We start from the raw sequence: 246,217 nt of genomic DNA on the forward strand, positions 1-246,217 counted from the left end.
ATTGGTACATCAGAGGTGCATATTAGTACCTCAAAGGTGATATTGGTACATCAGAGGTGCATATTAGTACCTCAAAGGTGATATTGGTACATCAGAGGTGCATATTAGTACCTCAAAGGTGCATATTAGTACATCAGAAGTGCATATTAGTACCTCAAAGGTGATATTGGTACATCAGAGGTGCATATTAGTACCTCAAAGGTGATATTGGTACATCAGAGGTGCATATTAGTACATCAGAGGTGCATGTTGGTACATCAGAGGTGCATATTGGTACCTCAAAGGTGATATTGGTACATCAGAGGTGCATATTAGTACCTCAAAGGTGATATTGGTACATCAGAGGTGCATATTAGTACCTCAAAGGTGATATTGGTACATCAGAGGTGCATATTAGTACCTCAAAGGTGATATTGGTACATCAGAGGTACATATTAGTACCTCAAAGGTGATATTGGTACATCAGAAGTGCATATTAGTACCTCAAAGGTGATATTGGTACATCAGAGGTGCATATTAGTACCTCAAAGGTGATATTGGTACATCAGAGGTGCATATTAGTACATCAGAGGTGCATGTTGGTACATCAGAGGTGCATATTGGTACCTCAAAGGTGATATTGGTACATAAGAGAGGTGAATATTATTACCTCAAAGGTGATATTGGTACATCACAGGTGCATATTAGTACCTCAAAGGTGATATTGGTACATCAGAGGTGCATATTAGTACATCAGAGGTGCATGTTGGTACATCAGAGGTGCATATTGGTACCTCAAAGGTGATATTGGTACATAAGAGAGGTGAATATTATTACCTCAAAGGTGATATTGGTACATCACAGGTGCATATTAGTACCTCAAAGGTGATATTGGTACATCAGAGGTGCATATTAGTACCTCAAAGGTGATATTGGTACATCAGAGGTGCATATTAGTACCTCAAAGGTGCATGTTGGTACATCAGAGGTGCATATTGGTACCAAAAAGCGCATATTAGTACCTAAAAGGTGCATATTTGTACATCAGAGGTGCATATTAGTACCTCAAAGGTGCATATTGGTACATCAGAGGCACATATCTGTACCAAAGAGTGCATTTTAGAACATCAAAGGTATTGGTACCAAAAAGTGCATATTAGTACCTTAAAGGTAGGGCTGTGACGGTGGCAAATTTTTACCACCGCGGTGGAACCATCAACAACAACCGCCGGTGTTGCGGTGGTGGGGTCCATGGGGGGGTTAGGGTGGTTTAAATGGTGAAAGAAAATAAAGTTTCACTAAATGCGCTTCCTGATGCGCGCGACTTTAACCTGGTAAAATTTTTATTTCACAACAAAAGACAAACGTGATGTGTATGTATCACTGTCACTAGAGACCAAAAGAAACTAAAGCAGGCGCACAACACAGTGACATGGTGGCTAAACTCCAACGTGCTGAGTTATGCTAAAATCCACCAGTTTAGTGGAAACGCCATACATGGTAATGTAGCGGAGATTTGTGTATTAACATAAAACAATGTTATAAATTTGTATCTTAGGCTTTAAATTACTGTACAACTTTTGTTATTATTATTTCACGTGTAAAAAAAAACTGCAATTTTTACTTATTATTTTGTTTAATCATTCACCTGATATGTGACGTCACACAACCGCCAGTGGCACTTCACCACTGCGGTGGCATTGCACCACCGCGGTGGTGCGGTGGTCATGACAACCGTCCCACCCCTACTTAAAGGTACACATTGGTACCTCAGAGGTGCATATTGGTATCTCAGAGGTGCATGGTACCAAAGAAGAGTGCATATTAGTACCTCAAAGGTACACATTAAAGACTGCATATTGGTACCTCAATAGATAAATATTGGTACCAAAGAAGAGTGCATATTAGGACCTCAAAGGTACACATTAGTACCAAAGACTGCATATTGGTACCTCAATAGATAAATATTGGTAAAGTGCATATTAGTACCTCAGAGGTGCATTTTTTGACCATTTTTCCTGACAGCGCATGTATCTTACTAATATAATTTGAAGAAATTAGGAATGTTTTGTATTAAATAATAGATGTTTTTAACAGTAGTCAACAACAACTTGAACAAAGTCTGTCTATCAAATCGACGCACAAGTACAGTATCAATCTATTATAACTTAATTTATCTTATGTAAAATATTATAATACAACATAAAAAAAGTTGGATACTTTTAAACCGGTAATGAACACAACATCCCATTTGTCACAATAAAATCATGGGCCAGCATCTACTTAAACTTGCTCTACTTTAACTATGTTGTATTGAAAAATGATTATTGTACAATTCCATGTTGCCCACACAGTTCCTTCAGTTCAGAGTTGCCCAGGGTAATGATTTGTTTTGAAACAACATTACAAACAGTGTAGCGCACAGAGGTGTCTTGAGAATGCCTTTGCTGCCCTTTCGGGGTCCTTAAAGTCACTGTAGCATGTAATTGTGGCAGGAGAGCCAGCGAAGGCGAATTGGATGGTAAAGAGTGTTGGCACAAACTGGGTTCTCAACAGTAATAGATGCCTCTTAATAAAGGCTGGGCAATTTTGTTCAATAACAATCACATTTTCAATCTGGGGATTGAGACCATGGTATGAAGTTATGAAGGATACAAATTAAGCAGCTGAGGAGACTGTGGAGTTCTGTGATTGACAGATAAAAATGCATTTGCATATTGTGAGTATTGTTTTGTTTACATTGTTAACATGGTCAAGTTTTTAATAATAGTACCATAAATTGGCAGTCAGACGATTTATTTTTGTTACAGAAACAGGGCTGTGATTACCTGAGTGATTGACAGTTGGGGGTTTGTAGCCTACAGATGGCAGCTTATGTCGGATTGTAACATGCAGCTCGAACTGATTTTGCCAAGTGGTTGATGTCCTCAGGGCAAAATATTGTGTTGACCTCAGGACAACATTTTTCTAAATAAAACCTAAACCCATCCCAAACCCCAACCTAACCATAACCAAACCCTAAAATCAGAGGTACATGATAAGTAAAAAACAATGGTCGACAAACAGCTAATCTTGGTTGTAAACTTAAACTTAGAACAAACTATAATCTTATTACTGAAATCTGATTGGTTGATTGAAATGTTGTCCCAGGGTCAACATAATGTTGGCCTGAGGACATCAACCACTTGGCAAAATCAGGAGAGCCGTAACATGCAGGTGAACTTCCATTGTATTCTGGGGCACGTTTTAGTTCAAATCGGTGCATAACATTTTGCTATGGTTTACGAGTTAAACAACATGTTTTCTGTAAAGGGTTTGTACCCGTGTGCAACTGTTTGAGATACGTTTTCACAGATTTTTTAGCAATTTAACGGTTGCTGTGTTTCTATTGCCGTGATGTCATAATGATGGTATTACCAGATAGATTAATTCAAATAGGACTACAGAAGGCAATGCACAGACTGCCACTTATAGCCTAATGATTATATTTATCTTAAAATCTTGTTTTAGATCTCTTCATCTCTTTGTATTTTCCAGGATTTAACTCATTAAAATGAAAAATCTCTACACACAAATTAAAGCTGCAATTTTTTTCTATTGCCAAAAATAGATGATCTTACGACAGCAAAACCCTGGAGTGCACAGCGAATTCATTCTCCCTGTAGAAAAGCATTCAAACCCACAGCATCCTCATTACAACACACCTGGAGGTGAGCCTGAAAAACAAAGCAAATTGCTGTCGGTACAGTTGGTGTCATATTTACAGATTTTGAGATGTTTGCTTTCACTGATAAACTTAGGGGCTGAAAGCTTTAAGAAAAAATTGGGGGGGGTAATAGTTTAAACATATTCCTGATTAAATTGATGAAAAGTTACAGCTTTGAAGTGAATTCAAGTCGATAGAAACAATCGTCACATGAATATAAAGCGCCCCCTGTGGCCAAAGGGAGAAGTACACATTCTAGTATGTAAAATTCATATTTATAGAAAAAGAAAATTTTATATAAGGTGATGATGACTAAGCATAGTTAATTTTTTTTAGTTTGATGTGAAAAGCGTATTTGGCTGTGCCTTTGCAACTCGTGTGTAATGAAGAATTTAAACCAGTGCCTATGAAGGTGACGCGGATGACGTGTTATTCTTAGACATGTTTGCAAAGTTTTTTTTTCAAACTTACAGCGGGCGTCTTCCTCAGACTGTAAACGAAGCCCAGGCGCACAAAAAAAACAGCTGGGGCGCACCAGATAACACGTCAGCCACGTCGTCACTGCAGTCACATGACTTTAGTCACTTCCCAACAGACGCGGAAGTGAAGACAATGCTAAATATAGTCGTAATTGTTTTTAATTTTGGACCAAAATATATTTTCGATGCCTCAACACATTCTAACTGACCCACTGATGTCACATGGACTACTTTGTTGATGTTTTTATTACCTTTCTGGACATGGACAGTATACCGTACATAGATTTTCAATGAAGGGTCAACAAGCTCTCGAACTAAATATAAAACATCTTAAACTGTGTTCTGAAAATGAACGGAGATCTTAGGAGTTTGGAACGACATGAGGTTGAGTCATTAATGACATTATTTTCATTTTTGGATGTACTAACCCTTTAAATAGCAAGAAACATATACCAGTTCCTCATTCCTCAACATTCAGTATAATGTTGAATCTATTCTTGTATGTGTTTTTACAGGTGGGACATTGATGAGCGGTCTGACTGCATTGAAACATATAGCCACATTACACAAGTGCTCTGCAGGCTGACAATTGCCAGGCGAACCCTGACAGTGTCACCAAATTTCCGGTATCTCCTGTCCCTGACTGTTACCACCTGTCAACTGCAGATTTCCAGCGTGTGGCACATTTGCATTGACTGGACCCAAAGAGGTGACATCTGTCAATTATGCAGGATTTACCCTTTAGTCTGTTATTCCCTGAGGGGAATGTGGTTGCAGTACATTTCTTATTCCTATTTTTGAACATGTTTCAGGTTCATTAAAAGCAGAAAAAAAACCCTCTCTGTGCATAATTTGGTAAAATTGCCTGAATGCTTAAAGCGCTTATTAAGTGCTTTAGTGTCAAAGATTTGCCAGTAGTCTCCTGTTGATAGGACGTGCACAGCTTGCCACCAGCAAATGTTGTGTTGTGGATGCTGTCCGCCAGCATGGGATGCTGTGTGTTACAGTAATTACTTAAAGCTCCACTGTGAAGTTTTTTGAGTTAATTCTTAGCAAAAACCCATGTGTTCTTTCAAAAATATGTGCTCATTCATGTGTAATTTCTTCCACCTACTAATCAAAGTATTCTCGTAAGAATACAAACGGTCGAGTCGCTCGACTGGCTGAATGCATGTTGTGCCTTCATCTTTGAAATACATTCGCCGACGAGGGACATTCCTGAAATTCAAGCTCCGCCCTTTCGCGCTTTCAGACTACACTCACTTTGCCCGCAAAGCATCCTGAGGTTGCATGTGTAGGCGATATCCGTCACCAAGACGGATATAAAGCTGACAATTATTCTAAGTTAATTGTAAATTGTTGTAATATGCTTATGACTTTTGAATGTAATGCTCAGTTAACTTAAATAAACCAGGCTTGATGACGTATGCAATCTGCATTTGCGACCTGCGTAGACTGAGAGCCTTCGGATTGAACAACAGCCGCACACCGTGATAAACCCGCGATCTAATGCTTTGATTTGAAAGCCTGTTGAAGACCTATTCTCGAGGACATTAAAACAAGTCGCCAAGAAAGCGAAAAAGAGATTTAAAACGACAACGTGACAGGAAAAACAACAAGACCAAAGTCAATATTGGAGTAATGTTAGTTTTCCAAGACCATGAGGCTCAAGGGACGCCAAAGTTGCCTACTTTCTATCTTCTCCACAGGTAATTCAGCATATTCGTTTAAATCTATAACTCTATGGTGTAAACTCGAAGTTTTATAGTTCCTTGGCCAACTATAGCATGATTATGCATAAAACTTGTTAGTGCAAACACGCATGTGGTTTAATGTGTTCGAACAGCCATACGCCGTCTCTCCGCCCATTTATGTAATTTGAGGTACTGAGATCAATGTTTTATCTCTTTTTTGACCTCTAGCACGAACACACGTTGTACAGCGCTATTTTTAGCCTTTCATTGATAAAACTAAAGCGGCTGATCTGTGTGTCTTTCGTTCGCTTAATTTTACAGGCGTGTGAAAGTTGCGCGATCTTATTTCAGCAATATCAGAGAAAGCTCTTACATATAATGTTACATGGACAAAACATTGTGTAACATGTTTACTTACAACACAAGCAGTGGACTCTGACATAATATTAGTTCGCGTCCATTTAAACCCGTCATTACTCCCGCTCATGTTTAAATGACAGGAGAGGGACTTGTCCACAGACCATCCTATCAGTAATCTGGAGAGAAGCGGTCGAAAGTGGACAAAAGAGACGGATTTAAATACCAAGTGTAAACGTGATATGTCCCTCTCGTCCACTTGTGTTCCAAATTCCGATTGACGAAATTACATCTTAATACCAAGTGTAACAGCCCCTGGGATATTTTTCCTCACATCGATGAAAAACGAGTGTCTAAGCTACGTTTATGGTTGCTTGTTGTATGTGATTTAAAGCAGACATATCATGAAAATCAGACTTTTTCTATGTTTAACATAAATCTGTGTGCTAAGACAGATCACAGGCAAAGGACGTGATCTTTATTTGTTCATTGCTTTTGCTTTGTACTGGAAGCCATGTTAACCTTGGCATAACACGGCCACCGTACAAGTTATAACGCGCTCCGAAATGGAGGTGGGGGGCTAGAAAGTAATATTCAGGTAGGTGTCATATAGAATTTCACCGCTAGATGGGAGTAAATCCTACACAGTGTAGCTTTAACTGGCTTTTTAACTAGCTAAACCAGCAGGAATTCAATGGTCAACTAGCAACATCAGAGAGCCTGGTCATACACTTTGGCCGTTTCTCAATCTGTAGGCTGCAACCTCCGGATGTCGCATATGCAGGCTGCATACGTCATCAAGTCTGGTTTATTTAAGTTAACTGAGCATTACATTCACAAGTCATAAGAATATTACAACAATTTATGTTTAACTAAGAATAATAGTCAGCTTTATAATTGTTAATATTCTGAGATAAGACTGTCTTGATGACGTATGCAGCCTGCAAATGCGACCTTTGGAGGCTGCAGCCTTCGGATTGAGACAGGGCCATAGAAATATAGGGCCAGTGTCTAGGCTAAAAAAATTATTATAAGATATAATTATCTATCAGCACATCTGTGTTATGATGTTGGTTATACAATATTCCCTCATTGCACTCTTTGTGATGGGTCAAAGTTTACTGGAGGATTTTTGTGTGTGAGCAATATTAGTTAAATAGTGCCTTGATAATAAATGTAATATGAGTTTACGGCCCAGCCATGCAGAGAACATGGGCCGAATGGTCTTTACCGAACGGACCCGCACAAACAATATCTTGCTTCACTAATGTGTTAAGGGACTCAGTTGCCCTATGAAACAGATTACATTTCAGTGTAATTGCAAAACGTACTGCTGATAGTAGTCTTTTCCCATGTCGCAAGCGATCTGATTGCTCTTGGTCTGGTGTGAGAACCTGCAGCTTGTCTGAGCATTAATGCTTTTTTGAACAGTTTGCCTTAAGAATGTTGTGGGTCAGAGCGCCCGCTAGAGGTGGAGGAATGTAACAGCAGCTTCTCTTGGATGTCGATCCAGTTGCATGATACTTTTGAATAAAGTAAATACATAGGTGCATGAGATGTTAGTGTCAGACAGCAGAGGGCAGCAGTGTGCATAATGCGACATAAGGCAGGATCGCTACATTGTGCAAAGCTGCTACCTCGGGGCCTGTGGGGCCAGGTGGTATCACAGACTGGAATCCCATGAGAATACATCTTCTTTTTCTCTCTCCAATGAATCTCCATTAATATTGACTTTCTCCGAGCTGACTCACTTTCTTCATCTAAATTTAGAAGGCCGAGGCAGCCGTCTAAATCGAGTTAGATGAAGAAAACCATCCTTGGAGAAAAACTATTCATTTTGTTTTTTTTGTGTCTGAAGATCTTAGAAGTTTTTGTTTCTGGATGTGTCTCACAAAATGTTCCAGGTCTGTGAGAGGTACACTGAGAGGTCTTCAGGTGACCCGTCTGTAAACCTGTGAGGAACATCTTAGTCCAGCAGACAAAGAGACATCCACTAACTATTCTGATCTGAAGTAATGTCTGAAATGTTTATATGAAGTATCTGTCTAACAACCCGATGGAACGATAACTACAGTATAATGGTCTGCTAAATTTGTTTCTTCCAGCAAATTTGATTCCGCTGCACCCCTTTACATTTTTGAAAGCAGTTTAATCTAAATTAAGCAGTTATGGGCAATATATTATAATATATACTATTGTAGTGCATTTCTCATAGCTGTTTGCCCCAGAATAAACTGCTCTCATAAGGCAGGCCATTTGAATGTATCATCGCATTTGATTTACGAGATAGCATGCTGCATTTCCTGCTTGAGATTTACTTACGGCCAATCACACAGGCAGGGCAGTGGGTGACATCATCCCTTTTATCCACAAACCTCATCGTTGACTGAACTGCTATTTGATCTCTTTGTAAGAGCTCCATTAGTGAGCTAAAGGAAACTTCTCAGTTGTTTTGGTTTGACACTGAAATACCATTTGAGATTAAAATCTCAGATTTCATATGAAACAACATTGCAAATAAATCTGCCATCTGAAATGTAAAATCTGAACAGTATTATGCAAAGGCTAATAACAATCCTGAAAACATTTATTAAAATATAACAACTAATACTGTTTGGTGGTTTCATAAGGAACAAGCAAAGGAACTATTGTTATTGTTTCAGTCCATGATTCTGATTGGTCAATATTCGCATACTCAAAGTTTAGTGTGACTTAAACGAAACATAAACATAAACGCAGCTTTTAGTGATTTCACTTCATGAAAATTGCGTTGATGCATTTTTCTATGTTTTTAAATTTGTATTGTGTGGTATTTTATAAAAGCAATAATGTACTCAAGACTAATGCTGTATCATATTAAAGGGACATTCCACTTTTTTTTGAAAATATGCTAATTTTCCAGCTCCCCTAGAGTTAAACATTTGATTCTTACTGTTTTGGAATCAATTTAGCTGATCCCCGGGTCTGGCGCTAACACTTTTAGCCTAGCTTAGCACAATCCATTGAATCTTATTAGACCATTAGCATAAGGCAACAAGGACTTTGTTGCTGTAACATGGCTGCAGCAGGTGTAGTGATATTATGCACTGCCCGAAAATAGTCCCCTGCCATTGAAAGTAACCAAGGGAACTATTTTAAGGCAGTGCGTAATATCATTGCACCTGCTGCAGCCATGTTACAGCAGCAAAGTCACTGATTATTACGCCAGAATGAAAGTATAGTTCCTAACCATATATGCCTAGAAAATCTCAACTTTTAATTTTCTTTCAGTCTTAGTACACGATGTAACTACAGAAGAGGCAAGTTTTAAATAAAAATATCAAAACTCTTTGGTTATTTTTAGCGCGATGCTAATGGTCTAATCAGATTCAATGGATTGTGCTAAGCTATGCTAAAAGTGTTAGCGCCAGACCCGGAAATCAGCTGAATGGTTTTTAAAACGGTAAGAATCAATTGTTTAACTCTGAGGAGCTAGAAAATGAGAATATTTTCAAAAAAGTGGAATGTCCCTTTAAGTCATGCCTAAAGGGGTTTGCAGGACCTCTACTTTGCATTGTGCCCAACAACGCCCTTCTGTCGTGACTTATCCACAATACCGCACAGCCTCTTGTATCTTTTCGTTTACAAATCTAGTGATGTTATTGCTGATATTAGAGATTTTCAGTTATGCATTTTACAATTTTTTGCAGATAATGCACAAGCAACATATATACTGTGTTTTTATGAAGTTGTTAGGAACAATGAATGGATTCACCACATCAATTTTAAAATCATTGTGAAAACATGTTGCTGCAGAATCACCACAATGCACAAGGATGCACTTGACAAATTGGACAACTGTTGTAGTCTAAGTAAGTTTTAAAATGTGTTTTCAACCTTGAGGTTTGAATGCGGGAAATTCATATAACGTTTCCTCGAGTAATGGTAACCCTTGACCTTATTTTCCTCTTGGACAGCACGTGTCATAGCCCAAAAGCCTTGAAGAGAATATCCCATACTGGCTTTCACTTCATAGATTTCAGTGCTGAGGATTGAATCTGAATCATAAAATCAATATTCTTTGTCTATTTCTGCAGTGAATAAAAAACCAATTGGTTATCTTGTGGGCAGAGATGTGCAATATAAATAGCTTTAAGGTAAAGCAGGCTGCACCTCATGGTGACAGTAAAGAAATTAAATGAAGTAAGCTGACAATAATTTATAAAGTAATCAATATGTGCCTTCAAGATAAAGCAGTGTAACTGCCCACAGTACATCATTTAATCTATTTGGCAGTAGAAGTCTATTGTTTCAGAGTTGCTGCAGTCAATAGACAAAATAATGTCATAAATAAAATTTGATAGACAGCGGGAAGGTAAATCAGCATTGTGTTACATACCTGAATATAATGAGAAAGTGAAAGCCGATGTATTGGGTTTGCTGTGCCTTCCCACACCTTGGCAACCGCATCATTCTCAGTTAATCATAATTTCCCAATGTTCCTTTAATATCCGACTCTCCCCTGAGAGTATCAGTGCATGTATATTTATGGATAGTGTATTTATTTATAGATTCCTCTACAGCATGACTCAATAAGCAAGTGCAGAAGAATTCATGAGAATACAAGTATTTATATTTTTTTGATTTGCATTCATTGGAAGTTGCAAAAAAATTACTGTGGTAGTTTCAGATGATGGAACTGAATGATAACTTATGCATACTAATGTACATTGGTATCTCCTGTGGTAAAACATTGCATTAGCAGCACAAAACTTTGTGGGTTCGATCCAGGAAACATACTGATGGATAGCTAAAAGTATCTTCCAAATACATAAATGTAAATATGTAAATTTATTTACTGTGGTAGTTTTTGGTATCGGTGCTCCTGTGACTGAAATTAAAAACCAAAATTATTATGGGTAACATTTTTTTTTATACATTTCGTTACTGATATTAACAAATTGAATATAATGTTTTATGAATATAAATAAAGTTATTTTTTTGACATAAACATTATTATAATTTGATAGTGTAATAGTTTATAATATAGCCTACTGTAGTATTTTTTTCATGTTGGGGATAAAAAAAATTAACGTACATGAAAATAGGTTTATAGGAGCAATGCGCCAATATTCTTTAAATGACAGGAAAGTTATATTAACGTGTTATTAGAACATTTAAAGACGTTACTTAATCCCCCACTGCATGTCTATGTAAAAACGCGACTTAACTTTACTAAATGATAGCGTTTGTTAAACTTCGTGAGGTTATTGTAGTAGCTGTTGCCTGGCAATATCAGCAGCAGCATCACTGTCCCCTGAGAGAGCGCGAGGACAGACGCACGAGATGCGCACGCCCAACACCGCGAGCTCAGCGCTACCTTCCACCAAACAGCAAACACCGGTGCCAAACGCGTTAAAGTTCAACCACACGGGATTCCGACGGCAGATTGGCGTTTTTATAACGAACTTCATTATATTTTTGTGCTATGTTTCGGTACATTCAACTCAGTGTTGAAATTTAAACCGTTGAGTTCAGCCCAAACGAAGCGGAGCTCACAGGCGGAACATGAAGATTGTTGAGGTAAGTGTTGCGCGTGCTCACGTACGTGTTTTCTTAGTTATTTCCGCAGAAAGAGTAACAATAGGCTGTTTTGAAGAGTAATTTCGAGCTATAAAGAGCTGAGGAAGTGCTGAGAGGGTGAGAAATGAGTTACGAAGTAAACGCGAAATGGACATCATCATTTGTTGGCAGTTAACGTTACATGTCCTGTTTAACAGTATCGCAATAATGCCCCATTCAATATCGTGTTCATGCATTAATCACGGTTCTCACTTTAATGAGTTGAACAATAAGGTTTTGAAGTGAGCCTTTTCGTCTACAAATGATAGGTTGTCTCACATAAGTTAGATATGCTTCTTTTATTAGCTATGGTTTATGTTTATTCACTTATTTTTAATTAAACTCTATACAAATGAAATGACAGAAGTCACTTTAATGAGTTGTAGCCTACAAGAAGGTTTTGAAGGCATCTGACTCAGCCTTCAGATCTTAAATGATCCAGCATGTTGTCAGTCAAGTTCAGATAGTTTCTTTAATTTCTGTTGTTAATTTTTTTACTTATTTTTATATCTTTCACATTCAATTCAGCCTCAATGTATCTACATTCACATAAAACTGAAATGATGCAAGGTCTCTCCAAGAATTGCTTCAATTTTATGTTTCCCCGGTTTTAAATTGGAAGCAATATTGTGCTTGTTGTTTGTCTGTGCTACAGATACCTGTCACTAATCTTCAATCATGACACATCTAACACCTTTCCAGAGGTACAGTTCCCTTCACAGTCCCATACAGCTGGCTTTTGAAACAGTAAAAGAGACGTACTTTTTTCACTCCGCGTTAGTGTGTGACAGGGAAGATTTAAGAGATCCTCACTCTGATTCCTTTGAATTATTTCTTAGCTGGCTATAAATAGGATGGCGACATGGCCCTTAGCTTCTGGTTAAGAAATGTGTGTGCTTGCAAAGCTTTCCCTGGTGTTTCTTTCCAAATTACGATAAGGGAGTGGTTGATATCGATGTGATTTGTTTTATCAGTTCATTAGTTACAAACTAAACACTGTTGTTTATAGATAGGCATCAACCTGATATCTTTTATTTTTAATAATGTGCTCTTCTTTTACCACACTGGCCTTCATTTCTTTGGCTGTCCAATATCTGGTTATCGTAAGATTTATTTTCTCTCTTACCAATTAAACTTACATTCCTGTATTTCACCCTCACTTTTGCTGCTATAGAAAGTGTCTATACAATGGCCTCTTCAATTCTGTGGGAATCATCCTTGTGGGACAACTCATGCATTTTTTAGCATTATACTAATGGATGTTTGCTGTTTGTGAAGGCCGCTGAGAGCCGTAACATTTTAAAACAACCACTTAAGAACAAATATCACTTTGGTTTCTTTTTCGGACTGTTGCCACGGCTTGAATTAGATGACGGGACCCAAGGTTTGATCTTTTCATCATGAAGCTTAAATTAGTACTTTCTCTTAATTCTCTGTCCACTTCTTGGTGGATGTTTTTAGCTGGAGTAGCAGCTATTCCTATTGTCCAATCAGGTGAAGGCTGGGGTCGGGTTGAACGAAAACTGTGATTAATCTACGTATGATTTTCCTCTGTAGTTATTGATTTGGTATGGACTCTGTTGAATGTTTGTCAACACCAACAGAAAGAGATCTTTGCTTTGGATGTGCAAGTTTGAATCTAACATGAATCATATCATGGTTTTCTATGCTGGTGCGAGGTATCGACTGTACTAGCATTACAGTAATTTAGTGACATCAAAGGCATTTCTTTCTATGATGGTTTTTGTATTACAAAATGGACTAGCGACTCACAATACAATATCATTTTATTTTCTCAGAGCACTGCGGTAATTACCTAGACAGCAGTTAAGCCCTGCTTGACAGAGTATCACTTAATGCTTTGTAATAGCTTCAGAGTATCCAAACTGAAATTGTCACAGACACGCATAAACATTAACACAATTCTTTGGCCGATCTTCGCTCATGCACCCTCCGTACCCAAGCGGCATTCCTGTGCGGATCTCCTGCCATACGCTGCTGACTGACTGGAAGTTTGAATGTCAAGGACAAAATCAGAACGCTCGGAGAGAAGGTAAAAGACAAGTTCTCACTCTGTATGATTAGTCAGGCCTTGAGAGAATGAGGGCTTTGACATTCAAACATCCACTCAGCCCGGATGGATGAAATAGGCCTGTGCGTAGCAGAGTGAATTCGCACAAAGATGAATTTTTGCCACTTGTTCATGTAAGGTAATTGAAATGAGTAAAAGAAACACAATTCCTGTCACGGTATTAATGCAATCAATAAAACAGTTGTTTATGAAAACCATTTTCATACATGAATAACTTCTGTGCTAATCCAGATTCAGACTAATAAAGGCAAATTGGAAAACTAATGCTCTCTATTAATATTTATTACTTTATGAAATTAAAATATGGTTATTTCTTGATTTGTTCGCACTTTATATTAAGTAAGGAATAATTGACAACGGGACATTAAATTATTCAAAAATAATGCACATTATTTTGCACAATAATCATTCCACTTATGCCATGGTTACCACAGACATTGCTCAGGTGGTAATTTTAAAGAGCACCTTCATTACTAAAAAACAATGTTATTTAGTGTATTTGGTATAATAGAATGTGTTCACGTGGTTTATGGTTAAAAACACATTATTTTCCACATACCGTACATTTTTGTAGATTACACTCTCTTCCTAAAAGCACGGATTTTAAAAGCTCTGTGTCCCTGATTGTCCAGCTAATCTGTATGTTGTGATTGGCCTTAATACCTCTGACGTCAACCGGAAACGTGATGCTCCTTACCATGTTTGAAAGATTTGGTTGTTAACAGGAGTTAATTTACAGGCTGTAAGTCCGAAGCGGGAGGAATTATGATAATGTTGGTCTTGTCTACATCACCAATTCCAGGATGTAAGCTGTTGCCTACAATCCGTATATGTACAACACTCCTGATTGACAACTAGGAGGACCAATAGTCTTGATGATCCACCCGGAAAAAGAAAAAATCCTCTGCAATACCTTTAACATGTTTTAATACACACTAACATACCAAAGGAAATTTAAAAACGTGAATCGGACAATAGTTGCTCTTTAAAACATAAGTGTCTTTATACCACAGGTCTGTTGAATGCTGTATTCTGATTGGCTGAGAAATGTTCCGTGGGTATGATGCATTAATTTCTGATAACCACACACCTAACTTGTCAAATGTCTTAAAAATAGGCACCCGAGCAATGTTTGTGGTAACCGTGGTATAAGAGGAATAATTGACTCAGGTACTTTAAATTATTTGAAAATAATGCACACATGTAGTGTAACCTTGGGTGTGCATTATTTTCTTATAATGGCCCGTCGTCAATTATTCCTTACTTAACTACCATGTGCGTACATAATAAATAATGTATACAATGTGAAATTGTTCATACCTGTTGGTACATTGTGCTTATCCTCACGTTCACTTTCTTGCGAAATCCAATCAATTGGCTTTACAAGACGTCAATATGTCACCAATATGTCAGCAGGAGTCGTGGGGATTACTTTTGTATTGAATATATCTGTTTTTTAACTATCAAATTGGCGGAAACCATTGACTTGCATTATGTGAATCAAAGAGCAAAATATATTCTTCATTGTCCTACTGAAAAAAATGTCAGCAACATATTGGATGGCCCGAGGGTGAGTAAATAAACAGCAACATTTTATTTTTGGGTGAACCATCCCTTTAACACTAAACCTACCCCAGACCACACACATGTCAAAAAGATATACAGTGTATTTAATGCATGTTCTTATGCAAGTACCCAGGAGTTAAAACCCCTTACAATTACAGTGTACTGTGGGAGGGACACTGCATTATTTGACAGAAAACTTCATCAAATAGAACAATTTAAAAACAAAAGCTAAAAATTACCCCCTGGAATTCTTGTGATTCGAATGATGTAAACCGTTTTACGATACAATCAACACAGCAGGTACAATTTGTGTCCTTTTTAGGAATTTTTTTGCCTTTTTCGGGAATTTTAAGGGGTTAAACACAGAATTTAATTGGAAACAGAAAGACTTAGGCTGCATTCTAATTACGGGTGATTTTGTCGCTGTGTGTTACCCGCCTCTTTTAATAATGTTGTAGTCACAACTCATAAACAAATGAGTAACTGTCCACTTCAGTAACTAACGAAAGATGGATGACATAAACCCCATGCTTCACTCCCATTGGTAGTCCCTCTCAAAAGTCGCTCATCATTTGAATAAAGTTGAAGGTTTGCCGAAATGCTGGACACGCCCCATCCGGTCGCCAGCGTTCACTATTGCTCATGTTGCCGGAAATCTGGCAGCTTTCCATTAAAATTTATACGATTGTATGTAACTTTGTCGCTGTGTGTCGCTTGTAATGTCAGCGAGGCATAAATTGGAAAGCATTGCATGTGTCCGATGTTGCGTTGTAGTGTATGTGTATGCGACCTGAGTCTGAATCCTGCATGCTCTTCCTTGTTTTCACTGCGTCCAGTAGGAATAACTACATTAATGTTCATACAAGACCAAACCAAATCCATCCAGTAAGCAATTTTTTAGTTGACAAGGCTTAATTTAATTGCGCTGAGAAATGTTTTCCTCGATTTAATTAAGTTAATTAAACGATTTTATTATTTAGGAGCAGGACGTGGATAATCTGCAAAGTGTTGTTTAAAGATTCTCTCAAGTACACATCTGTCTCCCAGAGAAGCATGTCAGTGCACAGTAATATTAGTGTGTAATTTATCTCCCTCCGGGGCTGGCACACCTCATGTGTAAGGGAGGTCAACATATGGTGCTGAGCCTGTGACTAACAGTGTGTATGTGTGTGTGCGTCAGCGAGAGAAAAAGAGAAAGAAAGAGAGCTGTTAAGACAGAGTCCGTATTACATTGTAAGTGTGCAGAGTGTATTTTGTACGTACCGGATGAGTGCACAAGCGTGTGTCCGCCCCAGTGCAGTGACTGATGTAATTTACGCTGTCACAACACGAAGCCGGTCTCTGGATGACAGGGGAGTGAGGGAGAGCTAGGCACAATGATGACTGACCTGTCAGCGTTGATCATTTCTGGTGTCATGTGCAGCTCGAGAGAGAAGAACCTGTAGAGCTAGGGAGCGGAGTTTGGGTGAGAATTACTGGGTGATGGGTCATGCATAATATCCATCATTTGCCAAGTACTTGGAAAAATAATCCTGAAAAACAAATAGCTGTAACCATAAACCTTACAGTGGGCTTTCAGTGAGTAATGACTTTGGATCAATTAGTGCTAATTACCGCTTGTATGATTCTCATTTTAAAGTCCTTATTTATGTTAATTTCACAGAAAACATTGATGAGGGTCTTTAAAGATGTAAATTTTCTGGCAAAATGAGTCAAATTTTTATTTTTTATTAAAAATATTAATTTTAGGAAATCAGAGGCCTATATTATTAGTATGAATGTTATTTAACCCTAACCCTATCTAACACTAAAATCTGTTTGGCTGACAGGAATGTTGCTTCAGGACCAAAAACGAGCTTGGATGCAATCAACCAAATAGGATGAAATCATTGGTAGCAGAGCTAGATTAGAGGACCTGAGTGAGAGCAGACGAAAACAACAGCTCCAGGAGACTTCCAAAGCTCTGCTGACATGAGGTTGGTTACTATGTCAGTATGTCTCTTATGACGTGGGGGGAGTATAAACTAAGCTGATTGTGTCTTAGTCAGAGTAGCCTACCATATTCATTTTGCAAACAAAAATAAGGTCTTAGTTGAATGCAGTGGTTGTCAAACGTTTTGTCATGCACTGCCCCCCTAACCCCCATGTAGGATGCATTCCTAAAACCCCCCTTCAAGGAAAATTTTGACAAAATAATTTGAAACTTAGAATATGAATTGAACAAAACATATTAAATTATACAATGTAGTGTTGTTGGTAAGTGTTATTGTTCTGATAAATTTATGTATTTTATAGAATGTCATAAATCTGGGGGCCATATTAGCTAACATTACATAAAAATATGGCTATCCAATATACTTTTACTGTAATATTGTACAGTATACCACATTGTCTCATGGCTTAAGGATAGGCGGTTTCATTGGACGCACGTGCGGTGATGCGATACAGGTCTGGTCTGAACGTTACTTCCGGTTTCAATTTTTTTTATGGTCTGACTAGTTGGTAAACTGATCTTTTGAACAAATATCTCGTCGAAAATAACAAATGTTCTGTTTCCTTGGTAATCTACGTGTTGTTTATTTTGCTTATTATATAAATAAACTATGTTTAAAGGGATAGTTCACCATCAAATGAAAATTTTGTCATCATTTACACCTGTATGAATTTCTTTTTTTTGATGAACACAAAATAAGATATTTTGAGAATGATGGTAAACACACAGCAGATAGTGACTATTAAAGGGATAGTTCGGCCAAAAACGATATTAAACCCATGATTTACTCACCCCCAAGCTGTCCGAGTTGCATATGTCCATCGTTTTTCAGACAAACACATTTTCGGATATTTTAGAAAATATTTTAGATCTTTCAGTTGATTAAATGTAATGTTACGGGGTCCAGCAATAGTCCACGACCTTCAAGTCCAAAAAAGTGCGTCCATCCTTCACAAATTAAATCCAAACGGCTCCAGGATGATAAACAAAGGTCTTCTGTGGGTAATCCGTGCGGTGTTGTTGTAGAAATATCCATATTTAAAATGTTATTAACGTTATAAACTACCTTCCGGTAGCGCCGCCATTTTGGAGTGATGCGCATTCAGGATGAGAGCTTACGCAGCGTACAGAGTTTCTCTGCTGCTGCTCTGTGCCCCCGCCCTCCGAATTTGTCATACGTCACTAAGAAAAGTGCGTACACTACGCTATTACTCTCTCCTGAGTCTAAGATGGCGGCGCTACCGGAAGGTAGTTTATAACGTTAATAACATTTTAAATATGGATATTTCTACAACAACACCGCACGGATTACCCACAGAAGACCTTTGTTTATCATCCTGGAGCCGTTTGGATTTAATTTGTGAAGGATGGACGCACTTTTTTGGACTTGAAGGTCGTGGACTATTGCTGGACCCCGTAACATTACATTTAATCAACTGAAAGATCTAAAATATTTTCTAAAATATCCGAAAATGTGTTTGTCTGAAAAACGATGGACATATGCAACTCGGACAGCTTGGGGGTGAGTAAATCATGGGTTTAATATCGTTTTTGGCCGAACTATCCCTTTAACTTCCATAGTAGGAAAAAAATATTTTGGAAGTATTGTAATAAGTGATGAAGAAAATATTTTGATAAATGATAGTAAGCACACAGTTGACGATACCCATTTAAATTCAATCATATTTTTTTATTCCTACTATGGAAGCCAATGGTCACTTGCCACTGTGTGTTTACCATCATTTCTCAAAATATCTTCTTTTGTGTTCATCAGAAAAAAGAAATTCAGAAATATCCCTTTAAAGTACTTTGTTGTTATTTATTCTTAGCGGAGTTTACCGGAAGTTACGTGTTGACCACGAAAGTCGCTTGTTTATGTTGTTACTGCTGAAACTGTCTATAGTGTATTTCTATTTTGTACAGAGCTGTTTTCTCTGTGTACTGTATGTACTGTGTAACTGTTTGGGTGATTTACACAATACAGAATTATAATGGTTAATCATAAATCTGTATCTCCAAACAAGACAATTAACTTATCATCTTAAATTTTAGTTTAACATTTACATGGTGCAATTACTGATGGGCGACAGCTATGGATAGTGAGATATATTTTACCTGCAGTGTACTGTATAATGTCTTTCTGCAAACACATTGCCAATATATTTGATATATGAAACCAAAGAGCGTGGCATAGGTTTTAGAGATGCATGAAAAAGATTTTAGAGATCTAAAGTCCTTTTTACAGATTACGTTGTATATTCATGTGGAAAGCTGAACTGATACATGAGGGTTCTGCAAGCATGTGGAACCAGGTTTTACGCCCTTCTTGTCCTTCCCTTGATCTCCAAGTAATCTCAGCCCTTCCTCCATCATGTTCTTGCAGCAGTTTACTTAATGAAAAAACGCTGTGATCTGTAAATGAAAAGGCTTTTGGCGGGTCTCTAATCATTAATCCACGCAAGTTAATATCACACATGCCCGGGAATCAATGCACTCATTCCCTCTGCTAAGGGAGAAAGATTGGACAAACAGTGCAACTTTTCTCTTCATTTCTTGGCTGAATATATTAAAACAGTTTGTCCCAAGCATTTGTCTTATGTTTTGACCCCTAAGTATACCTAAGGTACCCTTTCATCGACAGTAGTTAATTCATGTGTTTAAGTGATATTAAAGGGATATAAATGAGCATTGTAAGTAGTACTGACTATTACACTGATTCACCACAACAAAACAAAATAAAATCTTTTGAAATAGCCACCTCCTGGTATATGTAACCTCATTGGGAATCACTGCATTATGTTATTGAAAGGCATAAGCCACCAGTAGTCATAGACGCCACGGCATTATTCCATTTTAGTATAAAATCACTTTAATGAGACATCTTTCATTCACTCATAATACCTAAGGAAGTGGGCTGGAGAATATTTCAAGGATAAGTTATCTTCTCTTTTGATGTAACATATAGAAGATAAATGCACGCATGGACATAAAAGCCGATTTTTGATAGCCGAGTTAATAATGCAAAGGCGTACCGCATCTCATTTAAATAAAGATCAATTGATTTCTGTCTATGCACTGAGAGTGATTTATTCACCATTTCAGTATGATTAGGGTGGAAAAGTTATTGTAATATCAAGTCATTTGTATTACTGTTCTGAGGCTTAAAACACAGGGATAATAGATATGTTTCATGTTTAAAAACAGATCTGCGTTTGTTACAATTAAAACTTTACATTTAATCACCCTAATTGATTTACACTGCTTGATTTTAATCCGTGTAAAGTCAGTCAATATCATAATCCGTTAATCCAAAGATTTCAAAAAGCTTTAGACTATTTGATAAAATCTCCATATGTAGTAAGTAAATAAATTTCAATCCAACCTATAATATAAATACACAATATGTTATTAAAGAGCAACTATTTCATCGCTAAGAAACAACGTTATTTTGTGTATTTGGCATAATACAATGTGTTTGCGTGGTTTATGGTTAAAAACTAATTCTTTTCCACATACCGTACATTTTTGTAGCTCCAGATTTCCCTGTCTTTCTTAAACGCATGGATTTTGTACAAAACTGTCCCTGATTGGCCAGCTAACCTATACATCGTGATTGGCCTGAATTCAGCCAGGAATGTGACGCTCCTGTGAAAAAATTATTTAAGTTATTGGCTTTATCTTATTGTACATAAATGTTCATCATGTTTGAGAGCAAAACCAAGTAACACAGTCCTCTAAATGATAATGTAAGTGGGTTCCTGTCTCATCTTAATATGAAAGAAATTGGCCAGGTAACTGTGGCCCTGGTACCTGTTCTACCAGAAAGACTCGAAGACAGAAGAACAATTTAAATAAATTTATTTAATAGTGATTGCAGCCAAAAGCCGAAGGGTGACATTATAAAGTTCTTTGGCATAGGCGCCGTCCATAGTTCGAATCCGGGATCGCGTATTCTTGCGTTTTCTTGCCTGAAGATTAAGGCAGGCACTGCAAAAAAATCTTAGTATTTTGTCTTGTTTTCAATTAAAGGTGCAATTTGTAAGATATTTGCAGTAAAATGTCCAAAAACCACTAGGCCAGTGTTATATATTTTGTCCAGCTGATTACTATCAATATCTGTAATGTTTTCAACTACTTGTAAATCATGAGAAAATTTCCATTCAAAACATTGACACGGGGCAGTGCAGTCTCCTGTCAATGACGTTAATATCCATGTGACCCTTTGTCACCGCCTTTACTGACGTAAACCACATGACAACAGTGGTCGAGCTCGAAAAAATAAAATGGCGGCCAAGGAAGCAGCTGGAGCACAAATTTAGTGAAAATAAACGTACACTGTAAAAAGTTTATTGTCAAATTAACAGTAACTTACTGGCAACAATTATCCAGTAGTTCCTGTATTTCAAACAACAGTAAAATTACTGTAGAAAGAATGACAGTAGTTTAAAGGATACTGCAAAATGAAGTACAGTATTATACTGTTTTTTGTAAGATCCAACATACAGCATTTTACTGTTATACTGGAAATGTTACTGTTATTTATTTTACAGTATAAAATATATACTACTGTATTTTCCAATTTTACTGTTATTTTTTTTACAGTGTAAAATATATACTACTGTATTTTTTAAGATTAAATTAAATACTGTTATTTTATTGGTTGATGTTAAATATAAAGACAACAACTATATCTTTAAAAGCAGACAATTTATTGTGCAGTTTTTAACTGTATATTTGTAACAATATTAACAAAAATAACAAAAAAATGATTAGATTTTAAACAAAAAGTAAAGAAAAAATAACAAAATCAGTCAGCAATCAATGTATCCAATTGTTGCCATAGTGTAGTTACCCTAAATGAGAAAACCACATCATACAATACAGTGAAAAGCATAATTACAATACAGTTTTTTGTAGGTAGTATGGGTGGTGGTGGCAGGATGAAGGTGTAGGTCAGTAGTAGGCAACGTCGGTCCTGGAGTGCCGAAATCCTGCAGATTTCATTTCCAACCCTGATAAAACCTCGCCTACCTGTAGTTTTCTGGTGACTCTTCAGATCTAGTTGTTCAGGTGTGTTTGTTTAGAGCTGGAGCAAAACTCTGCAGGACAACGGCACTCCAGGACCGACATTTCCTACACCTGGTGTAGGTGGTGGGGGCGTCATTTACAGCAGCGGCGACAGCACTTGTGATAATCCTGTAACAAATGATAAAACAAATTAATAATAAGTCAAAAAATTAACTAATCATCTAAAATGCTTGTTTTTAGCAATAATGTACTTTGAGCTCACCAGTTATAATCTAGAACATGGCCAAGTCTCGAGATCCACCTTGAGAGAACAGAGAAAATATTACGGAGAATGTTACAATAACATTACTGAAAGCTTAAATAACCCAGTCGCAGTGCTGGTTGGTGACTTCTTTTTCAAGGGTGCACGATGCAAAGCTTGTCACAACATGTATTAAGCACGTCATGTAAACTTATGTGTATCACGCATCATGTCAAAATGCGTGTCTGCTGCAGATGCTTCAAAGGGGTTTATTATAAACGATCTCGCTAAATCTCATGTGTAATCAGAGTTTAGTGTTAAGTTAGTGTCTTGCGAGTATTTTGTGAAGTGAGTGTCATAAAATCATAAACCCTTCTGACGCTTTTACAGCAGGCACGTATTTTCACATAAGGCAAGATGCACATGGTTAACATGACACAACGAACGCATACTTTGACATGATGAGCAACACACATTACACTCTGAACACATATTTTGAATTTGCACCACTTAGGAGAGAAGTCACCAGCCACCACTGCGAAGTAGAATTACATTTTGAATAAATAATATTTAATAGACCACAGGTAGACTATTAAATATTTTTGCACGATTTTACACATTTCAGTGACTAAAACATGACACAAATATTACCCATAAATAGGGGTGTGCCGGTTTCAGAATTGGTGATGTCGGTTATGACATGAGTCAAATGTGACGGTTCGTAACATAACTGTCGGTGGGGTGTGTTTTGCTCGTTTAAATGCTCGTGGATTGACGGGAAAGTGTCATTTTACCATAAAATCATGAATGTTATGCCAAGTGTGTTTCAAACAGTAATAATGTTGAACAATTTAACAGAAAGCAATGAAATATTTAAAAAACACACTATTGCAAGAAGACTGCGCTGTCACTCTCTGCCCAGCATAAATTAATCCTCTATCTATCATCTATCTTAATAATCTTTAGAGAAACAAATTTGTGCCATGGGCTTTTTATGTCTGTAATTGTGTCTATATATATCTGTCAGTACAGAACAGCACAAAAACAATGTGGATTTAAAGCGTATTGAAGAGGTTTTGCTCATAAATGCAGGTAAAAGAAAGTAATGTGAACTTCAGATTGTTATTAAACTGCACACTATGCGCTGCAAACGCAACCGGTGTAAAAGCACAATGGCCACGCGCAGCAAACGCTCTCCACAGACGCGCTGCACAGTGCTCACCCGTCGTTTGAATAAACTAGACACTGATTAGCTACTTGCTCTACGTTTCTTTAAAATTAACAGCAAGCAGTGAATTGTGGGTTCAGGAGAGTTAGTAGGTTAGCATGGGAGGATTTGAACTTGAAAAGGGGAGTGTACTGACGGAAGAGATGATTTGAAAGGTGAGACTTTGTTTAATATGTTTAATCTCAAAAGTAACCGAAAAGTAACCTGGTTTGTCCTGTATGTCAGCGCGTTGTCAGTGTTGCTCCGCTCTGTATTTTCACTGCGTGAGAACATGAGGGGGCGTGTAACACAGACTGTTAACAATTGTTTTTAATTAGTATTTTAAAATTCTTTGATAAAAAATGTTTTTAAAAATATTTTAATAACACGGTTTTGCCGGTTATAGAGTTCTAATGACGGTGTTCAACTATAACCGTCGGTCTCACGGTTATATAATGACCGTCACACCCCTACCCATAAATAATAACTGGTGTATGAAATAAATAAATGTGTTAACTATAATAATTATTATCAATAAACACAAAACTAATTCCGTATAGACCATTCCAAACTTAAGACGTTAAATGAACAAATTTACACAAAACTATATACAAACCAATTACCACTAAGTAAGGTTTGTTATGGCAAAACAATTTATAGAAATACGTTGTTTGTACAATTTTAGAAGTGTTATAGACTGTCTTTTGTAGTCACCAAAAATGTTTAACGTTTAGTGTGCAATGATGGGTTTGGACATGCTACACTGAAGGAGACAAAAAAGAGATACAGTACCTCTGTTACCTCCACTTTCAGGATATTGACACCATCCATTCTGATGCTGGCTCCTCACATCAAGGTGGTTTAAAGTGCCATGAAAAATTGTTGTTGGTGTTAGCTTTGCTGAATCCTGTGAAAATAACATGTACTGAGTAACTAAAAATACAAGTTAAAGAGATGAGTAATAAATTGCATCAAAATCTAACCTCTATTGTTAGCCAAACTCAAAACTTACATTTTCCAGACAAAAGGTAAACTTGCTGTATTCTCAAGATGAAGAAATAAAATGAGCAGTGCTGGGTTTTTCTCCATATCAGAAACACCTGTGTAAACATAAAAATAAAACACAAGTTATTGCCACACTGATTAAAATATACTGTACTAAGTATGGGAGCTGTAAGAGATTAATACACACTCATTAAATACACTCAGCAAGTAGTTGCTTACCTATAAATATTAAAATAATTATTGGATAAATTTCATCCTTGTTAATGTGCTCCCAACTGATGTGCTGTTCCAGTTCTGTGCATTTTTCAAGTGTATAGGCAGTTCCTGACCAAACGCTTGACCAGTCCAGTACAGTAAAGTAAAGTAAAGTAAAGTAATTGTTCAACATTTCAAATTGGGTATAAAAAATATTGTACCTTTTTGAGCCAGTATGTCCTGTCTTCAGATTTAGATGAAGGTCCTTCCCAAACCACATCTTGATGTCATAAAGAATCTTAAACACATAACATTTCAACAGAATGATTCAGGGAACTTGCACAGTAATACCTGAAAATGAATAGATTTTGTTCTAACTCAGATGATCACATGATATTGTCATAACAACATAATAATAAGTAAGATATTGTTTCTGTCTTAATAGATTGATTGCAGGCTTTGCCTGATGCTAAATGCATGGTAAAAAAAATTGAAAAAAAATTGAACCACGTAAAAAAATAATAATAATTGAACCACGTGACTTCTCCCGATCATCCGGGACATATGACCATCATGTAATGGCAGCGTATACAAAACAGGGATACAAAGGAAAACGTTGATCATTGGATTAATCCATATCAGGTCCTAGAACACAATTTCAGATCTCATGTCAGCAGAACACTAATACATTTTCACATAAATATTCGCAGATATTACTTAAATCCACAATACATCTTTGTGTATGGATAGTCCTATTATTAGCAGATGAACAAAAGTTAAGTGACTGAAAAAGAGTAAGGCTTTTATGAAACTACACAATAATAAGTTAGTACTCACCCACTTTTAAAAAAGCACTGCTGGTCTCAATCCAAGTGAGCACACAAACACACCGCCACGCAAGCACAGGATCTCTTCAGTGCGATGTCCGCTGAAGTGATGATATCCCCGCGATAGACGAAAGGACCAGCATGCAGGCGTAAATCTACCGTAGAAAATTTGTCGTGGACTGTAGCCCAGATTTACATACACTAATAAAGAAGATAAAACATTGTTAAATCTATTATACGTCTTTTCAATACTTCTAGCTGCCATAATGTTCAGTCAAGTTCACGTTCAGTCATTAATGTATTATTTTAAACCTATTCCACAGATATTCATTAAACAACGTATTCTGGCACAACATAATTCAAGTTTATAACGTTATTTATTTAACACATTAATTTCTTTCTCTTACTTACCTCAGCAAAGTCTCTGTCAACACAACACGATAAGCTCAGACTCGCCCTGACCGTTAATTTGAAAATGCCCTGCGCGGGGTTTTACACAGTGAACGTGCTTTCTTTTGCACACAGGCAGACAATCATTGTGTAGTTGCAGAAGTTGTTTGCTGTTATGACAGAAATTAAGTAAAATTTAGCCGAAAGAACCCTTTAGTGCCAATAAAGTCTCATACCAGATATTGCATATAGCACTTACCAGATAATGATGAAGTGAGTGAAGACAAACACGACGACACAATATCTCGTATAATAGCTCGCTGTCATTTTGTGGTCACAAAATTAATGTTAGCATATACGTATTAATATTCACCCAGCAGATATTAATAAAGAAATACGCGCTAGATGAGCAGAACAGATACGACGACACACACGCGTTCTCCCACTCCCCCTACTGACAGAACTGAGGAGCACATCACGTGACCGACTCGCGCCTGAACCCTCCGCATTTGTTTAATCAAATTCTAAAATTAGCGCTTTTTTAACTAATCGACTGCTATTTGAAGATTATACATATATATATTATCGCCTAAACTAATCTTAAAAATACATTTTGTGACACAGAGGCAACAATATTAAGAACTGATGGTATGTCTATTGAATTGGCTGGTGATTTCATTAAAGCCTCAGAAAAGGCACCTGATTTATGTTAAAGGAACACACCGAGCATCTGATGTGAAAACAGACATTAAACCAAATATCTCACAAAAAATTAAGCATTTAAGATATAAATAGACGTTTGTCATTGTGTTTTGCAGTTGGTTGGTAATACTGTATTCAGAGTAATATTTCCCATAATGCATTGGAAAACTACAGTAGCCTACTGTACAAAGCTTATGCAGTAAAAAACTGTTGAAAATACATTAAAATACTGTGGAAACAACAAATCTATAGTAACAAACTGTAAACAACTTATACAGTAAGAAACTGTCGAGAAAAACAGTAAAAAACTGTGAAAACAACGAAAATTATTTACAGTGTATATTTTCACTTTTTAAGCATTTTAATTGCATTTCTAGCGAGAAATTAGTATTGTAGTTTTCAAATATGTGATTAGTTATCACAAAGGCGCTCTCTGTTTATATTTCAAACACGCTGCCTTTGAAGTGCGTCGGAAAGCCTTTCTCTAAGCGGGCTTCAGGCCTACGAAGCCGAAGTCATTTCCTCAAGAGGCAGCGAGGCAACAAGTCCTCACTGTCTTGAGTTTTCGGACGCAGCGAGCCAGTGTCGTGGACAAATGCGGAACTATGCGTTAGCGCCTGTCGGGCTACGCGCTTGCTTATGAACTTATGGATATCTCTGTACCATCTGCCGCTGGTTGTGTCAGCTCCTGTAAGCGTACGGGCCAACCAAACGACCCAAGAAGAGTTTGGAACAAAACGAGGGAGGATCAATTTGTTGTTGCATTATCTGGATGGAGAGAGCTTCACGACAACATTTAACTAGACCGAGATTCTGATCCTGCTTGTGTTTTACGCGATGGGTGAGTTGTTTTGATTCGTAACCCTTCAAAAAACGTATGCTATTATATTGATCACAACATTAGTGTGTAGATTGTAATCAGCGCGTCTTCTCGCGGACGATATGCACATCAAAGGTATTGTACAGCAATATAAATGGTCATTTTAAGACACTTCACAATAAGATTTGTACTGTCAATACATTATGTGAAAAATCATTGTAGATTGTAAGTTGAAAACTTAATTCTGTGCTGAGTTTACCATCGAATTTGGACTAATACTGTAATATCAATATGACTTACAATTTCGTTTTGAACATCACATATAAACTTACATAATGAAATAAACGATGTCATCAAACGCAACATTTATAAGACTTGATTACCTTACGTGATTTCTCGTTCGCGTCTGATTGATGGCCATCAGTGGTTGAGTTAAAGACTACAAATCCCATAATTCCACGCTGCTTCAGAGCGTCAGTAAACAACATCATAGGCCTATTTCACAATATGGCGGCCGAGACCGGATGTAGGTAAAACGCATTTCCGGTGAAAGCTATTCCGGTAAAAGCCTATCCAAAACGATGGCGGAGACTAAAAGTAGTCAGTCTTGTAGCGTGCCTTTGTTTTTAAATTCAAAGAAAAAGAACCATACTTGTCATTTAACAGCTTTCCGAGCGATGAAAATGCAAAAAGCGTTGGATCTGGGCTACTCGAAGAGATTAGTGAGCATCATTTACAGTGAGGAGAGGCAGCAGTTTTGTGTGTGCTATGCACTTCACTTCACTTCACGGAGAATGAAGTCCGCGTCCACCCCGAGTCTTACTGCTGATTTACTATTTAGTACAACTTTATGATTAACTGATGATTTATTAAATGTGTTTGAAAGATGAGTTGTTGTCTTATTTTATTATATTTTACCTTATATTTCCTTGCTTGTGCACGCAATGGCAGCTGTAACAGTCTGTCTTGATGCCTAGCTTACTAAAATGTGCTGTCTGATAAAGCAATGCAACCAGATGGTTGCACAAACTTCTTCCAGCAGCACATGAGCGTGTATGCCGTCAGTTCAGGTGGGGTGATGGTTTCAAGTGTGATATGAAGAACGTGAAAGAAAGACCTTCGTGTATTTTACATATTTATTTGTTTTGCTGTTCATTTAAGAAGTACATTGAACCATTTACTCCCAACAGTACAATGTATTTGTAGCTACATTTTATATTTATAATTCTACTTGTACAATATAAAAATTTCTAGTCCAATTCCATGTAAAGATTGCATTTTTGCATTGACCCAGTCTAGTCAAAGTTTGCTGCCATCTACTGGGGAAAAACACTTAAAATAACATATTTCATACTAACATACAATGACATCATTCTAATTTATTTATTTACTTATTTTGTGTGTACATTTGTAGTATCAACTTTTTAATAAAATTTTAAATGCCCTAAACAATGTACAATGGTTACAATGACCATTATAATGTAAAAGCTTATGTAAATGGTAACTGCAGTTGGTGCTGTTATTACAAAACTATTTAGCTTCTTTTAATACATACATTGATATAAGTAATACATTGGAAACAATCTGTTTATCAGAAAACATACCATTACATCCAGTAACGTATTATTTACCTCAAGCTGATGTGGTTCCTCTCGCTTTTGTAACGTTAACGACCTATAACACCTGGCCCTAATAACAACTTTCCCTGAAATAATGTTTGTGACTGAACACACACAACCATACACAGTTAACAAGTTTTTTTTAATTATTTTTATTAAGAACTTTTAAATCATCCATAAAACAACATTGATCATTCTGCAATGATAACTGCCTAGCATAATACCTACCTTGATAATCGAAACTAAATCGCTCTCCCTGAAACTATCAACAAAACGGACAACATCTGCTATTGTTACTTTAGGTAAATTAGTTAATGTCTGAGAAAAAACGAGCTGTTAGCGGTCCATGATAATGATTATGAATGAGATCCTTGACGGCGACGGCGCGACCGGAAAAGCGTTCTACCTACATCCGGTCTCGGCCGCCATATTGTGAAATAGGCCTATCGTTATTGTTTGATCTGGCGCCATCTAGCGGCGAAAATAATACAAACTGCATCTTTAAGATGCTTTTTCTTGATGAGCAAAATGACCCAAGAAAATAAGTCTAGTTTTTAGACCAAAAATATCAAATTTAAGTGATTTTATGCATAAAACAAGCAAACAATTCTGCCAGTGGGGTAAGCAAAAAAATCTTGAACATTTTTCTTAAACACTAAATTCAATAAATTTTGCTTACCCCATTGGCAGGTTTTGCTTGTTTTATGCACAAAATCACTTAAATTTGATATTTTTGGTCTTAAAACTAGACTTATTTTCTTGGGTCGTTTTGCTCATCAAGATAAAAGCATTTTAATTTAAGAATTTTTAGATATTTTTTACTGAAAACAAGAGAAAAATACGTAAAAAAGTTTTTTTTTCTTGAAAATAAGTTTTTGCAGTGGGGCGGAGCCTATCCCCCGTGTATGGATGGAACCGACCTGGTGGTGGTGGTAGGGAGGGTGGGTTGTGAATGCTGGCATCAGTATCTGCGAACACAAAGACAGGTGAGCACGGGACTTATATACTCCCAGAATCAGAGGTGATTGACTAGGTCTTGTGAAAGAATGATGGGGCATTCGATTTTTCCTGGTAGAACTTAAATTTCCATTGTGTAAGTTGATGGCCATTTGCTTATGCTTGGGCCAAGGGTCTGAGTCAAAGGTGTGAACCCATTTCCATGATAATGAAATGATCTAAGTGAGACAGTGGGTGAGATGGTAATGTTGATGGTAGGGCTGCACGATAAATCGCATGTGATTGTCATGCACATCCGTCAGTAAAGCCGATTCCTTGATTAGTAGTAAATCGCCATACCTGCTTTCAGATGGAGCAGCATTTAATACACAAAGCCATAGTTCCTTGACAAGCTGGGCCATATTGCATACATATCGCAGGCGATACGATCAAAGAACCATCTTTACTGATGAGATGCGCATGACAATCACAATGCGATTTATCGTGCAGCCCTAATTGATGGGAATAATGGTTTGTGAAGGTGAAGGATTGGGAGTGGAAGTGTTATTTCTGTTCAATGCTTTGTTTAAAATCAAGTGCTTTGTTTTCCATTTAGGGGACTGCCCCCTAAAATGTGTAAAATTCAATGTAAGGCTACTGTAAGTCAGACTTGGTTACTGCAGCTCCCTGGCTCTATGCTCTGATTTGAAGATCGCTTTCTGCAATAAAGAACACTGCTCAAGGAAACCCAAGTCTCCTGGTCTTCGCTAAAAAGGTTTACAATACTCCTTACCATGTTTAAAAGATACGCTCACAATGCAATGCTAACAGGAATTAACTTACAGGCTTTGAGTCCAAGCGGGAGGAATTATAATAATGTCGGTTTTGTCTACATCACCAAATCCTGTAAGTAAATTGTTGCCTACAATCCGTGTGTTTGTTGTAATCCAAGAAAAGAGGTTTATGTTGGAGATGATAACTTGCGTCATCGTTTACTTTGGGGTTGTTACCTTATGCATATCATTAACATGTACTAATACACACTCACACACCAAAGGAAATGTAAAAATGTGAATCGGACCATTGGTGCTCATTAATCAATCAATCAATCATACCAACGTTAAATCCTATCAGTAATTGCATAAAAAAGGATGTGCTTTAAAAAATGATGTGTATTGTGTCTGTAAATGAAGAGCTCAGATGTAAAAGGCGCTAAACGCAATTAAACGCTCTGTCAAAAATTAGATAATGATATTGACATAATACTCTCGGAGCATTCATACTTTTGCTTTAAATCTGCTTATTCAACCCAGTATCACGAAATTGCGTGACTATTTCACGCATGGACCAGCGTGACAATGTCACGCTTTGCCGCGTTTGAGCGTGAGCATGTCACGCTTTCTGTTTGTGTCACTGTCACGTATTGGTTACTCAACTTTTTTGTCCTAATTTCTTACCATTGTCGCTTCGGTTTAGGGTTAGATTTACATAAAATGACACCCTTACCTAAACAAACTCTAACCCCAACGTCAGGTAACAATTGGTTAAAGTTTAGAAAATATAAAAGAATAAGTATTGTATCTTTTTTTTTATAAACCAATACTTAAAGTGACAAATACTTAAAGTGACATATAACACAAGCACCAAATCTAACCCTAAACCGAAGAGACAATGGTTTGAAAATAGGACAAAAAAGTTGAGTAACCATGACAGTGACAGTGACAACAGAAAGCCTGACATGCTCACGCTCAAACGCGGCAAAGCGTGACATTGTCACGCTGGTCCATGCGTGAAATAGTCACGCATTTTCGTGATATAGGGTTGGCTTATTTCACGTCAAGCTATTTAGAAATATTGGTTTGTTAGCATAAATCTTTAAACTTGATTTTTCCGCTGCGTAAAAACCTAATAACAATAACCCTTTCAACTTTTCATTTCCAAAAATACTCATTTACAAGATATCACGTCAGAAGCACTTAAAGGGTTTTGCACCCAACTCTTCAAATACTTCTAGTTTGTTTAGCAATGTTAACTAGCAACTCTTTTAAGACTCAGTGGTATAATGTTTAACTTTGTAGTGCTCATTCTGGATCACCATGAGTTTAAACATGCAAAACAATGATGAATGTGTGCTCAGTAAGAAAGGATGTGGACTGACTGTGGGGATGAGAAACAATGAAGGATCTTACAGTGATATTGATTTGCGAGTATATCCTCCATCTGTCACTATAATGAATTTTAATAGGAGACCATGCAGAATTCAAAGGCAGATCGAGTGAACCAGCAGGGATCTTGTGTTTTTACAAAACAAAGAAGAATCAAATTATGACTCTGCTAAGTATAAAGTGTATCTTAAAAACATTTTTAAAACAATAATGTGAATTTATAGCCATAAACAGTAAGTGTACATCTAAACAACATCAATTCTCTCCTAATTGTTCAATGTTGTGCAAATGACTGTCGGAACAAGTGAGACAAAATAGATTGTGTTTATGTAAATACAAGGATTTAATTTAGGATGGGGTAATTTAGCACATCTGGTCTTTGTGAGTCTGTAATCTAGGTACAAGTTTTACAATTTTACATACACAATTTAACACAATCCAAAACATACCTGAATTTCAGAGTATTAAAAATCTTACATTTTCTGAAGAAATGAGCATCGTGCCCTTGCAAAAGTCATGCCATAATACTAAAATGTTATAGCGGTTGCTAGGGCATCACTTTACAGTTGCTATGATGTTCTGGGTTGTTGCTAGAGCAACAAGGAACTTTTATCACATCAGGCAAAAATCATATAGATATTTGCTTACAATCCAAAAAATGCTTATTTTCAATTCAGTGTTGGGTCAAAAAGGGCAAACCCAGCCGTTTGGGTTAAATTAACCCAGAAAATGACACAACAATTGGTCAAAGTAACTTAATTATGGGTTGAAACAACCCAGCATAGGTTAAATTACAACCCAACAGGTTAAGGTTATTTCTTTTTGACACAACGTTGGGTTGAAAATAACCCATACATTTTTATAGTATAGTTATAACACACATCTCCACAACAAGCATAAAATGAAGTATCATCCAGGCCAATAGACCCTTTTACAGCTCACGTGATCAAATAGCCTGCGCGCGCATTTGGGCAACGGAAGAAGTGTTATTCCCCATTGGTTCTAACGTGGTAGCAACTCAGAACGTTTATTAAAACGGTTTCCCAGCATCAAATTGTCTGGTTGTTGCGTTTGGTTGCTCAAATATAATATACTAATATACGTATATATGTATCTGGCAACTTTATTTTTGGCCATCTGCTAACGTCTTCTATCCACTCCACTATAGTACACGGATCTGGTAGCTGTGTTGAAAATGTTGATAAAGTCAACTTTTTTAAAATAACTTACTGTTTGTGTTGCTTCACTGCTGATTCTTACGATACTTCCGTTGCCTAAATGCGCGCGCATACGCTGCCACGTCATCATTGTGTACAAACAGTAAAAGGGTCTATAGGATTAAAGGCTATTCAAATAGCGATAGCATCTATGAAAGTTTAAAGGCAAGCTCTGTTAACTTGTGTTTGAATTAAAGGTTTAATCACAAGTGGTCAAACGTAAGATCTTAGGGTAGCAGCTGGTGTGGAGCTCCTGTCATTAGCAGAAGATCCTTTAGCTTTACCCTCTAGATTACATCCACAGCTTTTCGCCTGCTACTCAAGACCCTTTTAAATCCCACTATCATACAGGTCAGAGATCAGCAATATCATCGGTCCTGAGTAATGGGGGAAGTGGTCCAATCCAGGCAAAAGCAATCAAACCCAGATAAAAGGATAGGGGGGTGTCGATAAAGGAGCAGGTGCATGTGGTGTTTTTATTCAAGCTGATGTTGAAGAAATCTTACCCATCACCTCAGCCGCGATCAGCCGTGAATACGTGACTGTACACGCCCAAGTGCAATTTTGTCATTTGATGTAGGAAGGCTCTGTGTTCAGCTTTTACAGTGGAAAATTCAGCACTTACATTTATGCGCTTTATTGTAAAAGCTTTCAAGCAAATGAAAATGACTTTGCAAGGCAAATGTGTCGTGCAGTAATAGTTGGGGTTTAATTTATTTAGATGAAACAGAATCAGTGAGTGAACCAAAGGGTGTCTTTGGTTTAGGAGTAAAAGTGTTGCTGTCATTTAGCACTTTTCATAAATGTAGTGTCCTATACCTTTTTGAAAGCATTAGAGTTTGTATTTGTACTGTATTCAAAGAGGTGCACATGAATATCTGGTGCAAAGTCTAAAAAGTAGATCATTTTATACTTTATATAAAATAGGCCAATAATCTACTTTTTAGACTTTGCACCAGCTTTTAAAAAGCAGAGTTAATTTTTCAAAGTGAGTTTTTAGCCTGTTTTGAATCTGACTCATGATGTCACTTAATAATTTAATATGTACAGTATTATGCATGTTTCAATTAATAATGTTAAACGCTAAATAATTCACATCAATCTTTAATTTCGAGCTACATACTGCAAAAAATGATTTTCAAGAAAAAAGATTCTTAGTATTTTTGACTTGTTTTCAGTAAAAATATCTAAAAATTCTTAAATTACATTCAAAAAAATATTGGGTTGTTTTTAACCCACACTGCAAAAAATAATTTTCAAGAAAAGAATTCTTAGTATTTTTGTCTTGTTATTAGTAAAAAATATCTAAAAATTCTTAAATTAAGATGCTTTGTCTTGGTGAGCAAAACGACCTGGGGTAAGCAAAAAAATCTTGAACATTTTTTTAAACACTAAATTCAAGAAAAAATGTGCTTACCCCATTGGCAGATGTATTTGCTTGTTTTATGCACAAAATCACTTACATTTTATCTTTTTGGTCTAAAACTAGACTTATTTTCTTGGGTCATTTTGCTCATCAAGAAAAAGCGTCTTAATTTAAGAATTTTTAGATATTTTTACTGAAAACAAAACAAAAATACTAAGAAATGTTTTCTTGAAAATCATTTTTTGCAGTGCAGGGCTGGGTATTAGACAGAACACATTTCTGTCAAAATGACCCAAATAATTGTTGTTTTAATCCAACTGCTGGGTTGTTTCAACATGGTTGATTAACAATAACCCAGCAGTTGGATAAAACATCCCATTATTTGGGTCATTTTAACCCAGAAATGTGTTGTCCAATAGTTACCCATCCCTGGGTTAAAAACAACCCATCATTTTTTAGAGTGAAAGATATTTTTTCTTGATGAGCAAAATGACCCAAGAAAATAAGTATAGTTTTAAGACCAAAAATATTAAATTTAAGTGATTTTGTGCCTAAAACAAGCAAAAAAATCTGCAATGGGGTAAGCTCTTTTTTTTTAAATTTATTGTTTAAGAAAAATATTCAAGATTTTTTTGCTCACCCCATTGGCAAATTTCTTTACTTGTTTTATGCACAAAATCACTTAAATTTGATATTTTTGCTTTAAAAACTAGACTTATTTTCTTGGGTCATTTTGCTCATCAAAAGCATCTTAATTTAAGAATGTTTATATATTTTTACTGAATACAAGACAAAAATAATAAGAATTGTTTTTCTTGAAAACCATTTTTTGCATTGTAAGTCATACGCTACAAAACGAATTTGGGTCTGTGTAGGTCGTTTTAAATCAGACAGTCTATTCTGAGCACATAGATCTCAGTTGAGAGCATTGCATTAGCAGCGTAAAAGGTCATGAGTTTGAATCCAGCGAACACACATACTGATAAAAAATGTATACCTTGTAATGCATTGTCGCTTTGGATAAAGGTGTCTGCCAAATGCATAAATGTAAATGTAATAGAGAATGCACATGAAACAGGCAATGTGAGATGTTTTTTGTAAGCTCCGAATCCTTTTGGCTATGAGTGCACGATTCCTTATGCCGCTTTCACCTGCTGAGAACAGCACATGCTCGGCACACAGCTGTGCCACTTTGTCTTATTCTCAGTGTTGGCCCTCTTATGGGAAATGGGACTGTGCAGTCAGCAGAATATTCATTAGATAAACCTGCAAATACACAGTATTTTTATACATGCACTCACAATGAAATATATGAGCTCTGGCATGGATATCCACTGATGTGATTGACAGACGCCCAGTTGTCTAGGCATGAACATTTTTTAGGTTTTTGGCTGTGCAAAACTTGAGGCCTTGATGGGTGTTGTGGGTGGCTAATAGGACTTTGCTATGCCTGTTTCTAAGCTGTTGTGAATGTTTCTCAGTATGTTGCTACAGTATGAGAGTGGTAGGTGGAAGATATTCTTGTTCATATAATTTATTATTCTTAGTTTATGTTTCTTTCATTTGTTTGAAGCACAAGCAACGTGACACTAAAACTTATTGCTTAGGCTTAGGGGTTTAATAATAATAGTTTTTTAATTTTGCATAGCATGACGAGTGAAAATATATCATTTGCAAACTTTTTGCACACTAAGGCATTTGTTTGTTTTCTGATGTTTGTGTTTGTTTGTGCGGCTATGCAGGTCTCACCATCAGGGCTGTGCGTCACATGCTGTGATGTGGGTAGAGTGTAGGATGCTGGAGGTGAGCTGTGGAGGAAGGAGGAGGTTCCTGCGCTCAGCGGTCATGAGACTCCCCTGCTTTTTCTGGTTCCTGCTCCTGTTAGGCGCCGGAGGTCTCCTTTTGCTACACCTACAGGACCTCACAGAGACACTTCAACAACAGAACCAAGGTCTGACAAGCACACTATTCAGTTTCGAAGTACTGTTTTTTTTTCTCAGAACTTAAGATTTACTTAAAGCTGACATAAGACAAGACGTTTTTGCCAATCTAATGTTAATCTTGCTTATATATAGACTAGTATTACATCATTCAGATGTCCAAAGAGTCTTTCGTTTAGTAAGATTTATTAAAAAAAACAGCCTTTCCGATTTTTGGCGTAAAAGGTCGAACACTTGAAGGCGTGCGGTAGGCGGAGCTGAAGAGTTACGAGTACGCACAGCTTTGGATACTACTTTTGGATTTACAGCCGACATAGATGGAAAATCAAACTTTAAAAAAAACTTTTAACAAAAATACTTAGTCAGTAATACGAACAGGAACAATAGCAGCAACGATTACACCAGGACGTCTCTATCAGGTAATTAATCGTTGCTTGTTTATCTGCAATTTTAATAAATAAGCAACATAATCCAGTTTTTAACTGCATTTGCCCATTTTAAAAGGTGTAAATGTTGTAAATGCAGTACAAAGTGCTCTTGTTGGTGTTGTTTACATTACATGCACGTATGCGCGATTGCAAACAAAACACGTGAGATTTTGAATTACTTACGCCTGTGGTTGTGACTCCTAAACGGGGTATTTTTAAAGTTTTGACCGCTCCAATAGTTGTAAAAAAGTGGAAAATCTGGCGTCAAACTGAGCCTTGTTTGTAAAGCAGTCCTCTCCGAAATGCAGCCAGGGAACAAACAAACTCATTCGCAATTATGTTGCTGTCCGGAAAAAACGAACTGAGCAATGCTAATGCGCGTTCGCGCTATCACTTGACGTGCAGGGGAGGCGTGCTTTTCTGGGGGTAAAGGCCCATAAAAGGAATAGGGTCAATCAGTCGTAACGGATACCCCCATTTGAAAAAAACTTTCTGAAACTTGTAGGAAAAAGGAGGCGTGAGTTTGGCTCAGAAATACTCTGTTACAAGCTCAACTGCTTTTTTGACACTTTGCTTATGTTTAGCATGAGGACTACAACTATGTAAACTGTGTTAAACCTCCCCTTTAAGATCAGATCAAGTAGAATCTCGACATTGTACCTATGTGCAATTATTTATTGCACACACTGCAAAAAATTATTTTCAAGAAAAACAATTCTTAGTATTTTTGTCTTGTTTTCAGTAAAAATATCAAAAAATTCTTAAATTAAAATTAGGGATGCACCGATACCACTTTTCTGGAATATGAGTACGAGTACGAGTACTTGCATTTCAGAACTTGCCGATACCGATACCGAGTACTTAATAAAAAACATGATTTAAATTTACAGGTAACAGCTTTAGTCATATAATTTAACAAAAAAAAGGGACTAGTTTTCCAGTTTGTTGTAAACTCTGCCTCTTTGGACAACACGAGGCATTAACCCCTTACACGCCGCTCAAACATAGACATTTATCAGACCGTGGTATCGATCCCTGGTATCGGGGGACTTTCAACGAGTACAAGTACTTTAGAAAATGTGGTATCGAGGCCGATACCCGATACCAGTATCGGTATCGGTGCATCCCTAATTAAAATGCTTGATGAGCAAAATGACCCAAGAAAATAAGTCTAGTTTTTAGACCAAAATATCACATTTAAGTGATTTTATGCATAAAACAAGCAAAAAAAATCTGTCAATGGGGAAAGCAAAAATCTTGAACATTTTTCTTAAACTCTAGATTCAAGAAAAATTCAAGAAAAAATGTCTTACCCCATTTGCAGATTTTTCTGCTTGTTTTATGCACAAAATCTCTTAAATTAGATATTTTTGGTTTAAAAACTAGACTTATTTTCTTAGGTTGTTTTGCTCATCAAGAAAAAAAAAACATCTTAATTTAAGAATTTTTAGATATTTGTACTAAAAACAAGACACAATGTAGGCACACTTTCTGGCTCAGTATTTTCTTGATGAGCACAATGACTTAGGAAAATAAGTAAATTAGTGCTTAAAACAAGCAAAAAAAAAGGTCTGACAATTGGAAAAGAAAAATCCTGAAAGGATCATACGTAACAAGTTGTTCATGGCCAATTTCAGTGTAGGAAGTACAGTGGAAATTCTTATATGGGGCCTTTACCCAGAATAACACACAAACCAACCCAGAGATGACACGAAATTAACGTCACCAGAGAAGTGTGTTGTTGTTTGTAAGAAAAATTTAGACTTCCCAATGAACCCAGCATTATGGAAACAATGGATATAGTTTGTATATCCGGGGTAGCAGTGTAGTGCTGGATTTCACTGAAATGGGGTGGTCCCAATCAGGTCACAAGACGCAGACGCAGGCAGTAAAACTGCATTAATTGTCTGTGTTTTGTTGGCAATCATTGCGTAAGTGCATATAATGTAAATGACATGAAGAGTGACTCAGTAGTTGTCCAGAGATAGTGGGATAATGTTTTGTGTGTGTTGCTTGCTCGTGACAGTTTTTTCCGGAAAAGTAGCAGTACAGCTGATCTGTCTTTCATAAATCTGATTAAAACAAAGACTATTTAGATATATGAAGGATGCAATACTACTCTATAGATACTCAAGATTAACATGAGATTAGCAGAAACACTGTGTGTTATGTGACCTTTAACAATACTTCTATAGCATTTATTAATATTAGTTAATGCTAATTTCATTTTTGTTTTAAAAAAATCTAAAGTTGTAGCTGTTTATTTACAGAACTAGCATGAACAATTCACTAGTGTGAACTAGCTTGCACTTATTCCAAAGTATTAACAAAAATATATATTCATTTATTAATGATAATTTACTAATATAAGCATAAAAAAGATGGAATAACTCTGTGCTGTTTAAATTCTTTTTTTTCATGGTCGATTGATTTTCATTTCCTCAGAAGCCAATAATTCAGTTCATAAAACACTGCGGTCAGCACAAACTGTGTTTATCCTTTTACAAGTGAACTTCTTTTCTTGATAAAGTCTGGGATGTTTTTTACTAAGCATAGTTATTGACATCACATGACATGTCTGTGTGGACATCTGTCTAATTTGGCTAGTTCCTGTCAAGCGGCAGATTTGTGCCAGAAAAATATACACTTTGGGAAACAGAGCTTTGATAGGAGGAACAGGTTTAAAGAACCTAGTAGCATTTTTTGCCTTTTTTTATTAGTGCATGACCCAATTTTCATTTGTGAACTTTACTGGTGATGCAAACTTTGTGCAAACCCTTAAAAATAGGTACTGTAGCATACGTTGGGCCATTTTTATAGCTGCAGTTTCAAGATTATATAATCTTACAGAAGCAGCAAAAATATGTGACTTCAGAGTCCAGCAAAATCACCTGAGAGTTTGGCAAGGTGATTTCTTAAGGTTACTCCACCTGCCTACGGAAGAACTAAAGCCATGTTTGATTACAGCCATTTTCAGTTTATTTGAAGTGATAGCGTACAGTGCTGCTGGGCTTTAAAACTCGCTACGTCTTCCCTACTGAGCCATCAAACGCAGCTAATATTGTCTGTTTCTGTCTTGCGCCAGAAGACGATTGTTACCCAAGCGTGGAAACTCATGAGAATGATATTATACTGATTGCAAGACACACTGGGGAGATATTGCGACATTGTCTCTTCGAAATGTGGGTCACTGTAAAGCTCTTCCTAAAGAAAATTGCTTGTCAACTTCAATGCTTTTTGTTGATGCAGTATTTATACTTTCTATTTCAAATAGAATTGAACTGCATTGTTATAGCAAGAGTTTTCCTTTTTTTTCGGTTTGGCTCAAATGCAATTTTTTTGCTGCCCACAAAAATGTCATGGTAAATATTAAGATGTTTAAATTTCCTAGGCATTCATTTCATTATGCCGGGCTTCAGTAAACACAATACCTGCCAGCAGATCAGAAATTGCAGATGAATATGTAATACATGTGTAAGCAGTTTTATGGTGCTAAATGAATTTCTGCTGGAGATGAGAGATATCCTGCTTTATCATTCTGACACATCAAGTTGACAGAATTCAGCAGTACCTTCAATAATTGAACATTTACAAGAGCCCCAAGCTGAGATGCTCGACAAAACACAAACAGTATAAGCAGAAATTCAGAAACGCATAAAATTTCTGATGACTTTGCTCCCAGAAAAACAGTCGTAAAGGAGCATGCCGGTGCATTCGAATCTAATTATAGAATGACTAGACCTGAGATGATTCAATCAGATGCGTTACTATTGACTTCAGGCTTGTGATGTAAGCTCTTATTGGTAGGGAAGCTAAGTAACGGTTCAATAGTGCCCTGAAAAAGAAGTCCCATAGTCTATCTATTCAGCTTCATCTCTCCTGCGCTGATTGATCCGTCTCTTCATAGTCTCTGATCTTACCGGCCCAGTCAATGACAGCTGTCTCTGTGGTCCCCGGCAGCCAAACTGCACTTGAAACGAAGTTACAGAACATACAATGCTAAGGGGATTTTTCATTCTATATTTACAGTGGTGGCCAAAAGTGAGGTCCATTTTTTTAACAATTGACACATTTGCTCTTTATTTAAATATTTTTTTAAACATGCATTAAGATTTTTGTATGCATTTTGCATTGGTGTTTTTGGAGTATAAATTGAATCTCAGCTTTGAGAAGAATTTAAAGGGATAGTTCACCAAAAAATTCCTTGGGCCCTATCTTGCACCCAGCGCAATTGACTTTGTCAGTGACGCATGTATCATTCGTATTTTGCACCGGCGCACAGCGGGTTTTTCCCTCCACAGACGCACATCGGCAAACTAGGGAATGAACTTGCGCTCCCTGGGCGGTTCAGCGCAAAAAAAGAGGCTTGTTCCGGCGCAAACCATCCCTGATGCTATTTTGCAGTTTCAAAAAACAATTGCGCCACTGACCAGAAAAAAAAAGTTTAAAGTCAGTGGCGTGTTGCGCGTTGTTCATTATGCTATTTTAAGGGCGCATGCTTGACCATAATGTATAGCGTGCACAACGCGCACACACTTTGCTTATCTAATCTACACAGATGCAACATTTATTTTTGCAAATCATAAATTGTTACACTAAAAAATATTAATACAGAGATAAGGGAAATCATAGCGGTGAGCATTGTGGTGATAGTTTTTATTTATTGTGTGGCTGCGTTAAAAAATTCTCATGCAAATAACGATTAAAATATTTTCATAAGTTTGTTGTGTGGCTGTATTACGTTTATTTTATGTAAATAATAATTAAAATGTTTTCATAAGAAACCTTAATGTATATGAACTTGATTTGTAAGAGTACTTTGGGGTTGGACCTTGCTTCCGATTTCAAAGCCCCCAAACCCTTTCAGCGGTAAGGGTGGACGCAGCGATGTCCTCTGCTGGCGTCTGTGTAAAGGGAAGATCCACCTCCCATTACACGGCGTGCCCGATTTATGCTGGCAAGCTTGGGATTCCCCCGTCTCCTGACATCATTGTAGTGCTTGGCGCAACGATGGGGATGCCAGCTGATGAGACTGTGGCTATTTCCTCTCACGCCTGTTTAACCGACGCTGATTTGGGCGGGTTTCTCCCATCCCCATATAAACAACTTCTCTGTCTTTGACTGCTCTTACAAGAACGTCGGTCTCCTCGGCTGTAAACCGCTCCTGGCGTACGCCTGGTAAATCCGTCATAATAATAGCAACCCGCCATGGAACTTGCGCCCTTGCGTTTAAAGGGAATGTTGGATAGCGTTCTGATTGGTTTATTTGACGTTACGCCCAAACCACACCTATGAATAATGAACCTACTTCAGACCAACCCCTTATTGATTTGTGCCTGGCGCAAGAGTTATTTCTCACGCCGGGAAAATAGCAACAGCGCCCAAGATCCGCCCACAAACTCACTTGCGCTTTGCACTTCGTACTTGCGTTTCAGATCGTTAAAATAGGGCCCTTGTGTTGTTCTAAACCTTTATGAGTTTTTAATGCTATCTCATGGCAATATGTATGTATGCTACGAGGTGGCTAATTCGTATTAATTTATATGGCCTCATTCGTACATTTTTGTGCGATTTGCCTTGACCCCTGTGACATTGGAGTTTGGGGTGGGGTTTTGCTAGTTTTTGCACGATTAACTTTGTACACATTTTTGCGAATTAGCCATCTCGTAAAATATGTACGAATTCTCGTAAGATAATATGAAGAGTTTGGTTCCAAAACACAATAAATCCATTCTGAAAATTTTGGTAAAAATGTTTTTCTATACCAAGAAAGTGACAAGATGAAAACCACTATTTTCTTTTCCAAACTTTTACATAGCATCTTTAGGTTATAATAACACACAAAATTTAAATCGATAATTAGATTTTCAAAGATTTATTTTAAAAACACAAAAAAAAAATCCACAAAATGCAATAAATCCATTACAAGCTTTTTTTCCCAAAATGCTATAACTCTGTTGAATCAATATATAAATGTGCATTCATCTTTGCTATATTATATTCATTTAATTGACTAGTGGTATACACTGATTAAAAAAAAACATTAATGCTTAATCAAAACACTTACTTTGTCATATTAAGGACACTGTCATTGCTGCTGTCTTCCTTGGGATGTCGTAGCTGAACTTTTTTGACAGCGATCAGCTGTAAAATGTTTTGGTCCTGCTTGATTTTTGTTGACTTCGAGTAAAATCATGGAAAGTTTTTCATAAGATCCCCTGGGGTCAATGTGTTAGCATGACAAAAGCTTGATGCTATCGTGTGAGAACAAGCAACATCCGGCATTTTTCCTTTTCCAGAGTGCCTCTCGCGTAAATTATTTGATTTTGATGGCTTACGTTTCTTCCCTGCCGCAGAAAACCACCACAGGTTTATCAATGTCATCAAAAGTATTATTTTGTTTTTGTTTGTTTGTTGCTCACGAAGTACAAAGTAGATGAGGAAAACTACAGTAGGATTCTGTGTATATTCAAAGCTATACTCTGGGCTTTACAGTGCATTAAAGCCAGAAATACACAAAACTTTTTTAGAGCCTGTACGAATGTGGGCCAACATGACTGGAAAGGAAAATGACAGGCGTAGGTGAGAGTATATATCAACATGCATTAACACTGACTGTTTGTGGGTGATGAATCTCATAAGTAAGACTTTTTAACATTTTTGCAATTACAGCTGTGGATGCCCTCATGAGACACACTTGTCTGTTTTGAGGACTTGCTAAAATTTTGATTTTTTTTAGAGGAACCAGTTTTTAATTATTTTACAATTACCTTTTTGAGTTCCACAGTAATCTAATCAGTGCTTGTTTATGTGTTAGCAAAGAGACATAGCAAAACTTCAGTTCCTGTTGTTTAGCTGGCAGAGCACAACGCTTGCAATGCCAAGGTTGTGGGTTCAAATCCCCTGGAATGCAATGTGACAAAATGTACTAGAAGATGCTTTACTGGAAAGTATCTGCCAAGTAAAGTAATGCAAGTGAAATAAAAAATACACCAGTGTTTTTTTTACGTAGATCACTTTCAGATAAAGGTACAAAAGCTTTCACACGGATGCTACCCTTTAAAAAGGTCCTAATATGTGCCATTTAGGTAGTACTTTTTGGGTATCACCCCAGTGACAGCTTTGTACCTTTTTATTGAATGTTCATACAGATATGATGTCGTATGCAAAGAGAAAGTGAAATGGCACTGTTTGAATAAATTTTTTAAGATTCCATTCACATTAAAATTACACCCTGAACCTTTTTAGGTTAGTGATGGACACTCCATTACGAAGCGATTACTATAGAGTTACAACATTGCCATTCCAGAGTGCCTAAGCTGCCAAAAAAGGATGTTATCAGTCACATGGTAATCAATTGTATTGCTTTCAGACAGCCTTTAGCAGTCAATAGGATTATAAAGAAGTACATTTTGCATGCACATTTCCGACCATTCTCTTCGCCTAATTTGATTGTCGTTGAGCTCACTTTGCACACCACTTAAACAAGATCGATACTCGTTTACAGCCCTGCTAGATTTACAAAGCAATTCGAAGCAATTATTCAAGTCAATTTTTAAGCCCACCTCCGTAGCAACATTAACAAACTGGACTTCCCATTTAGGGTATCATTATTGTCAATATTTTGATGTGTGCTTAATCTATGCCTCTACAGTGCAGGACTATACTTATATAATTTACTTATGTAATAAGTATATACTGACTCTTACTTTAAAAAAACACATTGTAACCCATGATGGGTAAATATTGGACAGAACACATGCTGGGTTAAAAAGGACCAAATTACCAGCATTGAGTACATTTTAACCTATCGATGTGTTCTCTCCAGTATTTACCCAGCATGGGTTAAAAACAACCCAGCCATTTTTAGAGTTTAGTGGTGTAAATGTCTAAGTAGTCTCAGCCTCAGACGTCACAACCTTGGCACAGTTAGCTGGAAACACTTCAGCAGATTCCTGCTGTGTCCTCTGATTTGTACATTTTACAGGATTTCTGGGAGATGTGTGTGCTGCGTTCTTTAACAGCCCACTTGGAAACAACACAAAGTTGTCTGATCCAGGGCTGTAACTTCAATTATGGGGACATGTCCCGCCCCATATATATAAATAATATGGCCAAATCCCCCCCCCTCCATAATTGAATGTTTTAATATACATACAGCTCTGATGTTTTGATCCCCCCCAATGTGGCTACGCCCTTGGTCTGATCTGTCAGTCATATGGCCTCTTTGGCGGCCATTGGCAATTCAAAGCGGCTATGGCTATGCGAGACTAATGTACGATAAGCAGTTTAAAATCAAAAACTTTATCTATTGACTTGATGTATTGTTTATACAAAAACTCCATGATATGATAACGGTGGAGAAAAAAAACTACTGAAACCAGACTATTTTGGGTTGGAGCAAATCTCATCTGCCTAAATTTAATGTCAGTATCATTCAAATCTGTATTTCATCTTTCTTAAAAAGCAGCGAGGCTGTCTTTACGTCCACATGGGACGTTTTTACTTACAAGCTCTAAAGTTGTAATTATGATGTGATGTGTCCTCAAGTGACTTTGGTTGGAAATAATGAAAGTGTTGAGCGATACATTTTAATTCCTATCCTGACAAAGACTGAAAGACTTTATGTGCTAGTGAAACAGAATAGATTGCAAAGGATATGGATTTATTGCAAAGAATTATGTTTTGTTGCACAAGTTTGCTTTGCATCATAATGCAGCTAAATTTTCTGGCAAGCATTAATGCTTTTAACAACTTTTTTACAATCAACATTAATAATATATGCCTAATTATAATCAACATAAATTTGTTTCCACCATGATTTAATTGACACCAAATTGGAAAGCTGGAGTTAGCCAGGTAAAACTTTGCTGTTTATGTGTGCTCAAACAGTACAAGCATGACTTGAAGGCAACATCTCCTTTTGTGTTCCACAGAAGATAAATAGTAATGAAGGTTTGGATTGACACAAGGGTGAGTAAATGATGTCATAATTTCTATTTTTGAGCACGCTGTCCCTTTAAGGCAAGACAAAGCTGCGAGACACATTATATAACACTGTAGCATTTCCTCCTTTCAGCTTCTGATGTGTGAGGCTGTAGATTACATTCTTTCCCCAAGGTTTGAAACTCAGAGAGGTGAGAGGTGTGTGAAAATCTCCACCATCCGGGATCAAAACGCAAACATGTCTTTGCATGGAAGGGTCTCGCTGGAAATGTCCTGCATTAATTAAAGTTCATGCAGAGTGGTCTTACACCACAGTCAGGTTTCTTAGAAACCTACAGGCTGTGAATATAAATGTGTACTTGCATTTCACACCTCTGGTATTTGAAATCTGCATTGTATCTCATATCTGCCCTTGGATTACATCCTTGTTTCAGAATACTCACATTGTTATGTGATTATATGGAGATAAACCCGTTTGTGAGATTCCAAAATCCAATTATATGTGTGTATTTTTTAATAATGTGTGAGTTCATTTGGTTGAAGAGAAATGGGAACGTGAAAGATCCCCAGTATAAAAACGTCTATGGCAGTTGATGGATTTGGAAGACCACACAACAGGAGCTCTGTTCCAAATTTAGTGGCTCCCTAAATAGACAGCTATTCTTAAAGGCAGCACAATTGATTTCAGTAGGGTTGCTAAGATGTTGCCAAGTTAAAGTTGGCAGTAAATTTATAGCACACACCAATTATGGAGAAAAAGTCAAAAACACACTGTCAGAAAATGGTCAAGAAATGCTCCCTAGCTGTCACTGGGGTGGTACCCTTGCGGAAAGTACAATGTTGCTCCTAAAAATTTCATATTAGTACCTCAGAGGTTACCTAAGAGAGTGTATTAGTACCTCACATGTACATATTGATACCAAATATATACATATCTGGGTGATTCTTGTGAAATTAGACTTATGTGGTGTCATGAAACATTTTGATAAAAAAGTAAATGCAAAGTAAGAGTATCAAAATAAGAAGCATACAGTTACAAACATTTCTTCATGTACATGATTTCAAATGACGTCATACAAATCAAATCAATGCTTCAGTGCATGTTATACTATTAACATTTACAGTAAAGAAACATGTGGTATTGGGTGATCATTGGTAAATGTAGAGACAATAATAAGGAATATAAATGTGTCCAAGACCAATTTTCTCATCCTTCGCAACAATTTTCAATCATTGTTTAAGCCCTCAAGGAACTAACATTTTCAAAAAAAAAATTGTTGGAAGGGACATAATTGACTGTGACACTCAAGATGGCTACCAGGTAAGCAGTTCTTATTTTTTTCTCCAGATAAAAGTTAAAATTTTGTTTGTCATACATAGACAACTTTTTAGTTCTCATTACCGAAATATGAGTTTGTAAATGCATATATTCACTCTCAGAAAAAAAGGTACAAAACTGTACCTTTTTTGTCGCTGTGGCGGTACCCCAAGGTACCGTTTTGTACCATTACAGGTATATAAACATAATACAATGTTGTACCTTTTCAGGTACATTACTGTTCCTTAAGGATCTATTTTGTAACTTTAAAGGTACAGTTAACTGTTTTGTACCCCTAAAATTTAACTGGTACAAAATTGTTCCTTAAGGTACACAATTGGTCCTTAGGGTATAATATTTTACCCCATAAGGTACAACATTTTAATGTGTTGTATACCCATAAAGGTGCAAAATGGTACCTTTTAGGGAACGACTTCAGCGACAGAAAAAGGAACAGCTTGTACCTTTTTTTCTGACAGGGTTTAATGTAATTTTATGTTGCCATAATGATAATTTTTGATAATGATAATCTAAAAAAATTTAACAATTATATAGGAAATATTTTTTAAATCCTCAAAAAATAATAGTTATAGTAAGTTCAGACCTTAATCTTATATGTGCAAAAAAATTGGCTTGGGCTTTTTAAAAATTCTGATGGACACCTTCTAAATCTGGATTTTGTGAGAATCCCCCATTTGTACCTAAATGGTACTTATTGCATTGGACCATTTTTTGACAATTTTTTCTGACAGTGCACCAGACTAATTGTAGAGATATTTTCATACTAAATGAAATGTACATTTATTTATAATTATTTCTCTTGTTTTTTCTTCGCCTTGGAATAATTATTTGTAATTAGTCCTTCGCATTGCACTATGGGATTGTCTTTTTAGTAAAACATAAATCCAAGGCTAATTTATAATTAGGCCAAAACATAGCATCTTAAGGAGCAGCATAATAAAGATGAACACCTTGTCTCAAAATGCTGCCTCCGTATGCATCTCCCTTGGTTTTGCAATGCACAATAGCAAAGGTGGGTTTTGTATGAGGGTTGAACAGTCCAAGGCCAAGCTTACAAACATACTGCATGTTTCACCACAAACGGCAGGCAAACTCAATAGAGGTGAAGCAATTAGGGAATCGTGTCAATGGACTGTGTTTACTCTTTAACAGAATATCTGCTGCCATTAATAAACATAAAAGCAGCTCAGTGCATTGATAAACCGAAGTATATCTCCCCCACATACAACCACTGTGTCTCACAAAGCCTTTTAACCCAAGCACAGGCATCAATAAATGTAAGCAGAAAAATAAGAATATAAAAGATCTGTAAATGGTTTTGCGAGGCGTTTTGTCAACCCACAGAAAGCGGTGGGCATGGAGGTCATCGCATTTGAAAGAAGATTTTCAATGTAGAGCGCACTCAGCTAGGTCATATTAATAATACGATTTTAAAAGTTCGTAAGTTTGTGTAATTTTGTCTATTAACTGCATACCACTTATAGCAGTGCAAACTTACCTAACATTGAATTAATAGAGGTGAATTGCACGTCCGAATAAGGTCAAATGGTTTACTACGCTCTTTTATTCACACATAAATTGCAATACTAATTCAAATACGTTTGATGGGCTAAAGCATGCAGCAAAAATGCAATTCCAATCTCTTTATTTATAGAATTCCTGATATTCGAACCCCTCCCGTGCTGGGTACGTACAGCGGTTTGTGGCTGGGGTATTTATAGATGAAAGATGACAGGGAAAAACTCCTGCACTTTGTATCGGGCAGATGTGGTATTAGAACACAATGCTATTGAGTTTCTTTAAAAGAGGGCAGTGATACTGTAGCTGACCTGCATAAAAAAACACAGATTTGTGCTGAGGTCTTTAAAAGCAGAGGGTTTTGACACAATAAGGCCATTGGCTGCAGTTCATACAGCAGGTGTCTACTTAATTAAGATGACAAACGAGAGAGCAGCTACCATGTGTACGTCATTATTTGGTTTTCCTGGTTTTATTTAGTACTGAAGTATCCAACTCTGTGTCTCAATCCCAATCTGTGTACTATTGTAAATTGTGATATTACAGAGGCTACATAGAAAACAATAAGCCAGTTTAAACATTGTGAAAAGTGCTATAAAAATACATTTGAATTAAATTGAATTATACACTTTTTGTTGTAATATTTAAAGAGTTTGGTTCCAAAACAAGATAAATGCCATTTAAAAAATAAAATACTGCCAAAATCAGTATTGTATCAGGTCAGTATTAAAAAGTAAATTCTTCATTTTACGCAAAATCGATATCCTCCATGGTATTCTGTCATCTTTTCTCCCTTTCTTTCCAAACCGCGACAAACGGCAGTCTTCCTTCTCTGCAGAATGCAATAATCCGCTTAACCGCTCACATCGCACCATTTCCACGCATTGTAAACAATAATGACGGCGTGTTGAATACACAAGGAATCTTAGTTTTCCTCATCTACTTTGTACTTCATGATCAACAAATAAACAAAAACAAAATAGTAATTTTGGCATTTATAAACCTGTGGTGATTTTCTGTTGCGGGGAAGAAATGTACGAATAATTTACGTGAGAGGCACTCGGGCGAAGGAAAAATGCCGGCTGTTGCTTATTCTCACACAACAGCATCAAGCTTCTGTCATGCTTATACATTGACCCCAGGGGATCTTATAAAAACTTTCCATTATTTTACTTGAAGTCAACGAAAATCGAGCAGGACCAAAACATTTTACAGCTGATCGCTGTCAAAAAAGTTCAGCGACGATGTCCCAAGGATGGCAGCAGCAGAGCTCCCATCACGCTCGCGAGTACCGTGTACCTATGTATGCCCACCCCTCATCCTAAACTCAGGGTGCAGGAGGGACTTTCGCTGATCTGGTTTGAGAAAAAATCTGCACATGGCAAGCGCAGTAACGATTATGCTCACGCCAACGTGAAGAGTAACGGTACATTCACATGGGGCGTTAGCGTTTACGCTTCTCATTTACTTCATGCGTTGCCGAAATGAATTGGGGATCCGTTAACATCGCGGCACTGCCGTTGCTCGCCTGCAGAAGTTAAACGTTTCTCAACTTTTTTAAGCACCAACACGTGCGTCAGCAAATCAGATCACCTTATGCAGATAACCTAGTACGAGCCAGCCAATTACGTTTATGCAAGACCATAACATGTGTTGCGGCCACTCTGATTGGCCCCCATGTGAATGTACCATTAGTCTTCGTTTTATTTTCATTTTTTGCACTGACTGTTTACGCTCATAACTTATGTTTACAGTTTGCCAGTTGATAGGATTTTATACAAATCCAAATTTAACCCCTTAAATCCTGGGGCATAACCCCATATTGAAGTGGTCTCACAAATACTATTACTGTATATATGGTTTTCACATGATGTGACATATCAAACAATTAAGCCTATATGATAAAACACTTTTTTGTATATAATCACATTCAGGACAAATGTTTGAGATAGTCAGACGTTGTAATTTCGAGCTTAGAGATTCTAAATGAGTCTTCCTAAATGAACTTATCCTACAAGGTCAAGCTGAAATGTGCTGATGCTGTACAAATGCATCTCTGGCTCATGGAGGAAGTGTTTATTCATAATAGGAGATTTATGCATAAATGATTGGCTAACTGCAGTGCATGTAAAGGTAGGCTACATAATATTAATGAACAAAACACCTGTGTTGGCACAGGTAAGCTTTACCAAACAAAATCATCTCTGTAAGGCTTTGATTAAACCCGGCCCCTCTGGGCACAAGTGAAATGATAGGGTTGTCTAGCGTAAGCTGATTATGTGTTCATCTGAAATGCCTCATGTTTAGAATAGTTTAAAAATAATGCAACACTTTATTCAGAACAAACAACCTACAGATTGGTGGTTTACAGCGAAAAATCCAAATCTGGTAAGAGTTTAATGTGATCTATCTTAAAGATTCTGTTGCAGAACAGAAGGCATCACTCAACATATAGTTCATGCAGAGTTTAAGGGTAAGGGTCTTTTCTCATCGGTACAGGCTTTTGTTGAACTCTGAATTGACTCAGATCAGAATCAGACACGTATGGATTTTGCCTTTTAAAGCTGTCATTTTTATTAAAACACTATTGCACACAGTTTTAACAGTTAACGCACGACCTTTGGTTTTGTATGCGTGTCTCGTGTTGTAAACGTGTGAAATCCTGTCATATCGTTCCCTACCGTTAATTAATTTGTTGCATGCAGACTCGTTTAAGACTTGGCATCTACAAATAAATGTCAAGTAAATGTCAAATTTTAAATTACTGTGGATAAACGGATCCAAGGGAAGAGCGTTGCAGTCAATGATTTTACTAATTAAATTAAACAAGAAAAAAAATGCTGTCATTTTGACCCCGGCATTGACCACTACATATTTTTTTCCCCCCATATAATTATGATGTCTATTTAACTCCCTAAAGACTGTAATCTTTCAAAAGAAAAAGGAGAACTTTAATAAAGATGTGACATTTCGGTGCTGTTTGTCACTAACTGGAAGTTGTTACTTTAATGAGCGCATATCAACATCTCAGAACATTACACTGAATGAAAGTGAATTTTTAAAGTGGAAACCAAAGGACAAAACATGTATCCATTTTCCTGAAGAAGTTTTGAGATGTCTCCAAATGGCACTTTTTCCCCATTTCCAACTTTTGAAATAGTCCCAAATGGAGATAATTTGTTAGATTTATGTAGGGTTTATTAGAACTATAAAGCAGTGGTCTGCATTGAATTTCATTGTTAGCGTAGCCATAATCACCGTTCAGAGGCAGCAGATAGACTCATAAATGTGATATATCTCAACCTGGTTAATCTACATCATTTATTACACTGTCATTTTATGGATGTGAATTACAGTTAAAGGATTCATAAAGCAAGTCCCTGCGTCTCCCTAATCAAATTATGCCATTTTAAGTCTTATTTTATTATTTGACCAACATGTCTGTATTTATAACATTCAGTAGGCCAACAAATGTACTTTTAGAGCGAATAAATGGCTGTGTGTACATGCACATCATTTCTCATTGTTAAGTCTTTATTCTGAAAAAAGCATATTCTGAATAAACATAGTCATAGTGAGCATTTTATTGAAATACTGTAAATATTTTTTGTGCTTGTAATATACAGGGTTCCCACGGGTCCTTGAAATCGTTGATAGTTTGTGAATCTGGGGGAAAAAAATCAAGGCCCTGGGAAGTTTTTGAAAATATACATACATAGATACAGGTCATTGAAAATGCTTGAATTTATTTTATGCAAGAAGTTTTCTGGCAATAAATCCATATTATTCCCTGTGTAGTGTAGGATAATATCATAAAAATTCTAGACTTTTTAAGCACACGTGCTAAACTGTTAGCTTTAAATTTGATTTATACCAAAATGCTTTTTTGCATAGTTGTGTTTGTGAAAACGTCTCGGGTTACGTATGTAACGTCTCGGTTACGTATGTAACCCTCGTTCCCTGAAGGAGGGAACGGAGACGTCACGTCGTGACCGACGAATTGGGAACTCGCTTAGAGAGACCAATCTGCTTCGAATACTACTAAAACGCCAATGAACTTGGCATTGAGATATTTGCATAATGCTGGCGCCGCCCCGCCAGGTGCGTATATAAGCAGCAGGTGCAAATGAGGAAATTAGCTTCTTTTTCGCTGAGAAAGCCGGAAAGTGTGACCGGCCGTAACAGCAGGTGGCAGCACCTGTGGCGACGGGACGTGACGTCTCCGTTCCCTCCTTCAGGGAACGAGGGTTACATACGTAACCGAGACGTTCCCTTTCAGTCGGTCACTACGACGTCACGTCGTGACCGACGAATTGGGAATCCCTATCAAAACGCCACTAGGGGCTGACCTCTTCCAGTGTCTGCGTAAAGCCCTCCGGTTCCACTTAAGGATAAGGAGAATTAGGTTTTAAGGCAGAAGGCCGGGCACTAGATGTTCCTTTAACCCCACGGAAGTGCCAGCGACTGGGAAGCGCCCTACCTGAGCGGGATAGGAACGCTGCGGAAGCCACCACCCGTCTTAAGGGTTAATGGTGGGCGAAAGTCAACCGTAGTTGAGGTAAAAATGACAGCCGTGGCTGTGTAAGCAAAGCAGTGCTCTGCTAAGGGAAACGTGGGCTAGTAGGATTAACCCCACGGAAAATACTCACAAAGGAACCCGGTGGGACACAATGTGGAGCCCGAGCCAACACGTAGGTTCGCGAGGATGCAGCTAGTGAAGGCTGACAGCCAATGCTCCGCAACAAAGGCTGCCAAGGCAGCGGAGGAAGAACAATTCAAACCATTACGCATTTTTGTTCTGAAGGCCTTCCATACTGATACAGTTATGAAGCATCAGATGGAGGCTGCAAGCCGACCTGTGAGACTGTTCTCCGTGCTCCCCCTGGTGAGGAAAGAACACGAGAGGATACAGGCTCAATACGAACACTGTAAAATCTAATGAACGTATTAGGTGTCGCCCAACCAGCAGCTCTACAGATGTCTGTTAGCGAGGAACCACGAGCTAGAGCCCAAGATGAGGCAACGCTCCGTGTGGAGTGCGCTCTCAAATTAAAGGGGCAAGGAATACCCTGAAGATTATAAGCCAGGGCGATAGTATCAACTATCCAATGAGACATCCTCTGCTTAGTGACAGCTTTCCCTTTCTGCTGGCCACCATAACAAACAAAGAGCTGGTCTGAGGTCCGGAGGCTTTGCGTGCGATCCACGTAGAGTCGCAGTGCGCGTACGGGGCACAACAAAGCCATGGTTGGGTCTGCGTCCTCCGGAGGCAGCGCTTGCAAGCTCACCACTTGATCTCTGAAAGGAGTAGTGGGAACTTTGGGCACGTAACCTGGTCTGGGCCTCAATGTTACGCTTGAGGCAGCAGGACCAAACTGAAGGCACGAGTCGTCAACAGAGAATGCATGTAAATCCCCTACTCTCTTCACTGAGGCCAATGCTAGCAGGGTCAGAGCTTTCATTGATAAAAGCTTCAGACTAACAGACTGCAAAGGCTCGAACGGGGGGGCCTGCAGGGCTTTCAGCACCATGGACAGGTCCCAGGGAGGAATAGAAGGAGGGCGCGAGGGGTTTAGCCTACGAGCGCCTCTTAGAAATCTAACAACCAAATCATGCTGGCCAACTGTTCTGCCGTTAATAAGTGAGTGATGAGCAGAAATAGCAGCGATATCAACTTTAATGGTGGAAGGTGACAGCCTACCGTCTAACCTATGTTGAAGATATAAAAGCACGGTGTTAATAGGGCATTCTCTGGGGTCTTCGCGTTGCGAAGAGCACCAGGTGACGAAAAGGTTCCATTTAAACGCGTAAGCCCGTCTCGTAGACGGAGCTCGAGCCGCGTTGATTGTGTTAGATACCGCTTGCGGTAAATCACTTAAACCTTGCGCGCGCTCAACGACCACACATGGAGATCCCACAGGTCGGGGCGCGGGTGCCATAATGTGCCCCCTCCTTGAGAAAGAAGGTCCTTCCTCAGGGGAATCCGCCAGGGAGGGGCTGTCGCGAGGAGCATCAACTCTGGAAACCAATTCTTGCTCGTCCAATATGGGGCGATCAGTAAAAGGTTCTCCTCGTCCTGCCTGACCTTGCACAGTGTCTGTGCGATTAAGCTCACTGGGGGGAATGCGTATTTGCGCATCCCCCGAGGCCAGCTGTGTGCCAATGCGTCCACGCCGAGGCTGCCCTCGGTTAGTGAATAAAATAGGCGACAGTGGGTATCGTCCGGCGACGCAAACAGATCTATCTGCGCACGACCGAACTTCTTCCAAATTAGCTGGACCGTCTGGGGGTGGAGTCGCCATTCGCCGGGGCGCGCCGCTCGAGAAAGCGCGTCCGCCGCTGTATTGAGCGAGCCCGGAATGTGAATGGCACGAAGGGACCTCAGATGCTTCTGACTCCAAAGGAGGAGATGACGAGCGAGATGCGACAGGTGACGGGAGCGCAAACCGCCTTGACGGTTGATATACGCAACGGTCGCAGTGTTGTCGGTGCGTACTAGTACATCCTTCCCTCGCAGCTCCGTAGCGAAGCGTACGAGTCCCAGATATACTGCCCACAACTCTCGGCAATTGATATGCCAGTGCAACTGGGGTGCTGTCCACACCCCTGAAGCTGTAAGCTCGTCGTACGTGGCACCCCAGCCCGTGTCGGACGCATCTGTGTGTACAACAGCATGCTGAGCGATCTGTCTCATGGACACACCGGACCTGAGAAACGCGGGGTCCGACCACGGGGGGAATGTTAGGCGACACGCAGGTGTAATGGTTACACGATGGATGCCGGCGCGCCACGCTCTCCTCGGGACTCGATCGTGAAGCCAACGCTGAAGCGGTCTCATATGGAGCAGTCCGAGCGGTGTCACGGCCGCTGCTGCAGCCATATGCCCCAGGAGCTTCTGAAATTGTTTCAGCGGGACCGCATTCTTCCCTCGGAATGAACCGAGGCAAGTCAGAATTGACTGGACGCGCTCTTCTGTCAAACGCGCCGATAAATCGATCGAGTCCAATTCCATCCCGAGAAAAGAGATCCTCTGCGTGGGGCAGAGTTTGCTCTTTTCCCAGTTGACCCGAAGACCCAAACGGGCGAGATGCCGAAGCGTTAAATCTCTGTGCTCGCACAGCGTCCGTCGAGAATGCGCTATTATAAGCCAATCGTCGAGGTAAGCCAATATGCGAACGCCGCTCTCTCTGAGGGGCTTTAACGCCGCCTCCACTACTTTCGTGAACACACGGGGAGAGAGGGATAGCCCGAACGGTAAAACTTTGTACTGGTATGCCCGTCCCTCGAACGCAAACCGGAGAAACGGTCTGTGACGAGGGATTATGGACACATGAAAGTACGCGTCTTTCAGGTCTATTGCCGCAAACCAATCTTGGGGGCGAATTGAATTGAATATTTGCTTCGGTGTTATCATTCTGAAGGACCTCTTCTGCAGAGATTTGTTCAGAACGCGCAAATCCAAGATCGGTCGCAACCCACCGCCTTTTTTGGGTACTATAAAATACGGGCTGTAGAAGCCCGATCTCATCTCGGTTGGAGGGACCGGCTCGATCGCGTCCTTCGCCAACAGGACTTCGACCTCTGCACGCAGTACATGTGCATCGGACGCTTTCACCGTGGTGAAACGAATGCCCGAGAATTTGGGTGTGTGCCGGATGAATTGAATTTCGTAACCGAGGCGAACAGTGCGTAAAACCCAACGAGACGGGCTGGGAAGCTGAAGCCACGCCCCCAGGGACCGTACGAGGGGAATTAACGGCACTGTCGGGGTACCCGCGGTGGGGCGGCTGAGCGGGACAGGTGGTACTGCCGGTACGTCTGCTGGGACAGCATAAGTATCTACAGTATGTGTGTGTGTGACACTGACCTGAGCCCGCTGAGGGTGACGGTCGTCTGGTCTCCTCAGCGGAGAGCACAGACTCCGAAGAGGGTGCTGGTGGTCCCGTCTCCTCAGCGGAGAGCTGGAACTCCTCAGAACACCCGCTGGCGATAGAGGAGAGGGAGGAAGAGCATGTGAATGCCCGCTCACATCTCTCTCGATCCTCTGAAGACCTGGAGAAGGAATAGGAATGCACTCTTTTTGTGGTTTTGTGGGTACCGGCTGAAAAGCCGGCGGAACAGAAACAAAAGGAAACCAAAGATTCTCCACCCGGCCCTCTACCGGTGGAGGGAGCGATGCCATCACCGTCTCCCGTAGAGTGATCCCATCCCAATCCAGGTCGCCCGTCTCAGGGCCGCTTCGTCTTCCGTTTACCACGGGAAGCGGGTGGGGCGGGCGGGGCGGGCTGTCGACGGCTGTTCCCCCTCCGTGGCCTGGAAGATGTTCTAGTGGGGGGGGCGGAGGCAGCCGCCGCAGGGCGCCCTCGGCGAGGAGCAGACGGGCCCGCCGGCGCTGGAGGGCGAGATGCAGGTCGCTTGCGCCGGGGCATGATCTGTGCGATCGCCTCTGTCTGCTTCTGGGCGGCGGAGAACTGCTGGGCAAAAGACTCCACCGACTCACCGAAGAGGCCAGCCTGTGACACTGGAGCGTCCAAAAACTTGTTCTTGTCCGCTTCCGACATGTCAGCCAGACATAGCCATAAGTGGCGTTCCTGGACCACCATCGTGGACATGGCACGACCAATCGCCTGCGCTGTCACCTTCGTAGCGCGAAGAGCCAGGTCAGTGGCAGCCCGGAGCTCCGAAAGGACAGGCGAGTCGTGTCCTCCCTCGTGCAGATCCCTCAAGGCCTTGGCTTGGTGAACCTGCAGCAACGCCATTGCGTGCAGGGCTGAGGCCGCCTCTCCACATGCCTGGTGGGCAGCGCCCGTTAAACCGGAGGACTGTCTGCAGGCACGAGAGGGGAGGGTTGGGCGGTCCTTCCAAGAGGGAGCGTGTGCCGGACACAGCTGCATCGCGACAGCACGCTCCACGGGAGGGATCCCCGTATAACCCTTAGCGGCTCCGCTGGTGAGGGAGGTGAGGGGGGAGGGCTGAAACGGCCGTAATCTCATGGAAAACGGCGACTTCCAGGTTCTAGTCAGCTCCTCGTGCACCTCGGGGAAGAAAGGCACCGGTGGAGAGGGTTGTGAAACCCGGGCAGCTCCAAAGAACCAATCATCCAGGCGGGACGGTTCGGGCTGAGGGGGGGGAACCCACTCTAACCCTACGGTCTCCGCCGCTCGAGCGAGCACGGCCACCATCTCTGGATCGAACTCCGGCGTCCCGACCCGACCAGAGGGAGGAAGGGCGTCGGGGTCCACGTCAGGGGGAGGAGGCCCACCCTCGGATGCTGCGGCGTCGGTGGACCCGGAGGGCGGCACGATGGATTCTAGAGACATCGTAGAACACGATGCTGAAGTCTCCATCGGCACATCAACCGGCTGTGGATGAGGAGGCTGAGAGCCTGAGGACGAATCCCCCGCTCGGCTCAGCACAGTGATGCGCAGGTCGTCTTTTGAGAGCTTCACAGCCGCACCGTGGCGGCGTTCAGCACTCGCATGACGAGGGTTGCGTTTTTCCCGGAGGAAAGACAACCGTCTGCGCAAATCCACAAGGGACATGTTCTCGCAGTGAGAACACTTACCCCCAGCGAACGCTGCCTCTGCGTGCTCGATGCCCAAACACGAAAGACAACGCTCGTGACCGTCCTTCGGACCCATGTACTTGCCGCACCCAAGATCGCACGGACGAAAAGCCATCCTGAAAAGGACGCTGATGTCCGGATATACGAGAGAGTGGCTGCCTTTAACAAGGCACAAAGCTCTCTCGTATCACTCTTTTAGGGAAATTCACTCAGATGCTTAGTTGATGAGCGCACAGGAAGGCAACGCACACACAAAACTCAAAACAAAATAAAGATGTGGAGTCGTGGAATTAAGCGAAGCGTCCGCTGTGGTACTGCTAGTCCAACCAACTTCAGCAATCGAATCCCACCAGAGTAGAGTAGCTTCTCAGTAGCAGATACTGCCGGCTTTCGAAGCGATAAAAAGCTAATTTCCTCATTTGCACCTGCTGCTTATATACGCACCTGGCGGGGCGGCGCCAGCATTATGCAAATATCTCAATGCCAAGTTCATTGGCGTTTTAGTAGTATTCGAAGCAGATTGGTCTCTCTAAGCGAGTTCCCAATTCGTCGGTCACGACGTGACGTCGTAGTGACCGACTGAAAGGGAACTGTTGTTCCCTGGGAAGGGAACGAGACGCTGCTTCTCCCTTGCCATACTTCCTGCGTCCCTGTAACGTCGTCTTTGGCAATATTTCAGAGAGCGATATACTTCATGGCTCCCGCGTCACCCTGTCTTTGTCGTTAAGCCTCACCATTGGTTGAATTTGATATCACATTCAGATGCCCTTACCCCTGGAGGCGTCCCCAAAGTGTCACCGCGGTGACGCAGTGCGAGTTCCCTCGAAAGGGAACTGTAACAGTGTGTCTTAAAAAGGTAACACGATGTAAACTTGCTCTCACTAAAATGTGTCCCCACATTTAGTCCTTGAATTTGAGGGTATTGGACCTGAAAAGTCCTTGAAATGTCCTTAAATTTGAAGTTAACTAAGGTGTGGGAACCCTGAATACAGGTCATAAGACTTTTAAAAATTTTATATTACCCAGTTTTAACTTTGTTTTTAAGAATAGTGTATAAAGGGTCGTCTGCAAAAGGGATCAGCTCCTTATTTGCTTACATTATGCTCATATGAGGGGAATATATCCAAATTTTGTCCATGCAAAGTAAATTTCAAAGATATGGAAATTATATAAAACAGAGGTTATTATGCAGATGTGTGTTTGAAAGGTGCATAGGTGTTTGTGAGCTCTGCATAGTATTTTTGTTTATGCATCCTCCATTCAAAGTCAGTCTCTCCATCAGAAGTTTGCGCAATGGAGCTGTTTACAGATTTCTTGCAGACGGCACCGTGATGTACAGCAATGAGGCGTCGCTGGGTAAAACTGATAAATTGATATGGGTGGGTGACCGTAATGGCAACAGTAAGAAATTGGATACTTGGCATTTCCAGATTTAATTTACTGTAGGGCCCTACGTTCTCTGAGTGGTCCGCCACAGCCCACTTTCTCATGACAAGCACCTAATTATTTTCACCCATCCAAGTGTGGACTGCTTCTGAACCATGGCTGGAAACACAGCTGGCCCATACTGGAGCTTGAGATGAGAGATATAGTTGCGTTTTGGACGCTACAGTGCTCTTCAGACAAGAGAGTAAAAAACATGCTTTAGCTTATTAAAGAAACAGGTTGAAGCTTGTTTTAAATATGCATTCACTCGAAACGAAAACAGTCTACTTTGGCTGTTAATGTGTAGTTTAGAAGCTTTAGTTGCCAATGAATGTATGCAATATATTGTATCTTTGATGTGAAAATATGATGTACTAGATTCTGGTGTCAAAGTTTGATTGGTTAGCAAAGTTATGCCGCAAATACACCATTGGATGATCATTAAATTTGGATTTTTAGAGCTTTTTGTTTGTGCTTCTGTCATGATGTCACTTCCTGCGTGGCTTATTCATATGGCATTTATGGCCCAGTGTGATTCTCTTGACAAAAAAACAACACATTTTAAATTGCTCACTGACGGGGGTCATATGCCACCCGCAGATCATTTTATGAATCTGTCACAATGTGATGTAGTATTCGCAAGAGGCTATTATCAAAGGACAGGGCAGTTAAAAATTATATTGGACCTAACAGGAATCCCGCAGTTCACAGCAAAGTGCCGTTTCTCATTTTAAAAGTAAAGAAGGGGTTTACACATAAGTCTTAAAGGCATGACAGCAAAAAAATTGCCTGTTTAATTCTGAGGATGCAATAGGGTGGAAAACTAAATTAAGCCTGTTTTGACGCAAAAGCAAGAATTTTATGCAAAATAAAAATGTATGATTTAATTTGTAAAAATTATTACTGTGCCATCATGTCTAAACAGCGATAATACGATCACATACTCATTAATGTGATATAATATTCATCCTGTTCTCCGCCTATGCTGACACAATTATATACACATTTTGTCCTGTCCGCCCCCCTTGTGTCCGGTGGGATCTTGACTTTCTCTCCATTCTCTTTCCTCACATTCATTCCCTGGATTTTTAATACTTGTGTGGGCAGCATGTGCTCGAATTTTCAGCATCAATCTCCACAGGGACACAGGGTTAGAGAGGGGCCATCAGAGGTGAGGCCATTTCTTAAATGTGTGCCATCCCCATTTCATTTTCAATCATAGTGCCAACACTGAAGGCTTTGGATGTCTCCTAAAATCAAAAAATGAAGCTAACTTGAGCTGGTACAATACGGTACTTATTGAATTTAATACAAACACATTTTACTAATATCAGGCATTTAGACTCGTTGCACAGACACAGACACGTGTACGGTGGGATTGTTTTATTGGGGGGTGTCAGAAAAGTGATGTTTGATTTATGAAGAATGCCTTTGAGAGCAAAACAGTAGGAAGATCATTAGTGTTGGGTTACAGCTTCATCTCTCTCACCCATCCACAATACAGATGACGCTTGACAACCAACATCACTCTTTCTGTCTGAAACGTTTAACGCTCATGTGAAGACACAGGTTATTCCCGATTATTATCTTCCCAAACCGGATTTATTTTGTATTCCGTAAAAACCTCATTCATCAGTTAAAGCTCCGGTAGCAATTCAAAAACATGGCATACAGTTGATAGATGACTAAATAATGATTAATGGATTTATCGATGGATTGTATTCCCATTAGAGGTTTAGCAAATCGGAAAACCATTCATAGTGATTAAATCAAACAATTTTGACTCATTTTTGCAGTCTCCATGGTCATTTAACTTCCCACTGGACCGTCCGTTTTTTTCTCAATTCATCTTCTTACGATTGAGTATTTTAGAGGACAATTTTTTTTGTCAAATAAATGGCTTGCTTAGAAACCCTTGCCTCAGCTGCACTTTTTGACGTTTAGACGCAGGATGTTTAGGCAGACATATTTTCAGGCCCGCAGTTAGTGCGAAAACACATCATGTGGGCACATAAATGATGGAGATACATAAAGTGTAGCCTTAAACCAGATGATATACGACTGGTCAGCAGTTGCTAGGAGTCTCGTCAGCAAAGTTCTGCCTAAATGAACAGATTGAATTACATCCCACTGAATAACTCTGTTACTGAAGGCCTCATTTGCTACATGAAGATTGCACTATATTACATCTCTTACTTATGATGTTTTTTAACTTTTTTGTGCCGTAATCGCATAAAAATTGTTGAATATCACATTCGGGTTAATGTTGTATGGTCTTTATTACCTGTCAAATAATTTACCATTTTCCACATAGAATCATCCTACATAATGTAAAGAACATCCTGTATAACCTATAACCTTTAATATCTTTATTAGGGCTGTCAAAAGATTAATCGTGATTAATCGCATACAAAATAAAAGTTTGTGTTGGTGTTGTATATTTGTGTGTTTACTGTGTGTCATTATTATGTATATGTAAATACACACACAAGTATAAATTTAAGAAAATTGTTTGTGTTATATTTTTTTTAAATGTATATATAACATAAAATAGGGATGCATAACGATTAATCGCGATTAATCTATAGCAGAATAAAAGTTTTTGTTTACATCATATATGTGTGTAAACGGTGTATAATAATTATGTACATATAAATATGCACACATGCATGTATAATAAAAAAAAAAATATATATATATATATATATATATATATATATTTATTTATTTATTTATTTATTTATTTATTATATATTAAGTATTTATATTTATATATAATATTTATATTATAATATTAAGTATTTATATTTCTTAAATATATACATGCATGTGTGTGCATTTATCTATACAAAGTTATTATACACAGTTTACACACACATATATGATGTAAACAAAAACTTTTATTCTGGTATAGATTAATCGCGATTAATCGTTATGCATCTCTAATATAAAATCTATCAAAATCTAAATAAATATATGTGCATATAAATGTTTCTTAAGTAGCCTATATACATGCATGTGTGGTGTATTTATGTATACAAGATAATTACATACAGTGCATAGACATATATTATGCAAAAACAAACTTTAATTTGGAATGCGATTAATTGCGATTAATCTTTTGGCAGCCCTAATCTATATTATTGGCTGACTAAGGTCATGTCAAAGATTACATTTAATGTGAAATCAATGATTGAAATCAAACTTTAAATTAAATTATGAGACTTCAGACTGAGTTTAAATAAAAATACATTGTACATTTTAAACCTACCTAATAACATAATTGCTGCATATGCTGTATGTCGCCCCCAAAAGTATTTGTGCAGTATTAAAGGGCACCTATTATGCGAAATCCACTTTTACAAGGTATTTGGACATAAATATATGTTGGCAGTGTTGGCAGCCACCCTACAATGAAAAAAATCAACCCATTCCTAGTTTTTTAATCCTCATTAAACCAAAGCAGTGTCATTAGACATGCTGTTTTATTTCTCTAATCAATGTGAGGTCACACTGATAAAGCCCCATCCCTAACAGTCCTGCATTACCATTGTTTCCGCCCTCAGCGAGTTGTACGCTGTCTCAATAGTGAGATATTGACTGTATTAATCACATCTGTTTGAACTGAAAGTGATTACTATCTGTTAGTAAGGAAGTGAAGAGCTGTAACTCATTTGCATTTAAAGGTACAGACATTTAAAGAGGTTTTTTTTGCTACTACCCAAACTGTGGCATTTTGGACATGCTTTAAAAAATAATATGTGTGGTATTTTGAACTGAAACTTCACAGACACATTTTGGGCACATCTGGGACTTATATTACATTTTGTAAAAAGGCCATAGGTGACCTTCAAAGGGATTCATCAAAAATATAATATGTAATCAGGAAATTAAAATTTGGAAAAAAATACTAACATAATATACTGTATTCACAATTTTGAAGTAAGCTGTCTCTTTAAATTTTTTCAAAAGTGATCAGATGACAGATAATGCTGCAGGCTTTGCTAAGTGTGCTAGATGATGGGAGATATTTCAACTCGGCCTTATTTTGACCTTAAGTTTTAGGAAAGCAAGAACTTTAGACTCTTGATGTTCAGCACACTCTGATTGGCTGCATATATCCTCAGCAGCCTCAGCCACACAATAATCCCTACAGTATGTCTCTGCATGCTGCAATATCCTGTGCAATATCATTACCGGAGAGAGAGAGAGGGAGAGAGAAAGAGAGAGAGAGGATGAGACATTGCTTAAGGTTTCATTGAAACAGTATGAAGGCAAAGGTTTTTGGTTTTAATATAAAATAGCTTTGCAATGCTGCAGTGAGATTTTACTGTTTCCTTATGAAACGCCTCAAGGTCAGTAGACGCAGGACCGTTTCCATGCCGAAATGTTCAAATCCTCTCACCCTGGGAAAGAGTAGTCCTCAGAATCATCTTGTTTGTAGGATTTCAATCATTGAATAATCCATTTTCATTACTTTTTAAAATTGATCCATGCAAACAAAAGGTGATGCTTGATGATTGTAGCTCTCAAGTTTCATAAAAACAGTACCTGAGGGTGATGAGTAGTTTGACATGTACTGCATTTTGAATAGCCTGACTATGATAACATGATATCATGAAAACTAATAATGAAAAGGTATTTTGGGTGCTTGCCAAATATGCTGCTATGCAATTGCAAACGTGTTTTCTGTTTTATAATGCATTGGTGTAACAACAACCCATAGGTTTATTTATAACCCAACATGTGTTCTGTCCAATATTTACCCAACATTGGGTTAAAAATAGACCAGCAAGAATTTAGAGTGTTTGTACCTAAAGGCTAGGGTGTATATTAGTACCTCAAAGGCACATATTGTTACCTCAGAGAAACATACTGGCACCTCAAAGGTGCATATCGATACCCAAATGGTACATATTATGATACTGTTCCAGTTAAAGCTTTTGTACCTTTTTTCTGAAAGTGTAGGGTGTTTTGAATAGTTGCTACTGTAGGTGCTTGCTTACTAGGCAGTGTCTATGGCAAGCATAAACCATTACATTTACTAGTATCTATTTTTATGTTACTAGTTCTTATTTTTAATTCAATTAGATACTAGTACTTATTTATTAGTACCTAAAAATTTTATACTAGTGCTTATTTATTAGATACTAGTGGATATTGATTACCTACTAGTACTTATTCAATAGATATTTAAATAATATATTTATTCATAGGGCTGGGTATCGATTCAGATGTTCCAGGTCGATTCATTTTCGATTCACAAGCTATCAAATCGAGTCGATTCCGATTCTCAATTCAATTTTCGATTCCGGTTCTCGGGATGCTTCCATGCCTCTTACTTTTTAAGTTTAGGTGGCATCAAAGTCGATGAAGCACCTAAAACCACCATTTTAAGCACTGAATGAAAGAATGACAGGCTCCTTGGTAACATCGCGCAAGGCAAAAATGAGGGTGACATCTAGTGAAGAAGACTTGTAATTTGATTAACGTTAATCTTACATTCATTTTTTGCAGGAAAAGAAATTGATTCTGCTCTTTGAGAATCGATTCTGAATCGTCCACGTATAAAAAAAAACGATTAATCGAAAAATCGAGAAATACTAGTAGGCTACTTATTCATTAGATACTTATACCTAAAAATTAGATACCAGTGCTTATTTTGTTAGATACTAGCTCTATTGGGTTGAGATCTGGTGACTGTGGGGGCCATTTTAGTACAGTGAACTCATTGTCATGTTCAAGAAACCAATTTGAAATGATTCGAGCTTTGTGACATGGTGCATTATCCAGAGGATGGGTAGATGGTGGTCATAAAGGGATGGACATGGTCAGAAACAATGCTCAGGTAGGCCGTAGCATTTAAACGATGCCCAATTGGCACTAAGTGGCCTACAGTGTGCCAAGAAAACATCCCCCACACCGTTACACCACCACCACCAGTCTGCACAGTGATAACAAGGCATGATGAATCCATATTCTCATTCTGTTTATGCCAAATTCTGACTCTGAATTCTGAATGTCTCAACAGAAATCGAAACACATCAAACCAGGCAACATTTTTCCAGTCTTTAACTGTCCAATTTTGGTGAGCTTGTGCAAATTGTAGCCTCTTTTTACTATTTGTAGTGGAGATGAGTGGTACCCGGTTGGGTCTTCTGCTGTTGAAGCCCATCCGCCTCAAGGTTGTGCGTGTTGTGGCTTCACAAATGCTTTGCTGCATACCTCAGTTGTAGCGAGTGGTTATTTCAGTCAAATTTGCTCTTCTATCAGCTTGAATCAGTCGTCCCATTCTCCTCTGACCTCTAGCATCAACAAGGAATTTTTGCCAACAGGACTGCCGCATACTGGACGTTTTTCCTTTTTCACACCATTTTTTGTAAACCCTAGAAATGGTTGTGCGTGAAAATCCCAGTAACTGAGCAGATTGTGAAATACTCAGACCGGCCCGTCTGGCACCAACAACCATGCCAATCTCAAAATTGCTTATGTCACCCTCTTTCCCATTCTGACATTCAGTTTGAAGTTCAGGAGATTGTCTTAACCAGGACCACACTCCTAAATGCATTGAAGCAACTGCCATGTGATTGGTTGATTAGATAATTGCATTAATGAGAAATTGAACAGGTGTTCCTAATAATCCTTTAGGTGAGTGTACATAATATATACACACAGTACACACACACATATATTATGCAAGCACAAACTTGTATTTTGTATGTGATTAGTCTCGATTAATCATTTGACAGCCCTAATAAATATAAATAATCATTCTAGACAGTGCCTCCACCTGCATACTACAGTACATTATAACCTTTCTATATCTGTGTTGTTTAGCTTACAAACACATTTGGACTCCCTGGCTTTATTTCCTTGAGAGGTCTTGCTCTGGGTCTTGGATTAGGTTATGATCTGTTTCTGGGACTGGTGTTGACTTCAGCTCTGTTTGTAAAAGTCATGCAGGTTTTACCTAGTGTTCCCGTGTGCTGACTGACTCCATCTGTTTTTACTCCATTGTGAATTATACATACTGTATGTGTTGTAATGTGGATAGAAGATTATTGAATGCAGCAGCCAAACACAGAGATAACAAATGAACGGAAGTCACCAGAAAAATGCATACAGTGGAAAATGTGGGGTAATACAGTTTTATATTATGTGGCCTCATTAGTGTAACGGAAATGAAAATCTGCAGTTTTATGGGACATGCTTGTGTCTAGTAATAAAGGGCCGGATATGGTTGTTTGTAAACAAATTGGAGTATAAATAATTCAGAGCCCGGAGAATAAAATGTGGCAGAGGGTGAGGTTTGGTACTCCATTACACAATATCCTCCAAAAATGACATTGAAACTTCATAAAAGTAATCCATATGACTTATGTGCTATAGTGCTGGTCTTTTGATAACAAATTCATTCATACTATCCATATGCATACTATATACTACCTACTGTTTTTATGTCGATGAGTAGGTACTTCATTTAATTCAGTACCTACTTTGACAGTATGTGATTTCGGATGCAGCGTTAATTTATGCATGTTCCGGTAGCTCAGTCGGTAGAGCATTGTGTTAACAGCACAAAAGGTCATGGGTGTGAATCCCAAGAAACACACACTTCATCTTCAAAGTTGCTTTGGATAAACGTGTCTGCCAAATGCATAAAAGTGTAATGTGAAATTGTTAGTAGACATGCTGTAAAGAGTACCTATTGTCCGATTCACGTTTTTACATTTCCTTTGGTGTGTAAGTGGGTATTAGTAAATGTTAACGATATGCAAAAGGTACAAACCCCAAAGTAAACAATGACGCGAGTTATCGTCTCCAACGTAAATCTCTTTTCTCGGACTACAATAAACACACGGATTGTAAGCAACAGTTTACTCCCTGGCATTGGTGAGACGTAGACAAGACCGACATTATCATAATTCCTCCCGCTTAGACACACAGCCTGTAAGTTAACTCCTGTTAGCATTGCGACCGAATCTTTCAAACATGGTAAGGAGCGTCACATTTCCTGCTGACGTCAGAGGTATTCAGGCCAATACAGAGCTTTTCAAATCCGTGCGTTTGAGAAAGAGAGTGAAGTTTGGAGTCACAAAAATGTACAGTATGTCGAAAATAATGTGTTTTTAACCATAAACCACGCAAAAACATTGCATTATACCAAATACCCAGAATTGTGTTGTTTTTAGCAATGAAATAGGTGCTCTTTAATATATTAGACTTTAGCTTTAAGTGGGTGCAATGTCAAGACGAACTCATGACTGTGGGGAGTGTAAGTCGGTTGAGAAGTCGACAGCTGACAGCACGAGGTGAAGGCGGCAGGAAGATGAATGTTAATGAAACTAATGAAGTTCTGGAGAGCACAAGCCCATGCTGAGAAAGAAGTGGCCAGGTATCACACATCGGCACACCGGCTCTCAACACAGCGGCTAACACCAGACGGTTGGGTCGCCAGGGGGGCGGCTGGTACACAACAGGAGTAAACAAGTAAATAACTTACAGAAATGAGCCTCTTAATACATTTCTGAAACGTCCAGGTTAGCCAAGGACAAAAGCATTGATTGAACGTGTGCGTATATTGAAAAGGTATCTGTGAAATGGCATGTTGAGTTTGTGTGTCACTTTGAGATAATTTGATGTAGAGTCGGCTCCATGTTTGTCGGGGCAGAAGGACACATGCTTGAAAATAGACTGGATTTTAGCAGGAAATAGCCAGACGTAAATTGCAAACTACATTCTTAACAACCGTATCCATCAGGTCATCCATCCCTACAGCCATTTCACTGTTGCCCATTTTAATCAATCACAAAATCTATAGCACCATCACTCACTAAATCCTTCCATCTTCCCTGTGATTTGCTCATTTCCCCTTCCCACCCTTTCTGACTGTGGCAGCTCGAGGTGTTTACTCTGTGACTGCCAGGTATAAATATTGATGTGCCGACGGGCGGTATGACTGTCACTGGCCACTCAGACAGCGGGAGACAGAGAGCTATTGTTGATCCTTCATATGCTTTAGAGTCCTGTAGACGATCAAGCAATCTGGGAAGTGGCTCAGACCAGACACTTGCCTGAAGAATTTCCCCACAAACCTCAAAGATGGACAGGGTGTGGCATGATAAATGAAAGAGCTGTGGGCTCATCGGCGGCCGGGGCTGTGTCCTGATTTCATTTCCTCCCCACTTTCCTGTCGGTCTCTTACTGTCATCCAAACAAAATGGTTTAAAGGGTGTGTCGGTGCTGCCAGACAAAATGGATTATTGGAAGTCAATTTTTTTTTCTTAAGTAAATGTGAAGATAAAGTCTTGTTTGTATGCATCCCAGGGATGTAAAATTGGCCAATTAGCATAAATTATTGTTAAAATTAAATTTTTTATTATTTTGTTAAATGGATAGTTCACCCAAAAATGAAAATTATGACATCATTTACTTAAGTTGTTTCAACCCTGTATCATTTTGTTTTGTTCTGCTGAACACAAAGGGAAAAAAAAGTTTGAAACCAAATTGTATTGGAGCAGCTAGTATTTTTTTCCTACTATGGAAGTCAATGGTGCTCCAAAACTGCTTGATTACAAACATTGTCGGAAAGCCTTACATTAACTTGTGTGAATTTGACAGATGCTTTTATCCAAAGCGACTTGTGCTGCGTACAAGCACGAGTAGATTACATCCAAAGTCAATGCAAAGACACGAATAGACGTGAACTCGCGATAGGACGACGTGAATGATGCGAATTGGATAGGGCAATTGCTGCGAAAATTGCGCTATTGACATCAGATGCGTCTTCGCGCAAATTGAAAATATTTAACTCACATGACGTAAAATTTAAATCCCGCAAGTAATCTAGAGCGAGGAACGCGATGCTTCGCATTTGGGGTGTGCGCAACATTACTGTGGGTTCACACCAGTCACGTTCACGTCTAGTTTGCCGCTTGAACATTTTGAGTTTACTCGCTTCATTCATGCGTGAAAGCCGTACGTGAAATTCTAGTCATCGAAAATTCGTGTCATGGGAGGGGCTTCTGCGACTCCGCTCGCTTCCTGTAATCACGTCACTACTAAAGCAAGCTCTTGATTGGTTAACGCGGCGCGTTTTTCCAACAAAGTTCATATTTTTCATCTTGCGTGTTTCTCGCGTCAACGCTCAATTTGTGCGAACTAGACAACAACGCGTCTTTACATTGACTTAACATTAAAATCACTTGTGATTGACGCCTCTACCGCGGCTGGTCTGAACGCAGCATTACAGTGCATTCAAGCTATACATTGTTTTTTACTTATGTGTTCTCCCTGGGAAGCGAAACACAAGAGCTACAGAGACACATATTTGAATAGATTTAATTTGGGATAAACCCCTTGAGATGCACCAGCTCATTTTCGTGGGGGTCATAATACATTTCTCATAACGTAACAAAAAGCAAAACAACAATAACGACCATCTTGTTTTCGAGGGGGTTCTAATACATATAAAGTATAGTCCCATTTTAACGCAGGGGTCTGAGTACAGTGCACATGATGCAAATTCCTTCATCAAAATCCACCAGATTTTTGTAAACTCGCGTAGGACACGCATGCACACACTGGTGTATGTAGTATGTAGCCCAGGAGAAGATATTACAGTTTTGTCGCAATGTGAATGCTTCGAACGTCTGCGTACACAGTCAAATGAACTATGCTTTGCAAGGCTTTGTGTTCGATTGTGCGTGTACAGTATATTTCAGGCTAAGTCTCATAACATAACACAAAACAACAAAAAAGACAAATTCTGATCAAATATGTCTGAATAAACACTGTTTTTCCATGATTACACTGCATAATTTATCCAGGCAACTGATCTCCTTCATACCACGCAATGTATGTTTCTTTTTCACAAATGGAGGCAGTAATGACGGAGTTTTACATGCATTGAACCCTGAACATTTAAGATAATACCTTTTTAAAATGTTATAATTTACTAAATTTACCTATCCTATTATTCTTGCTTGGTAAAAGATAGCTTTTTTGAGCTACTGTGCTATAAAAAGAAATCCGGGCACACATCTACACACCCACTTTCTGTCTGGCAAATAAACAGATCCTAACATGCACACAAGCCTGTACACAGACACATGCTGCCACCTTTCTCATAGTTATTTTTAAACACATTCTGGCTTTAAGCAGAATATTGCAAAATTGTCTGGCACATCATTGATGTGATTTACAATCTTCTGCTTATCCTTTGGTTTTCTTTTTGCTTTGAAACTTACAATCGCACCACATAACCTAAGGATCACATACAGCCTCAGGTTCAATTAATAATATGCCAATTTGCCTACTTATTGTCAGGTACGGTATATAAGCTGAATTCTTCCTGATTAAGCGTTTTCACAGATGACTTTTAACCAGGTTAGACAGGCATACAAATCAGTTGTGTGGAATAATGAGGTTTTTCACAGTGTGTTAGATATAGTTAGTCACCGTTAAGCTTAGTCTCCATGTTACTCACACATAATGTGAAATGTGTAAATAGAGATATTTACAGTTGGGTACTACTACGTTAACCAAGGTCTTATTATTCGGCTTTGTGGTTTAAGATTTTTCTGTTTATCTGTTGGAGAGGGCGAAAAACAGTATTCGAATCCAATGTGTGCACTGTAAAATACAACTTGGTTTTGCAAGTCAATTCAACCTATTATTTTGGGTTTTGTCCTGTGATAAGTTTACATAACTTATAAACACAAGTTGAAATTGTTTAACTTAATTTTTTTAAGTTAAAGTAATATAAAATAAAAAAAATTCGATATTAATATTATTATATAGATTAAATATTATTATATAATGTTTTAAATATTATATATTATATAAAACACTTTTTATTTTTAATTAATTTCCTATTTTACTTTATTTTTATTTTACTAACCCCTCAGTGCGATTAGTCAAATTTTTATGTCTGGCCGCCCCTTTAATTTTGCCGGTACAAAAGTTTTTCAACCAAGTTACTTTTTACTGTAGAGTATGATGCTTAAAAAAGTGGCATTTTTTCCGTTGATCTTTTTTTCTTTATTCCTTTTGAATTTATGGGAAATAACCTGAAATTTTAATTCATTTTCCACTCAGGCGTAAACAGCGCTTCTCAGTCTCTGTCAAATCAGTAACATCCCATCATGCAAGAGACTGTCGCCATGGTTATGACATATTGATTTGATTTTGTGGAAAGCTGCACCGTGGTAAACAAAGACCTTTTACATTGGATGTGACAGGAACTCGTTTTGCTTCTGTTCCTCTTTACCTCTACAGCTGTATGACATTATAAGACTGAACTCAAGGCTTAGCGAAGGAGTATTTTTAATGCATATTTATAGTATCTGGCATTAAGGAGTACATAAATCAACACAGTAACTTATTCAAGTTAATAATTATAGGAACGTAAGGTGTTACATTATTGCAGTAGCCCCGAAAAAATGTGACTGGTTGGATGGGGAGTATAATTAATATTTTAAATATTGCTGAGATGTCAGTTTACAAGTTTTGATGTGCTTACGCATAATTTTAGTTACAATTTTCATTCATATTTTTGAGAAAAGTAGATTAAACGAAAGTCATACTAGGAAAAGATCTATACATACATGTACATACATAAAGACATGAACTCAAATATTTCTCATCAAATTTACAAAAATCATAAATTTTACAGCTCCATCCATATATTTTAATGCATTTTTTTATTTGTTTCTACTTAAGCAATGTTAGGATAATCATCTGAGACTGTTGAAACTTAAATGAAACACAACTGAGAACAATCTAATCTCCTGAGCTATAAAAGAGCAAACTGAGCAATAAAATTTCCCACTGGGAAAGTTCGCATTAAAGTTTGAAATATATCAGTTTTGAATTCCTGTACATTTTATGTTTGGCGACCCAGAAATCAATGTAATATCCTATTATATCCCTGCTGATTCCCAACCAGACTAATTATGTTACATTGTTACTTTATAAACAAAGAAAATGCATTATGCCAATTCAGCTGGGGGCAAATTAGCCAGACGCATTGTCAATATCACTTTTCATTTACTTGCGGAAGGAAGAAAGAGATTTTTAATTATACTTGTCAGTAAACAAATAATATAGAATTAACATACATTACCTATTTGAAAAAGTATAATAACATCAATTCAAAAAGGAACCAATTACACATCAAGTTTCTTTCAGAGACACATAACCTTGGAAAACTCAAGAACACAGAATATCACAGACTAATGATAGTCACTCATTCCGTATTCCTGCTCTCTTCCCGGGATCTGAGTTATTCATAAGCTGTGAAGTTGTAGGAAGCGAGGCTGTCTGCAGTGCTACATTACTGCCGGCTCCCACGGTGGGCCATTGTCGCTCTCCTGCATCGCCCCATGTCGCTTAAGTCGCCCGTCTTTGACGTGACTCTGATCTAATAGACCTGAGTGATCTTGCAGGGCTAGCGGGTGGGAGGCACACAGAAGCAAAGACATTAGCTGTTTACAGGGATCGTCCGCTATCTTTCACACAATCTCTCCTCGTCTCTCTCACCTCCTCCCACTCAAGTGAGAGATCTTGCAGACCCGTGGAGCGTGAGAGAATCGTGTGCAGTCGGGTCAGCGCACATGACTGTGTGATATCTCTGCAGATCTTTTTACTCTGTGATGACTGTACTGTAGCCCTGATGTTTGTACTCAACCGCAGTATGTAACTTAAAAAAATGGTCTTTATAAAACCTTCTGGGTTAAGCTGTTTCAGTGTTACCATAATTTTTTATTACAGATTACTCAACTATAGTAAATAGATTTTCACAAAAAGGTGCAAACACTGTGGCTCTGTAGACCAGCTGTGATCTGCTTTTAGCAGACATTGATCAAACCTTTTAGAGTTTTGCTCAATAAATAAGAGTTTTGTTATAAAGCTTGGTGTCAATAGTGGCCCTTTGTTGTAATTTGACAATATATTTGTCAATATTGTCCACCATAATGGCATTTTTGTTGGTTGAATTGTTCCATATAGAACCTTTATCCTCTGAAGGACCTTTCTGTTTTTTAAAAAGGATTTTTTTGGAGTGAAAGACGGTCCTTTAGATTATAAACGGGTAAAAAAAGAAATAGCAGTAAAGAATCGTTTTGTAACTCCTAAAAAAAAGGTTCCATAGAAGAAACATTTTCGGTTCCTCAATGACCATTCAGGTTCTTTAAAGGGACATTCCACTTTTTTTGAAAAATATACTCCTTTTCCAGCTCCCCTATAGTTAAACATTTGATTTTTACAGTTTTGGAATCCATTCAGCTGATCTCTAGGTCTGGCGGTACCGCATTTAGCATAGCTTAGCACAATCCATTGAATCTGATTGGACCATTAGCATTGCGCTAAAAATCATGTACTAAGACTGACAGAAAATTAAAGTTGCAATTTTCTAGGCAGATATGACTAGGAACTATACTCTTATTCTGGTGTAATAATCAAGGACTTTGCTGCCGTAAAGCAATGAGCAGGAGGCGCAATGATATTACGCAGTGCCCGAAAATAGTCCCCTGCCATTGAAAGTTACTAAGGGGACTATTTTTGTCTGCTTGGTAAAATCATTGCGCCTCCTGCAGCCATGTTACAGCAGCAAAGTCCTTGATTATTACGCCAGCCCTCTACCTCCCAGTTGAAAAACGTCAATATTAGAGCTTTGACTAATCTCCGCCCACAGGACTCTTAAATTCTCTTTAATTAAAGGTCCATTGTGTAGATTTTTTGTGGCAACTAGTGGTGAGATTGTGAATTGCATAATGCACATGGTCACATAGTCCAATTTATCCTTTTTAAATGCATAGAGAAGCTACGGTAGCCGTCACAGGACAAACATAATCTGAGAAGACTTCCTTTAAAGGCACTCTAAGCGAATCTGTGTGACGTCACTTCTTTTTGGCGTTCTAAGTGTTTTCAAACAAAACGGAGCGTAGCTAACTTTTCCTCTCCCCCTCCCTTTCGTGCTTTCTGAACGAATCAAGACCGCACCCAACCCCCACTCCCAAATCCTTCTTGTCGTTTATTGGCTGGCACACTTTGTTATGTTTCCTGGTGGTAGGTTTGACCACTTTGTTTTTGTTGCAGTTTGCGGAGCCTGGGCTGTTTATAGAGACCGCGGTTTTTTACAGTGTTCAGGGGACAAGCAGCTAACAGATAGTGAGGAGATGTTTACTGTACGAAACAAAAAAAGTTTTATGGCCTAAAACGCGTGAATTCGCTTAGAGCACCTTTAAGGGGACCTTCGGTGTATGTAGATAATATAGTGATGTATATTATATTGCATTTATATCAGTTCATTCTTACACTCCATCTTTGGAAAGAATCTGTTACCACAGAAAATAATTTCATACAGCAAATGTAAAAAAATTCTATACAGATATCTACAGGCCAATTTTGTTTTTATTACCTAAAAATTCTTTTTGTGGTAATGGACCATGCTAATGTCAGTAATGATATATAATTCATTAAAATCCTAAAGTTTGCTTAAATCCTCATGACCATAGGACATAGGTTCAGAACACAGCGCTGCAGCCAGATTAAATAAGATAATACATTATGACACATATTGTGCTGAAGAAAGAGGCTCACCAGCAGGACTCTGAATGTATGAATAAAAAAGAAGAAACACCATGAATATATTGCAGATTCTCTTTGAAATTCAAACTCTTCTCTATGGGAGGCAACAACCTATGTGGTGTCCTCATTATGAGGAACTACCACCCCAGACCACCACAGGCTTATTTACCTGTATTGTTTCCTAGAAATAACATTATAGACCTGAAAAAACTAATACATCTTTACCATATATTTATTCTACCCTAAATGGGTTATTGGTACTGTATGAAGATAGCTCATTATGCTGAATCATCCAAAATCTTCAAGCAAGTACGAGCAGATTAGAGAAGAAAAGGTGTCTGTGAAATATACTGTAACCTCCTCCCCCATCGCGTTCTCCTGGCCTGTAAATAATTGCTGTATCTCTCCAACCCATGTCAGGGCAAAGCCCGCAATGAATCCATCAACGAAAAGTGTCGTGGGTCTGGCGTATAATCGATACCGGTCTTTGCCCTTCCATAGGTCAGTGTCAGAACATTGAGATGTTTCTGCCAAACCCGCAAAGTCTAATTCAGTATGACTCAGGTCATCCTCTAATCTCCCCTTCGGCACAGTCCTTGAGTTGCAGTTCTGTCAATCTAGTCCAATGCTAGGGAGAAACAGGGAGGGTTCCTGTTCCATAGTCAGAGTTTTGCAAGCTCTCCTCTATTAGTTGCGTTGTTATTTTTTTGATATGGAAATGCGCTGTCAGCATTTAGAGAGACAAAAACACAAAAGTGACAACAAGCACAAAAGTGATCATATAACAATCACAAAAGTGAGCATAAGCTTAAAAATGAACAAGTTTTCTCAGTTCAGACTTAGAGAATATAGCTTACAAGTCTTTTGGATTACTTTCATTTTTTTTTAACCATAGTCACTAACTTTATTTTATGGAAAATAAAAATATTTTAAAGGGACACTCCACTTTTTTTGAAAATATGCAAATTTTTCAGCTTCCCTAGAGTTAAAGATTTGATTTTTACCATTTTGAAATCCATTCAGCTGATCTCCGGGTCTGGCGCTAACAATTTTAGCATAGCTTAGCACAATCCATTGAATCTCATTAGACCATTAGCATCACGCTAAAAATAACCAAAGAGTTTGTATATTTTTCCTATTTACAACTTGACTCTTCTGTAGTAGCATCGTGTACTAAAACCGACAAAAAATTAAAGTTGCGATTTTCTAGGCAGATATGGCTATGAACTATACTCTCATTCTGGTGTAATAATCAAGGACTTTGCTGCCGTAATATGGCTGCAGGAGGCGCAATGATATTACGCAGTGCCTGAAAAAAGTCCCCTGCTATTGAAAGTAACCAAGGGGCCATATCTGCCTAGAAAATCACAACTTTTAATTTTCCGTCGGTCTGAGAACGTCTCGGTTACGGATGTAACCCTCGTTCCCTGAAGGAGGGAACGGAGACGTCACGTCGTGACCGACGAATTGGGAACTCGCTTAGAGAGACCAATCTGCTTCGAATACTACTAAAACGCCAATGAACTTGGCATTGAGATATTTGCATAATGCTGGCGCCGCCCCGCCAGGTGCGTATATAAGCAGCAGGTGCAAATAAGGAAATTAGCTTCTTTTTCGCTGAGAAAGCCGGAAAGTGTGACCGGCCGATAAACAGCAGGTGGCAGCACCTGTGGCGACGGGACGTGACGTCTCCGTTCCCTCCTTCAGGGAACGAGGGTTACATCCGTAACCGAGACGTTCCCTTTCAGTCGGTCACTACGACGTCACGTCGTGACCGACGAATTGGGAATCCCTATCAAAACGCCACTAGGGGCTGACCTCTTCCAGTGACTGCGTAAAAGCCCTCCGGTTCCATTTAAGGAGGAGGAGGTAGGTTTTAAGGCAGAAGGCCGGGCACTAGATGTTCCTTTAACCCCACAGAAGTGCCAGCGACTGGGAAGCGCCCTACCTGAGCGGGATAGGAACGCTGCGGAAGCCACCACCCGTCTTAAGGGCTAATGGTGGGCGAAAGTCAACCGTAGTTGAGGTAAAAATGACAGCCGTGGCTGTGTAAGCAAAGCAGTGCTCTGCTAAGGGAAACGTGGGCTGGTAGGATTAACCCCACGGAAAAATACTCACAAAGGAACCCGGTGGGACACAATGTGGAGCCCGAGCCAGACACGTAGGTTCGCGAGGATACAGCTAGTGAAAGGCTGACAGCCAATGCTCCGCAACAAAGGCTGCCAAGGCAGCGGAGGAAGAACAATTCAAACCATTACGCATTTTTGTTCTGAAGGCCTTCCATACTGACACAGTTATGAAGCATCAGTTGGAGGCTGCAAGCCGACCTGCGAGACTGTTCTCCGTGCTCCCCCTGGTGAGGAAAGAACACGAGAGGATACAGGCTCAATACGAACACTGTAAAATCTAATGAACGTATTAGGTGTCGCCCAACCAGCAGCTCTACAGATGTCTGTTAGCGAGGAACCGCGAGCTAGAGCCCAAGATGAGGCAACGCTCCGTGTGGAGTGCGCTCTCAAATTAAAGGGGCAAGGAATACCCTGAAGATTATAAGCCAGGGCGATAGTATCAACTATCCAATGAGACATCCTCTGCTTAGTGACAGCTTTCCCTTTCTGCTGGCCACCATAACAAACAAAGAGCTGGTCTGAGGTCCTGAGGCTTTGCGTGCGATCCACGTAGAGTCGCAGTGCGCGTACGGGGCACAACAAAGCCATGGTTGGGTCTGCGTCCTCCGGAGGCAGCGCTTGCAAGCTCACCACTTGATCTCTGAAAGGAGTAGTGGGAACTTTGGGCACGTAGCCTGGTCTGGGCCTCAATGTTACGCTTGAGGCAGCAGGACCAAACTGAAGGCACGAGTCGTCAACAGAGAATGCATGTAAATCCCCTACTCTCTTCACTGAGGCCAATGCTAGCAGGGTCAGAGCTTTCATTGATAAAAGCTTCAGACTCACAGACTGCAAAGGCTCGAACGGGGGGGCCTGAAGGGCTTTCAGCACCATGGACAGGTCCCAGGGAGGAATAGAAGGAGGGCGCGAGGGGTTTAGCCTACGAGCGCCTCTTAGAAATCTAACAACCAAATCATGCTGGCCAACTGTTCTGCCGTTAATAAGTGAGTGATGAGCAGAAATAGCAGCGATATCAACTTTAATGGTGGAGGGTGACAGCCTACCGTCTAACCTATGTTGAAGATATAAAAGCACGGTGTTAATAGGGCATTCTCTGGGGTCCTCGCGTTGCGAAGAGCACCAGGTGACGAAAAGGTTCCATTTAAACGCGTAAGCCCGTCTCGTAGACGGAGCTCGTGCCGCGTTGATTGTGTTAGATACCGCTTGCGGTAAATCACCTAAACCTTGCGCGCGCTCAACGACCATACATGGAGATCCCACAGGTCGGGGCGCGGGTGCCATAATGTGCCCCCTCCTTGAGAAAGAAGGTCCTTCCTCAGGGGAATCCGCCAGGAAGGGGCTGTCGCGAGGAGCATTAACTCTGGAAACCAATTCTTGCTCGTCCAATATGGGGCGATCAGTAAAAGGCTCTCCTCGTCCTGCCTGACCTTGCACAGTGTCTGTGCGATTAAGCTCACTGGGGGGAATGCGTATTTGCGCATCCCCCGAGGCCAGCTGTGTGCCAATGCGTCCACGCCGAGGCTGCCCTCGGTTAGTGAATAAAATAGGCGACAGTGGGTATCGTCCGGCGACGCAAACAGATCTATCTGCGCACGACCGAACTTCTTCCAAATTAGCTGGACCGTCTGGGGGTGGAGTCGCCATTCGCCGGGGCGCGCAGCTCGAGAAAGCGCGTCCGCTGCTGTATTGAGCGAGCCCGGAATGTGAATGGCACGAAGGGACCTCAGATGCTTCTGACTCCAAAGGAGGAGATGACGAGCGAGATGCGACAGGTGACAGGAGCGCAAACCGCCTTGACGGTTGATATACGCAACGGTCGCAGTGTTGTCGGTGCGTACTAGTACATCCTTCCCTCGCAGCTCCGTAGCGAAGCGTACAAGTCCCAGATATACTGCCCACAACTCTCGGCAATTGATATGCCAGTGCAACTGGGGTGCTGTCCACACCCCTGAAGCTGTAAGCTCGTCGTACGTGGCACCCCAGCCCGTGTCGGACGCATCTGTGTGTACAACAGCATGCTGAGCGATCTGTCTCATGGACACACCGGACCTGAGAAACGCGGGGTCCGACCACGGGGGGAATGTTAGGCGACACGCAGGTGTAATGGTTACACGATGGATGCCGGCGCGCCACGCTCTCCTCGGGACTCGATCGTGAAGCCAACGCTGAAGCGGTCTCATATGGAGCAGTCCGAGCGGTGTCACGGCCGCTGCTGCAGCCATATGCCCCAGGAGCTTTTGAAATTGTTTCAGCGGGACCGCATTCTTCCCTCGGAATGAACCGAGGCAAGTCAGAATTGACTGGACGCGCTCTTCTGTCAAACGCGCCGATAAATCGATCGAGTCCAGTTCCATCCCGAGAAAAGAGATCCTCTGCGTGGGGCAGAGTTTGCTCTTTTCCCAGTTGACCCGAAGACCCAAACGGGCGAGATGCCGAAGCGTTAAATCTCTGTGCTCGCACAGCGTCCGTCGAGAATGCGCTATTATAAGCCAATCGTCGAGGTAAGCCAATATGCGAACGCCGCTCTCTCTGAGGGGTTTTAACGCCGCCTCCACTACTTTCGTGAACACACGGGGAGAGAGGGATAGCCCGAACGGTAAAACTTTGTACTGGTATGCCCGTCCCTCGAATGCAAACCGGAGAAACGGTCTGTGACGAGGGATTATGGACACATGAAAGTACGCGTCTTTCAGGTCTATTGCCGCAAACCAATCTTGGGGGCGAATTGAATTGAATATTTGCTTCGGTGTTATCATCCTGAAGGACCTCTTCTGCAGAGATTTGTTCAGAACGCGCAAATCCAAGATCGGTCGCAACCCACCGCCTTTTTTGGGTACTATAAAATACGGGCTGTAGAAGCCCGATCTCATCTCGGTTGGAGGGACCGGCTCGATCGCGTCCTTCGCCAGCAGGACTTCGACCTCTGCACGCAGTACGTGTGCATCGGATGCTTTCACCGTGGTGAAACGAATGCCCGAGAATTTGGGTGTGTGCCGGATGAATTGAATTTCGTAACCGAGGCGAACAGTGCGTAAAACCCAACGAGACGGGCTGGGAAGCTGAAGCCACGCCCCCAGGGACCGTACGAGGGGAATTAACGGCACTGTCGGGGTACCCGCGGTGGGGCGGCTGAGCGGGACAGGTGGTACTGCCGGTACGTCTGCTGGGACAGCATAAGTATCTACAGTATGTGTGTGTGTGACACTGACCTGAGCCCGCTGAGGGTGACGGTCGTCTGGTCTCCTCAGCGGAGAGCACAGACTCCGAGGAGGGTGCTGGTGGTCCCGTCTCCTCAGCGGAGAGCTGGAACTCCTCAGAACACCCGCTGGCGATAGAGGAGAGGGAGGAAGAGCATGTGAATGCCCGCTCACATCTCTCTCGATCCTCTGAAGACCTGGAGAAGGAATAGGAATGCACTCTTTTTGTGGTTTTGTGGGTGCCGGCTGAGAAGAACTGGAAGATGTTCTAGTGGGGGGGGCGGAGGCAGCCGCCGCAGGGCGCCCTCGGCGAGGAGCAGACGGGCCCGCCGGCGCTGGAGGGCGAGATGCAGGTCGCTTGCGCCGGGGCATGATCTGTGCGATCGCCTCTGTCTGCTTCTGGGCGGCGGAGAACTGCTGGGCAAAAGACTCCACCGACTCACCGAAGAGGCCAGCCTGCGACACTGGAGCGTCCAAGAACTTGTTCTTCTCCGCATCCGACATGTCAGCCAGACATAGCCATAAGTGGCGTTCCTGGACCACCATCGTGGACATGGCACGACCAATCGCCTGCGCTGTCACCTTCGTAGCGCGAAGAGCCAGGTCAGTGGCAGCCCGGAGCTCCGAAAGGACAGGCGAGTCGTGTCCTCCCTCGTGCACATCCCTCAAGGCTTTGGCTTGGTGAACCTGCAGCAACGCCATTGCGTGCAGGGCTGAGGCCGCCTCTCCACATGCCTGGTGGGCAGCACCCGTTAAACCGGAGGACTGTCTGCAGGCACGAGAGGGGAGGGTTGGGCGGTCCTTCCAAGAGGGAGCGTGTGCCGGACACAGCTGCATCGCGACAGCACGCTCCACGGGAGGGATCCCCGTATAACCCTTAGCGGCTCCGCTGGTGAGGGAGGTGAGGGGGGAGGGCTGAAACGGCCGTAATCTCGTGGAAAACGGCGACTTCCAGGTTCTAGTCAGCTCCTCGTGCACCTCGGGGAAGAAAGGCACCGGTGGAGAGGGTTGTGAAACCCGGGCAGCTCCAAAGAACCAATCATCCAGGCGGGACGGTTCGGGCTGAGGGGGGGGGAACCCACTCTAACCCTACGGTCTCCGCCGCTCGAGCGAGCACGGCCACCATCTCTGGATCGAACTCCGGCGTCCCAACCCGACCAGAGGGAGGAAGGGCGTCGGGGTCCACGTCAGGGGGAGGAGGCCCACCCTCGGATGCTGCGGCGTCGGTGGACCCGGAGGGCGGCACGATGGATTCTAGAGACATCGTAGAACACGACGCTGAAGTCTCCATCGGCACATCAACCGGCTGTGGATGAGGAGGCTGAGAGCCTGAGGACGAATCCCCCGCTCGGCTCAGCACAGTGATGCGCAGGTCGTCCTTAGAGAGCTTCACAGCCGCACCGTGGCGGCGTTCAGCACTCGCATGACGAGGGTTGCGTTTTTCCCGGAGGAAAGACAACCGTCTGCGCAAATCCACAAGGGACATGTTCTCGCAGTGAGAACACTTACCCCCAGCGAACGCTGCCTCTGCGTGCTCGATGCCCAAACACGAAAGACAACGCTCGTGACCGTCCTTCGGACCCATGTATTTGCCGCACCCAAGATCGCACGGACGAAAAGCCATCCTGAAAAGGACGCTGATGTCTGGATATACGAGAGAGTGGCTGCCTTTAACAAGGCACAAAGCTCTCTCGTATCACTCTTTTAGGGAAATTCACTCAGATGCTTAGTTGATGAGCGCACAGGAAGGCAACGCACACACTAAACTCAAAACAAAATAAAGATGTAGAGTCGTGGAATTAAGCGAAGCGTCCGCTGTGGTACTGCTAGTCCAACCAACTTCAGCAATCGAATCCCACCAGAGTAGAGTAGCTTCTCAGTAGCAGATACTGCCGGCTTTCGAAGCGATAAAAAGCTAATTTCCTTATTTGCACCTGCTGCTTATATACGCACCTGGCGGGGCGGCGCCAGCATTATGCAAATATCTCAATGCCAAGTTCATTGGCGTTTTAGTAGTATTCGAAGCAGATTGGTCTCTCTAAGCGAGTTCCCAATTCGTCGGTCACGACGTGACGTCGTAGTGACCGACTGAAAGGGAACACGATGTTACTACAGAAGAGTCAAGTTTTAAATAGGATAAATATCGAAACTCGTTTTTTTTTTAGCCGTGATGCTAATGGTCTAATCAGAATCTATGGATTGTGCTAAGCTATGCTAAAAGTGTTAGTGCCAGACCCGTAGATCAGCTGAATTGATTCCATAACGGTAAGAATCAAATGTTTAACTCTAGGAGAGCTGGAAAATTTGCATTTTTATTTTTTTTAAAGTGGTGTGTCCCTTTAAAGGTCCAGTGTGTAGATTTTAGCAGCATCTAGTGGTGAGATTGCGAATTGCAATAAGTCCACAGCTCACTTCGAAATGCATAGTGAAGCTACGGTAGCCACCACTGGATATCATCTGAGACACAAATTGACTAAACTAAATCGAACTTTTTGTCCATTTAGGGCTATTGTAGAAACATGACGATGACTAAAAAAAGGTAATAAATAAGGTATTAAAAACATAACAGTTCATTATATAAGGTTTTCATATAAATCTAATAATATAGCTATGTATATCATATTGCATTTCTGTCAAGAGATCCTTCTAAAAGTTACATAATGCACCTTTATAGCTAATTAAAGTTAACAAGGCACAATAGTGAATACTAATGAAAATGTTATTTTGAAGTGCACCTCTAACACAATAACCTTTGATGTCACAATGATGTTTGTCAGGCTACCGAGAGACCATCTGGAGCTACCGCAAGCAGTGGTACTCTATTTAAACATTAGCAGTCCACTGCGGGAGTCGACCCTACCCTTGCCCGCATGCTCACCCGCCCTTTCTCTTCATTTGGTCCATGAATGATGAGCAAAACAAGGACAAGGACACCCCTGTACTAAGCCATATGCTCCTTTATTTCAATGCACACGTAATGCAGTTTCCATTGGTTGTGCTTTGACTACAAGCAGCTTTGAAGAAAGTATTGAACCCAAAAGTTCACTTTCATGGTACACGGGTTGTAAAAAATGGATGAACCCGAAATGTCATGCTGATGTTCTGTTTCTTTCTTTCTCCTCAGGTGCACAGGTCATATTCGCTCACCTACAGTCTGGGAGAAAGGTAAGCTTATTTGTGTCCCGTTTGACAAATCGCTAGTTTATACTTCGGACTAAACTTGTTTTACATTGCTTTGCACAAGTTGTTACGGTGAAGGGCGCTTCATGCGTTCACGTTTTTGTACCCGAGGGAGTACCGAAAGGTAGACCCAGGTGACTTTGGAAAGATGGGAGTTGAAGAACATTAGTGTGCAAAAACCCAGCAATTTTTTTAAAGAACATTCTGTGAAAATATAAACTTGATATTTTAAAATTGACTGAGAAGATCAAGATTGAAATCAAGCTTTGATCCTCCAAATCTCATCATTACATTATGAGACTTCAGCCTGGACTTCAAAGACAAGGTTACATTATAGCTACTTATAGTTTGTCTCTCATGTAAGCAGTTTCAGTCTAGTAGTATAGTTTGTTGTACAAAAATCTTGTTTAATAAATGTGCAAATTTCATTTATAAATTTGCATTTCAAATCAACTTGTTCAGCCTCTGTTTGACTGGACATGATACAATATTTCTATTATTTTTTAATAACAGGAGCTGAGAGGTTGTGCTGAATTTTTGTGCACTGGCACCACTTGGTGGTTGGCATTAGAGAGACAACAATTTCCTATTCCTTAAAAATCCCTATTGTCTTTTGTCCTCTCAAAATCAAAACATATCAAGTGTATTTTTTTTAAAACCCCATCCCTGTATTTTTGCTAATAATCTCTTTATTCTTTTTCATTTATAGGAACAATGTTCTCATTGTCTTGACAATGACAGACAGTCCTCATATCCAACAGAGGACAACTTCCCAAGTCCCGCCCACCCGGTACAACTTCCAGTCTTCCCGTGGGCCCGGCGTGCCTCTCTAATCAACCCCAAAGACATCACCGCTGCCCAAGTCACAAAAAGTCACCGCAAACTCCTCAAGAGCGGTCCGCTTGTCCAACCGCTCAACACTGATCCCCCTGGCCAGACCAGGGATAACACAGATCGACTCACTCGGGTACAGCAGGTGCGTCAGAGGCTTATGAGGGAGGTCTGCGCCAAATACACGAGTGGGGCCACCAAGCAGACCGTAACCCGTACACACGTGTCACGTGTATTCGTGGAGGACACTCACAAACTCCTCTACTGTGAGGTGCCAAAGGCAGGCTGCTCCAACTGGAAGCGGGTGCTTATGGTCCTCCAGGGTCTCACATCCTCAGCGGGCGAGATCCAACACGATGAGGTGCATTACGGGAATCATCTTAAACGGCTGGACTCCTTCGATCACAAAGACATCGTCCACCGATTAAAGACCTACACCAAAGTCGTATTCCTGAGGGAGCCTTTCGAGAGGCTGGTGTCTGCTTTTCGGGATAAATTTGAGAGTCCCAACTCTTACTATCATCCGGTGTTTGGGAAGCCTATCATCTCCAGGTACCGCAGCAATGCAACCCAGCAAGCTTTACGCACGGGAGCAGGCGTGACCTTCAAGGAGTTCATCCAGTATTTGTTAGACGTGCATCGGCCGGTCGGCATGGACATCCACTGGGAGCCTGTAGGCCAGCTCTGCAGTCCCTGCCTGCTGGATTACGATTTTATTGGGAAATTTGAGACTCTGGAAGAAGAAGCCAATTTCCTCTTGAGGAGCATTGGAGCGCCGTCCAATTTAACATTCCCTAGTTTTAAAGATAGAAACCCTAACGCAGAAAGAACGTCCTCGGACATTACGAGGAGATACTTTGCACAGTTAAACGTGACGGAAAGACAGCGAGCGTACGACTTTTACTACATGGATTATTTGATGTTTAACTACTCCAAACCGTTTGATGATTTGTACTAAGCCTTTTTATACAGTAGTTATATTACAAAAACTTATAAACTTGCTGTTGGCCTGTTGTGCACATTTTGTCTAAGTGAAGTTATTACTTTAAACGTTGTTGTTTATTTATTTACAAATGTGAAATCGCACTGTATTTATCTCAGTGACTGCAGGCTGGTCCTTGCTTTTATCTTATTAACAAAACATATTAAATCTTATATTCAGTAAGCAAACCCTCGAAAATGCTTTGTGCATTTTATGTAATGAGTGTAGCTTAGTGTAGGTGTCATGTTTTTTTCAGACTGCTTAGGATGAATAGGACGTACCAAGAGTGTCGTTTTACTAAAAACAAAGCAAGTTTGTGATGTTATTTACTACAATGCAACATTTTTCACACACAAGTGTCAATTTAGTCTATATTACATGCAGTTATTTTATAACAAACTGTTTGGTCCATATTGGTACATTTATGATGAAATTTATATAGTTGTGAATGTATAAGAACAATATAGCGTGTTGTCTCTCACAGCGTGACCTGATACACATTTTGCCTTACCTTTCTCCGTACTTACACATTTCTCATATCAACAAGTTTCACCTTCAGTAGATTTTTTCTGTGTATCAATAAATGTTAGCGGCATCTTTTAATGTTAGTTTGCTGGCATCTCTGTGTTTTTGCATTTTAAAGGTGCTGTGTGTAGATTGTTAGCGGCATCTAGCGGTGAGATTGTGAATTGCAACCAACGGCTCAGTCCACCACTCACCCTCCATTTTGAGATGCATAGAGAAGCTACAGTAGACAATGGAGTGATGAAACACATTCTGTAGAGCAGGTACACATGGCGACTTCCATCTAAGGTGATATGTATGTCAATAAAAACAACTCATTATAAGGTAATAAAATAATACAGTTCATTTTGTAAGGACTTTGTACACCACTGATAGTATAGTTATGTATAATATATTGCATTTCTGTGAAGAGTTCCTTCTAAAAGTTACAAATGCATTCCTTAAAGGGGACTTTTAACAAGATTTTTTTAAGATGTCACATAAATCTTTGGTGTCCCCAGTGTACATATTTGGAGGTTTAAACAAAAATGTGCTTTTTTGGGTTGCTTTTTTTGGGGTGTTGTAGTATTCAAGATCGGTCTTGGTCTCGAGACCGGTCTCCAAACCACTTGTTAAAGGTCTTGGTCTCGTCTCGGTCTCAGATGAGGAGGATTTTATTTCAAGACCGGTCAAGACCACAACTGATGGCGTATCACAAAATAATTTTTTTACCATTTATTATTAAATAATTAGTATAATTTACAGATTTTTACGTGCCAATTTATTATTTTTTATTTCTAGTATTTTATCAACTTCTCTTATGGCATACACACCAGTGGGTGATCCAGGATCACATCTTACTTGGTGAAAACACGGCGACCGTAGATTAAGGGGCGGTAGTATCCCCCTTCTGACATCACAAGGGGAGCCAAATTTCAATGACCTATTTTTTCACATGCTTGCAAAGAATGGTTTACCAAAGCTAAGTTACCGGGTTGGTCTTTTTCAAATTTTCTAGGTTGATAGAAGCACTGGGGACCCAGTAATAGCACGTAAACATGAAAAAAGTCAGATTTTCATGATATGTCATCTTTAATAAAGATATGATCATTATTATATGTGACTCTGCCTGTAAAAACCCATCTTAATTCATTCTTAGTGATTAACTGTTTTCTACCTAAAATCATCTTATGTAATGTAAAGAACATTCTGTAAAAATTTATAATCTTGATATCTTTAACATTGACTGAGCAAGGTCACATCAGTTATTGAAATCGAACTTTGATGCTCCTAATCTCATATAAAGATTATGAGACTTTAACCTGGATTTCACAGACAGGGTCATACAATGTCAGTCATATTCAGCTATATGTGAATCTACACTCTAAAAATGCTGTGTTACTATTGCATTAATTTAACCCAACAGCTGGGCTCGTCCCTTTTTGACCTAATGCTGGATTGAAAATAACCCAGCATTTTTTGGAGTATACACCTACAGTTGATTGTGCCACAATTATTTTGTTTGATATACAGGCAAATTCTCCTGATTCCATGAAGTTGGAATATTCCGGCCCATCCAAAGTACAAAATTTGCATTCCTGTCCATATTTACAGAACGACTGCACTGCTGTTTAGCCACAATTTATCAGTTGTTTGATAAGACAGCTTCTAACAGGTAAGGTTTTATTTATAGATTTAGTTCTTTTTCTGGTACTTCACTCAAGCATTGCAAACAAAAGCTCAAATGCTCCTTACAGCAGTCAAAACCGGCGTTGATCTTTACATCTTGTCCTCCCACTCCAATAAGTCCTCTCCCGCCTGGAGCAACTGCGGCTTTTTTAGCCCCACCCCCTCGTTACCCCCGCCTTATCTCACAGGGCCCCGGGGCCTTGACATCCTGTTCTCTACACCATCTACAGACTCAAAGGGCACATCAAATCAGCTGCCATTTGTCACGTGCAAGACAGAACAAAGAAAATTTTCATTTTTCTTTCTGTAGCAACAAAATCATATTTAAAACAGATTGGGGGGGCGGAGAAGCGGGGGGAAATTAGTCCCTGTGTGATTGGGTTTCGATGTAGATGAACCTGAAGGCACAGAGCGAGCTCTGAACTAACTTTTAGAAATTAAGTTATTACAAAAAGACTCGGGAAAATCTCATTACAAGTGTAGACGAAATGCAACAGCATCAGAAAATGTTCAAAGTTGCTTAACATAAAAAGGTGAAGAACTGAATGTTTAGATCAGTGTTTTTTCATCCAGGGCCTTAAGATGACTTAAAATATGACAAAACTAGCATTAAAATAAGAAAAAGGAGAGTTTTTTAACAAATATGCATCCTTTCTAGTTATGCCAAGTGCTTGAAAATGTTATTAGGGAGAAATTGTGAGTGGGGGCATCATATGTGAACTTTTCTGTGAAATAAAGGCGAAAGTATAATCTATATATGAGATTAGGAGCATAAAAGTTTGATTCAGTCATTGATTTCACATTGATTTCAATCTTTGCCATGACCTCACTCAGTCAGTATTAAACATATCAAGGATATATTTTACTTTATGTAGGATGATTTTATGTAGAAAACAGTAAATCTTAAAAATTACTTACTGAGTCACAAATCACTGGACAGTAACTTTAAGTTAGAAAGTTGAGATCCAATGGTTTGATGGTCGATTTTGGTTATGTGCAGCAGATGGCGCTGAAGTCAATGGGAGGCAGTCCCCATAGGAAAACACCTTTGGAAATATTAATATAAACCGGCCTGTTTATATTTATTTAATACTAATTAATCAATTTTCACATAGGCAGTTGTCTCTAATAGCAAAATGCATCTGACGTCTCCTCCTATATATATTATATTATTATATATTCTAATAATGCATAATTATTATATATTAACATGCATACATAATTTAATGTAATGTAATTGTAATTAACACTTATTAAAATACTCCTAATAGTAATTATTATAATAGTAAGGGCAATAAAGGCATCATTAAGAATTTAGATAATGTAAATTTAGAAAGTTTAATCTAGTTTTTCAGGCTTTCATGTGACTTCAAATAGCAAATGTTACTTATATATGTATAGTTTGTTGACATGATGCACATGACTGGGATAACCATTTCTTCTCTCGTCTCTCTTTCACAACCCCTGTAAATTAAGGAAATTAAGTGGAGACGCTCGAGGCAACAGTCTAAGCTATTTAAATCTTTAAATTTACATCTTCCTCCAGCGTCAAGTAATTGAAGTAACTGCGGGCTTCTTCGTTTAATTGAACCAAAATATCTTGTCTTCCTGCTGTTCGTCTGATGTGGAAAACTAATTTCAGCCAAAGGGGAAGGGAAAATTGGTTGTTAAGTCCAAATAGTTTGCAACGTATGTGTACAAGTAGATTTGCCACGTTTTTACTCGAGAATATGGGCTATTTTGATCAGGGTATATGCAAAGAATTAGCCTATTGAAGGAATTCAGTAGAAATTTAGGCTTCCGTCACATTTGCCTTTACAAAAAAAAAAAACTAAATAAATTAAAATAATGATGTTGTTTGTTTATTTTAATGTATTAGTTTTTCAGGCTATCTCATTTGAATCTGCTAGTATTTGCCATGGAAATTCAGTTTGGTCACTGGTTGGCGCCAGATGTCAAGCTACAGGACATTTACAGTTGAAGGGGAGCAATGTTACAAAGGTCCAAAACTGTCAAATGTCTCTCTCCTAAAAGATGTTTCCTTTCATCACAATGAACCTGTCTTCCACCTGAAAGCCGTGTGCTATCAAGACAGACATCTTTATCTAGCCGCGCGCAAAAATTGAAATGGCGCGTTTGGCTTGAGGCGAATCGCGTGGGCGCGCGCAATGCATATCGATATACGCCATTTACTTTTCATGGCCGTCAGAATATTATTATTATGACAACGCTGAAAGGTACGAAAAGCCAAAATAAAGACAAATTATCCTAAGCCCATACTTTGGGATCAAACTCTGGAACAGCAACGCACACAAAGGGCAAGAAAATAAATAATACATTATACGAAAGTCTATCATGTTTGTCTAAAATCTGTTTTAAAACAATACAGTATCGTTCGCGCTCTAAAGGTTAAAGGCACGGCGCCGCGCACAGGTAACCTAATAAACCGTTATCCTCGCGCACACTATAGTATTCACATATATTTGTTAAATGTGCGATTAAAACAAACATACACGTATGCTTTCAAATCTGAATAGCAAGATCAAATGTTGTTCTTGTAACTCGCCCCAGCTCGGGCAGGGTTGAGCTAATTGTAGCCTAATCCTGCCCCGGGGCGTTTGGAGAGCCTTGAGCAAGAATTCTTGTTCGTCTGTCCTCTGTTATTCGGGCTGGATCGCCGTGCCTTCAACGCGCTCTCACGCTTCAACAAAAAAGCGAGACGAAGACACGCCACGATCGATCTCATGTTTTAAAGAGGGCTGAAGATACATTTACAAACGATGTCTTCCAAGGTAAGGACGCAGCCTTGACTGACTCCCCGTGTAGCTTTTGTGGAAGTGTCTTTATGCCGACACCTCAGTGTTTAAAGCGAGTTTTTAAAGCCACAGCGACCCACATAGCGCTTCTGGTAGATTTCGCCGGATTCACAAACCTTTGCTTTGGATACCGAACGGAGATATCGTGGTGGAGCGCCGAAGTGGGTGGACCGAGATTGTAAAGATTTTTTGGTACGAAAAGTTGTTACTAAAGGACGAGCAACCTTCAAACGAGACTCTTCTTCAGATTGCGTCGGACATCCTAAAATGTTTGAAACGGTACGGTGGATTTTATCCTATCCGATTGTTTCTCTGGTGTGCTATTCGTTGCCAATGTGTCGTGCTTGTGCCGTTTTAGATCAGGGAGGGCTGATTTTGGGTATAAAATGAGAGTTCAGAGCGCGCTCTATGCGTACAGGAAGTGCGGTACTTGGCATATTTCACGCACTCCCGGGACTTGGCGCAGTTTTAACATAACAAACTATTATTATTTTTACTTAGATATGCGATTTTAAACGATATCTGATCAGTCAAAGTCGCGATTTCAGCGTTTGCTTCTGACCTTTAAGACGAGCACGAGCTGCTGCTGCTTTAATTTGTAAAAAAAAAAAGTGCGACAGTTATGATGAAAGTGATGCTAAGGCCAGACAGGATTTGGATGTTGTGTTTAATATCGAAACTTGCAACGGCATACTAAGCAGAACAATATTAAATTAAGTTAATTTACTTGCTTTTACAATGACACTGGACGGCAGATAACATTTTTGTAAATTTAAGTATGACTGACTGAATGAACTTGTCACGTTGGATAAAACGTAAAGTGCAAATGTGACTTTATCAGGACATTTTAAAATATAAAGTAGCCATATATACGTATTTTTTTATAAACAACACCTGAACGCCCCTGAGGTAGCAGAATGGGTTCGCATCGCTTTAGGCATTGCGCCTACGGACACGCGACTTTAACCATCTGTCAAGGTGAAATTGTTTGCAAAATAAGTCAATTTAAGCCACAAAACAGTCAAATTTAGCTTTTATTGATATTTTTGCATCGTAGTGCCTATTATTTTTAAATGTAAACCACTGACGTGACAATAATTGCATATTTTATATAGGCCTATTTTAAAAGAGCGCGGCATCATCAGCTCAAACGTCATCGTTATAGGCTAGCATAATTTAAAATGCTTTTTTTTACCTTGAGTGTTTAAGTTGTATCTTGTTTGGACTTCTCATTTTAAAATGTAGACTTACTTTAAAACTTTAAGCTGTTGGTGATGTAGGTGCGCTCCAAAATCTTTAATGAGGAGTTTACACTCTCCTCTCATTGCCTCTAGGTAGACACCTACAGTACCAGCACCCCCTCCTCTCTTTCTCCCTCTCTCTTTCTTTCGTGTTCACTAATAAGCATCACTTCGTTTCTTCCCTCCGGCTCTATGAAAAAAGGAGGTAAAAGAATCCCGGCCAAATTTCTTAATTAGAGTTGCGGTGTTAATTCTTAAGGTAAAAACGCGATTTAGGAGGAGATGTAAAAGTGCTCTCCCGACCAACAGCGCACCTCAGATCTCGGAGATTGAGGGGAAGAGGGGTTTTATATTTGACACTGTGCCGTTTGTACAGGAGGGAAGGAGTATGTCTCGACTCTCTTTGACCCGCTCCCCGGTGTCTCCTCTGGTCGCTCAGGGAATCCCGCTGCCGGCTCAGCTGACCAAATCCAACGCTCCGGTTCACATTGATGTAGGAGGACACATGTACACCAGCAGTCTGGCCACCCTCACCAAATACCCCGACTCCAGGTAAGAGCAACCTGTTGTGATGCTTGACATGTTTTGGCATTTACTGGGATGGATGGGCGAGGCTGGATGTTGATGCATACCTGCCACAAATTGGTTTGGTGGTACAGTAACTACTATAGTTTATCCATTGTTTGCTAAATCTGATCTATGGATCAAAAACATGCACTTTCGCTATTATAAAACCTTGGTTAATATGTAAGGGATATCAGAATTTACTATAGTAAAGGCAATAGTATACCACATTCTTCAGTGGGGTAGGTTACAATCATTCTCTAATGGGACTGCAATCCTAAAACAAACAAAAAAATTATCATAGACAAATAAACAATGTATTTACTTACAGTAAAGAGCACTTTGTTGGTTCACATTACCCAGCATTTTAAGTAGATTTTTTGGGTACTAATTTAAATTTAAACTCTTGTATAGTGCAGATCATGAGTTGTCTACCAATGCCACTTGTAGATCTCTATAATTCCAACCAGGGTCCCAAAAGGGGGCCTCAAGATGACTTAAAATAATGCATTAAAATGAGCAAAACCCACTACAAGTTTGCGAATAAAGGGACGCCACCTGTTAGAGACCACGTCGGCGCGCGTTTGCGTGTTTGGTAGAAAGAGAGAGCACGAGAGCTTTGCCACATCTGTTCAGGTTAACAGAGAGCGTGGCTCGCTCTGATTTATTAATGGATACGGAGCACGAGAGCACAGGGAGGAAAATGGGGGAGGGCGAAAAGCAGGCAGCATTTTAATTGCTTTTCGGAGAAAAAAAAGGCCGAGATGAAAAACTAAGATTGCCCAAAGCTATATGGTGAAATTTTAACTGGGGGAACGGCAAGACCATATGAGAAAAAGATCACCGCGGGCACAAAGGAGGGAATTGGTTTTCCTATTAAGCGTTTTGCATTGGAGAGAAAGAAAGGGGGATGAAAGATAGATATGGAGTGAAAGAATGAAATAGGAACATCATAACGAAGATAAAGTAGATTTAGCAGAAATAGACTACGACACGATTTTAGATGGTTGACCCTATTCCAGTGCTTAAATCAGGTTAAATAATCTACTTACATGTTCGCTGTTGAACTTATTTCAAATGTGAAATTTAAAGAGAAAATTCTAGTTTTATTAGGGAAAGTCTCAAAACTCCTAAAGGTGGTCAATGTGAAACAATTTTGAGCTTATACTGCTTAAAATGAAAAACTGATTCATTAACATCTCCACGCAGAATCAGTCGTCTGTTTAATGGCACTGAACCGATCGTTTTGGACAGCCTGAAGCAACATTATTTCATCGACAGAGATGGAGAGATATTCCGCTTCATCCTGAGCTACCTGAGAACCAGCAAACTCCTCCTTCCCGATGACTTTAGGGTAAAGTGATGCACAAACACAGTGAATGTCTTTTCTTCAGTAGGTCTGTACTTCTTGAAGCATTGGCCTTCACATCGATGGCATTCGGTTGAGATAGGGCCCAGAGGAACGGAGAAATAATGGTTTCAATTACATACAACAGAGGACATTTACAGATTTATCTGCTTTTATTAAGAACATTATTACAATGCTGTATATGATACATTGGTAATGCATTGTGTTAACAGTGCAAAGGTCATGGGTTTGATTCCCAGGGGACTCGCATACTGATATATACTGATATATAGTTGCTTTGGATAAAAGTGTCTCTCAAATGCATAAATGTCACAACATGTTAATTTTAGGCAAAATAAAAATTTAATCTAAGACTCGTGGGGTGGTTTCCCGGACTGGGTTTATCCTAGTCCCAGACTAAAATAAATGTTTAAGCTGCCTTAATTTACAACATTAAAAAAAACATTACGCACTGACATATCTTAAAGTGACACTCCACCTTTTTTGAAAATATGCTAATTTTCCAGTTAAACATTTGATTTTTACTGTTTTGGAATCCATTCAGCTGATCTCCGGGTCTGGCGGTACCACTTTTAGCATAGCTTAGCATAATCCATTGAATCTGATATTTTTCGATATTTATCCTATTTAAAACTTGAATCTTCTGTAGTTGCGTACTAAGACCGACGAAAAAATTAAAGGTGCGATTTTCTAGGCAGATATGGCTAGGAACTATACTCTCATTCTGGCGTAGGAATCAAGGCCTTTGCTGCCGTAACATGGCTGCAGTAGGCGCAATGATATTACGCAGCAGCCGAAAATAGTCCCCTTGGTTACTTTTAATAGCAGGGGACTATTTTCGGCTGCTGCGTAATATCATTGCGCCTCCTGCAGCCATGTTACGGCAGCATACGCCAGAATGAGAGTATAGTTCCTAGCCATATCTGCCTAGAAAATCGCAACTTTTAATTTTCTGTCGGCCTTGGTACACAATGTAACTACAAAAGAGTCAAGTTTTAAATAGGAGAAATATCAAAACTCTGGTTATTTTTTTATTGTGATGCTAATGGTCTAATCTGATTCAATGAATTATGCTAAGCTATGCTAAAAATGGTACCACCAGACTCGGAAATCAGCTAAATGGATACCAAAACGGTAAAAATCAAATGTTTAACTCTAGGGGAGCTGGAAAATTAGCATATTTAAAAAAAGGTGGAGTGTCCCTTTAACATATATCAGTGCCATTGATGCACACCAGTATTGTTTTTTGTTTAAAAACATGTTTGTAAAAACTACTAAAATGTCCTAATGTAACCAAGGCCTAGTCCTTAAACTTTGTCCAGGAAACTGCTTGGTTAAGTTTAATATCAAGCTAATCTATGTGAGATACTGCTTGTGAACTCACACCCGGCTATGAATGTTTTCCCTCAATGATGGCGGATAAGTTAGTAAAGAACTACACCCGCCTGAGTTCAAATCACATGGGTTAAAGTATTTGTGTCAATGGGATTAATTAGGGTGGGACTGACTGTTTCCGCCTCAGGCTCCACGACCGGCCTTCATCCACTGAGTAAGATGATTTTATAGCCGAACATAAAAAATGTATAGAACAGAACAGAGGAACATTACATCCCATTATGTTTGCATTTATAACTCAACAAAGCGTACCGTGCCCTGACCTGTGCGAGCGGGAAAACTCAACATTGACTAAGTGAACCGGTCGGCACGCGTGGCCCTGCGCAGTCACTGCCGGGTTCTGCTGTTGTCGGTCGTGACTCCAACGTATCAAGATCACCAAATCAATATGTGTGCTGGCACATGCCAAAATGTACAAAAGGTTATAACAAAGCATTAGTCAGAGCCAAGAGAAGTTTCCAAAGCGTTCAGACATGAAAATTTTTATTTTTAAGTAGCATATAAAATGTCTTTAAAAAGGAGTAAAAAAATATTACTACTTTTACTAGTTACACCCCGTTCAGACAGCCAGCGACGTTATCGCTGTGTGTCGCTCGTCTCTTTCAATGAGGCGTTTCTAAATCTGCTTGTCATAAACAAATGAGTACCATCCACGCCAGTAAATGACGATAGAAGGATGACGTGAACTCCACTGCTTTGTTCTCATTGGTAGTCGCTCCCGAAATTCGCTCGACATTTGCATAAAGTTAAACTTTTCTTAATTTTCTCGCGTCGCTGGACACGCCCATACGGTCGCCAACGGTCACTTTCACTCGTGTCGCCGGAAGTCGCCCGGTTTCCATTGAAATGAATGAGATCGCGTCGCTCTGCTACTGCTGGTCGTTGGCTGTCTGAATGGGGCGTTAGGCACACATCCTAAAAATAAACATGATGAATAGTAAAACTGACTGCAGAAGTGTACTACATGAAACACCCTGTGACTAATACTGTATTGGTTTTATACCATATAGTACCATAATATTACCATATTCCAGAAGGATACACTAAAAATTTTTATAATTTAACCTATGCTGGGTTGTTTCAACCCAAAATGCTAAATTGTTTTAACTCCTTGTTGGGTCAAATATAAATATTTTCTGGGTTAATTTAACCCAACAGCTGGGGGAATTTCTTTCTGTGTTAAAATGAGTTAAAACAACCCAGCATTTTTTTTTAGAGTATATGTGGCAAAAAGTTTGTCCCAAAGTGAGTTTTTCACTTTTCTGTGACAAAAATACCTAACATTATACCATGATGATATACTCGTTGATTTTAACTCTTTCTCTGCCAGCGTTTTTTATAAAAGTTGCCAGCCAGCGCCAACATTTTTCATGATTTTCACAAGTTTAATGCCTTCCAGAAAAATTGTCTTCTTTAAATATATAAACATACAATATATCACAAACCCTCTGCTTTTAAAAAAAAAAAAGTTTTATCCTACCTTCATTAGTTCACTTTTATCACCTCTGCAATATGGGTATGTTTCTTCAAAAACACCAAATTTTAAGCAAAAAGCTGAGATAATTCACTTTTTATGAAGGACTTATGAAAGAAATAAGATTCAGAGCGATCCTCAAAACATACACGGACATATAGCTGTTTGCCCTAGGACGATACATCCGAGTTTTATTAGTTGGGTAAAACCCAACCACCTGGTGGATAATAGCGGTATTACGGATTGCCGGAAATACTTGTCATTGGCAGGGAAGCGTTTTCTCTTAATTGACGAAGAAAGAGTTAAAAGGTTTAAAGACAAGAAAGCCACCATGAGAAGCACTGCTATAACTGTGGGTTCACACCAGACACGTTTGAGGCGTCAAAGTTGGACGCCTAAACATTTTGAGTGTACTCGCTTTATTGAAATTTTTGTCATTGAGACATTCACATGGAAATTTGCTTCATGGGAGGAGCTTTTGCAATTTGCTCACTTCCTGTAATCTCATTAATACTATAGCAAGCTCCTTATTGGTTAATGGGGTGCGTTTTTCCGCCAAAGTTCAAATTTTCAACTAGCACATTTCCCGCGGCAACACTCAATTCGTGTCATTCGCGGCGCGCTAAACGCCTCTTTCGTGCCGCTAGACCTCCAGACGCGCGTCAACGTGTCTTTACATTGACTTAACATTGAAATCACTCAAAACCATTCAGCGTAGGTTAGTTTAAACCCAATGGTTGAATATGTTTATATCATAGACTGTAAAAAAAGATGGACGACGCCTGTTTGCTCTCTTCCATTGGTGAAAAGTAAAGCCGCCAGTGTCCCGATATGGCGCTGACATCTTGGGTCTTGAGTCTGCGCAGTAGCGATTTCGGGACCAGTCCTGCGCAGTAGTGAGCAGGAAGTAAAGTAGTGAAATCAAGACCCCGCTCTTGCAGAATGCACATATCACACGATATCACAGCTGTCAATCATAACGTCACACCACCGTCATTAAATAACTAACTAAAAACAAACTTATTTTAAAAACAAACATTTGAATTTACATCAGCGTGATAAAAACTACAGTAAATAACAGAAACCAGCTTCGGAAAAAAGATATTTGAAAATGTGATATTTCAGATGTTTTGATTAAATTTTTTTTGGTCTCAAGTCCCATTGAATAACATGGGGGGGCGGGCTTTATGACCTATACTGGGGCCAGTCACTGGGGGGCGATCGAGATGTTTTGGGTTTACTTTTCAGGGCTTGTGCGGCACGCTAGGTTTATATTTAAAGGTAAAGGTTGTAGATTTTAGTGGCATCTAGAGGTGAGACTGTGAATTGCAACCAACGGCATATTCCATATCTAACCCCTCCCTTTCGAAATGCATTGAGAACCTATGGTAACATGTTGTTGTCTGAGACAACATAGTGATGAAAATCACTCTGTAGAGCAGTTTGTCCGTTTAGGGCTACTGTAGAAACTTCCATGTAAGGAGACCCGCTGTGTATGTAAATAAAAACGGCTCATTCTAAGTTTATAAAAAACAATACAGTTCATTATGTAAAGTCTTAATGCACCACTGAAACTTGTATTTTTAACTATGTATACATAAACAGGTGCTTGGAGATGATGGGATACGATTGATCCTCTTCCAGTCATCCATTTCATTTCCATATCGATTGCTTTAATCAATGCCATTCTCGCTCTCTTAGAAAAGTTTGTTCTCAAAATATATGTGCCATGTATAACATCCACTCTCATTTGTCCATACGTATATGGCCCGAAGACTAAACTCTCTCTCTCTCGTGTGGGCCGATGCTTTTAGCTTCCCTTTCCTGAACGTGACTCACACAAGGAGTCTCTGTTAAAACATACCCAGCCCTCGCCATAGACCTGGGAAAGAAGCTGAGCTTGTTTTTCTTTGAATTAGCAAGAGCCCGAAGGCCTAAAGTCTCCGTATCCATGTTGTCAGCAGCAGTATGTGCAAAAGAAAGGAAGAGAGGGAAAAAGAGGGAGAGAAAGAGGAGAGTCTGAGGGAGGGGTGCGGGCAAGAAAACAACTCCTTTTCTTGTGGTAATTGTAAAAGCGTTGTGTCTGAGATGCTGTTGTTGGTGGCGTAGCCTGCAGTGAAATGAGTAGGTTTACAGGGCGGGTATGAAGAACCAGAGGAAGATCATGGTCGTATCTCACATGCCCACCAGGCTCAAAGCCAAACCAGTGCATTAGCATTAAGAACTGAATGGGTTTTAATATTTTCATGCTTATTTTTACAATAATTCATTTTTTAAACACAAATAATACAACCACAATATAAAACAGTTAGTCCTGGTTTCACAGACCAGGCTTAGGTAAAGCCATGACTAGGCCTTAGTTATTAAAATGTTTAAGCATCTTTTATAAACATGCCTTACTGGTGTGTATCTTGAGACGAATCAATGGCACTGGTGTATTTTAAGATCTGTCATTGCAAATTATTTTCAGTCGAGACAACTCAAAAATGTGTTTTAGTCTAGGATTAGCCTTAAACCTAGTCTGTGAAACAAGTAGTTAATGTCTTTACATTTATGCATTTGGCAGGCGCTTTCATCCAAATCGACTTACTGTGCATACATATTATTAGTATGTGTGTTCAATAGGAATCAAACCCATGACCTTTGTGCTAGCTGCTAAGAGCAATACTCTAGCATTGAGCTACCATCTTTATTTTCCCAAATTTGTCCACACGAGCCTTTTTATGGTGGATGTATATAGAGAGATTTTTGAATTTTTGGTGTTTTTAATGGCAGGACTGAAGCACGTTGCCATCTGCTTTAGTAGAAATTGCTTTAATAAAAGGCGAGTGTAAATATGCTGTAGGGTGAAGGACGCCTCGGGCTCAGGCAGGCAATCTGTGCTGTCGGACCACATTGTGTGTGTATGAAGGGAGAGCCGTGGGGCATGTGCCCCCCATCCCCTGCCCAAATCCTATCTATAGATGGGTCAGATGGGCTTAACTGCTTCATGTGTTGGTCTGTTTGCATGCTACATCCTAAATTATATAAATTAATTATTCAACTTTTCAACATTTTGTGCCCTCTTTTTGTATCCTTATATATATATAATTCTTTGCACTGATGCGACTTATATAAGTGAAAACAATTTTAGATGTATGTTTTGTTTAGTAAGTTCATTACACCCTTCTTAGTGTCTTCACAGCTTTATGAAAACACATAAGAAATCGAAGTATAAATGTGCGTTAGCCCTAAGAAGTTACTAAGGATACAAAAACGTCCCACATCATGCAGTTGTTTGTTTGTTTTATCTTTGATTTATTTGTTTTCTGTTTGACTTGTTTGTTGTTGTTTGTTTATTTCCTCTATTGTCTGTTTGCGCATTTATTTGTTTGTTTATTTGTTACATCTATGGTTTCTTTGCTTATTGACATATTTGTCTCTTCTATTGTTTGTTTGCTCATAGATTTGTTTACTGTAGAGTTTGTTTGCTTGTTGACATATTTGTTTATTTGTTTCCTTTATTGTTTGTTTGCTCATAGATATGTTTGTTTATTTGTTTTCTGTATGGTTTGTTTGCTTGTTGACGTATTTGTTTATTTTTTTCCTCTATTGTTTGTTTGCTTATAGATTAGTTTTTTATAGAGGAAACAAACAAATAAACAAACAAATCTATGAGCAAACAAACAATAGAGAAAATAAACAAAAAACAACAACAAGCAAACAAACCATACAGAAACAAATAAAGACACAAATCTATGAGAAAATAAACAACAACAAAAAACAACAAGAAAACAAATCATACAGAAATAAATAAACACATAAATCTATGAGCAAACAAACAATAGAGGAAACGTATTTATTTTCTATATGGTTTGTTTGCTTGTTGATTTTTATGTTTATTTTCTCTATTGTTTGTTTGCTCATAGATTTGTGTGTTTATTTACTTCTGCATTTGGCAGACCCTTTTATCCAAAGCGACTTACAGTGCATTACAAGCTATACATTTTTATTAACTTGTGTTCCCTGGGTTCGAACCCATGACCTTTTGCACTGCAAACGCAATGCTCTACCACTGAGCTACATACATGTATGTTTGTTTGCTTGTTGACGTTTTTGTTTATTTGTTTCCTTAATTGTTTGTTTGCTCATAGATTTGTTTATTTGTTTTCTGTATGGTTTGTTTGCTTGTTGACGTATTTGTTTCCTCTATTGTTTGTTTGCTCATAGATTTGTTTTTTTGTATGGTTTGTATGTCAACAAGCAAGCAAAACCATAGAGAAATCAAACAAATAAACAAACAAACAAATCTATAAGCAAACAAACAATGGAGAAAAACAACAACAAAAAACAACAAGGAAACAAATCACACAGAAACAAATAAACACACAAATCTAAGAGCAAACAAACAACAGAGAAAAAACAACAAAAAACCAACAACAAGCAAACAAATCATACAGAAACAAATAAAGACACAAATCTATGAGAAATCAAACAATAGAGAAAATAAACAACAAAAACAACAAGAAAACAAATCATACAGAAACAAATGAACACACAAATCTATGAGCAAACAAACAACAGAAGAAACGTATTTGTTTTCTGTATGGTTTGTTTGCTTGTTGATTTTTATGTTTATTTTCTCTCTTGTTTGTTTGCTCATAGATTTGTTTATTTGTTTTTTTATGGTTTGTTTGACATATTTGTTTCCTCTATTGTTTGTTTGCTCACAGAATTGTTTATGTACAAAAAACAAAAAGAAAAAAATCATACAGAAACAAATAAACACACAAATCTATGAGCAAACAAACAATAGAGAAAAGAAACAAAAAACAACAACAAGCAAACAAATCATACAGAAACAAATAAACACACAAATCTATGAGCAAACAAACAATAGAGAAAATAAACAACAACAAAAAACAACACGAAAACAAATCATACAGAAACAAATAAACACAAATCTATGAGCAAACAAACAATAGAGGAAACGTATTTGTTTTCTGTATGGTTTGTTTGCTTGTTGATTTTTATGTTCATTTTCTGTATTGTTTGTTTGCTCATAGATTTGTTTATTTGTTTCCTCTATTGTTTGTTTGTTCACAGATTTGTTTATGTATTTTCTGTATGGTTTATACGTCAACAAGCAAGCAAAACGATAGAGGAAACAAATAAGCAAACAAATCTATGAGCAAACCAACAAGAGAGGAAACGTATTTGTTTTCTGTATGGTTTGTTTGCTTGTTAATTTTTAAGCTTATTTTCTCTATTGTTTTTTTCTGTATGGTTTGTTTGCTTGTCGACGTATTTGTTTATTTGTTTCCTCTATTGTTTGTTTGCTCATAGATTTGTTTGTTCATTTGATTTCTGTATGGTTTGCTTGCTTGTTGATTTATTTGCTGTATGGTTTGTTCACCCAATTTCACTCATTTGTTTGCTTTTCGGTTTGATTTGTTTGCTCTGTAGATTGTTTTATTTGTTTGCTTTATGGGTTGTTTGTTTATTTATTTGATCTCTTTGTTTGGTTGCTTATTTTCATTTATACCACGGGCTTGTTGAATTTTGCATTCTGATTGGCTGAGAAATGTTCCATGGGTGTTGAGCAATGTTTGTGGTAACCGTGGTATAAGCGGAATAATTGACTCCTTTCCTTTGAATTATTTGAAAATAATGCACACCCAAGGTGGTAATGCGGCACGGCGCGAAGCGGTGTAATTATAATTCTTATAATTCTAGGGCCCGTCATTACTCTGTATTTTGTTTTATGCTCTTGCTACTTTTGTTTATTTATTTGTTTGTATCTTCACAACATTCCACCGTCTGTCTCTCCGTACACGTTTTCACATCCATGTGTTGTTCCCGCAGGAGTTCCAGCTGTTGTACGAGGAGGCTCGGTTCTACCAGCTGACGCCTATGGTTAAAGAGCTGGAGCGCTGGAAACAGGACCGGGAGCAGCGGCGGACCGCTCAGCCTTGCGAGTGCCTAGTGGTGCGAGTGACCCCTGACCTGGGCGAGAGGATCGCCATCAGTGGGGACAAGGCCCTCATAGAGGAGATTTTCCCAGAGACAGGGGACGTCATGTGTAATTCCGTCAACGCCGGCTGGAACCAAGACCCGACCCACGTCATTCGCTTTCCACTGAATGGCTACTGCAGGCTCAACTCTGTGCAGGTACAGCATTGCCTTAAGCTTGGATTGTGACAAAAGTCTTAAAATCTAATTATGAGATTAGGAGCAGCAAAGTTTTATTTGACATGAAACTGTATATAAGTGTATATAACGATCCACTTCAAATGTTGACTAGTGTATAAACTTACATCGGAGGTCAGAAGTGTCAATCACTTCACATTGGAGGTTATATAGAAGCTGTGTGTCACAACATTTTCACCATGATACTCGTCAGTCGTTCTTTGAATACACAAATGTTAGACACAGACTTTAAATGTACTTTGGTTTTTCTTGGTTGATTGGCTGGATATTTCTCATGATGTGTCTTGAAGGCAGTTTAAGTGCAGCATCCAAACAGATAGAGATGTGAGATGGTGAGAGGTTTAACAGGCAAGTGTGGATAAAGGTGTGGTTTTACAGCTGCAGAAGTGCTGTTACACCCACGAGATGAACTCACATACTTCACGAATCGGCTGTTTAAAAGGTGCCATAACACATGTATACATAACGTGCGCAGATGTTATAACGTCCGGTACTTTGAGTCCTAGAGGCGATGGTAATGTAGGAATATATAGCCATGAAAACGAGAGGAGAAGAGAGGGAAATTATATGCATAATTTATTTGTAGCTCATCCTTAAGACAAATCTCTCCGGTTGAAAAAGTGCTCCAACATTTCTGCGCCCCGAGCGTTTTAAACACACATGCTGCATTTTTAATACCGTACTTTGGTTTCTTTGAACAACCTAAACTGGTTTAAGCTACTTTTTACACACGCCTAATCGACTTACGGTATAACTAATTACTGCGTCCGATAACGCTCGTTGTTTTTGCGCACTCAACCAGCTGATTCACGCGGGCGGATATTTTCAGCGTCACACGTCTCGGGTGTTCGCATAAACCCACCTGCGAAGTTTGAGTAGATGAGAGAAGAATGACAGTGGATGAGAGACATATACAAACACAGAGGGAGAGAGATGAGTTTGCTGGCAAGAAATCGTAGCCGTTTACTGTAAGAAATTTAAAAATGATGCAACCATCACAGAAGCGAGTGTAATGTCAAGATCATAAGCTTTTAGATTTCAATGCATGAATATTTGGAAGGCTGCAGACATCCTATATCTTGTATTATTTCTCATTACCTCCTACACGGTTTTACATATAGATGTGCTTTATTAAAGATGTGTGCTCAGTGGTAGAGCATTGCGTTATTATCAGCGCAAAAGGCTATGGGAAACATACATACTGATTATTAAAGTGCTTTCCTTGTAAGTTGCATTGAAAGTATCTGACAAATGCATAAATGTAAATGCAATGTAAATTAATATTCTAATCTATGCATAAAACCACAGTTTGTTAAAGGGACACTCCACTTTCTTTGAAAATATGCTTATTTTGCAGATCCCCTAGAGTTAAACATTTGATTCTTACCGTTTTGGAATCCATTCAGCTGATCTCTGGGTCTGGTGCTAGCACTTTTAGCATAGCTTAGCATAATCCATTAAATCTAATTATACCATTAGCATTGCGCACAAAAATAGTAGTTTTGATATTTTTTTATTTAAAACTTGACTCTTCTGTAGTTACATCGTGTACTAAGACCGACGGAAAATGAAAAGTTGCGATTTTCTAGGCCTATATGGCAAGAAACTATACTCTCATTCTGGCGTAATAATCAAGACTTTGTGGTCGTAACATGGCTGCAGGAGGCACAATGATATTACGCAGCAGCTAAAAATAGTCCCCTTAGTAACTTTCAATAGCAGGGGACTATTTTCGGGCGCTGCGTTATATCACTACGCCTCCGCAGCCATGTTACGACCGCAAAGTCTTGATTATTACGCCAGAATGAGAGCATAGTTCCTAGCCATATAGGCCTAGAAAATCACAACTTTTAATTTTCCGTCGGTCTTAGTACACGAAGTAACTACAGAAGTCAAGTTTTAAATAAGAAAAAAATATCGAAACTTTTTGGTTATTTTTTAGCGTGATGCTAATGGTCTAATTAGATTCAATGGATTATGCTAAGCTATGCTAAAAGTGGTACCGCCAGACCCGGAGATCAGCTGAATGGATTTCAAAACAGTAAAAATCAAATGTTTAACTCTAGGGGAGCAGGAAAATGAGCATATTTTCAAAAAATGTGGAGTGTTCCTTTAAAAGCAAATAGAAAGATGGATTGACAAATTCATGTATAATGGAAGTTAATGCAAAACTCATTGTATAATTGACTCTTGGAATTCTATTGGTGGCTTGTTTTTACCAACTGTAGGACAGTTTGATACCACTGAAGTTAACAGTACAATATTCTTGTAATATTTGTCATAAAGTTGCCAAATCTTACAGAAAAGCTTGGAAAACTTCAAAGTCGCCCGATTTTTGCATCATTACTATTTTTTGTAACTCTGATGCAATTGGGTCTTAACAACGATAGCACACTATGCTTTAAAATGAAATCTTTGGTTCTTAAATAAGCCAGTCGAACTCTTTCATACCTTATCCGTGTATTTCGTAAGAAGCGCTCATTTCCTCTACAAGTTTCTCCTCAGCGTCAACTTCCAAAGTGAGGATAAGGCTGGAAATTTTTTCTCAGGCCTTGTGCAGTTGATTCCCTCTCTCTTCATTTTTTTTTTGGCGGAGGGACTTTTATCTGGCTTTGTAGCCCCGAGCCCCAACTTTCATTTTCATGTGAAGCACACTTGAAAGAAGTGCAGGAGTTAGTGAATACTAGAGGCGGCACGTATTGAATTTCAAAAAAATCTACAAGCGCTCCGGCAGATAAAACATTTCGTTTGGTTTTCGTTCGGAACGACGGCGACAGCGGACAGGGCTTTCGGTGAGGGATCTCTGACAGTAGCCCAGATGATCTGTGTTGAGTTTGTAATGAAAGACTCGGTCGTCTTCAGTGTGGGGCTGTCAGTGGGGGAGCCTATTCTCATTTGACTCCGCATCAAACCCCTGTAAACAGCCCAGGGGATGTCTGCTCGCTTCTTCCCATTCCTGGTGGATGGGTTGGAGTGAGAAGCGTCTGAGGGTAATGGAAGCGTGAAGTTGTTGATAGCGCCGTTACTGATATTGCACATTTTAAATGCGTCTTGATGCAACTATCTGAAGTGCTGATAGACTGGCATAAATAAGTGTTTACTTCAAAAGTTACTCCAAAGTTGAAATACAGAAAGGCTCAGTGAATGAAACATTTTGATCAGTTTTAGTTTAAAGTACATTTTTTATCAGACGAACAATAAATTTAAAGAGACAGTAGGGGAGAGCGGGGCACAACCTAACGCTTTTTGGTTTTGGCTCAATCATTCAAAAAATATTTGAGTTTGGTTAATTATATTTTTACATAAGCAACACACACATCTCTGCTACAAATGAACATTTGAAGTTTGTTTCTACTATTTACCATTCTTGGACAGTTACACCAAACGTGACAGAAGTGCAAACGTTACAACTTACCCCATAGGTGGGGTCAATTGTAACAGGCAGGGGGTTAGTTGTAACACTTGCTAAAAATTAAGTTTGCAGGCAAATATTTCAATGCGATTTTGTCTATATACTTGAAGTGGATATTGTTTATATATCTGTCTATAATAGACAGATATCCACACTGTATTCATTCATCCAGCCCTTTTCTAACAATAGTTCAATTATAAATGGACACAAATGTCTAAATATGTGAGAAAAAGCAGCACAATTATGACAAAACATTTTTTTTATATAAGACCTAAGAATTATAAATTCTAAGATAATGAGCAAAGTCTGATTTAAGCCATTCATTTCATTATGATTTCAATCTTTGACGTTACCTTATTCAATCAATATTAAAGATATGAACACAAATACATTTGACACACGATTTTTGATAAGACAGGCACATTTATTTTGTTGGCAGCCAGCAATCATTTGTGTGTAGTCTATTTAAAAACATCGGCAAGAATTACGCTAATGCTTTAATATCGTAAGTGCTGAGGGGTTAGTTGTAACACAGCGTTACAATTACTGTAACCCCGCTGGGTCAAAATATTTTCAAGCCCACCAAAAAGTTGCTAAGAGCTGCAGACATATTTCAAAATGATGCTATGTTTTAGTCAACAAGACACTGATTGATATGACATAGCATTGGATGGTACTCATGCCACCAAAACACTCGTTCATCAATAACTCTCTGGAAAAACATTATACATTTCCAATAATTTGCGGGAGATCATCTTTTGGCAGCGTGAAAAAAATACCGGAAATACAAAACGCTCAACCTTATCCAACAATGAAAACAGTCCGTGTTACAACTTACCCCGCGTTAGTTTCTGCCCCACGCACCCCTACACCTAAAAATGAGTGCTAGGCAAAGATTAATCGCGATTAATTGCATATAAATTAAAAGTGAGTTTTTTCATATTATATATGAGTGTGTTCTGTGTGTAATTATTATGTATATATATTCATTTATATTTTCATATACATATATATATATATATATATATATATATATATATATATATTATGTATGCGATTAGTCTTTACCCAGCATTACTAAAAATCACCCAAAAGCCATTCGCAAACTGACCTCCATGGCCTTCCATAATGTGGAGTGCAGTCTCATATTATGAGATTAAAAAAAGTTTGATTTTACTTTGATTTCCATCTTAGACATGACCTAACTCAGTGAATATTTAAAGATATCAAGGTTATATTTTCACACCGATCTGATGATTTATGTATAGAACAATAAATGACTTGAGTTTCAAAGAATGACCCAAATCTTTCTTTGATTTCTAGGTTTTGGAGAGACTCTTCCAAAAAGGCTTCAGCATGGTAGCGTCATGCGGCGGGGGCGTCGACTCCTCCCAGTTCAGCGAATACATCCTGAGTCGAGAGGACAGACGATGTCAAAGCAGCCACACGCCCATCAGGATAAAACAGGAGCCTCTGGACTAGCCGGCTCTCGCGCCAACCACGAACACCTCAGTCTGCTTTTGAAGAAGAAAAAAACGCCAACGGACAAACACAAGACATTCATTTGCAAGAAGAATCTTCTGCTTGACTCTTCGAACTCTTGAACTTAAGACTGAAATGTTAGTAAATACACAAGTAATGGCTTCATTGGATGACCCTTCTTCTTTATAAACGAAAGCGAGGATAGAGTTTCAAAGACCCCGGTTCACCTCGAGTTGAATTTGCTGGCACAGTTATTTAAAATACTTGCAGATTTTGTTGTTGTTGTAGTTCAGAATCACGAGCTAAATTTACCACTACACGATCTCTTTCGGCTGGATCGTTGCAAAACCAAACCGCCAGACTTCCGACCTAACGGGTCTGCACAAAATACAAATTCTGTCCTGTGCCCAGAATCCATTTGTAATCTAGATATCTAACGTTCTCATTTTCCAGTCTCATCTGTTTAAAACCGATCTTTTATGACCTACAGGTTTATTGCTGTTGTTTCACTACATGAAGGATTCGAGAGCGGTTCTCAGAAGTCATTCGGTTGTGAGTGCAGTCTCTGTCCATGCTTTTTTGACTAGAGGCTACGTGGCCAAAGCAGACAGCCTGGTAATGCATTCAGAGAGGTTTTTTGTTCGAGCATATCCGAAGGGAAACCTGGACTCATTTGCGAGAGCTTTTCTGATGGCATCGCTAAATCCACCATGAAAAGGGCACTCACTATCTTTCTCTCTTGCTGGTTTCTTCAAACCAGCCTTGAATGTACCAAAACGGTTGTTTATTCTTGCATACGGCAACATAAAAATTCCAAACATTCATTATATGTGATTGCTTTAATAGCAGGATAAAGTTAAGCGAAGATCTCTTGTAGATAACCAACATTTTGTTTGAAGGCAGCTTGAAAAAAAATGAGATTATGGAGATGGCTAATGAATGCAATGCTCCAGGGCTCTTTGCACTGTATATCAGATTGCCCCTTAAAGCTCAGAGATGTTGGGTTACGGGTCAGACTCCTCACCAGGAGCTAAGGTCACTTTCCCACCATCTCTTTTTTCTCGTATCGGAGATGCACAGAGCTTGAAAGGTTAATTCGGTGGCTGGTAAACAGACTGAAATGCGTAATGTGTTGTAAAATGGGATCATTTTATTAAGGCATCTGCCTCAACATTTCAAAAGTAACATTGAATCGCGCTGCTTGTTGTCTTAACTCGGCAGCATCATCTTTTTATGCTATCCAACAAATATGTACATATTGGCTCACAGCAGGATTGCATTCCCCTAAATGCAATTTTTGGTTTCGAGTTCAGAGACAAGATTATAAAAAATTTGCCCTTAAGGATACATCCTCGCAAATGCAAAAAAAGGGTCGTTGAACTCGTCTCCGGTGCAAAGAGCGTGCCAGGTCAGCCATTGCATAAATCTTAATTTAAATACTGCACTAATGGATGTTGTGTCAAGATGTATATTGCAGTACGGTCCAAATGTATATTATTTAAATAAAACATTTTTTTGTAATGGATTATTATTGATATGAATCATAGTGGTATGTCAGGCATGTGTTTATTTGAATCGTCACATTCTTTTTGTAATTGGTGTTGATAAAATGAACTTTTAATAAATTGTTGGATTTCTTTCCCTATTTTAAACTATTCATTGGACTTTTTTGACTTCAAGGCCCAAGCTCAAGATTTCTACCTTATAAGATATTTTAGGTATTGGAATAACTACAAAAATATTGGCAGTGTGATGTAGGGATGACGTATTTTTGTAGGCCAACCCCAGGAGTAAGTGGGACACTGGTTCTCTCGCAAAAAAGCCTGTTCATTTTTCCCATAGACTTTGGGATTATTGCAAAAAATTGTGTTTTACAAAAGTTTGACACTTACCAATTTGATAATCTTTATAGATTAATACAAGTTTTATGATTTTTGAAGTCTAAATGGGTGATTCTCGCGAAATTAGACTTATGAGGTGTCATGAAAGAATTTGATAAAAAAAGTAAATGCAAAGTAAGAATATAATAAAAGAAGCACACAGTTACAAACATCTCTTCATGTACTGTTTTGCACATTATTTCCAAATGACATCATACAAACCAATTTTGTTGTTTTTTCCACATTTAAGGGGAAAATTTACATTACTGCAACGTGTCCATGACTGGATTTGGGTTCTTTGACATGGAAATATTTATAATAAATAAATCTAAAAAATAAAAAGCTTCAGTGCATGTTATACTATAAACATTTACAGTAAAGAAACATGTGGTATTTGGTGATCATTGGTAAATGTAGAGATAATAATAAGGAATATAAATCTGTCCAAGACCAATTTTCTCATCCTCCGCAATTATCAATCATTGTTTAAGCCCTCAAGGAACTTACATTAAAAAAAAAAAAAAAAAGAAGGGACATAATTGACACTCAAGATGGCTACCAGGTAAGCAGTTCTTATTTTTTCTCTCCAGATAAAAGTTGCATTTTTTTTAGTTCTCATTACCGAAACATGAGTTTGTAAATGCATATATTTAATGTAATATCATGTTGCGGTAATGATAATTTTTGATAATGATAATTCAAAAAATTAAATAATTTTATTGGAAGTATTTTTTTTAAATCCTCTAAAAATAATAAGTTATAGTAAGTTCAGACCTTAATCTTATATGTGCAAAAAAATTGGCTTCAAGGGCTTTTTAAAAAAAATTGATGCTGGACACCTAAATCTGGATTTCGTAATTCCACTTTGGAATTATCGCAAAAAATTAGTGTTTAACAAAAGTTTGACCAACAAGATAATCTTCATAGATGAATACAACTTTTATGATTTTTTAAGTCTAAATGCGTTTACAAAAAAAAAAAAAAAACTAAACAAATTTAGACTTCAAAATTCATAAAAATTCATCTTTGAATATTATCTTTTTAAAAGTTTAACTGTCAAACTTTTGTTAAAAACAGAACTTATATTTAGCAAGAAACCAAAAGTCTATTGGAAAAATGAATGGGCTCTTTTTTTTGCAAAGGAACCAATGTCCAGCTAACTTCCGGGTTGGCCTACAGACTACGTTGTCCCTGCGGCGCTCAATTTGCTTTAGCAATTTAGCTTCACTTAAAATGAGACAAAACAAACATTAAAATACTTTTGAAGGAATTGTTCACCAAAAATGGAAAAATCTGTAATTATTTACTTATCAAACCTGTGTAAATTACTTGTTGCAGATCGCTGGGTTATTTTTGACCCATAATTGGTAAATATTGGACAGAACACATTGCTGGGTTAAAAACTGCCCAATGTTGGGTTGTTGTTATTCAACCATGGGATATAATAATTCAAACAACCCAGCATTGGGTCAATTTTAACCCAGCGGTGTGTTCCAATATTTACCCATAATGGGTCAAAAATAACCCAGCCATTTTAAGAGTGAGGGCACCATTCACTTCCATATTAGGAAAACAACTATGGAAGTAGATGGTGCCCCTGACCTTTTGTGATTTACAAACATTGCAAGGAATTCATACAGGTTTGAAACAACTTGAGGGTGAGTAAATGATGACAGCATTTTTTAATTTTTCGGTGAACTATCCCTTGAAGTAATTCTGGTTGAGAAACATTGTAGATGATGTCACCCTGATTCGTTACAAATTATAACATTTGAAGATTACAAAGACAAACACATTTCCTTCACTGATGAATCATATGCATCAGACCAAGTAAAGGAACAGATTATATATATAAGTAACAAATGTCTTAAAAACCTTGGCGGATGTATAATTAGGAACTTTATTCTTTTACAAAAGTACAAATTTTAATAGAGATGAGCGCTTTTTTCAAACCAACCAAACATTCAAAAAACTGTTAAATTTAGCAAAAATAGAAATTCTAATAGATATGCTTCTTTTAGACAAAAGACAATCCCTTGAATCAACAATACTGTTTGTCCAAACATCAGCACAAACAATACGAATTAAAACAAATCTGAAAGATGGAAAACATTTCGCCTCAGATCTGCAAGGAATCATTGCACACGACATGAAGGTTACGGTCTCCCGACGTACGCGATCTGTAAAACGCCAAAATGTCAAATCCTCTCCCATGAGCAGTATACAAATATTCATTATATGAGACATGAAATAATGCCCGGTGACAGATTCTGACAAATTTAACAGTGAACAAATTAAAAAAAAGAAAAGAAACCAAAAACATAACATTAGTATTGTAAAACATTACTGCAGTCAGTCGAACCCACCCTATTTTCAAAGTTTTTTCGTAAAATTTAAAATTCATTGAATTAATGTAATGTAATGTAATGTATGACCTGCTGTCTGTCCCCAAATAAGTTAACCAGAGATCCTGCTCTAAAACTGTTGTTAAAATGATGCATTGGTGTTACTGTAGATATTTCCATGCCGTTCACGTGATTAAAAACAATGGTGCCCCTGTAGGGCCGTGTAAGGCACCATTTCACAGTATACTTAACCCAGAAACACTAGTGAAACCATACACACGTCTATAACCCCACACTGAGTGTGCGAGACCAAACCGTCACTGAATTTCAAAAGACCATCCAATAGGATGAAAAACCAGTCATTGTGTGTTTTCCAACACAGAGTTTCTTCATTTTGCATAATCAGTAACAAAACAAACAACAACAACAACAACATCCACACGTTCCCTCAAAGCATGATTTGAAGACACACTACTTATAAGTTACTAAAATGCTCGACGGCTCGGTAGACCTCTAAAACTTTGCGTTTCCATTTCCAGTGTCTATATTGCAAGTGAGGCTTTCGGTTAAAAAAGTCCAGCCGCTATTTATATAAAACGAATCTCGAAATCTCTATCCTGAAACGTAAAACCAATCCGAGAGTTCAAGGTCATGAATAAAAAGTCGACGATGGCTCATTAATCCGAAAACAAAGGGAAAAAATAAAACCATTAAAAGCTGGGAAAGAAAAAGGCGCCGTCCGCAGCGTGGTGTTCCGCGACCGCCTCTCTCATCTCCAGGATACCGACGTATTAAAAAATTTACAGCGACTCCCACAGCCTCTGATCGTAGAGTTCATGCCGCAGGTGAGTCCGAAGGCACCGACTGGAGATGAATGTGGGGAAGGAGAGGAAGACTTGAGAGCGTATTTATGAGAGTAAAGCGAAGGGAGAGCAGGTGGAGTACCGTCAGCACGGATGAACTCATCCATCTAATCTGTAGCACATCTGCGCTTGCTAGGGTCGACGCTACTTCAGAAGGGCCTTGTAAAGCAGCATGGATCTGGCTGTGGTTCGCTCCTGCTCCAAGCAGAAGATCAAGTCCCTGAGGTTGACCCGGGTGATGCGCTGACGGGTCTGCCGGACTGAGGAGGTAGAAGATGAGGTTGAGCCGGTCGCCGATCCTGAGGAACCCGCAGGTAACTGAGAAGGAATAAAAAAGATCATCATCAAGACTTTTTTATATATATTTTTTTAAATGTTTTAAATAGCATAGACGTGTGGTTCTCTAATTGGGGGGCCTAGGCCCACTGGGGGGCCCCAGTTTTATGGGGGGCCCGTTTTTTTTTAATTAAGAAAAATAGAGCTACTAACCAATAGCACTACATTGTATAATTTTATATGTTTTGTACATGTAATATTTAATATGTAACTTAAATATTAAGGTTTGGAATGTTTTATGTTATAAATTTTCCGAAAAAGTTTAAGAAACAAAAGACTAGGGGATTGCAAACCTTAATTCTGTCATTTTCTTTTGCTGGTACATAATAATTTTTTTTGTTATTAATTTTTATTTATTCGCATATAATCGTTTTTTATCAACAAACCCCCTGCAATTCCCTCGTAAAAAGTTCATAAACCCCAGTTTGGGAAACCCTTGCTTAACCTATACATTCTAACTGAATGTGCTTGTATGATTCTTGAAACTGTCTTGTAATGCACTTTATGTATTAACGTGCGTTTTGTTAAAGTCGCAATGAAATTGAAAAGGAAAAACTGTAATTTGTTTTGGAAGAGTGTTTTTTTACAAATGATCTGTAAACTTATTAATAAAAAAATTAATGTGCCCTCATAATCTTTAATCAAAAATGCAAATCTCGTTCCCTCCTTAAAGTGATCTCTCTACTTTCAGTCATATGGTATGGCAGGTGGGCGGATCCCAGAAAAAGATTGCAGCAATTTGCAAATAGCAATATGACCCAACTCTAAACGATCCAATCGGTTCTTAATGGACAAATTCAATTCCCACCCTACCTTTCTCATTTCAGAAGTCATATATGTCACCACAGGGAAAATAAGACAATCACTATTTCTGTTTCATGGCAACTTTGAAGACCAGATCGTCACGGATCGCGTTGCATTTATTCAAAGTATTATTTAGTGGTGAGCCAAGATTAATCGTGATTAACTGCATATAAATGACAATTTTTTTTCATATTATATATAGGGCTGGGTAAAAAAAAATCGATTTTTCGATTATCGATTCTCAAAGAGCAGAATCGATTTTTTTTTTCATATTTTCCTGCAAACATTGAACGTAAGATTAACGTTAATCAAATTACTAGTCTTCTTCACTAGATGTCACCCTCTTTTTTTGCCTTGCGCGATGTTACCAAGGAGCGAGAGGCGAGCCTGTCATTCTTTCATTCAGTGCTTAAAATGGTGGTTTCAGGTGCTTCATTGACGTTGATGCCACCTTCACATAAAAAGTAAGAGGTATGAAAGCATTTTAGATTTCGCAAGCAATTTGAATTAAATCTACATTCATTAAGTTGAATCAAGAATCGAGTATAAAACCGACCCACGAACCGGAATCAAAAATTGAATAGAGATCGAATCGATAGCTTGTGAATCGAAATTGAATCGATCTGGAACATCTGAATCGATACCCAGCCCTAATTATATATGAGTGTGTGCTGAGTGTTATTATTATGTATATACAAATACACACGCATTCATGTATGCATTTAAAGGGGACATTTCACTGACTTTTTTAAAGATGTAAATTAAATCTTTTGTGTCTCCAGAGTACGTATGTGAAGTTTTAGCTCAAAATACCATTTTACAATTGCCACTGTGTGAGCAAAAATGTGCCATTTTTGGGTGCGTCCTTTAACATGCAAATGAGCTGATCTCTGCACTAAATGTCAGTGCCGTGGTTGGATATAAAAGATTAAGGGGCGTAATTATCCCCTTCTGACATCACAAGCGGAGCCAAATTTCAATGACCTAATTTGTCACATGCTTGTAGAGAATGGTTTATCAAAACTAAGTTACTAGGTTGATCTTTTTCACATTTTCTAGGTTGATAGAAGCACTGGGGACCCAATAATAGCACTTAACCCTGGAAAGCCCACGGGGTCAAATTTGTTCAATAGAATAAATGGGTTTTTGAATTTTCCTGGGTTCTTCAGGGTTAAACATGAAAAAAGTCAGATTTTCATGATATGTCCCCTTTAAGAAACATTTACATGTTTATATATATTTGATATATATATATAAATAAAAAAATTCTGAAATGTATTCATGTATGTGTGTTTAAATATACACAACAATTACACACAAAACACACACATATTATGTAAACACAATCGCAATTAATTTTTGCCCACCACTTAAATGAAGTAACCCATCCAAAGAGCTGTGTTCTTAGCAAACACGAACCCGAGTTTTTGTTTCCGATTTCTCTCGTGACTTTATTTCAGCACTCCTCAAAGATCCTTTAGCTTTGTGCTTTTGTTTTTACCAGCACACCTGCACAACATGTGATCATTTGTTCTCAGCTCGAGGCCTGAGAGAGCCACACCCGACGCCTCGGGCACCACACTTTTGATCTCTTCTGTAGTATCTCAAAGCAGTTCATCTTCAAACTCGCCTCAAACAAATGCGAGATTATAAAGTATAATTGTCTCATGCAAACAGCCATTTAAGTAAAATCTTAGCTTATAGGTCACTTTCAAGCTGAAAATGAGTCACTGAAAGATTAACAGTTTACCTTGGGGAAAAGACCATACATCCAATTTAAAAAAAGCGCAGGTCTGAAATATGACGTGCATCGTACTCATCACCCGAGCAGGGGGTCTCCGTACTCTGATCTTTGCCGAATACCAAGTATATGTGAGAAGACGCAAGATGCCCTCGGGCCGCCAAATGTGCACCACGCCCTACAGAAACAAGCCTGCAGCTCTGTGGGCTCTATCACCCCGGTACACGTCCTTACACACCCTGGATAATTCGGAAAGTCTCATACACACCCTGGGCTGGCAGACTACACAATGACATGTTTATGCGGTGTGCTGTCTTGCACGAACGTCTACGCCGGTAATGTTAGATCATTATTTGAAAACCGTTTGTAATACTTATAGGGACGACATGAAATACGAAACCAAAATCGGAGATTAATGCCAGAATTTTCATACGTGACCACACCCAGTACAGACCATTCCAGGAAGTTAAATAAGGCGTGCGGCACCCGAAAGCAGGCCTCTGGTTACACCTCGCACCCACTTAAACCTGAAATCAATCCCTGAGCATCATTAAGTGGACCGTGTGCAAACAGTGAAATTGTGACTCAATTCCATGCAACTCTCAACACACAGACTTCAAATCAAACACTTAAAAAAACCCAACCTATCACTGTATTTGGTTTCTTTAAATAATTAAAAGCTAACCTAAAAGAGCAATCAAGTGAAATATTCACTATCGGTGCAAACCATTTATACATTTTTCCAAAATAAATAACGGTTTAAACTCTAACATTCAGTGAGAGACGGATATACTTGCAGACTGCAGTACAAGAAGACTGCGTTTCGCAGTTAGCATGTGTGGGTGAACACGCTCGAGGCGTTTTGCCACTACGCTAGTGGTGCGTTAGAGATGGAGCTTGTTAAGCCTCCATAAATGTGTGTAAAGATATGGATGAATATATTACAGATGTGAGCATTAACGTGCCCCGGGCGGTGACTGAAACATACTTTTTTTAAACAACATTAACCGTGGAGTGGAATGTGGCGGGTGAACGAGCCATCTTTTCGAGTGTCATCGGGGTTAAAATTTGTTGAGTTGTTTGTGCGTGTCAATGGTGTGTAGGACAGCGAACACCTCCAGAGGAATCGACTCCAAACCCTGAAGAGATGAGGCAGCTTAAAGTTGTAGCTTTCTAAAAGCCATGAATGTAAAACGTACACGAAGGTCTTAATCTTCAAAATGCAAATGTGTAATCCCGAAAAAACAACCCTACAAGTGAGAACCTGTGGAGTTCGTAAAAACCCAAAGTGATCTGAACCCCGAATGCAGGCAGAAAACATCACTCCACCTTATTCCTCCGAACGACTGTGAGCACTTCTGGCCTCCAAAGGTTACAAAAAGCCTGGGGGTGCTGTGTGTCTGCAGCGTTTGGGGAAATGACTCGCCTTGCCTCTGCACGAACACAGCCCGGTCTCTGCAGAACTGCCCCCCGAGGCCATGCAACCTTGCTCCGATTCCCTTAACCCTTTACTATCCAGCTATTCACATGACACTCTTTCACAGGACCATCTAACCTAGCGTGATTTCCAATCCATATGTTTGTGAGGGACACGGTTGGGTTTTCAAGTGGGGTTAAACTGCAGCTTAGACCAAAAACATCTGGATGGATTCTTGAGAGTGGAAATGGTGGCAAATGTGATGAGAAGCGTAGAAGGTTCATGTGGTTTGGTGTGTATTAACCATAGATTAAATCTGTAAAGTAGTTGACACTACACATAATTAAAAAGTCTTGCTTTAGGGAAAGAGATTTTCTAATTAGTGAAATAGTGGCAAAGCTGCAGTGACTCCAGTGAAGTTGAGGAGCTAAGGGGCCAAGCAGGGATAAAATCCAGGCTTGGACCCAACACAAGCATGCGACCCTTGTGGTACTCCATCATTACAACATGATTAACTACATAGAGAACAAAAATAAATACATATGCATGTCGATGCAGTTTTTATACAGTGGTCTGGCTGGTTCTTATGACATCACCGGGTCAAAGAGAACTTTCTATTTAGGCTCTCCATCATTTTCTACAGCTTGCATCTTCAATGCATGTTTTTTGACTACTTTGTAATCTGATTAGTTAAAAAAGTAATCCGTTTATCTATGCCATTTTAAAGCGTTAGTAAACCTAAGAATTACTTTTTTTGTCATTAAAGGAACACTCCACTTTTTTTTGAAAAAATGCTCATTTTCCAGCTCCCCTAGAGTTAATCATTTGATTTTTTGCCATTTTGGAATTTTCCATTCAGCTGATCTCTGGGTCTGGCGCTAACACTTTTAGCATAGCTTAGCATAATGCATTGAATCTGATTAGACCGTTAGCATCGTGCTAAAAAATAACTAAAGAGTTTCAATATTTTTCCTATTTAAAACTTGACTCTTCTGTGGTTACATTGTGTACAAAGGCCGACGGAAAATTAAAAGTTGCGATTTTCTAGGCAGATATGGCTAGGAACTATACTCTCATTCTAGCGTTATAATCAAGGACTTTGCTGCCGTACCATGGCTGCAGGAGGCGCAATGATATTTTACGCAGCAGCCGAAAATAGTCCCCTTAATAACTTTCACTGGCAAGGGACTATTTTCGGGCACTGCGTAATAACTTTGCGCCTCCTGCAGCCATGTTACGGCAACAAAGTCCTTGATTATTACGCCAGAATGAGAGTACAGTTCCTAGCCATATCTGCCTAGAAAATCGCAACTTTTAATTTTCCGTCTGCCTTAGTACACGATGTTACTACAGAAGAGTCAAGTTTAAACTAGGAAAATTATTGAAACTCTTTTTTTTGAGCTAATTGTCTAATCGGATTCAATGGATTATGCTAAGCTATGCTAAAAGTGGTACCACCAGACCTGGAGATCGGCTGAATGGATTCCAAAACGGTAAAAATCAAATGTTTAACTCTAGGGGAGCTGGAAAATGATTTTGCTAAAAATCTATTTTGCGTATTTGGTATAATACAATGTGTTTGCATGGTTTATGGTTAAAAACACATTATTTTCCACAAACCATATATTTTTGTAGCTCTAGATTTACTGCTTTGCTCAAACACGAATGAGGCATCTATTTATATGTCTATGTCTATGGCTGATGTTTAATGCATGCATGCGCTGCTTTCGGAAAACTGACACTTTGAGCACAAAAAGTATTCTTGTCACTTCATGAAATGTACTTACTGCCTTTCTGGGCCTTCAAAGGGTTGCGTTGTTCTATATGGGGGCTCAAAAAGCTCCCGGATTTCATCAAAAATATCTTGATTTGTGTTTTAAAGCTAAACTAAGGTCTTACAAGCGTGGAACGCCATGAGGGTGAGTAATTAATGACAACATTTTCATTCTTGGGTCAACTAACCCTTTAAGATTTGAGCATTCAAACATATAGCACTAATAATCTAGGGAGAGTTACACAAGTTCAACTTTTACTAAATTTACTAAACCTCTAAAATACACAAAACGCACAACTCTAATATAATAATATTTGAAATTTTCAAAATGTACCATAATCACAACCAGTAACTAATTGCCAAAAGTATACTGAACGAAATCAAAAGTAAAACCTCCAGGCAGAACGTCTACAGTAATTTCATCAGTAAGGCATGAAAGCCAAACACTTGGGTCAGAGGAGATACAAGCATCAGAAGATGAAACGCATTATGATTCATCCAGGTTGTGGGAGTCGACACACCTCCCCCAGACCTTCGACTGATACGTTCAGGATTTAACATCAATTTCAAGTGCCTAATTTGACGATGAGCATCTGGCGAACTTATGTGGTAAATATCCATGCAAAAAAAAACCTACGAATTAACATCAAGTGACTGTTACCATTCTGCACACAGCACATCCCTCTCTAGTTTGCTTTGTACTATATTCGCAACAAAGAACCGGGATGCTTCGGGCAGTACTTGCGGGAGAACGAACATACTGCCTACATCTGCCTGCATTTCAAACAGCTCTCACACATTGTGTTGGCTGTATTGAAAAAAGCACTTGTCAACAGCTTACATGGCTGCAAGGTACAAATTAAGCTTTAGGGCGATGCTAAACAAATACACAAAGTAGCACAACAAAGATTGTGGTAGGACGGTCTTGAAACGCTCTTTATTTCGTAGTATAGTACAAAAATACTCCATTAATGTATGAGTGAATTGTAAACACGTTGGGACATTCACAAAAGTGTTTGCAATGGAATGGGATGGGATTAACGCAATGTTACATTAGCTACAATATGAAACACTAAACACAATGTTGGATAAACACAATGTGTAAAGAGCAATAGTATGAGCTGTAATGGTAGCTGAACAGCTTGAGGGATTCAGGAGGGTAAGCTGAGACGATGCCAATACCCCTCTGGCTTCTACATACACAGAGGGTCATTGAGGTAATATGAAACAGATTATTTACACAACTAAACAGAGATCTGTGAGAGCGGGGGAGAAAGAAAACAGAAAAAAACTTTCCATGTAGGAAATACTTGATCACAAATTGTGTAAACAATAATTAAAGAAATGCACAAACTTGGTGTATTTAACAATTGAGCTTGTCATCAAACCATGACATCAAAGCAAATTGTATTAAAGGAAATGCCGAACATGGTTTCCATTAGTTTTCTATGTAAACACTCTCTAGACCGAAATGTTTAAACGTTATGCGTGCGTTTTGCGTTATTTGCAGTATCTTCCATACAAGCGCTGAGTTTTAAGGCGGTATGCCATGCTAATTTCTGCTACTTCAGAAATGCGCGTTACTTGTAATGCGTTACCCCCCCAACACTGATCACCAATCCCAGGAAGTAAACTGTTGCCTACATCCGTGTGTTTATTGTAGTCCAAGAAAAGAGATTTACGTTGGAGACGATAACTCGTGTCATCGTTTACTTTGGGGTATGTTCCTTTTGCATATCGTTTCATTTCTTCTCCTTAATTGTACCAAAAATTAAACGTACCCTTAATGAAAAAGCCGAGGTACGTACCGTTTCACCATTAGTATATAACAAAATGATGAACTAATCCACAACCAAATCTACAACAACTGTTAAAAATAAATGCTACAAATAAAACTAAAGCAGAAATCCACCACTGTGACGCATATAACAACTGACAAAATCTTAACCGTACATAAACAACAATTTTTAATGATAGCTGTTTTGTATCAACTAACAAACAAGAACAAAGCTTTGTGACTGATAGTTGTAGTTAATAAACTCTGGAAAGCTGTTTACCCTTAAGATTCAAATGCGAAACACAGATCAAGATCAGACTACGAGATTTCAGACTTAATTCTTTCTTGCAAGGTTGTGACTTGTTCCAACTGATGAAATGAAGTGCGAATACACTAAACGCAAGGAAGGACAGGGAGAAATGAGAGTGAGAGAAAGAGGGAGTGAGTGAAAGAGAGAGAGAGAGAGAGAAGTGGTAAAGTACGACTTGAATTTAATATTTCATGATTGCCTGAAGGATTTTTCACAGATCAATGTGACTCTGTACCCAAGCCAGTGTCAGCCAGAGAGCGTCAGAGGAAGGCGAGAGAGAGAGAGCGAGAGAGAAACAGAGAAGGAGAAAGAGAAAACACTTGAAAGTATGAGAGATATAGAGTAAAAGACAGAGAAAAGAGTTAGAGAAAGACAAGCATAAAAAAAAACAAGAGAACGATAGTGACAGTGAAAGAAAGATTTAGCTCATCGGTTCAGGGCGCTGTTAGTGTTGCTAACACAAGTGTGTGTTTGCTTCATGAGAGATACACCCTCTACTGGCTCCACGGCCACGGGCTTCGCCGGAGGCACACATTACCTCCGTTAATGGGTTTCCATTTGAGCAGCAGAAAGGAAGCCAATAACCTATCCACACTAATGGATTAGTCTACATGTAGGCAACCTCTGCAGCTAATCTTGGACCAACTGTTTTCTTTTCTTTACAAAACAAACCGAGGAAACAAAGGATTTCGATGTTCATGTGTGCAAAAGTCAAATTATGCTGGAAAATATATAAAAAAGAAACTGTTGGGTTTGTTGTGCCCAATTAATAAAAAAAAACCCAATAAGAGATCAATGCTGACAAAATTAATCAAATAGCTCAAAAGGAGTCTCTTTGCACCCTTTTCTTACCAACAGGGTGTGTGTGCAAAGATGGCGACCAATCTGAAACATATTTTTCAGTTGCAGATAAAGACAAAAAATGTTTAGGGCTGCAACAACTAATCAATAAAATTGATAATAATCGATTATGAAAATAGTTGTCAGCAAATTTAATTATAGATTAGTTGATGTTACACACTCCCACACAATCATCGCTAAAGTGTCCACTTGGTTTTATCCGATTAGTCGATTAATCTAAATTAAATACTTGTCCGATTAATCAATTATAAAAATAATCATTAGTTGCAGCCCTAAATATTTTGCAGACAAATTTAATCAAATAGCTCATAAGGATTCTCTTTGTACCCTTTTCTTACCAACAGGGTGTGTGGGCAGAGGTAGCGACCAATCTGAAACATATTTTTCAGTTGCAGATAAAGACGAAATTTTCAAGGGCTGCAACAACTAATCTATAAAATTCATAATAATCGATTAAAAAAAATAGTTGTCAGTGAACTTCATTATAGATTAGTTGATGTTACACGCTCCCACACCACCATTGCTAAATTGTCCACTTGGTTTTATCCGATCAGTCGATTAATCTTAATTAAATACTTGTCCGATTAATCGATTTAAAAAAAATCATTAGTTGCAGCCCTAAATATTTTGCATTTAAAAATCTTTTGAGGTTCTGGTAAAACTTGCAAAAAAAGAATGCTGGCACATATGCTATGCAGTATAACTTAATTTCGAATAAGCTAAAGTCAGTTTAAATATGACAGTATTTAACATCAGCATCATTATGGTAGAAAAAAGTGTACCTTTGTTTTGAGTGATATCACTCAAGCTAACTTTAATAAAACCCTTATAGTTGTAGGGAACTTGGTGAGTGTTGTCCTTCCATGGCCATTATGAACCAATTAACTTACCATTTTAATTAGTGAAGATTAACAAGGGAGGTAATTAATTTCTAAGATGGGCATCTTAAAACTGCCCAAGGCTTGACTTTGTTGACGAAGCCGAATGTGTTTTCATTGATGTGGGCAAAATAGAGGGGCATCATTATAAGCCGGCAAAAACTTGCGCATGCATTCTAAAAGAGTCAATGGCTGGAAACATTACTCTTGGAGGGCTATTGTACTGCGGGATATTATTGAAACCGAATGTGGAGCACCTTATACAGCCCAAAGAATCTTCATTAGCTAAAACAGGTAGAGAAAGTTTAAATTGTGCCATGCTATGAGCATGTGCATCGCGAAACATTCAGTTGGCCTTCTGCAAACAAACGGATTACAATCCAGAGAGTCTGTAAGAAACAAAGAGTCATCAGAAGGTAAAGTTTAGCCATGTAGAAAATTTCAGCAGAACAAAATCAGCATCAAAAGATGCATAGATGCTAAACCTAATGCAAGAACAACACCACAAAGAAAAAAATAATATGGCTTGATGAACCATTTTCCAACTATATCAGACAAGTACAGCCTTGGACATTTAAAGTCAAATGTCACTTATGGCCTCAACAACTACAAAATCTGATCACCACTGTACTAGTTTCTGGTAAAGTTTTGAAGCACACAATGGGAGGCAGATTTTCATCTCAAAGCAATTTTTTCTTGGAGAATGATGCAATATTTGTATTACACTGTTCCAAGAAAGACAAGAAAGCAGTTCTACCCTAGTTTTCATTTTGGTCATAGAAATATATTGCGTATGATTTGATATTTTGTGTACTGTACACATAGTAAATATAGTACGATACACCATAAAATTAATAACATTTACTGTACTATACACTAAATTCAACTAAAACATAATACCTTTAATGAAACTTGTATTTGTTAACAATTAGTAAATGCATTAGCTTACATGAACTAACAATGAACAATACTTCTACAGCATTTAATAATCTTTGTTCAGGTTAATTTGCATTTACTTATACATTTATCAAATAAAGTGTTGTAATTGTTATCATTAATTAATGCACTATTATCTTGAAACTTCTTACATAAGATTTTTGTCTTGTTTTCAGTACAAATATCTTAAAATTCTTAAATCAAGATGTTTTTTGTTGATGAGCAAAATTACCTTAGAAAACAAGTCTAGTTTTCAGACCAAAAAATATACAATTTAAGTGAATTTGTGCTCAAAGGGGGGAAAATAAATCAGCCAATGGGGTAAGAATTTTATTTGAATTAATTGTTTTTAAAATATTTTTTCTTACCCTATTGGTAGATTTTTTGCTTGTTTTTAAGCACAAATTCACTTTAGTTTTTAGACAAAAAACATACAATTTGACATTTGCTTATAATATTTTGTGTTGGAGTATTTGCATACGTATGTGTACATGTTTGAATGTACATCAGATGGTATGCTTGTATAGTTGGGATAAATATCTATGTTTGCAAGTGTGCTCATGTTGTGTATGTGCATATGTATGTACTGTACCTAACTATGCAGGAGAAATTACATATCTTACTTTTTTATTATGTATGCATACATAAATATGAAGAAAGACAAAAATACTAAGTAAGAATGCTAAAAAAGATTAGCGCCAATAGCCTTGTGGTTAGTGCGCCAAGATATAGCATCAGTATGTTCACAGCAACCGCGAGTTTGATTCCCGTCTATGAAGGTTCTTTGCCGATCCCGCTTCCCTATCTCCACCCAACACTTTCCTGTCTAATCTCCACTATCCTGTCTAAATAAAAGAACAAAAGCCCCAAAAACGTAACTTAAAAACAAAAATGCTGAAAAAATATATTGTTTCTAACAATATAACACAACCGCATTATAAAGTGTTACCTTTTTTTAGTGTGTTTCCAAAAAACTTTAGACCTAGCTAAACCTGTAAAAATATTTAATGCATAAAACCCTGTTCATAAACCATAAAACTATAATAAATCATTGTTTTCATCAATCTTTATTACAGACTCAAACTAAAAACCATACATAAAAAAAAACATACAAAACATACTGTGTCTTCACAATTTGAACTAACTATAGCCAAAAAAATTTTATATATATATATATTTCTCATGTAGCCCCTTACATTCAACCTTTATTTATTGAATTAAATCTGAATATAATAAGACTGTAAAACATATTCTTCAACTGAAACTTTCTGACATTTATCAGTGCTGAAAATTCAAAAATTTTGACCTCCCTTACCATGATGGATAAAAAAAGTATGTCAAAGCAACGCTTGAGATCGATAGAAAATTAAGAAAAACAGCACACTCTTACAAAGCCCAACCAATAACAAAGCCCTTCCTCTCCTTAAAATGGTAGCCTGAGGTCAGAAAGAGGCAATTTTTGGCATTGCGTTATTCCACGCAACCCTTGCGAACAGATAACAGACTCTTCATGCTGCATCTTATCATTTGAAAACACATGCAGATAACCCACAGATAGCACAGACAAGACTCATCACAGCAGCGCGCGAGAAATCAACCTGCAACCATCAGCCACAGGATACACATGAGAATCTGTGCGAACGTTGGTGAACCAACTTTCCATAACAGTAACAAAGCACAGATGTGTAGGCGAAGGTGATGTGTAGGGGACTGAAGACTGAAACAGACCTACCAGGTGCGCAGCCTCAAGCAAATGTGTGACCCCATCTGTGAAAGCCCATGAAGTCGTTTTTTGTGATTTACTTGTTTTCTATATCATACTACATGGTGTAATGAAATCATTGATTAAAACTTTGACACTCCTCATCTCAAATTTACATTATGAGACTTTAGCCTGGATTTCACAGACAGGGACATGTATAGGCATAGTTTTATTAATCTTTCGTACAGTTTATATTGTTTTACTTATATCACATCTAAATAGTTAACCAACGTAACTAATAGCTACCATTCATCTTACAACCTCCTGCATGTCCCACAACTGGATCAGATGAGTTATGGGGCGTACACACAAAACATGAATTCAACAATTTGCACGAGTAGATTACATACAGAATAAACAAGAATAGACACGAATACTGTATTTTCCGGACTATAAGTCAAACTTTTTTCATAGTTTGGCTGTTCCTGCCACTTATAGTCAGGTGCGACTTATATGTAAAAATGAATTCATACTGACTAACATGAACCAAGAGAAAAAATCAAACATAAGTTGAATAACTTGCCTTTCCAGATTCAATGTCTGTTCTTGGGCTTTTATTTTGTGAAATAATTTCCTAAGTAAATGCGACTTCTGGTCCAGTGCGACTTATGTATGTTTTTCCTCTTTATGATGCATTTTTGACTGATGCGACTTAAATCGGATTTCCACCGACTGCGGAGCGGCTGCAGATCAGCTCCGCTGCGTTACGTCTCCGCACTCTGCCGTCCGCCAATACCCACCAGTTCTGTTGAGCGCAGTAAGTGGAAATACACACATTGACTTGAATGGAAACCGAATGACTCCGCCGCCGTTCCGCAGTCGGTGGAAATCCGCAGTTATAGTCCAGAAAATACGATAGATGCGAACTCACGCAGTGTGCGAACTCACTCGAAAACACGCTAATAGCCTCAAACGCGTCTTCACAATATTCAACTCAAGTGAAAAATTAGCATGACACAAAGTTAAATCCCGCAAGTAATTTGGAGCGAGGAACTCGATGCTTTACGTTTGGTGTGTACGCAGCATAATGCCAGGTTCCTGCGCAACGTTTGTAAATTCGATCCCAGAGAAGACAAATACTGACAAAAAATGTATACCTGGAATAGATGCAAACTCACACGAAGTGATGCAAATGACGCAAATTGTGTGGCCCGATTGTCACAGTTGCACAAACACACCTATTTGCCTCAAACGCGTCTTCGTGCAAGTTGAAAATACTCAACTTAAATGAAAAGTTTACATGACACAAAGTTAAATCCCGTGAGTATTTTGGAGCGAGGAACGCAATGCTTTGCGCCTGGTGTGTACGAAGTATAACGCTATTTTCTTGCACAAAGGTTGCGGGTTCAAGAGAAGACAAACACTGACAAAAAATGTATACTTTGAATAGATACGAATACACACAAACTCGCACGGGGAGATGTAAATGACACAAATTGGGCAGCGCAATTGCCTTGAAAACACACGCTATTCGCCCCAAACATGTCTTCGCGCAGTTCACATGACACAAAGTTAAATCCCGCAAGTATTCTGGAGCGAGGAACGCGATGCTTTGCGTTTGGCGTGTACACAGTATAATGCCAGGTTCCTGCGCAAAGGTTGTGGGTTCAAGAGAAGACAAACACTGAAAAAAAAATGTATACCTTGAATAGACACGAACACACACAAACTCGCACGGGGAGATGCGAATGACACAAATTGGGCAGCGCAATTGCCTTGAAAACATCTGCTATTCGCCTCAAACATGTCTTCGCGCAAGTTGAAAATATTCAACTCAAGCGATCAGTTCACATGACACAAAGTTAAATCCTGTGAGTATTTTGGAGCGAGGAACGCGATGCTTTGCGTTTGGTGTGTACGCAGTATAATGCCAGGTTCTTGCACAAAGGTTGTGGGTTCAAGAGAAGACAAACACTGACAAAAATGTATACCTTGAATAGACACTCACACACACAAACTCACACGGGGAGATGCGAATGACACAAAATGAGCAGCGCAATTGCCTTGAAAACATCTGCTATTCGCCTCAAACATGTCTTCGCGCAGTTCACATGACACAAAGTTAAATCCCGCAAGTATTCTGGAGCGAGGAACGCGATGCTTTGCGTTTGTTGTGTACGCAGTATAATGCCAGGTTCTTGCGCATAGGCTGTGGGTTCAAGAGAAGACAACCACTGACAAAAAATGTATTCCTTGAAGGCACTTTGGATTAAAAATTCTGTCAAAAGCATAAGCGTAAAATTATGGTTTAACGTTATGCATATTATGACATCACGCATGTATATTATCTTTATATTACCTGTATATTATCTTTACAGGCAATAATTAAACTGAACAAAGAAAGCCGGTTGACTTAAAAATAATTTTGTCCTCTATCAAAGGATTCAGAAGGTGTACTACAGTAGGTCATTTTAAGTAAATGAACAAAACATGAACGCACGCTTATGACTGGTAATGTTTAAACTCCAGACGGCTGCTGCATACAGCAAGCTACGCTAGTGCTCATTACTGGCTAGGCTACACATTTCAATCTGACTTTGGTATTCTGCGTTTGCCCTATCTCCCCCCCCCCTCCCCGTTCGGTTTTGCCCTCTGGCTGATCTGGCAGAGGGGGAGATTTTAATTGTGGCTATAGAACTCTGCACGGTTCTCTGCCTGTGAGCGAGCCCTCACTTCAGTGAGTGAGAGCTTGCTTTAGTGATATTGGGTCCAGTCCATCCCTTCAGGCTGCTTTTAATGGCCCTTTCCTCTCTTTCATAGCCGGGCTGAGATTGTTTTCCATGCGATGCCTGTTAATTCTGCTGCAGGGAAGGGCAACTGTATATCCATTCTCCTTTCTGTGTGAGAGATACATTTCTTTCTCCATTTTTCTTTCTCACAATACTCCCGTTCCTTGATCCAGGCTGATTGCAAGTTAAAGGCAACATGTTACACTTATGGAATCCATGTGCTTCATGTTAAGAAATTCCAAGGATCTTTCACTAAAAATAATACTGCACACCAGACGCAATACGAAACTATCCTTTCCCTCTTTTTTTCCCCACATGAATGGTTTCTTAATCCTATATTTTATACGACCTCCTGGTGCCCAGAGAGGGATAAGCATGCTAATATGGGTTGGATTTGTAAGGACAGCTCAACTTTGAACTCTCATGCGTGATCCACCCTTGGGCTCAGTCTGGTATGCAGGCCCACAGGAACTCACCGGCCTTTATTACAGCGTGGCCTAAAACTCGCCCTTCAGAAATGTCCTCATCACCCGCCCTTGTGACTAATCTACCCCCGGGCCGCCCCACGCGGCTTGCCCAGGGCCTAAGTGCTTCATCAACCCAGAGACAGACGGACTAGCAATCAAACACAAAGCGCCCGAGGGCGACAGGGCCAGACAAAGGGCAAGCCGAAAACGGCACTCTTTCCTAGTTCACAGGAAACAAGGAGAGAATAACTCTACCCTGATGTCCCCAACTAAGCATCTAAGCTTGGGGGAAGCTTGTATTTAGAGTCGAACGGGAGGCAAACACAAGGTATTCTGCTGTCAGGGTGCGGGGGTGGGGGGGAAGAATGACTGGAGCCATTATGACACCGCTGCCTCCTGCCCGGGGCCTCGACGCCCTGTGGGCACATAGCTGTGGAGATGAAATCTCTGACTGGACCCTTCAGAGAGGGCCCTGCTACGGGCCCTTGGGCGAGGACCGACCCCTTTAGAAAAGTCACATTCACTTCACTCCATATCGAGAGTGAAAGAGCGCAAGTTTGCGTGCACTCGTTGGGAGGGGTGACCGCCGAGGGCGGCATTGTGTTGGATGCGAAAGACAGAAATGATGGGTTGAAAATGAAGAGAGAAGACATCTCCTTGCCTTCATTTCAGATGTGTAAGATGCAAAACTACATGCCACATTTGCTGCTGGTGCAATCCAAAATCAAACATACAGATGTGGCCATGTTTGTGCATTTGTTTGGGTAATGATTTATGTGGGCAGATGAAGGTAATCTATAGTGAAAGAGGTCAGCAGAGCATTCATAGAGCAGAAATAATGCTTTTATTTGGTTATTTATGCTCTCCATAAAGGGACATTTAGTGCCCTCCACAGTAGCAGATTGCTGTAACTCGGCTAAAGTGAAAATTTTAAGCCCGGAGTATATGCACAGCCTTGCAAAGTATAGTTTATTTTACTCGTACATGTACGCCGACATTCAACACATGCACATTTACGACAATGCAATGCATCTCCTGGGCTACATACAACATTATCCTGTAGGCGCATACGCGACTACCAGAAAATTGCGTCAAGTGCACTGTACGCAAACCCACATACACTTAAAAAAATGGACTATACGTCAGCCTTTAGTCATGTGTGGGTCATTACAATACAGTCCTTACTGTTTATGTTAATAGCAGTAATGGTCACTTATGCACAATATCATCTGACATGTTTCATTTTGATAAAGAGCCAAGGGCATGTAAAGTCTCTGTTCTTATGTAAAAATAAACAAAAAAGAGAGAGTTTGTGAATGATTGGATGCTACCAAGTATTAAAAAGTTAGGAAATAAAACTTAATATTTGAATTAATTATTTTAAATAATTATTTGATAATTTGAATAAAACTTTGGCAATTTACTTTTCTAGTTTAAGGCAAAATCGCTTTGTAATGTTTCTCTTTATATGAGACTTAAAATTTAAAGGTGTACATTACTGAACCTACTTTCTATTAGCTCCTTGCCATGCAGGTCCATATAAAATTGTGTCCAAAGATCTTACCTCTGCTCCTGCTGAAGCCCCGAGAAGATCAAGTTTGCGTTTCTTGCGGGGTCCAATGGCGGCAAGGGCTGTGAGATTGGCGTCCCGTTGTCTCATCTGGGCGAGTTCTTGCTGCTGCATCTGAATAGCAAGAACATAACATATTGATCAATATTAACTGCACAAAGATATTAAAATTTATATTAAAACAAGACTACTAAAAGAAAAAAAAATTAAGTTGCCTTGGTTAGGCATGGGCTGGTATGAGATTTTGGCGGTATGATACCACTGTGTTTCGGTATTGCAACATTAAAAGGTGTTATTTTCAAATGTCTAGGTATACAAACAACACCTTTTAATTGGACACATTTTATTTTTAAGCAACATACAACATGTATGCCAGGTAATATTCATTTTATAATGAATACTTTTTAATGACTTTATAATAATCATATTATAATGTTCTTTCAACAAAAATATTTGTGTAATATATATTAACTCTTTCGCCACCTTTGACAAGATAAATTGTCACTTAAAGTTACACTTTGTAGTTTTTCAACCTTCATAATATATTTTCAAGACCCTTGTGATTGTACATCAACTTAAAATAGGTTGAATGACATGTCTACCATAGCCTGACAGGGTCTGTATCGCTTTTCCTTGTACTTTTAAACTTGGGGTTTCGGGTAGCAACCCGAGCACAAAAAACTACAAAACTCTGCTTTACGGCATACGTCACTTTCTCCACTTCCTAAAATTCGGACGTGACAGCACAACAATTTTCCTGATGTTTTTGTCATGGCCGAAACAGCAACTAAGAAAAAGAAACCCAAGGTTTTGTCGGAGGAGACCAGAAAGAGAAAACGGGAGAGTGACAGAATAAAAGAAGGACGAGGATCAATTATATTGGGCCAGCGTTCGCTCGCTGGTGTGAACTAAAGAAGGAGGAGGGGTTTCTGACCGATGCTTACTTGGCCGTCATGCTTTTGTACTAGTAAGTAATGTTATAATGCTTGCATATACAAGTCCTGTCTGGCGCCAGAACACTTTTCTTACGTGAATTTAACTGGAGCCTACTTGGAGAGTTTAGAGAGAGATTTATATCACGTGACATTGTGGCGCCGTGGTGGCGTCATGGACCTACGAGACGGGCGATCCGGGTTCGATTACACTTTAGGGCAATATTTTTTAAATATAAACTTTAACCAAGCGACCACCGTTACAACTGGCTTGTAAAAGTGAGCTACACAATTTTTTTGCCGTTTAATAAAACCCATGAAATTATATTATATGACACATGACATGCTGGAAGGCACACTTTGTGACCTAAAGAGTTTGTGGCCTCTAGGGGCGCTAGACGTGAAAAATACATGTCTAGCACCCGTAGTGGCCAAAAAGTTCCATTGTGTGCCTTTAAGAGAAAACGCTTCCCTGTCAATGACGAGAATTTCCGGCTTTCCACAATACCGCAACTTAACCCAGAAGTAGCGCCTCATGTGAAAAAGAAAGAATTCCGTGTATGTTTTAAAGATCGCTCTGCATCTGATCTCTATCAAAAGTCCTTCACAAAAATGGAATTATCTCAGCTTTTTGTTCAAAATCTGGTGTTTTTGAAAAAACTACCCATATTTGAGAGGTGATAAAAAGAGAACTAATGAAGGTAGGATAAAACAGTTTTTTCTGGAAGGCATTAAACTTTTGTGAAAATCATAAAAAATGCTGGCGCTGGCTGGCAACTTTTTTTTTAAACGCTTGCGGGGAAAGAGTTCAAATGTAAACATCAAATTAATTACACAACTTACTGATTTAATATTTTTGTGTAAACACAGCTCATACCTTGGAAACGGTATCAGAAAATTTGAGAGATTTTAAAACCAGTAACCGGCCCATACCTAATTCTAGGTAATGCTTTTGGTTTATCAGCTCTGGGTAAACAAAATGCAGCAACAAAGTTGCTTTAAAGGGGCTTAGTATTGAGTATCATGATAATGGCAGTGTAAAGAAGACTATAAATAGTTAAAAACGTACACGAAAAACATTACATTCAAAATGTAGCATTCAAACAGATGACCAATCAAAATTCAGTTTAACAATTAAAGAATAAAATAGATGACAATTTTTTTAAACTTATCTTAAATGTAACAATAAATAAAAATAGATAGCACATCCAAATACTGAAATAATCCGAAACACAACCTAAAAGAAGTCTGGGACAGTAGTTTGGGACAAATTAAATGCCGAAGCGTTAATACTTGGGTGAATTTAGACCAAACGCCAAACAAAATATTTAGGATTTTTAATGCAGTCCTTTTTTCATAGTAATGTAACAATACATGTTTATAAGGACAACCTACTATGGATGTCTGTGAATAACAAGCTCCCAAATAACTATTACTGTGATCATATCGCCTTACTAGAAATATCATTTTCAAATATTTGTACGCTGCGTATTTTACATTCATTCCAAGCTGCCCCGAAGAGCTCTATGGAGCAAATGAAGCTCCAAACATCATGCGGAGATTCAATGCAGCAAATAACTCAGAGCTTTTGCCGTATCTGGATGCTTAATTCAATTTCTTTCCACGAGGGAACGAGGGAGAAAGTGAGCGAGAGTGAGAGAACAAGCGATTTTCAAAAAGCACAGCCCGCAGGTAAAGTCATCTCACCCTAGCAGGCAGTGACAGAGCCAGCCAGTCTAGGAGGGGAGGATGAGGAGGGGGCTGGCGCATCCTCTGTTCCCTCGCTCCGAGTGAACGCTGCCGGGCACAGAAAGCAGAGAGTCCTCACCTCTCCTCTCCCTGACACTCGCACCGATGTTGCCACAAACTCACAAAAACACACGCTGCAAGAACGGCTTGCGTGTCAACAACGGCCACATTAGAAAGTGCGTTTCATTTTAAGTTGCTTTTTTTAAAGGAACAGTGCATGCAAAATTACAATTGTGTGCTTTTCTTAACCCCCATGACTTTAACTTTCATGCAATACTTTAAAAGACTCACAGTTTACTTTTATTGCATCTTTAATTTGTACAATGAATGTCGAACAAGGAAGTCACATGGGTTTAAACAACATGAGGGTGAAATAATATTGTTTTTGGGTTAAGTGCAGACAACGTAGGGACATAAAAGTAAAGGTGGGGCAGCTGTGACGTAATTTCGTCTAAAAGCCAGACGTTTTAATAACGTGCAAGTAGATTATCTTTAATTGACTGAATTGTCACTCGAGCTGTTGAAAACAATTTGTCCAATTAATCGGCATCCCCACCCCTTCTTTTAGAAATACAAACTAGATAACGTAACGAACAGGAGATATTGACAAACTGCTAATGCGAGGCAACGTTTACATGCTAATTAAGTCAGGGTTATGCTAATCTGAAGGGAAGTCGTGCACATTGCATGCACACGCATGGATGCCTCGGAGAGACCAGGCTGACACGCCAACACGCCCTGTGTGACTGCTGCATGTTGGGGATCTGGTGCACTGAACTTTCACCTGACCCTGACAGTTACGGTGAAAGCCCTACGGGCGCATAAAAAGTGACAGTGGGGTGGGCAAATCTATTTGAAGTAATGCGAGGTAAGGAGGGCCCTATGTGGACAATTCAGTGACTCTATTAACGTTAAACGTAAGTTTCGGGACTGTTGGGTGTCACCGCTGATCTGCTCTAGCCGCCTGCGGCTACGGCGCAGACTGGCGTTCGTATTCGTTTATTTGATGAGGAGTGAAAGGGGAACCTAGTTACGCCATCTGTAATCCACAGCTCTGCAGCTCCACATAATCACCGTTTAATGACTGACCTCAATCACAAAACCTGCTGCTCAACTTTCCAACATGTCCGTTTCCCTGCTGTGAATACAGATTGGAAAATACTCCACGTACCTATCCAACACAAAATCTACAGCGCAGTGTAACTGTGGCAATGAAATATTAACATACTGCTTATTGCATATGGAGTATACATAACAAATCACAGCTAAAACAATATTGCATAATAGGCAAAATAGCTTTTTTGATGACACCGACATGAATTTGTGACTTTTAGATAATCCATGTTTTGTTGAATTTTGCCTTTGCTTCATGTCTGCCTGTCTGTTGGCAAGAGAGAGACAGGAGGCAGCAGAGAGAGAAATGCATGCAGTCTGTAATCATTTACAAAGGTCAAGCGAGAGAGAGAGAGAGAGAGAGAGAGAGAGAGAGAGAGAGAGAGAGAGAGAGAGAGAGAGAGAGAGAGAGAGAGAGAGAGAGGAAGAGAGAGAGAAAGGTTGAGAAAGTGAGCCTGCAGGCCTTGCTCTCCATCTCTATTGATCCTTATCTGCAGTTCAGCCCACCAGAATTACTCGCCCGAGAGAAACGCCTCAATAACCGCACAGGTTGATGGCGAGTGTAGCGGTTCAATTAAGGCCGCTGGTTGATGCCAAGGACATGAGAAAACACCAACACAATCTGATCCTAATTCAAGAGCCATTCTGAGAGACTTTGATATGCCGAATTTCAGCTGCGGATCTGGGCCCGGTTGCACGAAAACCTTAAGTGGGGGTTTCCCTGAGAGGACTTTTTATAGGAAAACACCACTGTTTTTCAATATTTTACTATGTTCTTTCCTCAACTTAGACAAATTAATACATACCTCCCTTTTTTAATGCATGCACATTGTTGTTGTACAGCGCGTCCATTTAGCCTAGTGCCATTCTTTAACTCTTTCACCGCCAGCGTTTTTAAAAAAAGTTGCCAGCCAGCGCCAGCGTTTTTCATGATTTTCACCAAAGTTTAATGCCTTCCAGAAAATGTTCTTCTTTAAATATATAAACATACAATATACCAAATGAAAGAACAGACCCTCTGCTTTCAAACAAAAAAAAACCCGTTTCATCCTACCTTTAGTAGTTCTTTTGCAATCAGCTTTTGAATATGGGTAGGTTTTTGCAAAAACACCATATTTTGAGCAAAAAGCAGAGATATTTCCATTTTTGTGACGGACTTTTCATAGAAATCCCATTCAGAGCGATCTTTAAAACAGACATGGACATGCAGCAGCTTGCCATAGGGCAATACTTCCGGTTTTAAAAAGTTGCGGAAGGGCGCCACCTGGTGGATAATAGCGGTATTGCGGAAAGACGGAAAATCTCGTCATTGGCGGGGAAGCGTTTTCTCTTAATTGACGAGATATCTCGTCAATGGCGGGGAAAGAGTTAATTCATTCCTTAGGATCCAAACAGGGATGAATTTAGAAGCCACAAAACACTTCCATGTTTTCCATATTTAAAGTCTGTTACATGAGTAGTTACATGAGTAAGTATGGTGGCAAAAAATAAAACGTGGCGATTTTTAAAGCAGATAAAAAATTAGAACTGTTTTTATTGAGGAAGAGCACTTAGTTTGCAGTCCTTGGTGCGTAGTAACATCATCACTCCTCCTGACTTCGGAAGTTTGAGCGAGAGGGGGAGTAGTCAGTAGTGATGATGTTACTGCGCGCCGAGGTTGCAAACAAAGTGCTCTTCCGCCATACAACATAGTTCACATTTTTTATTTTCTTAAAAAATCGCCACGTTTTATTTTGTGCCACCATACTTACTTGTGTATGTAACAGCCATTAAACAAGAAAAACATGGAAGTGTTTGCTGGCTTCTAAATTCATCGACTTGCTGTACAAAGATTAAGTGCACAAACTGAAAAAAGATAGATATGTATTAATGCGTCTAAAGCCCAGAATACACTGCACGATTTTTGTCCTCTTATAAGATCATTAACTTATCACACTGTGCGACATGTATCATTTAAACCCGGGTACGAGAGGCATGTAGACTGTACGATGATAACACGGAAGCTTCGGCGGCAGCGTCACACGTTGCGCAACGTCACCAGCATGTGCTCGTGGTAAACGAATACCGGCGCGCAGGTCGTAGCAGCAAACACACTGTGCGGTGATCATGCCGAATTTCTGACACTGTCAGAAAACTGTCGTAGGCTATCTTTGGACGCAAGACCGGGAAAACGGCCGTCTTTGAACCTCTCTCACTGTACGACATAGGACCACCCATGGAGAGCCACGATCACAGAAATCGCAACGATAGTTTCACGATGGCAATCTTTCGTCTGGGACAGCCAATAATCGTGCAGTGTATCCCGGGCTTAAGTTGAGGTAAGTAAGGCATAGTAAAATATTGAAAAATGGTTTTCCTTTAAAAGAGTTAACGTCTTAACCGTTACCTTACCCAATTGATTATACTACGCGTTTTATGATAGTCTCAATTAAAACACGGCAATGGAAACTGTGAGAGAGTGACAAAATCACTCTCTAACAGTCAAAATTTACAAATCAATAGATCCATCTGAACAGACAACAGATGCATGTACATTAAAGATGTCGCCAATATCAGGTTGCATGCATGAAACTGAAAGCAATTAAAACTTAAGACACTTTGGATTGACGGACAATCAAACTGATATTCTCCTTATAACTGTGCATCCCTTTTCGAAAAGTTATTTTTTAATCATATAACAACCATTAATATTGAACATTAAACTAGTGATATTTCTTTACCCTTTTTTATACACTAGGGCTGGGCAAAAAAATTTTTTCTTCGATTAATCGTTTGTTTTGTTTTTAAATGTGGTCGATTCAAAATTGATTCTCAAAGGTCATGAATCGAATTTTTTATGAAATAACCTGATCCTGTTTGATCAAGGAATGCATGACTTTTTTCAGAATACATTTTTCATCTTGCATCAAAATTGTATTGTATTTAACATAATTGTAGGCATTTGAAAATTTGAGGTGGGTTCTGTTTTAATGTACCCAAGTGTACCTAAAATAAAAGAGTTTAAAGGTGCCATGACATGAAAATCTGACTTTTTCCATGTTTAAGTGCTATGATTGGGTCCCTAGTGATGCTATCAACCTAGAAAATTTGAAAAAGATCAACCCAGTAACTTAGTTTTGGTAAACCATTCTCTACAAGCACATGAAAAAATAGGTCGTTGAAATTTGGCTCTCCTTATGATGTCATAAGGAGCTCTTATTATAATAATCCAACCCCTTAATCCAACCACAGCACTGCCATTTAGTGCAGAGAGAAAATAATTCACAGAACAATTGAGTTTCAATTTCAACAAACCACCATCATTGTGATCAGTGTTCGCACTTGATCTGCACATGTGCATTTTAGAGGACACACCCAAAACGGCAAAAGTGGCAATTTTAACATGCTATAATAAATTATTGATATGGTATTTTGAGCTAAAACTTCACACATGTGCTCTGGGGACACCAAAGATGTATTTGACATCTTAAAAAAGTCCTGTGACATGGGCCCTTTAATATACAGGTTTGTGGCTCTTAATTTCTTTTTATTAATTACCCACTTGTAAACTTATGTTCACTGTTCTTTTTCATAAATATAGTATTTGTATCTAATCTATATTCATTGAGTCGAATCGAGCATAAAATTCGATCCGAGAATCGAAAGGAGAATCGATTTGATAGCTTGTGAATCGAAATCGAATCGACCTGGAACATATGTATCAATACCCAGCCCTATTATAAACATAGCTCAAATTCATAGCATTTTTCTATTCTCATTTGATTGAGAGGATATAACTGCAGAGAGTCCGATACCAATTATTGGCCCATATAACTGCCAAAATATTTCCAGAAACAAGAATGTCACCTCACATTCAAGTATAAATTCTAATTTATTTATAAAGCACTAAATAAAACGACAACATTGACCATAGTGCTGTACAAACAATAGCACAATAAGAAAAATACAACTTTTAAAAGATGATCACGTCCATATAGTTATAAAAGTAATATAAAATAACCTTAAAAAGACAATCAAAGTACATCTTAACTAGATTCAGAAGAGATATGATACTAGCAACCTCTGCCACTTTTATGATCGGACGCTATTGTAAAAAAGAAAAAATGTTTTCAAATAGCTTTAAAACTGGCCGAGTGTCGGTAAGTTCCTAATATATAATGGCAGGCTGTTTCATAATTTGGGGACAGCGCTCGCAAATGGGCGATCCCCTCTGGATTTCATCGATTTTATCTGATATCCATTTCAGAAATATTAACAGCAACTAGCAATAGCAAGCTAAATCATGTGTCTTAGTTTTTTAACACGCATATTTATTTATTTTCATCAAATGCTAATAAAGACAGCACCTGGAATTTATTTATTTGGAAGCATCTCCATTGGACAAAATTTCCTGTCGCCCACACTATTTGTCAAAAAAAGAAGCAAAAGCCCCAAAACTTAATATTGGCCAATGGCCAACAAAACGCTAGCGGCATAAACCCCAGAGCCTGACGAGAGGGCGCATAGAAAAATGAAAGGGAATAGACAGAACATAAGCAGGGCGCAAGCCACTATCTAGGCTTCAAGACAGGCCTTTAACAAAGACGAGGGGCTGCCATTCTGCTCTGGGGCAAAACAAGTAAATAAATATATAGACCTCAGCTATTTTAGAGTTTCTCATTACTAGGCTACTTAGCTATACAGCAATCTGGGAAAAAAAAACGATGATATGAAGCAAGACCAAAGAAGGCTTCAAGAAGCGCTTCTCTTTCTCCATAACGATTCGCCTCAAGGTAAGAAAAACAACAGAGTGCTGAAACAAACAATATAACCACAGCAACGGAGAGACAGTGGGCTCCGCTGCTCTTCATTTGAATAAAACATGCCTCCTATGATCGCGGGTTCAGAAAAGATCCTCTTTGACGGATGAGTTTCAACAGTGGTTGTCAATACAAACAGAGACATATGGTGAAATTGTGACATATGTTGTGTAAACTGGAGCGTTTAAGTGGGAATGACAAAAGAGATGAGTGTTCTTTTCTAAAATTGAACCAAATGCAGTGACTCAGTAGCAAATGTGATTTTTATTTTTTGCTTGGTGTGTAAAGAAACTTATGGTACTAAGTGCTAACATTTCTTCGGTGTAGAAAAACTGTAATCAGCCCAAAGCAGTCGTACATTAAAGGAAAACACCACCATTTTTCAACATTATATTATGTACTTATATCAACTTAGATGAATTAATACATACCGATCTTTTTTTCAATGCGTGCACTATATCTTTGCACAGCGCTTCGGGAATGTGTTAGCATTTAGCCTAGCCCCATTCATTCCTATGGTTCCAAACAAAAGTTTTATTTTGTGCCACCATACTTTCTCATGTAACTACTCATATAACAGTCTTTAAATAGGGAAAACATGGAAGTGTTTGGTGGCTTCTAAATGTATCCCTGTTTGGAGCCATAGGAATGAATGGGGCTAGGCTAAATGCTAACACATTCACAAGGCGCTGTACAAAGATTAAGAGTGCACGCATTGAAATAAGATAGGTGTGTATTAATTTGTCTAAGTTGAGGTAAGTACATAGTACAATATTGAAAAACGGTGGTGTTATCCTTTAATGGATAGTGCACCCAATAATTTAGTGAAATTTCTTCTTTTGTGTTTCGAGTTTTTCTTAAATGAAAGAAATACTTTTTTCGAAATGGAATGAGTGAACCATGACAGTATTCTGGATGTGCTATTTCTTTAAGCAAGAAGAGAAATTTAGATTGAAATCTCTTCAATAAAACATCAGAAGCTTCCCATTGTATGAAAGTACGAGTCGTTTTCTTTTCACTGCCATTAAACCTGATGGAAATTCATAGTCTTTGAATTTGCATCCCACAGATTAGACTCAGGATGTCAAAGAGGGGGAGTGATTTCTGACATCTGAGCGAAATGATGACTTCCCCCATGTGCTAATAAACTTGTTACGAGACGTATGAGATCATTTGTCTCAATGTCAGACTAAATGATGTCACACTCATAGCAAAGCCATAATAATGAAAAATGCACGCTGAGCACTTTTATTTGTTCTATTAAACAGTCCACCATAAAGCTTACCTCTTTAGCTTTCTGTTTAAGCCGGGCTTGTTCGGGATCTTCCTGTCTCGAGCGACTCTGCAAAGAAAAACAGTAGAAGGAAAATATGTCAGTTTTCATGTATTTACAGAGTTCATATAAGTTGTACTGCTTTGTATTAAAATGCATTTGACACCAAAAACATTCAATTTAGTTTTCTGTGACAATTTTCTTGTTATGCTTACATATTGCTGTCTCAATTTAGACGATAATGAGAATGAGATCTAAACCTTGTTATAAATTGTCCCAAAAGTTTGAGGAGATAATTTCACCTCGACTCCTACCTGAACTTTTGATTTAAGTAAAGAAAAACAAAATACACCTTCAAGTGACAGACAAATATTTCTACTAACTACAATGATAATCATGTAAATAGGTCAACTTTATTCCCTAACAGTATTTAGATGAGATCGGCAAAGGGAAGAACAATAATTTCCAAGCAGACGTCTCAATTAGCCGACTGCATTAATTAGAGATGGGACGCCACTGCATTGGGAATCGAACAACGCTTAGCCTTCGGAGCGGGAAATCATCAGCGTCATCATCATCGCTCGCGTTTAAGTCAACTAATTACCTCTTCTTTCATGTTGCCATGTCCTTTCTCCCGTGGGGAATTATTACACCCCCACCATATCTTAAGGAGGAAAACTTCAAGGGAGTGCAATGCATGCTGGGATGCTGCTACTAGCCGTTTGTCGCTGCTGAATCTATATACAGTTTCAACGAAAAAAAATAGCTATGGAAAATGAAGGTTCTGAACATACCTATAGGGACCGCAAGGACAATGGATGAATTACAAAAATTATACTGTCAGAAAAGGTATAATTGTCGCAAATGCTGACCATTACCACAACTCTGATTCACCTCTTCAAGAGTCTGTAAAAATTACATGTTACCAACATAATTCCTGTTAACTTCACGCAAACTTAAGAAACCTTATTGCTAGGAACTATACTCTCATTTTGGCGTTATAATCAAGGAATTTGCTGCCATATCACGGCTGCAGCAGGCGCAATGATATTACGAAAATAGTCTCCTTGGTAACTTTCAATTGAGGGGGATTATTTTCGGGCACTGCGTAATATCAAGTGCAGTGTCCCTTTAAATAGAGCTGCGTTACCACTTTTGGACATCTTTGATTAAAACACCACCTCTCCTTATTTGTTGGATAACTCTTGTCCCGGGGGCTCACGGGATAGTAAAGATCATTTCAGGATCTTGCGGGAAGTAGTAGGTCAACCGAGTACTTTTGCCTACTGTTTTGGAATAGTACATTTTCGGACATACTACTCGCCTACTGCTTTTTAGGCAGTTTAGGACACAGCGTTTGTCCATTTAGGGCTACTGGAGAAACGTGGCGGCGCAAAAGGTCGACTTCCATGTAAGGCGACTTCCATCTGCTAAAAGTCTGACTATGTATAATTTAAAATCATGCAGTTATTGCAAACCATCGTGATATGTACATTTTCTATATTACAATAATTTCACAGCCCTTATATCAAAATTTTATTAATTTATAGTCACTGTGATAATCTTCAGCATGTTACATAAAGCTACATTTGATAGGAACCCCCAAAACTTCTTTAACATTTAATTCCCATGTCTGCCTACACAGCTAAAACAGCAGGTTTCAGGAGTCATGCTGGCAAGACTGGGGCCAAAAAGGTAAAGAAAGTGATCCCTCCGGGTTCATCCATTACACATAACATGATTTTTTTCACCCAACAAACTTAGTGAGTGAGATAGTGACACTTTCTTAGAAAGAAACAGACTCGGAGGCAAATTTAAAACATCCTCTCTTGCTCCCTAACAGAAGACTCATTCCATTCCGCTTATGTACTTTAGTCCAGGCAACAGTACAATCAAATCAACTCGAGTCTGTATAAATCCCTCTGGCTTTGCCATTACTGCAATTTGCCACAGTATGAAGCTGCAGAGTGCAATCTTGTGTCTTAATGACACACTGCCTTTTCTCTCCAAGGCATAAAAGCATAACCGGTTTCTTTAACAGAAGAGCAAAAAACGTGGCGGGGAAATATTTACTGGCATTACACTGATGAGCAAACTGGCGTCAACTAAGAATAGGCATCAATACTCAGACTGATGACCAATCTTGAAAACAATGGTTGATTGCGATCACCTGCCTGTGTGAATGACACAGGGGATTGGGATCCGCCTCCAATTTTTTTAAATATTGTAACCGAATGACTTTTACAAAGTTCTTTTCATACGTCCAGCATTTCTATGCCTGAGCGGTGAGGGTATTATTCAAATCTGACTCCTCTGTTTCTCCCTACTTTGGCTTGAATTAGGTGGGGGAGTGGGCTTTACAGATGGGGACCAATCAGGTAGCAGTCTCCGGGTGTATAAACCAATCAGAATCAGGGACATCAATCTTACAGAATCCTCAGCTTCCCTAGTGTTACACATTTGATTTTTACCATTTTGGAATCCATTCAGCTGATCTCCGGGTCTGGCGGTAGCATTTTTAGCATAGCTTAGCATAATCCATTGAATCTGGTTAGACCATTAGCATCGAACAAAAAAATAACAAAAATAAGTCTTGATATTTTTCCTATTTAAAACTTGACCCTACTGTAGTTAAATTGTGTATTAAGACCGACGAAATATTTAAAGTTGCGATTTTCTAGGCTGATATATCTCTCATTCAGGCGTAATAATCAAGGATTTTGCTGCCGTAACATGGCTGGAGGAGGCGCAATGATATTACGCGGCACCTGAAAATAGTCCCCTGCTATTGAAAGTAACCAAGGGGAATATTTTCGGGCAGTGCGTAATATCACTACGCTTGCTGCAGCCATGTTACAGCAGCAAAGTCCTTTATTATTATGCCAGAATGAGAGTATAGCTCCTAGCCATATCTGCCTAGAAAATCGCAACTTTTAAATTTATGTTGGTCTTAGTACACGATGTAACTACAGAAGAGTCAAGTTTAAAATAGGAAAAATATCGAAACTCTTTGGTTATTTTATAGGCGTGATGCTAATGGTCTAATAAGATTCAATGGACTATGCTAAGCTATGCTAATAATGCTACCGCTAGACCCGGAGATCAGCTGAATGGATTCCAAAACGGTAAAAATCTAATCTTTAACTCTAGAGGAGCTGGTAAATGAGCATATTTTCAAAAAAGTGGAGTGTCCCTTTAATTACTTGCACAGATACTCAATTACAAAACCGTTTGTTATTACTTTGGTCCATTTGCAAGAATGGCTAACAACATGTGAGCGCTTTAATAAAAGCAAGATTGGAAAACATAAATTTTTTTACAAATAATGCATGAAGACAAAGAATTGAAGAGCTCGGATGCAAAACCCTCTAAGCGTGTTCGACCCTCTAAGCATTTCTTTTATCAGACTCAATGGATTTTACCAACAAACAAGTATTTCTGAATGGCCTGAGGCTGGGATTAAGCAGATCTGAAGAAAAAGTAATATGATGAATGTATAATACATGGAGTCGAGAACATTCGGTTAATATCATCATCATCTCATTTATAATAGAGGTGACTTTAGTAATCGAGTCCCTTAATTAAAGATACAGCACATATAGAGTACTAAATATATACTACAAATAAGTACACCATCCATCTTTAGCATCAGCAAGCACCGCAGCACTACTCAAACCTACTTTAGCGGCTTTCATCAAAATCTCTCGCTCCTCGTCATCTTTCCTCTGCTTCTCCATCTTCTCAAGCTGCTCAAAGAACTTCAGCTGGGTCCTCACATCCGACGCCTGCTCGTACAGCTCCTCATCCTGCGGAGAAAAAAAAAGAAAAAACTCCTCATCAACGTATTCATCTGTTCACCTCAACGTTGTTATTGTAACTTTTCCCCACTCTGATAAAGTTTTACATAACAAACGAAAGTGAAGAAGTTAGTAGACACCCAGAGCTAATGGGATAATTGTGTGTTTCACAGGGTTTCTCTGAGGCAACCCCGACTCATTTTCCTGCAAAGGCTGTTCTGGCGGTGTAAGTAAAATAACTGCGTGATACGCGGCAGAGGACCAAAGAGGAGCGTCGCGCAGGCACGCAGGAACCCACACGTTTCCGTGCACATCTGAGGCTATAGCCTATTAGCAGCGGGAACGGCACTGTTCCTCTAATCTCTTCTTGTGCTCTCTTTTGCGCTGAGGCTGTGCCTCACTGACAGCAGGGCCAACTTTTCCTGTCTCCAGTCAAGTCAAGTTTGGCTTGTTTATCGCTGATGTCAACAGGCTGGCTTCACAGGGCTGTGCCAGTTAATCGGTTTGCGAAGTTTGTTTCAAAATCAGAATAAGACAAATTGCAACTCCTGAGTTGAACATGTGTCTTTTATCTCAATTTATATTTGGAATTGCATTCCTTTTTCATTAATAACTAGGGTGACAAAACTGGGAAGCTTAAAGATGTTTGTCGCAACCGTTCTCTGGCAGCAATCAACCCTATAGACCCTTAGGGACTCCTCTTTTCTTTTAAATTATTCAATATGTTCCAAATTTGTTTATAAACATTTCAGCTATATGTGACTACGAAAAGTCATTTTTTGTGATTTACTGTTTTCGACATAAAATAGAACATTTAGTAAAAATATAATCTTGATATCTTCAATATTGACTGAGTAAGGCCACGTCAAAGAAAAAAATAAATGTTTGAAATCAAAATTTGATGCTCCTAATCTCAATTATACATTATGGAGTGGTTTCCCGGACAGGGTTTAGATTAATCCAGGACTAGGCTTTAGTTATATTAGGTCATTTTAGAAGTTTTTACCAACAAACCTTACCAAAAACACTACAGGTGTGCATCTTAAGACAAAACAATGTCACAGATATATGTTAAACTTACACAGGACAAGGCGTTTTTAAATAAAGGCAGCTCAAACATGCCTAATAAACAATTATTTTATTTTAACCTAAAGAAATGTATTATTAAATTATTTCGAATTGTAAAAATATTATTAATGTTGCGGGGCCCTTAAGACATCTGAAGGTCTGGACAAAGCCCCGAGTATTTAAGATAAAAAACCTTTGTATAAACGAGAGGATGGGCCTCGAACAATTAGCTTAAAGGGATAGTTCAGCCAAAAAATGACATTTCGATCATTATTTAATCACCTCAAGTTGTTACAAACTTCTGTAAATTTCTTTGTTATGCTGAAAACAAAGATATATGTTTATAATTAAGCAGGAAACAGGAGCACCATTGACTTCCATAGTAGGAAAGAAGAATACTATGGCAGTCAATAGTGCTCAAAAATGGTTTGATTACAAACATTGCATAAAATATTTTCCTTTGTGTTCGGACAACGAAATTTATACAGGTTTATAACAACTAAAAAGTAAATGTGACATTTTCATTTTTTTGGTGAACTAACCCTTTAACCCTTTACTTGGCACAGCCCTTTTTGTGTGAGGTATAAAAAGGTGATGTACCCCATCAAAGTAATATAACTCTGGCATTTTTTTGTCAAGAAGCCTAATTTTGGTCTTGTTTAAAAGACAACACTTTAAAGTTTTTTAAAGAAGTGTCTGGAGGTAAAAATATTAAATAAGAAAATTTGTTACAGCAGTTTACATTTATTGTAATAAATAAAAATATAGCAAAACATAAAAATATATAAAAAAATCAGGTTTTTGTTGGTTTGCTGCATACTCTTCTCACAAATTAATAAATTACAGTCACTGCATTATTATTACTGCCAAAAGGTTTTGAAATATTAAAACTACATTCTTAGACCTTTCCAACAATTTACAGTTTGTCGTGATAGATTAACATAAAATATAGTGAAGTAAACTCTGGCGCCCCGCTCACAGTTAATGGTTTAACAAAATTTTGATATCATGATATGGCAAATATAGTCACAATGTATACTATTATACCATTATATAAAAGTAATGGCCCATAATCAGCAAAAAATATCTTATTTCATTTCATTATTATTATTATTTGAAATGATAAAAACAGAAAACAATATTACCAACTAGGGGTGGGCGATAAACCGGTAGACAAAATTAACCGGTAGAAATTTGTCAACCGGTAGAGATTTTGGACTATCGTTTCTATCGAGGTTACGTGCCCACGTCACGCTCCTGTGCGTGTGGTCGCGAAAACGTAACGTTTGTACACGTATTTAAGCACTGCAGTTTTAAAACAAGTTATTTTAAGCCATTGAAACACAGACAACAGATCTGTATGCGTGCGTTCTTTCTGTGTGTCAGGAGCGGACAAGTCGCGCAACCGCTGCTCTTTCTGTCTGTGAGGAGCGCGCAAGTCGCGCGACCTCTGCTTATTAAGCTCGTGAGCATTTTTCCCGCTTTATTGGCCTTAAATACACATATGCGTCAAAATTCCCATCTTTGCAAGCATCATCATAAACACGACCAGTAAGGTCTTAAGAGAAAGTAAACAGCTAAAAGAGAAAGCGCATGTGTAACAGTGTATTGGATCCGGACTTTGGTCTTAAAGGGGAAGTTACCTAATTTTGCTCCTGTCTGTCACTCGTGTTAATCAAACAGGATTGAGAAAAAAATCTCTCACTGCTCCAGATTAAATCACTTTTCTACCTTAAATAAAAATATATATAGGCCTATACATACATGCATAATTATTTATTATCATTCTTATTGACTGTGTATCTTCAGAGAGCTTGAGTTTTGTTTGTTTTTATCTTCTTTCTATGCTTGTATATGTTTTTTGTGAGAATTATAAACATTTCTATGGTATTAAAGATTTAAACCTTATTAAAACATAAAAAACTCTACCGTGATACATATCGTTATCATGATATAAAATTAATCCTATCGTGATAGAAGATTTTGGTCATATCGCCCACCCCTATTACCAACATAGTAATAGATAAAAGTGGCATGTAGTTAAGTGACTACCACCACCTGACTTGCATATCTAGCATGATCAAGACTCAAGTAAGGGTCAAGATTAATCTCTCTCTGTGCAGTTGCATGTTCAGGATGTATAATGAGAATGTCAGTTTATGGTTTCTCTTTGAAGTTTGGGACGCTGGAGTCAGAATATCAGGCACTTACTTTGCAGGAGTCTGCGCGATGTTGCGCTACGGCCGTGACCTTCTCCAGCATGGAGCGCAGTCTGGATTGAGTGGCGTGAGAAATCAGAGTGACCGTCTCCATTGACACCTCCGTCACGCCAAACTTCTTGGCTGAAACGAGACAAAGTTTCAGGTTAAGTTTACTGTGGAATGTCTGGCAAAGTAGAACCAAACCGGTATTATTGTTTTCTTATTGAAACCTGCCTCACGATATGACCTAAATTTAAGAGCTGCACTACGCATCTGTCACACCCACACAGTCAATCACTATTTATCACAGTCACACATAAACACATCCAGCAGGTGGCGCAATGCACCTCCTCCCATACCTCCTCCAGACATCCAGCTGCAATCGTCTCACACACAAACACACACATGCATAAAGCCCCCCGGAGGAAGATTTACATTTTTAACACACTCCTCCCCCTGGCGACAGCATAACAACCACAGCCGGGCTCCATGTAATAGCACATATCCGCGGGCACTCATTGGTATGCACTGTGTGCTAAATCAAGCGCAAGGGGGGAGAGAGAGTTTGCTTAAATACAATAATGGAGGGTGCTTTTTGGGTCCAAAGACCTGCCTTTCATCTAGAAGAAAGTGTTAGATTCGTGCTCTTTAAAATGATTTATGTGAAGGTAAGCTAATCTTTATTAATGAGAAGGTAGTGCTGAACGCAGAAGTGTATGACAGGTTACACATACTGTTTGGGTGTCTAGTTATGATTACGGACTGTGGGACCTACACATTATCCATCAAGTTAGTGACTTTGACTTATTCCCTAGGAATTATGGGTAATATTTAGGAAGATATATATGCATGCTTTATTTGGATTACAAAAATGGAAAAGGCAACCATCACTATAACTATTAATAATAGTTAGGTTATACATTTAACACCCAATAATACATGTTGGACCTTTGCACAACTTGCAATGTATCATTTTTATCAATTTATATTGATAAAACCCCATACATTTCTATTAAAGGGAACATAATCACAAAAATCAGACTTTTTTCATATTTAAGTGCTATAATTGGGTCCCCAGTGCTTCTATCAACCTATAAAATGTGAAAAAGATCAACCCAGTAATTTAGTTTGGTAAACCATTCTCTGCAAGCGTGTGAAAAAATAGGTCACTGACATTTGGCTCCCCCTGTGATGTCAGAAGGGGATAATACCGCCTCTTAATCTGCACTATCCAACCACGGCACTGCCATTTAGTGCAAAGATCAGCTCATTTGCATTTAAAAGGACACACCCAAAACGCCACATTTTCACTTACACCTACAAAGTGGCAATTTTAACATGTTATAATAAATTATCTATATGGTATTTTGAGCTAAAACTTCACAAAATGTACTCTGGGGACACCAAATATTTATCTTAAAAAAGCCTTGTGAAATGTCCCCTTTAACACAGATAACAAACTCATCTAAGTATTAGAATATTATGCATATTTTTCAGGTTTTCACTTGCCCTGCCAAAATTTTCACTGGCCCCAATAAAAAATGTCAGTGTCACATATTTAAAAATAATAATTCAAAAGTCTAATATAATTGTATACATACACAACAGACATGTTCCAACAAAAAAAGGCTCCCAACTTTTCTGCTTTTCCTGTAAACCGACTGCAAACTGCGCAAAATATTGGATTGTTTCTTTCATCGTGTTTTACCCAAGTAAATGTCTGCTTTCAAGATGTTAAATAATATACATTGACGAAAATATATTTTAGTGATTGAGGGTGAAGCACTGGCCCGACCGGGCAAGTGACAATACTTTTTACTGGCCCGAATGTCTCTTACGTTTGCCCGGGCCGTCCTTTATGTTGAGCCCTGTTATGGAGACTTAAAAGATGACTTATCACTTGCAATCTTGCACCTGCCAATAAGTGCACCAAAATACTTAAATATCAACCTGGCAACAAACCAGCAAAAAAAAAAAAAAAAAAAACTTTACGGCAACGCCACTCACAACCAGCCAGGCATCACAGCAGCGACTTCCTCAGGGGTAAACAGCACTCACGCTCTCTTTAGATATACGTAAATGTACAAATCTAGTTCATTTATATGCAGCATCTACACGTATGTTGACGTGAATTCATCCATTTAAATCTTTATAATGTGCATTGTTTGCTTAGACAGGGACATTCAGTGAGTATGCAAGTGACCTTGTCAGGAACAAAGCCTGAGGCGATCTCTCATTTCAGCACACAACAAACTGACAGAGAAGCATCAGAAGACGAACTATAAAGTATTCATGCACAAGCCAAGGACGCCTCAAGCTCGGAGCGCAGGGCATTCATTAGCCCGACTAAAAGAGTGAGTGACCAGTGGAAGTGCACATGAAAGTGCACTTGTAGTTTCAGGAGGAGAGCATTGGAATGGCACCATGACCATGTTAGATTTCAGCTTTTTTAACCTTTTTTTACACTGACCCACTTTCAATGGTGTACCACGTCCAAAAGCTTTTGGCTTTTAAACCAGACTTTGCTCCATTCTTAGTAAAGTTTAAATTTGACCCAATGTTAAAGGCAGGTGATGTTCTGTAAAACGAACTCTAGCACAATTTGAATTTATTTCTTAAACAAGCTTAATCAAGAGTGACACCAAATCAAGCTTGTTTTTGTACAAAACAGCAATTTTTTCTTTTTATGTGGCTCTGAAATGAATAATTGTGAGCTTGAGTGACACATCTAGCGCGTCTCATCGGACCAGCTTTCATCAGCTTTTTGTTTAAATCCATTCATAATCCCACGCCCATTTGAAGATCCGCCCCCTAAACGTCGTCAGTCAACACTGATACTGTAATTAGAAGGAATATTTACTGCCCACACACAAGCGGGAGAACCTAAACCTCTTTATTATTGTAAACCTGCCAGGAGAAACCGATCCTGATGAGCAACATTGCCAGACTTGCCGCTGGTAGGTGAGAGTATTGTGGCAGCGAATTATTTCGTACCAGTCTCCAGCAGACGCTTGTGGAGCAGGCTGTTGGGGAGGAAGGCCTCGTCTTTACAGGACCGGATCTGGGTGCCCACCAGTTCAGACCCGGTGGCCAAGATGCGGGCGTTCTCCTCGTTCAGGTTCACGCCAGCCATGGATGCCACATCATTGATGTCATCATCATCCCTGTGGACATAGATGGAGTAGGTTCAATTTTGGCATTCAGAGCATGAGTGCGGTGTGTACGCAAACACACACACGTTTTCATACATATATAACTATCTAAATAATGATTTTAGATCTTAGTATTGCAGGTCACTAAACTTTCTCAAGGTTTAGAATGTGAATAATGTGTTTGTTTGTTTTTTTAAGCTTAGTTAGGATGGGTTTAAGGCAACTACCTTGCTTAATTATTAATTATTGTTTAATAATAAAAAATCTATTATCAATAACAATTAATAACCAATTTTCCAAAGACCATTCCCTCACACACATTCCCAAATTCTCTTGTGCCCCAATGCCATAAAAACACACAATTCTAGAGAAATGCTGCCCCCTACTGGACTCTGAGGAGCATTACCTGAAAGTCCCGCCCCCAGGGTCATTAAGCTTCTGTTTTTGATTGGCTAAGGCTTGAGCAGCCACACCCATGGGAGTCCTCACTTGAAAGTGCGCCCCAACAGCACCTGCAATAAAACTCTTAATGACATCGGCCATTCACTGTACGATTTCATGAGAGAGAAAACACCTAAGCCTCAGTAACTTTCTTTAACTGGTTTTTAAATATACTTATTCAACTCATTAAGAGGATCACTGCTGCTTTACCTTGAGGACGGACGGTCTGTGTGAGCATAACCGGCATTCTTGTAGGAGTCGCCTGGACTCCAGGCCTCTTAATAGCCTGATGAGAACAAATACACAAATGATATAACATCAATCAATGTTGTGCTACCAACCAAAACAACACAAACTGCAAAATAATTGATGTATTGTGCATAAGTACCATGGTGGTAGCGGGAGCCAGGCTGGTGGCCGGCCTTATGCTAGATACTGTGGATGTCAGCGTGCTTGGTGCTGGAGCCTTGATGGTGTTCACCGTCACGGCTGTGGAGGGGCTGGAGGTTTGGGAGAGTTGGGTTAAAGACTGTTGGGAGTTCAGGAGAGTAAGACGCAGAGCTGGTAGACTTTTCTGTGTGTTGAAAGAGAACAACGGGTTAAATTACAGCAAAAATGTATTCGGATGGTGTCGGTAATTCCATTATTACAAAAATGTAAGGGTCCTACCTTCAGAAAAGGGATCAGGTAGGGTTGTGGAGATGACTTCAACTCTGTCTGCAGGCGATTCGTGAACTCCTCAGGCTCGATTTTTGCATCCTGTTCAGAGTGACATGAAACAGCAGTTCGTGGTTGATTAGTTCAAATACTACGAGTACTTTTTTTAAAATGTAATGTTTATCACCAATAGGTTCAAAAGTCTAAGATGAACTTAAGAATCCTAAAAAATATCATTTAAATAAAAAATAAGCAATTTTTGTGTGTTATTTCAAGTTTGCAACATTAAAGTTTGAAGCACAAATTAGACACTATCTTGACATTGCAGCAGCAATTCACCTGTCACTCAAGAAGTCACGCCCATAATTATGCAGAACTTTAAGGCTTAATATAATTTAAACGGGTGAGTTACAAAAAAAATTCACCCCTCACAGTCGTCATGAGGGGCAAAATTAGCTAGTTTCAGCAGTAACAACATAAACAAGCGGGTTTCGTTGTCAACACGTAACTTCCTGTAAACTCCGCTTAGAATAAATAACAACAAACTACTTTAAAGGAATATTCCATTTTCTTAAAAGAAAAATCCAGATAATTTACTCACCACCATGTCATCCAAAATGTTGATGTCTTTCTTTGTTCAGTCGAGAAGAAATTATGTTTTTTGAGGAAAACATTGCAGGATTTTTCTCATTTTAATGGACTTTAATAGACACCAACAATTAATACTTAACACGTAACAGTTTTTTTCAACAGAGTTTCAAAGGACTCTAAACGATCTCAAACGAGGCATAAGGGTCTTATCTAGCAAAACGATTGTCATTTTTTGACAATAAAAATAATGAATATACACTTTTAAAGCACAACTTCTCGTCTAGATCCGGTCCAGCGCGACCTAACGTAAATGCGTAGTGACGTAGGGAGGTCACGTGTTACATGTATAGGCATGGGCCGATTACCGGTTTCAAGGTATACCGAGGTTTAAAACAGTCAAGGTTTCAAAACCACTAAAATGTTCTGTGATACCGTCTCCAAGGTATGAGCTGTGTTTATACAAAATTCATTAAATCATGAAGTCATGTGATTGATTTGATGTTTACATTTAATATATATTATGAAAATGTTATATATGTTTTGAAAGCATATTATAATTTAAAGGCTTTATTGTACCTGGCATTTGAAAATAACACATTTTAGTGTTGCAATGGCAATACCGCAACACCGTGAAACCGTGGTATTTTTGCTAAAGGTTATCATACCGCCAGAATCTTATACCGGCCCATGCCTATACATGTATAAAACGCACATTTGCGGACCATTGTAAACAATAAACTGCCACAAAGACATTAATTAGTATCATTCCACATACAACAACGTCGGAACGGTCCTCTTTCAACACACTTGTTAACACTGGGGCGGAGTTTCGCGTTCGTCCTCTGTGACCTCTTGATGTGATGACGTATTGCGTGGGGTCACGCTGACGCATCACAACCAGATCTGGACGAGAAGTTGTGCTTTAAAAGTGTATATTTGTTATTTTTATTGTCAAAAATGACAATCGTTTTGCTAGATAAGACCCTTATGCCTCGTTTGGGATCGTTTATAGTCCTTTAAAACTCTGTTGAAAAAAACTGTTACGTGTTGATTTAAGTGTTAATTGTTGGTGTCTATTAAAGTCCATTAAAATGAGAAAAATCCTGCAATGTTTTCCTCAAAAATCATAATTTCTTCTCGACTGAACAAAGGAAGACATCAACATTTTAGATGACATGGTGGTGAGTAAATTATCTGGATTTTTCTTTTAAGAAAATGGAATATTCCTTTAAACATAGTTTATTTATATAATAAGCTAAATAAACTACATGTAGATTACTTAGGAAACCAAAACATTTGTTATTTTCGACGAGGTATTTGTTCAAGAGTTCAGTTTAGCAACTAGTCAGAACTTTAAAAAAACTGAAACCGGAAGTAAAGTTCCGACCACACGTGTATCCCGTCACCGCACGCGTGTCCGATGAAACGGTCTATAGACCAAAAACACTTTTTGTACCAGGCTCTAAACATACTCATTTCTATTGTAAAGTTTTAGAGCAGAAATATTTACCCCCCATTTTACAATGGGGGTGTATGGGAATTGACTCCCTTTTGAAGCCAGTCTGAATTGAATTGCAGTTAAATTAATTTCCATGTTGGCTTCAAGACAGAGACAAGAAGGTGTAAACGTGAATGTGTCTCTCTTGTCCACTTGCGAACAGATCAACCAACACAAACGCATCTTAATACCAGATATAAACAGTCTCAATGTGTAACAACTGGAACAACAGCGATATCCACAAGTGTTTTAAGGACGAGTGGAGTTGTTTATTTAACACTTTGGGTCATTTTTAAGCTTGAAGGGTTTTCTGGTTACCGAGGTAGTCCCAATCCACTTTCATAGTAACCAGAAAACCCCAAACAACACTTTTTTTATTTGTGTTTAACAAATGACATTAGGGGTTTGAATGACATGAGGGTGAGTAAATAATGATAACATTTATATAAACTATATATAAGTATAAATATTTGGGTGAACTATTTCTTTAATGCATTTGTATTCAATGTCAGATTTCTTTGCTTCCACTATAATGATAATAGAGCAAAAGGAGGATATAACAATAACAAAAAATCTCACAGGAGCAAAAAGCATGCAGAAAGTTTCAGTAAGTTCAACATTAAAGAAAAAAATAGACAGAACACTTATAGATGTCAGGGCTCCACAATATATTGTTTTTGCATCTGCAAGTAATAGTCACATCTTGGAATGTGCAATGTAGTAAGGCAAACATATAACAGTCTACAATATATCTAACTATTTTTCTCAGGTTGCCAGAGCTGTACGAGAAATGCAAAGAAAGTTGATACAGTTTTTAATTTTCCATTAAGATGAAATGCCCCAAAAATATAAGTAATTCTTTTCAAGTAGAGCTATTCGAGTCATCTGGTAAAATCATCTTATTGTTCTCATATTGGAATATATATTAGCTAAATTTAAATATTGTAACTACGATTTCCACCCAAAATCGTGCATCAATAGAAAAAAATTAATTTTTTAAAATCTTTTAAAACACTTAACCAATATTAAAATTGACCATTTCCAAAATTGTGCAGGTTTTTTTCAAGTAATTTAAATGCAAACATCTTACCAACAGATCTTGCACTAGTGCCTTCACGTTCTTCGATGTTTCTGGTGAGGGGGAATTATGGGATGCCAGTTTGATGAGCGTTGCTAGGAAGTTCTTGCACTTCTTTACGTTCTCTTGCATTTCCTAAAGTGAGAAATATAGGAGGAAAACCATGAATACATAGGAAACCCTTTGAAAACATATCAAGAGTCTCAGCACTGAACACAACAACTGATTTTATTTCATTGGTTTTCATCAGGGTTATTATAGTTTGGGATTTTTATTAAACTTTTATTTTGTTTTTAATTTAATTTCAAATAATAATTAAGTTGACTGCCGTTCCAGTGCACTTTCACAGGTAGAAGGCTGTAAAAACACGGGTTACAGGCTGCCTGGAACGCATACTCCCAGTTCAGAGTCGTAAGTCGTGGTTTTGAAGTTGTAATTCACATGCTCAAAAACCTGCCTGGAACGCAGCATTAGTTTTAGCTTACTTTTTCAGGTAATTTTAGTTTTCTTCTTTATTTTAGTCTATCAGTGCATTTTACACTAGTCAACATTTGAAGTGGATCAAACCCATTAATAAACATTGTCTTAAAAGGTCTTGTCGTAGGACATCTTTGATTAACGTTTTTGATCCACATTAATTGTTGACTACTAGGGTAGTTTTTATTTTTACTTCAGAAAATACAGATGAGTAAAAGACTTGGTCAACTTGTAGTTTTAATTTCCCTATTGAGTCAAGTTTACAAAACATTGTAAAAACAAAAGAAAGGAAAAATATGAACTCTACGACTCCAAGTAGATCGAAAAATATAAATTTTGGACATCCGACAGAATTTACATGTTAGGGAAGACGCTTTGTTTCAGTGGTGACCCTGTTTCTCAGCTCTATAATGATAACTGCTAGTGGTGTTAATGTTGATTCATCCTAGTGATTCACTTCTTTGGCTTTATTTACCAAAAGATTTATTCATATATTTTTACTGATTATGACTCAGACATGAACTGTTGTTGATTTGTATTACATAAATACACCAGTAGGAATAAAAAAGTTTTGAGTGTGTGTGATAGAGTCAATTATTTTTTTTACAAAAGAAAAACTTTCCGAACACCAACCGTTTTCTTTACAAATGACAACAAAGCAGATCAGAAATGTTTTTATTAGGGCTGGGCATAGATTAATCTAGATTAATCTCATACAAAATAAAAGGTTTTTTTTTGCATAACATATGAGTTTGTGCTGTTTGTAATTATTTTTTGAGGAAAACATTGCAGGATTTTTCTCATTTTAATGGACTTTAATGGACACCAACACTTAACACTTAACTCAACACGTAACAGTTTTTTTCAACCGAGTTTCAAAGGACTCTAAACGATCCCAAATGAGGCATAAGGGTCTTATCTAGCGAAACGATTGTCATTTTTGACAAGAAAAATAACAAATATACACTTTTAAACCACAATTTCTTGTCTAAATCCAGTCCTGAAAGCGTCAGCGTGACCCCACGCAATACGTCATGACGTCAAGAGGTCACAGAGGATGAACGCAAAACTCCGCCCCAGTGTTTACAAGTGTCTTGAAAGAGGACCGTTCCTACGTTGTTGTATGTGGAATGATACTAATTAATGTCTTTGTGTCAGTTTATTGTTTACAATGGTCCGCAAATGTGCGTTTTATATATGTAACACGTGACCTCCCTACGTCACTACGCATTTACGTTAGGTCGCGCTGGACCGGATCTAGACAATTTTTTGTCTAGAAATTGTGGTTTAAAAGTGTATATTTGTTATTTTTCTTGTCAAAAATGAAAATCGTTTCGCTAGATAAGACCCTTATCGTTTGGAGTCCTTTGAAACTCAGTTAAAAAAAAACTGTTACGTGTTGAGTTAAGTGTTGGTGTCCATTAAAGTCCATAAAAATGAGAAAAATCCTGCAATGTTTTCCTCAAAAAAACATAATTTCTTCTCGACTGAACAAAGAAAGACATCAACATTTTGGCTGACATGGTGGTGAGTAAATTATCTGGATTTTTCTTTTAAGAAAATTGACTATTCCTTTAAATGTGTATATATATATATATATGTGTGTGTGTGTGTGTGTGTGTGTGTCTGTGTGTGTGTGTGTGGTTAAATATACATAATATTTACACAAACTCATATATTATGCAAAAAATTACTTTTATTTTGTATGAGATTAATCTAGATTAATCTATGCCCAGCCCTAGTTTTTATTAATCTGATTCCTGTTCTTTGTTTTCTTGTTGTTATTAATGGTTGATCCACTACTTTTCTTCCACCTATCCTGAATTTGCAAATATTCTGTTAATGGCGCGAACCAATACTGCCCTGACTGTCTCGTAGAGTATTAAAACTATTTGTAGTGCATGTGTGTCGACCATCCACACTTACGGTACATTCACACAGGGCGAAAAAGTTAAAGCTTCTCATTTACTAGTAATGAATGACTTCACGCATTGCCGAACTGAATTGTGGATCCGTCAAAATCGAGTCACTGCTGTTACTCACGGCAGAAGTTGAACATTTCTCAACTTTTTAAGCCCCAATGCGTGCATCAGCAAATCAGATCGCCTTATGAAAATAAACTAACAAGAGCCATCCAATAACGTTTAAGCAAGATGGGAGCATGTGTTGTGGCCACTGTGATTGGCTGTTGGCCAAGCTTCAAACAAGTCTTCCGTCAAGCATTAACGTTTTCGCCCCGTGTGAACGTACTTACGCGCGTGGTAGGGCATACTCTGGAAGCTGTGTGTACACGAGACAGACGTGAAAATGTAAAGCATACCCGGACCTTATAAGAGGTTGCCTTTAGGTTCCTCCCATATATAATATTTAAATTGGTAAGACCTAAAAACTTTTGTGATGATGTAGCATTTGCCCGATTGGGCAAGTGACTAATACATCAGCTGTCTCGAGCAACATTCACGCTGGCCCCCGGCGACCCAGCATTCCTAATTTTCGAGTCCTGTGCAATACTACGCGTAGCATCTGCTTACTTGGCACGCGTGAGCTCCAGTCTCATTCAATTTACTCACGAATGACACCTCTCTCCCTTCCTCAGATTTAAAATTATTAATTGTGATTAAAGGGATAGTTCACCCAAAAATGAAAATTCTGTAATCATTTACTTACTCTTGTGTTTTTACAAGCGTGTATAAATTTTGTTGTTTTGATGAACACAAAGGAAGGTATTTTGAGAAATGTGTGTGTTATCAAACCGTTCGTGGACCCCATTTACTTCCATAGTATTCATTATTCCTACTATGGAAGTGAATGGGGTCCACGAACGGTTTGGTTACAAACATTTCCCAAAATATCTTCCATTGTGTTCATCAGAACAAAAAAATGTTTACAGGTTTGTAACAACATGAGAGTGAGTAAATGATGACAGAATTTTCATTTTTGGGTGAACTATCCCTTTAATAAGAGTGTATTTAGTTTAGTATATTCAACCAAATATGCCCCATCACATGGCTCATACTTTAGGTCACACTTTTAAGACCGGAAGTAACCGAAAGAGAGATGCGTCTGTGAAAGTACAGTGGAATGCCGCATTGAACTGTCCATGGGAGATTACACTTATATTTCGTTTCAGTTTTTTGTAAAGTTTTAGTTTTTTTTTTTGGGAAATTTTGTTTAAGTTTCAGTTTACAATAACAACCATGGATTTTATTCCTAATTTACTTATCATTGACCTTTGAAGCTGACAATAGGAGAAAACTGCAAAAAAAAACAACACTTTGAGACAGTTACGTTTGTTAGGCTTTTTCATTTGGTGATGGATGAATAAAAAATACACACCGACTGCACATGTAAAAAAAGAAACCATCACAGTTCATATAAAGAGCAGGGATACCTGAGAGAGGACCGGAGTTCTGTTTGCTGGGGCTACAGCTGTGGTCGTGGTGGGACTCTGCGGGGTCAGCGAGGGTTTTAGGACCGTCTGCGGCGCAGGCTGAACGCGAGCCCCTGCTGTAATGACTGTGGTGGTGGGCTTCTGAGCCGAGGTAATTGTTACCACTGCTGTTTTCTGCTACAAAAACAAAACCCATGCAGAGTTAAAAATAATGATTTAATGCGATCTAGCACTGCCTGCAGTGCCCGCTGAATCTACTGCATTAAAGCAACACGATTTGCCCAAGTTGTGGTTTTTCTGTTTGTATGGAAAGCAATGATATAAAAACAAAGACTGGGAATCAGGAAATAATACATCTACTAGTGGACTGCAACTGTAAACGGGATCAAAAAATGTTGTGACTCAAATAATTTGAAAGTGGTCAGAAATACATAAACGCATTGCATTACTAGTGTACCTGGTAATCTATCCTGATGCGTCACTGAAAAACTAAAGTAAATTAAAGTGAAGTTCATGAATATAAACATAAATGCACAAGACTTTGCAGACATATTTAGCACACTTGATCAACAAGCAGCAATAACAGATCATACAGCATACATTGAATTCAAGCAGCATACATTAAAATCGATATATACATTTCTTTCAGTATGTGTGTTTTTGATGTGTTCCCTAGGATCAAACCTACTGCTGTTGTACAGAGTAGGTATCAAAGACAGTTGATGGTACCTGAACACCTGAGAAGAATTTTAATATTGGGTGGAAACACTGGCAGTGAACCAATGTAGTCTGGTTAATAAGCAAATGTGACCCTGGACCACAAAACCAGTCAGAACAGCACATGTATATTTGTAGCAATAGCCAACAATACATTGTATGGGTCACAATTACACCCTCTGATATTCAAATAGTTGCATTTAGGAATATAGTCATATCCTAACAAATCATACATCAATGAAAAGCTTATTTATTCAGCTTTCAGGTGTAGTATACACATCACATACACAAATGATATATCAATAACAGTCAAAAAGACACATGTGCAAGTTTGAATACAAAATAACTTTGAATATTTTTTTTAATGACAATGCATTAAAGGTGTTCTTGTAGTGGTTTAAGTGTAGCTTGCAGCACAAAACAATGTGGATTTGATTCCCAGCAAACACATACTGATAAAATGTATAGCTTGAAGTCATATTAAACTTACGTAATATTTTCGTGATTTATTGTTTTCTACATAAACTCATCCTACATGATGCAAAGAACATATCTTGATATCAATAATATTGACGGAGTAAAGTCATGTCAAGGATTGAAATCAATGACTTAACATCCGAAGCAGCTAACTAGCTGGATGTTTTCATTTTACAGTTAAAGATACATTACCTAAACACACAAGGACCAAGAAGCCTGAACAGTTGCTAAGCATTGTAGATAAGCTTAATTTAACACTTAATATTAAGGGGGCCAATAACTATTTTACTGCTGGTAGCCTGTCAGTCCGAGCAGGACAAATTGGCTGCATGTGATTATATTTAAGATGTTTTCAGTATACTTGTCTTGTTCATACCTGGGCAACAGGTGCGGCAACCCTAAAGGACGTTGTGGCAGTTGGTGTAGCAGGTCTCGGAGACAGCGTGCCCTTATTTTGATTCTGAGCTTTGACCTGGGCCAGGACCTGTTGAGGAACCAGCACGAGCTGGCCCACCTCTGTACGTACTAGAACCATACCTGTATAGCAGAGCCACAACAGGGGCATACATGTCATTAATCCGAAAGGCAGCATCACAAAGTCATTTTTTTAACTTTAGATAGCCTCATACAAACAACCAAGAAAGAACCCTCACCTGGTGGTATGGTGAATCCTGGAGGTAACTGGATGTTTTGCTGCTGTGGCCTAACCACCAGCTGGGTCGTAGGAGCCCCTGGACGCTGCGGGGTCACAGCTGTCGCCGTCCCTGGAGTTGGTGTGCCGGGTCTCAACAGGGTCGTAGGCTGCCCCACAAGGGTAGTCGTCGCAGGCTTTGCAAGGGCAGAGGGAGTGCTTGCCACAGGAAGTGAGGTAACCACCGGACTAGCCTGCATCGCACTAGACACAATCTGAGTGGGCGTGCTGGGGTGCAAACCTACAGGACCACCAGGGAGCTGGTTCGGGACAACTGCTTTGATCTGGCTTTGGGGGTCAGATTTGGGCTCACTGGCAACTGTGTTGGGAAACGCCACGGAACTGGACCCGAGACCTACTGCTGCACCCTGCACAGGCAATCCTGAGACTTTAGGGTCACCTCCATTGTGTACAATGGTATTAGGAGGCCTGTGCAGTGCAATGGTGGGATTTGCTTGACTATCTAAAGTTTGTGGCAGTGTGCTGTTGGGCTGAGCTGACACAAAAACAGTATTTGGGTTATTAGGAGCAGACATGTTGCTTTTACCTACACCTGGACCAATGTCAATACCATTTACACTACCGGGTCTGGGTTCAACTTGCAATCCCGCCACAGAGGCGGGAGCAGACGCAATAACAGAAGAGTTCAACGCGCCACTGCTTCCGTTCACAGTCTGTATTCTGGCGGGAACCGTGCGGATGTGATTCGTATTGGTATTGGGATGAGAGTCTGTCGGTGCTGCGTCACTTGAACAGCTCGCGGATAAAGTTGATGCCGGTGAATGATATTGCGTCCGATTCGTAGCCGTGACCAAAGATACGGAGTTACTAGACAAGTTTGAGGCGGAAGTGACTGAATTAGACGCTTGTATCCTATCTGGACCGTTTTCCACAGACTTTCCCTCCGGATTTTGCTCTGACTGGCGCTGCTGCTCCAGTGTTGTTCCTACTTGGGCGGGCGGCAATTTTCCCAAGTGTGGATTTATCGCGTTTGAGGACGAACCCGGTCTCCTGGTGTCCGTTGACTTGTTTTGTCCACCGAGCTGCGATTCTAGCGAGCCAACGAGGTCACTGACGGCTTTCTCGTCCACTTCGGAATAGAGCATATCTTCCAGTGGATCGGGGACGGCCGCCATCTTTGAGAGACGCTTGAGAAGTGCGCACCGCGCGTGCGTTGTTTTGCAACAGAGGCATTGTGGGAAGCGTAATGACATCATGTGTAATATTTACACATAAGTGTTGTCGTGAGCTTGTCATATCCAAATAAGAATGTTAAGAAACATGGCACGCGCCTTGTAATTACGAAAATAAATAAATTGTATGTTGGTATCTTTTTAAAATGAGCCCAAAACACATTTGCCAAGTTAATAGAAATGTAATATATAGGTTTGTGTTGGATTTTGAGCGCATTTATAGTGTTTAAATAAATCGTAAAAGCTCTAAAAATGTCAAGTGGTGTAACACTAGTTAAAACGTATTAAACGTATTGAAAATAAATAAATAAATAAACCTTGCACCATGAATACAAGGAAGCGCAGGTAATCTTTATTAAAAAAATACGCATTACAAGTTTTCTTAGGTTAACGTTACCTTAATTTCCCATGGAAAACGGATATTTTTTATATAAATATTTGTACAAATATTTACAACTCCATGTGTTGTGTGTTTAAACTTAATAAGCCCAAACAAAATTTAATTATATGTCATTTGTATATGTAATGTACATTATATGTATGTGTAATTTAATTTCATATGTGAGTTTATATTTTATAAACCAAAAGCAATTTGCCCAAATGAGCACCTGCGTAAATAAAACGCAACGATGAGTGTCTGGAATTGTGTGAACATCACGAGGTACAGAAATGAACCAATTGTATTGCGAGTCGTGTTGTACTGCCCAAAGATTGAAAACAACTGTATCGTTTTAGATCATTTCTCACCTTGCTGTCATAAAGTGAGTACGTTTTCTTTAGCGTTGCCATTCACGGTTTATATCTGTATGGCATGTTTTAATAGCGCGAATGTTTAACGATCCGCCTGGCTCCATTATATTGTTATATTGAAGGATTAGAAAAAGCAGGGTGCATCATATTTCTTTTTAGTCATTGCGTGTTGGTTTCGTTTTGAGGGTTCATGGAGGTTTTGTAGGGCATAGTATAGCACAGAATTATTCTTGACAAATGAGACAAACAAGTGTAAAATCAAATATGCTAAATGCGTCATGTACCGGTAAATTAAATGGTCGTGCTATATAATATTAATAATTTTAGGTTTATTTATTCAACATGGTAAAGTAACTGTTGAAATAATTAAGCATCTTACAAAATAATAAAATATTACTATGTCAATATAATATACAATATATATAACAGTAACCCACAGTGTTAAGTAAAGGGGCGTGGCGCATTAGTAAAACTGTTACTTTGGGTAACGTTTCTGCAGGCGCAAAGGCATGGCTTCAAAATGCAAATGACATAGCGTTAAATTGTTTTTTATAAAAAGTAAATACTCTTTCTAATGTAATATAACATTGTTATAAAGATGTATTACTATTGTGTATATGTTGTAGTTACATCAAATACAATTTGGTTAATTCTCTTTTTTCCAATCTCCTATCAGACAGCCAGAAACATGGCCACAGCACAGTCGACATTGATGTTTGCAGTGTGCATCTTGATGATAACAGAACTCATACTGGCCAAAAAAGACTACTATGACATTCTTGGTGTCCCTAAAGATGCATCTGAACGTCAGATAAAAAAAGCTTTTCACAAGCTTGCAATGAAATATCACCCAGACAAAAACAAGAGCCCGGATGCAGAAACAAAATTCAGAGAGATTGCAGAGGGTGAGTGTTATACATTTGTTTCTGCAGCTGCCATTGGTCATTTGCCTTATAGTGATCTATAATGTAAAGTTTTTGATAACTAAACTTTGATAACTTTTGTTCCTCAGCATATGAAACCCTATCCGATGAGAAGAGGAGACAAGAGTATGACCAGTTAGGAGAAAATCCATTTACTAATGAAGAAATGGGTGGAGGAGGAGGTGGGCAGCGTTTTCATAATTCCTTTGATTTCAACTTCAACGACATGTTCAGAGACTTTGATATCTACAGCCAAAATAGGCACGCTCGTCCGAAACGTCATTTTGACGAGCATTTCAGAGCCCACCAGCAATCACACAACCGCCATAAGAGACACTTTCCGGGTAATTTTGGTACCGGTGTCTACGAAGACATGTTTGAAGATATGGAGAAGATGTTTACATTTGATAGGCACGTTAAAAGGACGGAAAGCCGGTTTCAGGGAACAGCCAAACAACACTGCAGAACTGTAACCCAGAGAAGGGGAAATATGGTGACTACTTATACTGACTGCACTTCATCCTGAACCTCATCATGGACTACTACAACTCTGAGGATCGTGCTACTTTTATTTTTATGTCTGAATAAGATTTATTTGTTTGCTGCTGTGAAGAGTGAGGTTTGGTTTTACCTGTGAATGATTTATTAGGACAATGATGGGTCATTTGAAGTTTTGGACATTTGTAATTGACACTATATTGGATATTAGAGTCTGTTAATCAAGGTTGTTTTCATTCTCGCAGATGCATATTTTTCAGATTAACTGTAGAAATTTCAAAACTGACATTTTTTGTTTATGATATATTTGATCTACATTAATCTTTAGAGGAAATTATGCCCCTAATAATATATCAGTACGCATATATTATTTAAATCCCACTTCATTGACATATACCAAGTTATTATGTACACAAAATTAATTGATTTTATCATTTTTAGCCTGCTAGTGTTACTACTAAACCCCCCTGTTGAATCCAAAAGAATGACGCATAGCATCACTTTCTTTACCTAATTTACTTATCCATTGTTGTATTTTGCTGTGTTTGAACTTGGAGCTAAGCAATCAAAATATGAATTTTTGAGCTTCATATTTTTTCAAACATCCTTACTTTCTTACTTACTTTTATGTGAAGCTAAACAAATGTTTGCTGTGTAACTTGCTGTGAATAATATAGTTCATTATATTTAAATAGTTTCTTTCAAATAAACACTTATTAGATATAGAGGTGCCTTTCCCACTTCCAATTGACAATGTGATAAATTCAATTGGAATGTAACAAATTGGAGCACTTTGTCGACCTTATGTGTATTATAGTTTGTGTGGCTGAAAATAGCTGAGCTTAGTTTTGTCATCTATTGTCCAGATGGGATTGTAAACAGCTTTGGTTTACAAAAAGACCAAAACAAGACTGACAGGTCAACGTGTATAACTTCTATACAAATGTTTATAACAAAGTTTATTACATACAAACAATTTATTTGTATGTTACTCCCCATGCATATGGACCACTTGAATATCTTTTTATGTAAATAATATGCATAACCAAGCTCTGTTCCTGTATATTGTGTATGTTGAATGTTCTGTCTTTAATAATCTTGTGTGCAATATTTTAAGGCAGCTGTTTTGTTGTTATATTTGTTACCCGCTCTCATAGTTGTAATGGGTTTCAACAGACTCATCAGGCACTTTCTTTATTTTAATCCTATGGATGAAAATCTAAAATATACTATTTGAGCCCAGATGTATAATATCATGTATTTGGGTGAACAATAAAAAGTGTTCAAAAGTATTATGTATTGCTGTTTAGTAACTAAACATTTTTAACTTTCTCGGTACACTTTAACGGATATTCTTTTAAAGTGATTTTTTATTATATTATAGAGGTTTTATTTTTAATTCCAGTCACATTATAATCAACTAACAAGATAAACACATATGTGCTGAAAATTATGTAACAAATAAATACAAAAAATGGTATGAAATCACCATACAAATAACTTAAACGCTCAGTACTAGCTGCAGGGCTACACATGTAATTTGTTTCTATTGCTGTTTTACTTGAAAATAACATGACGATTCACCCCGAAAATATTTTGTTGCGCTCCATAGTTACGGTTGTCTTGTTGTTCAGAACAATGCTTGGAAATGTAGTTTATTTCCAGAAATTTCAAAGGCGTGTCAACCGCTGGTTAGCCGCCCAAAACTACAAGTCCCAGAAGCCACTGCGCGCGCAGTTGTTTCCGCGGCCGGGTTGATTCGTACTGTCTGCCTGAGGGACATTGGATGACTTTGTGCCGTGTTTAGCCGGGGTTGTTGCCTTTAGCTCATTCATTTTGACGGGGAAAGAGAACGTCAACGTGATGGAGGCTCTTATTCCTGTCATTAATAAACTCCAGGATGTTTTTAACACGGTTGGGACAGATATAATCCAGTTGCCCCAGATTGCAGTGGTAGGAACGCAGGTAGGTTTAGTTGCGCTTTCCATTTTAACTACCATTGAAAGTCGTTTACTGTATGGTTGTTTCAAAAACCAAGTAGCCTGATACTACATTTATGGGGAACCATAAACGTAATAACAATTTTTTTAAGTGCGCATAAAAACACAGTCGAGCTAGTCAATACGCTAGATTTGAAAGATTAGCTATCATTAGGATTTCTTTATGTCTGCGACACTTGATATACATGACACAGAAAATGACTTAAACGTATGTCGCTTTAAATACAGCCTCCATTAAGTTAGACATAACAGCAGGAATACGCATTCATTAAAAGAGCTAACTAGTATGCTAACATACGTTTTCGATTGTTCCTTGAGTAGTCCTAGCAGGTAAATTATCTGAATTTCTACTGTTAAGAAATATGTTGTGGTGTTTTAACAGTATAATATATGTCCATAAATGCATTATGTGGCTGTGGTGGTGGTGTCAGTAGGGCAGCTAACATATGAAGTAATGCACCATGGTCTGTCTGAACCTACCAGATAAGTCTAAACCTGTCAGATAAGCAGCATGGGTAGATCAGACAGCATGTCTAGATCAGACAGCATGTGTACAGTATGCTAAACAGTTGCAGGATTTTTGTTATAGACATTGATCAGTTTATAGATGAAGCACAAGTTGATATAGGGTATGTGTTTAAAAGAACTGTATGACTGACACTGGCATTACACAAACAATATACTTTTATTGTTGAAATACATACACATAGTTAAATTATTAAGAATATAGCATTGTATCAGTTGTAAACCAATTGAAATTAATCTTAATGACTAAATCAGTTATCACATATTCAATAGCATTGATTTAAGTCTTGCACTGAATAGTCTTGTGATATAGACACAGACTGAAATTCTAGTTTAAGTTTCTATCACAAAAGTTCTAGTTCGATATACGGCCCCCATATATATATATATAAATATATATATATAACCCAATCTCAAGGCAAGTTGTGGTATAGTCACGAAATATTAAATTTATTTATTCCTATTCATGGACATAATTTTCTGCTTTTTTTACGAATTTCTTTTTCGTGTCACTCAGCACGAATTTCTATAAATAGTTATTTGTGTCCGTAGAACGACTTTCTTTTTCGTGTCATTTTATGTGGTTTTTTCTTATTTTTTTTTTACAATTGTCAGTTTAGTTTTGAACGAATTTCTCTTACATTTCAGACATCCTAACCCAAACCCCAAGCTACTTTGTAAAATGTGTACTATATAATATATACAATGTTAACTACAGATCGGCTGCCAAACCTCCCTTCATATAACAGTGATCTATGATCGCCGTCACCCCTTATCTTAAAGGAACCAAAACATTTGTTATATTTTTGACAAGGTATTTGTTCAAGAGTTCAGTTTAGCCACTAGCCAGACCATTAAACAAACAGAGACTGGAAGTTAAGCCCCGTCCAGATTCCAGAAGCTCAACCACGACAATACACGTGCGTCCAATGAAACCGTCTATACGTGAAACCGTGATATTTGCAAAGATGATTATCATACTGTTACAAACCCTACTTGCATGATGTGCAGCACAGGAAAACCCTGTGAATTTTATTTTTTTCAAAAGGTCATTGACATCTCACATGAGGCTTTGACTTGCATGTAACATTTATTTAATCTAGTACAGAGAGATTGATTGTATATCACCATTCATTCCAAATATACCATATGCATTTTGGTCAATATCACCTAGTCCTACTCAGAAGCAGAATGTCTCCCCAAACCATTACGCTCCCAACTTTCACCACACTAGCTACAGTCCTTGTAGTAGGGTTTCCTTCACACACACTTAATGTTTAATGCAGGGACTTTCACTGAGCAGTTAAGAGGATATGTGTTTCCAAGAAAGTAAAAGTGTTCTTAAGCTGTCTGGATAGTTTAATGTGAATATTGTATTTGTTAAAAGTAAAAAGTGTGACAGTGACAAACTTTCAATCAACTTTTCTTCTGTGGTGCATCTGTTTTACAGAGCAGTGGAAAAAGCTCAGTGCTAGAGAGTTTGGTTGGCCGAGATCTCTTGCCCCGTGGGACAGGCATTGTCACCCGCAGGCCTCTCATCCTTCAGTTGGTGCACGTAGACGCGGACGACAGAAGAAAGACGGGAGACGAAAATGGTAATTGTTAATTTTCTTTTTGTGAATGAAAAGCATAAACGCATAAACTCGTAAACCTTTTTGCTTGGAAAGTGATTACACATTGTAAAAAAATAACTGTGTGTGTGTTCGGGACTACAGACGTTACTCAGTGCTTGTGTCTTCTACTACTTTGTGTCAAGACATTGTTGTGCTTTCAGATGGTTGACTTGGGTTGTTGTGTGCTTCTAACATTGTCTTGTTTTAAATACTGGAATTTTGTCATTGTAGCAAAAAATTGTCAAAATATATTTTTTTAATGCTAAGAATGCTGCTTGTAGAGCTAATATTGTAATAATCCTGCCTGGAATGTTCCCTTAAGTTAAAAGAGAAAGGAAAACCTGTTAGAGCCTAGCAGATTTATCCAGTAATTGTTGTCCACATATCTGATGTCTTAAGAAAAGCACCTTTATTATTGTGTGAATTTACAGTATATAAAGAAAACAATAATATTCCATTGCATTTTTAGCCGGCCTATATGCATTTGTATGATTTTGGTTACAATAGGGCCTTTTCAGACTGCACTGCTGCACTTACGGGCATTGCGAGCTAACCCTTTGTCATCTCTCTTTAAACACAGACCCCAATGCTTGGAAAAATGGGCGCCTTTACAAAGGTCTCCTTTTCCTTGTTCTTTCCCCTTTGCTTGTGTTGCGCAGCTTGTTTTTGCCCTCATCATGCCACCTTTATTTAATAACAAGCTTGTATTACGCTGCTAGTGCCTGGTGTAGTGACTAAATTCAGATGTAAAGAATCCAGAGTGAAGTGGTGAATGTAAACACTGTAAAATTGAGATCCAATCGGATTACTTGCTTTGTAGCTCACTAACAGTCATGAGTTATTTAAACGTTACTTTGAATGAAGATCCAAGGACTGTGTTTTTTGAAGAGCCAAAGCTTAGTTAGCCTATCCTACCCATAATGCACTGCGCTTGTCCTCAGCTACATGGCACTTCTGTTTGGTATCATTTGCTGTTTTCATGCATTTTGTGTTTGTTCAGTGATGAGAATTATGATGCTGATTCCCTATATGTGTAAACAGTACTAAGTAAACAGCTAGTGTCATGTTGTCAACCATGTTTCCACAGGAGTTGATGGAGAAGAGTGGGCGAAATTTCTACACACCAAAAACAAGGTATTGAAACCAGTACAATGCACCTTTAGACAAAGTCTAACATGTATGGCCTGTTTGTTGGCATCCATTGTGAGCGATTCTTTGTCTTTGAGCAGCACCACAAAGATCCAAACATAATATCAGAATAAATGTTTAAATAACGCATCTCTGATTTTCAGATCTACACAGATTTTGACGAAATCAGGCAAGAAATCGAAAATGAAACCGAAAGAATTTCTGGCAACAACAAGGTATGTTGACAGAGCTTATAAAAAAAGAGTTTCTTTTAACCCTGTATGCAGTTTATGTGTTTGACTAATGCATAATGTTATAGACATTGTAAATATATTTACGTTGTTACTCTTCGTTTCGCAGGGGATAAGTGATGAGCCCATTCACCTGAAAGTCTTCTCACCAAATGTTGTCAACCTCACACTGGTGGACCTGCCTGGCATCACTAAGGTATTTTAACAATTGCGTATTATCCTTAAATCAGCTGTTTAACATTTATTTAACATTAGCATTCATTATCAGGTCCCAGTAGGAGACCAGCCCAAAGACATCGAGCTTCTAATTCGTGAGCTGATCTTAAAATACATCAGCAACCCCAACTGCATCATCTTGGCTGTCACTGCGGCAAACACAGACATGGCCACGTCTGAAGCTTTGAAAGTCGCCCGCGAAGTGGACCCAGACGGTCAGCATTTTTATTTCCGTGCACACGTCTGTTTGCTTTTTAATGTGATCCATTTTCTGCATAGCTCTGAAATGCACATTTTAATATTTTGCATGCAAAATTACTGCTAATAGGTCGCAGAACGCTGGCTGTGGTGACTAAACTGGATCTGATGGACGCTGGGACTGATGCCATGGATGTGCTCATGGGTAGAGTGATTCCTGTCAAACTGGGATTGATTGGAGTGGTCAACAGGTAAAGATAACAAAAGGCAGTTATGTTAGAACGGATAGGTTATGGTCCTGGAAGCTGATTGGTCAATACAGCTACCTGTGCTAAAATGCACAGGTCTATACTTGATTTTCTAGCGAATGATGACAGATAATAAATTTGCATCATAAAAGTTGTTATGGTAATATTTTTATTATAGAGTTATTGACCTAGATAGGGCCATAATCCATACAATAAACTGAAGGTCAGAGGTCAAATATTGAAATCAACATTTTTATCTAAAAAAAATCTTATTTAGTTCAACATATTATCTTGTTTTTCAAAATTGCAAGGATTTTTCAGTATATTCAAGTGTGCATGTGTCTTCATCCAGGAGTCAGCTAGACATCAACAATAAGAAAAGTGTGGCAGACTCTATCCGTGATGAATACGCGTTCCTCCAGAAGAAATATCCCTCCCTCGCCAATAGAAACGGGACTAAATATCTTGCAAGAACATTAAACAGGTAGATATATTTGTTTTAAGCTGTAAAGTATGGATGTAACAAAATACTGTTTTGCAGTATGAATAAATAGTCTCTTATTTCTCCATCAGGTTGTTAATGCACCACATTAGGGACTGTCTGCCGGAGCTGAAGACTCGTATCAATGTTCTGGCCGCCCAGTATCAGTCTCTGCTCGGCAGCTATGGTGAGCCGGTCGACGACAAGAGTGCCACCTTGCTGCAGCTCATCACCAAGTTTGCCACCGAGTACTGCAACACGATTGAGGGAACAGCCAAGTACATTGAGACAGCCGAACTGTTAGTGTCTCTCTTGTTCTCTCGTGATACCATTATTATAGATAATAAATGTTCACAATATGTCTAACAGAGACGTCCGTGCTAATCTCATTTGGTTTGTGGTGATATTGTAGGTGTGGTGGTGCAAGAATATGTTACATCTTTCACGAGACATTTGGTAGGACATTGGAGTCAGTCGACCCTTTGGGAGGACTTACAACCATAGATGTGCTTACAGCGATCAGGAATGCTACGGTGGGTTAAGACATTATATAGTATGATATTAAATGAACTCGCATTATCCATTTTCTCGGTGCTTGAGGAGTGCAAGTTTCTATTTTAGGATGGGCTTTTGAATAATTCATTGGCTGTAATATAACAGCATACAACAAGAGTGTAGATTTTAACAGTGGTTTTAACTGTGATTTCTGAAGCTTGTACAGGGGATTCTGGGTAATATGGTTCTGGTGTGTTTCTGCAGGGTCCTCGTCCTGCTCTGTTTGTTCCTGAGATTTCATTCGAACTCCTGGTGAAGAGGCAAGTAAAGCGTCTGGAGGAACCCAGTCTGCGCTGTGTGGAGCTGGTGCATGAGGAGATGCAAAGGATCATTCAGCACTGTAGTAATTACAGTACACAGGTATACTATATAAGAAATTCATTTTACGTCTGAAACGGCCTACTTCCATACTATGGGCTCTATCATACACCCGGCGCAATGTGTCTTTTGCTAGTTTCAACCCGGCACAATGATCATTTTCATGTTTAGCCCCACGTTATTTAAATAGCAAATGCATTTACACCCAATTTTGCGCCTATGGGCGTTCTGGTCTGAAAACGAGGTGTGTTCAGGTGCATTGTTGGCACGTTGCTATTTTGAGGCAACTAAAACAGGCTACGCCATTGACCAACTAAAACCTGGTCTAAAGTCAATGGCGCAATATTGTTTTTGTTATTTAAAGAGCACGTTGGTAATATGCGCCTAAAATCGGGACAACAAAGCGGGTTTGCTTATCACATACATGGATGCGCAGCAGCACAAAAAAGCTTTTAAATATGAAAAAAATTTGGATTAAAATGTAAAAGATTATTATCGAGTCTCTTGGACATAAATGAGGACTAATTATGAGACGTTAGAAGGCGTAAAGAGCTGCTTTACCTGTAGCCTGGTAAGTAAATAAATGCTTTGCTTTAAACAAATGCATCTATTTTGAAATGTTTTTTAAATGCTACCCCATGGATTTATTGTATATGATGACTCTGTACCTGTGGACATGGTGATATGAGAAACATTTTTAAGTAATGCTTTAAAAAAAAAAAAACATGGCGCTGTCCGAGTGCTGAAACAGCTCTCCGCACGTTTGTAAATTCTTTATCTCTTGTTTGTTACAAATCAAGTATTTTTAGAGTACCAAGCTTTTCTTGCATATTTGCAAATTATTTTATGAGATTACAATGATTATGTAGGATATCAATACATTTACAGCAATTAAAAGTGTTCCCGTCGTTAAATTATCAAGAGAGGAATCAGACACGCCCGTTTAGGCCGTGCGCTTTAGACAATGCGCTTAGATCCCTGTGAACCCCCGGGAGAGGAGTCACCCACGAAGAAGAAGAATGAGAGGCGTTGTTGTATTCAAAAATGTCCGAAAGCAGTAACGCGGCTCTATTCAAATGCAAATACATATATATTAAATGTGGTTAAATTGTGCTTGTTTAACATCATCCCAGTTAACAACTAACTTGTTGTTATGATGACGTATGTCACATGATGTATCAACATGGCGGATGTAGTGAATCTGAATTTATTCATACTTTATTGTACCTACAGTACAATAGGTACTTTATCTAATTTAGTATCCACTGTCACAGTATGTGATTTCGGATGCAGCAACAGATAAAAAAATCCATAGTTTTGAAACTACGGACCAATCAGACTAAACTAGGGGCTGGAACAGCATAAATACAGTCAATACAGTACGGCACAGTAGTGTTACCTACAGTATATTGGTCATTACAGTAAACTGGTGGTATGCTATATATGGTCAGTACAGTAATAATGTAACATAAATGGTAAAACTTTGTTGCTTTGTTTTTGTTTTTAGGAGTTGCTTAGGTTTCCAAAGCTCCATGATGCTATAGTCGAAGTGGTTACCTCTCTGCTCAGAAAGAGGCTGCCAGTGACCAATGAGATGGTTTGTTTTCTCATCATCAGTCCTTATTTATAAAACACCAGCAGTGTTTCTGTGCAAATCATTCAGTTTTAAGTAAAAAGTTTTTACTTTGTTTTAGGTTCACAACTTGGTGGCGATTGAGTTGGCTTACATCAATACCAAACACCCAGACTTTGCAGATGCTTGCGGGCTCATGAACAACAACATTGAGGTTTACTGACATTTAGATTTAAGGACCACTATTTATTAAATCAATGTAAAATATATTTATTTTTGCTGTGGTTGTTTGTGCAGGAGCAGAGGCGTAACAGAATGAGAGATCTGCCTTCGGCTGTGCCGCGTGATAAGGTATGATCAGTTAGATCAGTAACGTTGTGAGATAGGGAGACACTGGGATTGGCTGTAGACAGCGGTGCTCTTTGTCCTCTTTATTGCGCTTGTGTAAACCTCCACTTTATTTTCTTACTGTATATATTTTTTTGCTTATTCCTTTCGAAAAGAATTAGACCAAAACCTGGGTTTTTTATTTTGCAGACTAGCTGATTTTATTCTCTCTCTTCCTGTGTGTCTCTGTAGTCCCTAAAGGGTCCCGGTGGGCAGTCAGTGTCGCCCACCGAGCAGCCATCTGCTGAGGGCGAAGGCCCTAAGGTGTGTGCACCCCGTTTATAGGGGCAAAGCATGGATGGAGTTGATTTTCAACCCAAATTCTCCCCCAAATTAACCTAAACCAGTTTGTTTTGTACTGATTTGGACCTTTTTAAACTTCTTTGTGGATGAATACTCTTTGTGTGTTTTGCTTTTTTTAAAAGCTCACCGAGCTCTTGCTGTTTTTGCATGCTGAGGATTTTCTGCAAGTTTAAACTGAATTTTTTATATCAAGGTATATCTTTTTTTGGCATGTTATGTAAAGACAGCTGGGGTTGTATGTAAATACAAATTTGATGGTGCTTGTATGCACTCGTTGTTGAGTTGATTTTGAGGCAGATTTTGAAGATCCTGTCCAACTTAAATACATGTTTCTATAAATATATAGTATTGTGCCACCATTCCACCATTAGATTAGTTGTTTTTGCAATGGTATAGTGATTATATATAATAATTTCCCAGTCTCTCTTTATTTGAATACAACCAGAAAATACTGAAAATTTGCATGTTGTATTAAAAACAGTATAAGCTGAAGTGTCAAGTATTTAGGGTAAACTCCCCTTTCACTTGAGCAATAGCAGACAAATAAAATTAAATCCTAATTTAATACTAATCGAATGACTTCAGGACTGCGGTCTCCTTAAAAAGCTCAAGATGTGTTTAGTGCCAAGAGAGGTCATGAACAACAACATAAATACTGACTGATGTCTGAAGACGACATTTAATTCTGACAATTTTGTTTATAATTTTGTCTACAAATTCTTGTATTTTCGGTTTGTATCTTAATAAAAAGAGTGAAAAATAAATATGGATGGACATTAAAATTAGCTAAAACAACAAAGCTGGTGGTGATGGTGATGGCCTTAGATTTTTGCACAGTACTGTATATAAAATATATAAATATGTATGGATGTGTTATATTTGTATATATATATATATATTTAAAAAGCATTGCTCTCATTCCAGGTCAATCCTGGTATTTTATGTGCAGATTATTGTGGATAAACCGTTAGTCATATATTATTTTCAGTTTAAATGAGCACATAAAACACAGATCGACTTCACTACACAGTGAATGTTAATGGATGTTGGTGTTCAGTCATGTTGTGGTTTTTCTGTTTGTCTCCATCAGACGGGAGGAGCACCTCCAGGGGAGCAGGAGGGAGGTACGGGTACCTGGCGAGGCATGCTGAAGAAAGGAGAGGACGGCCAGGGAGACGACAGGAGCAAACAGCAGAGCTCCGGCAGCACCCAGAAAGGACACGCAGTGAATTTACTTGACGTGGTAAAAGCATAAAACACAAATCCCTTAAATGACATTGTAAAAACATTTGTGAGTAAAAAAACTATAGCAGGGGTGGCAGAGTGGCTAAGTGGGTAGCAAGAAGATCCCTGGTTTGAGCCCTGGCTGGGTCAGGCGGTCTTTATGTGTGGATTTTGCATGTTCTCCTTGTGTCAGCGTGGGTTTACTTTGGGTACCGGTTTCCTTCCACAGTCCAAAAACATGCAGGTTAGGTGAATTGGAGATGTCAAATTGCCCTTCTCACAACGTGGTGTATAGATCAACTGGTTCTCGCCATATATGTGGCTGTAGATGCTGAAATTTCATTAAATAAACTATAGCATGCATAGTCTTAAAAGCTATTGGCCAGTACAGTAAAAATAAATTACAGTTGATGTGTTTTTTTCCAGCCTGTGCCAGTTACCAGAAAACTCTCTGCTCGTGAGCAAAGGGACTGTGAGGTCATCGAAAGGCTCATCAAGTCCTATTTCCTCATCGTACGCAAAAACATTCAGGACAGGTTTGTATGGAATAATTTGGGAGTTTATGTCAAAACTTTTCCGTCTTATATTTTTGAAACCTAACACGTCTCTCATCATCTCTGCAGTGTACCGAAGGCCGTTATGCACTTCCTGGTAAACCATGTGAAGGACAGCTTACAAAGTGAACTGGTGGGACAGCTTTATAAATCAGCCCTGCTGGACGACCTCCTCACAGAGTCAGAGGACATGGCCCAGCGCCGCAATGAAGCTGCAGATATGCTGAAGGTAACAAAGGGGTGTTTAGATTGAAAAACGTGTTGAAACTGTAAAGCAGGTGTAGTTAAGGCCTGTATTTATGAATAATGGCCGCTTGTAGGTTAAAATCTAGTCTATTAAAAATGAAGTCTTAAATGTTGCTAAGCTGTTATGTTTTTCCTCATAGGCCTTGCAGAAAGCCAGTCAGGTGATCGCTGAGATTCGAGAAACGCACCTGTGGTGAAGTCCCACCCAGATATTCGCTCAAGCCCTGTGGCCCTTCCTGTCTGGATCTCCCAGATAGCCAACTTGAAAAATGCACTGCTGTCAATTTGTGTGTAACGAATATAGTTTTATTATGAATGCCATGGACTTTTCATGAGCTACTTTGAGGGCAGCACTTATCACGTCACACCTGCACACGTCCCGTTCAGTGATATCTTCTTTCATGTATGTAAGCTACCATGTAAGCTCCAGATAATTTGTGTGGACCATGTGTCTCTGATGTAGCCTAAATTAAAGATCGTCATATGAAAAAATGAATGTTGTGTCCTGGGCTGTAACAAAAAGCTGTGCTATATAGGAAGTAGAAAAAATGTAACGGTTTCATTTGTAACACAGGCTATAAATATTTAATTTCATTGCTTAATTTTTGTTACTTTGCATTTTTTTCTGCTTTGGGTTGTATATAAAATTACTCTTAAGGTGATATAATGATTTAGATACATTTCATTTGACTAGATTTATGTTTCAGATATATGAAGAGCCCAGATGCAAAAGCAGCTAAACACCACCTTTGTCAAAAATGCGATGATGATAGTGACTGAATATATTAGGATAATTAGTGATTTTGTTGAGCCTTTTATTCAGAAAGGACAGTAAAGAGTGATGAGACTTTTTTGAGGAGTGGACATTTTTGGATGCACTTAGAGGGTTTTGCAGTGAAAGACATTCAAATTAGTTAAATACCAATGACATGACTATTGACATTTGTGAAAACAAGGCATTTTAGTTACTGACTAATAACCTTTTCATTGCCATCAAAGTAAAATTTCTGAACCTAAGCATCAGAGCCTGATAAAAAACGCTCATTTATGTACAAGAAAATGTCGACACTTAGAGGGTTTTGCATCTGAGCTCTTCATATGGTTTTCATTTAAAAAAATAATTAGTATCAGTTGACACATATATCATCAAATGTACAGTTTATTTGACATGAAAAAGCTGTGCAAAAATGTACAGCATGAGCATTCATGTACATTCAGAACAATTTAAAATATTATCTACGCAACAAACAAATGGACAACAAAACATTGGTGCAAACTCTGATCTTTTGCTGGCTGTCAGCATCTATCTTAGTCTTCCTCCCATTTTGCCTTTGCCTCGACCCTTGGCACTGACCAATGGAAAAAAAACGAGAGTTAAAAATAGCCTTTTAAATTAAATTTGACTTAAAAGTGTTCATGAGATTGTGCTCTTACCTCTGGTGATCTTGAACCCGTGCAAGGAGCAGATTTATCTGTAAGATAAAAAAAAAGTTTATCAATAACAAAATAATGTGATAATGAACACAGCCTGTTTACCTTGAATTAATAAGCTCCAGTCATAAACAGATGGTGTCATTGAATTGTTTCTTTAAAGTCATGCAGGGAATTGTTTTTAATAACATTGTAAATGTGAGAAACATATTGCAGAAACGCGTTACAGAAACTGTGAACAATGTAGTACTAAATTGTGGATTTACTCCATAGAACAGTTTTTCCACATTTTTATTTGGGCGGGGCTAAAACCGTGGCTCGGTGACGCACTAGAGCCACTAAACATGGCCCCGCCCCTAAACGCACGTCTTTACCAACCCAGGACGACGGATGGGAGGAGTTCACACTGGCCCTGTCCCAAATGACACACTCCGGACTTGTGGACTACCTCAAAGTCCACACTTTGATGACATTTATTTATAATACAGGATGGACCGATCTCAGAAAGGTAGGTTAGAGATCACTTACGTCATATTTCTGGCGTTTTAGTTTCTCGTTCAGATCGTACTTCTCTGCTTCCAGTCCCATCAACCACTGCCACAGCTCATTGGCTTTATCCCTGTAAAGAGTGACAAAAAAACAAAAGTCTTGAATGTTCAATAAAGGCCAGTTGTGCAATTCAACAGATATCTCGTGCAATATTGCGGCTTTCACATAGGATGCGGTGTGCGCTGCGGTCGCCGCTGGGTTCGGCGCAGCCAAGCGATTTGTGCTCTGATGTCCAGACCAAAGTAGGCGGGGTTTTCAATTATTACTACAGTGTTTATATTTGCGTTAAATAGTGGACGAGGAATACAGAGACTGATGTTGCTCGTCTCCATTTCACGTTACTTTCAGCATACCTACAACAAGCTGCTGCTTGACTTAAAACACACCTGACCTGCCAACTTGAATTGCTACGTGTTTCCATGACACAGCTTTCCTTCCGATGTCTCTGTAGGAGCATAAACTTGTATTATAAAGCTCTGAGAATCCCGAGTATAAGCTTTCGTCCATTTTGCTTGTTTGGATGCACCGTTTCTATTGGCCGCGCGGGTAATCGTCACAGAGCGCAGCGCAAAAGTTAAACTATTTTGAACTTTGACCGCGGCGTGAGCGCAAGGTGCGCTCGCGCTTTGCTCGGCGCAACAAAAAACCGCCCTCGCGCGGCGCAAGCCATTGAAATCAATGGGTTTCTTAGCGCAGCGCAGAGCACAGCGCATCCTATGTGAAAGCGCAACTATTGACGGTTTCATCGGACGCACGCGCGTTGCCGCGGTTACGCGTTTGGCCCAGTTAACATCCGGTCTGCGCTTGTTTTTTGGTCTGGCTAGTGACTAAACTGACCTCTGGAACAAATAATTTACATTGTGGAAAAGAAGACGAGGGGAGACAGTGAGCATGGATCACAGCTATGTGGATTTATCAGCCAGGCAAGAATTTCTGTAGCTACATTAATGTTTACATTAATAATTACCTCAGTAACGTTAGTTGATATTCTTTTAAGCTTTGATGTGAACTGAGGTAATTTACTGGTTATTTTTTGCTTGTTATCAGAAATAATCTACTAGAGAAACTCTTGTTATTAAATCTTTGCGAAGTCCACCGGAAGTTAAGTTTGGTCTAGAAAAGCCGCTTGTTTATGTTGTTGCCACTGAAACCGTCTATAAGAATATAAAAAGGGTCATACTTGAGTTTGTCTTCACTCAGATGATCAACGCTAAGTGGCTTCCGTCGCTCAGCCAGTATCTTCTTCTTTTTCTCTCTTTCTGTTTGTTTCTTGGCACCTTTGCGGCCCTCACCCTTTTCCAACAAAAATGATAATATGAATGGGAGACATAGTGAAGAATGGTCATGTGACTTGTGTACAGAAAATCTCACGTGCGTGGTTTAGACAAGATGTTCACTGACCCTTTGCTGTGTTCCTCCATACTGGTGGGTCATGTTAGTGAGAGCTTTCTTCTTCTTGGCATCTTCATCGTGTTTCTTCCTTTGTTCCTCTTGTTCCTTCCTTTCTCTCTCTTCCTGCATGTCACATTGAATTTATGTTTTAGAGGATGTAGTTGCCAGTTGCATTTCATTTATGAGCCTGTGTTTTACCCACAGCGAGTCTGGCCTGTCGCTCCTTCTCTTTCTCTGTACGTACACGCTGCTGCTCAGCTCTCTCTGCGCGCCTATTCTCCTGTTAAATAAGCAGATTTTACATAAACAGTTTCAATCGAATGTTTCAACCCCCTTGCAGAGGCTGAAAGATGTTTACACTGTAAAAAAAGATTTTTTTGGTTTAACTTAAAAAAGTAAGTTACCTGCTTGCCTTAAATTTTGAGTTCATTCAACTTAAAATTATTAGTTGTCTCAAATATTTTTAAGGTGAATTTACTCAAATTTAAAAACGTTCCCCAGTTATAAACACATTTATTGTTTAGTACAGTGGTTCTCAAACTTTTTTGGCGTGCGGCCACCCCTTGTATACAGTGCATCTCTACGTGGCCCTAACAAAGAAAAATTAGGACATAAAACATTCCAAAACTTAATAATTGAATTAAACAAAACATATGAAATTATACCATGTAGTGCTGTTGGTTAGTAGCCTTATTTTTCTGAGATTAAATTACAAAGAATTTATGATAAATTAATTTATTTTATACAATTTCATAAACCGTGATAAAGTCGTCTTAAATCTGTAGATTATAAAATGATGTGAAACAGAAGATGAGAGTTATAAACGCCCACAGACAGCAGGTGGCAGTATTTGGTACGCATTTCATTAAAAATACAGCATCAGGTCTTCTGTTCAGCCCTTTCACAGAGAGTAACAAAAAAGAAGAATACAAAAAACATTAAGGTGGTCCTTATAATGGGTCAAAAATGTTTTTAATGTTCAATTCTCACTCCGTAAATGTGTTAGGATATCAATAAAACACACACTGTACAAATATTTTTCAAAAGCCTTTGAATATTTCCAAAATAACATATTTTTGCAAAAACTGTACCATTTTAAAATGCACAACACACATAAAACTTGCTTTTTGGAGGGTAACTGTTCCAGTTATTGTAGTCTCTTCTGATGCGAGTAACCATATAGCGGACTTGCTTTGTGTTGCTTCAGCCATTGTCTCAGTGTATATTGTCTATCTATTGTGCTTTACAGAGGTGGAAGTAACGAATTACAACTACTCACGTTACTGTAATTAAGTAGTTTTTTCGTGTACTTGTACTTTTATGAGTACATTTTTAAGTCTGTAATTTCCCTTGTACTTAAGTACAAATTAAGGTAAGTAATGTACTTCGCTACTTTGAAAATCACATTCGTTACTAAGTACTTGTAGAATTTGAATCAAATTAATATTCAAATCTTTGACAGCATTTGGATATCCAATAGAAATAATTGATCGTGGGCGGGCCAATAAAAACCCTTGTATTTGAACCGGAAAAAGAGCCCGGTCTCTGGAGAGCTATTCAATCGATCCTCGCGCGTCCTTCACTGTGACGTTGTATTTAGTGTTTTAATGTCAAAGAACTGTGGCGTTATGGACGCTGAATTAATTAAAAATTCAGAAGAAATACCGGATGATGAGTGCCCATGGCTGCACCTGGGAGTTGTTCAAACAGAGGAAGGAAAGGAGACAGCGTGTAAATGTAATGCAAACTTTGTTTGCCATCTGCAGTGATTTCGGCTTACAATACTTCAGCCTCTAATCTCAAAAAGCACATTATGGTAAGAAGACTTATGACCATATTTATTTGATCGTTATCGTTTTTAATGTTGGGTAGACCTCACGATAATTTGCCTGAAAACATCACTTGAAACATGTAGGTATGTGACAAAATGACGTAATACGCACGAGCGCTTTGTTCCCACGGCTGTGTTCCCAGCAGGTATTCAGCGCCAGACGCGTTGTTGACTTAGGAAATCTGTCATATCTTTGCTTTGTGAATACCTCTAAAGCCCACATAAATTACTTCCTCACGTTGATTCTCACGTTCGAATTTCCAAGATTGCTGTCGTAAGAAGAAAGTTATAAGCGAAGCAAAATTTCTCTCGTGTTTGGCATTGAAATCCTCTATGAAGGCGAGTATTTTTTTGTTTCAAACCAAATACTTTTGATAGAATATACATTTAACTTGAATTCGGTGAAGTTTGGGATTGATTGTAACATTCGCATGTGCTTTTTTAAGATCCGCAAGTGACGTTGTTGTCAAAAGCAGAATCGCCCATTCAATCATATTGGCTTCCAAAACTTCTCCGTTTTCATCAATCCGTGCATTATTTTTTAAAGTAATCATACAGAAAGAAGGATTAGAATTTCTAGATTACATTATTGGCATAATTTTGTCAAACATATAAATAAATAAATGCATGCAACATGCATGCATTTATTGAATTATTATTAATGATAAATAACATAATCATCAATTAATGTATTAATAATATCTGACCATTTAAATTGCTCGCCAGAATTATTAGTCAATTAAGAAATATTAAAGAAACAATGAAATGTTTCTTTAATATATAAAAATACAGCTTTTATTTGAGAGGGCTTTGATTTCATATGGAAAGATATGCGTGGATTGATGCTCTCGGTTTCAATAATTAGTGGTTAATAAAAAATAATAACATTTATATATATATATATATATATTTAAAAAGATGTCATCTTAATCATGGGCTTTTAATTACATACAATGTGGTGTTTGAATTATGCAAATAGACCAAGAAATGAGAAAGTTATGATATTTTAAAGTGTTTGGTCAAGCGGAAGTTTTTCATAGTTTTATAGTTTTAATTGGGTACAAAAATGCCCCCTAATTTTCGAGTTAAAAAATTCCATAACTTTCTTAATAATTATCCGATTTTAATAATTTAAAAACCATGTTAAAGTTCTTTTTATTATCTATCATATGGTTATAATTATATATGTATTTATATTTTTTGTCACATACCTAAAACATGAGCTTCAGTTACCTAGGTGACGAGCACGTAGACCGTAAAAAAAGATTTAACATTGTAAAATGGCGCTCAAAGTTAAATTTCATGTCATTGTCAACATTGTATTATTCATATTGAATCAGTGTTTTAAGCTTATAATAATAAACAGTCTAATAAGGACTCTTTTATCAAATTCGTCTGTTGCCGCGTCCCACTGGCGTAGCAGTGTAACTGCACTGACAGCCTGTCTAAATTACACATATGTCAGTGCTAAATGCTGATAACTTTTGAAATATTAGTAGTGTACTTTTGGAAAGCTTTCTTGTCCAATAATATTTTTAACTCTTTTCCCCGCCATTGACGAGTTATCTTGTCAATTAAGAAAAAAAAAACATTTGCATAAAACGTGTTTCTGAAGAATTTATGTTAATGTGCAATACCGCGATTGTCCACTAGATGGCGGACTTAACCAATTTATGGATAAACTGAAGCCAAAACGTTATTTACTAATTTTATGTTTGATATTCGTTCTGAATCTGATCTCTAACTAAATTCCTTCACAAAAATGCAATTGTTTCAGCTTTTTGCTAAAAAAAAAATGTGTATTTGTAAAGAAAAACACCAATATTTAAGAGTTTATAAGCAGGGAAAAAATATGATGGAACGGTTTTTCACTTTTTTATTGTTTGTTTGAAAGTAGAGGGTCTGTTCTTTCATTTGAAAAATTTCCTGGAAGGCATTTTGTAAAACTTTTATGAAAATCATAAAAAATGCTGGCGGGCAACTTTTCGAAAAATGGCTGGCGGGGAATGAGTTAATGTAAAAAAAATCTGTTTTTAAATAAAATAACCCAACAAGCTTATTTATGTTGTATCATAATTCATTAATAATAATAACATTAGACCATTTTTATAACTTGATAAAAATTATATGAAGAAACAATATGAAATAATATAGCTGCTGTTAAAATCATTTAACATTCTTTAAACAGACAAAATTCCTGTACTATGTGTTTATTCGTATAAAACACAAATTGCCTGTTTTTAATCCATTCATATCTCTGATTTCATTCAATGGATTTAAAGGCGCTCTAAGCGAATAATGTGCGACGTCACGTTGATGTTTGAACTGTTTTCAAACAGACAGAGCGTAGCTAACTCCTCCCCCTCCCCCTCCCTTCCGTGCTTTCATGAACGCGCCCAACCCCCACCCCCAAATCCTTCTTGTCGTTTATTGGCTGGAATACTTTGTTTTGTTTTGTGCTGGCTAGGTTTGGCCATTTGTTGATATGGCCGTTTGTGAAGCCTGGGCTGTCTACAGAGATCGCGTTTTTTTACAGTTTGATCAGGAGACAGGCAGCAAGCAGATAGTGAGGAGATGTTTCCGGTATGTAACAAAAAATGTTTTATGGTCTAAAACGCTTCAATTCGCTTAGAGCACCTTTAATGTTTATTCAATAAATATCACCGGCTAAAAAGTAATTTGTACTTGAGTAGTTTTTAAGAGGGGTACTTTGTACTTATACTTAAGTACATTTTTAACACCAGTACTTTTACTTGTAATTGAGTATTTTTTTAGCAACTACTTGTACTTGTACTTGAGTACAAATTTTCAGTACTCTTTCCACCTCTGGTGCTTTATTCACATTGAAGCTTTCTTGCTTTGAAAGACATATCACAACTAAAACAGTTTTAATTGCATGGAGCATGGTTAAATAAGTCCATTGCTGTGTATATTATATAACAATTATACATGCTAGCTAGGGCTGTGCAAAAATATCGATACAGCTAACTACTGTGATACAGTTCCCCCCGATAGTGTATCGATATTTCGATCTCTACTGGCAATATTTTAAAAAACCCCATCAAATCCCTTTGTGTGCTTCAAACGACCTCCTCCGCCGCTGCTGTAGTTGTCACTGTCCATTTGTCGGTCATTTACGGCCATTCAGCCAATGTCTCAGAAGTTAGCGGGAGTGAGAAAATGGCAGAAAATGTAAAAACACCTGCAGCTTTCAAAGCCGACGTGTGGACGCACTTTGGGTTTAAAAAAAAAGTAAAAAAAATTTTGCTATTTTTACATTTTTGATAAAAAAAAAAGTATTGCATTGTATTGCAGCATGCAATGTATTGTATCGTATTGCGATACATTGTACCGTGTCCATGTATCGTGATATGTATCGTATTGTGAGACCCTTGCCAATACCCAGCCCTATTTCATATTTTGCCCAGTTTTTTATTTATTTACTCAAACATATTGGTGGGGTGAGAGCATGAACTTTAAAGAGACAATAAGTAGGATTTTCCCCATCTAGTGGTGAAATTTTATTTTGCATTCAAACGAATAGTGTTCTCTAGCGCCTCGCTTTTCCAAATGCGTGTTGCAACTACAATAGCCGTTATGTACTCACTGATCTCCTTGTCTGTTTCAGCTGGTTCACGTGTTCTGAACGAAAACGCATTATGGAAACGCGCTGCGGTAGGCTTTGCTTTTTGTCCTTTTCTGCTATTAGCCTATAGTTTTTCAATATGGTGGAACGACACGGAAGTCTTCTAGGACTTACCCATTCAATGTAAGTAAAGTGAAGAAATTCTAAGCTTACAAAGAAAAATCTGATCATTGGCAGAGGTCATTTGACACCAATGAGGACATATTTATGAATAAAGAAGACATTTATTTTGACTAATAAAATACTAAAAAGTCCCTTTAAAAGTTGAAAAATAAGGACCACCCTAAAAACATACTAATGAAAGAAGATCAATATAAAGGCGATCTGACAGCTAAAAATGTGTAAGTAGAAAAATAAAAAATTCTTACATGAAAACTATAGAAGATACCATAGTATTTACTATAGTAAACTGGTAATATTTCACAACAGCCATTACACGTCATCAATTTCAGAATGCGAAACATAATGGCAGCCTATAGGTTAAAATGAGTATTACATGTTTTTTTTTGTTTTTGTTTTTTGAAGTAATGAAAATATGTAGTTGAGGGCAGATATAAAGTATTAAAGCTTACAAGTCTTCATAGTCGGGGTACCTTTTAAGGCAACCAGGTAATTTAACTTTCCAATTTTTTTTTAAGTTAAACCAAAATGTTTTATTTACAATTTAGCACAAATGTATTCAAGTAGAAAATACTCACAATTCTGTTGACCAGGGCAATAAGTTCCTGTTCATCTTTTTGCCTCTGAACAAAATGAGCTTCTATGAGTGACTGCAGCTCAGATAAATCTTTTTCCTGACGCTTACGGTGGATGTCCTGTCAAATATACAGTACAAATATTGCAGGTTAGTGTGCGTGAAAGACATGTAAGATCAAAGCGGGAAAATAAACACTTACATCAAAATCAACTTTATCTCCTTCTGGAATCTTTGGAGCTTGGATATTTGATAGAAACCTGAAGATAGAAGATTATAAAGCAACCAAACTTTTCTGCTTTGAAATCCAGTCTAAAGTATCATAATGTAATTTTAGATTAGGAACATTAGAGTTTAATTTCAATCGTTGACATGACCTTACTAAGTCAATATTAAAGATATCAAGGGTATATTTTCACAGAATGTTCATTACATTATGTAAGATGATTTTACGTTAAAAACAGTACATCATAAAGCTGGGGTTTCACCGGCAGGATCGCAATTATCTAATAATAGATACAAAAGAATAATGCAACTTACTTTGGTTTGGCTCTGGAGTCATCCACTAAAATGGCAGAGATTTTTTTTTCAGCAATGGAACAGAAAAGTCCACAAACAATGCATAAATGGTAAATAGAGACTATAAAGTTTTTTGTTTTAAATTCATATTTGTCATTGTTAAAAATAATAATATATCATAATAACAGTAATATCATAAAATATGAAATAACACAGATAAAGTATGGGCATTGTTATATAAAATATATAAGCCATTATAAACACTGAAACAAATACATGTCCCTTTGATACAGCACCTTCCTCCCTAAAACACACACAAACACAGAGACACACAAGACAGATGAGAAAATATAATGCACTTATTTACTGCACAATTTATAGCTATTTACTTGCATATTACTATTGCAAATCGTAGAAGTAATAAAGATTTTTACTTACTGAACTCCATCATCCATGTCCTCTGTATCAGACATAACTGTCAATGCTGTCAAACATTATACACAAGTTACAGTACATTAACAACTGGTCCATTACAAACAAGCAAGAGACAAAACAAATCAATTTATAGCAGTTGTGTCTTCTTTTAAGAAATTCTAGTAGATATACTGCAATTAATTCATCTAAAAGTTACCAAGGTTCGATTTCAGAGACCGGATGACAGTTCTCGCTCCGGGGTTCGGGGTTGAGGCAGGTGGGCTCAAATACTAACACACCACGTGACCACAGTGTCTGTTCATTGGTGTGCTGGGAGGCTTCATCTATTGTTAGACCTTCAAATGCATTTCAGTGAAATTCTGAAACATAACATTCTGCTCATGGCTGCCCTTGTGTTGTCACCCCATGAAACCCAATAGTGTCTTTGAAACAATGTGCGCTGTATAGAATGCACAGAGAGACATGTATGTATATTTTCTTTATTGTGAAAGCTTGTATGATGCTATAATTATTTAGTATTGGGTTTGACACTGACAATAACACTTATAGGAAAAAGATCAAGAAAGAGCACATTGAAGCACTTTATTGATTTTGTGCAAGAATTGAGCACTGGATTATATATGCATAGCCAAAAATACTTTATAATGCTGTAACTGTAAAGGTATTTTTTATTTTTGTCTAAGCAAATGTAGTGTTCGTGTATGACAAATGTGGTCAAACAAAAAGCAACAAGATAAAACATTTAATGGTTATTAGACGAAATAAGCAAACTTAACATTCTCAATGCAACTCAAAAAACAAAGAAAATGTAAAGGCACTTTATATCAAGATATTATGACATTGCATTATTCAATAATGCTTAAAGAAATACAATTTTGGGTGGTTACATAACTTTGGTTTGAGAAGTGGGGAGACATTAAATAGGGGAAAAGGTTTTCAATTTGAATCCCATTTCTTGCATTTACATACGTTACATAAATCCAGAAAACAATTAAGTTAAGGCCGACTTCTATATAGATATGTATAATAAAGGCTAGATGTCTCGCCCGCGCTGCTGGCCAATGGAGGTCGAAGTCCACACCTGGCGGCCATCTTAGCACAACTCGTAGCATTGTGTTTTAATGATGCAATTACTTTTAAATGACCATAACTTGCATAACTTCAAACGGTTTGGTTTGTTATAAACGTCAGAGATGTACCTATGACACTGCATACTTTTGAATAATTTTCATGAAACATGTTCAAGCATCCAGAATTATAGCCACGTTAATAACGTTTGTAAAAAAAACAAACCATTTGAAATCCGTAGAAATTTGAGCATGTTATGGTCATATAAAAGTACATGCACCATTAAAACACGAGTGAGTGAGCTGTATGAGGTAAGATGGCCGCCAGGTGATGACGTTAGAGACTCCACCCTAAGACATTTATTATATATATCTATGCACTTGCAGTCCTGCTTCGTCATGATGACGTGTGGTTAAAAAAATCATGACAAATGACTTTAACAGCAGGGGGACACGAAATGGATTTTAAAAAAGTAGGGGGGACATGTCCCCCTATCCCCAGTGAAAATGATGCCCCTGGTTACATACACTATTTTCAAATAAATGTTAGATAAAGCCCACACTGTAAAAATTTTTTTTTTGTTTAATCAACCAGTCAACTTGACAAAAGATGAGTTGCTCCAACTTGAAAATGAAACGAAGTTGACTTATTTTGACTCATAATTATAGTCAAGGTAAATAAGAGTAAATTGGAGTGACATATAAATCTTGAATAAACAAAAATTAAGGTAGCAAAGAATTTGTAAGTATTATGACTATTTGTTGCTGGTGTACATGTTTAGTAAAAAATTGTCCAAGTATGTACCGCAGCTGTCACTGGGTGGTACCCTTGCAAAAAAGCATCTCAAAGGTACATACTTATTCCAAACTAAAAAAACAAACTGTGCTATATAGCACCAAAACTGTTGATTTGAATCGTAACCATAGAAGAACCGTTTTTAATGCCATATAGCACCGGTGAAGCACCTGTGTAGAACCATATAGGGGCCATATAGCACCCCATTTGGTTCTACATAGCACTATATGGTTCTACACAGGTGCTTTACCGGTGCTATATGGCACTAAAAACGGTTCTTCTATGATTACGAGCAAAGAACCACTTTTGGTGCTATATAGCACCGTTTGTTTTTAGAGTGTATACAGGTATATATATCTGTACCTAAATGATACAAAGGACCTTTTTAAAGGGTTTAAAGGTGTCATAGCGTGAAAATCAGACTTTTTCAATGTTTAAGTGCCATAATTGGGTCCCCAGTGCTTCTATCAACCTAGAAAATGTGAAAAAGGTCATCCCAGTAACTTCGTTTGGGTAAGCCATTTTCTGCAAGCATGTGAAAAATTAGGTTGTTCTGATTTCTCTGTTTGGTGAGGTAGGTAGCAAGGCGAATTACAATAATACCGCCCCCTTAAAGCAACACCATGTAATTTTTCAACCTTCATAGTACATTTTCAAGACCCTTGTGATAGTACATCAACTTTATATAGGTTGAATGACATGTCTAGCATAGCCTGATGGGGTCTGTATTGCTTTTACTCGTACTTTAAAACTTAGGGTTTCGAGTAGTAACCAACGCACAAAAAAACTACAAAAATTTGACTGCTTTACAGCATACGTCACTTCCTCCACACAATTTTTTTTACGTGAATTTTGCTGGAGGCTACTTCAGGAGTGTAGAGAGCAACTTCTATTTTGTGACTCTGTGGCACCGTGTTAATGTCACGGACATATGACATGGGTGACCCGGGTTCGATTCTCCTTTAAGGCAATTTTTTATATAAACTCACGATTTTGATTCATACATAAATGCAATCTTCTTTATAAATGACATCAGAAAGTTGTAACATACTGCGTTTTTCCCTGATGCCTCAAAATGTTGATTGTTTAGCGTTTAGTTTTTAAAGGTTTAGTTTTTACTTTAGTTTTAATGTTGGCCAGTTCTTTTCCTTTGCGACAGTGCTGCGGCGCTTGTGGCCTCTAGGGGCGCTAAGCGTGAAAAATACATGTCTAACGCCCCCTAGTGGCCAAAAAGTTCCGCGGTGTGCCTTTAATCTGCACTATTCAACCACGGCACTGCCATGTAGTGCAGAGAGAAAGAAAGAGAAAAAAATAATTGACAGCACAATTGAGTTTTAATTTTAACAAACCACCAACATTGTGATCAGTGTTTGCATTTCATCAGCTCATTTGCATTTTAAAGGACTCAGGCAAAACGGCACACTTTTGCTCAGGCCTACAAAGTGTCAATTTTAATATGTTATAATAAATTATCTGTGGGGTATTTTGAGCTAAAACTTCACATACGCACTCTGGGGACACCAAAGATTAATTTTACATCTTTAAAAAAAATCTCATAATATGACCCCTTTAAACCCAGTGAAAGTTGGGGTAGTACCTTTTTTTCTAAAAAGTGTGCTCAAAAGAAACCAAAGCTTTCCTACACAAGTAGATGCAATAAATGTAAAGGTTTTTTTTACATGATTCAAATGTCCAAATGAAATTAATATTAAACACAAAGAAGATAAATATCAAATGGACATCAAACAAAGAGTAAGATAATGATTTTAAACCTTATGTCAGTCATTTATTTCAATTCAGTTCACCTGTTAAATACATTTATAAAGTGTAATTCAGTGATTCTCAACGGGTGGGCTGAAGGTCTGTGCTAATACAATGCTAAATGCATTAATTTCTGTTATCACTAATATTGTATTTGGCACTGTGTTTCTTCCATAATTGCTTATTTGTTTATACATGGAGAAAATTCTTTTCAATAATTGAGCTAAGCTAATTTGCTGAGCTAATTCATACACTGTTAAAAAACCTTGGTTCAACTTAAACGTCAACTTAACAACTTAGTTGTTACCTGGTTGGCTGCCTTAAAATTTGATTTAATTCAACTTAAAAATATTACTTGACTTTTTTGAGTCAACTAATATTCTTGGTTGAATGAAAAATGTTAAACAACCAGGTAACTTACTTTTTTAAGTTAAACCAATAAATCTTTTTTATACAGTGTAGTAATTATATGTCAGTGTAATATTTAACACTTTTGGTCACAACTTGATGCCCAATGTTATATCTGATGCCTGAAGCAAAACCAGTTGAGAATCACTGTAGTGCACATTTGTGTCTTCAACTTTGGCTGATCCAGGGTCTGTCAAGGTGTCTTTATTTTCTTGTTCCTGAGGAAAAATGCAAAGATAATCATGTTAATGATTTAAAGTGATAAGTAGTCACATTTTTTCTACACTGTAGCTGCTGTTTATAGGTTACGTCATCGTATAACTCAATGTGCTTTTTCAACACATCCTCAAATACACAAAAGCAAATCGTTTCGCCTGTCCCACCTGCTCCCGGCTAGCGCTGGTGCCGTGACCCAGATAAACTCACATGGCATGGTCAGAGGTTTCGAGTTGTGTCGCAAGTGTGAGAAATACCTGCTACGTTGTCATGTAACTGTCAAGGACAAATTTGACTGGTGACAGACGATGGCTGTTGATAGTTTATGGTTCTAAATGGCGCCTTACTAAATTAATAGTAATAAATCACTTATACTGGATCCCTCAACAGTTTGTGCTACATTCAGGTGTTAAGTCCGTTAATGTGACATATCGTATATCCCATAACTCTGAATATTAAACTGCTTTATTTCGTGATACCATGTTAATCCAGTGATATGCGGCCTGCTGTGAGACAACAGAACAGCTGCACCAGGGAATGCGATGCGTCACGGGCAACTACTGTACGATTTCACGCATGTGGTGAAGGGTGAAACAAACAGGTCGAAATTATACCGACACGCCGACGGCTAGCAGAGCACCAATGCAGGAGAACAAGGTCGTGTCTTTAAATATAGAGTAATGTGATATTTAAAGGAGAGATTTACAACAATGATGACCAGTTAGGGTTATGACTTGAGAGGACATACAGGAAAGAGTACGCCGATTTAAAACACCTCCTACTTCTGCACACTGTTTAGGGAGCCATGAATTTGTTTTACTCAGTGCACTAAACACGACCACTATGGGAAACTTTATATACAACTATATAAGAGAATAATGTATAATTTAAGAGAAACACAAGTAGGTCTTTATGCATTTGAAACTTTTTAAAATACTTGTGGATAAATCATAAGGGGAGCAAGACCTGCTTAAATTAATAGGAATAAACATATTACATGAAACCATAGAGGCATATTAACACATGTCCCAGATTATAAGACTTTGCTTCATTTAATTTCAAGTGATCTTAAATAGTAACTTTAGGCTAAATTGATTAAATAAAAAAAAGGTTACTCACCATTAGTGACAAATTTACTCTTGGCTTGAAACCCCTGCAAACAAAACAACAGCTGAGATCATATAATGTGAATTAAAAATGTGCAGAATTTATTTTAATTTATATTTATTTATTTTCGATAAAAGTATATAAAATTTCAATACATGTTTTATTTTATTTATTTTTAATAAAAGCACATAAAACTTCAATAAAAGTTTTATTTGATTTATTTTCAATAAAAGTAAATAAACTTAATAAAAGGTATTTATTTTATTTTATTTTATTCAAAATACAAAGAAAAAAGGCACCGCAAAGAAAAGAGCTTCTAATGAGTTCATTATAATTTAATATGTTTTTTTTATTTAAAGTTTTACAAAGTTTTCAAAATTTTCTTTTGGGGGGCCACAAAAGAATGCACCCAACACAAGGGGGCCGCACGCCGAAAAATTTGAGAACCACAGCATTATACATCAAAACAGTGCCACAACAATGAATGAACCACTAAGCAAGTTCATAACCTTCAAAATAAAAGTCAGCTTACACTTTGCGCCAAACTAAGAGCAGTTGATCACCAAGCTAATTATTTAAAAAATATATAAACTATGTGAAATTAAAACATATCAGTGCTTTGGTACTGTTATACCTCAAGAGTTTGTGTATGTTCTTCTTCTGAGTCTGTCATAGTAAGTACTGGTAATTATAAATATCTGTGTTGGATTGTACAGTGTATAATATTCAGTCTGGATTACCTTGAGAGGAGTGGAACCCTTTGGTTCCCATAGGCCACGTGTTTTTGTTACTTCGGCTGGCTTTTGATCCTACCAAAGACACAAATATAAATCATCCACTATTAGAATCGCATATAGAGTAATGGGCTGTCAGAGGATTTGTATGTTTAATTGTCGTTTGTTAAGAGTTCACCTTTACTGCAGAGAGATTGAACAGAAGCAGTGGAGAGATAATAGACAGCAGTGGTGACAGGACAAGAAAGGAAAAGAGGAAAAAGCCACAACTGGAGGTATGAGACAGAAACATATGAAATGAAATCATTAATGAAAAGATGACAGGCCCCTTACTGATAAAAGCATAGTTTTACCATTCCCAAAAATCCATGGTTGGACTTTTTAAAAGTACTTTTATTTAGCAGTCAGAAGTAGTACAAAAAATGAGTTATGCTAAAACTCAGATAGCCCGATGTAATTCACTACAGAATCACTGGAGGGCCCCCAATGTGCATTTACTAGGACAACAACCTGTATGAAACCACCCTTAACTGTCCCTAGAGTGTTTAGCATTCTCAGATTTTACAGAGCATTAGGATAAATAAAATAAACTGAGCCCATCTGAGCTTATAAAGATGTTCAAACTGATTCAAGTTTAAATAAAAATTAAACTGTAAATCCAAATGATTATTCACTCCCATAAACAACTTTTAAAAGAAATCCCCTTGTAGACACAATCAGTTTTGTATTTCAGTATGTGTTTCACAAGGTACTGTAGACCACATCTATGAATGCAGTAAAAGTCTCCAGAAAGAGAGAGAGAGAGAGAGAGAGAGAGAGAGAGAGAGAGAGAGAGAGAGAGAGAGAGAGAGAGAGAGAGAGAGAGAGAGAGAGAGAGAGAGAGAGAGAGAGAGAGAGTCATCTGATGTTTATTGTGATCAATGTCTGCTTCATATACAGTTACTGAGCTCTGTGTGTGTGTGTGTGTTATCCCAGGTGAAAAAGTAGTACACTTCCATAGTGTACTTAAAGTGCTTTATTTCGCACACTAATTTTGTACTTAATATACTAAAAATTCATCTTTAGTACTTCTTAAGGTGTTCTTAAAATCATCTAAGTGTACTTCACTGTGCTATTTTGAGACACCATAAATATGAACTAAAATGTGCTAAAAATGTATTTAAAAAATGTATTTAGATACCACTTTTAGTAAACTTAAACCCATCTTTGTATGAAAGTTGAGTTCAAGTTTAATTCAAGTGTTAAGTAAATACATTTTTTAATACAGAGATAGTATGTTAAAAATGCATTTTAGTTCATATTCATGGTGTCTCAAAATAGCACAGTGAAGTACACTTAGATGATTTTAAGAACATCTTAAGAAGTACTAAAGATGAATTTTTAGTATATTAAGTACAAAATTAGTGTGCGAAAATAAAGCACTTTAAGTACACTATGGAAGTGTACTACTTTTTCACCTGGGATAGTAAGAGTTATGATCTTAAAGGCTGGTAAGAGAAGCTGAAAATAAACAGAGCTAGGAGTGAGTGAAAGAGAGAAAGAAAGAGAGGCAAGAATTCAAATAGCTTTCTACAAAACCCTTATTTGTTATTTTGCAGCTGAAAGATAGATAGATAGATAGATAGATAGATAGATAGATAGATAGATAGATAGATAGACAGACAGACAGACAGACAGCGTGACAGACAGAGATTCAAAGAGAGACAGACAGACAGAGTGGCTGACAGAGATATATAGACAGACACACAGACAGGTAGGTAGATAGATGGATGGATGGAGTGATGGACAGAGATATATAGGCAGAGAGACAGACAGATAGGTAGGTAGGTGGATGGATGGATGGATGGATAAATAGAGTGACAGACAGAGATATATAGCCAGACAGACACACAGAGATATATAGACAGACGGACGGATGGATGGATAGATAGATAGCCAGAGACATATAGACAGACACACAGACAGGTAGATAGATGGATAGATAGATAGTGACAGACAGGTAGATGGATGGATGGATGGATGGATAGATAGATAGTGACAGACAGGTATAAAGATGGATGGATGGATAAATAGATAGTGACAGACAGAGATATAGACAGAGAGACAGACACACAGACAGATGGATAGATGGATGTATGGATGGATGGATGGAAAGTGACAGACAGAGACATATAGACAGACACACGGACAGGTAGATAGATGGATAGATAGATAGTGACAGACATATAGACAGATAGATGGATGGATGGATGGAAAGTGACAGACAGGTAGGTAGATGGATGGATGGATAGATCGATAGATAGTGACAGACAGGTAGATGGATGGATGGATGGATAGATAGATAGTGACAGACAGAGATATAGACAGAGAGACAGACACACAGACAGATAGATAGATAGATAGACAGATAGATGGATGGATGGAAAGTGACAGACAGAGACATATAGACAGACACACAGACAGGTAGATAGATGGATAGATAGAGAGTGACAGACATATAGACAGAGAAACAGACATACAGACAGGTAGACAGATAGATGTATGGATGGATCGATGGATGAATGGAAAGTAACAGACAGAGACATATAGACAGACACACAGACAGGTAGATAGATGGATAGAGACAGATATAGATATATAGACAGAGAGACACTGACAGACAGGTAGACGGATAGATGGATGGATGGATGGATGGATGGATGGATGGATGGATGGATAGTGACAGACATAGATATATAGACAGAGACACAGACACACAGACAGGTAAATAGATGGATAGATAGATAGCCAGAGACATATAGACACACACAGACAGGTAGATAGATGGATAGATAGATAGTGACAGACAGGTAGGTAGATGGATGGATGGATAGATCGATAGATAGTGACAGACAGGTAGATGGATGGATGGATGGATAGATAGATAGTGACAGACAGAGATATAGACAGAGAGACAGACACACAGACAGATAGATAGATAGATAGACAGATAGATGGATGGATGGAAAGTGACAGACAGAGACATATAGACAGACACACAGACAGGTAGATAGATGGATAGATAGAGAGTGACAGACATATAGACAGAGAAACAGACATACAGACAGGTAGACAGATAGATGTATGGATGGATCGATGGATGAATGGAAAGTAACAGACAGAGACATATAGACAGACACACAGACAGGTAGATAGATGGATAGAGACAGATATAGATATATAGACAGAGAGACACTGACAGACAGGTAGACGGATAGATGGATGGATGGATGGATGGATGGATGGATAGTGACAGACATAGATATATAGACAGAGACACAGACACACAGACAGGTAAATAGATAGGACAGACAGAACGACATACAGACATACAGATAGATAGATGGATGGATAGACAGTGATATATATACAGACAGAACGACAGACAGACAGATGGATGGACGGGCAGACAGAGATATATAGACAGACAGACACATGGATGGATGAATGGATGGATAAATAAATAGAGTGACAGACAGAGATATATAGACAGAGTGACCGATAGGTAGGTAGATAGATGGATGGATAAATAGAGTGACAGACAGAGATATATAGACAGACAAAACAACAGACAGACACACAGATAGATAGATAGATAGATAGATAGATAGATAGATAGATAGATAGATAGATAGATAGATAGATAGATAGATAGATAGATAGATAGTGACAGACATAGATATATAGACAGAGACACAGACACACAGACAGGTAAATAGATAGGACAGACAGAACGACAGACAGACATACAGATAGATAGATGGATGGATAGACAGTGATATATATACAGACAGAACGACAGACAGACAGATGGATGGACGGGCAGACAGAGATATATAGACAGTCAGACACATGGATGGATGAATGGATGGATAAATAAATAGAGTGACAGACAGAGATATATAGACAGAGTGACCGATAGGTAGGTAGATAGATGGATGGATAAATAGAGTGACAGACAGAGATATATAGACAGACAAAACAACAGACAGACACACAGATAGATAGATAGATAGATAGATAGATAGATAGATAGATAGATAGATAGATAGATAGATAGATAGATAGATAGATAGATAGATAGATAGATAGATAGATAGATAGATAGATAGATAGATGGATAGTGACAGACATAGATATATAGACAGAGACACAGACACACAGACAGGTAAATAGATAGGACAGACAGAACGACAGACAGACATACAGATAGATAGATGGATGGATAGACAGTGATATATATACAGACAGAACGACAGACAGACAGATGGATGGACGGGCAGACAGAGATATATAGACAGACAGACACATGGATGGATGAATGGATGGATAAATAAATAGAGTGACAGACAGAGATATATAGACAGAGTGACCGATAGGTAGGTAGATAGATGGATGGATAAATAGAGTGACAGACAGAGATATATAGACAGACAAAACAACAGACAGACACACAGATAGATAGATAGATAGATAGATAGATAGATAGATAGATAGATAGATGGATAGACAGAGATATATAGACAGACAGAACAACAGACAGACACACAGATAGATGGATGGATGGATGGACAGAGATATATAGACAGACAGACACACAGAGGGATGGATGGATGGATGGATGGATGAATAGAGTGACAGACAGAGATATATAGACAGACAGACAGAGCGATGGATGGATGGATGAATATAGTAGATAGAGTTACAGACAGATAGATAGACAGACACACACACACACACACACACACACACACACACACACACACACACATGTGGATAGACGGATGGATGGATGGATGGATGGATGGATGGATGGATAGATAGATAGATAGATAGATAGAGTGACATACAGATATAAATACAGACAGACAGACAGACAGGTAGATAGACAGACAGATAGATAGAGAGGCAGGCAGACAGATAGATAGACAGTGAACAAAGCATGCATGATAACCAAACCCAAAACTTACCGTTTTGACTGCTGGTTTTTCTGGTTCAATGGTTGGCTTTGGTTCAGCAGGTTTCTGTTCAGGAGTTTTGGTCTTCCAGCTGTTAACACGTCCGGCCACACCTGTGTTCACACCAGCTGTTTCCTGATTGGATAAGAATAATTAATACTTTTTTCTCAGCTCATTATAGTTCTTTTAGTAAACTGGACAATACCTGTACCTTGGTGACTGCCGGTGGGCTTGTGGGACCTGCAGTAGGACTAACAACATTCCCCTTCTCCCACATACTCTTCATGTTACGCACCCCTTCAGCCACAGGTACGTCCACAGGAGATCTGGGGGACTTGGGCACATCTTTATTCTGGTACAGAGGAGATTATGAGTCACGTGTCGTGGGAGTAGCAGATCTAGGCAGATTAGATGGTCATTTCTTACCTGAAGAGCAGAATTGTACTGCTCCAATCTATTTCCAATCTTGCAAACTAATGGAGTGTGTGAGATCTTTAATGGACTAATGGGAATATAAGAGAGAATGTCAGTTTGTACAGCTGTACACTGAAAAAAAAACAAATATGGTAAAAATGACATCTGACCTTTTAAGAGCAGACTTGTTCAAAAATTCAGCTTTTTCTCCAATCTGTTCAAAAACAATAGTGTGATCACTTATAAACATGCATATTAAAACAAATATAATATAAGGTTATAAAATGATATAATATAAGAAGAGAATCTAAATACTTCAAAGATGGGATGTCCAAAAGCTACACGACAACATCATGTTAGAGATCCACTGACCTTTGCGGATGCTCCTCTAGGAGCGATAAACGGCACTTTGCTTCCTTCTTCTGACTCCTCCTTTTGCTTTTTCTTCTCTGCAGCTTCTGCTCGTCTCCGCTCAATCTCTTCTTTCATTTTCCTTCTCTCTTCCTGACCATTTTAGTGGCAGTAGGGACACAAGAAACAAGACAAAGTTTCAATTGGGCTTGATTCCCAGAAACAGGAATTAAAACTTTTAGTAAGCAGGCAAGTACATACATTCAGTTGTAGTTTGTGAACTCTTTACCTCTTCCTTGGCTTTCTTTTCGGCCAGCTGTTGTTTCTTCTGCTTCTCTTCCTCCTCCAGGATCTTCTTCCTCTCCTCTCTCTTCTTCCTCAGCTCCTCCAGCTCAGCTTCAGCCGTTTGCTGCTTCTGTTTCACCTTCTCCATCGTCTCGTTGTCCGTCTCGTTCCTCCTGCGCTTCAGCTCCTGCAGCATCCGTTCCGCCTCCAGCTTGGCAATTGGATCCTGCTTCTCAGAGTCAGGTGAGCGCAAGCCACTCGGGCTACATGAAAAAGAAATGATCTTTATTAATCATGACTTATATTTAGTAATGTAAATTGAAATGAAGAATAAATCTCACCTTAATATCTTCTCAGGCTTCTTGGCTTTTGCTGCACTTTCGTCCGCATCCGGTGGCTTTGTCGACACTTTCTGCTCGAATAGAGATAATATAAATCAGTTTTTGATTTTATTATCAGGTTGTGCTGTGATTATGTCAGACCAACACTCGTGAAGAACCAACCACACCGCATGCAAACCCCTCAAAACATGAACAAAACATAAAGCAAAGAAGTGTGTCTATATCCAGGTGAAAACCGGCTAGCAGTGCTGGATGACCTTAACATAAAATGCGTGGGCTGTGCATACATTCGTGATTTCCACACATGACCTCAGGTTAAGAGGTGAATACCTCTTGGGTCTTTGGTTTGGATTTGTCTTCAGATCTGGACTTTGTTTCTACAACTTCTTTCTTCCATTTTGGCTTGTCTTCAACCTCTTTCTTTGGACCAGCCGGTTTCTCCGCAACCTTCTTCAGCGTTGATGGTTTCTGCTCAACTTCCTTCTTCAATTGTGGTTTCTCCTCTTCTTTCTTTGGGATTTGAAACTTCCCTTCAACCTCTTTCTTCACTTTTGATTTCTCCTCTTCCTTCTTTGGATTTTGAAACTTCGCCTCAACCTCTTTCTTCACTTTTGATTTCTCCTCTTCCTTCTTTGGGTTTTGAAACTTCGCCTCAACCTCTTTCTTCACTTTTGATTTCTCCTCATCCTTCTTTGGGTTATGAAACTTCGCCTCAACCTCTTTCTTCACTTTTGATTTCTCCTCTTCTTTCTTTGGGTTTTGAAACTTCGCCTCAACCTCCCTCTTCACTTCTGGTTTCTCATCTTCTTTGTTCGGGATTTGAAACTTCACCTCAACCTCCCTCTTCACTTCTGGTTTCTCATCTTCTTTCTTCAGGTTTTGAAACTTCGCCTCAACCTCCCTCTTCACTGCTGGGTTCTCATCTTCTTTCTTCAGGTTTTGAAACTTCGCCTCAACCTCCCTCTTCACATCTGGTTTCTCATCATCTTTGTTCGGGATTTGAAACTTCACCTCAAACTCCCTCTTCACATCTGGTTTCTCATCATCTTTGTTCGGGATTTGAAACTTCACCTCAAACTCCCTCTTCACTTCTGGTTTCTCATCTTCTGTCTTTGGGATTTGGACTTTAAACTCAACTTCATTTTTTACCTGTGGTTTCTCCTCATCTTTCGTTTGGACCTGGACCTTGACCTCAGCATCCTCTGTAAATTTGTTTGACGTTTCTTCAACAGGTACATGGGATTTCTCTTGTTCTTTTGTAGGTTTCTCATCGACCATCTCTGGAGATTCATCTTGAAATCTAACCATGACTTCCACAAGTTTATCTTCAGGTTCCTCTTCCTCCAAAATCATCTTTTCCTCTGTCTTAGGTGAAGCTGTGGTGACTTCCACTTCTATGATTTGGCCTACAATTCTGTTATCTTTTGTAGGATCTTCCTCCCTGTCTTTCTTTGACACTAAACCTTCATCTTCAACCTCTGTCTTCACTAAATCTAAATCTGTATTTTCTTTAGACTCTATATATACACTGACAGATTCTTCCTACAACATAATGAAAAATTATTTCAAATCATTTCAAACAAATAAATCTGACAACCAATTTTATGGTTATAACTTCAGACACATGTTATAAACGTCATACCTCACTTGGTACAGCTTGTTCTTTGGCTTTCTCCTTTGTGAATTCCTGAAAAATAATGATGTGTCAAAACATTCTTAAGCTTAATATAGTTCATCAAAATATTTTGACTAGGACAATACCTGTTCTCTTAAATCGGATGTCTGTGGTCTTTCCTCTTCTGCTTTGTCTGTCTTCTCAGAAGTATCTTTGGCATCTTCACCAAATGTGCATGGTGCCGGCTCGTCCTTCGCAGTGGCCAGCTCCTCAACCTTAACGTTGCTTTCTTCTGTATTCTCCTTGTCTTTGCTTTCCTTCCACAAGTTGGTTTTTGTTGAAGGGACCTCATTACGGGATGCATCTTCTTCCGTTCCTGGCTTTTCTTCAGTGGTGGTGACATTTTCATCCTCAATTGTGGGATCAAACTCCTTCTGTCTCTCCAAAGCTTCCTGCATCCTTTTCTGTCTTCGTTCCTCTCTCCTGGCAATCCTATCCAGAAGAGCCTGCTCGTCGTCCTCAGACGGTGCAGAACCGGTGATCAATGTTGATGTCTCTGTACTAAACAGAAAATCAACAGGTGTTCATTTTGAGTTTCATTGTGTTAGGTGTTCCTGAGGCTCAACTGTGCAAGAGGTCAAGGGTGCACTGTAAGCCACTTTGGATAAAAGGGTCTGCAAAATGCATTAATCTAATGTAAATTTAAACAATTTTTGGCTTTTAGAATAAATTTTGATTTAGGAAAACCAGAAAAAGATTAAGATTGGTATAAGAAGCAGATTTTAAACCATTACAATGTTGTTGTTTTTGTTGTTGTTGTTGAATCTACCTGTTTGTATCTGCTGCTGCGATATTCGACTCGTCATTGTCCTTGTTGCGCAGGCGTTCCTGTCGGGCTCGTCTGCGCCGTTCACGGGCCGCCTCCTCATCATCATCCTGAGCATTTATTCTGTACAGAACGTGTGGAAACTTCATGAATCTTAAGGAATCAAATGTATGCTAGAAAACATGCATATTATGACACAGAGAAAGACATTTTGAAGCTATACCATGCTACATTCTCACTTTATTACCAAATCATTCACGACGCTGTCTGTTAAATCCGAGATAAAGTCTCATAATCTAATAATGAGATTAGGAGCATGACCTTACTTAGTCAATATTAAAGACATCAAGGTTATACTTTCACACAATGTTTTTTACATTGCATATGATGCTTTTATGGGGGAAAACAGTAAACTACTGAGTTTTTACAGACGGTGTCACATTTCTTAGCAGTGCTTGCAAATACATTTTCTTCTTCAATACTTGAATACATGTGTTTTGTTGAGGAGAAGTGTGATATTCCTCTAAGGTTTTATTTCTAGGGATCTAAATATAATCAGAAACTTGGCTGAGTGGTGTTGGAACTTTTGACACGGTCCCTAAGGACCTTTATCATATCCTGGGAAAAAGTCATAGACCTTGTTCACACTGTCAGTCCATATCCGATTTTGGTGCATATCCGATTTGACAGACTCACTGTCCACATTGTGTTCCCCAACTGTTCAGATCCGATCTGTGCCTCCTGAAGTGTTCTGCCGTTTTCCAGATTATCTGCACTGTTTCTATGGCAATGACGTCGTGCTGGCATGACCGTGGATATACATAATAAAGGCTAGATGTCTCGTCTGCGCTGCTGGCCAATGAAGGTCGCCGTCCGCACCTGGCAGCCATCTTGTCACAGTCAGCATGCTCACTCGTAACATTGTGTTTCAGTGGTGCATGTACTGTTTAAATAACTTGCTCAATTTTCTACCGATTTTTAAACTGTTTGGTTTGTTATAAACGTCAGAGATGTACTTATGACACTGCATACTCAAAATGTTCATGAAACATGTTCAAGCATCCAGACTTATAGCCACGTTAATAACGTTTGTAAGAAACCAAAACATTTGTAAAACTCCTTCCAGTGGCGGCTCGTGACTGCTCATCCAAGGGGCGCAAATTCAAAATAAGTGTTCGGAGTGTCGTGTGTGTTGCTCGTGTTTTCAAAATATGTGTTTGTTGCGTCATGTGAACCATGTGCATCATGTGTTTTGTCAAAATACACGTCAAAACCGTTTATGATAAAAAAAGAGACGCTCACGTTCACAAAATACACGCAAGACACTCCCTTAACAGTAAACTCTGATTACGCACGAGATTATGCGAGTATCTGGCAAACACGAGCTTCTCTTTTATCATAAACCCTTTAAACGCGTCTGCAGCAGGCACTTATTTTAGGACAAAATACGTGATGCACACAGGTTCACTCGACGCACAGAACACATATTTTGAAATTACGAACCACACACATGACGGCTACATACATGTTGTGACAAACTTCGCATCGAGCGCCCTCGAAAAAGAAGTCACCGGCCGCCACTGACTCCTCCTACATCCTGCCATAGTTTGGACGAGTTTATTATTATTTTGTAAAGTGGAAAAAATATATAAATACATAACATGTAAGTGTTCCAAAACTTTTGACCGGTAGTGTATTTAATGCCAAATTTAACATTGATTGCTCAAATCATGTGATATACACAGATTTTGGTACAGTACCATGGTACAGTCATTTTATCAGATATCAAACCTCAAGTTGTTAAACTATCCCTAAGATCCATCTAAACAGTGCCTTATGTTTATTTATTGAATAATTTATTTATTTGATTCATCAGCTTGTTCAAAACACCAGTCTGACCAGAAACCGAGAAATCTTTGACACATGTTAGGATACTAAGGAAGACTGAGGTTAAGGTTTTGTTAGCATCCTTCCGTCATGGTAAATTAGTTAGACTGTAAACTCAAACAGATGCCAAATCCTGCAACATCTCCTGTGTTTCTTCCATGTTCTTGTCTCAGACATTTGCGCGGTAATGCTCATATTTCTCCTCGATTAAATCTGGCCTGGCTTTAGTTTGCCATGGCATGTTGCTTTTTATAAAGCAATGAGCCAATTGATGAAGGATGGGTTTTATTTTTTCCCGTCTCTTCTTCACTTCCCTTCCCAATGATTCACAGATGTTGGAGATGGTAGACAGAGACCCATAACAGGCACCACAATTCTGTTTCTCTTTCCTAGGACAACGGCGGAAATCCCAAACGATCCCAGAGTTCCGAAATGAAAAGGTCATCCGAAACGACAGTCAGATGGAGTATCTGAAGAAAATGTCTTTTCTAAGAGGTATTACTTGAATGAATGCAATATACTTTAGTACTCCAGTGTAGTAAAAAATTAGGCAGAATGCTATCACTCTTGACAGAAGCTGAAATATTATGGCTGGATATTTAACCTTTAACTAAAACAGCAGCCAAACAATCCAAAGTCTGCAGTAGAGAGAGCGAGACAGGCCAAGCGAGGTTACTCGTCCCCCGATCATCCACAGATGACAAAAAGATTAGTGAGATACGTGTAAGTCAATTGAGTTGCACTGTTTAATGCATCTATGATTATTTGTCACCCTGTCTGTAAAATCCAAGCTTTAAAGTTTGAATCCAATCTTCGACATGACTTTCCTCAGTAAATATTAAAGATATCACGGTTATATTTTCACAGAATGCTCTTTACAAAATAGTCTGACACAAAAAATAAAACAGCTACAGGGTTACACATATTACAAAGCGTTCTGAAATACTCGATTCTGATTGGTTAACTGCTGCTCTCCGTTTTTAATGAATACAAAACAGTTTAACTAATCCAGCGAAACCAATTTCCCACATCATTGTGTGTTTCTTCTCACATAATATCTTTTGTAATATTGTGGTTAATAATTGAAATATGGACAAAATTATAATGTTAGCGTTCAGAAATGCAAATGTGTTTAGTAAAATTGTTGATATATCTGGCGAGCGGTTTAATCAAGTGATTTATAGGCAATGCCACGATCTCTCCCTTTAACATAAATATGTGGCTTTTCAATTGCTGTTTGAACTGGAAATGACTACAGGCTGCAAAGGGATATCTTTTTCATCGATAATCTTCGTAGCGAATATTTATTTATTTTCCAGATCTGATTCCAATAAAGTTTGTTTTCTGCACTACAAAGCCATGGATGTGGTTGAAATGCCTTTCCGGAGACTCATTAATCTCAATAAAAGTTTCCCTCTTGGTTATTCCACCACATATGCACCAAACAGGCCGGGGCCAGGCTGAAATAGAAAAAGAAGAGAAATGCATGCACACAAAGGATGTCTTTGTGGGTCAATGAGATTGACAGAAGTGTCAAAATTCATCATTTTTAAAGATGAAAAGTAAGTTGTTTTTACAGATGCGAGTACAATGATTTGCGCGAGTAGATTACATACAATGTCAATGCAAAGACGCAATCAGACGCGTCCTCGCGTGGGGCGATGCAAATGACGCAATATAGGTGGCGCGTTTGCAGCGAAAACATGCACTATTTGCCACAAACGCGTCTTCGCCCAAGTTGAAAATATTCAACTCAAGGGAGAATTTGCGGGACATGAAGTTAAATCCTGCAAGAAATCTAGAACGAGTAACGCGATGACCCGCGTTTGGTGTGTACGTAGCATAAGACATAATAGATCTGACCGTCAACCGGATATGAAAGTGATTTTTAACAAACAATATTTTTTTAGCTCATATTGTTTAAAGGTCCACTGTGTAAATTTTAGCAGCATCTAGACGTGAGAGGAGGGTCAACCCTCCCTTTCAAAAGCATAGTGAAGCTACAGTAGCCGCCACAGGACAAACATGTCATCGTCTGAGACAACGTAGTGACAAAACGCTCTCTATACAGCAGTTTGTCTGCTTAGGACTACTGTAGAAACATGGTGGCAAGTAATGGGAACTTAATGTTAGGGGACCAGCTGTGTATGTAAACAAAAAAACGTTTTATTCTAACCTAATAGAAACAATACAATTCATTATGGGGTTTTTACAACACTGATAATATAGTTATGTATATTGTATAGCATTTCTGTCAAGAGATCCTTCTAAAAGTTACACAATGCACCTTTAAATATAACCTTATAAAAAGAAAGAGAAAAAAACCTTGGAAAGTGATAGAGGAAAACTGAATTGATATCAGTACAGATGCTATAAACAAATGCAGTCGCAGATTAACCAGTAGCACTCCACTAACTACTTAAATATATAATAAGTAATCAGTGGTGGGCGGTGACTTCTTTTTCGGGGGCACTCGATGTGAAGTTTGTCACAACATGTATGTAGCCCGTCATGTTTGGTTTCTTATTACAAAATATGTGTTCTGCGCGTTGAGAGATCCTATGTGCATCACGTGTTTTGTCGAAATAAGTGCCTGCTGCAGACGCGTTTAAAGGGTTTATGATAAAAGAGACACTCGGGTTTGCTAGATACTCGTATAATCTCATGCATAATCAGAGTTTACTGTTTAGGGAGTGTCTTGCGTGTATTTTGTGAACGTGAGCGTCTCTTTTATCATAAACGGTTTTGACGCGTGTGCATCAGGCACTTATTTTGACAAAACACGTGATGCACATGGTTCACATAATGCAACAAACACATATTTTGAAAACGTAAGCAACACACGGCACTCCGAACACATATTTTGAATTTGCGCCCCTCGGATGAGCAGTCAAGAGCCGCCACTGTAAGTAATACTAAATGGTCGTACAGTATATGCTGTCATTCATTTTCTGGATTGAGTATTATAACTTATGAGTAAGGATTTATTATCTCCAATCACACACATAGAGTACTGAACTCTCCTTATATGGTGTTCTGGATAGATGTTATAGAAGCTTGGAGAAACTGCAGTTCTCAGTCTATGAGCGGGTCCAAGTCATCCTGAACTATAAACAATATAAACAAACCTGGCATGCCAAACACGGTGCACATGATTCACACTAATACATGCACTTTTATGACTATCAGGATATGATGTTAATAAAATTCAGGGGGACCATTTTAAAATTAAAGTAAAAACCATACAAAATTAAAGTTCGCTGTTGTATAGTTCTTAATCCAGAAATCTGACTCAATGATTCAACAGAAACATTGACATGTATGTCCAAAAGATCAACCCAGGGGTATTGTATTAGTTTTGAATACAATAATGATACAACGCAATAGTCTTTGTGTGGAGTAAAACTTCGATTTTGGTTTTAAAAGGGTTAAAAAAAAGATCTGGAGTTACTCTATCGACCTGTCAACTGCAACAATCCACTTTAAGCATAGCATGAGGTTAACTTGCGCATCAACCTTTATAAGGAATAAAGTGGAGAATAGAGGCGAGGTTGTTTGGACCATGCAAGCGCATACTCTTCTGCTTGGCCAGAACATTACAAACAGATCTCCTGTTGCTTAAAATAGTATTAAACAACATCAGGATGACCGAGATCACATTGTATGACATCACCTACAAGAATCAAGATATGTACTATATAACCAGATATATTATTTTAAACAGTATATTTCATGAATGTGAAACATACATCTCAGCTTCCCGCTGCATCTCTTCGCGCTTTTGTCTACGCAACTCCCTGCGACGTTCGAAATCAAAGTCCTCGTCCATGATGGTTCACAGGAAGCTCTGTGGATTTAGGCTGGAACAGACAGACACACAGAGTTAGATTTGTAAAGATTTTATATTTTGTTTATGTTTATGTATACACTCAAAAAAAACAAACGGTGCTATATAGCACCAAAACTGTTGATTTGAATCGTGTTGAATTGTGCTATATGGCACTAAAAACGGTTCTTCTATGATTACGAGCAAAGAACCACTTTTGGTGCTATATAGCACCGTTTGTTTTTAGAGTGTATAGGCTCTCTATACGAATATGTGTATGCAGGTTTGATTTTTTTTTAGATTGTGATATATACTATATATAAATTAAAAAATATATACATAAATAATTTTTTTCTTAAATGTATACATGTATGTGCGTATTTATATATACAAAATAATTAGACACAGTGCACACACATATATTATGCAAAAACAAACTTTTATTTTGTATGCAATTAATCTTTTGACAACCGTAAAATAAATATAATATTTTTATTGTTTACAACAGGGTTCCACGGGTCCTTGAAATCTGGGGGAAAATATTCAAGGCCCTGGGATGTTTTTGAAAATATACATACATAGATACAGGTCATTGAAAGTGCTTGAATCTATTTTATGCAAGAAATTTTCTGGAAAGAAAATTCATATTATTCCCTGTGTAGTGTAGGATAATATCATACAAATTCTAGACTTTTTAAGCACACGTGCTAAACGTGTTTAAATGCTTATATCTTCTGTATGCAAATGTTGATTCATACCAAAATTCTTTTTTGCATAGTTGTGTTTGACACATGAAAACGTCTCGGGTTACGTATGTAACTGTTGTTCCCTAAGAAGGGAATGAGGCGCTGCGTCTCCCTTGCCATACTTCCTGCGTCCCTGTAACGCTGTCTTTGGCAATATTTCAGATAGCGATATACTTCCTGGCTCCTGCGTCACCCTGTCTTTGCTGTTAAGCCTCACCATTGGTTGAATTTGATATACACATTCAGACGCACTTACCCCTGGAGGCGTCCCCAAAGTATCACTGCAGTGACTCAGCGCAAGTTCCCTCAAAAGGGAACTGTAACAATGTATCCTTAAAGGTAACACGATGTAACCTTCCTCTCACTTGAAAAGTGTACCCATATTTAGTCCTTGAATTTAAGGATATTAGAAGTCCTTGAAAGGTCCTTGAATTTGAAGTTAACTAAGGTGTGGGAAGTTACAAACTCTACACTTCACTTCATAATGCTATCATTTTTCCATCATCTACTCTAAAGAAAAGATTTTGGACCAAATTCATAATTAATTGAAAAACAACCTGGAATGTGAATGTGAGTATAGAAACTTTCACATTGAAGGTCAACAGGACAAAGTTGACGTCCTCATGAGGGTTTGTTTATGTGTGGGCATCAGACACTGCTATCATCCGTCATTATCTCCTGTACATTTCTTATTCAATGACGTTTCAGGAGCGACTGAACATTCCAGAATAGTCTGCGCTATAAATCCAGTATAAGGTAAGATGTGAAATTCAAAGGCATTCTCTTCGATCAAGTTTCATATTTCTGTCCCTCTCAATTCTTGAAAGAAAAGACAGAGTGCTTTTGGGTACAGTGGGCATGTTATACATTCCCCAGATCGCCTATCACTATACAGTCTTCCTACCACAAGGTATAGGGAAGTTCACAAATCATTTCCACATGACAGAAAGCAAGAACATATTTTAATTCAGACATCTGCGACTGATTCCAGGTTCCAGGCATGTTGCCCTCTGCACGCTTCTCATTTTTCACCCTTAAATCTTGAGAGAAATAGCAGAGTTTGTTTGAATGTGCCAGATTTCTCTACAGCAGATGAAATAAGTCTATGAAATGAATCTCGCAGGAATTTTACAGTAAAGACTGACAGATGATGCTCAAATCTGTTAACAAGATTAATCTACCGTGCCTGAAATCCGTGCGCGAGGACGTCTGGATTCAAGAGCTGTAACCGCCACCCAAGAACAGTCAGGTAAGACTGAGTGAAACCATTTTAACATTACATAACAAGCCGTCTTGCGAGGTTGCAGTAAAGTTTCATTATGCGAGGACAGAACAAGTATATGGAGCCAGTGTACACACATCATTGTGGGATTTGTACCCAAGCCAATATGAACAAAAGCTGAGGCAAAGTCGTACAGTACTGATAAAGTTTTGCATTTGATTTATTCACTCGGGCACTTGTAGATACCTTTGCGTGGGAAAGGATTTATTGTACAAGAAAACCATAGTTCATAAATGACCTCAAATATCCAAAGTTTGCAAAACATTCATTTTAGGCCTGCATGTTAGGTTAAATTTTTTTTAAAGGGGACAGAGAATGAAAAACCATGTTTACCTTGTCTTTGTTGAATAACCGCCGCATTCACGAACATGCAAAAAGTGCTAGACATGCTAAACATCTCAGTCTCATAGAAATTCCTCTTTTAGAAATGTCAGCCAGAAAACGGCCCAATCTGAAAAACTGATGCTTATGACATCACAGGCATCTCACTGCCCCTCCACTTTAAAATAATTGGCTACATTTTTTGAGTGGCAGCAAAGTCAGCCAATCAGTAATGAGATTGCAAGTTAAGCCAGTAGGGGGAGCCAAATAGGTGTAAAACCACTTGTTTAAAATCTCCCACCCTAATAGAGCTATCTGAGAGAGGTTTTTAGGAAGCTTCTAAGGCATTACAGACCCAAACAAAAACTTTTTTGTCTACATGTCCCATCACAGAACAAGGATAAATACCCCGTTCAATCATTCTATGTCACCTTTAAAAGCCTACAATCCCCGAGAAAAAATTTTTTTTTGCTTTTTAACGATGTTTCTCTTAAAACTGGTAATATATGAGACATTAATGTATTGATAAAGTAGCTTAAAGGAAAACATCACCGTTTTTCAATATTTTAGTATGTTCTTACCTCAATGTACACCAATTGATACATACCTATCTTTTATCAATGTGTGCACTTAATCTTTGTACAGCGCGTCATGAATGTGTTAGCATTTAGCCTAGCCCCATTCATTCCTTAGGATCCAAACAGGGATGAATTTAGAAGACTATGTAAAATTGCCACTTTTCTAGGTGTGAGCAAAAATGTGCCGTTTTTTGGGTGTGTCCTTTAAAATGCAAATGAGCTGATCTCTGAATTAAATGGCAGTGCTGTGGTTGGATAGTGCAGATTAAGGTGCAGTTTTATCCCCTTCTGACATCACAAGGGGAGCCACATTTCAATGAGATATTTTTTACATGCTTGCAGAGAATGATTTACCAAAACTAAGTTACTGGGTGGATCTTTTTCCACATTTTCTAGGTTGATAGAAACACTAGGGACCCAATTATGGCACTTAAACATGGAAAAAGTTAGATGTTATGTCCCCTTTAAAGGTATAGTTCACGCAAAAACGAAAATGTTGTCATCATTACTCATCTTCATATTGTTCAAATTGTCCAAATTTATACATAAATGAAAAACAAACAAAACATACTGAAAAACAAACCATCAAAAACATCTTCCTCTGCTCATGTCGAAATCTATGAGAACAAGCCAGAAAAGATTTAATTTAAAACAACTTTGATATTTTATGTTCTTCCTCAAACCATATTTTTAATCTATAATAAGCAATTACACTAAAGCTTCAAATCACATTAAGATCAACATGCCTTGCAGTGGAAGCAGCTGTACGCTGGCGGTGAATCAAATCATACGCTTGCAAACTTCCTTCTGGGGAAGTCGGACCTGTCACACCAATCTCTACATGTTAAATATCACAGGGAGGGAACCCCAACCAGATACATCAAATCAATGGCTAGAGTCGTTAACATAAGACCAGATAAATACATGTAGGCCTCTGTGCCATGACGTTTAACAGAAGGGAATTGTTTCTCGCTCATGGGGTCTTGCATAACCAAACATGGTTAAAGATGCTAACATTGGTTTCAGTTCGACACAGTTTATAGTATTTCCAGCCCATAACATTTACAGTGTTTTATATTCAACTTACACCATCAGAGAATTCAACCTGAATGGAGAAATTTTAAACTGATATATTAGATTTAGTTTTTGAAATGGTATAAGGGTCAGTGACAAAAACGATTTGGCAAGATGAGATATTCAAAAATCTCTTTAAAAAACTTGTTTTAAAAGCACGCATCAGGTTTATTTCAATGCACAGTGTATTTATGTTAATTTTATGCAATAAAAAATTACATTTGCACCATTTTTATGAAAGTTAAGACTGAATGGTCCTGAAAAATGTCAAATGGTGTAACCGCCAATTGCGCCAAAGAATGAGAAATATTAAATATTTTTTCCACCTTGCATGTAAGCGCAATCATTAAAAAAATTATTTTCAAATATAATTTTATTAGTTATTTCTAAATGTGAATTTTTTTCCGTTTTTGTAATATTTGTCCACATATGTGGACATTAAATTTTTTGATGTTTGCAGTGCACCATAATACTTAATTCTGTGTAACTGGAACCTGTACACAAACATGGACAAATACACTGCTTCATGTTCCTAGAAAACAATTTGGTTATTATATTTATTGGTTCTTTCTTACCTCAAAATAGCTGGTAGAAATCTAAAGACAAACCAAAACCAGGGTCTTAGGAGGTTAAGGTTGGATTAGGAGCATATGATTTCTCTCATTGTCATTGATTTCAATCTTTGGTATTAATATTAAAGATATCAAGGTTATATTTTCACAGTGCATGTTCTTAACATTATTTAGCATGATTTTATGTAAAAAAAAAAATGTATATATATCATCAATGCCTCTCATTTTGTACACCAGCTGTACACACTGAAGATTTTAGAAATCTGAAATGACTAAATGCACCCCTGAGGGATTGGACCACAAACTGACCCCATCTGATACCAAATCATATTGTCATAGTCTCTCCCTAAATAATGATATCCATTTCCTGCTGAATTAAGAAGAACTGCACCTGTGACCCTTGTGTAACAAAAACCCTCCGGTCACGACGAACCCCTTCATATATCTTGGACTATAGCTCTGTGCCAGGTGCCACAACCTCTAGCCATTAGAAATAGACATAAATGTAATAGATATCATATGCTACAGCTCTATAATTACAGAATGCAGGTACAGATCTTAGTTATGTTCAGTTTTATGATAGCAAGAAAATTTCAAACAGGTGCATCTACATTCGTAATTTACTTGTTACGCAGTGATTTAGATCATTCAGAGCTGTGTGAGATATCATGAGATAAACTTAAACATGTATGTATGATAACCTGTCACAACCAAATACCAACATCTGCATCTGATAACAGCTCATTCATAACCTCTTAATAAAAACTTCAGTCATCAGATAACAGACCATGCCATGCACATCCGGATTCCAGTCTCAATTATTGCCTTTTTGGTTTATCCAAATATTCCTGCATTGTAGCTATCAGACAAAACTTTACATACTCATAAATCACCTTGGATAAAAGTGTCTGATAAATGACAATGAATGTTTCAGTGCCCTTACTTAAACAATTCCCAGCATGCACAGAGGAAACATTTGCAAACATCTAAATGCGTTCCTGCAGAGCCCATCACGATGCATGAGTCAAATAAGAATGCTTTTGATTATAATAATATCTGTGCTTACTTAAAAACAGTACATCCATAAAAATACTTCCCCGGCATGCCACATTCATAAAAAAAGATTTAAAGGGTTTTTACATTTCAAAGCACTGTAGGACAATATACAGGTGATCGAGTTTTCAACCTGTTGGCTGTAATTTACCCTAAGCTTGGTTGTTTTAACATTTTATAGACCGTGCATCTACCTGTTTTTATAGTTTTGTTAAGCAATACATTTTGTAATTAAAGGGACACTGCACTTTTTTTGAAAATATGCTAATTTTCCAGCTCCCCTAGAGTTAAACATTTGATTTTTACCGTTTTGGAATCCATTCAGCCAATCTGCGGGTCTGGCGCTAGCACTTTTAGCATAGCTTAGCATAGTCCATTGAATCTTATTAGACCATTAGCATCACGCCTAAAAAGAGGCTTGGATATTTCTCCTATTTAAAACTTGACTCTTCTGTAGTTACATCGTGTACGAAGGCCGACAGAAAATTGTCGGTCTTATGCTGCGTGTCAGGCAGGTTTTTGAGCACGTGAATCACGACTTCAAAACCACGACTTACGACTCAGAACTGGGAGTACGCGTTCCAGGCAGCCTGCAACCCGTGTTTTTCCAACCTTCTACACGTGAAAGTGCACTGAACCGTAGTCAAACTCGTGACTTCCCACCCGTGAACTCGTACTAGATCGATGTACTCCCAGTTCAGAGTCGTGAGTCGTGGTTTTGAAGTTGTGATTTACGGGTTACAGGTTGCCTGGAATTAGCATTAGTACACAATGAACTACAGAAGTGTCAAGTTTAAAATAGGAAAAATATCTGAATTCTTTGGTTATTTTTTTAATGCAATGCTAATGGTCTAATTAGATTCAATGGATTGTGCTAAGCTATGCTAAAAGTGGTACCACCAGACGCGGAGATCAGCTGAATGGATTCCAAAACGGTAAAAATCAAATGTTTAACTCTAGGGGAGCTGGAAAATGAGTATATATTTTTTTTAAAGTGGAATGTCCCTTTAAGCATAACAACCCAAAAAATTAATTATGGTACCATTCCTCGGAAAAACTTACTTATGAAAGCATCGTTTTGAAAGTGAAAGGGAAGCAGGACTTGAATTTGAGTTAAACAAATTCCATATCTCTCGGGTGAGGACACAGATCCATTTGTACTGGGAAGGAGATGCCTAGTTGCTAATACCATGTAAGGAGAAGACCTGATTTGGCACGAGTCCGGCAAGACGCCTGGGTAACGTACAGTATGATAAACAGTTTTACGATGGAACCCATTCAAGGATGAAAACCTCAAACCGGAATTCGGTATTAATCACACAACATCTGCAAACTTCTCCATGCATATTTGATGAATCGACCTAAAGCTTGGTTTCATATTATGCTGACCTCACACCTTGGGAATTCAAAATGTGCCAATTGTCCATCATTTTTGAATAAGTGGGTCCAGTATTTCCAAGTCTATCCAAAAAAAGGATGATTTTAAAACATGATTTAAGAAGGGGTCTTCAGATTACCTGGTTTTAAACATCTGGCAGCAATGAACTGTGTATCATATACAGATCAAAATCCAGGTTCGACCGCATGCAACTGCGATAACTACAGATTACATTAAATGCACAGTAAGGTTTTCATCCATTCAATTCAATCAGTATGATTTATTGTCAGTGCTGGGCAAATAGGAATTGCTTTTGAAAGAAAATGTAAAGGTATAGTCTTGCATTACAGCTTTAATAATGATTTGTGGATGACAGACAGGTTTTATAATGCAGACTGGCTTCAATGAAAAGGCAAAGTGGTATTTTTGCCAACCCAAACAACATCGGTTTGGATATTACCATGTCCCTCGCATTACCATGTTCTAGCATCCAACACAAGATGATCCCTTTGAGGGAAAAAATTGCCACCTGATCCTAGACAGATCCCTGGGACCCACTGATTTCCCAAAGTCTGGGCATTAAGGGCCAGCAACATTCCCAAACTTGATCCCATCCTACTACGGAAGCATAGGGCAGTATTGCTAACATCCTGCCGGTAGCCTGTGCCAAAGCCCTGTTATCGCTGCTCACAGGATTGCCTCCAGATTCTGTACAATTGCACAACACACACATACGGTGCTGCTTCTCCATTTATCCGAATCCAGATCTGTACTCAACTATATGACTCAGACATTCCCTAATAATTTTCATCTCTTTACTGTATGTTTGAGCATCATTTTGTTAAAGTTAATTTATAACTACATCAGCTGCAAGGTTTTGGCATGCAAGATTAAACTTTTTAAAGTCAAAATAATGTGATGCAGGTGCAAGATAAAGATCCAAAGACTGGATGAGCTCATGCAAGCAACTAGTAGTCTCTCTGAACAAGTGCCAAAGGAAAACAACATTTTTGCAAGATTCATTTGTTCTTCAGAAGAAAGCCAACTAATTCATTTTAATTTCCATGCCATCAGCATTCTTGGTACGTGTTAAATTTGTATTGTTATATGACAAATGCAATTTTAAATGAAAGCTATTTTATTTCTCAATTCATGTCCCTGTGTTAAGATTAATAATGCTTATAATCCTACCTGTGGTGAAGCACAGTTTTTCCTTCAAGATCGTAGTGCTGAAAGGGCACACTAAAGAAATTACATTAGTCCTGACTCCACATTTTATAAAATGTGCAGCCATTCAAACTCCGCCTCCGCAGAGCTCCATCACTTTAGCATTTGGAAACAAGCTCTTTGTGCTTTCCTCTATCCAGAAGTAATAGATCAATGCCATAACACTTGTGTCTCATGTAACAGTCCCATTACATTTTGCTGCTGAGGTTTTGGTCCCAATTTCGTTGGAGACAAAGCATTGTCAATTACTACACTAAAACAAATGTTATTTTGGCTGGTTATTCAGTATTGCCTAAGTGAGTCAAGTTTTTTTTAATAATAATAAATAATATTTTAACTTTAATAAAACTGGATAATTCAGATGCTGAAATATTTTTTAGGTAGTAATTTTTAAGTTAAATCAAGAGTTTCTTGACTCTTGACTAGTAAGGAGTTGCAATAAATAATAAAAAATACAGTTTAAATTACTTAAAGGTATAGCGGAAGATTTTCGTTTTCCGGGTGGATCACCACTGTTATTGGTCATCCCAGATGTCAATCATTCTGATTATATGTTGACGTATAACCGTCGCACGTGCTCGCCTCTACGTTCGCTTTCTGCACATGCGCACTTTCACGTGTATGTGTGTTGTGCTACGGTTTCAACCATTCATTGAAGGTCGCGTTCTCACTGTGTTTTTTTCAAAATGTCTGAGGGTCGCAAGAGAAAAAGTGTCTACGAATTGTATGACAAGAAGAGAAAGGACTATAAATAAAGAAACAAGACCAGAATGTTTATGGGAGACTATTTCACACGCTGGCGTGAGCTAAAAGGACAGGTTGGGCTTCCCACGCGAAGTTTCTACTGGAAAGGTACATTTTGTCATGCTATTTGGAGAAATCCATTTAAAATCACTGCTGGTAAAAGTTGATGTAAGCTATGATTTGCGATGCTAGCCCTGGCACAAGTCACGAACCGCACAGACACGGTAAACATGCCGACAGAAACTTGTAAACAGAGCGAAGAGAAGAACTGACCTCCTGCACGCTCTCTCTCTGTCTCGTGCACGTGTTTAACAGGCGTTCCCTCTCGGGAGCATTTTTTTAAAAATATCGAGGGGCGGATCTTTTAAATAATTCGGGAAAATCTTCCGCTATACCTTTAAGCTAATTCAACTTAATTTTTATCATTTATAGCAACTCCTTACTAATGGTAAATTCAAGTTGATTAAATTTAAAAAAGTGCAACAAGATTTTTTTTACAGTGCACATTCGGTACCTTTGAGGTACTAATAAGGGTCTTTGGGACCAGTATGAAAATGAACTCTTTGGGGGCAAAGCTGTACTTTTTAAAGGGTACTGCCCCAGGGACAACCATTTTTTATGACTGTGTACAATTTTACTTTTAAAAATATCAACTTCAAGAAAACTTAACAATAAGGTTGTATTTGTTAACATACATCCATTAGCTAACATTTGAAAAGTTTGGTTTTTATTTTTATCAATATTGTATCTGGTCAGTATTAAAAAGTAAATTCTTAATTTTACGTAAAATCCAATATCCACTGTGTTATTTTGTCATCTTTTCTCAGTTTTTTCCAAAACGCAATAAACGGCAGTCCTCCTTCTCTGCAGAATGCAATAAATCCGCTTAACGAATCACAGCGCACCATTCCACGCATTGTAAACAAAATGGCGGTGTGTTGAATTCACGCAGAATCCTAGTTTTCCTTTTTACTTAGTGATCAACAAACAAACAAAAACAAAAAAAATAAATACTTTTGGTGACATTGATAAATCTGTGGTGGTTTTCTGTGGCGGGGAAAAAACGTAAGCCATCAAATTCAAATAATTTACGCGAGAAGCACTCAGGAGACGGAAAAATGGCAGCTGTTGCTTGTTCTCACACAATAGCATCAAGCTTCTGTCATGCTAACACATTGATCCCAGGGGATCTTTTGAAAAACTTTCCATTATTTTATGCAAAGTCAACGAAAATTGAGCAGCACCAAAACATTTTACAGCTGATCGCTGTCAAAAAAGTTCAGCGACGACGTCCCATGGATGACAGCCACAATGACAAAGTAAGTGTTTTAATTAATTCCATTATTGTTTATTTTTTAATCAATGTATACACTGTAAAAAAAATCCGTAGAAATTACAATGTTATTGCAGCTGGGTTGCCGGTAATTTACCGTAGATTTAAATTTATGTTATTTACTGGCAAGAGTTTGTTCAAAGTTAAATACATTTTAAATATTAACAAGTCTTTATCTTTACAGAATAAAACTATACAATTACAGCCTCATGCAAAGCATTCTGGGAACCAGAAATCATCATCAAGCTTTTTCTGTTTTTTGCTCCAGATTTTGTTTCCCAGAACGTTTTACTTGATGCTGTTTTTTTAGTTTTACTCTGTAAAGACAAAGACTTGTAAATGTTAAATGTTCATTCAACTTTGAACAAAATGTTGCCAGTAAATAACATAAATTTAAATCTACGGTAAATTACCGGCAACCCAGCTGCAATTTCTACGGATTTTTTTTACAGTGTACCACTCATCAACTAAATTAATATCATGGCGAAGATGAATGCATATTTATATATTGATTCAACAGATTTATAGTATTTTGAAAAAAAAATTGTCATGGATTTATTGCATTTTGCAGAATTATTTTTTATAATAAATCTTTTAAAATCAAATCATGGATAAAGATGCTATATGAAAGTTTGTAACAGAAAATAGTGGTTTTCATCTTGTCACTTTCTTGGTATAGAAAACACCTTTTAACCGAAATTAGTCAAAATGGATTTATTGCGTTTTGGAACCAAACTCTTCATTTATTAATGCTTTGTTAATGCCAATACAATTGTTCAAGATAGTTCATTGTGCATTAACTAATATTAAAGATTACAACTTTTGATTTTAAAAACGTTTATAGTAAATGCTATAATTAACATGAACCAAGGTAAATAAATGCTATACAAGTAATGTTCATTGTTAGCTATGTATTTACTGTTATCAAATATTGTAAAGTGTTACCATAAATTCATCACTTTTGTAAGAAGCTATCTTGATTTTGTTCCTTTAGCCTATTCATTGGCATATTTCCGACAAAGTTTGACATAACACAACCAATAGAAATCCTAACCTAAACCGTAATGAACGGGCATACACTACCATAAACAAAAGTTATTCCTTCAGTGCAGGTGGTGACTGCTTTTACGGTATGCCTCCAACCAGCTGCCCATGCCAAAGTCCCAAGGCTTCCAAACATAACCATTTTAAGAGAAACTGTAAAACCGATCACTGATTGGCAGTAAAGACATTATTTTGTATATAGGCCTGTATGGGCTTCAGCCAAAGAGAACAGTCCTCAAACTTGATCCTTGGCATAGCTTCTTCAGCAAAATACCCATTATGTTTTAATACTGTTTATAGGCCATGTTCTCAAACACAGTTCTTCAAGTCTTTTTTTAAGAGTTGCCAAGTTTTTACTGTATTAAAAAAAAAAAAGTGTAATAATTCTTTGCATGTAGTTCTAGTGAGTTGGATGTTGCATGTTTCCTGTAAGCATTTCATGTTAAAGAAATTTAAAATTCTTGACATCCGGCTTAAGCAGTTTCTAGAGAACATGGTGAGCACATTAAAAAACAATTTGAGATACATACCATGATACAATAGCTCAACGTGCCAACCTGTTATATGCAACATTCCAATAAACAAACAAAACCAGTTTATGTCATTAGTGCTTTCCCTAAAAAGAAAACCTGCCCACATTTGTACCATAAAAGGAATGTTTCTTTAGAAAAACAGCACCTCCTCCTGGTTACATTGAGTTTTTGGTATTTTACAAAACAAACATGATATTACATTGTTTAACAATTTGGTCACATCGCATAACAACACACAACAATATTATTTATATATATTTATAATTTTTATTCTTTTTATTATGTATTTATGTAACGGTTTAACAAAAAATAGTTGATTGATGGTGAAGGCCTGTGTTGCTAGGTGGTAAAACAGAAACTATAAGCTTATAAAAGTAAGATGAGCAATAATATGCCACAATTGCATCATAGTAGTCAGACAGGACAGGAGTATAGTCAACATAAACACGTAACACTAGAACACACCATGACCTATTTTCACAAATATGTAACATTTTCCCTTTTGATAAAATACAGTACAGTAATAAATAGACATTACACATTAAATACACTTAATAAACAGATATTGCAATGCTTATTTCAGATGACAAATATGGTGCAAGTGTTACTCACTACTGAAGTGAACAGCATAGCATTTCATGATGCAGCAAATAAAACTAGTGGTATATAATTTAGTCTAGGGCTGCATAAGAATTAATCTCGAGTAATCGTTTGCAGAATAAAGTTTTTGTTTACATTATATATTTGTGAGAACGGTGTATAATAATTATGTTTCTATGAATACACACACGTAATACTATATTATTTACAGATTAAATATTTATATATAATATAAATTACATATAAATATAAAAATTTATATACACATGTAAATATTTCTTATACATTCATGTGTATTTATATATGCATAATTATTATACATATATGATGCATTCAAAACTTATTATGCAAACGATTAGTCATGATTAATCGTTATGCAGCCCTAATTTAGTCGTAACCCATATTAACTTCATGTTTTGTTTAATAAATACATTTAATAAAGCAAATTCTTTTTCGTATAATTATGCTTTTAAAATACTGGCTAAAATTGAACAAACGGTGCAATTAAACAATAAAACATGTGATCCAGTCTGCGAAACCTAGCTAAAGTCACTTTTTTGTGATTTACTGTTACTGTTAACATAAAACCATCCTACATAATAAAAAGAACATTGTGTGAAAATATAACCTAAATATCTTTAATATTGTCCAAGTAAGGATTGAAAATCAATCCTCAAAATGCTCCTAATCTCATATATAGACTCATATATGAGACTTTAGCCTGGATATCACAGACAGGGTCTTGCTTCCTAAACATACGTTTTGACAGAATAACAAAATCATAAAACATTTAAATGTTTTTGGAGTTGGTGCCAAATCTGTGCCTTTAAAAAGCAAGACAGCAAGTGCAATATCAAGATAACTCTGCACACTCAGTGACCCATATTGATTTGTGCAGGGATAAGATCATAATCTCTTATTACAAGGAATATTAAGCAATTCCTTATTATAAGAAGTTCCTTCATTTTTTTTTTTGTTAATAACAGATATTCCTTCATCAAAATCTCAGCAATGCAACACAGTGAAAACACAGCAACTACAATGACAACAACCTGCTTCATCAAATATGACTATAGTCTGGTCTTCTATGTTACAGACACCTTTGGCTCAGTTTTGCTTAGTAAAAAAAATTGCAGTTATTAACTTTACTTCGTTTCAGTGTTGATGTTACTGTAGTAGTTACTGTGTTTTGCTTTTGTACGGCAGATTGCTAGATCCTATTTTTTCAAGAGGAAGGCACCACTGATTTTCTGTAGTCTAAAAAAGAAGCAAGAGCCAACAAAAAACACCAGCATATTTCATTAAATATACAGTTAAAGGGATAGTTCACCCAAAAATGAAAATTCTGTCCATCATTACATGCACACAGTGGACGGCACCCAAATATTTCCACAAGGGGGAGTAAATGATGAGAATTTTCGTTCTTGGTTGAACTACCCCTTTAAAGGAAACCACAACCCTTTTTCAATATTTTACTATGTTCTTACCTCAACTTAGATGAATTAAAATATACCAATATTTTTTCAATGCGTGCACTTTTAATCTTTGTACAGCGCTTCTTGAATGTGTTAGCATTTAGCCTAGCCCCATTCATTCCTATGGCTCCAAACAAAAGTTTTATTTTTTGCCCCCATACTTTATCGTATAACTACTCATATGACAGTCTTTAAATAAGGAAAACATGGAAGTGTTTGGTGACTACTAAATTCATCCCTGTTTGGAGCCATAGGAATGAATGGGGCTAGGCTAAATGCTAACACATTAACGACGCGCTGTTCAACAATTAAAAGTGCACGCAGTAAAAAAGATAGGTATGTATTAATTCGTCTAACTTGAGGTAAGAACATAGTAAAATATTGAAAAACGGTGGTGTTTTCCTTTAAGATTAATTTATATCAGTGTCTAATATGGCATTTGCTTGGTTTGCAATCCTCATTGCATAAAAAAATGAATGGTGCATTTTGCATCAGTAACCAGTGCTTGTATTCCAGATATTTTTGAAGACTTGTACAGGTATTGTAGGTACTTGTACACACTTTTTGATACTACTAAAATCAGAACCCATTATTTACATGATGCAATATTCCTTCAAATATGTTGTTAATCCAGTGCTTTACGACCTAATGAACAGGTGCCTATAACCTTTCTGTCTGAATTGTTATTTGCACGTCTTTTTTTTCACAAGAACATCCTTATTTATTTCCTGTATAAGCCTTGCCTTGATCCTCCACCTTTTTGATAGCTGCCTGGATTTTGGCCTGGTCACCCAGGAGCTGACGAGGTTTCACGGGTCGAAGATCCTCATCCAGTTCAAGAAAGACTGGTACTCCGGTCGGCAAGGTTACCTTGGCAATTTCCGTGTCTGATATACCTGTTGGGAAAGATAAAAAGAAAAATATGCATATTTTAAAAGAAATCTAAGACAATCATACTATATATAGGGCAATTTTTGTCTTAAATATAAAATAAAACGAATGAGTTGTGTTTAAGATACGTACAGTTTACTCTACTGTACATGATACACCAACCCTACCTCTTAAGAGCTTAAAGGGCAAGGGTTATACATTTCATGACACCCATGTAATTCTAACTCAGTGCCCTTTAGAGAGATGTTTATACTTTTAAGGGCTTGAAATTATAAATTTTTGTTATGACTCTCATGCGTTATTCATATTTACACAAATATGCTGCCATTCTAGCTGAACCTGCATAAAACAGTGCATAATGACACCAATGATACGTCTTACCTTCCAAATGTTTAAGCAGGGCCCTGCAGCTGTTGCCGTGTGCAGATATGAGGACAGTTTGGCCACTCTTGATCACCGGTACGATGACATCATTCCAGTAAGGAAGCAGTCGGTCTAACACCTCCTTCAGACTTTCGGTTTTGGGTAGTTCCTCTTTCGGAACATCACACGTACCGTATCTGCGATCATTATAAATTTCAGCATAATAGGGATGTGACTCATCAATAGGAGGCGGAGTGACATCATAGCTACGCCTCCACAGTGTTACCTGGTCCTCACCATGGTTCAACGCCATCTCGGCCCGGTTAAGGCCGATTAAGGCACCGTAATGCCTTTCGTTCAGCCTCCAGGATTTGGTGACCGGGACCCATTCTTGTCCCATGGCCTCCAGTACCAACCAGGCCGTCTGAACGGAGCGACTCAGTATGGATGTAAATACCTGATCAAACTGGTACCCATTATCTTTCAACAGCCTGCCACATTCTTGGGCTTCCAGCACCCCGTTCTCGCTTAATTTCTGGTCGACCCAGCTGCAGAAGCGGTTCTCCTTGTTCCAGGCCCCTTCTCCATGCCTGAGGAGGAAGAGTTTGTATTTGGACATCCAGAAGATGCTGTGTGGGGGCCTGACGTTGAGATGCAAATATAGATATTAGGCATTAACCTAACTGCATAAGAGAAAGGTTAAGGGTCATGAACTAAATGTCAACCAGGGGCTTGTAACCAATACATATTATATAAAGATAAATACTGCTGTAAACTTCAACCAAACTTAAACGACGTGTCTACTTTAATGATAGAACTACTGTAGCAGATGCGTAAAGCAACAATATGACTGGACTAACGTTAGCTCGCAAACATGTCACGTAATAACGTACCGTGCGCGCCAAAAATATTATCACGATCGAAAATTCATACATTTTAGTGATGGTTAAAAAGGCGAAATGCATTAAATTGTATTTTGAAGAAGCAGGCTCACCTTCAGATTTAAAAGCGTTCAACGCCTCAGACTAGCTTCAGCAACAAGGCATCAGGAACTATCAACAGTGAAATCACCAAACACGGAGCTGTTGTCATTGAGTGACACTCATTTCATCCAATCAGATCAGCGAGTTTTCCAATGTGGGCGTATATAAACGTCCGTTGCCGAATAGTAATGTACGCTATTTTTAGGTTGATGCAGCATCGATTTCGATCATTTAAAGATTGACTTATGTAGAATTTATATTAAATTTTTCTTTCGCAATATTTTTGTCATGTCAGTCAAGCTGTAGTTGTAAGTATGGTGGGATTTTGGCTTGTATTATTAGAAATATCGATAGGACTTTTATTGCATTTATTTTATTTTACAGTGTAGCTTCAGAATACATATAAAGATCATTATAATATAAACATTATTGTATAAAAACAAAATGCAATTATAGAATAATCATATATTATTACAAACAGATGGTTTATATGTGTAAGCACACGTTTAAATATTTTAAATAATACATGTACAACAGTAATCAGCAGCTTTGTGTTTTTTTTCCATTTTGCTAATACAGTTTATCCTCAATTGTCAAGCTCTTACAATGAAACAATATATAGTAATACAGTACTATATAATATAATGTCTTTGTAAATATAAATAGCCTTCAAGCAAATTGTATTTTTATTAGATGTCTTATTAAGAAGTTGGTCCAGCAAACAACTTCTTTCTGCCCTCCATGCCTGACATGGCATCCACATTTTTACGCCAGTCGGTCACTTCCTCTTTCTGTGTGAAAAAAAGTAGTAGGTTTAAATGGCAAACATGATGCAAAATTTACTTTTACAAAGTTTGGACATAAATGTGTGTTGGCAGTGTGTGAACACAGCCACCCTACAATGAAAAAAAATCCACCCTCTCCTTTTTTAATCCCCATTAAACCAAATAAGGCTCATTAGACATGCTGTTTTTATTCTCATGTTAATGTGACATCACACAAACTAAGCCCCACCCATGGCCACTGACTCACTGGTTAATTTTACCCAAAAGCTTTTCTAAATGCGTTTGTTAGCACATTGTAGCTCTAACGTGGCTAAAGATATCATTGTCTCATACTGTATTCACTAGAATCAGATCTATTTTTAACCAAAAAGCACTCAATGTCTGTTGGTAAGGGAGCTGTAGCTCATTTGCATTTAAAGGTACACACATAAAACAACGCTTTTTGCTCCCACCCATATAGGGTCGTTTTGAACATAATAAATGATCTGTGGCGAATTTTCACAGACGCATTTTAGGCACACCTGAGACTTATATTACATTTTGTAATAAAGAGCATAATATGTGCCCCTTTAAGTTTTAAATAATTTATGTCTGCCTGAATAATTAATTGTAAAAATTTTACTTTAAAAGTGTAACGTATTGATTCTTACCTTTTCCTCTTCCTTCTTGACTGTCTTGAGGTTTGCCTTAAAGTCAATGGATTCCTTATGTCTGGCTCCCAACAGAGCTCCCAGCATGGCATCAGCAGATACTCTCACCCTTTTCAGCGCTGGTCTCTTCATTTTACCCTTTATCTCAAAGATCTTGTGGTTCAATTCTGCAATCTGTAAGAAAGTAGTATTTTGGAACTATGTAAAATTGATTTATTTTCTTCAAAACTGTTCAGAAAGTATATAATTTTGCAAATAAACAAAAATTACTTCATATTCAAACAAGTATATATATTTGTAAATTTGTAAAACAGTACACTCTCAGAAAAAAGGTACAAAAGTTGTCACTGGGACGGTACCTCTTAAAAAACTACCAGTATGTACCTCTAAGGTACCAATGTGTACCTCTAGGATACCAATATGCACCTTTTAGGTACAAAAGTATATTTGAAAAGGTATCAGTCCAGTGACCTTTTGGACCTTCTTGTCTCTTTCATTCTGAAAAGCTACCAAAAGATACAATTACCTCTTTATCATTTTTGTTAACTTTGTAGTCAAAGTCATATCGTTCTTCATCCACAACATCGACTTTTTGATGTAGTTCTTTGCACAGATTCTGTTAAAAGAACATGAAACCAAATAAAAGCAACTGTGATCAAAGACAAACAGCTCTGCTGCAAATAAAATAATAACCTGTAAATCTTGTACAGAAAGTCCAGTCAGTTTAAGAGGAGGAAGTCTCTCGCTGAGTACTCGCTCTCTCTCTATCTTTTTCTGTTCTTTTTCTTCAGCCAGCAGTGTGCTAGCCTTCTTTAGTACTTTGGTCTGTAAATCAATGCATGACAATTATGCCGCTCATGAAGAATAATATAAGGTATGTATGTGTATAAGTAGATGCTAACCTTTAAGAATAATCGCCGGGATGCAGTAATCTTAGACTTTCTCTAAGGAAGTGAAAATAATTGCATTGCTCAATTTATGGTTCCTTAAATAAGTTTGATTATTAATACAGTATGTTTTAAATTTGGTTAAATAAAAATGCACAATACTTACTGGACTGACAACAGACAAAATACATATAAGCACACACATATGAAAAATGAGATATACAAATTCACTATGGATATAAAACTGTAAATAAAAAAATAGTATAAAAACAAAACTTACACATTTTCAGACATGTTTGCGCCTTTGTTTTTCCCTTGAAATAGGCTTGTAAATAACTTTTTGCTTTTGAAACAAATAGATATGTATTTATAAACACAACACAAAAAACTGTAACTATAAACATCATCATATAAAGCTTAATCTGAGTTTTTGCTCAGTGCTTACCTCTCGGATGATGGGATCGACGACTTGGTCACAAAGAAGAACCTGTCCAGATTTATAGACTTTGATGTGATTGTGAAAGGCTTACTAAAATAGACCTCTGTCCACACACCATTCTCACTCTCAAATGTTTTGCATCCCAGGCTTAGTAGAAGCTAACAACAGAGTGACAAGACACCAGCTGCCGAAATGTTCTAGACTAAGGGTGAGCATAACAATACTCAACCTATAATAAGGTTACATGTGTCCTCAATGTCTAACTAAACCTGGAATTAAGTTATTTTTCTTTAAGGGATGTTTCATTGGGTAACAGGGGCTTTCTTTGGATGAGAATAATATACAGTCCTAAAAATAAAGGCTCCTAAAAGATTCCTCACATCAAACCTTTCTGTTGGTTCTTCTATGGCATTGAAGTAAAGAACCCTTTCTAAATCAGTATTACTACATCTAAGAAACATTTGAGATTGTTTTAATTAATGATGAATGAATAATGAAGTAATATTAAACAACATTTAAAGCTTTACGTTTAAATAATTCAATTATTTTGATTTTCATAAACACACAGGAGGGAAATAAGAGATTTAAACAATGCACACATGCTTTTTTGCCCTGGTTTGTGCCTTAGTTGAAGGGGTCAGGGCCTGGTGAACCTCTCCGGGACAAATCATAGCACCTTGTTGGGTTTCTTCTTCTTCCTAAAATACTGTTGTTTGCTGCCACCAACAGGTTAAAATAAAATCATCACTTGACCGCATCTTCACCTTCAAGGAGCTTTTATTTGTAGATTATAATATTACATACCGTAATAATATTACAACTCAGTGTCAAAACAAGCGTGAGAAATGAAAGCATTCGTATTCAATGTTGTTTTACTGCACTTTAAATCAGACTACATTTTTGTGGGCATTATTGGTTAGCTGAACAAGAAAAGCCTGTTTAATCACCAGCCGTCTGCAAGACATGTCAAGAGGTTTAACAAACATGTTAAATGCACCGAGAAATGTTTTGTGCAATTAAATAAAATTATGAAAAAGTTACATTTTTTTAATGTGATTTTGATATTTAGTGTACCTTTAAAGGTGCAGTGTGTAAATTTTAGCGGCATCTAGCGGTGAGGTTGTAAATTGCAACGCATAGAGAAGCTACAGTAGTCACCACCGGACAAAAATGTCAAAGTCGGAGACAACTTAGTAAGAAAAGTTTGTCTGTTAACCTCTTGAAAAGCACCCCCATTCTGGCCCGAAACCATGAAAATACCTACTTTCACTAAAAGGGCTGTTTTTACTAAACCATTTATAGTATAAGCATAACTGTGGTATCATTAGATAGAAGACACTTTGAGCTTCGTTTTCCATGTTTCAAAATTATTTTAAGATTAAAAAAAAAAAGTTAGAGAGGCTGAAGTACATTGTAATAAAAAATTTTTTGCATAACATCTTTTTTAACACTAAAAATCTTAATGATAAATATATGTGTGAAACCTAGAAATGCAATGAGGCCAAAGCCACAAGTCTAAAGAAGTTATATTTCACATTTGAAGTCAATAGACCCAAAAATGAGGTTCTTGCAAGAGTTTTTGTAAGACTAGTGCCTTTTCTAAGTGCCAGTCACCCACAAAATAAAAGTCTTTTGTTTACATGCATACACGTTCGTTCTTATTGTTTATCCTTATATAAGCGTATAAAATGCCGTATCCACACCAGGAAATAAAGCTTCACACAAAGATCGTTGAATTCGTGTTCTAATTGGCTACACGTTCTGTCTATCAATATTTTCCATGAAGTCATTGGAGGAACGCGCGAGTCAGATGACGTCACGATATTAGACAGCGCTGTTTGGATATTATGTATTATACTCCCGCCTACTTGTACAATCAAGTTTGAGCGCTGGTTTTGAACATAGATATGTATATAAAGGCTAGATGGCTCAAGGCGGAGTCAGCTGTGTCGTCACTTGGCGGCCATCTTAGGTCAGTGCTGCCATAGTGCTGCTCCCTGCTGCTGTGGACGGAAGGTGAGTGACATACGCCAATTAAAATGCTCGTAACTTGCTGAATTCTTGACGGATTTACAAACGGTTTGGTTTTTTACAAACGTTATTAACGTGGCTATAATTCTGGATGCTTTAACATGTTTCATGAATTTTTTATTTATTTTTAGTATACGTATTCAGTGTCATAGATACATCTTTGACGTTTATAACAAACCAATCCGTTTGAAAATCGGTAAAAAATTAAGCAAGTTATGGTCATTTAAAGGTACCTGCATCATTAAAACTCAATGCTACGAGTGAGCGAGCGCCCTGTCGTAAGATGGCCGCCAAAATGCGGACGTTCCACTCAATTGGCCATCAGCGCGGACGAGCCATCTAGCCTTTATATACATATCTATGGTTTTGAACGCGAGTGTGCTCTCATATACAAGTGTTACGATGTAAATAGTCCTCAGATTGTATATTATAATCTATTACCAGACGTGCATCTGAAATCTGATGTAAACAATGGATATATATCCATATTTCACGGATTATACGCATTTGTGGACAAAAATGGTAATTGGATGTACTTTGTTGGAGAGTTTTTATGGGTTATTCACACATCTGAAACAGACTGGATTCGATTCGCGTTCCTTATACCAGCACAAAGGTAAGGAGTCAGTTTATATTATGCATGTTGTTATCTGGACTTCTGTAATAAAATACTATATTTATGATACTAGAGCAATTTAATCTCAAAACGGACACCATACACTGATGCTAAACCCTTAGACCTTTTAAACGATGTATAGTAGTGTTATTATTATTGTTGTTTGTACACAGTAGGCTATATATATTGCTAGCAGCATTAAAAAAAACTGACGTCCTTCCGTCCGCGAGCTAGTGCGCGTCGAGAGGTTAAGGGCTTCTGTAGAAACATGGCGGCACAAAATGGCGACTTCCATGTAAGGGGACCCTCGGTGTATGTAGATAAAAACGGATAATTCTAAGGTATTAAAAACATAACGGTTCATTATCAAAGGTTTTTAAACATCCCTGATAATATGGTTTTGTATTTTTTAATTTCTATCAACGGATCCTTCTAAAAATTACACACTGCACCTTTAATAACAAGCATCAAAAAGCTTTTTCCTCTCCTTCATTCCAGACATGGCTTACACTTTTTTTCACCAGTCAGTCTATTGTAGACAAAAACATATTTCAAATGATATTACTGTACTTTCTTTTTCTCTTTCTTCACTGTCTTCAGGTTACCAATGGACTGAAGCCCACACTTAGCATGTGTTTCACCCTCTTGAGGTTAGGCCTCTTCAGTTTGCACTTCATCTCATAGATCTTCTGATTCATTTCTTGTATTTTTATCAAAACAGACCACAGATGTTGCACCATAATAAAAACGTTGATGCATAAGGCCTTTTTCTGCTAACTGCTCACCTTAAAGGTACATTTTAGTGTACATTTTAGCGCCATCTAGAGATGAGGATGCGATATATCCGTGTTGCACTTTTGTGATGTTGTTTACATGTGTTACCTTTCCTGCAGAGTTCCTACACATACATAAAACAAAGGAATTATGGGAAACAGAAATATGTATATGTACTGTAATAGATTTATATGTATGCTTTGGTAGCCCCTTTTATGGAAAATCACTTACAGTGCATTCAATCTACAGAAAAAAGTAGTCAAAAATGGTCTCTGGGGCTGTACTCTTTAAAAGTACACCTTTGCATCTAAAGAGTTCATATTAGTACCTCGCTCTCTCTCCCTCTCAATCTCCTGTTTCCCTACTTTTAGCATTTCCATAGCAGTGCTCAGCAGCCCTATCTTATGAGTCACACGTCCATTTTAACCATGTCAAAGCCAAAAATGTGTTACATTTCAGAAATAAATATAAAAATGAATAGATGTAAAATGTAAGTGAAATGTCGAATTATGTCCAACAGATGGCGCTCATCTTCAGTCCCAGGTGACCAGGAGAGTTGATCTTGGATTTGGGCTTCTGATGAGAGAGAGAGAGAGAGAGAGAGAGAGAGAGAGAGAGAGAGAGAGAGAGAGAGAGAGAGAGAGAGAGAGAGAGAGAGAGAGAGAGAGAGAGCATCAATAATAAAAATCCATGCATTGATACTGTGATGGTTAGCAGATACTCACGCATCAGACATCTTTCTGCATTGATCGTTTTTCTGAAAAATTAAAAGTATTATTTTGTAAACATGTTGATATTAGCATTTCTACAAACATATTTAAGGAAAAGTATCAATTTTTGCGTTTACTGTTTTCTACACAAAATCATCCTACAAAGTGTAAGAACAGTAGGTCATGTCAAAGATTGAAATCAATGATTGAAATTTAACTTTTATGCTCCTAAAACTTTTTTTTAAATTATAAGACTTTAGTCACATACAGTCACATATTAAACAAAACATTTTATACCTTGAGATCTCCTCAACAAAAAAATTATGTTGATTAAATTCATTATTTTTACGATTAAAGTCATACAGTGCTGCCAAAGATTTATTGCGATTAATTGTATACAAAATAAAAGTGATTTTTGGCATAATATATGAGTGTGTGCTGTGTGTTAATATTATGTATATATAAATACACACACGTTCATGTATGTATTTAAGAAACATTTACATGTGTATATACATTTTTATATATTCTATATTCTATATAAATAAAAATATATATAGGCTATAAATGAAATGAATATATGTATGTGTGTGTGGTTAAATATACATAATAATTACACACAGTACACACATATATTATGCAAAAGAAAACACTTTTATTTTGTATTCGATTAATCGTTATTAATCTTTGCCCTGCACCAGCTGGCAAATACAAAAAATAAACCTCACACAAACAAACTTCTTTCCTTTCTTTTAATAATGCATTGATTAATTGTAATATGTAACCAACAGTAATTGGACTCTTGAATATACATGACCTTATTTCTATTTGTCCTCCACACAGCGGTAGGAGTTCTGTGCATAGCGTCCATGAGTTTTAGCATAGGTGAAAATCTTCCAGGATTGTCGCTAATTTAAAAGGCATCTGAATAAATCAAACTGTAAGGCCTATTTGTGATACTACAAGTTCAATAACTCTTCAGTATCTTCAATTGCGTCCCTTACTCAATGCAAATGTTATGCACATACAACACATTTACCATGCAAAATTGTTATCACAAATTGTTACCATGTTATGTTATCACCAGTGAAATAAAACATACCTGCTAGAAGAAGGAAAGACTGAAAATGAATGTGAATAAACCGTTTGATGGAGGAAAGCAGAAAATGCTTTGAATTTATAGCTTCTGCACCCATTGGAACAGCTCACTAAAATATACCCTTGCTGTGCATAATGGAAGGGTTTGAATCCCTCTTTTTGTGGTGCTGAATCTGTATTGCCAATTGGATTTGCCAATTCAAAGGTGATGGATGCCTGCCATAAATGTGAAATGAACTTGAATAAATTAACTTAGAAACATTGACAGTGATGGGAAAAAAAATAATAAAAATAGGAATAAGTTAAAGACATGGCAAAAAAAGTCATCTGGCCTTTTCCTCGTCATAAGCTCATGTCAATTGAAGTGCAATGTTATATCAGGGCAGTCATCTCATGAACGTGCTAACTTTTGTACACATTAAGCAACCAATTGCTGGCAGGGGGCAGAGTTGTATAAATCATTTTTTGGATTTAGATGACAGCAAGCAGGTGTCTTATTGTAACGTGAGCTTCCCCAGTCACATCTCATTCTCTGTGAGAGGTGACACTCCTGAATTACCACCTGCCATTTGTCCTGAATTTATTTTTAGTTCTCATGGCCAGATGAAGGGATGCCAAATACATGAAGTTCTTTTCTTAAAGGGATAGTTCACCCAAAAATGAACATTTTGTCATCAGTTACTCACACTAACGTTGTCACAAACCTCTATAAATTGAGTTGTTTTGTAGAACACAAAAGACAATTTTTTGTAACCAAACCGTTTTTGAGCACCATTCCCTTCCATAATATTTTTCTTTCCTACTATGGAAGTCAATTGTGCTCCTGTTTCCTGCCTGATTACAAATATTTTCCCAAAGACATTTTTACAGGTTTGTACCAACTTGAGAGTGAATAATACTTGTTTATTTAAATTTACTTGTTTTTTAAGATACTCAAAAAGTGGCTATAATAAATCTAAAAAAATGTGTTGTTATAAATTCAACAAATTTACAAACATTGTGCTTTGATGTTATGTTACATTTGTTATAAATTGGGGTTAAATGAATAATTCAACCAAAAATGAAAATTCTGTTCTCATTTTCACATCCTCATGTAAGCATTCAGTTGATGGGACCCACTGACTTTCATAGTAGAAAAAACAAATACGATGGAATTCAATGGATACCATCAACTGCGTGCTTACCATCATTTATCAAAATATCTTCTTTTGCGTTCATCAAAAAATAAAAATAAAGCCATACAGGTTAAGAACAACATGAGGGTAAGTAAATGATGAAAGATCTTTCATTTTTATGGGAACTATCCCTTTAAATAGACAAAGGTGCATGGCAAGGTCAAAGGCTACTTGTTTTGTTTTCAAACATCTTGGGTCGTTGTGCTTAACCTTTGAAGTTCACAGATGCAAGTAAAAGACCAAACATTTAGATTTTCTTTAATCTACATTTGTTTATTTTTCCGATAAGACATCACAGAAGAATTGTAAATAAGAAGTTGTGGTATTGAGGTTTAAGTTTTAAGTTTTTTAAGTCTTTAAGACATGTCATTTAGATATTTTTGAAAACAAGTAGCGCATCTATAAACTAAAATAATGTCAGGTCATGACCCCAAGCGCAACGATACTTCAAAGGGTATAGTTCTCCTACACAATAGACTTCTATACATAGACTCGTGGCATTGCTTTTTCAGTTTCAGAGGATTTTCTGGTATTAGCCATGATGTCAGATCTGATGCAGCTGTTATCTGTAAGAAAAATAAATGAAATTCAGTTCTGACATATGGGTGAAATATGTCACGATATGCTTAAAGCTCCACTGTGTAAGATCTACTCCCATCTAGCGGTGAAAGTCTATATGACAAGCAACTGAATATTACTTTCTAGCCCTCCCCATTCGGAACGCGTTTTAACTCGTACGGTGGCCCGGCCGTGTCATGCCAAGGTTAACATGGCTTCCAGTAGCTACAAAGCAAAAGCAATGAGAAAAAATGAACAATTTGCAATGTCCTTTGCCTGTGATCCATCAAAGCACACAGATTTATGTTTAACATGAAAAAAGTCTGATTGTCATGATATGTCCGCTTAAAATCACATACAAAAAGCAACCATGACGGGTTTAAATGGACGCGAACTAATATTATGTCAAAGTACAATGCTTATGTTTTAAGTTAACGTTACATGTCCGTGTATATGTAAGAGCTTTCTCTCAGATTGGTGAAAAAAGATCGCGCAACTTTCACTTTATCAGAGTATTATGTCAGACATTATGTCAGAGTACAATGCTTATGTTTTAAGTAAACATGTTACATGTCCGTGTATATGTAAGAGCTTTCTCTCATTTTGGTGAAAAAAGATCGCGCAACATTCACACGCTTGTAAAATGAAACGAAAGACGCGCAGATCAGACGCTTTTATCAATGAAAGGCTAAAAATAGCGCTGTCACCGTGTGTTTGTGCTAGAGGTCAGAAAAGATGAAAACATTTATCTCAGTACCTCAGATTACATAAATGGGCGGAGAGACGGCGTGTGTCTGTTCGGACACATTAAACCACATGCATGTTTACACTAACAAGCGTTATGCATAATCATGCTAAAGTTAGCCAAGGAACTATACAACTTCAAGTTTACAACATGGACTGTATAGATGTAAACGAATATGCTGAATTACCTGTGGAGAATATAGAAAGTGCAACTTCAGTGTCCCTTGAGCCCATCTTGGAAAACTAACTCCAATAGTGACTTTGGTCTTGATGTTTTTCCTGTCACGTTGTCGTTTAAAATCCCCGTTTCGCATCCTTGGCGATTTGTTTTAATGTCCTCGAGAATATGTCTTCAACAGGCTTTCAAATCAAAGCATTAGATCGCAGGTTCATCACGGTGTGCGGTTGTTGTAAAATCCGAAGAATTCAAGCTACGCAGGTCACAGGCTGGATACGTCATCAAGCCTGGTTTATTTAAATTAACTGAGCATTACATTCGCAAGTCATACGCATATTACATCAATTTACAATTAACTAAGAATAATTGTCAGCTTTATAATTGTTAATATTCTGAAATAAGACTGTCTTGATGACGTATACCGCCTACACATGCAACCTCTGGAGGCTTCAGCTATCGGGCAGCGTGAGTGTAGAGTGAAAGCGCGAAAGGCGGAGCTTGAATTTCAGGAATGTCCCTCGTCGGCGAATGTATTTCAAAGATGGAGGCACAACATGGATTCAGCCAGAGAGCGCTTCGACGGTATGCATTTTATATAGCAGATTCTACACTTACGAGAATACTTTGATTAGTGGGTGGGAAGTAATTACACATGAATGAGCACATACTTTTGAAAGAAAACATGGGTTTTTGTTAAGAATTAACTCAATAAAGTACACAGTAGAGCTTTAACCAAAGCATGAATGAATAAATGAAACAAAATATCAAGTTTGTGTTTTACCCTCTATTGACCGGCATTAAACAGCTTCTTCCTGCCCTCCATTCCAGTCATGGCTTCCACGTTCTTACGCCAATCTGTTACCTCTTCTTTCTATGAGCAAAACATGCATAACACCACTTACTAAAGATGCACCGATAAGATTGATATCAGACTTATATCTGCCAAAACCGATGTTGATACCAATCGTTTGTTGGTTACATAAACTTGCATTAACTTAATGCTGAATATGAAACTTTCCGACTGTAATTCATTCATATGATGATCATTAATCTCAAACATTAAAGGAAAACACCACCGTTTTTCAATATTTTACTATGTTCTTACCTCAACTTAGATGAATTAATACATGCCTATCTTTTTTCAATACGTGCACTTTTAATCTTTGTACAGTACAGCGCTTCTTGAATGTGTTAGCATTTAGCCTAGCCCCATTCATTCCTATGGCTCCAAACAAAAGTTTTATTTTGTGCCACCATACTACTCATGTAACAGTCTTTAAATAGGAAAAACATGGAAGTGTTTGGTGGCTTTTAAATTCATCCCTGTTTGGAGAAATGAATGGGGCTAGGCTAAATGCTCACACATTTATGACGCGCTGTACAAAGATTAAAAGTGCACGCATTGAAAAAAGATAGGTATGTATTAATTTGTCTAAATTGAGGTAAGAACATAGTAAAATATAAAAAGGGTTTTCCTTTAAACAAGTGATGTTTTTTAGACACATAGCTCAAATTCATTGCATTTTTCTGTTCTCGACCATCTATCGACCACGGCCCTGTGCTGTTTTCAAACCGACAGCCAAATAGTGTAAAAAAAATTGCATTTATCGACCGATACAGATTATTATTGGCCAATATATCGGTGCATCTAACAGCATACATTATAGCAATCAGATTTTGTAAATGTTTTTTTAAGGAATGATACTTAAACAATTACCTTCTCCTCTTCTTTCTTCACCGTCTTAAGGTTTGCTTTGAAATCCACCGATTCTTTGACCCTGGAGCCTAGAAGAGCGCCTAACACAGCATCAGCAGAGATCTTCACCCTCTTGAGAGCGGGTCTCTTCATTTTACCTCGAAGTCCAGTAATCTTTATATTCAAATCTGTAATCTGAAGTCAGAATCATGAATGCATTTTCCACTGAACCTAAGAAGGTTTGATAATGAATTATAATTAGGCGTACCTCTTTTTCATTTTTGGTCACCTTGGCCAAGATATCATACCTCTCCTCATCTACAACATCAATCTTCTGATGGAGTTCTTTGCAAATAGCCTGAAAAAACACCAACAACTTGATTCAGGTCATTGAGTGGGGATTTTTTATGTTATACAATCCAACACATTTTTAGCGATATAAAGATTACAACTAAGATGTTCAAAGCACAACTTCTGTAAAAAAAAATTTTCTCACACCTGAAGCTCTTGAACGGACAGACCGGAGAGTTGCAAAGGTGGCACTCTTTCACGTAAGGTGTTCTCTCTCTCAATCTGCTTCTCTTCTTTTTCAGTTGCGAGCATGGAGGTTGCTTTCTTCAGCATCTTTGTCTGGAACAAACCATGAAATGTATTGAGTAAACTTATTTTTTTATATTTTTAGGGAATGGTTTCTAAGAAATCCTACCTTTAGGAACAACCTCCTGGACGCCGTGATCTTCGATTTGGGTTTCTGAATAAATTAAGCACAGTTGTTAGGGTTTTGTGAAAAAAAATTGGCATAAAATGTTTAAGCAATAAAAACAACCACTTACCGGTCTACATTGCCGAAGTTTATTTTATTTGATTGAAGATTTGAAAGGAAATTAAAGAGTTAATTTAAATGTAAATGTATGATAACAGATACACATCTGTGGATTAAAGTGGAAAGGAAAAATACTTACGCCTCCGACATTGTGACCTGCTTATATTTCCTTTACAAAGAGGAAACCGTGGTGCAAATCTTGCGGTGGATCTGATTCGATCTGCATACAGAGGTCAGAGGCAATTACTAACTTTGGTAAGTAGCCTTATCATTTTATACAGTACCATGAGCATTATTTTAGGAAAACATATACAGACATGCATTATAAATTTACACACACGCACACACACATATTTCAGACAAAGGAAGCAAACCTTAATCGCCAACAATAAATTAAATAAATAAATCTCAATATTTGACAAGACAACAATGGAGTACATGCTGGGACTTTAAAAAATGTTAATCTCCTGCATCTTAATCCCAGCCCAGATCTGCAAGCATGCATCATTAAAATCTTATTGGTTTTATTGCCAATGTGTATCTAGTCCATACCTGCTCCTCCAAAGACCACTCCAAGGGAATGAGGAGATTGCTATGATGCCAGTGGGCTAGGAAACTCGTAGGCAAATTTTATGGCCTCTTTGCCCTCCTCTGAGTGGCTCACTAAAATAGACTGAACCTTATGCCGGGGGGCTCACTTTACTTAGCTCCATCAAAACACAATTGCAGACATTGTCCATCATCAGGGCCTCTTTATTTCCGATTGTTTGACCCTACATGGGTGAAAAGGCCTGGCTGAGTTCTACCAGTGACATTATGACCTCTACTGCAACTTTGAAAAAGGTCACCGTGATTTTAGTCCATCCTTAATAATAACTTTAGTGATCCGTTTCATTTGAAGTATAAAGCATGTATATCTGTTGTTTTATACCTCATATTCTATGTATTCTTGATTACCAAAGATTTTTTTGTACCAAAGAGTATATTTTGTATAATTTAAAAATAATTGAGGATACTTGAAGGATCACAATCAGCTATCCAACTTGCATCACATGGATTTTGGGTAAATATACACACACGGCATGTGGTAATATAAAACCATTTGCGCACACAGACATACAGAGTAACACAAGATGCACAGGTGTAGCAGTGCTTAACATTGAAAAAACGCATGGTGACACAACACAATTTGTTTCATAGCATGGGATCATTTAATTTTGGAATGGCTTTGCGTTGCAATTTCCATTAGAGTATAATGTGTTACAATTTCGGACATCTCTAACACTAACATCCATTTTCCTTTAACATACAACATTGCATACAATTTAATAACATGTGGTTTGACTCTATTACTCACATTTACTGTAGGCTACTTAATATTTTAAAACACCAAATATCACATTTATGTTTACATACATTCACATACAGTTGTACAGACAACTGGTAACAATACAGGCAAGACCTACAAAACAGCAATACATCAACTTGCCTTAAAGGGACATTCCAGTTTTTTTTGTTGAAAATATGCTTATTTTTCAGCTCCCCTAGAGTTAAACATTTGATTCTTACCGTTTTGGAATCCATTCAGCTGATCTCCGGGTCTGGTGGTACCACATTTAGCATAGCTTAGCACAATTCATTGAATCTGATTAGACCATTAGCATCGCGCTTAAAAATAGAGTTTCGAAATAGTCCCCTTGGTTACTTTCAATACCAGGGGACTATTTTCGGCAGTCCGTAAATCAATACGGCTGCTGCAGCCATGTTACATTAGCAAAGTTCTTGATTATTGCGCCAGAGTATAGTTTCTAGTCATATCTGCCTAAAAAAATCACAACTTAAAATTTTCTGTTGGTCTTAGTACACGATGTAACTGCAGAAGAGTCAAGTTTTAAATAGGAAAAATATCGAAACTCTTTGGTTATTTTTTAGCGCTACGCTAATGGTCTAATTACATTCAATGGATTATGCTAAGCTATGCTAAAAGTGCTAGCACCAGACGCGTAGATCAGCTGAATGGATTCCAAAACGGTAAAAATCAAATGTTTAACTCTAGGGGAGCTGGAAAATGAGCATATTTTCAAAAAAGTGGAGTGTCCCTTTAAGATTTTGAGTTAATTCAACTTAAAAATATTAGTTGGCACAACATGGTTTCTCAACTTTTTCAGTTAATGTCTTGGTTACTATCGTAACTGTGGTTCCCTGAGTAACGTGAACGAGACGTTGCGTCAGAAGCTGATGCTATGGGAGGTCCTCCCCTCATCCGTTCTCGTAAGGGAACCAATATTTTAAAGTTTTTAACTCAAAATTTTAAAGCTTAGAAGTAAGCAACCTATTTTTTAAGTTGAACAAACAAATCTTTTTTTACAGTGTACGAAACATTATAAACAGTTTTCACAATAGCATTACCAATTTGGACAGTTTGGATTTTTTCGCTTCGAACTGTGTATGTGTTGGGTGCCTTCACATCTAAGTAAGGTCTTTCTTTAGGAAAATTGCTTTCCCTTGTATGTTTTCAATGAGAAAACATAAGAAAACAATGTCATCTTCTATTCACGTTCACTTTTACCGCAATTTCTGTGGAACTGAATGTGTCGAATGTTAAATTTTACTTTATGACTGTCCAGCATTGAACAGTTTCTTCCTGCCCTCCATTCCAGACATGGCTTCCACATTCTTACGCCAGTCAGTCACCTCTTCTTTCTATAAATGGGTAAAATAAATATAATATATTTAGAAAATAAACGTAATTTAAAATAAATAAATAAATGTAATCATACATATCAGCTCGTAATACCTTTTCTTCATCTTTCTTTACTGTCTTGAGGTTGGCTTTGAAATCTGATTTTGAAGACATTTTGGATTCGGTCAGAGCTCCAAGCTTATCGTCAGCAGACTTCTTAACCCTCTTCAGCTGGGTTCTCTTCATTGTACCTTTCATTTCCCAGATTTTCTGGGTCAAAGACTGGATCTGAAACAAATTAAATGTTTGGCTTACACACTGTAAAAAGATATTTAGGTGTGCGGTTTGCAGAAAAATAATCAATGGGACATTTCTCAACCAATCAGTATAAAGCATTCAACAGCCCCGTGGTATAACTAAAAATAATAACATTACCTCTTTTTCATTTTTTACCACTTTGACTTCAAGATCATATCGGGCTTCATCAACGACATCAATCTTTTGGTGAAGGTCCTTGCAAAGTTCCTACAATAAAACATTAAAGACCTTATTGTGAAAACTATATTGTGATTCCAGATGTGGCATTGATGCAGTCAGCAGAAGATACCTGCAGCTCCTTTGCAGACAAACCAGAGAGTTTGATAGGAGGAACTCTTTCATTGAGAGCATCGTCTCTTTCTCTCTTATTCTGCTCTTTTTCGGCCACGAGCATAGACGTTGCTTTCTTCAGTAGTTTGGACTGTAAGATACAGTAAGAGGACCATTGTGAGCTGAACGTTCCATCAGACTTAGCGCACAGCTTAGCACATAACACAAAGCTGTCTGCAGCTTACCATATGAATTATAGCCATGACGAACAAAACAGTTATGACTTGCTATCACTTATGCGAAAATGAGAACTCACTTTTAAGAGCAACCGCCTTGTTGCTGTGTACTTTGTTTTCTTCTGCAAAAAAAAACAACACAAAAGTAATGTCAGTTTGATGTACGTCTGGTCATACTTTACTTGAAGGGGTGTTCACATGACACCTTCATAATCATAACATGGCATGTGCCATGAACATAAAGGAGATTGTATGCATGTTTATGACAACTCATTAAGTGTCATTCGTTTGATTATGTAATTTTTTTATGCAAAGATGACATTGTTTGAGATGTCTTTGTTTTGTATTTAATTTGATATTACCAAGATAACATAACTGAGCACTTTTTTACCAGTAATAGAAATTGAACTTGTCATTAAAATGTCATTAAGTGTTAATACTTTGTCTTATACACTCACCTAAAGGATTATTAGGAACACCTGTTCAATTTCTCATTAATGCAATTATCTAAACAATCATTCACATGGCAGTTGCTTCAATGCATTTAGGGGTGTGGTCTTAGTCAAGACAATCTCCTGAACTCCAAACTTAATGTCAGAATGGGAAAGAGCAATTTTGAGCGTGCCATGGTTGTTGGTGCCAGACGGGCCGGTCTGAGTATTTCACAATCTGCTCAGTTACTGGGATTTTCACGCACAACCATTTCTAGGGTTTACAAAGAATGGTGTGAAAAGGGAAAAACATCCAGTATGCGGCAGTCCTGTGGGCGAAAATGGTTTGTTGATTCTAGAGGTCAGAGGAGAATGGGCCGACTGATTCAAGCTGAAAGAAGAGCAACTTTGACTGAAATAACCACTCGTTACAACCGAGGTATGCAGCAAAGCATGTGTGAAGCCACAACACGCACAACATTGAGCCGGATGGGCTACAACAGCAGAAGATCCACCGGGTACCACTCATCTCCACTACAAATAGGAAAAAGAGGCTACAATTTGCATGAGCTCACCAAAATTGGACAGTTGAAGACTTTAAAAATTTGGCCTGGTCAGATGAGTCTCGATTTCTGTTGAGACATTCAGATGGTAGAGTCAGAATTTGGCGTAAACAGAATGAGAACATGGATCCATCATGTCCTGTTACCACTGTGCAGGCTGGTGGTGGTGGTGTAATGGTGTGGGGAATGTTTTCTTGGCACACTTTAGGCCACTTAGTGCCAGTTGGGCATCGTTTAAATCCCACAGCCTACCTGAGCATTGTTTCTGACCATGTCCATCCCTTTATGACCACCATGTACCCATCCTCAGGATAATGCACCATGTCACAAAGCTCGAATCATTTTAAATTGGTTTCTTGAACATGACAATGAGTTCACTGTACTAAAATGGCCCCCACAATCACCAGATCTCAACCTAAAAGAGCATCTTTGGGATCTGGTGGAACGGGAGCTTCGGCCCTGGATGTGCATCCCACAAATCTCCATCAACTGCAAGAAGCTATCCTATCAATATGGGCCAACATTTCTAAAGAATGCTTCCAGCACCTTGTTGAATCAATGCCACGTAGAAAATTAAGTCAGGTCTGAAGGCAAAAGGGGGTCAAACACAGTATTAGTATGGTGTTCCTAATAATCCTTTAGGTGAGTGTAGTTTTATAACAGCGTCATGAATATTTTTCTTGACCTCAACTACAGTGGTACAAATATAATCTGTCATTATGCCAAGTTATCTTAACAAAAACATCTCAAACAATGTCATCTTTGCTTTAAAAATGACATGATTGAACAAATGATAGTTGTCATAAACGTGCATAAAAATCTCCTTGTCATGTCATGATAATGAAGGTGTCATCCCTTCAAGCAAAGTGTATGTCTTATAAGTGGCCAAACCTTATAAGTAATGTGTTTTTTTAACAAAAGTGAAACGACTTACCGGTCTACACCGAGGAAGCATGGAGCAAAAAATAAAAAAATGGAATAGAATTGGTCAAAGTGATCCATACAGGCTTAATAAACACCATTACGATGTATTAATAAATGTAAATGTACATAAGGTCATCTGTGTACTTACCCTTCAGACATAGTTGTTGCTCTTTATGGATCCTGAAGAATAAAAGTCAGTTTTAAGAGTGTACTTAAAATGAAAGTATATGTTACACTGTCAGAAAGAAATTGTTCCTGGGGCTGTACCATTTGAAAAAGTACACATTTGTACCCAAACAGTTCATATTAGTACCACATATTGCTACCAAAGTTTTAGTACTTCAAAGGTAGGCTACATACTGGTGTCAAATGTCTAGTATAGCAGTACCTGAATGATACATAGTAGGACCTTTTTAAAGGGACCATTATAAATGTGTGTGTGCCGTTTCAAAGTTTCCAAACTTCAAAGCAGTCTCTTTATTTAGGTCAAAGTCATAGCCAGCATATCTACACATTACTTAAATATCTTTCCGATGATGATAACTCAAGAAATAACGCTTAAATACTGCATGTGCGTCCAACATTGCGTATAGTCATAGGAAACATTGTTACAGTCCAGACATATAACCCAGTCAGGAGAAGTGATGGGGTGCCAAGTATTTAAAAGTCGCAAGAGTGATACTTTCACAACGTAGAGTTAAATTTCATTTGGGGTGTATTAAAGTCTGTTTATAGATGACCAAACAGAACACGTGTATTCATTATGTCCCTACCTTGTGCTTTTTAGTGCACCCAACATGGCTAAATTTGAACATCACAGTCATTCTTTCAGTCTCTGGCCTTGACTCCATTGCACTTTATAATAAACCTGCTGCAAAGGCCAGCCTGCATTCCCATGATTTATATGGTTAGTACTGATTTAGCTAGCTGGTTGATCAAAAACACTTGAGTTAAGTTAGTTAGAAGTACTAGAGAAGGAGATCAGCATCAAAAACACATAGTATGTTGATTTTTTTTTAGCAAGGACTGTTTCCCTGTTTTTAGCAACTTCCCTCCATGCCCCCCTTAACAAAATTACAATCTCAAACTTAGAATTTGAATTAAACAAAACACATTATATAATGATACGATGTACTGTTGTTGGTTGGTAGCTATATTTTTCTGAGGTTTGATTACATAGATTTTATGTATGTATAAAATGTCAAAAACCTGGCAACACCTCGCACCCCCCAGTTTGAGAACCACTTCCCAAGCTTTTAAGAAAGTCACACGTCTCAAGGTCTACTGTCTCAAGGACTGTATCTTGAAGCCAAATCTCTGTCTACAAAATGTGCTCCGGTTACATTTCCCATATTCACAAGCCAAGACGTTTGATCTTGGATCAGCATTTCAAGAAAGCATTTGAGAAAGCAAGAGCAGTATTTCATAATAGCCTCCACATTTCCTAAAGTTGACATAAGCAGCTTGTTACGAAAATGCACATATGATCCCAAAAGGGAGGATACTGTATGGATCTGGTATATGTGCAGTATATATGCATCCATCCTCTCATTGTGCAGTTGTGATTAAATACATATAGACTTCTGCAATCTAGGAGTGATAAACCGACCATACATTACACATCTGTAGTATTAAACTCAGTGTCTTTGGGTATTTGACTACATGTGTGATATGCTATGAATGTGATATCCTATATAACTTACCTTGAACAAGGAGGCAGTCACAGGAGAATGAGTTGTGTGGTGGTGTCAAAGCAGAATACTCATTTTATGATTTTTCGTGAAGGATTTATGTGATGAACCCCGCATGTGAATGGCTCACCAAAATTAACCCCCCTACGTCTCCCGCTTTCACGTGTGCATTACTAGGCTATTTGTTCCCCAACTCTTCCTTTGTGGTATTTGCACAGGACAGGGAGCGTATGTCCTCCAGGACAGGGACACAGATACCTGTACACACACTACACAATGACACAAACACATAATTGTGCACTGGTGCAAGGGTCAAGCACCGTTATCCTCGACAGATGCTCTATAAATTACATTTTTCTTGCAGTCGAAACATTTTCAGTTTTATGTTACTTTATCAACACCTCCGAACTTCAACTTCTTTAAAATAATAGGCTGAAACTTTATGCTGCATTTTTACAGTGCAATTTTAAAAATGTGAACTGTCATACTTTAAACTTATTGACACTCTTGAAAACAAAAGATGCTACACAGTAAAAAGTGAAAAAGTTGGTTCAATTTAAAGGAAAACACTACTGTTTTTTAATATTTACTATGTTCTTATCTCAAATTAGACAAATTAATACATACCTATCTTTATTCAATGCGTGCACTTAATCTTTGTACAGTGTGTCGTGAATGTGTTAGCATTTAGCCTAGCCCCATTCATTCCTTAGGATCCAAACAAGGATAAATTTAGAAGCCACCAAACACTTCCATGTTTTCCCTATTTAAAGACTGTTACATGAGTAGTTACACACAGTAATACTGAGGCAGTAATATTGACGGAAGTTTGAGCGAGAGAGGAGGAAGTCAGGAGTGATGATGTTACTGCAGGCCAAGGTCAAAGTGCTGCAAAATAAGTGCTCTTCCGCCAAAAAATATAGTTCTCATTTTTTTATCGCCACATTTTTTGTGCCAAGATACTTACTGGTGTAATTACTCATTTAACATTAGGTCTTTAAATAAGGAAAACATGAAAGTGTTTGGTGGCTTCAAAATTCATCCCTGTTTGGATCCTACGGAATGAATGGGGCTAGGCTAAATGCTAATACATTCATGACTTGCTGTACAAAAATTAAGTGCACACATTAAAAAAAGAGAGGTATGTATTAATTCATCTAAGTTGAGATAAGAACATAGTAAAATATTGAAAAACTGTGATGTTTTCCTTTAAAGGTGCAGTGTGTAGATTTCAGCACCATCTAGCAGTGAGATTGTGAATTGCATCCAATGGCTCAGTCCACCGTTCACCGAAACGCATAGAGAAGCTACGCTAGCCGCCACAGGACAAACATGTTGTTGTCTAAGACAAAATACAGTAGTGACAAAACGCGCTCTGTAGAGCAGTTTGTCAATTTAGAGCTACAGTACAAACATGGCGGCACAAAATGGCGACTTCCATGTAAGTGAACCCACAGTGTATGTAGATAAAAACGGCTAATTTTAAAGCAACACCAAAGAGTTTTTTTTTACCTTAAAATCAAGTTTCCAAAAAAGTTTCAGTCGAAACAGGGTGCACGGCACTTTCACATTCGCTTTGAAGCCCTCTATCGGACAAAACCGCACAAAAGAAGTTTCCAACCGTCAGGTCGCGGTCCGGTACTTCTAGTGAAACTGCAAAAACTTGCTTTACGGCAGACCTACAATCCAATCAGAGCCAGCTTTGCTGCAGTAGGCTAAATAATTTACGACAGTGTTAATGAACAATTCCCCTTACAACCTGTAGGGGGAGCAAAGAGCAAAAACCCTTTAGTGTTGCTTTAAGGTAATAAACACATAACAGTTCATTAAGGGTCTTTATACACAACTGATAATATAGTTATGTATATAATAGTGCATTTCTGTCATTAGATCAGTCTAAAAGTTACACACTGCACCTTTAAAAAGTTATATCAATTGGGAAGACGTAAAAAACCTAAAGTTAAAGGAACAGTATGTAGGATTGTGGCTTAAACTGGTATTGCAATCACAAAACGTGTGGCTAAAACTGGTACTGCAATCACACAGCTGATGGCCAATATACCAAACGACAACATAAACATCAGTTGAGGGCTGCAAATCCACTTTTTAAATGACAATATCCTGGCCGGACCGCTGTTGTGAGTGATATAAGTATTTGAAATGAAAATGATTTCTTAATGTCTAGTGACTTTTCAGGGCCATTTAATGATTAATTGATATAAATTTCTTACATACTGTTCCTTTAAATTTTAAGTTGAATAAACATATTTTTTTAGGTGTTACCAATTAAAGTAACTTTTAAAGTTGAACCAACTTTTCACTTCTTACAGTGTACATGATCCCATAAAAGAAACATTTTTGGATGTATGGTTCCATAAAAAGTAAAAAATGCCATGTCAATGGGGTGTAAAGAGATGGTAAACCATGTTTCATGTTCACAGAATGCCAGCACGGTCCTAAAAGTCAACTTTTAATATCATTTATA

General features: G+C 38.2%; 10 protein-coding genes and 1 long non-coding RNA gene across 24 annotated transcripts; 4 read left to right on the plus strand and 7 right to left on the minus strand.

The window, feature by feature from the left end:
• Window positions 1-11,526: 11,526 nt before the first annotated feature.
• Window positions 11,527-86,864, plus strand: LOC135781434 (carbohydrate sulfotransferase 8). Of its 2 annotated transcripts, XM_065291914.1 has the most exons (5): window positions 11,527-11,777; window positions 17,304-17,450; window positions 36,928-37,136; window positions 84,388-84,428; window positions 85,153-86,864. In XM_065291914.1, the coding sequence occupies exons 2-5, from the start codon at window positions 17,446-17,448 to the stop codon at window positions 86,230-86,232; spliced, it is 1,335 nt and encodes a 444-aa protein (XP_065147986.1). In that variant the 5' UTR covers window positions 11,527-11,777; window positions 17,304-17,445; the 3' UTR covers window positions 86,233-86,864. The 2 variants fall into 2 exon arrangements, with proteins under 2 accessions (XP_065147986.1, XP_065147987.1); XM_065291915.1 differs by lacking the exon at window positions 17,304-17,450.
• On the minus strand, window positions 22,158-27,388 carry LOC135781433 (uncharacterized). Of its 4 annotated transcripts, none has more exons than XR_012335814.1 (7): window positions 26,620-27,388; window positions 25,981-26,530; window positions 25,365-25,441; window positions 24,956-25,043; window positions 24,736-24,850; window positions 22,758-22,796; window positions 22,158-22,663 (listed from the first exon to the last, which is right to left on the minus strand). It is a non-coding gene; the product is annotated as an uncharacterized lncRNA (long non-coding RNA). The 4 variants fall into 4 exon arrangements; XR_010545158.2 differs by having other exon boundaries at window positions 25,981-26,171; window positions 26,382-27,388; XR_012335813.1 differs by having other exon boundaries at window positions 25,985-27,388.
• Window positions 86,865-90,882: 4,018 nt separating the features above from the next.
• Window positions 90,883-110,046, plus strand: kctd15a (potassium channel tetramerization domain containing 15a). Of its 3 annotated transcripts, none has more exons than XM_065291918.2 (5): window positions 90,883-91,241; window positions 92,946-93,058; window positions 94,280-94,424; window positions 103,153-103,458; window positions 108,233-110,046. In XM_065291918.2, exons 1-5 carry the CDS (start codon window positions 91,230-91,232, stop codon window positions 108,389-108,391), a joined length of 735 nt encoding a protein of 244 aa, XP_065147990.1. In that variant the 5' UTR covers window positions 90,883-91,229; the 3' UTR covers window positions 108,392-110,046. The 3 variants fall into 3 exon arrangements, with proteins under 3 accessions (XP_065147990.1, XP_065147988.1, XP_065147989.1); XM_065291916.2 differs by having other exon boundaries at window positions 90,888-91,241; window positions 92,883-93,058; XM_065291917.2 differs by lacking the exon at window positions 90,883-91,241 and adding an exon at window positions 91,256-91,544 and having other exon boundaries at window positions 92,883-93,058.
• Window positions 110,047-112,152: 2,106 nt separating this feature from the next.
• On the minus strand, window positions 112,153-162,604 carry LOC135781431 (transcription initiation factor TFIID subunit 4). Of its 2 annotated transcripts, none has more exons than XM_065291912.2 (14): window positions 160,906-162,604; window positions 160,629-160,789; window positions 159,059-159,232; window positions 155,203-155,325; window positions 152,036-152,125; window positions 151,755-151,940; window positions 151,577-151,652; window positions 151,332-151,437; window positions 150,768-150,937; window positions 147,784-147,914; window positions 144,388-144,513; window positions 140,720-140,776; window positions 130,836-130,955; window positions 112,153-113,797 (listed from the first exon to the last, which is right to left on the minus strand). In XM_065291912.2, exons 1-14 carry the CDS (start codon window positions 162,158-162,160, stop codon window positions 113,624-113,626), a joined length of 2,949 nt encoding a protein of 982 aa, XP_065147984.1. In that variant the 5' UTR covers window positions 162,161-162,604; the 3' UTR covers window positions 112,153-113,623. The 2 variants fall into 2 exon arrangements, with proteins under 2 accessions (XP_065147984.1, XP_065147982.1); XM_065291910.2 differs by having other exon boundaries at window positions 159,059-159,235; window positions 160,906-162,603.
• Window positions 162,605-162,772: 168 nt separating this feature from the next.
• On the plus strand, window positions 162,773-165,599 carry dnajb9a (DnaJ heat shock protein family (Hsp40) member B9a). Its single transcript, XM_065291913.1, has 3 exons — window positions 162,773-162,897; window positions 163,563-163,791; window positions 163,899-165,599. Exons 2-3 carry the CDS (start codon window positions 163,575-163,577, stop codon window positions 164,333-164,335), a joined length of 654 nt encoding a protein of 217 aa, XP_065147985.1. The 5' UTR covers window positions 162,773-162,897; window positions 163,563-163,574; the 3' UTR covers window positions 164,336-165,599.
• A 442-nt stretch (window positions 165,600-166,041) lies between these two features.
• dnm1l (dynamin 1-like) lies at window positions 166,042-176,729 on the plus strand. 4 transcript variants are annotated; one of them, XM_065291906.1, is made up of 20 exons: window positions 166,042-166,272; window positions 168,283-168,427; window positions 169,026-169,061; window positions 169,533-169,579; window positions 169,738-169,809; window positions 169,934-170,020; window positions 170,093-170,255; window positions 170,369-170,489; window positions 170,839-170,970; window positions 171,060-171,266; window positions 171,380-171,500; window positions 171,727-171,882; window positions 173,348-173,437; window positions 173,535-173,627; window positions 173,711-173,764; window positions 173,993-174,064; window positions 175,194-175,346; window positions 175,754-175,863; window positions 175,951-176,110; window positions 176,268-176,729. In XM_065291906.1, exons 1-20 carry the CDS (start codon window positions 166,171-166,173, stop codon window positions 176,322-176,324), a joined length of 2,178 nt encoding a protein of 725 aa, XP_065147978.1. In that variant the 5' UTR covers window positions 166,042-166,170; the 3' UTR covers window positions 176,325-176,729. The 4 variants fall into 4 exon arrangements, with proteins under 4 accessions (XP_065147978.1, XP_065147980.1, XP_065147979.1 ...); XM_065291908.1 differs by lacking the exon at window positions 173,993-174,064; XM_065291907.1 differs by lacking the exon at window positions 169,026-169,061.
• Window positions 176,730-177,270: 541 nt separating this feature from the next.
• On the minus strand, window positions 177,271-186,662 carry tnnt2d (troponin T2d, cardiac). The gene is made up of 11 exons (XM_065291118.1): window positions 186,628-186,662; window positions 186,466-186,493; window positions 186,211-186,353; window positions 185,873-185,930; window positions 185,675-185,791; window positions 179,702-179,779; window positions 179,509-179,622; window positions 179,288-179,400; window positions 178,087-178,177; window positions 177,562-177,599; window positions 177,271-177,476 (listed from the first exon to the last, which is right to left on the minus strand). Exons 1-11 carry the CDS (start codon window positions 186,660-186,662, stop codon window positions 177,431-177,433), a joined length of 861 nt encoding a protein of 286 aa, XP_065147190.1. The 3' UTR covers window positions 177,271-177,430.
• Window positions 186,663-188,715: 2,053 nt separating this feature from the next.
• cald1b (caldesmon 1b) lies at window positions 188,716-215,598 on the minus strand. Of its 3 annotated transcripts, XM_065291903.1 has the most exons (16): window positions 215,451-215,598; window positions 207,179-207,289; window positions 201,546-201,665; window positions 200,863-201,277; window positions 200,744-200,788; window positions 199,432-200,643; window positions 199,102-199,172; window positions 198,765-199,023; window positions 198,497-198,628; window positions 198,295-198,338; window positions 198,137-198,212; window positions 197,922-198,062; window positions 197,723-197,845; window positions 192,720-192,788; window positions 191,992-192,025; window positions 188,716-190,874 (listed from the first exon to the last, which is right to left on the minus strand). In XM_065291903.1, the coding sequence occupies exons 2-16, from the start codon at window positions 207,256-207,258 to the stop codon at window positions 190,861-190,863; spliced, it is 2,835 nt and encodes a 944-aa protein (XP_065147975.1). In that variant the 5' UTR covers window positions 207,259-207,289; window positions 215,451-215,598; the 3' UTR covers window positions 188,716-190,860. The 3 variants fall into 3 exon arrangements, with proteins under 3 accessions (XP_065147975.1, XP_065147977.1, XP_065147976.1); XM_065291904.1 differs by lacking the exon at window positions 199,432-200,643 and having other exon boundaries at window positions 188,721-190,874; window positions 215,451-215,597; XM_065291905.2 differs by lacking the exons at window positions 199,432-200,643; window positions 200,744-200,788 and having other exon boundaries at window positions 188,720-190,874; window positions 215,451-215,597.
• A 3,786-nt stretch (window positions 215,599-219,384) lies between these two features.
• On the minus strand, window positions 219,385-223,760 carry bpgm (2,3-bisphosphoglycerate mutase). Of its 2 annotated transcripts, none has more exons than XM_065291902.1 (3): window positions 223,464-223,760; window positions 222,488-223,152; window positions 219,385-222,111 (listed from the first exon to the last, which is right to left on the minus strand). In XM_065291902.1, exons 2-3 carry the CDS (start codon window positions 223,086-223,088, stop codon window positions 221,933-221,935), a joined length of 780 nt encoding a protein of 259 aa, XP_065147974.1. In that variant the 5' UTR covers window positions 223,089-223,152; window positions 223,464-223,760; the 3' UTR covers window positions 219,385-221,932. The 2 variants fall into 2 exon arrangements, with proteins under 2 accessions (XP_065147974.1, XP_065147973.1); XM_065291901.1 differs by having other exon boundaries at window positions 222,488-223,110; window positions 223,464-223,759.
• Window positions 223,761-232,869: 9,109 nt separating this feature from the next.
• LOC135781424 (troponin I, slow skeletal muscle-like) lies at window positions 232,870-236,656 on the minus strand. The gene is made up of 6 exons (XM_065291893.1): window positions 236,500-236,656; window positions 236,292-236,423; window positions 236,062-236,151; window positions 235,815-235,988; window positions 234,879-234,968; window positions 232,870-233,183 (listed from the first exon to the last, which is right to left on the minus strand). The coding sequence occupies exons 2-5, from the start codon at window positions 236,415-236,417 to the stop codon at window positions 234,882-234,884; spliced, it is 477 nt and encodes a 158-aa protein (XP_065147965.1). The 5' UTR covers window positions 236,418-236,423; window positions 236,500-236,656; the 3' UTR covers window positions 232,870-233,183; window positions 234,879-234,881.
• A 959-nt stretch (window positions 236,657-237,615) lies between these two features.
• Window positions 237,616-240,339, minus strand: tnni4b.1 (troponin I4b, tandem duplicate 1). The gene is made up of 5 exons (XM_065291894.2): window positions 240,204-240,339; window positions 239,907-240,038; window positions 239,735-239,824; window positions 239,414-239,587; window positions 237,616-239,319 (listed from the first exon to the last, which is right to left on the minus strand). Exons 2-5 carry the CDS (start codon window positions 240,009-240,011, stop codon window positions 239,230-239,232), a joined length of 459 nt encoding a protein of 152 aa, XP_065147966.1. The 5' UTR covers window positions 240,012-240,038; window positions 240,204-240,339; the 3' UTR covers window positions 237,616-239,229.
• Window positions 240,340-246,217: the final 5,878 nt, after the last annotated feature.

Source organism: Paramisgurnus dabryanus, chromosome 23, assembly GCF_030506205.2.
Source record: "Paramisgurnus dabryanus chromosome 23, PD_genome_1.1, whole genome shotgun sequence".
In the NCBI taxonomy this organism is placed as follows: Eukaryota; Metazoa; Chordata; class Actinopteri; order Cypriniformes; family Cobitidae; genus Paramisgurnus; species Paramisgurnus dabryanus.

What these genes read in the sequence shown, in the direction of transcription:
- cald1b (XM_065291903.1), bottom strand. Translation starts at nt 207,258, where the DNA reads ATGGACGAGGACTTTGATTTCGAACGTCGCAGGGAGTTGCGTAGACAA. An exon ending in GCAGCAGCAGATACAAACAG is followed by an intron (nt 201,278 to 201,545) that starts GTAGATTCAACA and finishes TTTTCTGTTTAG; the next exon opens with TACAGAGACATCAACATTGA. An exon ending in AAAAACCAGCAGTCAAAACG is followed by an intron (nt 192,789 to 197,722) that starts GTAAGTTTTGGG and finishes TGTCTTTGGTAG; the next exon opens with GATCAAAAGCCAGCCGAAGT.
- dnm1l (XM_065291906.1), top strand. Translation starts at nt 166,171, where the DNA reads ATGGAGGCTCTTATTCCTGTCATTAATAAACTCCAGGATGTTTTTAAC. An exon ending in ACCTGCCTGGCATCACTAAG is followed by an intron (nt 170,021 to 170,092) that starts GTATTTTAACAA and finishes ATTCATTATCAG; the next exon opens with GTCCCAGTAGGAGACCAGCC. An exon ending in AAGCTGCAGATATGCTGAAG is followed by an intron (nt 176,111 to 176,267) that starts GTAACAAAGGGG and finishes TTTTCCTCATAG; the next exon opens with GCCTTGCAGAAAGCCAGTCA.
- LOC135781434 (XM_065291914.1), top strand. An exon ending in ACTTCAACAACAGAACCAAG is followed by an intron (nt 37,137 to 84,387) that starts GTCTGACAAGCA and finishes CTTTCTCCTCAG; the next exon opens with GTGCACAGGTCATATTCGCT. An exon ending in ACCTACAGTCTGGGAGAAAG is followed by an intron (nt 84,429 to 85,152) that starts GTAAGCTTATTT and finishes TTTCATTTATAG; the next exon opens with GAACAATGTTCTCATTGTCT.
- bpgm (XM_065291902.1), bottom strand. Translation starts at nt 223,088, where the DNA reads ATGTCCAAATACAAACTCTTCCTCCTCAGGCATGGAGAAGGGGCCTGG. An exon ending in CCTGCTTAAACATTTGGAAG is followed by an intron (nt 222,112 to 222,487) that starts GTAAGACGTATC and finishes CTTTCCCAACAG; the next exon opens with GTATATCAGACACGGAAATT.
- tnnt2d (XM_065291118.1), bottom strand. Translation starts at nt 186,662, where the DNA reads ATGTCTGATACAGAGGACATGGATGATGGAGTTCA. An exon ending in AGCGACAGGCCAGACTCGCT is followed by an intron (nt 179,623 to 179,701) that starts GTGGGTAAAACA and finishes TGTGACATGCAG; the next exon opens with GAAGAGAGAGAAAGGAAGGA. An exon ending in CTGAGTGAAGACAAACTCAA is followed by an intron (nt 178,178 to 179,287) that starts GTATGACCCTTT and finishes CACTCTTTACAG; the next exon opens with GGATAAAGCCAATGAGCTGT.
- tnni4b.1 (XM_065291894.2), bottom strand. Translation starts at nt 240,011, where the DNA reads ATGCTCGTGGCCGAAAAAGAGCAGAATAAGAGAGAAAGAGACGATGCT. An exon ending in TGGTAAAAAATGAAAAAGAG is followed by an intron (nt 239,588 to 239,734) that starts GTAATGTTATTA and finishes AATTTGTTTCAG; the next exon opens with ATCCAGTCTTTGACCCAGAA. An exon ending in TAAAGAAAGATGAAGAAAAG is followed by an intron (nt 239,320 to 239,413) that starts GTATTACGAGCT and finishes ACCCATTTATAG; the next exon opens with AAAGAAGAGGTGACTGACTG.
- LOC135781424 (XM_065291893.1), bottom strand. Translation starts at nt 236,417, where the DNA reads ATGCTGAAGAAAGCAACCTCCATGCTCGCAACTGAAAAAGAAGAGAAG. An exon ending in TGACCAAAAATGAAAAAGAG is followed by an intron (nt 235,989 to 236,061) that starts GTACGCCTAATT and finishes TTCTGACTTCAG; the next exon opens with ATTACAGATTTGAATATAAA. An exon ending in TGAAGAAAGAAGAGGAGAAG is followed by an intron (nt 234,969 to 235,814) that starts GTAATTGTTTAA and finishes TTTTGCTCATAG; the next exon opens with AAAGAAGAGGTAACAGATTG.
- LOC135781431 (XM_065291910.2), bottom strand. Translation starts at nt 162,160, where the DNA reads ATGATGTCATTACGCTTCCCACAATGCCTCTGTTGCAAAACAACGCAC. An exon ending in AGGATTCACCATACCACCAG is followed by an intron (nt 160,790 to 160,905) that starts GTGAGGGTTCTT and finishes TCTGCTATACAG; the next exon opens with GTATGGTTCTAGTACGTACA. An exon ending in TTAAACAGAAAGCTAAAGAG is followed by an intron (nt 130,956 to 140,719) that starts GTAAGCTTTATG and finishes CTTGCTATTCAG; the next exon opens with ATGCAGCAGCAAGAACTCGC.
- kctd15a (XM_065291916.2), top strand. An exon ending in ACCAAATACCCCGACTCCAG is followed by an intron (nt 93,059 to 94,279) that starts GTAAGAGCAACC and finishes ATCTCCACGCAG; the next exon opens with AATCAGTCGTCTGTTTAATG. An exon ending in TCCTTCCCGATGACTTTAGG is followed by an intron (nt 94,425 to 103,152) that starts GTAAAGTGATGC and finishes TTGTTCCCGCAG; the next exon opens with GAGTTCCAGCTGTTGTACGA.
- dnajb9a (XM_065291913.1), top strand. Translation starts at nt 163,575, where the DNA reads ATGGCCACAGCACAGTCGACATTGATGTTTGCAGTGTGCATCTTGATG. An exon ending in ATTCAGAGAGATTGCAGAGG is followed by an intron (nt 163,792 to 163,898) that starts GTGAGTGTTATA and finishes TTTGTTCCTCAG; the next exon opens with CATATGAAACCCTATCCGAT.